Below are 288358 nucleotides of genomic sequence, written 5' to 3'. Positions count from 1 at the left end.
GAGCCCATTCATTGAGTTTTTTTATAGTTATAGTATTTTTTAGTTCTAAAATTTCCATTTGGTTCTTATTTATATCTTCTATATTACTGTTGAGATTTTTCTTTTTTCTGAGACATTCTGATTTTTTCTCTAATATGTTTATAAATTGCTCATGAAAAATTTTTATGATGACTTTTAAAATCTTTGTCAGATATTTCTAACATTGTTGTCATCTCTGTTTTGGCATCTGTTAATTGCCTTTTTTTCATTTTTGAGATCTTTCTGATCCTTGCCATAATGAGTGTTTTTCAATTGAAACCTGGATGTTTTGAGTGTTTTATGGAACTCTTGTTCTTATTTAATCTTTCTGTTTAGCTGTCTTATTTTGACACCATTCTAGCATGGAAAGATGTGAGCACCACCTACTGCCAGGTGAAGATAGAAGCACAGGTTCCACAATTAGCATGCATTGACACCTGAGGGTAGGAAGATTCCTCATTGCTGCAGGAAAAGGATGGAGTTGTAGCTCTCCAGTAGGCCTCCACTGAACATCGCCTTGTCTGGAAGGGATAGGAGTGCCTTTTAACTGCTCCCCACAGAACCTCTGCTTACACCAGAATGGAGGGGTCTTATTACCACTGGCGTTGATGGCAATCCTGATTCTCTATTTAACTTCCTCTGATATCACTCCAGTCAGGAGTGGGTGGAGGTCACCTTATGATGGATAGAAATTCTACATCCACAAGTAGTCACCACTGACATCAAGGGGAGGGAGATGGCTCATTATCTACCCAATAAGGATGAAAGTCCTGGCTTTCTAATTGGCCTTCTCTGACACCACAAGGGAGGAATTAGGTGCCTTATTACAGCCTAGAAAAAGTGGAAGTTTACTTCCCTACTCAGTGGAAGTCTACTTTCCCCACCCTTACTGGTAAGTGTGGAGCCACAGTTCTTTTCTGTGGTAGATGGCTAGAATAAAGCATTTACTGTATAAAAGATTTTTGTCTTGCTAGGTTGTTCCTTTTTACTTTGGCTAGAAAAAATGGCCTTTTATGGGCCTCTTATTTTCTGTATCTGTTGGTGTTTGCCGATTGCCAGCTTCTTCAACTGAGATATATGAGGCAAAGAAAAAACCCAAGTAACTTACCAGAATGTTGTTCCTTGAATCCAGAGTTTGCTAGCTAGTCTGTCTTCTTTTTCTACCTTCAATGTCTTCTTATGTTTGTTTTATATGTAATGTCCAGAGTTTTTAGTTGAACTTAGTAGAAGAAATAGGAAAAAAAAGATGTCTACTCCATCTTTCCAGAAGCAGAAGTCCTTCTCCCTGATTTTAAAATCTCAATTTACCAAGAAGTTTAGCTACAAATTTTACATACAAAAAAGTTAAGTATTAGTCATTTGCTAATCTGGCCACTAAACATTTGAGTGCAGCTCTTTTCCCTTTTTCATCATAACGGCTTAACACCTCCTTACACAAAAGATCTTCCATTGATTTTTGGAGGTGTTTTTTAATATTAACATTATCAAAACTACAGAGGTTTTCATTTTGGCATCATAATTTTAACATTTCAATGAAGAAATAAAAGTTTGCCCTTGTTTATTTAAAAGGCTGAAAAATATTCCACTGTGTGGATATATCACACTTTGTTTATTCATTTATCTGTCAATAAACATTGCTAAAATAATTAAATAGGAGGCAATTCACCTGAGGCAGCTTCAGTGCCCTGAGATCTAATATAAGCAACCTAAATCTAACTTGAATGCCTTCCTTGTAGCTAACTTAGAGAGAGATAAAATTTAAACTTAATCAATCAGAAACCACTAACTAACCTCAAACTGCATAACTAGAAATTTCCACTGGGTAATCCAAATAAGGCAACTACATAACTGTAAACAATTATTTTCTTTGCTTTGCTTTCCCACTCACCTTATAAAACCCTGTCTTTGAAACCTTTCCTCCCCCACCAACTAGCACCACAATTGAGTGCTGTCCAATTCATAAATTGCTGTTTGCTCAAATAAACTTTTAAAATGATTAATGTGACAGTTTAAGTTTTAATATTTCGGTTATTTTCACATCTTGGCTATTATGAATAATGCTGCAATGAACATAAGAGTGCTAATATCTCTTCAAAAACCTGATTTCAATTCTAGTGAATTGAACCAGAAGTAGGATTGCTGGATCATATGGTAGTTCTATTTTTAATTTTTTGAGGAATCTCCATACTGTTTTCCGTAGTGGCTGTACCATTTTGCATTCTCACCAACAGTGTATAAGGGTCCCAATTTCTCCATATCCTTGTGTACACATATTATTTACTCATTTTTTGTCTTGTTTTGCTTTGGTTTTATTTATAATGGCCATTGTAGCATGTATGAGGTGATATCTCATTATAGTTTTGATTTACATTTCCCTAATGATTAGTGATGTTGAGCAACTTTTCACATACTTGTTGGCCATTTTTATGTTTTCTGTGGAGAAATGTCCATTCTCCTTAGCCCATTTTAAAGAGGTGTTTATTTATTTATTTATTTTACTATTGAGTTGTAGAATTTCCTTATGTACTTTGGATTATAACCTCTTATCAGACATATGGTTTGCAAATATTTTTCCCATTCTATTAGTTGCCCTTTCACTCTATTGATTGTTTATCTTGCTGTATAGAAGATTTTTAGTTTGATGTCATTTCACTTGTCTGTTTTTGTTTTTGTTGCCTATGCTTTTGGTGTCATATGCATAAAATCATCCCCAAGAACATTGCCATGAAGCTTTTTTCCCCTATGTTTCTTCTAGAACTTTTACAGTTTGGGACCTTACATGTAAGTCTTAAATCCACTTTGAGTTCTGTGATTTGCAACAATGCAGATGAACCTTGAAAATAGTATGCTAAGTGAAATAAACTAGTCACAGAAAGACAAACATTGTATGATTCCACATATATGATGTGTCCAAAATAGTCAAATTTATGAACTCAGTGAAAGGGCGGTTGTCAGGGCCTGAGGGTAGAGAGAATGGGGTTGCTAATCAACAGGCATAAAGTTTAAGTCAGGCAAAATAATAAGCTCTAGAGATCTACTGTGCAACATTGCGCCAACAATAATGTACTATACACTTAACAATTTCTTAAGAAGGGAGTAGATCTCATGTTGTGTTCTTAGCACAATAAAATACAATGAAATGAAAGTTAGCCTTGAGGAGGCCTCTTGTTTAAATTGGAAGGAACTGCACTGATAAGATGTTTTCTTGGGAAAACTCTTTACTAGAAAAGTAATGAAAAGACTGAGCTTTAGATCAAGATTTTTTAAGTCATGAATCCAGCAAAACAACACGAATACCATGACAACAACTCAAACTGAGTTGTCTGAACAGATTATAATAAGGGTACTTTTAATATTTTGGCCTGGGTTCAGATAAAGGTATTTGGGGCTGTGGACTAAAAGCTGTTAAAAAAGAGGCCTGCCTGCCTGCATGCCTCCCTTCCCTTCCCTTCTCTTTCCTTCCCTTCCCTTCCCTTCCTTCCTTTCTTCTTCTTTCTTTTTTCTACTTTTTAGCAAGGATGAGTAGGACATAGACCACACCAGCAACTTCAGATTGAGAAAAGAGATCTACATAATATCACCCTCTAAGAACAGGTGTTGGGGTAAAATCAGGGAAATATCAGAGTTTATATCAAGTTTTAAGTTTCTCATGTAATGAGCTCTCCTGTTTTGTTGTTGTTGTTGTTGTTTGGTTGTTACCATTGAGTCTTCAATGAGGTTTTCTTAAATACTTGAGCCGTGAGTGATGTTTGAGGAAATTAAAGGTCTGAGTTACTCCCCCGATGGGGTAAAGCTTTGCTGACAAAGGACAACTGCTAGAGTCGCAGCTCTGACATTCAATGCTGATCACCAGGGAAGCCAGAAGAAGGACCCAGATGAAAAGGACTATGGGAAGAAGAAGTTGTGTTCTCTGCATTGCATTCTGTTATATGGGAAGGGTGAAAAGCAGCAGTCCCCTAAAGTCTAAAGAAAGTGACAGTTTTCAAGTTATATCTCCTTTTCTTTATAAAATATTTTAGCATCTTTGCAACTTGGACCGTATCTCATTTCTATTAACCAGCCATAGCAGCTTCCAGAAAACTACCAGCCCCTTTCAAAGGTCATGGCTGTCCTTTTCCCTATTGAATATTTAAGAGTGAAAAGAATTGTAAATGCAAATGGCCAACTATTTTTAAAGATTCAAGCTTTTCCTCTTCCCTCAACACCACCACCAGCCCCAGCACAGAGTGAAGTTTATTCTCAATTAAGTTCTCCTGTGCCTTATCCAGCCTGGCACAGAGACAGGCAGGTTGGGGCAAAGATAGGACTCCAGTGGCTGAGGGGCCTCTCAGGCCATGCTGTGTCTGACTCTCCCAGCCTAGCTGAGTCCACTGCACCTCTCTGCATTGCCCTGGGGAGAGAGAAGGGGGTGCAAGTTTCTGAGTATTTCCAAATGGAGTGTGAAAATCAAGAGATACATGTATTTATATGCAGTGGCATCTTAAAAACAAACAATGACAGTATTTGTCTCAGTTTTAGTTTTCTACTATTCCCTTGATTTTTGAATTTCTGCTAAATATTTCTTACCTGTTAGCTTTCTATTAATCAGAACCTGGATTTGTGATTGCGCTTCTCTCTGAAATATGCTGGCCTGATTATACACTGGAATGATGAGAAAAGCAACTTCTAATCATTAGCAATGTAAGAAATTCCTGAAAAATATTCAGTGATCACCTGTGAAATGTGGATGGTGATACTAGTCCTTGAATACATGTAGAAAGTAACAAGCGTAATATCAATTTCCTTGCAGGATGAAGCTATCTCACATATGATAAACCTTTCATTTCACAGGCATCATTCTCTGTCTTCTGGTGCAAGGAAAATCAAAGGTCCTCTCATTAGTTTATTAAACTTCAATTCAGTTCCTAGAGATTTAATGAAATAGCCAATGTCTAAATGCTAGATAAGCTACTCATTTTATAAAGTGTTTTCCTACAATATATTATTACATCCCTCCCCTGCTTTTTTTTTTGTTGTTGTTCAAAACAAGGCAATAGATTAACCTCTCCTCCTTCCTTCTCTGACATCCAACTTGATCTTATTCTATATGCATTAACTGAAAGCTGTTTTTATTATCGAGAAATCCTATGGCAACGTGATATAGGTGTTGCAGATTACATGTCAATTGTGAATACTATGTAGTAACTGCCTCCATTTGTCTTGGTCAGTTTGGGCTGCTTTAACAAAGTACTATAGATTGGGTGGCTCATAAACAACAGAAATTTATTTTTCAGAGTTCAAGAGGCTAGAAGTAGGAGATCAGAGTGCCAGGTTAGGGCACTCTGATGGTAGGGCTTTGGTGAGGGCTTCTGGGTTGCAGACTGCCAACTTCTCATTGCATCCTCACATGATGGGAAGAGGACAAGCTAGCTCTCTGAGTTCTTTTTATAAGGGCTGTAATCCCTTCAATTCTTATAGCCTAATTACTTCCCAAAGGACCCACTATCGGGGGAACCAGCCCCCAATATTTCAGCATACGTTCTTTCTATTTTCCCTAAGTGTCGGTCAGTCTGAGAAATAAAGAGAAAGAGTACAAAGAGAGAAATTTTATAGCTGGGCCTCTGGGGATGCCATCACATATTGGTAGGACAATGATGGCGACCCCGAGCCACAAAACCAGTAAGTTTTTATTAGGGATTTTAGAAGGGGAAGGGATGTACGAACAGGGAGTATGTCACAAGGATCACATGCTTCAAAGGGCAATAAAAGATCACAAGGCAAGGGCAAAATTAGAATTACTGATGAGGGTCCATGTCCTGCTGTGCATGCATTGTCTTGATAAACATCTTAACAGGAAACAGGGTTCGAGAGCAGACAACCAGTCTGACTAGAATTCACCAGGTTGGAATTTCCCAATCCTAGCAAGCCTGAAGGCACTGCAGGAGACGAGGGTGTATTTCAGTCCTTATCTCAACCACATAAGACAGACACTCCCAGAGTGGCCATTCATAGACCTCCCCCCAGGAATGCATTCCTTCCCCAGGTCTATCAATTATTAATATTCCTTGCTAGGAAAAGAATTCAGCGATATTTCTCCTACTCACACACATCTGTCTATAGGTTTTCTGCGAGAAGAAAAATATGGCTCTATTCTGCCCAATCCCGCAGCAGTCAGACCTTATGGTTATCTCCTTTGTTTCCTGAAAATCGCGTTATTCTGTTCTTTTTCAGGATGCACTGATTTCATGTTGTTAAATACACATGTTTTACAAACAATTTGTACAGTTAATGCAATCATCACAGGGTCCTGAGGTGACATACATACTCAGCTTACGAAGATGATGGGATTAAGAGATTAAAGTAAAGACAGCCATAAGAAATTATAAGAGTATTGATTGGGGAAGTGATAAATGTCCATGAAATCTTCACAATTTATGTTCAGAGATTGCAGTAAAGAAAGGCATAAGAAATTATAAAAGTATTAATTTTGGGAACTGATAAATGTCCATGAAATCTTCACAATTTATGTTCTTCTGTGGTGGCTTCAGCCAGTCTCTCCATTCAGGGTCCCTGACTTCCCGCAACAACCCACCATGGGAATTAGATTTCAGCATATAAATTTTGAGGACACACACACATTCAGTTCTTTACAACATTATTTCACAGAAAGTTAGGTTTTATGCAATTATAATTCTTATCCTATGGAAGAATCCTTTTCCATTATACTTCATTACCTCAAAGTAGCACTTAAATCTTCCATTGACTTTGATAACAAAGAATACAGTGTGATATGTCCCCCTGAAAAATATATTACTCATTATTTTGTTCCAGTGTTAGTATAGTATGTTTTAATAATATGATTTATAGCACAATTTGGTAATATAATTTATTTATGACAATTAACCAAATGATCTTTTGTCATAAGTTATCAAGGTTAGAATTATGGTTGTATAAATAAACTTTCTGATACAAATTTCTTTTTTAATTATTTCCATATATACTGTTCAGTATACTATGAATATGAAATTGTTTATTACTGTATATTTGTTATCACATTGTTAAGAAAAATTATCCAAAACTTCAAAATAGAGCAAAAAGATGACTGTGTGTCTTCTTAATGTTATTCTGGGCCATTGCCTAACAGATCCACCTAAGAATTCTCTATGATATATCTTTGTTTGAGTTTCTAAGTAACACTGATTAAATCTCAGATTCTGTGAAGTTACATGTTAATTTTTTTCAGAAAGAGATACAAATGATTTCTGGCAGTTAAAAAGATAAGTCCGTAAGTTATGGTTTTATTGCCCTATAAGATATGAACCAGTTTTTTTCTCACCTAGAAAACTTATTTCACACTTTATTTCTCTATTGCTTATTCAAATCTCTGTTCTTCAAGTACTCCTTGCAGCAACTTCATCTGTATTTTGGTTTGCTCTTTTTGAATGAATCAAAAGTGGCAATAGAATTTACCTTTGCTAACTTATTTTTCCCCTTACTCTGATTTTTTGTTTTGTTTCTGGTTCATGTTCAACTTTGGTTCTGGTTTTGGTTTGCACAAAGCCAATATATAGTTATCTATTAGGGACATTGAGCATTTATTATCTAAGAATGTGAGACTATAGGAAATCTGGTTTGTAGTTATTTTGTTTGTACATGTTTCCAGTGTCCTCTGGTCATTCATATACATGTTCAGTGATTCATTAGAAGGTCTCACAGGACTCCAGGCACCTTAATTGTACTCATGGCTATAGTTTACTACAGCTAAGACATAAAGCAGAATTAGCAAGGACAAAAAGCCTCATCAGGAGGGATCTGGAGAGATCTAGGCACAACTTCCAAAGTTCTCCCTCAGGAGGGTGTGCAATACACGCCCCTTCCTCCAGCAATGAACTGTGGTAACATGCACAAAGTGTTTCTGTCTGGGAAAGCCTGCTTTAGACAGAGCGGAAAGTTTTTATTGGAGGTTGGTCATGCAGGTACTCTCTACCTGTGCTACCAGCCGCGATTACCAAAAGCCCAGACTCCCAGAAGGAAAGCAGGTGTTCATCATAAATCACATTGTTTGCACAAACACTGTAGACAGGCTGGTACATTAGAGTTCAGTGCCCCCAGGCATGCAAAACAGCTTTATAAATTAGTCATGTGGGAAACATTTCAAAAGCCAAATTTTTAGATGCCAGTCAAGGTCAGCCGCACAAGCAAGCCCTTCTACAGAAATGTGAGAATTAGGAAACATCAAGCTTGCTGCGTTAACATTTTCTCGCATAGCATGTTTACTATTATGTACATTTGGACTCACGCCATAATCCCAGCACTTTGGGAGGCTGAGGTGGGTGGATCACGAGGTCAGGAGTTTAAGACCAGCCTGACCAAGATGGTGAAACCCAGTCTTTACTAAAAATACAAAAATTAGCCGGGCACGGTGGCAGGTGCCTGTAATCCCAGCTATTCAGGAGGCTGAAGCAGAAGAATAGCTTGAACCCAGGGGGTGGAGGTTGCAGTGAGCTGAGATCGTGCCACTGCACTCCAGCCTGGGTGATAGAGTGAGTCTCTATCTCAAAAAAAAAAAAAAAAAAAAAAAAAAAAAGAAAGTATGTGACGGTTACCAGATATGTTTTTTGAGATCTGTACTTTGGGATCTTAACCAGTGAGATTGTTTGTCCTGCATTTACTTTATTATTATTATTATTGCTTTACAGATGTTTTCATCTGCACTTCGGACTTTCCTTCAGGTAAGCTGAGAGGAAAAATTCTGTCTCAGGTGAAGAAAAAAAAAGTATTAAAGTATGTTGAAAAAGACAAACCTGGGCCAAAGGCTCGTAGTAGATTGAGATGAGGATTAAGAATTGACTAGGCTGGGTGTGGTGGCTCACGCCTATAATACCAGCACTTTGGGAGACCGAGGCGGGCAGATCACGAGGTCAGTAGATCGAGACCATCCTGGAGAACACAGTGAAACCCCTTCTCTACTAAAAATACAAAAAAAAAAAAAAAAAAAAAAAATTAGCCGGGCGTGGTGGCAGGCGCCTATAGTCCCAGCTACTCAGGAAGCTGAGGCAGGAGAATGGCATGAACCTGGGAAGTGGAGCTTGCAGTGAGCCGAGACTGCGCCACTACACTCCAGCCTAGGAGACAGAGCAAGACTCCGTCTCAAAAAAAAAAAAAAAAAAAAAAAAAGTATTGACTATTGGATTTAGCAATAAAGCATTTGACTGCATTTACTTTTGGTCCATAGCTGAAGTTGCTTGTCTGAAGCTGCATGCTGTCTGCCATGGACTGAAGTTTGTCCCCCACCAAATTCATATGTTGAATTCCTATCCCTCAATGTAATGGTATTTGGAGATGGGGTCTTTGGGAGGTAATTAGGTTTAGATGAGGTCATGAGGGTAGGACCCTCTTGATGAGATCAGTGCCCTTATGAGAGGACACCCCAGAGAGCTTACTTTCTCTCCACCATGTGAGAAAACAGTGAGGAGGTGGCTGGCCATCTGTAAGCCAGAAAGCAGGCCTTTAATAGAAGCCTACCATTCTGGCACCCTAATATCAGACTTCCAGCCTCCAGGATTGTGAGAAAATGAACTTCTATTGTTTACGTATGTAAGCCACCCCATCTAGAGTATTTTGTGATGGCAGTCCAAACTGACTAAACACAGTCTGTGTGTCTATGTGCCAATAATTAAGCAAAACTTTTGCTTCTTATTGTCTGAGCTTAAAATATTTTCCTATTTTCAAAGTATGTGAATAAGCAGAATTATAAATTCTATTAAATGAAAGATCTCTGTTTCTAAGTAGCTTACAGAGACTAATAAAAGTATAATATATATTTTTAAATGCTGTCATGACTCAGTTTTAAGGCTCTGGCTAGAGGCCAGTCTGTTCTCCATCTTAAGCAGTTGAGTAAGTTGCTTAACCACTTTCCACATTAGGCCATCATATATCCTCCCTAATTTCCCTGAGGCCAGGTACCAGACAACTAGGGACACACCTTAAGCCCCAGAACCCATCAAAATCATTCAAATTATCCTATCCAGGGAGCCTGTGAAACCCAGCTAATCCCACCAGACCTGCAAGACCTGAGCTGCCCCTTACAGCCACAGCTTGTTGCCACCTGTCACAGGGCACCACCTCGTGTGGCCATGCCTGGCAGTGTTGCAGACCTTTCTCCTTAGTTCAGCTAAAACTGGGTTCTTGTCATGTGACCAGGAAATATTAGGCTTGCGGACACATAGAAGGGTGAGGAGCAGAATTTACTTGGAGAAAAGGAAAAAGGAAAAATAACTCTCAGCAAAGTGAGAGAGAGTCCTGCTAGCAGGTTTCCCACCTCACTGATTGAATCCCAGGTTCCCACCCAGGAAATGAAAACACCAGGCTCCTCCCTGCTGCAAATGGCTTGAACTTCCCGAGGCTCCACTCCATCCTCCCAGTGCACAGGTGGGCAATGTTCAGAGAGAATCAGTTGGGAAAGGGCGGGCTTCATCTGAGACCAGCAGTCTGGGTTTTCAGCCTTCAGGCTGTTTCAGGCTTGAAGGCGGGGTTTTGCTGGGTACCCTTGGCTGCCTCTTGTCTCTATCAGCAGGCTTCTCTTGTTGGGAAGTGTAAGTAACAAAGAGTCCTGCCTTTCATCTATCTGAGTGTCAGTGTGCTGGTTCCGGCCATGAAAAGGATATTACCAAACATACAGTGTACATAACACAAGAAAACAAAGAGTTCCCAGGAAAAAATTTCTATTGCTTGGTATATAGTATTATTGGTTTCTCCCCCTCCACCAGAGAATAAAGCCCTAATTTCCTAAGGCATCCTTTGTATATAATTAAATTTTCTCTGATGCATCTACATTACTATTAGGTATGTACTATTGGGAGAATTGAAAAAATAGTCACTCAAATTATTTTCTGTGTTCTGTGGTTCAGTGAGGAATTCCACTCTAGAGAAACTATCTAAGCTTTTAGGGTTAAGAAAGAAAAACTTCTCTCAGCAATAGCTCAGTAATTTATTTATGTAGCAATTCACATTCATATGTTCAAAATGCATCCATGGAAAAAAATGAGATTGGCTCAATGAGTTTTAAAAACAGTTATATATCTTTTTCCTGACTTTTTTCAGTGTAAAGTATAGAATAAACCTTTTTTTTACAAGATTTGGGTTTGTTTTCTCACGAAAAGACTGTTAATGTGAATGTCCTAAAATTCTATATTGGTTTATTGTTCAGATTAATGAATACTCTTCCATATAAACGTTAAGATTATAAAACACATCAAATTATGTATTCAGTTAACCAAATTATAATTACAGCAAACTTTTAGATATCAATAGTGATTGTGTTATTTTTCCATTTGTCAATCTAAACCAACCAGGATTCTGAGTTAAATTTAAAATCTTGATTAATATCATAATTAATACATAATCTTTGGAGGCATGGATAATTTCTAAGCAACACAGAATACTGAAAATTTGGTTACCAAGCATAGTTTTTATTTAAAATGTTACAGAGTGACTATACCTTTGAGATATGTTCAAGAACATTTTAATTTTTGCCACTTTAAGAGTGTCAAAGGAACGTGTGATTTTAGAGGTTGTGTAATGTGTACTCATGAGTTTCTCTGGTCTGCCAAAATACTTGTGTAAGACAGAGAGTTCTCAATCCTGCCTCCCACTTTTTGTTGTGAAGTAGAACTTTGTACTTTGGTTGAAAGTTTTAATTGCCATAGATGAGCATGACTCTAGATGGAAAAATTATGGCAAATAAATATAACCATTGTATGCAAGGTAATGAAATGTGTTCTTGTTTTTTAAAGGAAAAAGATAATAGTTTTATTCTAAAATAATGTGTCAAGATAAGTAGGTATAGAATGTTGTGTAAGGTTTTAGGAAAATAAACTTTTTTTTGGTCTGGGGTTATATCCCCAAAAAGTATGAGTCTGAAAAGAAGCAATGGAATGTGTTGGTACACTTTTGATGAGTTTTCTTATCAAGGAAAAAAAAATTGTGAATTCTTTACTACCAAGGCCTTGTAGTACTCAGTTCCTCTGAACAAGAAATGATAAAAGGTTAATTTTTAACTTTTGTGTAATTTTCCATACAACAGAAATGTTGCACCTCATCAGAATAACTTTTTTTGTGCATTTTCCTTGCTTTGATTATCTACCCTTGATCATTTTTTAAAAAGTTATTTCTGAAAGAGCTAAGGTCTCTTAGAATTAGGTTACCTTTTGCTATATCTATTTTAAAATATTCTTTTGTCATTATGATTAATAGGTAGCCAGGCTACACCCATTTATTTTTCTTAGTCACCCATGTTCCTCTCTTAATCAAGTGTCTAATCTCCTCTGATAACTCTTTTGATTTAGCCCTCCTTAAAAAGAGATTGTACATTCAAAGAAATTAATATCAAGATATCTTTTATATATAAATAATGTTTGGGGTATTCCAAAAGTCTCCAGATAACTATAGAGGTTCTTCTTTCACCTTATTAAGGGAGAAATACTAGTAATAATTAGGTTGTTTGATATACTTGATATTTCTTAATTAGTTCTTATTTGATGTACTTGGTATTTCTTAATTAGTTCTACCCTATTGTAAGAGCTGCATAGGAAGAGCTGTGAAATCAAGAGACACGGAACTTTTTCTAAATTAGTTTTGTATGGGGAAATATACTAATACAAATACATTTCAGAGATTATCCCAAACAATCAAAATGAGTGACTGAGGCATAAGTCTCAGTTGAGGTTTATTTAGCCAGCTTTAGGGTGCATCTGGGAAAAACAGCCACAGACACATAAGTGGCTGATTTTCCAGAGAGGTTTTCAGGAGGTTTAGTATTTATGCATTTCCTTAAAGGGCACAGGGAGAAGGCACCTAGGAAGAGGAGAAGGTAGGCTGTAAGGCAAATGGTTACAAGATTTACTTAATGCCTAGTAAACCTACATTTTACATAAAATAAGGTAAATATTTAAAGAGAAAAAGTGAATAAAAGAAGACTCAATTATGCAGTCTTTGTCTTCATTCTGCACCTGGGATGATAAAATTATAATAGATATTAACAGTGTGGAATTGAAGAGACTCTAGTTTTATAATAGGAGCTAGACTTAGATTGTAGACTTAAAGTTACAATTGGCATATCCTCATTTATGAGAGGCCAGCGAAGAATTTACTTATGAATGATCTGTAGAGGCTGTCCTTCAGCAGATGCCTCAGACCTTTTGCCTTTCCATGGGAATCTGGCTGAGGCATGTTAGGAGCAGATATTCACTTGGAAAAGGATGCTGCAATTATCTTCTCTTTTGCACAAGATGGCTTGGGGTCTGGAGATTTTTTAATTCTTACTTATATCCCCATTATAGAAAGAATTGGAAGGCTCCAGGATTTAGGCAATGCTCTCACAGTTCATAATATGTTTTACCTTTAGAGGAAATATTGATCAAATCTTTATGATATCACTATCTATTATAACCCAACAGAGAATTTTACTCCCATTGAATCTTACAATGTTGCTTAATATAATAAATTAATCACCAACAGATGATTTATACTCTCATGTTTACCTGAGGACTCATTATAAGCTACAGTTTAGGAATTTGGTCCTCAGAAAAGAATCATGTTCTCAGAACATCATAGAAAAGACTACCAGCTAATTCAAGGCATAGACTTTTGGATACCAGGGGACTGACTGAAGATTTCCAAATTTTTTTTTAGTCAAGAAACAGGCAATGTTATGAAGGCTTGGGTCAGATTGGTGAACCAAGATCTAATAGAACAAATTCTTGTTTGACCAAAAGAGTCAAACTCTGTAAAATATTTTAAAAGGTTTATTCTCAGAAAAATATGAGTAACCAAGGCCCACAGCACAGCCACAAGAGGTCCTGAGAACATGTGCCCAAGGTAGTTGGGTTACAGCTTGATTTTATACATTTTAGAGAACAGAAGTTATAGGCAAACATCAATCAATACGTGTAAGGTGTACATTGATTTGCTCTGGAAAAGTGAAACAGCTCAAAGCTGTGGGGTGGCAGAGGATGGGGGGCATCTTCCAGGTCATATGTGGACTCAAAGATTTTCTGATTGGCAATTAGTTGAAAGAGTAGAAAAGTTATTATCTAAAGGCCTGGAATCAATAGAAAGAAGTGTCTGGGTTAAGATAAAGAATTGTAGAGACCAAAGTTCTTATTATGTAGATGAAGCCTCCAAGTAGCAGGCTTCATAGAGAATAGATGGTAAATGTCTCTTATCAGACTTTAAAAGGTGCCAGACTCTTAGCTAAATCTCTCCTGGATCAGGAAAAACATGGAAAGGGAAAGAGATTCTCTACAGAATGTAGATTTTTCTCACAAGTGATAGCTTTGAGGGGCCATTTTAAAATATGTCAAATAAATCTACTTTGAGGTAAAATACTTAAATTTCTTTCAGGGCCCGCTATCTGTCATGTGATGCTAGACTATAGCCAGTTCGAAGTTTGGTATCTTCTTGCTACAAAAAGTCTTAAGATCTCCGTTTTAATGTTAATTCTGTTCAGTTGTGCCTGAATTCTAAAGGGAGGAGATTATATTGAGGCATGTCTGACCCATTTTTTCCATCATGGCCTGAACCAGTTTTTCAGGTTTACTTTGGAATCCCCTTGGCCAAGAAGAGGGGTTCATTCTGTCAGTTGGGTGTCTTAGAATTTTATTTTTGGTTTACACATTGATGAAGTAGGACTGAATGAGCTGGTGAGGAAAGTCTAAATGTGATTTTTCATTTTGAAATATTATTGGTTACATTTTTTAGTGTACTATTTTCTGATGGAAATCTGTTGCTATTTCTTTGTAGAATATACATTTGCAAACTAAAATGATACTTTAAAAAGTGGTATCTTTTTCTCACTGACATCTCCAGGAACAGGAACAAATACTGAGTCTCTACTTTTCATGGCAATGTACTTATTTGCGTAGATGCACTAAGATTCTGACCTCCTTTTTTACCAGTATGTAATTAGACAAATCCATTGTGAATCAAAGACACAGTGAGAATAAAATTCACTTATTCACATAAGAAAAGCCCACAATTAAGGAAAAGGGATTGTATTTCATGTATGGAAGCAATGTCTATAAATCCTTTCCAGAATACTGGTATGATAACAGGGTTCCTGCCTTACAGATATTAAGGAAGTTTGTTTTCTGACAGTTCAGGAACCCAGCAGATTTTGAAGACCTCAATGAGAGAATTTCACTAACATTACATATGCTGCAAGCAAAGTTTGGTGGAGATGAACCCCTTGCTTGGTTCCTATACTTGAGAAAGAAGAGCAAATAGAGGCTTTTAAAAGTTCAATCCTACATTCTTGATGAAATCCCACATATAATTTAATTCTCTGACAACACTTTATAATCACAAGGAAGGTCTGATAAGATAACACCCAAATTTGTAAACAAGTAAGCTGGTTGATGCTTGCCTTTTCAATGTCATACTGAAATGTTGTCTAACATACTCAGCCAAAGATTATTTCTCTATACAATGTGCTTTAGGTTGACTCACTATTTACTCATGATTGGGTTTAAACTGGGTGCAATTATATGATTAACAAAACTTATTTGTTAGAGATGCAAATAATTGCTGTCTAATAGAAAAAGGTTGCTATTCTATTGTAGGACATTAATCGCTTTTGTTTCTGACTTAAACTTGTTTCAGTATGCCTTTCTAAATTGACTATATAAATCTCTTTGATGCTTTTTGAAGTAGTTTAACCATTCTGTTAGTTCCTTCATTAATGAGTTAAATATATTTTTGATGGCTTCTCACCACACTATTTATGTGTTTCATGACTTTAAGTTTCTTAAAATTATAATTCATTAGCATAGTAGTTTGCAAAGCTAACAATTCAGATATAGCTATTAGCTGCTAAATACTATATTTGCTGTTTAAGTAAGGAAGGTGCCATCTAGCATTGGGAAAGGTAGCACTTGATTATTTTATATTTGCATGTTTGTAAATACATAGACATACATCTTTATTAAAGTAGCCAAACATAGCATTCACAAATATAGTTAAGATTTAGTTAAAGACAAATACCTACTAAGAATTATTCTGTGTCCCTGTTACAAGTCTCTCTTCTCTTTGGTTTATTGCGAATAATATCATTGTCAAATAATTAATTCTAGGTTTATTTTATCATATACCTCCAATGAGAAATTATTCTTCACAAATACTTGCTTTTGCATGGACTATATATTCACTGTCATGTGAAAAGGCTTGGTGCCATTATTGCTTCTGTTCTGTTGTTTACCTTTCCAGATTTTATCTGTTCTTCAAAACTCAGTTGACAGCCCTGGATTTATGAAACTTTTCCTTAGCCCTTGTAATAAAGTTATTTGCTTCTATAGTTCCAATCATATGTCTCTATTTTATTGGTTAGCATTTATATTGCAATTATTTATTTGTATGTTTTTCCCATTTGATGTTGAGAATCAGGAGGACAGTAACTTTGTCTAATGACTAAATAAAATTTGACCTGTTCCACAAAGCCTACTAAATTGAATCAATCCTTTCCCTTCTCAAGCATCCTATAATATTGAAAGCCTCACTGATTATACTATTAAACATGTGCTACTTATGATAGCTGTTGGATTTTTCTCCTTAACTGTATTTTAAATTGCATATGGTAAGCATTTAGTCTTTTTTTTTCTTTTTTCTTCAAATGAACTTCAAACACATTGAAGGCAGAATCTGTGACATCCTGCTTGCTATTTGTATTCCACAAGGCTAATTACCATATTGTCTTACATTACAGTAGATACTCCATAAATATTTTGTTGATTTGATTTTGACTCTTACATATTGCTAACTTTAATTTTTGTTCATATTTGAGTAGAGTACAACTTTCTAAAATTCTCACAAATGTCAGGATTTTAAACAAATATTTTGTTTTCTTTGTTTTATGGGACATGCACATAGTCCAGAATATAAGGTCAGTTTTCTCATGTTTTCTAGAAGTATGCCAGTATGCCAGTATTGTTCTTTGCCAGCTGTGACTTCCCTTCTATACTCAATCTGGAAAAATTTGAAACTGTTGCTTCAAGCTAAGCTTAGTAGACAATTTTTTCCCCATGTACATTAGACTCTACTTCATTCCATAGAATATAAGCAGAAATTTGGGGTCAATAGATAGCAATAGTACAAATTTCAGTAATTACTGTATGTTTTGTTTTTCTGGTCAACAATTGTATGTCCACGCCAACTCCTTTCAAATCATATTTCTAGCAGGTAATGGATATTAATTAATATGCATCACTTATAATTATTGTTTATTGATTGTTTATTTTCTCATTTAAAGTACTGTGCAGCCTGCCTTCTGATGTTTTAAATAAGATTTTGACTTAATAAATAGTTACCAGATATGGCATCTAGAATTTCAAATCTCTTTTAAGTTTTTTTCTTATTAGTCTTTCATCTTTACTACTTTACCAAAGTTGATTTTAGCAAAGTCACCAGTTTTCTACACTGTGCTGAATCCAGTGGTTAATTTGTCATCCTTGCTGTACTTGACCAACAAGCAGCACAGGCCACAGGTAATCACTTCCTCCACTTCTACGCTTTCTTCACTTTCAGGGTACTGTACTTGTTTTTTTCTATCTCATGAGCTCTCCCTCTGTCTACTCTGATGATTCTTTCCCATTTTTTTAATCTTTTAATGTTTTGATGTCCTAGGGACTTGGCTATGTTCTCCTACTCATAGTTTAGGTAATTTAATCTAATCTCATTCTGTACCATGGTTTTATATGTCATTATGGGCCAAAAATTCTGTTTCTCTCATGCACACCTTTCATCCACTTGAATATATTTTAAGTATCTTCAATTTAAAATTGCCCACAATGAATTTGAAATTTTCCTTCTAAGTGCATTCTCCTCATAGTCTTCCCCATCCCAGTGTTTGTCAGTGTTATCCTTCCAGTTGCATGATTTATTTTCCTCTCATACTTACATCCAATTCATCAGCAGTTCTATTTCAGAATATTTTCTGACCATATTTCACCACATTTGCTGCTATCATTCTGGTCCAATCAAGGATCTTATTGTAACTATTGAAGTAACTCCTAAGTGTTCTTTCTGCTTCTGACTCCCCATCACCACCTTTTTGTTTATTCTTACACAGCACTTAGGGTATTCCTTTTAAAAAAGTCAGATCATGTCACTCGTTTAAAAACCCCCACCTCAGGACATTTATACTTACTAGTCTCTCTGGCTAAAACACTTTTTTTTTTTTAACATCCGTAACTTACTTCCTCTTTTTCCAGGTTTTAATCACATTCTTCATAAGTCATTCCTTCACCACCTTGCTTATAATTGTAATACCACCCCTACCAACACATACCAACTGCTTTTCTCCTTCCATAAGCCTTTTCATTTTCTAACATAACTATGTATTTCACTAAAAAATAAAAACAAATGCACTGTTAGCCTCATCCTCTCATTATAATGTCAGTTCCATAAAGGCAGGCATATTCGAAGGATTTCTTCACTGCTATATTTCCGGTGTCAAGAGAAGTACCATATAGAGGGGAATCAGTAAATATTTATGGAATTACTTAATTAATTTTTTTAAAAAACATAGGATCAGACTACAATAAGCTCTGAAATTAATACATCTGTATTTTTCATCTGACAGTTGAAAATTAGATGCCATTAAAATTAAAGCATATTATAGTATTTGAATATAGCGTCACGTTTAATCCAGAATATAATTAATTTATATATCCTTCAATTTACAAAGGATTTGTAACAGTTGTTTCTATTTGGATGTTGACAGTTATTTGAAAACTGTGATGGGACACTCAGCCTGTCAACCTTGAATTATGAAATTTGGAACATAAGATTAAGTATAGCGTTTATTCAAGTGCCACACTTGGGGATAGCCACCTGGGAAACATAGACTCCAAAAGAATGGGCCAGCCTTTTAAAGTGGGGAAGTTAAGGTTTTACTTATGTAGGCAGTTAACAGGGTTGCAACATTTTCCTTACAAGGTGGGTAAATACCTTATAGTGATTATCAATTTGCTACATTCCAAGGAAGATTGCTTTAACATTACATTAGGAGAAACAATGGTCTTAAGGGGTCTTATCTCTGGCACTATTTGGTCTTTTCTAATCATTTACAGGACAGGACTGAGGAAGGGATTTAATCTGTAATCAGAGAGGCAGAAGTTCCAGCTACAAGCTACGTGACTCAGGCCACATAGCCATATTCGACTCAAGGCTCAAAATAATTTAAAGTTCAAACAGCTTTAAGTTTGAATTACTTAATTTCACATTTTTCCCTGATCATCAAGTTTTTTCAAAGAAAACGTCATAAACTCATAAATGGTTTTGGCTCCTTTTATGTTCAGGAGCTTCGTCCCATGTCACTAGGAAGGCTCATTGCTAGAGTCATGTACCATGGTGAGGTGAGTCTATCAGGCTTTAAAGCTGATGATGTATAGGCCAAATTTATAACACAAGTCAGGCTACACAGTCACATCTTTGATCAATGTAATTATTTGATTGAGTAATGTTCTCTTGGCCTCAGCCACTGATCTTAAGCAAGCAGAAATACAAATCATGAGTAACTTAATAACCAGCAAAGTGACAAGTATCCTTATGATTATAATAATAACAACTTGAAGACTAGAATGAAATAGATAACTTAGTCCTAAGGGTAATCAAATAAGCAAGTAATTTAGAGGATCAGTGTTTCTTATGTCTTGTAATGATTTAGATTTTGCATTATTCTCTCTAGTTGAGTTTCCATTTCTCCAGAGGTGTTAACATAAGTACAACAAGTGGTATGAATTACCACACAGACATCTTCTTTTTCAGCCAATAAATAATCCAGGGGAATTCTATTATCTGGTACTACCTCGGTTAAGGAATTTAAAGATCTTTGTTGAGCTCTCCTTTTGCTAGAAGAGTTGTAGCAGTTTTCAAACTGCTATAAAGAACTTCCCTGAGAAGGGGTAATTTATAAAGGAAAGAGGTTTAATTGACTCACAGTTCTGCATGGCTGGGGAGGCCTCAGGAAACTTACAATCACGGCAGAAGGGGAAACAGTCACCTTCTTCACAAGGTGGCAGGAGAGAGAAGAGCAGGGAAAACCACCACTTATAAAACCAGCAAATCCCATGAGAACTCACCCACTATCACGATAACAGCATGAGGGAAAACCGCCCAGATGATCTAATCACCTCCTACCAGGTTCTTCCTTTGACAGGTGGGGATTATAATTTGAGATGAGATTTGGGTGGGGATACAGAGCCAAACCATATCACTGACTAACGGTGGTTGACAGGTTTTGAATCATGTATCTATTGATATGGACTCCAAGCACTTGGAATTAGTATTCTCAAAATGCTTTCACGTATATTACCATCATACTTTGCTAATATAGTTGTCTTCACTCTGTAATGGAGAGAAAAGGAGAGTTTCATATTTTCATGCAGGGACAAGACAGGCACAAAATGTCCCAAAAAGCATAAGCCCTCTACCTGCCAGCTACTAAGGAAATAATGTGCCCATCCTTGTATGGGCAAATCAGTTCCGATGCCACATACAAAAACATAGACTGGGGAGGCTGGGTGTGGTTGCTCATGCCTGTAATCCCAGCACTTTGGGAGGCCGAGACGGGCAGATCACCTAAGGTTGGGAATTAGAGACCAGCCTGACCAACATGGAGAAACCCTGTCCCTACTAAAAATACAAAATTAGCCAGGTTTGGTGGTGCATGCCTGTAATCCCAGCTACTCGGGAGGCTGAAGCAAGAAAATCGCTTGAACCCCAGAGGCGGAGGTTGTGGGAGTAGAGATTGTGCCATTACACTCCAGCCTGGGCAACAAGAGTGAAACTCTGTCATAAATAAATAAATAAATAAATTAATTAATTAATTAAAATAAAAACATGGCCTGGGGGAGCACAGGTGATTCTACTAAGAAATTATTGTTAATAGACTCACTCATGGGGAGTGCTGAAAATACCAAATTAAAACATCAGTTTCTTTCTCAGCAAGGATTACAGAATACGTTTACATGGTGGCTTATGGATTTATTGTTGGCACTGTTTAGCCTGTAGTACAGGGATCGAGGAGGTCCATGGATATAATCTAGGTTAAAGTTTGGGCCAACCGCTAACAACAAGAGACAAATTAAAACAGTGTTTCAGGATAGGAAGAAGTCAGACCTAGGAAATTAATCCAGAGGGGAGTTGCTCCAAATGAGTGGTGACATTAAGGAGATCTTAAAAGTCAATGACAAACATTACTAATGACATATATTAGTCGTGACTAGATCTAGGAATTATATGGCAGATCCAACAATCATATAGGTTTCTTCCAGTGGCAACACTGTGGGATAGTTTAACCAAAGTGTTACCATGTCATTCTAGGCATTGAGACAAAGGAACAACCATAAGGAAAAAAAGGGGTTCATTTTTTAAAAAATCAGACTATTAACCCAACAGCTCTGCAAAGTCCTAAATAACAATTATTTCTCAAAAAGTAACAACAGTTCAAAAACTTCAGCAAGGTGTGACATAGACTTCCAGCAAACCAGGCCTGGGGTCTTGAGATTTCGCTGTCTTCGTCAGGTGCCATCTTCTTATCCTTGTGTTGACTCAATTTAAGTTGGAGGTCATTTTCCAGTGAAACATTCCACTCAGGAGATTCAGTCTTCTTTAAATTAGAACTATAAGTCCATGAAACTACACCTTCTAATTTTGCAGCACAGGGGTTAGTAAGAAGTACCTGATAAGAACCTCTCCATCTTGGTTGGAGAGTCCTTTAAAATAAGTCATTTGTTTTTAAATTATACTTTAAGTTTTAGGGTACATGTGCACAACGTGCAGGTTTGTTACATATGTATACATGTGCCATGTTGGTGTGCTGCACCCATTAACTCGTCATTTAACATTAGGTATATCTCCTAATGCTATCCCTCCCCCCTCCCCAGCCCCACAACAGGTCCCGGTGTGTGATGGTCCCCTTCCTGTGTCCATGTGTTCTCATTGTTCAATCCACACCTATGAGTGAGAACATGTGGTGTTTGGTTTTTTGTCCTTGCGATAGTTTGCTGAGAATGATGGTTTCCAGCTTCATCCATGTCCCTACAAAGGACATGAACTCATCATTTTTTATGGCTGTATAGTATTGCATGGTGTAAATGTGCCACATTTTCTTAATCCAGTCTATCATCGTTGGACATTTGGGTTGGTTCCAAGTCTTTGCTATTGTGAATAGTGCCACAATAAACATATGTGTGCATGTGTTTTTATAGCAGCACGACTTATAATCCTTTGGGTATATACCCAGTAATGGGATGGCTGGGTCAAATGGTATTTCCAGTTCTAGATCCCTGAGGAATCACCACACTGACTTCCACAATGGTTGAACTAGTTTACAGTCCCACCAACAGTGTAAAAGTGTTCCTATTTCTCCACATCCTCTCCAGCAGCTGTTGGTTTCCTGACTTTTTAATGATTGCCATTCTAACTGGTGTGAGATGGTATCTCATTGTGGTTTTGATTTGCATTTCTCTGATGGCCAGTGATGATGAGCATTTTTTCATGTGTCTTTTGGCTGCATAAATGTCTTCTTTTGAGAAGGGTCTGTTCATATCCTTCATCCACTTGTGGATGGGGTTGTTTGTTTTTTTCCTGTAAATTTGTTTGAGTTCATTGTAGATTCTGGATATTAGCCCTTTGTCAGATGAGTAGATTGCAAAAATTTTCTTCCATTCTGTAGGTTGCCTGTTCACTCTGATGGTAGTTTCTTTTGCTCTGCAGAAGCTCTTGAGTTTAATTAGATCCCATTTGTCAATTTTGGCTTTTGTTGCCATTGCTTTTGGTGTTTTAGACATGAAGTCCTTGCCCATGCCTATGTCCTAAATGGTATTGCCTAGGTTTTCTTCTAGGGTTTTAATGGTTTTAGGTCTAACATGTAAGACTTTAATCCATCTTGAATTAATTTTTGTATAAAGTGTAAGGAAGGGATCCAGTTTCAGCTATCTACATATGGCTAGCCAGTTTTCCCAGCACCATTTATTAAATAGGGAATCCTTTCCCTATTGCTTGTTTTTCTCAGGTTTGTCAAAGGTCAGATGGTTGTAGATATGCGGCATTATTTCTGAGGGCTCTGTTCTGTTCCATTCGTCTATATCTCTGTTTTGGTACCAGTACCATGCTGTTTTGGTTACTGTAGCCTTGTAGTATAGTTTGATGTCAGGTAGCGTGATGCCTACAGCTTTGTTCTTTTGGCTTAGGATTGACTTGGCAATGTGGGCTCTTTTTTGGTTCCATATGAACTTTACAGTAGTTTTTTCCAATTCTGTGAAGAAAGTTATTGGTAGCTTGATGGGGATGGCATTGAATCTATAAATTACCTTAGGCAGTATGGCCATTTTCACGATATTGATTCTTCCTACCCATGAGCATGGAATGTTCTTCCATTTGTTTGTATCCTCTTTTATTTCATTGAGCAGTGGTTTGTAGTTCTACTTGAAGAGGTCCTTCACATCCCTTGTAAGCTGGATTCCTAGGTATTTTATTCTCTTTGAAGCAATTGTGAATAGGAGTTCACTCATGAGTTGGCTCTATGTTAGTCTGTTATTGGTGTATAAGAATGCTTGTGATTTTTGTACATTGATTTTGTATCCTGAGACTTTTCTGAAGTTGCCTATCAGCTTAAGGAGATTTTGGGCTGAGATGATGTGGTTTTCTAGATATACAATCATGTCATCTGCAAACAGGGACAATTTAACTTCCTCTTTTCCTAATTGAATGCCCTTTATTTCTTTCTCCTGCCTCATTGCCCTGGCCAGAACTTCCAACACTATGTTGAATAGGAGTAGTGAGAGAGGGCATCCCTGTCTTCTATCAGTTGTCAAAGGGAATGCTTCCAGTTTTTGCCCATTCAGTATGATATTGGCTGTGGGTTTGTCATAGATAGCTCTTATTATTTTGAGATATGTCCCATCAATACCTAACTTATTGAGTTTTTAGCATGAAGGGTTGTTGAATTTTGTCAAAGGCCTTTTCTGCATCTAGTGAGATATGTGGTTTTTGTCGTTGGTTCTGTTTATATGCTGGATTATGTTTATTGATTTGCATATATTGAACCAGCCTTGCATCCCAGGGGTGAAGCCCACTTGATCATGGTGGATAAGCTTTTTGATGTGCTGCTGGATTCGCTTTGCCAGTATTTTACTGAGGATTTTTGCATCGATGTTCATCAGGGATATTTGTTTAAAATTCCCTTTTTTTGTTGTGTCTCTGCCAGGCTTTGGTATCAGGATGATGCTGGCCTCATAAAATGAGTTAGGGAGGATTCCCTCTTTTTCTATTGATTGGAATAGTTTCAGAAGGAATGGTACCAGCTCCTCCTTGTACCTCTGATAGAATTCGGCTGTGAATCCATCTGGTCCTGGACTTTTTTTGGTTGGTAAGCTATTAATTATTGCCTCAATTTCAGAGCCTGTTATTGGTCTATTCAGAGATTCAACTTCTTCCTGGTTTAGTCTTGGGAGGGTGTATGTGTCGAGGAATTTATCCCTTTCTTCTAGATTTTCTAGTTTATTTGCATAGAGGTGTTTATAGTATTCTCTGATGGTAATTTGTATTTCTGTGGGATCGGTGGTGATATCCCCTTTGTCATTTTTTATTGCATCTATTTGATTCTTCTTTCTTTTCTTCTTTATTAGTCTTGCTAGCAGTCTATCAATTTTGCTGATCTTTTCAAAAAAACCAGCTCCTGGAATCATTGATTTTTTTGAAGGGTTTTTTATGTCTCTATTTCCTTCAGTTCTGCTCTGATCTTAGTTATTTCTTGCCTTCTGCTAGCTTTTGAATGTGATTGCTCTTGCTTCTCTAGTTCTTTTAATTGTGATGTTAGGGTGTCAATTTTAGATCTTTCCTGCTTTCTCTTGTGGGCATTTAGTGCTATAAATTTCCCTCTACACACTGCTTTGAATGTGTCCCAGAGATTCTGGTATGTTGTGTCTTTGTTCTCATTGGTTTCAAAGAACATCTTTATTTTTGCCTTCATTTCGTTATGTACCCAGTAGTCATTCAGGAGCAGGTTGTTTAGTGTCCATGTAGTTGAGTGGTTTTGAGTGAGTTTCTTAATCCCGAGTTCTAGTTTGATTGCACTGTGGTCTGAGAGACAGTTTGTTATAATTTCTGTTCTTTTACATTTGCTGAGGAGTGCTTTACTTCCCACTCTGTGGTCAATTTTGGAATAGGAAATTGACCACAATAGGATGTTGTGCTGAAAGGAATGTATATTCTGTGTATTTGGGGTGGAGAGTTCTGTAGATGTCTATTAGGTCTGCTTGGTACAGAGCTGAGTTCAATTCCTGGATATCCTTGTTAACTTTCTGTCTCCTTGATCTGTCTAATGTTGACAGTGGGGTGTTAAAGTATCCCATTATTATTGTGTGGGAGTCTAAATCTCTTTGTAATTCTCTAAGGGCTTGCTTTATGAATCTGGGTGCTCCTGTACTGGGTGCATATATATTTAGGATAGTTAGATCTTCTTGTTGAATTGATCCCTTTACCATTATGTAATGGCCTTCTTTGTCTCTTTTGATCTTTGTTGGCTTAAAGTCTGTTTTTTCAGAGACTAGGATTGCAACCCCTGCCTTTTTTTGTTTTCCATTTGCTTGGTAGATCTTCCTCCATCCCTTTATTCTGAGTCTATGTGTGTCTCTGCACATGAGATGGGCTTCCTGAATACAGCACACTGATGGGTCTTGACTTTTTATCCAATTTGCCAGTCTGTGTCTTTTAATTGGAGCATTTAGCCCATTTACATTTAAGGTTAATATTGTTACATGTGAATTTGATCCTGTCATTATGATGTTATCTGATTATTTTGCTTATTAGTTGATGCAGTTTCTCCCTAGCCTCAATGGTCTTTACAATTTGCCATGTTTTTGCAGTGGATGGTACTGGTTGTTCCTTTCCATGTTTAGTGCTTCCTTCAGGAGCTCTTTTAGGGCAGGCCTGGTGGTTACAAAATCTCTCAGCATTTGCTTGTCTATAAAGGATTTTATTTCTCCTTCACTTATGAAGCTTAGTTTGGCTGGATATGAAATTCTGGGTTCAAAATTCTTTTCTTTAAGAATGTTGAATATTGGCCCCCACTCTCTTCTGGCTTGTAGAGTTTCTGCCAAGAGATCTGCTGTTAGTCTGATGGGCTTCCCTTTGTGGGTAACCTGACCTTTCTCTCTGGCTGCCCTTAACATTTTTTCCTTCATTTCATCTTTGGTGAATCTGACAATTATGTGTCTTGGAGTTGTTCTTCTCGAGGAGTATCTTTGTGGCATTCTCTGTGTTTCCTGGATCTGAATGTTGGCCTGCCTTGCTAGATTGGGGAAGTTCTCCTGGATAATATCCTGCAGAGTGTTTTCCAGCTTAGTTCCATTCTCCCCGTCACTTTCAGGTACACCGATCAGATGTAGATTTGGTCTTTTCACATCATCCCATATTTCTTGGAGGCTTTGTTCATTTCTTTTTATTCTTTTTTCTCTAAACTTCTCTTCTCACTTCATTTTATTCATTTGATCTTCCATCACTGATACCCTTTCTTCCAGTTGATCGAATCAGCTACTGAGGCTTGTGCATTCATCACATAGTTCTCGTGCCTTGGTTTTCAGCTCTGTCAGGTCCTTTAAGGCCTTCTTTGCACTGGTTATTCCAGTTAGCCATTCATCTAATTTATTTTCAAAGTTTTTAACTTCTTTGCCATGGGTTCGAACTTCCTCCTTTAGCTTGGAGTAGTTTGATCGTCTGAAGCCTTCTTCTCTCAACTCGTCAAAGTCATTCTCCATCCAGCTTTGTTGCATTGCTGGTGAGGAGCTTTGTTCCTTTGGAGGAGGAGGGGTGCTCTGATTTTTAGTTTCCAGTTTTTCTGCTCCGTTTTTTCCCCATCTTTGTGGTTTTATCTACCTTTGGTCTTTGATGATGGTGACTTACAGATGGGGTTTTGGTGTGGATTTCCTTTCTGTTTGTTAGTTTTCCTTCTAACAGTCAGGACCCTCAGCTGCAGGTCTGTTGGAGTTTACGGGAGGTCCACTCCAGACCCTGTTTGCCTGGGTATCAGCAGCGGAGACTGCAGAACAGCGGATATTGGTGAACAGCAAATGTTGTTGCCTGATCGTTCTTCTGGAAGTTTTGTCTCAGAGGAGTACCCAGCCATGTGACATGTCAGTCTGCCCCTACTGGGGGGTGCTTCCCAGTTAGGCTACTCGGGGGTCAGGGGCCCACTTGAGGAGGCAGTCTGTCCATTCTCAGATCTCCAGCTGCATGCTGGGAGAACCACTACTCTCTTCAAAGCTGTCAGACAGGGACATTTAAGTCTGCAGAGGTTTCTGCTGCCTTTTGTTTGGCTATGCCCTGCCCCCAGAGGTGGAGTCTACAGAGGCAGTCAGGCCTCCTTGAGCTGCGGTGGGTTCCACCCAGTTCAAGCTTCCCGCCGCTTTGTTTACCTACTCAAGCCTCAGCAATGGCAGGCACCCCTCCCTCAGCCTCGCTGCTGCCTTGCAGTTTGATCTCAGACTGCTGTGCTAGCAATGAACGAGGCTCCATGGGCATAGGACCCTCTGAGCCAGGCGTGGGATATAATCTCCTGGTGTACCATTTGCTAAGACCATTGGAAAAGCGCAGTATTAGGGTGGGAGTGACCCGATTTTCCAGGTGCCATCTGTCACCCCTTTCTTTGACTAGGAAAGGGAATTCCCTGACGCCTTTTGCTTCCTGGGTAAGAGGATGCCTTGCCCTGCTTTGGCTCATGCTCAGTTTGCTGCACCCACTGTCCTGCACCCACTGTCTGACAGTTCACAGTGAGATGAACCCAGTACCTCAGTTGGAAATGCAGAAATCACCCGTCTTCTGTGTCGCTCACACTGGGAGCTGTAGACTGCAGCTATTCCTATTCGGCCATCTTGGCTCCTCCCCAAGAAGTCATTTCTAATAGACAAAGTCTCCTAGTTGAAGTCTGTGATCCTTGAGTTCTTCATCTCTCAGGCAATCACTATGGAAGGAAGCTTTTATTAAATTATTGTTTTTACTTAGATGTTTTATAAGGCTGCTGCAGTAATATAACATATTGTCTTTTAACATCATAGATTCACAATTTCTTGGAGACAATTTCATAGGTTATAAACAGCTGGTGTTTACCAAAGGTGGTCAATCTTAGGCTAAGCAAAGCTAACAGAAGACCTTTGGCCAAGGAATTTAAAAGCTTCAGTTAATTTTGCCAAATGAGTTTTGATTATTCTGTTTGTGCATTTCACTATCACAGGTGACAGGTTGACATGCACAATGGAAATGTTGAAGAATCGACCAGATTTTACATATTGACTGAACTATTTGTCTAGTGAAATGAGTTCCTCCATTGCTATGAATTTCTAGAGGAAGTCTCCAAGCAGCAATAATTTTCTCTGAGAGAATTTTACTTACCACGAAGGCTGTTGCTTTTCTACATAGACATGTTGCTACCCAATAAGAACACATACACATCATCACTACAATGTATTGCATCCTTGTCATGGTGTAGCTGAATAAAATCTACTTGCCATACCTAGAAAAGACCTCTGGTAAAGGAAAATGACCTTGATAATTATATAAAGCTTTTCCTGGATTGTACTTTGAGCAGATATGGCAGCAATTGTACACCTTATGAGCAACCGTTGAAGACGGCTTTTAATAATGTTTTTTTTTCCCAAGTAATCATTTCATCAGGGCTCCAATGAGTTAAATCATGCACATAAGTTAAGATGGATGACTGTAATTTTGTTACAAGTATGGGAAGACCATTTGGTTTATATCATAACCTGGTGTCAGAAATGTATGCTTCTCTTTTTGTTTCCAAATTTTCTTGTTCTGTTTTTGGAGCTTTGGATTGAGAAAATTTTATATCAAAATCAAATGTTTCTGTAAATATTAAAAAGGGTTGCTTTTTTTTGTTCAGATACATTTAGGGTAGGCCTTTTTGCTAATTTTTATCTGCTAATTTATTTCTTTTGCTTTCTGTAATGTCTGACTTTGAAGGGCCTGGAATCTTGATAATGGCTAATGATTGTGGCAATAGTATGGCTTCCAATAATTCTGAAGCCAGTTATTCTTTTTTTATGGACTGACTGGAACAGGTTAAAAATCCTCTGTTCACATGGAATTCTAAAGTCATGAATTATCCCAAAAACATATCTACTGTCTATACAAATATTTATTATTTTTGCCAATTGACAAGCTCTAATTAATATGATTAACTCTGCTTGTTGAGCTGAGATTGTTTCTAGTAGCTAAGCACTTTCTATTGCTCAATTAAAGATACCATAGTATAACCTGTCACATACGTTCCAAATTCATCCTTTAAGTAAGATCCATCTGTAAACCAAACAACATCAGTGTTAGTAAGGGGAGTTTCTTGCAGAAAAATGAGAGAGAAGCTAGTTAGTTAAGATCATTGCAATCATGTGGCATTTCCTCTCAAGGCAGGCGCAGAAGAGCGGCAGCATCAAAATTGCTATTACATCTGGAGATTGGAATATGATGAGCAGAAAGAAGAATTTCCTAAGAAGGCAGTCAACTAACTGAATAGTGTTGGGTGTGATGCAAGTTTAGAAGCACTTCTACAGAAGGTGGAACAAAGACATTGAGGGAGATTCCATCACTATTTCTTCAGTTGCTGGTATTAACAGGATGGTAGCAGTTATTGCTCTCATGCAAGGTGGCATTCCATTACCCAAAGGGTCCAGATATTAACGATGTAGTGTATCAAAACAAATTTCTTAGGGAAGTCAAAATTCTAAAAGTCTGTTCTTAATATTTGTGAAAAATAAGTTGGGATCTTAGTATATCCCTGAGTCGTGACTGTTCATGTGTATTTTCTGTCTTCCCAACTGAAAGTGAAGAGAAATTGACTGTCTTTATCAGTAGGAATGCTAAAGAATTCACTACACAGGTCTATTACAGCAAATACTTCACCTTTAGTTAGTTAGGATGACAGTCAACAATGTATATGGGTTTGATACTAGTGGATGTGAAGAGATGATTATGTTATTAATTGCTTTCAGATCCTGTAGAAATCTCCATCCTCTACCATTTGATTTTCTTACAGGGAGGATTGGAGTGTTACATGGGACTGTACAAGGGGCAATCAAGCCTCTTCTTATATAATCTAAGACTATAGGCCTCATTTTCTCCATGGCCTCTGATCTTAGAGGGTATTGGTTAAGGTTCAGAAGAGGTTTTGATGGATCAATTTGAATTTTGATTGGGGCAGCCAAGATAATTTTCCAAATACCAGTAGAAGATTCTGACCACAATTGATTGGGTACTATTATTAATAGCTCTTGTAATTCTTCATTATTTAATAATTTTGCCTCATCCATGGCAATATGAATTGCAATTCCTAAATTGAGATGATTAGATTTCAAAAACTATTTGTATCTAATAACTCTATTTTATCTTCTAATTGTAAATACAGTTCCCCCTTTTGAGAGGATATGTGGGTGGACGCTTAGGAAACCAAGTAGAAAACTTGTGTTCCTAATCTAATTGAAAAACTATAGGTTCTGATTTATGAGTTTATATAGGAGTATTTGTTACACTCACCATCTGTAATTATTTTTTCTACAAGGAATAGGACTTTGAAATAAGATGAGATTATTACTCTAACATAGTTCAAGTGTCAATAAGAGTTGTGTTTATTCCGTATTTAAAATAATTCCAATTTCCCTGAAGCTATTCCTACAGAGAAAAAAGAAGGTCCCTTTGATGATCTTGGAACATCCTTATTCTTCTCTTTCTTTGGCCTATTGCTGCTTTTTTTCCATTTTAATTTTCCACAATCCTTTCTGAAGCATTTTGCAGTAATTGCAAAGTGGGGGAAAAGATTACTTTTGAAATTTAATAGGCCATTGAGGGGCTATGAGTTGGTTGGACAATTATTTTAATTGTAAACTCATAACCCTATTTGCTGTACCTCTTTGTTTAGCTTTCCTTTTTATTTTCTTTGGTTGGAACATGGGACATTGATAGTCAAAATTAAGCATATCATGAGTTTGACAGGTAGCCCAAATGGGGCCATTGTATCTTTATTATAATTGCCAATTTTTAATCTAATTTGTTTATAAAGTTTGAGTTAAGAAGAGTATTATTTTGTTGGCTAGCCTAACTTTCTTTTGATAGGTCTGAACATTGTTTAAAGATTTTTTCAAATCTTTCATAGTATGACATTACAGGGTCATCAATATCTTGTTGGCATGGTTATATTTTGTTCCAGTCAACCACTTTTTAGAAAACTAAGGGGAGAGCATCAAGTAAAGCTTTAGCAGTAGTGTAGGCTTATTGGGGATCTGCTTCAGAAAATGTGTGCAAGTTCTCTAAAGGATTTCTTCAATTCATGTTTGCTATCCAATCTTTGTCTTTACTTTCTGACAGCAATATGTGAATCAGTTGATACAGATCAGAGAATCTGGGATCATAAGCTTGGATGTTTAATTCAAATTCTCTAGAAAATCCAACAGTGTCCTGAAGAGGATCAGGGAATTCTTTAATCATGCCCTTGAATTATACCTTTGACCATGGTTGGACATGGAATATTTCTGAAATTGAGCCAGAACAGCAGAAGGAGGAAGAGGAAGGAGAGGAAAGTCTAAGCAAGGATGTTCTGAAAATGGGGGATAAATAGAAGGATGAGCAGACAAAGGAAAAGAAATTTCAGGAGTCTGTGTTCAATTCAGAAATTATTTTAGACAATTTTTTGTTTCTCTTACAAAGGAATGACTTTATCAGAACCTCTTTTAGAGGTTTCTAAGTACCACTGAAGATAGCTCTACCACTTGTGTTTTGTCTTGTTATTTTAGAGCGAACTTTTTCTAATTGAGCATGCAGATAAACTAGTTTATGTATTTCAAAGGTACACCATTCTGGCCACTGTAATTTGGGGTCATTGCAAGTTATGTGTGACCAATTTTCTAAACATTTGCATGAAGAGGTGCCATAATTATTAAACATGAATTCAGCTGATGTTTCTAGATCTGGTAAAGGAGGAAGACTTAGTTTTAGATGCATGATTACCCATAATTTCTATTTTCCTCTTGAAGATCAAAAGACTTCATGGAAGATTTTTGTACCAAGTCTGCTGACTGTGGGAATAGTTTCTCAAGGTGTCACTCTTGAGTTGGTTCTTCCTTTTTATGAATCTTAGTGGTCCTAAGTAACTTGGGTGCTTAAGGCACTAGGTGATCAGCCTTTATGCATGCCCACCAGATTATGCAAGCTTTCCTGTATGTTCTTCTCAAGGGATTTCCAGTGAGAATATTTCATGTCATGAGTGCTAGTGATAACTTCCAACACTCCCATAAGATGTTTGTCACCTAAGATGCCTCTCAGCTGGAGGAACAGTGGCTCTTATATTTAGGACTTATTTTGACCTCACAGAGAGTCTTTTATAATTTTGGTCACTCTGGAAGAAAGTTTAGACTTGTCAATTGAATTCGGCTCCAGAATTTGGCCAGTTTTAAAGATTTACAAACTATGCTTAACCCACAAAGACTCATTTCCTTTTTTCAAAGAGAAACTGATTTCTCCTTGATTAAAATTTTGAGTGAGAGAAAAAGTTATAGAAACATCAACAAGTAATTCAAAATGAAATTTTAACCTTAGAGAAAGTGAAGTTAAGATGAAAGTCACAAATCTTTGATCAGTAGAATCTCTAGAGAATAACAAATGAAACACTTCAGCTTAGCAATACAGCTTCAATTCCAACACTGTTGAGGAAATGTGTATAGCTGAAATAATGTCTAACTTCAATCACACCAGGAAGTTCAGATCCCAAAAGGGGCCTTCCTTTACACTTTCATCATGATTCCCCAAGAAACATCCTATCAGAACATCTATTCCAATTTCAAATTACCTTTACAGAAAATTTTCTTTGCATTGGTATTCATTTCAAAGTTGTTAGCCTTCCAGAAAATGTTTTCCAGACACCAAATTGAAATCTCTAGTGGTTTGTTAATAGTTATTTCCTCTTGTCCCAGCACATTAAGAAAGAACAACTAATCATCAATCTCATCTTAAGATAGTAAATGACTGACTAGTAATAAATGCACTGTTATTCTGCTTAAATCTTACATATATATATACTTAAATCTTACATATATATATATATGCATATATACTTGTATTTGTTATTCAAACCTTCAATAATATCAACTGCCTTCAAAAATCTTCCCCCTATAACCATCAAACATTGTTCTTACATTTAGAAAAGGAAATGACAAAGAAAAGATAATACTAAATGATACCTGTGTAGGGAGGAATAAACAAACTCAGTTTCTCCCATTATACTCTCAAAACACTCTTCTGACACCAGATTCATGGGAATTTCTCCCCAGTAGCAAACAAGCACTCAATTCTGCAGTGGACATCAGCTGGGTGTCTTCTAATTAAATACAGTTTTGACATGATCTACCTGGAGACAGTATCAGATCCTGCAGTTTGAGAGTTCGGTCCCACAAGACTTCCCCCATCCATTTCCTAGGCCCAATGCAGGCCCCAGGTTGTTTTACCTATACTTCTGACTGGCCAGCAATAGATCGTGATTCCCATGATCCCCTCCTTGGGATTATTAATTTGGTAGAGTGACACATAGAACTCAGGGAAACACTTATGTTTACTGGTTTATTACAAAGAATGTTACAAAGGATACAGATGAAGGAAAATATAGGGCAAGGCATGTGAGAAGAGGCGTGTAGCATCCATGCCTTCTCTGGGCGAACCACCCACAGGAACCTCCACATGTTCAGCTATCTGGAAGCTCTCTGAACTCAGTCCTTTTAGATTTTTATGAAAGTCTCATTATGTGGACATGATTGATTAAATACTTAGCTATTGATAATTAGCTCAATCTTGAGGCCCTCTTCTCTCCCTAGAGATTCAGGGATGGAGCAGAAAGTTCCAACCCTCTAATTATGTCTTGGTCTTTCCTGTGACTAACTCCCATCCTGCAGCTACCTAGGGGCTGCCACCCATCAGTTAACTCACTGGCACACAAAAAGACATCACTTTGGAGATTCCAAAGATTTTAAGAGTTGCATAATGGGGACAGACCAAATACATTATTTTACAATATCACAATACCTTAGAATATTAGACTTCATCATTAATGAACATTAGGATCTATTTTCCTAATTGTGACACTAATTATCATTGACTGAAAAATGACACAGATACTATTATAAGAACATAACATTTAAAAGACTCTTTTCCAACATTACCTTCAATGGCTGAAATCATAGAATCTTGGAACTGGAAGGCACCTTAAAATTACACAACTCAATGTTTTATTGTTTGAATTACATGGACAAAGTGATTCTGTCAGTTTTTTCCAAGCTGACACAAAGAAAAGTGACAACCAGAAAGGAATGTCACGCAAATAGCTTATTTTTGGAGAAGAGCTATCATGCCCTGGATACTCCTTTTAAGGTTTGTCCCTGTCCAAGAGCAGAGAGAAAAAATTCAAACAAAAATTCACATTACCTTGTGTTACTGTCAGAAGGATACCTTTATCCATCGATGCTTTAACCCTACCTGAAACTCAGAGTATTTGTATGGAATTTGCTTTTCTTTTTCCTCTTTGAAATAACAGGTCTCAAAGCAACAGCAGAAGAAAACCAAGGTAGGAACTGCAGAGAACATAGAAGATCATAGCACACACATTTTTGCTCATGCCTCATGGGCTTTTACAAATATTGCCTTGAAAGGTGCCTAAAAAAGCTTGAGAAATGAGAGAAATCATATCAATTTTAAAGACATCAGGGAAGATTCCACATGCATTTCAAGCTTGCATTTTATAACTTACTTGATGATGATGATGATGATGATGATGATGAACTGAGTGCTTACTTTCTGCCAGACACCATCCCAAGTACTTTCCATTATTAACCCATTTGTGCTCCTAACACTTGTATCAGATAAATGATACATTTATTACCATTTTACAGAGAAGGAAACTTAAGCACAGGAAGGTTAGGAGCTTGTTTAAGATTAAGTGATTCAAATGCTAGCTTACATAGACATTTTTTTCTGCAACATTTTTCTAATGTAAGCAGATAGCATATCTCTTCTGAGAAATTCTGTAACAGTGATATCATTGGTTTGATTCACTGGCTATTTATTTCTTTTTTTTTTCCGTTGTTAAGTACCCATTTTGTAATCAAACAGCAGAGTTATTCTATGGACCAGAGACTTCAGCTAGTCTCTTCTCTCTCTAAGCAGACAGATATTTGCCCAAAATTAATTTCTTTTTAAAATAAACTTTATCTAAAACAATTTTAGATTTGTAGAAAAATTGCAAGGATTATACAGTGAGTTTCTACATACACTACACCCAGTTTCCTCTATTATTTACATATTAATACTAGTATAGTACATTTGATACAGTTAATGAACTGATACTGATATGTCATTACTAAAGTCTACACTTTATTCCAGCTTCTTTAGTTGTTACCTAATGTTCCGTTTATGTTCCAGCATTCCATCTATGATATCACATTGCATTTAATTATTATGTCTCCTTAGTCCATACTTGGTTAATAGTTTCAGGAAATTTGTTTTTGTTTTTGTTCATTCTTTGAGGACTTCTACATCAACAGTCATGTTATCTGTAAAGAAAGTTTTATTTATTCTTTCCCAATCTATATGCGTTTTATTTCCTTTCTTTGTCTTAATGACCTAGCTAGGAATTCCAGTATAATGTTGTCTAAAAATGGTTATGGACATTCTTACTTCATTCCTAATCTTAGGAGGAAAATGTCAAGTTTCTCACCATTAAGTATTATATCAGTTACAAATAATTTGTAGGCAATATTTGTCAAGTTAAGGATGCCAATCATATCAAGTTGATTGATGGTGCTTTTCAGGTTAACTGTAACCTCATTTTCGGCCTTCTTGATCTATCATTACTGAAAGAGGGGATGTTTATGTCTTCACTTACAATAGCAAAAATTGTTTTCCTTCGCAGTTGTATTAGTTTTTGCCTCACATATTTTTATTCGCTGTTGTTAGGTGCAAAAACATTTATAATTGTTATGGCTCCTTGGAGAACCCACTCTTTTATTTAGTGCGCCTCTTTATCCATGATCATTTTTTCTTGTTTTGAAGCCACTTTGTCTGAAATTAACATGGTTGTTCCAGCTCTCTTTTGATTAGTTTTAGCATAACATATCTTTCTCCACCCTTCATGTTTTCTTAGAGATAAAATTTACATAGCATAAAATTAGCAATTTTAAAGTTATTTAAAGCAATTTAGTGGCATTTAGTCTATCAACAATGTTGTGCAACCACCACCTTTGTCTCATCCCTAAACATTTTCATAACCTAGAAGGAAACGCCATACCTAATATGCAGTTATTCCTCAATCATGTTTCCCTACAGCCTCTGGTAACCATGAATACAGCTTTCTGTCTCTGTGGATTTTCCTAGTCTGGACATTTCATATAAATGGAATCATAATATGTGGCCTCTTATGTCTGGCTTATTTCATTTAGCATAATGTTTTTGAGGTTCACCCTTGTTCTAATGTATATTTGTACTTTATTATTTGGATAGCTAAATAATATTTCATTATATCTATATACTTACAATTTGTTTATCCGTTCATTCATTGATGGACATTAAAGTTGTTTCTACCTTTTGGCTAAGGTGAATAGTGGTGCTACACACTTTCACTATTAACCCGAATCTTTATATTTAACATAGGTCTCTTTTAGACAGCTGTTTTTAGGTGTTCTTTTTTTAATCCATTCTGACAATTTCCGTCTTTTAATTGGTGAATTTAGACTATTCACATTTAAAGTGATTATTGATATATTTGGATTGTTTTTAACCATTTCTTATTCATTGCATTTGTTCCTTATTTCTTTTTCCCTCTTGTCTGCTTTATGGTTTTAATTAAGCATATGTTTATTATTTTATTTTAAATCCCATCTTATCAACTTCACATTTTTACAACAAATTTTTAGCGGTTGTCTAGAGTACACAATATACATTTTTTAGTAATCTATGTCTACCCCCAAATTATGCTATACCATTTCGCACGTAATGCAACTATCTTGTAACAGCAAATTCCCACTTCCTCAATCCTTTCCCTTAAGTCATTGCTCCCATTTATTTTAGTCATCCATCTCCTATAATCACCCATTACATTGTTATTATTTTTTACTTTCAACCAACGGTCATCTTTTAGATCAATTATGAATAAGAAAAATAGAAGATTTTAGTTTACCTTTCTTTATTCTTTCTATGATGTTCTCTCTTTCTCGATGTACATCCAAATTTCTGATCTATATCTCTTTCCTTCTCCCTAAAGAATTTATTTTAGATATACAATCATGTCGTCTGCAAACAGGGACAATTTGACTTCCTCTTTTCCTAATTGAATACACTTTATTTCCTTCTCCTGCCTAATTGCCCTGGCCAGAACTTCCAACACTATGTTGAATAGGAGTGGTGAGAGAGGGCATCCCTGTCTTGTGCCAGTTTTCAAAGGGAATGCTTCCAGTTTTTGCCCATTCAGTATGATATTGGCTGTGGGTTTGTCATAGATAGCTCTTATTATTTTGAGATATGTCCCATCAATATCTAATTTATTGAGAGTTTTTAGCATGAAGGGTTGTTGAATTTTGTCAAAGGCCTTTTCTGCATCTATTGAGATAATCATGTGGTTTTTTCTTTGGTTCTGTTTATATGCTGGATTACATTTATTGATTTGCATATATTGAACCAGCCTTGCATCCCAGGGATGAAGCCCACTTGATCATGGTGGATAAGCTTTTTGATGTGCTGCTGGATTCAGTTTGCCAGTTTTTTATTGAGGATTTTTGCATCAATGTTCATCAAGGATATTGGTGTAAAATTCTCTTTTTTGGTTGTGTCTCTGCCCGGCTTTGGTATCAGGATGATGCTGGCCTCATAAAATGAGTTAGGGAGGATTCCCTCTTTTTCTATTGATTGGAATAGTTTCAGAAGGAATGGTACCAGTTCCTCCTTGTATCTCTGGTAGAATTTGGCTGTGAATCCATCTGGTCCTGGACTCTTTTTGGTTGGTAAGCTATTGATTATTGCCACAATTTCAGATCCTGTTATTGGTCTATTCAGAGATTCAACTTCTTCCTGGTTTAAAAAAAAAAAAGAACTTATTTTAACATTTCCTGCAGGGCAAGTCTAATGGCAATAAAGTCTCTCAGTATTTGTATATTTCAGAAAGTATTTCTCCTTCAGTTTAAACAAATAATTTGGCTTAATATAAAATTCGAGGTTAGTGACTAATTTTTCAACACTTCAAAATTTCACTCCCCTGTCTTCTTACTTGCATAATTTCAGAAGAGATGTTCACTGCACTTCTAATCCTTATTTCTCTATAGATAAGTTCCTTTTTTCTCTCTCTCTTCTGGCTCCTTCGTTTTTAGCATTCTACTATTTGAATATGATATGCTTAGGTGTAGATTTTTGGGTATTTATTCCATTTGGTGTTTTCTGAGCTTGCTGGATCTGGTGGTTTGTAATCTCTCGTTAGTTTTGGTAAACTCCTGGCTATTATTACTTCAAATATTTCTTTTTCTCTGTTCCCTCTTTTTTTTCATGTTGCAGACCAACTATGCATGTTTGATAATTTTTGAGGTTGTCCCACATTTCTTGGCTATTTTGTTGTGGTATTATTATTATCATTTCTTTTTGCATCTCTTTGCACTTGATTTTGGAAAGTTTCTATTTGCCTATCTTCAAGCTCACTGATTCTTTCCCTGGCTATTTCCAATATAATCATGAACTCATCAAAGTTATTCTTCACTTCTGTTCCAGTGTTTTTGATTTCTAGCATTTCTTTTTTATTTTTCTTAGTTTCCACTTCTCTGCTTATATTACCTATCTGTTCTTTGATGTTGTCTACTTTTTCAAAGTTCCCTTTTTGGGCTTCTCTTTCTTCATTACTCTCTTTCCCTTGGTGAACTTACCAACTCTTATGGTTTTGTCACAAGAAAGCCGATGAACCCAGATTTTTATTTGTAGCCCTATTTTTTAAAAATCCATATCCACATATCTTACAAACTTTTATAGACTCTAACATAAATGGCCCAACATTATCTAAAATGAACATATCCAAAATATAATCTCATGTCACTTCCATCACACTTCCATCCCCAATTTCCCTTGTTCTACTTCTGTTAATGTGACCATCATTAAGCAAGAAAAAAGATCTTAAATTGATCTTTGATTTATTTCTTAACCTCAAAATCTACTAAATAATTTATTAGATTTCTTTATTTTTATGGTTATTTCCTCCTTCCCAATTTTACTTGCAAGCTCAAGTTCAGGCTATCATTAGGTTTTACCTTGGCTTTTACGATTACCTTCTCATTGTCTGGTGATCCCCCGTTTTTCTCTTCAAACAATGAATAGATTTATTTTTCAAATTGCCACTCTGATCATATTATTACATGTTATTAGCTATTTTTAAATCCACCAGTAAGTCCCTGTTGGATACGAGAGTAAATGTGGCTTCCTGTGGAACTTGGCGTCCTTCACAATGTGATTAACCCCATCTTTCTAGTCGTTCCTTCTTTCAGTCTTCACATTCCCACAGTTCATCCAAAGTGAACTGCTGTAGATTCTGCCCTAATTCCCAGCCTGTGTGTTCGTTTTATTCTATTTTTCAAGGTTGATTTTGGTTTTTTGAATCTTTTTTCTTTCTCAACATTCATATCACATTTTATTATTATATTTTTTAAATTTTACTTTAAGTTCCGGGACACATGTGCAGAAAGTGCAGGTTTGTTACATAGGTATATGTGTGCCATGGTGATTTGCTGCACCTATTGACCCATTATATAAGTTTCCAACCCTCCCCCACCACCCGCCAATAGGCCCTGGTGTGTGTTGTTCCCCTCCCTGTGTCCATGTGTTCTCATTGTTCAACTCCCAGCTATGAGTGAGAACATGCAGTGTTTGGTTTTCTGTTCATGTGTTAGTTTGCTGAGGATGATTGCTTCCAGCTTCATCAATGTCCCTGCAAAGGACATGATCTCATTCCTTCATATGCAGTACTTAACCAATATTGCATAGTATTCCATGCTGTATATGTACCACAATTTCTTTATCCAGTCTATCATCGATGGGCATTTAGGTTGGTTCCATGTGTTTACTATTGTAAATAGTGCTGCAATAAGCACACATGTGCATGTGTCTTTATAGTAGAATAATTTATATTCCTTCGGATTTATACCCAGTAATGGAATTGCTGGGTTAAATGGTATTTCTTGTTCTAGATCCTTGATGAATCACCACACTGTCTTCCACAATGGTTGAACTAATTTACATTCCCACAAACAGTGTAAAAGTGTTCCTATACAGCCTTGCCACCATCTATTGTATCCTGACATTTTAATAATTGCCATTCTGACTGGTGTGAGATATCTCATTGTGGTTTGGATTTGCATTTCTCTGATGATCAGTAATGTTGAGCTTTTTTCATATGCTTGTTGGCCATGTAAATGTCTTCTTTTGAGAAGTGTCTGTTCATATCCTTCGCCCACTTTTTGATGGGGTTGTTTTTATTTTCTTGTAAATATGTTTAAGTTCCTCATAAATTCTAGATATTAGACCTTATTAGATGGGCAGATTGCAAAACTTTTCTCCCATTCTGTAGGTTGCCTGTTCACTCTGATGATAGTTACTTTTGCTGTGCAGAAGCTCTTTGGTTTAATTCGATCCCATTTGTCAATTTTGGATTTTGTTTTGATTGTTTTTGCCATTTTTGTCATGAAGTCTTTGTCCATGCCTATGTCCTGAAATTGCCTAGATTATCTTCTAGGGTTTTTATGGTTTTAGGTTTTACATTTAAGTCTTTAACCATCTTGAGTTAATTTTTGTATAAGTGGAAGGAAGGGGTCCAGTTTCAGTTTTCTGTATATGACTAGCCAGTTTTCCCAGGACCATTTATTGAATAGGAAATCCTTTCCCCATTGCTTGTTTTTGTTAGGTTTGTCAAAGATCAGATGGTTGTAGATGTGTGGTGTTATTTCTGAGGTCTCTGTTCTGTTCCATTTTTCTATATGTCTGTTTTGATACAAGTATCATGCTGTTTTGGTTACTGTAGACTTGCAGTATAATTTGAAGTCAGGTACCGTGATTCCTCCAGCTTTGTTGTTTTTGCTTAGCACTGTCTTGCTATATGGGGACTTATTTGATTCCATATGAAAATTAAAGTAGATTTTTCTAATTCTGTGAAGAATGTCAAGGGTAGTTTGATGGGAATAGCACTGAATCTATAAATTACACTGGGCGGTATGGCCATTTTCACAATATTGATTTTTCCTGTCCATGAGGATGGAATGTTTTTCCATTTGTTTGTGTCCTCTCTTATTTCCTTGAGCAGTGGTTTGTAGTTCTCCTTGAAGAGATCCTTCATGTCCCTTGTTAGCTGTATTCCTCGGTGTTTTATTCTCTTCATAGCAATTGTGAATAGGAGTTCATTCAGATTTGGTGCTCTGCCTGTCTATTGCTGGTGTATGGGAATGTTTGTGACTTTTGCACATTGATTCTGTAGCCTGAGACTTTGCTGAAGTTGCTTATCAACTTAAGGAGTTTTGGGGCTGAGATGATGGGGTTTTCTAAATATAGCATCATGTTGTCTGCAAACAGAGACAATTTGACTTCCAGTCTTCCTATTTGAATACCCTTTATTTCTTTCTCTTGCCTGATTGCCCTGGCCAGAACTTCCAATACTATGTTGAATAGGAGTGGTGAGAGAGGGCATCCTTGTCTTGTATTGGTTTTCAAAGGGAATGCTTCCAGCTTTTGCCCATTCAGTATGATATTGGCTGTGGTTTTGTCATAAATAGCTCTTATTATTTTGAGATATGTTCCATCAACCCTACTTTAATGAGAGTTTTTAACATGAAGGGATGTTTAATTTTATCAAAGGCTTTTTCTGCATCTATTGAGATAATCATGTGTTTTTTGTCATTGATTCTTGTATGTGACAGATTACGTTTATTGATGTGAATATTTTGGGCCAGCCTTGCATCCCAGGGATGAAGCTGACTTGATTGAGATGGATAAGTTTTTTGATGTGCTCCTGGATTCAGTTTGTTAGTATTTTATTGAGGATTTTTGCATAGATGTTCATCAGGGATATTGGCCTGAAATTTTCTTTTTTTGTTGTGTCTCTGCAAGGTTTTGTTATCAGGATGATGCTGACTTCATAAAATGAGTTAGGGAGGATTCCCTCCTTTGCAATTGTTTGGAATAGTTTCAAAAGGAATGGTACCAGCTCCTCTTTGTACCTCTGGTGGAATTCAGCTGTGAGTTTATCTGGTCCTGGGCTTTTTTGGTTGGTAGGCTGTTAATTACTGCCTCGATTTTAGAACTGTTTATTGATCTTTTCAGGGATTTGATTTCTTCTTTGTTCAGTCTTGGGAGAGTGCATGTATCCAGGAATTTATCCATTTCTTCTAGATTTTCTTGCTTATTTGTGTGAGGCGTTTATAATATTCTCTGATGGTAGTTTGTATTTCTATGGGGTCAATGGTGATATCCCCTTTATCTTTTTTTATTGTGTCTATTTGATTCTTCTCTCTTTTATTCTTTGTTAGTCTAGGTAGCAGTCTATCTATTTTGTTAATTTTTTCAAAAAACCAGCTCTTGGATTTACTGATTTTTTTGGAGGGTTTTTTTTGTGTCTCCATCTCCTTCAATTCTGCTCTGATCTTAGCTATTTCTTGTCTTCTGATAGCTTTTGGATTAGTTTGCTCTTGCATCTCTAGCTCTTTTAATTGTGATGTTAGGGTGTTGATTTGAGATCTTTCTAGCTTTCTAGTGTGGGAAATTGGTGCTCTAAATTTCCGTCCTAACACTGTTTTAGCTGTGTCCCAGGGATTCTGATACATTGTCTCTTTGTTATTGTTGGTTTCAAAAAAGTCTTGATTTGTGCCTTAATTTCATTATTTATCCAGGAGTCATTCAGGAGTGGGTTGTTCGATTTCCATGTAATTGTGTGGTTTTGAGTGAGCTTCTTAAATAGTTCTAATTTGATTGCACTGTGGTCTGAGAGACTGTGTTATGATTTCACTTCTTTTGCATTTGCTAAGGAGTGTTTTACTTCCAACTATGTGGTTGATTTTAGAAAAAGCGCCATGTGGCACTGAGAAGAATGTGTATTCTGTTGATTTGGAGTGGAGGGTTCTGTAGATGTCTATTAAGTTCACTTGATCCAGAGCTGAGTTCAAGTCCTGAATATCCTTGTTAATTTTCTGTCTTGTTGATCTGTCTATATTGACAATGGGGTGTTAAAGTCTCACACTATTATTGTGTGGGAGTCTAGGTCTTTTCATAGGTATCTTAGAACTTGTCTTATGAATTTGGGTCCTCCTATATTGGGTGCATATATATTTAGGATAGTTAGCTCTTCTTGTTGAATTGATCCCTTTACCATTATGTAATGCCCTTCTTTGTCTTTTTTGATCTTTGTATGTTTAAAGTCTGTTTTATTAGAGCCTAGGAGTGCAAATCCTGCTGTTTTTTGCTTTCCATTTGCTTGGTAAATTTTCTTCCATCCTTTTATTTTGAGCCTCTGTGTGTCTTTGCATGTGGGATGGGTCTCCTGAATACAGCACACCAATGGGTCTTGACTCGTTATCCAAATTGCCAGTCTGTGTCTTTTAATTGGAGCATTTAGCCCATTTACATTTAAGGTTAGTGTTGTTATGTGTCATCATGATGCTATCTGGTCATTTTGCACACTACTTGATACCATTTCTTCATAGTGTCACTGGTCTTTATATTTTGGTGTGCTTTGTAGTGGCTGGTACCAGCTTTTCCTTTTCATATTTAGTGCTTCCTTTAGGAGCTCTTGCAAGGCAGGCCTCACGTTGACAAAATCCCTCAGCATTTGCTTATCTGGAAAGGATTTTATTTCTCCTTCACTTATGAAGCTTAGTTTGGCTAGATATGAAATTCTGGGTTGAAAATTCTTTTCTTTAAGAATGTTGAATATTGGCCTCCAGTCTCTTCTGGCTTACAGGGTTTCTGCTGAGAGGTCTGCTGTTGGTCTGATGGACGTTGCTTTGTAGGTGACCTGGCCCTTCTCTCTGGCTGCCCTTCACATTTTTTCCTTCATTTCAACTTTGGAGAATCTGATGATTATGTCTTGGGGTTGATCTTCTTGTGGAGTATCTTAGTGGTATTCTCTGTATTTCCTGAATTTGCATGTTGGCCTGTCTTTCTAGGTTAAGGAAGTTCTCCCAGATAATATCCTGAAGTGTGTTTTCCAGCTTGTTTCCATTCTCCTCATCTCCTCCAGGTACTCCAATCAATCATAGGTTCTATCTTTTTATGTAGTTTCATATTTTTTGGAGGTTTTGTTCATTTCTTTTCATTTTGTTTTCTCATTTCATTTTCTTTTCATTTTGTTTGTTTCTTTTCATTTTCTTGTCTGCGTGATTTATTTCAGCAAGGTGGTCTTCAAACTTTGATATTTCTTTCTTCCACTTGGTTGATTCAGCTATTGATACTTGTGCATGCTTCATGAGGCTCACCTAATATGTTTTTCAGCACCATCAGGTCATTTATATTTCTATCTAAACTGGTTATTCTAGTTAGCATCTTCTCTAACCTTTTATCATGGTTCTTAGCTTCTTTGCATTTGGTTACAACATACAACATGCTCATTTAGCTCAGCAGAGTTTTTTATTACCCATCTTCTGAAGCCTACTTCTGTCAATTTGTCCATCTCATCCTCTGTCCAGTTCTGCACTCTTGCTGGAGAGGCATTGTGATTATTTGGAGGAGAGGCACTCTGGCCTTTTGGATTTTCAGCGTTTTTTAATTGATACTTTCTCATCTTCATGAGTTTGTCTAGTTTCCATCTTTGAGGCTACTGACCCTTGAATGGGGTTATTGTGGGGACTTTTTTGTTGTTGATGCTGTTGTTGTTGCTTTCTGTTTGTTTTTCTTTCAATGGTCAGGTTCCTCTTCTGTAGGGCTGCTGTGGTTTGTTGGGAGTTCACTTCAGGCCCTATTCACCTGGTTCACCGCCATGCCTGGTCACTCAAGGAGGCTGGAGAATAGCAAAGATGGGTGCCTGCTCCTTCTTTTGGGATCTCTGACCTCAAGGGGCACCAACCTGATGCTAGTATGATCGCTGCTGCATAGGGTGTCTGGCAACCCCTGTTGGAGTGTCTCACTCAGTTGGGTGGCATGGAAAACAGGACCTGTTTAATGAAGAACTTTCACTGTTCCTTCGTGGAGGTGGTGTGCTTCTCTGGGGGAAAACTCACTCATCTGGGCTCCTGGATACCTCAGAACATCTGCTGGTCTGCAGAGACTCTGGCTACCCCTCCCTCTAGAGGCTCAGGCCCAGGGAGATCAGGGTTCTGTCTCTGCGCCCCTGGGTGGAGTTGTTGGAGTTCTTGTAGGGAGGCCCTGCCCAGTGAGAAAGGGAAGAATCAGGATCAGACCTGAAGAGGAACTCCAGTTACAGACTGCCATAGCTGGTGTGTTGGGCTGTGGGGGACACCTCTTGGGACTAAGCTGTCCAGACCCCCTGGCTCCAGCAGGAAAAAAGTACAGCCTGGAGGTATAGAGATGGCTGCTGCCCTTCCCATGCCGAGGGAGCTTAGCGTGTTAGGTAGTTATCAGTCCCAGTGCTGACTGCTCCCTCTCCCCCAAGGAGCTCAAAAGGCTTAGATGCAGGCAGCTGCAGCTGTGGTGCTGGTTGCTCCTCCCCTGGGAACTCAGCAGGCTTAAGCAGATTCTAGCTGAGAGGCTGTTGAGAATCTGTGTGGCTCCAGGGTTGGGACCCTAGGCCCCAGTGGCGTGGGTTCATGAATGGGATCTTCTGATCCGTGGGTTGCACAGTTCCCAGGTTGGGTACCATGTTCACTCACTGCTTCCCTTCGCTAGGGGTAGGGGCTCCCCTGCCCTGTGTGGCTCTCAGGTGGGCCCCCACACCACACTGCTCTTCCTTCCTCTCTGTGGATCACACCAGCCACCTAGTCAGTTCTGATGAGAGAACCTGGATACCTTGGTTGCTGGTGCAGGATTCACACACTATTATGGTTCTTTTCAATGGGAGCCTCTGATCACCACTGCTTCTAGTTGGCCATATTAGCCCCGCCCCTCTGTATCACATTTTAAATGAACTATTTCTTTACTTTTTATCCTTTTACTTTTATCCTCAGATTGAAGAGAATCCTATTTCTCTGAACTTCTATAAAAATAATTGTAAGTCTGAAGTTATCATTTTATTTCTTGTTTTAGTTACATATTTCACTTTATCTTTACCTTCCTCAGCCACTGTTTGCAAGCTCTTAAGAACAGAGACAAAGTAATATTCATCCTTATATTAAGTTCTCAGTACACTTCATAGCACTTAATAGTTATTTAATATGGGTACATTTCAAGTAAACAAATATACATTTTACCCTCTTTTTTGTCTCAGCTATATAGAATGTACATTTAGTATAATAAAGAAAGAAAGAAGCTCTAAAAGTGAAATATTTGTTCTAGTTTCACCTTAGAAAACTGGAGTTTGACAGCTTCACAAAGAATTAAATAACAAGTCCTGATCATGAGGACCATCTAAAAAGAGCAGGTGATGGCTGGGTATCAAAACCTCCAGGGTCGTAGCAGCTAGCAAATTCATGTAGACATTGTATGCCTAATGGTAGGTCTTAATAGCATAGCTTCAATTGATAATTACATATACTAAGGTTGCTCAAAGTTTATTGTTTACTTCAAGACTAGCACTGCCAGTTATGAATCAAATGTATTAAGAAATATTTTCTCTTGGTGTTTCATAATGAGAAAGTGTCTTCATGCCAATAAACTTCTCATGTGATTGATGTTGGAATGCAGAGCTCTGATGGCCTTAGGAACTGCTACTGCCAAGGCCCATACATCTTGGAAAATCACTGATGCCTGAAATGTAGCTTAAAAGTGGAAAAATAAAGAGGTAAATGAAGTAGACCACAGTAAGGTAATACTCCAGGGCCAAATGGTGACTTTGAGGAGATCAAAGTGTCTTCTAGCCTCCTGCCAAACATCAGTGCTTGTGTCCACCTTATTTTTGGACATTTCAACTGAAATGTCTGAGAGCTATCTTAAGTTTGAAATTTTCTACTGTCGAAGAAAAAAATGTGAAGGCCAGGATTTGGGGTTTATTCTTCTTTTGTCTTGTATTTGCATTCATGGTATTACTCAGACCCCAAGATTATAGTTCATCCATTAAAAATGAATAATTTAGTGATAAAAAATTTTTATATTTTATTTTGTTTTTGTTTTTTTTAATCATTTTGTAATCAGTCATATTTGAACACTGATGTGAAAGAAGAAACTTTTGTTCCCCATAAATTCAACATAGGTGAGAAAAACACTGTGCTTTTTCCCATACCATTTTATTAAATTTATGAGATCCTTTTCATTTCTGCTTTTATTCTTTGTTTTGTTGTTGTTGTTGTTGTTGTTGTCTTCACTTATACAATTGTCCACGAATCTAAATAAATTTTTGTGCCACCTACATATAAAGATGAATTAGGTTTTTAGCTCATAAGAAAATTATAATCTAAAGAAAAAAAGTCACATAAAGAAACAAATACAATAATGTTAAGTTATGGGTACTCTGGTCTAAGTAATTACTGAATACAGAGAAGTTCCAAAGAAGGTACTGATCAGTTTTACCTGGGTTGGTGTCAAAAAGTGTTTACAGAGAGAGTAACACATGAGTCTTACATGTTGGGCACATGTTTGTAAGCAGGCTAATAGGTAAAGGTCATTCTGGGTTCAGGATGAAACATGATTGATAGCTTGGCAGTGTCCACGTGGTACATCAAGGTCATCACCCATCACAATGTATGACGAGAGTACAGGGGACTAGGACTGTGGCAGTGGATAAGTCTAGGTTACTCATGTAGAATGAGTTTCTTGGCATTATACTTAAAAGCAAATGTTTCTCTTCTCTTTGTCTTCAACTCTCTCTAGTTTTTTTTTCTTAATTCCCATGCTAGTGCTATGAAATGTGTTCTCTAACTATCCATTAATTCTCTAACTTGCCCAACACATTTTTAAATTTTTGCTTCTTAACCCTTACTTGCTCTGATCCTGTTATCTAAGGCTTGCTTTGTTTTGCAATTGTTTGTTCCCAAGCAATTTTAGATAATATATGAAGCTACAAAGGAGATTTTAAAATCATACACTGGAACCACATTATCAGGAACAAATTAGCATTGTCAATATATTAGTTGAAGTTAGGGAGAGGAGCAAGTGTCAATGTCTGTAATTATCATCTCCAAATATAAAGGAAATAAAGTTTACATCTACTTGCTTATCTATTACTATATTCCCAAAAAATGACTAAATGGGTTTTCATCAAATTTGCCCTGATCTAAAATGTAAAATACTAGATGTCAAGTATCAATCATGGGATAGGGGGAGGAGTCACAAAGAAGTAGACTTTCTTTTTTTTAATCACTGAAATGAGGTTTAATGAGAAGCCCATCTGGTTTAGTAAGGAGAAACATGCCATGTTGTTAAAACAAAGTACACAGAGAAAACAAACAGAGCTTCAAGTCACAAGTCTTGAAAGAAAATGCTTTGAATTCCAAACAGTGATTTTTCAATTAAACTATTTCTCACATGGGAAACTCCAATTAATTGCTCCAAAGTGAGTTGAATACAAATGCATTTTACTTACTTATGTACGCTTCCTTGACCATCTGTCTGTCAAAGGCTATGATTCTCCCAATGGACAAAAGGTTGGCCAGAATTTCTATTATTTATTTAACATCTACCAGGATGTTTCAGGCATAGTCTGTAGGCCCTGTACTTACATAGTGGCTTTTTCCTGTAGCTATTCTTACAGACCTGTGCATTGGGTTATATCATTGCCATTTTATAATTTACACGACAAGACTCAAAAAATAAACATTGTAGCCTAAGTCACATCAGAGGGTTCACAAGCAGATTTGGTATCTTGCTCGAAACCCCACACCTATAGCACATGGATTCTAGTTAATAAACTAGATAGAGCTCTGTTTAGAAGAAAGTTGAAGCATACTATTATTTATACATATTAGAAGCAATCCATTCTGACTCTGGAAGACAAAGTCTTGAGAAAATAGGACTTTGATTCTGGCACTAGGAGTTAGTTAGCCTGTAGCTAGCAGTTGCATTTATAGACACAAGAGCCTCTGAGTCAGCAGAGGTCCACTGATATTCATGTGCCTCTGCATATAAGATGTCCACAATTGGAGAAGAATTGGAGAGTGAACTATTCTTAGGAGAAGTTTTGTTTTCCCACTCTTGTCCCTCACTTGCTGTGTAATCAACTTAATCCAATATTCCCTCAGCCATCCTGTTAAACTACAATTAAAAGCAATATTCGTGGCCATCTAAAGAATTTCTAAAGGATTTTGACATACTCTAATGTAATGTATAATATAATCACCTAAAGCTATAGTTCTTTATATCAGGCATCTCAAAAAAATATCCTGGCAGTGTTATATCTTCTGGTCTCTAATATATTTTTCAAATACAATATATTTATTTCTCAGAACATTCAACTCAATGTTCTTCTCCAGGGAAAATAATTCAATCGGAACCCCAAGCCTTTATAGTGTAGCACTCCATAAACGAGTGGTATTACTGAGAAAATAATTGTTTCACTAGATAACTCTTTAAAAATAAAAGCTGCCACAACACCCAATTTGAGTAGAATATAATACACTATTATCAGAAATAACTAATTTAAGTATAGAATCAACAACAGTACCTTATTTCCAAAATTACAGTTTACATCAAGCTTTCTCAGAATTCATAATTCTATGTTTATTTTAGAGGCTAGCTAAAGTGACATCAAATAATAAATGAAATTATAACTTCAGATTTTAATCTTAGAAGTCACAGTGGAAGTGGAGTGGGCTTCCTTTTTATTATACCTTGTGTGTTGAGGGGTCCCCCAGACCATCCTGGGTCTGATGGTTTATTAGGAGGACTCACGGGACACAGTTTATAGTTGTACTCATAACTGTGATTTATTACAGCAAAAGGATACAAGGTACAATCAGCAAAGGATAAAGCCACATGGGGCCAAGTGTGGGGAAAACCAGGTACAAGCTTCCAAGAGTCCTATCCCAGTAAACTAATGTACTATGCACTTAATTTCTCCAGCAATACACGAAATGTCATCTACCAGGGAAGGTCATTAGAGACTGAGTGCCCAAAGCTTTTATCGGGGGCTAGTCACATAGGCACTCTCTGCCTGGCATGTAGAAAAATTCTAGACTCCCAGAAGGAAGCAGTTGTTCGGCCTGAACCACATTATTTGTACAAGCATTTTGTAGACAGTGAGTAACTCACCAGTTCTGGGGATGGTAGGAGCCTTCTCCAAATCCGAGGTCCCAGACATCTGCTAAGGGCGAGTTTTGCAAACAGGTCTAATGCTCGCTGTCCTAAGAACTGCAGTCTCAGGCCTACTATGTTAACTCCTTTTGCATACTTGGCTAGCTTGAAAGTCAAACCACTTCTAGCCCTTGTGGCTCATTCACTTGCCCAAACAGATCCTAGACAGATAGACTGAAAATCATAAGGAAAAAGATGAGAAGAAAAGCAGGCTCATTAAAGCAACATCTTGTGAGGATTAATGAGCTATTCCCCCAGGGAGAGGCTCAAGCCTCCACTAAGAGACTGCAATTTCACAAGGCATGTGATGCTGTACCTGATGATGAGAGCTTAAAAGTGAGGGGTACTGACCTTTCTCAAGTGCATTTGCTCTCAGAAATAATAATTAATAATGAAAGATTCAAATCACAGTGCTGACATCATTTGGCATGAAATTACCCTTCTCCTTATCAAAACCTGAGCGATAGTCTTTTTTTCTTTTCTTTTTTTTTTGTTTTTTTCCTTTTTTAAATTCCTCAGGAGGAACACTAGGCATCTTCACTGCCTGGTTTTACTGTTCTCCAGCAGCTCAAGCTCTAAGATCAGCAAGGGTAAATTCCAATTGGCCGACCTCACACTATGGCACAGGGATAATAGGAACTAATTTAGTTCTTCATGATGATATGATAATGCTCCTTCTCAGGGGGTATGAAATGGAAGTGAGCTCCTTTGTGGAATACCAAGAAGGAGGAAATCATGGAACTGGAAAATAAGTTTGGCTTTTTGAGGCTAAATTTTGCTCCTTTTCTGTAAACCCTAAAACTGTATTTGCATAAGGCTTGGATTAAGAGTCAGCAGGAAAAAAGTAAAGGAAAAAGAATGCCTGCAATTACCACTGTGACAGTTCTCCGTTTTCCCCTGGGGACCAGGGTATAAGAAGAAAGAAATAGATGACAATTTGCTAATTGTTCTGAAGTGTTTTAGACAGGTCTGATTTTATGCTAAGGAACACAATTAAATTCTCTGAAATACCCTCTCCAACATAAGAACTTCTCCCCAGGGAGCAGAGGAAACCAGAAGAAAGATTTAAGGGTGAGTTTCTGCAAATTGTTCCTACAATCTCCATTCTTACCTCATAGGTTTTGAAAAAAAATAAATGAAGATAATTTGGGGAAAAATTAAAACATGCATCCATAAATGGCCTCTCAAGTGCTTTATAAAGACTTTCCCCTTGCTGTTTTAGATAAGATTCTGATTTATATTTGAGGTATCCTGCTGTCTTTGTCTTTCATCACAAGCAATAAAAAGATAAAAGCCATCTTTTATAGAGCTCTCCCACAATTTCAAATTTTCATATTCCTATGTATTCATCAAAAATCTAAAATATTTTTTAAAATTGTTCATTAAATAACATTGGAGGGATTTTATGTTTATATTATTTTGTGATTTTTAAAGATGGAATTCCTGAAAGAACCATCATCCTGACAAACCCTCATGTGAGTCCCTTTCATTTCAGGCTGCTGCCGTTTTCCTTCAGAGCCTGACACCTCTGTTGATGCCATCCCTTAGACTTATGTCTGTGTTCTTCATGATGTCTTTCCTCCAAAAGGAATATTTCATTTCTGGTGACTGCCCTAAATGCATTTTAAATGTAAAGCATTTCCACTCAAAAAAAAAGATGGACTTGGCTAAATTTTTATGAAGACATTATAAAACAGGATTTTGAATTTGATTAAATATTTGTATTTATTATTATCATAATTCTTGCTGTAAACTCATAAAGTAAAGCTTGAAATGTGGTGGAAAATAGTTGCAGGTCACTTCATATTAATTTGTGCTGTGGTAACATGTGTACAAAACTAAGCAATTTAGACAGCCCTTGCCTTAGAGAAGCTAAACAAAGGATATTGAAAAACCAAGAGAGACAGCTGGGTGACAGCACAAACTAAAGCATTATGTACAGACTTTGACCAGACATGAACTTAAGCCCGGATCAGATTCTATCTATAAAACTTTAGGTTGAAAATATTTACAAGGTGCCAGCTCTCCAGACATTTACCTAACATTATTTTACCTGCCATGCTTCCCACTGGAGATATAAGGATGAGATTGCATTTTATACCTTGTCCAAATGTAAGACCATTGTGGAATTCTCAAACCTACTTCCTTATTCTGTATTGGCAGATTATTACATTTTTCTCCTCTCAGAAATGGAAATCAAGAAGACATACCGATAAGTTGTCACATGGTATAGAAAAATGTTTTAATGTAAAACAAAAAGTGAATTTTGGGGCCGGGCATGGTGGCTCATGCCTGTAATCCCAGCACTTTGGGAAGCTGTGGCAGATGGATCACCTGAGGTTGGGAGTTCAAGACCAGCCTGATCAACATGGAGAAACCCTGTCTCTACTAAAAATACAAAATTAGCTGGGCGTGGTAGGGCATGCCTGTAGTCCCAGCTACTCGGGAGGCTGAGGCAGGATAATTGCTTGAAGCCGGGAGGCAGAGGTTGCAGTGAGCCAAGATTGTGCCATTGTACTCCAGCCTGGGCAACAGAAGAAAAACTCTATCTCAAAAAAAAAAAAAGTGAATTTTTGGGGGACTAGTCAACACACCCTGGCTAGAAAATAGTTATAAGTTTTCATTGTGTCACTTTTCTTAAGAACGATAAAGAAGGTATTCCAGTAGTAATTAGATTACTTCTTCTCCTGACCCTTGAGCAATTATCCTTTCTTTGATTAATTTTTAGGAAGAAATAAACCAGTGAGGGTTGACCCCTGAATCCTACTGCCACCATACAGTATTTCCATAAGAGGATAACCTAGTTAAGTGAAGAACTATTTCAAACTGGAATGAAAGAGGGACCACAGGAAGGGTTGCAGTCACAGCTGACCAAATGACTTGTGGAGTTCAGTGAAAAATGGAAATTCAGTTTCCCTTGTTCAAAAATTGTTAAGAAGTATAAGATAGTGACAGCAGAGAATTAAAAAAAAAAAAAAAGAAAAAAAAAGAAAGCTTGGGACTCTTCTGAGTGTGGGTCCTTGTGTGATTGTAGAGGTTGCAGACCCATGAAGCTGGCCCAGGTTACAGTATCAGACATGCGTAGCTGGAACCAATCTTTCTACCCCAGCCGAGGACCTATGGTAGGATCTGATTCTGCATACCAAATTTCCTTCTCCTCTTACAGAGGTCTCCTTTTCAGGGTCCTCTCTAGGTTCCTCTGTGACCTGTTTGTTATTGGATATGTATGCCACTCAACCAAACACTTACAATATGTCTGTATATTTAAAACCAAATGTAAAACAAAATCCAGATTATTTCCAATTATAGGAGCCTCTCTACCTTCTATGTATCCAAGAATGGAAGTGGACACACAGGGAAATGGGCAATAGTCAGCCATATAACAGGACCACTGAAGACCTAATGCGGGATACATTGGAAAATGAAAGCCACTGTCTGACTCATCAGCCAACCCCCTCACCCCTTTGCACCTCCCTAAATATGCCATACAAGGAGCCTTAATACATATTTAGCATCTTTACAGCAAACTTGCTTCTTAGACCCAGCAGTCCGATAAGTTTGGATGCAATGAATAAAACAAATATTGCATTGCCTGTTTTTCTGTGTCCTTATGCCAAGGAGATGTGCTTCAGCCCCAGTGTTTTCATTCCCTCCTACCAATTTACATTTTCTATGGCTTCTATGCCTAATTGCTTGGTCAGGCCTTAATTTGTTAAGAATTAAGCACACACATTCACATGCAAATTTTCAGTGCCTCTAATTGTGGTGACCAGGGACCACATTAACTTCTGAGGCAACCCAGTTGAAATTGGTGCTCAGCCCACATGCCGGCCTCTGCACCCCAGTGTGTAGTTTCAGAATAACCCCACACTGAGTCATAAATGAGTAATTCAGTATGTTCAACTCCTCTTCCTTTCAAAAATCCAATCACATCAGGAAGAATAAATTCTGCTTGACAGATTGATAAAGATTTTGGGGAAATATATTGAAAAGGGCGATGGGGTTTTACTCAGCAGCTCAAGTTAAACCACCTTCATCTCTTATAAGAATAGTCGCAATGAAATTTGTTCTCGCATTTCTCAAAAAATGTAATTAGAATGCAGGGAGAAGTATATGAAAGGGATAGGATTATTTATAAAAGTTTTAGAATAAATCTTTCTGGGTCAGGAGATTTGCCCAGTGGCAAGAATTTAATACATAAGCATAATTCCTTAGAGAACTTTTGCTCTAGGGATTTCTTTCTCCTTTAACCAGGGGAACTTGAAGAAATGAAAAATTTTAAAGACATGTAAGAAGTGGATGGGCAAAACCCAATTTGATCTCTACTGTAATGGTATTACTCCATTTTTGCATTAAAGAATAATACCTATATTGTAAAGATTATGCCAAGTACTCTATAAAATAATACAAACCTTGAGGCAGTCAACCCGGACTTGCTTCCAATTGCACTTGGAACGACACACACACACAAAGATATGCCAAGAAATGCAGTGTCAGCAAAGCATGTGGGGCTGGCAGTTTAAAGAAGGAGGAAGCTGAGTCTTACCCCCAAAATAAAGAAACCAATTATATAGGATGAAAAACATAGTTCAGAGCTTTGAAGGGTCTATCACATGTTTACAGTGAAAGTATGAAATGATCACAAATGCGGCTTCCTTGACTGAAAAAAATGTTTGTGTGTATATAGGTACAGTCATGCATTACTTAATGAAGGGCATATGTTCTGATAAATGCATCATTAGTCGATTTCATCCTTGTGCGAACATCATAGAATGTACTTACACAAACCTACATGGTATAGCGTGCTACACACCTAGGATGTATAATATAGCCCATTGCTCCTATGCTACAAACCTATATAGCATGTCACACCACTGAATACTGTAGGTCATTGTAGCACAATTGTAAGTATTTATGCACCTAAACATACCTAAACATAGAAAAGGTACAGTAAAAATACAGTATAAAAGATATTTAAATGGTACACCTGTGTGGGGCACTTACAAGTTACTCTGGGTAAATCTGTGAATGAGCGGTGAGTGAATATGAAGGCCTAGAACATTTATTTTACACTACTGTAGATTTTATAAACACTATACACTTAGGCTATACTAAATTTATTAAAACACTTTTTATTTAATAATAAATTAGCCTTAGCTTACTATAACCTTTTTACTTTATAAATTTTTTAAATAGCTTTGTTTTTCACTCTTTTATAATAACTAATTAAAACACAAACACATTGTAAAGCTGTACAAAAATACTTTCTTTCTTTATGTCCTTATTCGATAAGCTTTTTTCTATTTTTTTTAACTTTTTGTCTTTTTGTTGAAAACTAAGACATACCTGGGTGTTGTGGAGGGGGCCTGCAGTCTCAGTTACTTGGGAGGCTGAGGCAGGAGGATCACTTGATCCCAGCAGTTCAAGGTTGTAGTGCACTATCATTGTACCTATGAATAGCTGTTGAACTCCGGCTTGGGCAACATAGCAAGACCCCATCTCTAGAAAAAAAAAAAAAAACCTAAGACACAAACACACACATTTGCCTTGGCCTACACAGGGTCAGGATCATCAATATCACTGTCTACTACCACCTCCACATCTTGTCCCACTAGAAGGTTTTCAGGGACAATAGTATGCATGGAGATGTCATCTTCTATGGTAACAGTACCTTCTTCCAAAATACCTCTTGGAATAATACTTCCTGGAATAACAGCAACAAACAAGTGTAATTTGAAATTAAAAATATAATACCATTAACATTAGCACCACCAAAATGAAATACTTAGCTGTAAGTCTAATAAAATAGGTACAAGACCTATAAAACAGAAACTATAAAACTCTGATGAAAGAAATCAAAGAACTGTAAAACTGAGGCTGTTTTACAGTTAACTTTTTAAAATAAATAGAACACTCTAATATAACCATAAAAAGCATAATATAGTAAATACATAAATCTGTAACAATTTATCAGTATTAAATATTATGTATCATACTAATCAAATGTGCTATATTTTTATATAAGTGGCAGTTCAGTAGTTTATACCAGCCTCACCACAAATATGTGAGTAATGCCTTGTACTATGATGTTTGAATGGTTAGGACCACTGTGGTATATGCAGTCTGTTAAATGCCATTATATGGAACATGACTGTATACATATAAATATGTGTATCTATAATATATATATAAAATATATATAGTCAGCATAGTATGTATATCTTTTGAGAGAATTCTGTATGTAGAGTCACTGAAAATGTGTCGATGTCCAGCCAAACATCCATATGTGAAGCCCAAATTTCACTTTCATAACATTTCATGCCGACCTATATCTCTGTTTCTATCCACAGAGAAAGGTCAGAGACCTAACCAGAAATAGCAGTTAGGTTTTATCTCACATGCCAAATCTATTATAGTGGCTTTCCAGGGAGCTGTGTTGAGAAGAATTATGTATTTATGTCTGAGATCAGCAGAAAAAGATTACAATGATTGATTAGTGATGTCTATCATGGCACACAAGAGAAAAAGTTACTATAATTTTTTATCTTTGTTCTGGACTGAACCAAGTTTTGAAAAATTGATGGAGGGCTTCTGAGTGGTCATGTTGTGCAGAAATTCTGGATGTGGTTTAGCCATCATGGAGGTACATGACCTGCCTTCAAGAGTGACCCATCTTACACACCTGGTAGACAGGGAGAAGCATTCACTTTAAGGCCATAAACTACCTGGCTGCTCCCAGCTAATGACTGAGCATGGTGAAAGTAGTGATCAGGTGATTTTTACTTGATGAAGGACTCTTCTAAGGAACGATCTTTCCCCCAAGGCTCCTCATCCGCCGGGCTTAGACTTTCTTGGAGATGTACTGCCTTACTCTTATTATTCAGTCCTCCGTCCCTTCTTTTCTCTTTTCCTAAGTGTCATTCCTGAGTGTCATCTGAAGGTTCTTGCTGCCTGCTTCTCCTTCCTCTCCTCTCTCTCCATTCTACATTCTTCACAAGTGTTTTCCCAATTAATATCTTGCACTTCTAATTGCCTATAGTGTCTTATTCCCAGAGAACAGGAATTGATACACTTGGGAATCAAGTGATACACTTGGGAATCAAGTTACCCTCAAACTTGGCAGAGTACCTCAACAAAATAAAATTTATTTCCTCTATCCCTTATTTCAATAACGTTTAAGTAATATTTATATTAATTGATGCATAGCTTAACACAGATGCTCCACTATATAAAACTTTCATAGAAACAAAGCTATGTGCCTGAGCAATAATGCATCATCAGTATCCACCACTAATGGTCCAATTGTGGAGAATTACTTTAGGTGTCTGGACCATGGATTTTGTATACATCTTACCCAGCCTGAAAGTAGTGAAGATTCGATGGAGCAGAAGGAAAGAAAAGGAAATCTATACTTTGTGTCTCTTCTGTTCCTGACATTAAGCTTGAATTTGACCTACATTTCTAGGACAGAAATGATTACTGTATCTCTTACTGTTGGTTCAGAAGACCTCAGTTTTGATTATGATAAAGTAGCTTGCATTTTTAAAGTGCAGTTTATACCAGGATGTATATTATATGAACCTAGTTCTTATAATTTTATCACTTAGAGTCAAGGCATTGCACCGACAAGTTTCATCAGCCCCAAATTATCACTTTAACATTAACTCAGTGGATGGCGCAGAAGCTGTCATATCCCCCTTTATTTCCTATGCCCATGTGGCCTCCAGTCCTGGCTTTGTATATGTTGGGTTGGTTAAAGATAAGGGAGACTTCACCAGTTGGATTATTTTTCCCATCGTGGCATGCCTTCTTGGAATTGGCCTGTATTCAGCTCTATTCTCACTATTCCTTCAGGAAACTCCAGGCTTTGTCACTCCCTCCCTCCAGTAATATAAACCTACATGATCTGTTCTCTTTTCACCACCAGCTATATTTCTACATGAATAAACATGGCTGTGAAATGACAAAATCAAACCCATAATCTTTAGTCAGTTCTGATAACTATGAGTTTATGGTGTTGGAAAAGCTCTTTTACAGAACACATTTATTTTATAAACAAACATTTGCTATTTGCTATGTATCTCCTTTAAATAGCAAATGATTTTCATTGTATTTAATATGTGATATATATTTTATATACATATTCATGAGCATTGTGGAATCTCTTTAAACTTTGTTCCTCGATGTTTACATTTATACTCTTAAAAAAATGGAGAGATGGCGTCTAACTATGTTGCCCAAGCTGTTGAACTCTTGGTCTCAAGTGATCCCCCTGCCTCAGCCTCTCAAAGTGCTGGGATTACAGATTTGAGCCACAGCACCTAGCCTAAATTTATACTTATTAAAATCACAAGTAAGGAAACTGAAGGAGAGGAAGCCCAAGAAAGAAACTTGCAAACAGCATTGAGATAGAAAGCTTAGATTCTTCTAGACTTGAACAGAATTACATCAGATCTTCTAAAGAAAAAAAATAAAGTCTAACTTAGGCACATGTGTTATAGGCAAATGAATAAATAGCTTCACCTTATAGTGGGACAGAGCTTAATGATTCATTTCTTAGGCAACAGCAGGATATTTTCCTGTTGGAATTTTAAAAGCCTATTCTTTGTGGTGAATGATGTATTTATTTTTTTCATTCCTCCCATATTATTCCAGTTCACTGCACATGCTTCTAAAATTTTTTTTTCTTACTCTTCACTTTTCTTTTTATTATTCAAAAGTCAAATGTTTTTAAATCATCCATCCTCAATTTTGATTTAATGTACCGTCATTTCCCCAAGAAAAGAAATTTCAGAATCTCTTTGGAATACTAATTTCATGTTTCTAGATTTAACAAAACTGTTGAAGTTTTAAATTCCATTCTATTTCCCTGAATTCTCAAGACAGTTGCTGATGTAAATTTTAATATAAAATATTTAGTCACAAAATAGTATTGCTTTTGTATGCACATAGTTGTAAGATTACTTTGCTTTTGCCAATAAAAACGATACCATCTTTCATAAAACTCTAAACAAATTAAGAACTGTGATGTAGAACAAAAATTACACATGGTAAAACAGGTACCAGCACAACGTTAGGTTATATTACATCAAAAAAAGTTTTAATGGTCCCAAATATATATACTCAACAACTAAGCATACACTCAGGGGAGGAAAAAAAAAAATCAAAAACAAAATAAAACAAAAAAATTATGACACAAATGACCACATCTAGAATTCCACTCAATCTTTAATCAAGTAGGGAGAAGTCCCCACTTAAAAAAATATATATATATCTGCAGTTTGAAGGGCAAAGGGAACAGTTAAAAAAGAGGAAAACTTTATACTCGCCCCTCCCCCACAGAGGTTTTCCAAACCTGTTGTAGCTTGACTAAAATGTTCAGAATGTATGATTTTAAAGGCAGGTCTCTTTATACAAAGAAACTGCTGGCATTCTTGACTAGTGAAGAATTATGGCAGAAAGGCCCATTCTTCTGAGTCTCAAACATGGTCCAAGAAAGCATATTCTGATTGTAGCAACTGACCAGTCAATCCAGAGTTCCACTTACAAAACCCCTGCCCTGTTGGCTTTTTGTTTCCATTTCCTTCCCTGAGAAAAGGGCAATGTGTGGTCCAAGCTGGAGAGCTCAAAGGCTTAAGTCTTTCCCCTAAATGTATGATATCCCCTCCTCCTGCTCCATTGAATTGGCACTTGATGAGCAGAAGTCAAGTGTAAGAGGCTGATCTGTGTCAGTCATTCACAAGAGACCACTGCGCTTTGTTGTGGATTTTGTATGGGGGAGGGGTGGAGAACCAGTTTTTTTCAACAGGTACTGATCCTAGGCCGTTGCCATTATTATGAATCAAATTTTGCTTTCTTTGACAATGGTAACGTATCTTCCTTATCTTCATCCTCATCATCATCTTCATCATCATCAGGATAATCTACCAGACCCACGAGGCCTCCCTTTGTAGTAATAGCTGCCGTCTGAGACGTATTTTTAGGTACGGATCCAGGAGAGCCTGGAGATCCTGGGGATCCAGGTGATCCTGGAGAACCAGGCAGATTTGTTGTAGATGACTGGCTGGTGAGGTTAGTCTTCGTTCCACTGGACAGGGAAAGCTTGAAACTTGGGCTCTGCCGTCCAGAAAGATTTGTTTTCAGAAGCACTTCCTTTTCCTCACTTTCTTTTAATTTCTTCCTTTCCATGAATTTACTTATTGTATCCATAATATCATCATCATTTTTAGTTTTGTCAGATGGAGACACTACAGCTTCTCCATCTTCCATGTCATCTTCATCTGTGTTAAACCACATCTCTTCTTCATCTTCTAGTGTTCTGGCATCTCTTCGATATCTGTGATTCCTCAAAATGGAATGCATACTGTCAAGTTTGGGATTATCTTGCCTTTCTCTTTGTTGTTCAAATCTCAGTTTTAATCCTTTAAATGTCTGTACATAATCTACATCTTCCAGTGCTTTCCAGTAATTTTCAATTACATGAGCAGTTAATGATTTTATATCTTCCACTCTAATAAATTCAAACATCTCTATTATGGCAGAGTTCATCAGATTGTAGCGGGATCCATTGTTGAGAAATGCTTTCACTACTGGTTCAAACAAAAAACTTTTCATTATGTAGCGGTTGTAAAACTCATCTTTTAATCCAATAATCTTTCTTTTAAAACGAAGGGCACATAATGCCAAGAAAGCATGCTTCGAGGCCATAAGAACTAGCACTCTCCGGAGGATATCCTTATTAATAATGTAGTTCTTTATGTGGTAGGTATGGTGCTCCACACAAAATGTTAACAATTCCAATACAAGTGCCAATAGTTGGGCAGTCTGAAAATCATCTTTACTAGGTTTGTCTTCTGTTGTATTTGCTAGTAAAGGAGCAGTGAGAACATGCATACAGTGCTTGTAGAAGAAACCCAGAAATTCAGTCTTTTCTGTTTTATTGGCAGTGGCTAGCATGTTCTCTGGGTCAACTAAAGCTCGAAGCAGGCCCATAAGCTGGACTGCTCCTCCAAGTTCAGGATCTGTATCACAAATCATATGTTCTATAATGAGGTTGATGAGCAAAATATCATCATCATTCTGTTGTGCCTCCTGCATGACAAACTCTCGTACCATGGATGGATTATATTCAACCAAGTATGAGAATATATCAGTAGCAGCACTTCGCACCTGTGTATCATCCATGCCAAGGATGACTTCTAAAGCTGGTAATATGCCCATGTTTGACAAAGTCTTGAAAAAAGCATCTCTGTTTTGAGGCTGTAGCGTTTGGGAAAATGCACAAAATTCTTTTAAAAAGTTAACCAATTCCTGTCTTTTTTCCTCATCTGTTGCTTCATCTGTTAGTTGTGCAAACAAATCTGTCAGAAATTTCTCATCTTCCTGCAACATGCCAACAATCTCTACCTTATTGAAAAAGATAAAAGAGTGAAGTGTTGATAACATGTTTTCTTCAAAGACCGAAGGAGTTGGTAGAACCATATCTTGTATATACTGAACTCTGTATGTCTGATGAATTTTTTGTTTCAGCTCAGGATCTGATATGGGAATCACTTCTTTAAACTTGGCTGTTTTTGTTAGAAATTCCCTGTGTTTTCGTGGTTGTGATAAAGCAGGATCATATTCTAAACATCCAATGACGTCCATTATACATTCTTCAGAGAACATAACTTCAAAAAGAGCAGTTCGATTCAAGAGAAAGATGCCTTTGATAATTTCATACAAGTGGTGCAGTCCTTCAATATTTTCCAAATCTTCACACACATGAAAAAGCTCCAGGAGCTTTTTAATATAACCCTCATTTTCTAGTGCCAGTGCAAGTTTTTCACGACGAAGAGGTGAAGGTAAAGATGATGCCACAAGTTCTGCAATTTCTTCAAGGCGACTTAATTCACAAGATGGCAATTCTAAGCCTGGCGATGACATATCATCAAAACGCTCCTCTTCAGATTCATCCACAAGGTCCTGAGTGATGTCCACGGAAGGGTCCTTTCCTTGAACCTGACATATTTTCTCCCAAATTTCATCACATCCAGCTTTTTCTTGAAAGCTAAGGGCCAAGTCATAATTTTCTGCTTCAGACCACACAATCAGAGTGTCCTGTTGTTTCTGGTATGCGGTGTTAGGATTTATTTTGGACTCTAAAAGTAGAGAACCGTCGCTCTCAGCCCTGACAAGCAGGGACATGCCCTTCAGCCGCTCCACGTAGCCAGACGACACATGCCCGGTGCCCCGGTCGTCCCGCTGCCGGTCCTCGTTGAGCGTGTACACCTTCACCCGCCGCCGGGTGTCGGTCATCGTGCCGCCGGGAACCGGGGCGGGGGCCCCGCCAGTAGACGCCCAGGAAAGGGGCCCTGGAGAGGCGAGGGGCGAGGCGTGAGGGCGCCCGCGAGCGGAGGGCTCCCCGGCCTCACTGCCGCCGCTGGGCGCCGCGGGGCCGCGCCGCCGCCTGCGTGGACCGCTCCAGGGACCGAGCTCTGGGCCGCCGCCTTTCCTCGCCTCCGGCTCCCCGGCGCTATTGTCCAGGCCTGGCGAGCCCGACGCCCGGCAGCCCCGAAGGGGCCGCGCAGCGCTTCGTAGCCTCCCGCCCCGCAGCGCTAGGAACTCGGGGCTCCCGTCACTGCCCTGCTCCCGCCTCCGCCATGATCTCCGCGAAGCAGCTTCCCGCGCCGCCGCCGCCTCCTCAGGCCGCCGCCGCCGCCGCCATATTTTCCTTCCTTATACCTGGCCCTGCCACCGCGGCCAGTGGCTCCCTTCCGCTCCCCCTGTTTTAAACGTCAGAAGCCGACAGGCCCCTGATCCTGCTGCAACTGCTACCACTGCCCGGGAGACTCTGTGGGCCCCCGGCCGCCCAAGCGACCCGGACTAGTGGAAGTCGGTTTCCCTCCGCCGCCGTCTCTTCCGTCTCCCTCACACAGCCAAAACCGCCGCCATCTTGGTTCGCCCCTCAAAAGCGGCGCGCGGGGCCACCCAGGGAGCAGCTGCAGGGGCGGCTCGTAGCCCCACCATTTAAAGAGACAGCAGCGAGACCGGGAGCCTTACTGCGGCGGAGGCTTCCGACGGAGGCGGGAGGCGGGCGCGGAGTTGCCGAGGTGGCGGGAGCGCAGGGAGCGGAGGAGGCGGGACGCTGATTGCGCCGGTGACAGCCCGAGGCTCCCTCCCGCCTCCTTGCACGCACCGTCGTGCGAGCGCTGGGCGGTGTGTGCGTCCGTCGCCCTAAAATTCTTTTCATAGGACTGAATTTCATTCTTTTGGCGAATCCCTCTGAGAATCAGAAAAAGAAATGAATGTCTGTAGATCTGGTTTCAGATCATCTTTTTGACTCATCACTAATGTAAGGAATACTATTTAGAGACTAAAAGATACCAGATTCTTGGGCAGGGGTTGACTTTGCTTTGTAACTAAAGTACAGATGAGAGTTTCTATAGTTAAAATCCTACAAACTTTGTTTGTTATCCACAATGCACTTCTGGAATTTCCACTTCTTTATCCATAGTCCTGTGATGAGGCCCAAATGGAAAGATAAATACATCATTTTAAAGGCCACATCATTGGATATTTGTACTTAATTTTTGACCATGGAAATTTAACTGTTAAGCAAGTTGGGATCTATTGTTCAAATCTATAGTTATTATTTAGTTAAATTTGTTGGCAGAAGTTTAATACTAGAGGGAAAAGTATCTCTAGGATTTCTATTCATAGAAAGAAAATCAGTGACTTAAGTCTGAGATATGGGTCCTTAAAGCTTTTGATTTGATATATATGGTCATCCACTAAACCAATAATTAAAGCTACCTTCATGCCTTAAGTGTCTATGTCAGCTCTCAACATTATGAGCAAACTTTTCCTACTTCAAAGGTATAAAGTAACATTTAATATTTATATTAAAGTAATACAAAGTAATTTAATGTATATTTAATGTATATGTAATTTATTTATTTTTATTTAATTTATATATAATTTAATGTATATAGTAATTTGATATTACTCGGTAGTTTCTAGGGAGATAGTCTGTCAGGCTCACTATACGGAGCAGACAGGCACTGCAGTCAAAAGGACGAAGTTTCCTTTATAAAGCATTGATGCTGCTAATCTCAACTGCAAACTCTTCCTTCCCACATTCTTTTTGGGCTGTGACTTATTCAGGGTATTAACTTCTCATTTCTAGTTCCCTGCTTTGGGCTCATATCCAGCTTCATTTATTTGCTAGCTGTGTCATCTACTTCACCTCTCTAAGCTTAAGATGCCCTGTCCATAAATGAGGTTATAATGCCAAATGCAGATAAAGGGGCAGTGCTATGGTCTGAATGTGTCTGTAAAATTCATGTGATGCAAACTTAATCCCCAATGCAATAGTGGGAAGGGGGGCCTTTTGAGAGGTGTCTAGGTCATGAGGACTCTGTCCTCATGAATTAATTTATGTTGTTATTAGAAAGGGCTTGCTGGAGTAAGTTCACTCTCTCTAGTCCTTCCACCTTCCACCATTTCAGGATGTAGCAAGAAGGCCTACACTAGATGCCTGTGCCTTCATCTTGGACTTCCCGGACAGAACTGTGTGAAATAAATTTCTGTTGTTTATAAATTACCCAGCCAATGGTATTGTTTTAGCAACATAAATGAACTGAGATAAGTAGTAATATTTTTAAAATTACATATAAAGTATTTATCAAAGTGTTTAACAAGAATAAAAAATAACCATTCTTTTTAGGCTTTCTAAGCATAATAACCCAGATTTGAGATACCACTCCAAAGAGATAATTTCACATACAGAAAAGACCATATGCACAAAGATGCTCAGTAGTGATAGTAACAGAAGTGAAAGATTGGAAACAATGTATAACAACACTAGATAATGCTCATAGATTGGTAAATAAAATAAATTTCATGCAATCATGAAAAATTATGACTGTAGGTTAAAATATAAAAAATAATATGCAAAACTAAATTTACTATGTGGTTGAAGATATGTAAGAATATGAATGTGCAGAATAATACACTGAAATTATATAATTGATTCTCTTAAAGTGATGGATTATAGATAATTCCAAGATGTTGTTTCCTTGGTTTTTCAGAGTTTCTACAATGTGGTTATATTCCTTTTATAAACAAAATTGTACGAAGAACCTCATCATTATTTGAGGTCTGGAAGCCTGGGGTGGTGAAAAGAGAAAGTTATCTTTTCTTAGCTGGCTTTACAACTTTGGAGATTACTGGAGTGGAGCAGCTTCAGTATCAAGGTGGCTGAGGGATGGAGGTGACATGAACCGAGAAGGCTGAGGGTGAGGTCCAGTTTCAATCCTGAAAAAGGCAGGCCAGAGCAGAAGAGTTTTTTCGTATTATTTCTACTTCTGATGAAAAAAAAAAAAAGAAACACAATGTTTTTAAAGTTTCTATTAGCCCACGTCATAACCATTACCAAAAGCCCAAGAAATCATAAGTACCAAGGAGCTTGATTCTGCATTATAAGTCTTTAAGTGGTAAATACTTCACATGGGTACCTTGGGATTAGTTCATTTTACACATACATTTAAAATAATCTTAACCTACTCAGCAATTCTACACGTTCCGCCTCCTCCCAACCTCTAACCTCTATTATTTTATGATCCCCAATTACTAGCCCCAAGTAAAATATTCTCCATGTCATTTTTGCTTTTAGTAATCTTATTTTTTAACTATCATTATTTTCTTTTTCTGTGTCAATTTATCCCTTGCTCTCTTAAATACATTTCGTGGTCACCTACCCTGATCTCTCTAGAATCCCTATAATACTGGAACAGGTTTTCCTAAAAAATATTTCAGAAAATCACTTCTCTTTAACCTCAAAAAACTTTTTCAAATGGACATTCTTCATGCCCCTAATACTTATGTTTCAAAACACTTTAGAGAAGGAAGATAGCCCTTGTTCCCATCTGCCATTCCCAGTTATTTATGTGGCTTCCTTTGACCCACAAATTCTCGCTTCAACTCCAAAATATCCTTCTCACTACTATGAAATCTACTTGTGTGAAACCTAGTACTAGAACTGTGAGCCCATTTCAATATTTTTGTATTTATTTATTTAACATTTTTTGTCTGGGTACAATGACTTATTCCTGTAATCCCAGTGTTTTGGGAGGCCAAGGTGGAAGGATTGCTTAAGACCAGGAGTTCAGGACTAGACTGGGCAACATGGTGAGACCCTATCCCTACAAAAAAAATTTTTTTTAATTAGCCAGGCATGATGGTGCACACCTGTAGTCCCAGCTACTCGGGAGGCTGAGGTGGGAGGATCTTTTGAGCCCAGGAGTTTGAGGCTGCAGTGAGGTTGGTTGTACCCCTGCACTTCCGTCTGGGTGACAGAGAGAGACACCATCTCAAAAGAAAAAGATAATAAAGTAATACTATGAATAACTCTATGCCGGCAAATTTGATAACCTAGATGAAATGGAGCAATACCTTGAAAGACACAATTTTCCAAAACCCACACAAAAAGAAATAGACAATTGAAATAAGCTTTTATCTATTAACAAAATTGAATCAATAATTAATAACCTTCAAAAACAGAAAACACCAGTCCCAGGTGGGTTTGCCAAAGAATTCTATCGAACATTTAAGTAGCAGATTATACCAATTCTCTACAACCTCTTTCAGAGGATAGAAGCAGAGGGAATACTTCCTAACTCATACTAGAAGACTAGAATTAGACAAATACATTAATTACAAGAAAAAAACTACAGATCAATGTTTCTCTGAATATGGATGTAAAAATCCTCAAGAAAATATTAGTGCCCAAAAAAGAATTTTTAAAAATTATATATGATGACCAAGTGTAATTTATCCTAAGTATGCAAGATTGTATCAACTTTCAAGAATCAATAAATGTAATTCATTACATCAACTAGTCTTAAAAAGAAAAATCACACAATTATATCAATAGACGCAGAAAAAAACATTTGACAAAATTCTACATGGATTCATGACTTAAAAAGAAACCTCAGTAACCTAGGAATAAAGATAATTTTCTCAGCTTGATAAATAATGTTTACAAAAAACATACGGGTAACATAATACTTAATGATGATAAACTCAATGGTTTTTCACAAAGGTCAGGAACGAGGCAAGGATGTCCCCTCTTAGAGGCACTGCTTTCCAACATTGCTCTGGAAGTCCTAGATAATATAATAAGACAAGAAAAAAAAACTTAAAAGGTGTAGAGATTGAGAAGGAAGAAACAAAATAATCTTTATTTGCAGATGATATGATTATGTAGAAAATCGTGATGCATTGACAAAAATACTGTTGGAACTAATAAGCCATAATAGTAAGATTGCAGGATACAAGATTAATATGCAACCGTCAATTGCTTACCAATACAGTAGTCTCGCTTTATCTATGGTTTTGCATTCCACAGTTTCAGTTACCTGCCATCAACTCTGCTCCAAAAATATTAAATAAAATATTCCATGAAGAATTCATAAGTTTTAAATTGTATGCCATTCTGAGTAGCATGATGAAATTTTGCTGTGTCCTGCTTTTTCCCACCCAGTATGTGAATCATCTTTTTGTTCAGCTTATTTGTGCTGTATATACTACCCACCCATTAGTCACTTAGTAGCTATCTTAGTTATCAGATTTAAAAAAGAAAGCACAATAGTATCTACAGGATTTGGTACTATCCATGGTTATAGTTATCCACTAGGGATCTTGGTATCCCCTGTGGATGAGGGGGGACTAAAGTATACCAGCAATGAAAAAGCGTAATTTGAAAATTTAAAATACAATACCTTTAACATTGATACCTCCAAAGTGAAATACCTAGCTATAAATCTAATAAAATATGTACAAAATCTATAAAAGGGAAACTATAAAACTCTGATGAAAGAAATCAAAGAACTAAATAAACGAAGAAATATTCCATGCTCATGAATGGAAGCACTCAACATTGTTAAGTGTCAGCTCTTCCCGACTTGATATATAGATTCAGTGCAATCCCAGTCATATTTTCTAGATATTAACAAACTAATTCTAAACACTCAGAGTAATCAACACAATACTGAAGATGAAAAACAAAGTTGGAGGACTGACAATACTCAACTTCACGCCTTATTATAAAGCTATAGTAACCAAGACAGTATGGTATTGATTGAAGGACAGACAAATAGATCAATGGAACAGAATAAAGACTTCAAAAATATACTTACATAAATATAGTTAAGTGATCTCTGACAGATAATCAAAGGCAATACAATGGAGAAAAGATAATTTTTGCAACAAATGGTACTGGAGCAACTGGACATCTACATGGGAAAAAAAAAAAAAAGAATCTAGTCACAGACCTTAACAGTCTTTACAAAAAATAATTCAAAATGGATTACAGACCCAAATGGAAAATGCAAAACTGTAAATTCCTAGAAGATAATATAGGAGAAAATATAGATGACCTTGGGTTTGACAACGACTTTTTAAATACGATACCAAAGGCACGATCCATGTAAGAATGAATTGATAAGCTAGACTTTATTGAAACTAAAATTTTATGCTCTCTGAAGTTACTGATAAAAGAATAAAAAGACAAGCCACTGTCTAGGAGAAAATATTTGTAAAAGACATGATAAAGAACTGATATCTGAAATATATAAAAAACTCTTAAAACTCAATAACAAAAAATATATAATTAGATTTTAAAAATAAAGACCTTAACAGACATCTCCCTAAAGAAGATATACAGATGTCAAAAAAGCATATAAAACATGTTTCACATCACAAGTAATCAAAAAATGCAAATTAAAACAATAAGATACTGCTACACTTATTAGAATGGCCAATATCGAGAATACTGACAACACTAAATGCTGATGAGGATGTCCAGAAACAGGAACTGTCATTCGTTGCTTGTGGGAATACAAAATATTAATAGTAAACCCACTTTAGAAGATAACTTGGCTTTTTCTTACAAAATGAAACATGGTCTTATGATATAATCCAGCAGTCATGTTTCTTGGTGTTTACTAAAGCAGTTGAAAATTTATGTCCATGAAAAACTGCACACAGATGTTTATAGAAGCTTTATGCATGATTTCCAGTATTTGAAAGTGACAAGGATATTGTTCAGTAGGTGAACAGGTAAACTGTGATAAATCCAGACAATGAAATATTATTTAGTGCTAAAGAAATGAGCTATCAAGCCATGAAAAAACATGAGAGAAACTTAAATACATATTATTACATGAAAAAAGCCAATGCAAAATGGCTATATACAGTATGAGTCCAAGTATATGACATTCTGGAAAAGGTAAAACTTTGAAGACAATAAAAAAATCATTGGTTTCCAGGGATTAGTGGGGAGAGAGGGATGAATAGGCAGAACACAGAGGATCTTTAGGGAAGTGAAAATACCCTGTATCATCCATATTGATGGATACATTGTCGCTAAATATTTGTCCAAACCCACAGATGTACGACACCAAGAGTGAACCTTCATGTAAACAACTTTGAGTGATAATGATGTGTAATGTGGGTTTATCAATTGTGACAACTGTAACACTCAGGTGGCAGGTGTTGATATTGGGGAAGGCTATGCATGTGTGGGGACATGGGGGAAATATGATACCTCTGTGTCTTCCCCTCAATTTTGCTGTCAACTAAAACTGCTCTAAAAAATGAGTCTTAAATCAATCCCCGGGGGGTACTGCTCTTCAGAGAATGCTTCCACCATTATGACCACCCTAAGGCACGTCACCTCATATCTATTTATCTCCTAGTCATTATAACATCTTTAGTTTCCATTTTGACATCAACCCAAACTTCAAATTCAATATGACCATATCTGAATTCATCATCCCTTCCTGTCCTTCAGACACACTTGGGGCATTGTTCTCCTCCCCTGGCTGATAATGGCCCCCACTACTTTGACTCACTCACCACCCAGCCAATCCAAGTTATGCTCATTTGTTCTGTTGTTGTGCCTCTTGACTCACTCCTTTCCTTTCCAAACATAATTTTGCATATATTTTTTCTATTCTCTCAACAATCAGCCAAGGGATTTTATCCTTATGTTACATATGAGCACTCTGAAGCCCTGAAGATTCAGCATATTGCCTGAAGAACAGAGCTAGCTCAGGGCAGAGTCAGAACTGGCACCCAGAGCCAACTGACTCCAACACCCATGTTCTTTCTATTACAGCAAGGTGTCCCTTTAGCAGAAGTCGAAGGTGGAGGTACCTTCAGTTGTAATAAAAAATTATTTAAAATGATTTAATATACATTAAGTAACATACATTAGTTAAGACTCAGTCCTTTTTCAATTTGTTTTTAATCTTTTAAAATAGATGGAGAAAGTCCTATTTGGTGCTAGAATACAATTAATATCTCCCTAGCACTTGCTATTCTTCATTTTCAATAAGAAGAGAACAGGCCTCAGGCTCAGAACTTTGGTAGGCAATAAAACCTAGGTAGAATTTACTGTTTTGTTTTTATGGCAAATGACACTGCTTTTATTCTATTTTTGGCAAATGACCATGGTTTTCTTAATGCAGTAAGGGTAGTAATATATACTTTTTTCCAAAAATAAATGTATTTGAATTTTAAAAGTGAGTCAATGTCAAAAATATATTTAGTAAATAACAGGACACCTGCTACTCAAAATCACAGAATTCATGATGGTAAAATATGAATTGCTGAAATATGGGAGGTAAAAATAAGCATAACAAAGTTGTTTTCTGGAATATTGACAATTTTTTTGCTTATCATTGCCACAGTAGTTCTTCAGGAACTCATTTTCTCAATGGCCTTCAACAGGCTTTCTTCTCACTATAGGCTTATTTATTTCAGAATAAGAAGGCCCTTAGATGTCACCTAGACCAACCTTCCATTTTATGGAAGAAGATTGAGGCTCAAAGAAATAAAGTGACTTGTTTAAGGTCACCCAGAACATCATAACTGTTTAGTGACTAGAGCCTAGGTGTCTTGATCCCTCATCCACACTGTCTTATCTGTGCCAGAGTGCTTGAATTACATACATCCATCACATACATTCATCATTACACACTCTTCGTTCCCATACCTGAAAGAGACTCCAAGCAATCTCTGTCAGATTCAGCAAGAACATTAAGCACTATGCCCCAAGACATTTGTTGCATTGTATTTAATGACCTAATTTCTCGCTTATGCCCCTCAAAGAGTAATAGCTAGGTACCATCCTGGGAGAGTTGGGAATAATAGTCACTCATATGATTTTCTGTGGCTTTAATTCTTTTGCAAAATCCCAATTGGAAAAAAAAATCACAAAGGTACAGTAATCAAAACAGTATTGTACTGGCATAAGACAGATATATAGGCAATGGAACAGAATAAAAACACCAGATATAAACGCACACATATATGGTTAAATAATCTTAGACAAGAGTGTCAAGATTATACAATGGGGAAAGGATAGTCTCATCAACATACAGTGTTGAGAAAACTGTCTACCCACATGCAGAAGAATGAAATTATATTCTTATCTTTCATCATACACAATAATCAACTCAAAATGGATTAAAGACTAAAATATAAGACCTGAAACTATAACGTTTCTAGAAGAAAACACAGAGAAAAGTTCTATAACATTGGTCTTAGCAATGGCTTCTTAGACAAGACACCAAAAGCACAGATAACAAAAGCAAAAATAAGACAAGTGGAACTATAACAAATAAAAGCTTCTGTGCAGCAAAGGAAACAATCAACAGATTGAAAAGGCAACCTTCAGAATGAAAGAAAATAACTGCAAGTCATGTATCTAAAAAGGTTTAATATCCAAAATATATATTAAAAAACTCCTATGGCTAAATGGCTAAAAATCCTCCAAATAGTCTGATTAAAAAATGGCCAAAGGACTTGAACAGACATTTCCTCAAAGAAAATATGAAAATGGCCAACAGGTATATAAAAAGATGTTTAGCATCACTAATCATCACGGAAATGCAAATCAAAATCATGATGAGATATCACCTCAATACTTGTAAGGATGACCATTACACCAAAAAACAGAAAATAGCAAGTGTTGGTGAGGACATGGAGAAATTGAAATTTTTGAATACTGTTGGTGGAAATATAAAATGATGCAGCTTTTATGAAGCCTCAGCTGCTTCATCTACAAACAGCTGAAATGATGCAGCTGTAATGAAAACAGCATGGAGATTCCTCAAAAAATTAGAAATAGAACTACACATGATTCAGTAATCCCACCTCTGGTATTTATCTAAAAGAATTAATTAAGATCTCAAAGAGATGTTTGCATTTCCATATTCATTGCAGCTTTATTCACAATAGCCAAGAGTTGGAAACAACCTGAATGTCTATCAAAAGATGAATGGATACACAAAAATCTGCTATACACATACAGCAGAATATTATTTAGCCTTTAAAAAGAAAGAAATCCTGTCATATGCTACAACCTGGATAAACATGGACGAATCATGAGGAAATTATGCTAAGTGAAATGAACTAATCACAAAGGACCATTGCTTCATGATTCCACTTACATGAGGCATATAAAATAGTTAAACTCATAGAAGCAGAGAGTAGAATGGTGGTTGCCAGCAGTTGTGGGGAGGGATAAATGTAGAGTTGTTCTTCGATGCTACTATAGACTTAAGTAAATTGTGTCCCCATAAAATGTATAAGTTGAAACCCTAATGACCCCAACTGGTTGTATTGCAGACAGGACCTATAAGGAGTGATTTAAATAAAGACATAAGGGAAGAGCTCTGATCTGATGTGATTAGTACCCTTATCAGAAGAGGCACTAGTGTGCTTGCTCTCTCTCTTTTTCCTCGAGTCCACAAAAAGAGGTCATGTGAGCACATGGCAAGATGGAGGCTTCCTACAAGCCGGGGAAAGAACCCTGAGAAATTGATAATTCTGGCACCCTGATCTTGGACTTCTAGACTCCAGGACTGTGAGAAAATAAATAGTTGTTGTTTAAACCCTCTTTTTAAATGTATTTTGTTGCGACAGCCCAAGCTTACTAATACAAATGGACATAAAGTTTCAGTCATGCAGAACGAAAAAGAAATTAGAGTTATGCTGTACAGAAATGTGCAAACAGTTAGCAATACTGTACTATACCCTTAAAAAATCGTTAAGAGGGTAGATCTCACATAATGTGTTTTTACCCCAATAAAAAAATGTGGTGGTAGACATTTCTATTAAGTCTCATGTACCAATGTAGTCCTCTTCTTTAAACCCCTTTTCCTACTCATATTCATCCAAATCATTTCACCCTCTCTAAGCTCAGATTTTGTCAATTGTTGCCTGTATTTTATTATATTGCATCATTATTTTTGCATATTATTTCATTTATTTTAGTGTTCCATTTATTACATATTATTTATTGTATTTTTTTACTTTAAAAAATTGATTTGAAGAAGTAGTAGAAACACGTGGTATAAAATCCAAAAGATACAAAAGGGTATACAATGGAAAGTCAGTCTTCACTCACCTCTGCCCATGTCTTCTGGTTACCAGCTGTCTTCTCAGAGACAATTCCTTTTTTTTTTTTTTTGACACGGAGTCTCGCTCAGTTGCCCAGGCTGGAGTACAGTGGCGCGATCTCGGCTCACTGCAAGCTCCGCCTCCCGGGTTCATGTCATTCTCCTGCCTCAGCCTCCCGAGTAGCTGGGACTACAGGCGCCCGCCACTGCGCCCGGCTAATTTTTTTTTGTATTTTTAGTAGAGACGGGGTTTCGCCGTGGTAGCCAGGATGGTCTCGATCTCCTGAACTTGTGATCCGCCCGCCTCAGTCTCCCAAAATGCTGGGATTACAGGCGTGAGCCACTGCGCCTGGCCAACAATTCCTACTTCTTGTATAGTCTTCTAGGTGGAGTCTATGCATAGACAAAGATATATATATATATACACACACACACACACACACACACACACGCATACACACACACATATATTTGTTTACAGAAATGATAGTACATTTAACACAGTGTTTTGCACCATCCTCTTTTCACTTAGAACTATGTCTTGGAGATTATTCCATATAAGTACATACAGGTCTACCTCATTCTTTTTAAGACCAACAATAAAAGATGCATTTTTAAAAACAATAGAAGTTATGTCTATACCAAAAATCATAAGATTAAGCCCTGGGTTCCAATATCAGGTCTACCATTTACTAGATATGTTACCCTAGGCAAATTGCTTAACCTCTCTGTGCCTCAACTTCTTCATCTATAAAAGAAGGATAATATTCATTTCCATGTCATAGCTTTATTAAAAGAAAATAAATTAGTCAATACACACAAAATACTTAAAATGAGTCTAATGCATAGTAAGTAAAATAAGTCAATACACACAAAATAGTTAAAATGAGTCTAATGCATAGTAAGTACTCAACATTTTTCTATCATTATTTATCCTATTCTCTGTTAAAATATATTTAGAATTTATAAATATATTTATAATGTTTTGATGTCACAAATAATTTTGCAATTCATATTTTCATATAAAGTCATTCTGCACATATGCAAGAATATCTGTAGGATAATTTCTGAAAGTAGATATTTTCTAGGTCAAATGGAACATGCATTTTATATGCTCATACACATTTCCAAGCTACATTCCATAGAGACTGTAATAGTTTATTCCCTTAAACAGTGATATGAGTGCCTCTCTCCTCTCATCATCACCATATGACAGCTAAAGAATGATACTGCAGCATAAATCTAATTTCAATTACCTTTTTACATTAAGCATATTTTTATATGTTTAAGAGTCTTGTTTATTTTCTTTTCTCTTTTTTAAAGATTAATCTATTCATACACTTCCCTTATTTTTTATTTCTTTTCTTCATTTAACTATCAAATGTTTCTAAAACATAGGTAGTTAGTGAAGAACCTTTAACTCATTTATCTTTTTACTAAAATTGCAACCTCTGTCTCAAAATTACTTAGAAACTGCTCTCCTGATTACTCCCTTTAATCATCTTCTCAGTGAGGATTCTCATTCTTTCTACAGTATTGAGCGTACTTGCCCATCCCACTTCCTGGGGCATTCAGGAACTTCTGGGATACACAGTGGCTTTTCCTGGGAGCTCTCCTTTGCTGTTTTTGACTCTCAATGGTGACCACATGGCCCTTCTGCTAGTTAAACTTAGGTTTACCATATAATTTGTTATCCAACCCAAGGATATCTTTGAGAGAAAAAAGGTGCTTTTAATAATCATTCCATGGCAATAGTTGTCAAGAGGTTCTGTCTCAAGCAAACCAGGACATATGCTCACTCTAGTCAAGTCCCTTAACAATTTCCATTAAATATTTTATTTTTTTCTCAAGTATCCAGAGCTTTCTTTTTTATAGCAACTACCACTTATTTCTTGAAGTTGCACTTGCTAAGATGAGGTGGATACTAGAGTGTGTTCATCCAAATACCCTGCTTCCTTGGTGCAACCCAAATCAAACATGTAATCGCTTGGAATTTTAAGAGTTGTTTAACCAATAAGTTTAGGGGTATAAGAAGGGGCATATTATCAGATAAAGTAAGCACGCTTATGTCTGAAATAGTACCTGAAGGGACAACTTCAGATGAAGCATGCGATCAGGGAAGATTAGCTGACGTCTTGAAGGTGGATATCCAAGGTATTTCTAGAAGCTCAAAATGACCACATCTTTGCAACAGAAGATAATAATAAGTTTAGTTTTGAGCCATCTGAAGATCCTGTCTTAATATTGTGATTGCTCATCTAGGAAAGGCCACAAATGTTTTAAATTTTCTTAACCAAAAGGAATTCATACTTCACCAGACAAGGAGACACTCTGAGAACAAGAGGTCAGAGGTGGTCCGCTGATCCGTGATACTGTAGACATTGAATTTCTCCCTCGGAGAGGCAGCCCATCTACCCCACAGACCTGTAAGCTGTAGAGTTGCTTGCGGTTTTCATTCAGGTCAAATTTGGGCTGCACCAATCAATTTGGTGAATTGATTGATTCACCAATCAATATGTGAATTTTCCACATTCACATATAAGCCTGGTTTATGGAGGCAGCCTTGTGCTTTTTGGGTAGTTGATAAAAGAACTTTCTTGTGGCTAGTTACTAAAATGTGTGGTATAAAGACTGTGCTTATGGAACAGAAATTCAGAAGATTGGAAGGGATTTGCCTCTACAAATAAGTTTGGTGTAGGGCAAGTTAGGACCTCCTGCTATAAACGTTTCCTCACTCTAATAAATTTCTTCATAGAGACCCATCTAAAGGCAGAAGAGGCCCAATGGGGACAGAAGAAATCAACAACTTCAAATACAACATTGTCTCGACATATAAGTCTATGTCCCTCTGTAGTTTGGTATAAATCAGAACTCTTATTCATTTGTATATAATATGAATCTCCCATGCTTTCCACATATGGATTTGTCAGCAGACCAAGGTAGAAGGGCCTGGAAATGAAAGAGCTGAGAGGGAGTTTATTTGAGGGGATTTGCAGTGGATACATACACTGTGGAAAAAAAGGAATAATTGTTGAAAAGAGGCAGGGCAGGAAAAATTTTATATATCAAGTCCAAAGGGGAAGATGAGGATAAAATTAGACAGTAAAAGCAGCAACATTGAAAGGTAGTGGAAGCAAAACAACATCAGATGAAAAGATTGATTTTGGATGAATAGTTTAGGACATGGGGTAAGGGTGGAGGTGGGAAAAGAAGCTCCTCTTCACCAGTGTGTGTTTAATAAAAATGTCTGATAGCTAAAATGTGTGACATAGGAGTAAATATGGTTGGAGCATCTGAATTCTGTGTGGGATTTTCTCAACCAAAGCTATCCAAAGTCTAACCTCATGATTTCACAGTGAAAATAGCCACTCTTACTCAAAATCTTCCTTTCTTCTAGGCACAGAGTCACCTAGGATCACACAGATCTAGTTATTCTACTTATTTTCTTCTCTCACCTCTGGGTACATCTCCATTTAAAAGATGGGCTTTAATTATACCAGTGACTGGCTCAAAAATCTACAATGATTTCTACAGTTTCCAAGAATAATATTTAAAGCATTCATCACATTCCTTCCACCTCGAGCCTGGTACAACACATTGAACTCAGTATACTCTTAGCAGATGTTTATTTTCAAAATTTACAAATGTGTGATTTTCAAAGAAAGCCAATGGTACACATGAAAGCATTATTACCTTCTTATTATATATTATTATATAGTTATATTATATTATATTATCAGTGAGGACCATGAGAAAGACAAAGAAAGTTGCACAATGACAGGGGAGAAAGAAATCAAGAATGCCTAGCTCTGACATAGCCTCAGAATGCCATAGCTATCTCATTAGAACATGCTTCTTTCCTATCTGCTGGGCTACTGAAGCAGGCCCAGCATCCTCCGTATTACTGAGGCCCAGAGTCATTTATCACATCTGGGGTTTTTTCCACTGAATCTCTGGAGTAAGATGGAATTCTCTGCAGAACAATCCATTGCACACCAGAGCCAGCCTGAGGTTCCCTAGGGGCATGAGCATAGCTTACTTCCAAGATATTTTGGTCATAATGGAAAATAAGAGGTGGACCTGATTGCACAGTGAGGATGTTTTATAGATGCAGGAAAAAATGCAAATCTGTAAATATATAGGGTTAACTCTATAGATAAAGAGTTATAAAAAAGGGTTAACTCAGAAGTCTTGGGAAGTTCAAACCCTGTGTATTACAAAGAAGGGATTGGCCTTTGCTGGCTCCTAGGAGATAACCTCAAATTTCATGACGGATGCTGCTGACAAGAGTGTCTTTGTATAACTGGGGACTTGGTGCACACCAGAGAGTTTATGCTAACAATGTGAATTATGGTGGGGTCTTGGGCCACACCATATCAGTTTGACCTCTAGAGGAGCTACAGACAGTAACTAAGTCAAGCATGTGGGTGCTCCATGCTTAAGTGACCAACCCCCAATTAAAACTCTGGACATCAAGTCTCCAGTGAGCTTCCCTAGTTGGCAATATCCTGTATGTTTTATCACACATTATTGCTGAGAGGATTAAGTGGTGTCTGAACAACTTCACTCAAAGAACAACTAGAAGCGTGTGCCTGATCTCTCCTGGACTCTGCCTTATGCACCTTCCACATTTGCTGATTTTAATCTGTGTCCTTTCATTTCAATAAGCCATAACCATGAGTATAACAGTTTTTCTGAATTCTGTGAGTCCTTCTCAAAAATCGTTGAACTTAAGGGTGGCCTGGTGGACCACTGACACAATACCTCTTGGTGATTTATTAAGGGGAAATAAGGGAAATTAAGGGGAAATCTGAGAGCACCCAGGTTACGTGAAGGTGGTAAATGGACTTGCAAAATAAATTTAGTAATTAGCATTTGTACTCATACTTTATAGTTTGCGACTTGTTCTCTTTTGAGCCCTCCAAGACTCTATGAATGAATCATTCTCATTTTTTAGAGATGAGCCTGTATTATTTATCACTGTACAAGAAATTTTATTATTTATTACTGTGTAAGAAATATTTTTTACTGTGTATTTTACAACTTCTGAGTGTCAGGAATCCCAGAGTGGCATAGCTGGATGGTTTTTGCTTAGGGTTGCTCATAAGGTTTTGATCACCTGGGACTGCATCATCATGTAAAGCATTGATTGGAATTTCATTCTTTGCTTCTGAGAAGACTCACTCCAATGGCTATTGGCTGGAGTCTTCATTTCCTTGATTGTTGTCTGAAAGTCTCAGTTTCTTGCCATATAGGCCTCTCCACAGGGTTGCCTGAGTATCTTCAAGACAAAGCAGCTGGCTTCCCCTAAAGTGAATAAGAGAGAAGGAATACATGCCTATAACAGAAGCTTGTCTTTATCACCTCATCTCACAAGTGTCATAACATCATTTCTGCCATGCACTATTGGTCACAAAGGTGAAACCTTGTCCAGTGAGGAAAGAGATGACCCAGGGGCTCATTAAGGGTTATCTTGGAGGCTGTCTACTAGAGGCACTAGAAATTTGGCTAACAAGTATAAGGTCACATGTGAGTGGCAGAGCCACAAATGAATTTCTTTTGATTCCAAATTCCTTGCAAGACCTCTCACAACTGACCCATGAAAATTACTTTTCGCTATAGGGAAAGAGAAGCAGATGACAAGGTCTAATCTAATCCTTACATCAAAACTACAAGTAAATATTATTATCCCATTTTATAGATCATAATAAAGAGATTCAGAAAAGTTACACTGCTATAGTTATTCTGTAATAAAGTTGAGGAATAAAACCTAATTTGTAATGATCTCAGATGTATCCATATTCCATTACACTAAGTTGCCATTGTATTGTGCCTTAGGAGCAATAGATAAACTAAATCACCCATCTTACTTCTCCATTTCCCTCCTTTTTTTAATCAAATTTGAGATGTTAATGATTATATTATTAAGAAAGATATAATGTTGCTTATTAAATTATGAGTTAATGCTTTAATGAATGTCCTACATGATTTATGAATCAGTCACACTAGCCTCTTCTTCCTTTGAAATTTCTTTTACCTACTGTGAGGAACTTGTCAATTTCTCTTGCCTTCAGTTACATTGCTTAGAGTCTAATAAGCAATCCTGTTCACATAGCCCAGTAACAAAACATAATCAAGCTTCACTATTTACTTGACACTATTTTCTTTCTTAAACCTTTGGCCTTCGCTTTGAAAAAAAAAAGGAGGAGGAGGAGAAGGAGGACGAGGACGAGGAGCAAGAAGAGGAGGAGGAGGGGGGAGAGGAGGAGGAGGAGGAGGAAGAATAATAATTTTAATTATCCCTCCAGCAATAAATACTTGCTTTGCTAAGAGCAAATTTATGCCCTGCTTTACTGTTTCTATTCCTTTTTGCTTACACACCAACTTTTCATTCAATAGCTAATTAGATTTTTTTCTTTCTTCTTCTTTTCTTTTCTCTGTTTTTTTGTTTTTATTTTGAGGTAGGGTCTCACTTGTTGCCCAGGCTGGAGTGCAGTGGTGAGACCATGACTCACTGCAGGCTTGATGCAGACTTGACCTTCCAGGCTCAAACCATCCTCCCACCTCAGCCTCCTAAGTAACTGGAACTACAAGCGCTTGCCAGCACGCTGGGCTAATTTCTATATTTTTAGTAAAGATGTGTTTCACCATGTTGCTCAGGCTTCTCTTGAACTCCTGGGCTCAAGCAATCCACCTGTCATAGCCTCCCAAAGGCCAATTTGATTTTACCTGCATAATAGGTACAATGTACATATCAGTAAGTTAATGGAAGCAATGACAAATAAGTACAGTTATGACCAAATGGTGGACACCCAGCTGGCTGGGAATGATTGTAAAATGTCATTGGTGCTATGACAAATGCTGATTCCCAATTTGTTAAAATATCTAACTGTCTTGGAATCAATGAAATTCTATCATTGTCCAAGTTTTACTCCAACAGTGGTTGTCTGGACACACTCTAGTAAAATTTCAAGGTGAGAATCAATCTAGCTAAAATCAAGTCAGGCTTCTTTTACCTTACTTACAGCCTCAAGCAACTTTTATGTCAAATTATGTTTGGGATCACTCAAGAATAAGTGAGAAATCAATCCAAAATACTAAGCCTGATGTCCAAAAATGAGTTAGTCATGCATCCACATAGCTTATATTAATATGCAGTAGATCTCAACTGACAGAGGCTGACAAGTCTTATTAAGGTAAACTGTAAAACAGAAACAGTTGTCTTTGAAAAACAAGGACCTATGAATCTTCTTGGACCAGCAAGTTCAGGGAAAGTGAGTAAACTCCCAGAAAAAGATCAGGAATGGGTTCTGAGATCTAATGAAGTGAGATGGGTGGAGTGGTAAACATCATGTGTGGTTATATCACCCTGGCATAGTCACAAACATTTAGAAGACCTCTTTCATTTATTCTACAAGCAGTTGTTTGCTGTTCAGCTACAAATATTTTAGACACAATATAGTTTCCTATTTGCTGCCATAATTAACTATAAGCTAAGTGGCTTAAAACAACACTAATGTGTTATCTTATAATTTCTAGAAAGCAAGATTCTGACACAAATCTCACTGGCTCAAAATCAAGGTGTTTTGCAGGGTTGTTTCTTTCGGGTGGCTCTAGGGATGAATGATTTCCTTGCCTTTTCCAGCTCCTAGAGGTCCTACTCTTCTTCAATCAGAGCTTCCTCTCTCCATCTTCAAAGCCAGCAACGTTGCATTCATCTATGCCTTTTTTTCTGTAGCTACATTTTCCTCTGGCCTCCTCTTCTGCTTCCCTCTTCCACTTTTAAGGACTCTTGGAATTACACTGGGCTTACCCATACAATCCAGGTCCTATTTCAAGGTAATCTGATTAGCAACCTTAATTCCATCTGCAACCATTAACTCCCTTGTGCTATGTAGCCTAATATATTTACAGGTTCTGGGATTTGAATATTGGCATCTTTAGGGTGAGGGGCATTATTCTGCCTAACATGCTACTTTTGCTCTTGAGATGGCTTGTTATGTGATTTACAAAATAACCATAAAATTTGAAAATTTATCTTGGAGTGCTAGAGACTTTAGGCTCACTTATTTCACAAAGAGTATTTTTTCATTACTTACCACTGATTTGATGAAAGACCACCAGATTGAGTTTTAAAATGGAGATTATACTCTCTTTCCTGCTATTGCCTTTCTGGGGCAAATCACATTACCTTTCTGAATCATACTTTCTCACCCCTAACATGAGGGTAATTTTCTATTACTATATAGGAATGATGACGTAAGCAAATATACACTAAAATATTGTCATTGCTACATAAATATAAGGCAATTTATCTATTAGTAATAATCTTGATAATAACAATTAAAGTGTTCCCAATTTAACTACCAGTTTCTTGTGTCAGAGCTTCAAGGTATTAAATGTTCTAGAAGTTAAAGGCCCATACAAAAATGTTTCCTGGTTTTTGATATGGTTTGGCTGTGTCCCCACCCAAATCTCATCTTGAATTGTAGTTCTTATAATCTTCATATGTCCTGGGCGGGACAGAATAGGAGGTAATTTAATCATGGGGGCAGTTACCCTCATGCTGTTCTCATGAGAGTGAGTGAGTTCTCATGAGATCTGATGGCTTTATAAAAGGCTTCCCCCCCCTTTTGTTGGGCACTTCTCCTTGCTGCTGCCAAGTGAAAAAGGACATATTTGCTTTCTCTTCTGCTATGACTGTAAGTTTCCTGAGGCCTCTCCAGCCATGCAGAACTGTGAGTCAATTAAACCTGTTTCCTTTATAAATTACACAGTCTTGGGTATGTCTTTATTAGCAGCAGGAGAACAGACTAATACAGTAAATTGGTACCAAGAGTGGGATGCTGTTTTAAGGATACCCAAAAATGTGGAAGTGACTTTGGAGCTGGGTAACAGGCAGAGGTTGAAACAGTTTAGAGGGCTCAGCAGAAGACCAGAAAATGTGGGAAATTTTGGAACTTCCTAGAGACTTGGTAGGCTCAGAAAACAGGAAGATGTGGGAAAACTTGGAACTTCCCAGAGATTTGTTGAATGGCTTTGACCAAAATGCTGACAGTGATACGGACAATAAAGTCCAGGCTGAGGTGGTCTCAGATGGAAATGAGGAACTTGTTGGTAACTGGAATAAAGGTGACTCTTGCTATGCTTTAGCAAAGAGACTGGTGCCATTTGCTCCTTCCCTAGAGATCTGTGGAAATTTGAACTTGAGAAAGATGATTTAGGGTATCTGGCAGAAGAAATTTCTAAGTGACAAAGCATTCAAGAGGAAGCAGAGCATAAAAGTTTGAAAAAATTGCAGCCTGATAATGAAATAGAAAAGAAAATCACATTTTCTGGGGAGAAATTCAAGCCAATTGCAGAAATTTGCATAAGTAATGAGGAGCTGAAAGTTAACCACCAAGACAATGGAGAAGATGTCAGGGAGCTTCATGGCAGCCCATCCTATCACAGGCCCAGATGCCTAGGAGGAAAGAATGGTTTCCTGGGTTGGGCCCAGGACCCTACCTGCTATGCACCCTGGGTACATGGTACCCTGAGTTCAAGCTGCTTCAGCTCTGGTTGTGGTTAAAAGGGGCTGCCACTGTGCCAAGCTGATTTTTAAATTTTAAGTTTTTTTGTAGAGACAGGGTCTCTCTATATTGCTCAGGCTGGTCTCTACCTCCTAGCAATCCTCTCACCTTAGCCTGCCAAAGTGCTGGGATTATAGGCATGAGCCACTATGTCAAGCCATGTTTTATTTTTAAGCAATTTATTTTTGTTTAATTTTGAAATACATAGTTTAATACATAATTTTAAATAACATTTTAAAATAAATGTATTTTATTTAAAACCATTTATTTTAAACAATTACTACATTAATAAAATAATAATTAAGTGATCATTTTTCTTTCACACCATCTTCCTAAGCTTTATTCACTTCCTTTCTGAAATGCCTCTCAGTCAGGCTTTCTACTCACCAGGCCTATGGAGATAAACTCAAGCTGATGTCCTGCCATTGTTTGGTATCTTTGTACTCCTTGTGGACAGGGGTAGAAGAGCTTAGAGTCAGTGACAGTTAACTTCCTTCTTCTACAGCAAAACTATGAGCATTATATTTATAGAAATCTCTGGTTGGCAAAATGCTTAGTGTTTTTTCCTCAGAAAATAATAATACAGTTTTTCAATTGTTCAGCCAGTGGAAAGGACACAGTCTGCCTATTCAAAATTTTCATTTTCCCTCCAGTGACTATGTTTTTAGTCTAATCTTTGTTAATTATTACTGGTTACTACTTATATCTGTTTGTTTGTTTGTTTGTTTGAGTCAGAGTCTCACTCTGTTCCCCAGGCTGGAGGCTGGAGTACAGTGGTTTGATCATGGTTCACTACAGCCTTGACCTCCTGGGTTCAAGCAATCCTCTCTCCTCAGCTTCCCAAGTAGCTGGGACCACAGGCATGTGCTACCACATCCAGCTAATTTTTATATTTTTTTGTAAAGAAATGGGGTTAGATAAGGGGTTTCGCCATTGTGCCCAGGCTGGTCTCAAACTCCTGAGCTCAAACAATCTGCCCACCTCAGCCTATCAAAGTGCTGTGATTACAGGCTTGGCCCACCACACCTGGCCTCAGATTTTAAGGACATATCTTTATCTTCTCTTTTAAGATCTTTTCTTTAATCAAGAAAAGCATGCAAATGCTCTTAGACTAAACTAGATATTAATTTTACAATTTATGGAAAATTACTAAGAATACAGTCTCCTTTTAGAACTTTTTTTTTAAATGTGAGTTTTATCTCTAAAATCTCCTTCTGTAAGTCTAGGGTGTATATCTGTTCTGAGTGAAATCATATAGTGACTATAATTTAAATTAATTCCAGTAAACAAGAAAAAAGATTACTATATATTGAAATCAGCAAATCTAGCTCTCTCCTACAGCCCCTCCCTCCAGAATAACTCACTTTTCAGCATTATAATTCTGGGTGTGATGTTCTCATTTCACTGTTACCTCTTATAGCATTGGGCTCCAGGGATGCAGAAAAACATTTTCCCAAATGATTTTCAAACTCAATCCATCCTTCAGTAATTACATTTGTAGATAATGGGAAAGAAACCATTAATGCAGAGTGCTTTTAAATCATAATTAATTGCACATGCAAATTCACTGCTAAATTTGGATGCTCAATTAGACAGTTAATTACATTGAAAATGAAAGTGTGCCCTTAAATTGACGGCCATGGGACCTGGCCCACCTGTGTGCATCCTCTCACTTAAACAAGCAATATTCTCATTTCTTGATGCAATTGTAAGTAAGGAAAGAAAAAGAAGTACCACCTGCAGAGAGTGGAAGATGTGGCCAATCATAACTGTCACACAATTTACATCTCTAATATGGATGGTCTATTTTAAACAAGATCCTCTGAAAATGAGGCACCCTGGGGATTCCAGGAGTTTTAGCTCCTTCTAAAAACACTTAACTTATGGAGGAAATGCTGTGTTTATCCAATTGTTCATTTTTTGAACACCGTATTAGTCTGTTCTCATGCTTCTAATAAAGACATACCCAAGACTTGGTAATTTATAAAGGAAACGGGTTTAATTGACTCACAGTTCCACATGGCTGGGGTGGCCTCAGGAAACTTACAATCATGCCAGAAGGGGAAGCAAACATATCCTTCTTCACATGGCGGCAGCAAGGAGAAGTATCAAAAGGGGAAAACGAGACTTATAAAACCATTAGATCTCGTGAGAACTCACTCACTATCACAAGATCAGCTTGAGGTTAACCACCCCTATAGTTAAATTACTTCTCACCTGGGCTCTCCCACAACATGTGAGGATTATGGGAACTACAGTTCAAGATGAGATTTGGGTGGGGACACAACCAAACCATATCATTCTGCCTCTGGCCCCTCTCAAATCTTATGTCCTCACATTTCAAAACACAATCATACTCTTTCAACAGTCACCCAAAGTCTTAACTCACTCATTCAAGCACTAATTCAAAAATTCAAGTCCAAAGTGTCATCTGAGACAAGGCAAGTTTCTTCCACCTATGAGCCTGTAAAACCAAAAGCAAGTTTTTTACCTCCTAGATAGAATGTGGGTACAGGCATTGGGTAAATACACCCATTCCAAATGGGAGAACTTGGCCAAAACAAAGGGGTTATAAGCCCCATGCAAGTCTGAAATCCAATAGGGCAGTCATTAAACCTTAAAGTTCCAAAATGATCTCCTTTGACTCCATGTCTCACATCCAGGTCACGCTGATGCAAAAGGTAGACTCCCGCAGCCTTGGGCAGCTCCACCGCTGTGGCTTTACAGCCACTTCTGGCTGCTTTCATGGACTGGTATTGAGTGTCTGCAGCTTTTCCAGGTGCATGGTGCAAGCTGTTGGTTCTGAGGTCTGGAGGACAGTGGCCCTCTTCTCATAGCTCCACTAGACAGTGCCCCAGTGGGGACTCTGTGTGGGGACACTGACCCCGCATTCCCTTCTGCACTGCCCTAGCAGAGGTTCTCCATGAGGGCTCTGCCCCTGCAGCAGACTTCTGCTTGAACATACAGGCATTCCCATACATCCTCTGAAATCTATACAGAGATTCCCAAACCTCAACTCTTGACTTCTGCCCACCAGCAGGCCCAACACCACATGGAAGCCACCAAGCCTTGGGGCTTGCCCCTTTTGAAGCAATGGCCTGAGCTGTACCTTGTGGGCCTGCAATCCCAGCTACTTGGGAGGCTGAGGTAGGAGGATAAATAGAGCCCAGGAGTCTGAGGCTGCATGAGCTATGCTTCCAACACTGAACTCCAGCCTGGGTGACACAGCAAGACCTTGTCTCTCTAAAAAAGTATAAAATAAAACATATGTGTGTGTGGTGGGTGTGTGTATGCTCAACATACACATTTTTAAAAGAATGAAAACCAAACAGAGCAATTTAAAACCATAGGTGAAAGTTTTCTCTCCCCCTCAGACTCCTGGTTCTTCTCTCCAAAGGTGATTACAGTTAGCATCTTTCATGTATTTATGCAGACAAAAAATACATGTACTACAGCTTAAAATCATAGACAAATTTTTATATCATATTACAACCAGTCTCTATTTTTAGCCTCAATTTTTTTCCAACATTAAAATAGCTTGGTTTTCCTTGCATATCAAGACATCTAGATATACCTCAGTCTTTCTGAATGGTTGCTCTGAATACTATTGAACAGATATATTTGAGTATTCTCTTAATGATGAACATCTGGATTTTTCTAGTTTTCTATTTTATATGCAATAATGTTAATAACATTTATATAATTAAATTGCATGCTTTGGTGTAAATATATAGAGAATAAAGTTTTAAACACGAAGTTGCTAGGCCAGTCGCAGTGGCTCACGCCAGTAATTCCAGCACTTTTAGAGGCTGAGGCATGTAGATCACTTGAGGCCAGGAGATGGAGACCAGCCTAGCCAACATGGTGAAACCCCGTCTCTACTAAAAATACAAAAATTAGCTGGGCAAGTGCCGGGTGCCTGCAATAAGTTGCTGAGTCAGATGATACGTGCATATGTCCATTTTAAATTGTAATAGGCGTTACCAAATGCACTTAAGAACACACCAGACCAGGCACAGTGGCTCACACCTGTAATCCCAACACTTTGGGAGGCCAAAGCAGGTGAATCACAATGTCAGGAGTTCGAGACCAGCCTGGCCAGCATGGTGAAACCTCGTCTCTACTAAAAATACAAAAAATTATCCGGACATGTGGCACATGCCTGCAGTTCCATCTACTTGGGAGGCTGAGGCAGGATAATTGCTTGAACCCAGCAGGCAGAGGTTGCAATGAGCTGAGGTCGCATGCCACTGTATTCCAGCCTGGGCAACAGAGCCACTCCGTCTCAAAAAAAAAGAAAGAACACACCAATATTCATCATCACCAACAGTGTATGAAAATGATAAATTTTTCCAACACTTTTAATAATCTATTACCAATATTTTAAAACTTTCCCCAAGCTAATGAAAAAATATATTGTTTTAATTTTCATAATTACTCTTGATGTTGCATATTTTTTACCTGCTTATTTTGGCAGTTTGGCATCCTTTGTTGTGAATGGCTCATTTGTACTCTTTTTTAATTTTTCTTCCTTTAAAAATAACTTTGAAAATTGATTCATAATTACTTATATTCTGGAATATAATTTGTTGTCAGTTCTATATGCAACAAATGTTTTCCATTCTCTATTTTCCCCCAGTGCTGCTTGCTGATGTCTTGTGCTCTGGGGTGCTGAGATATCCTCACTTTGTGCTACTCATTGTACTTTAAAAATATTTGGAGAAATTATTTGAAAATATTATTTGAGGTCTAGGAAAAGGAGACTTTATACAAAGAGGATTTACATGTGTGTTACAATGTGACCCAAAGGTGCTACTAGCTCAAGACAATCTCAAACCAAGTTCACGGCTTAAGTTTCCCATACGCCACAGAATGTGACCGTTGGCTACTGTTGCTGTGTGTGTGTGTGTGTGTGTGTGTGTGTGTGTGTGTGTGTGTGTGTGTAACAATTTATGGTGAAGAAAGTCTCCACTATCATGTGCATTACACCCCTTATCTTGTTCAAACCTTCAGCTTTGTCATTTGTTTCACCTTCCTTATCCTGCACAGATCTGAAAACAAAGTTCCTCTTTCTGGAATGTCAAAAGTTCTTAAGGCTAAATGACATCTGAGTTCTACTTCTTTCTCTAGAATCCCTGCTTTGTTTTTCCTTCCACTCTGTCCTGGTAATTGCTTACTTTGTTGTCAAGTACTTGATACTTTTCAAGAAGATTGTTAAAATAATGTATGCAGCATTTTTTAATTGTAAGCAGTGTTAAGATTTGTTTGAATAACTTAATTTTTTATGACCTTACCTGAAAGTCCTCTGCTTTTATCTTTATTATGCCTACTCGTCTATTCAGAAGAATATGGTGAATTTTCTGCTGTTTTTCAAGTTTCCTAAAATTAAAGTAAAATCAAATTATTCTCAGTTTTGTGTTTTTTGTTTTTTTTTCCTAGTGAATGTTTTATGTGTATGATTTTTCTCTGAAAACTGCTTTGGCTGCATCCACTGGTTTTGATACGTAGTTAATTTTAAATAGCAATTTAGTAATAGTAATTTCTTTTTAACCTAAGAATTATTAAATAGATTTCGTTTTTAAGATGTCATTGTTTATATTTTTATGGCCACTTCCATCTTACTAATTTTTTATTTATATTATTTTGTGTTACTAATTATAAACTAAGTAATTTATGGCTTTTGGAAGTATAAATATTCACTTTTTGGCTTAATACTTAATTTTTGTAACTGACACTTAAAAGGATTGTGTATATTTAAAAGGTTTCCTTTTTCTGGGGTTGGAGGTAAGTTTATGTTTCTCTGTATTTGTTTATTCTGTAGATATTTATTTAGTGCTATTATATGCTAAGCTCTGCCCTAGACTGTAAGGAAAGAATAATCAATAAAACTGATAATATCTCTGCCCTCAATATAATTGACATTCTAATGGAGGAGACTACCAATAAATAAATAAATAAAATGCATTTTTAGTAATAATATCTATGAAGAAAAATAAGGCAGTGTGAGGAAATGGAGACTAACAGTGGTGCTAGTCTTACTAGGGTAGCCAGGAAAAGTTTCCTTCACACCAGATATTGACAAGAGCCCTGAAGGCAATTAGAGAAGGTGCCTGTGGAAATCTTGGAGAAGAACATTCTGGAATGAAGGAACAGCAAGTTATTAGATACAGCTCATTAGTTATGTTATTCCAGTCTTCTATTTCTTTACTCACTTTTTTTTACTGTTTTCAATTTCTCAGGAAGAGATTTGAAGATGTTCTTAAGATGGCTACTATAGCCAGATTTTGTTAATATCACAAATGTTTCAAAACAAAAATAAATTGAAAATCTAGCTATAAAATAAATGTGTAAATATTCTGCTGGTCCTCAAAGTGTTTACCTCAAATAAGTAAATGGGCCTGGGTGGATGTTGACTTCCGGTATTAATGCAATTCTCTTCAGCATAAAGCTCTTCTAATTCTAGTCAACAGTTAAATCATTTTCCAAGTACCCCAAAGTGAAGTCAACTGGTCGACAAAACCAGACACACAGTCTCCCAAGGATGCTTCTCATTTAAGGGAAAGAAAATAAAGGAACCATACCACCCACACAACCGGGGGAAAAGCCCCAAATAGCTATCCCAAAAATAGACCTAGCCTACAATTCTTAAGTATAATAGGATAACCAAGGATAACCAGGCATACGAGGAAAACAGAGTCATAAATCAGAAGACCAAGATATACAAAAAGAAGAAACAAGCCTTAGGCAATACAGGAAAGGCAAAAGAACTTAAATCCTCTAATTATTATCCTCAGAGAAATCTGTGGAGATATAACAAAGTACATAAAAGTAAAAAATACAATTACTGGCTGGGCATGGTGGCTTATGCCTGTAATCCCAGCACTTTGGGAGGCTGAGGCAGGCAGATTACTTGAGGTCAGGAGTTTAAGACCAGCCTGATCAACATGGTGAAACTCTGTCTCTACTAAAAATACAAAAATTAGCCGGGCGTGGCGGCTCATGCCTGTAATCCCAGCTACTTGGGGGCTGATACATGAGAATAACTTGAATACAGGAGTCAGAGATTGCAGTGAGCCGAGATCTTGCCACTGCATTCCAGCCTGGGCAACAGAGGAGGGTCTGTCTCAGAAAAATGCAATTGCTAAAATTCAAATGTTAATAGAAGAGCCAGAAAACAATAGATTAGCTAGAAAAAGTCAGACATTCTGGAGAATTAGAGGGAAAAGTTCAATACACAATATTATATGTATGAAAAAGAACATTAGAGACAGTGAACATGTGGCACCAATATCCAACTAATAAATATTCCAGAAGAAAAAACAGAAAAAAATAGAGAAAATAAATATATCAAACTGAAGAAAATTTCCTTAGATAAACACATTTATTTAACGATCTTATACAGCCTCATATACTATGCTAAAGAATTTGGAATTAATTATGTAGAATTATAGACAGTAGAATCTATAGTCTATAGACTATAATATATATAACCAATGAAAAGTTTTAAGCATGTAACATAATCAATATTTCTTAGGAAAAGATTTCCTATTGTCAATGTGGATTATGGACAGGTTTTAAAAAGTAGGTAAATGTTTTGGGAGTTTTTTTTTAATCAGTTTCCTTCATATATATTCTCTTTTTAAACAACTATATAGAGCATAGGTGTTATTATTTCCATTTGACAGTTTAGATCTGGAGAGATGCTGTAGCCCATATATTGCAGATCTGAAACTAAAGCTCAGTTTTTCTGATTCCAGTATTGTGTTCTCTTCCCTCTCAAGTATTCTTTGTCTCTGTTGACATTTCATATCCATATATGGCACCATTTCTGTAATAATACTTCATCTTAAGTCAAGTAGAAAATTTATCTTTGATAAATCTAAGGATATGTCAGAGACTCGCTTGCTGTTCAATTAAACTGTTTTCTCTTATTCCTGGGAACACAGCTAGATGACATTTTCTAGATCCCTTGCAGTTAAATAATGCTGCTATGAAATGATTTCTAGCCAAGAGAATGTGAAAGGAAATTGTGTACATTTCTTCTAAGCTTGGCACCTAAAAACCTCTTGTGCTCCTTCCCCTTCTGCCATCTTGAAGCATCCGGGGGACACCTTGCAAGCCAAATGCTAAAGATAGTAAAGCAGTAAGACAGAAGGAGCCTGACTGAGTCATCCCTAGGGGGCGTCACCTCAAAATTCAACTACCTCTTATAGGTTTCACATCAGAAATAACTCTCACTTGGGGGAAATTACAATTATGCTTATTATAATTATATGCATAAATGTTTGCTAACTAAAACAAAAAGAAATCTGGAATCCATATGTCAAGATATTTAATCCTTCCATTGTCGAACAAGTGCCTAGAATAAAAAAGTCCAACATTTTCCAAAATCTATAGTGAATCACAAATATACCTCTATTAGTTCACTGTAGTTCAGTATCTTATCTTGCCTACATTGATCAAAACTTTAATTTTCTAAAACAAATGAAGTATAAACCTGCAAATTGAAAAAATCCATACCTTAATAAAGTTTCATTTGGATTTTCTTTTGGATGTTCTTTCATTTCCTATTTACTCCTCAGGGCCTCTTAGAATATTGCCAAGTTGGAATCGTTAATTGTAAGTAGCCATTTGGAATTGCTTAATCAATGCTGACTTACAAACGAATGCATAGAAAAGCCTCATTATCACAGCTACTTTCTGAATAAATTCCTAAGTATGTATATCTCAGTGTTGCATGTAATTTTCTTTTTTATTTTTCTAGATAATCTCAATTAAACTGATTAGAAGTAGATCTATGTACGTAAAGTATACAGATACATTTTCTTTTCAGGAGTAGAGGATTTATTTCTAACGAAATATTTACCCTCAGTGTGTCCAACCTCTTCACAATCTCTTTAGAGCTTCATCTAGCCCTGTAAGTGAAGTCTGCAAGAGCACAAATGTGCCAGTATCATGGTGTTATGATTTTAGACAACTACATATTTTTTTAAAACTTAAAATAATTTGGTAATGAAAAGATCTAGAAAATTTTCTATCCAAGCAACAGTGGAGAAAATGTATGTGTGGTTTCATCATGGCCTCTATGTATTGCCAGGGTTATTGCCTCTAAACAGAGTTATGTGTAGATGTTAACAGCACTGTCTTAGTTCAGTTAGGCTCCCCTAGGAATGTCGTGGTGGCTCACGCCTATAATCCCAGCACTTTGGGAGGCTGAGGCAGGTGGATCAACTGAGGTCAGGAGTTCGAGACCAGCCTGACCAACATGGAGAAACCCCATCTCTACTAAAAAATACAAAATTAACCGGGAGTGGTGGAGCATGCCTGTAATCCAAGCTACTTGGGAGGCTGAGGCAAGAGAATCACTTGAACCCGGGAGGCAGAGGTTGCGGTGAGCCGAGATCGCACCATTGCACTCCAGCCTGGGCCACAAGAACGAAACTCTGTCTCAAAAAAAAAGAAAAGAAAATAATACTGCATTTTATTTCAGTCAGTAATGATTTCCTTTACAAAAATAAAAACATATATTTAATACTGTTTAAATAATAATTATATATTTAATATAATTATTTTATATTATAAATTTTATATTATATTAATATAACATAATATAATATAATTAATATTATAAAATAATAATACATTTAATACTGATTAAATATTATGTTAAAACAAACATGATTATTAGGATGTGCTTATTTGATAATTAGAGAGCTCATTTATTTAACTTATGCCCCTGTGCTTTAGAAAAATCACAGCCCCTATATCTTTTAGTGTGTTATCAAAAGTTTTAAAAGCATGTGTATCCTTACACCTTTCTTTGTTACTTCAGAGCAGTCCCAGGATCACATTCCTTTCAGGTAGTGTCTTTATACTTTTTCATTGAATTACATTCATGAGTGACACAAATAAACTAAACTACTCTGTAGATATTAATAGTTGTTTTAAAAAGTAGCGTGCATGACCCAAACAAAGGTTAAAGGCTGTATTCAGCTGATAAGCATCCGGGAGCCCCGGAAGACAGGTACTTCTCTGAAAGGAGGCAGGTTGGAGTTTTAGAAGATGAGGAGAGTTTTGGCTCAAGTGGCAGTTTTCATCTTTGACTGCTGTGAAACTCGCAGTTGGAGGTTTTTTCTGGGATTTTTTTGTGCCTCTCACTCAGGATTGTTAGTGCAATTCCATCCCCATGCCTGTCATAACAGTACTTACCGAGAATGGTTCTTGCAAGCCCTGTGGTTTGTTGGTTAAGCAAAATGTGTGTGTCTGTGTGTGGGGGTGGGGGGAGGGGGACGCGTATGAAGGTAGCAAATAAACAAAACAAAACAAAACATAAAAACAGAAAAAAAGAGAAAATTAAAAACAAAAGGAGACAAGGGGAAAATTGAAAATATTCTATTATATCTATTTCAGTCCTTTTAGATAGTGTGCAAAAGAAATATGCCTCCTATTCCATATGCTTTTTCATTCATATTTTCCCTTCTGTTTTGATCCACATCAAGAAGAAAAACATCCTTACCATGTAACATGTCTACATTTTTACACGTGAAAAACCACAGTGACTTCCTATTTAGAGTAGCACAATTTTCTATTTTATTCTTCCTGTAAACAAACCACCTTTTTGTTTGCTTTTTAAGTTTCTTTTCTGCCTCATACGTGGAGTTACTGCTCCAGTTTGCATTTCATGCTTGTTTACACATTCAATTCTTCCCTTACCAACATTGCTAGTACCTTGAAACTTTTTCGTAATCTCCCTTTTGACCCAGAAGACTTTCTTAAAGATTCTGGAATTAGAAAATCTTGGTAATATTTAGAGCATGACTTTTAAATGCTCATTTAAAAAGCATACATTTTTAAACAGAAAACATTGCATTCCCTATACATAGGAATAACTGAAAAATCTACATTGGTAATAATAGGGCTATTAGTGTTAGAGTGGTAGTCCTTTCAAGTTTTGAGCCATGATTCGGTTCTGTACATTTTGATTTTTTTTTTCACATAACATACTTTGCATAAAAATGAAACAGTCACAGCCTTATAGGAGTTCAAATATACAAATGCTGTCTTGAAACTACTGGTTAGTTTATTATCTCTCCTTATTTCATTGCCCTTCCCAGAAAAATATGACTTACATACATGGAAACAAATGTGAATGAAACTCAGTAAGTCTAAATATTATTCCTCTTCTTAGAATTTACAATTTATTGGAATTTTCTGCGCTTTTTAAAAACAAAAATTTCTGACAAAAGATGATCTGGTAATTTTCAAGTTTCTTATAGCAACTTAATAACCTTAATAACTTGAGATGCACAAGTTATTAAAGGTTGATTCATGATTAGTTTATAGTACAAACTATTAAAGTATCTTATAATATTAATTTAGACATAAGGCATTTTATTCTACACTTCAGAACAGGCATGTCTGACCATCAAGCAGATGGACCTAGCACTTTGCTAAAGTCCAGTAACTATTAGATGAATCTGTTTGCTCTCTTGATGGCTTAACCTGCCCAAGAAAGCTGTTAAATATGTATTAGGTTGGTGCAAAAGTAAGTGTGTTTTTTTTTGCCAAAAACCACACTACTTTTGCACCAAGCTAATGTATTTTATTTCCTTAAAATCATTCACAAGAGACTAACCATTTATATGTCCTACATCAAGAGGGTGCCGTGGCATTTACCTGCCTGAAGTTGAGAGAGAAGCATACTTTTGGTAACTGGATAGGAACCTCACAAGCATAAAATAAAACTACTTGTTAGGTCAGCAATATGCATCAGACTCAGGCCAGGAAAGTCTATTATCTGCAGAGTTTTTTCTTTTTCTCTTTCTTCCATTATTTATGGCGTGAACTTCTTGTGCTGCCATCCATTGAATTTTCATAAACAGAACTGAACCATGCTGTTACTCCATCAAGGACTGGTGTGGATGATCTGAAAAATGCAAGTGGTTGATGCATGTGTAGAATGGAGGGTATATGTTCTCAGGGAAAATAAAACTGTCTGCTGTCAGTTCATTCCTAAGTACTCATGATAATTAAATAGTGTTTTGTGACTATTTCAGTTTTAGCCAACGTTTTCCACTCTTCAACTTAGATTTGCACATTCTTTCTACTTAAATAAGCTCCTGAGCCCCAGTTGTTTGGGGTCCTGTTATTTTGAATTATGATACTGAACAGTGAATAAAGAAAGAAGAATTTTCTATTTCATTAGAGGGCACTGATTATATGACAACTGACATAAAAATAAACTACTTCTCAATACTTCAGAACTAGAACATAGTAAATAATGCCATCAATGTGTTTTATGTATAGTCCTTCAAAGATGGGGATTTCTACTAGAAGCCTTAAAGGGTTGAAGTTTATCTTGGTTTTAGTGAGAAACTGAATTTTTAGATTATCAGCTTGGAAATGTTCTAAAGGCCTCAATGATTTGCTGAGCATCATCAAGTGAAACAAGGACACCTTAATGGTCTCCAACCACTCAGGAAGAAAGCACAGACAAAAGGACTGATAGACAAAAGGAAAGAAGGGAGGGAGGGAGGGAAGGAGGAAGAAAGGAAAGAAGGAAGGAAGGAAAGAAGGAAGGAAGGAAGGAAGGGAGGGAAGGAGGGAGGGAGGGAGGGAGGGAGGGAGGAAGAGAGGGAGGGAGGAAGAGAGGGAGGGAGGGAAGGAGTGAGAGAAAAAGGGAAGAGGACAGGTGGAAAGCAGGGGAAGGAGGGTATATACGGTCAAGACAGCTCCATTCTCTAACCCATGGTTTTAATATTGAGCTTGCATAAATTCTAAGAGAATAAGCTTCTGTAAGTTTACATCTTAAAGGACAAAACTTTTTTCTCTCTCCTCTGCTTTCTCAAGTTGGAATAGGGTAGGTCATCCTGCAACTGCTCAAATCCAGTCCCAGGGAATATGAAGACACTCGTTTCAGTTGTCCCTAAGGTGAAGACAGAACTTCTGGAATCTAAAAACCATCCCAGTTCCAAAGAATTTGCTCTCTGTTCTTGTACTTCTTCCCTTATTCTTCAGGTTAGTTTAGTGATTGAGAGAGCCAAAAAGACCTCATCCACATCAGGTTGACTCCTGTAAGATTCAGATGGGAAGATGAGATCAATTCATTCCATTCATTTGCATGAAATTTAATTCATTTTGAATCTCTTTGGGGGATGGGAGATGGCTAAAATATGGAAGTAAACAAGATTATCATTCGGAGAAAGAAAATGTGTACTGAACATAATTAGTAAGAGTGGTCAAAGGAAACAATATTAACCTGCGGAGCTCATATGGGCTTTTGGGGGTCAATGAGGAGGGAGTTTATTGAAAATTTTTGTGAAATAAAATTGCCCTTCCAAAATTTCATTATATTTGAAAGTTAACAGCCTAAAACTGTTGCACATTTCAAGCTGTTTGGTGAGTCTGGAAGCTTTGTGATTCAGATTAATCCCGTGGTGGCTGCCTCCACCCCCATTGTTTTCTTTATTAGGAAGCAAAGATTCCCATATGTTTCCGTGTAAGACAGAATGACTCAGCCATTTTATATTTAATGCACCCTTGGATAGCTGCTTTAGATTTTATATGCCAGTACAAGAGCACAGAAATTGACTGTGACACCGTCTGTTGATGAAATAAAGAGAATGGCCCTGGAGACAAGAGAGCTTTATGTTCTGGTTGAAAAATGCAGAAAACACGAATTTGATCAATGCTGTTATTTGCCAATATCTCTAAAATGGACTCTTGGTTCCAGAATTAAGTTTAATCAAATAATAAAAGTGTTGAGATTGCCTTTATCAATATGGAGGTCATGTGCAAGGTGCTTATCCCCTAATACTCCTCAGGAACCAGTAGTATATTTACAAGAATTCATGGTGGGCACTGAAAGAAAGAACTATGTGAGAGGACTTCCATTTATCTCAAGATGAGGTCTGCCGACATTACTTACTACCACATTCTTTTCTCTACAAACTACACCTTCAATACATGTAGAAGAACCTTGCTTGAGGTATATAGTTTGTAGGGATCTTCAAACATCAACCCAGAAAGTTGGAATAAGAAAAATATACTTACCTCTGTTTCAGTCAATAATTTTCTTTTTTTTTTTATTTTCTTTTTTTTTTTATTATTTTTGAGACGGAGTCTCACTCTGTCATCCAGGCTGGAATGCAGTGGTGCGATCTCAGCTCACTCTCATGCTCTGCCTCCCGGGTTCACGCCATTCTCTTGCTTCAGCCTCCCGAGTAGCTGGGACTACAGGAGCCCGCCACCACACCCGGCTAATTTTTTTTTTTTTTTTTTTTTTTTGTATTTTTAGTAGAGACGGGGTTTCACTATGTTAGCCAAGATGGTCTCGATCTCCTGACCTCGTGATCTGCCCGCCTCAGCCTCCCAAAGTGCTGGGATTACAAGTGTGAGCCACCACGCCCAGCCCATTCAATAATTGTTTATTCACTTTATCAGGAGTTTTACCACAATTCATCCAGTCAAAAGACTTTATCCTTGCCAAAAACCTAAATAACACTCTACATTCTTATCTTTAAAAATCCATGGTCACCAAGTCCCATAGATTCTACCCCCTTGATATTTCTTAGTTCTGCCTCTTCCTGCGCTAAGTTCTTAATTTATTCCCAATAGCTCTGCCTGCATTATAGCAATAGATTCATAATTAATCATCTGTACCCAGTGCCCCTCCCTCTTACCTATAAAGCCATTGTCCAAAAGGTTGTCAATGTAAAAAATTGCACTGGACAAAGCAAAATACACTTTTTACTTTAATAAATTCTATTTATTGAAGGCTGTGTAAGACTAATCAGACTATCATTTATTCAAGACAATTGCAAGAGGGAAAAGAGACTAAACTCAAATCCACAGAAACAAAAGCCCAGAAAGTTTAAGAGCTGGAGTGGGGGGACTTGTATGTCATCTGTGTCTGCTAATTGGCCTAACCGAAAGAGAATGTAAGCTTTCTCCTGTCTTCAGGACAGGTGGTAGTTTTACAACTTGGAGCAAGGAACCACTGAAGTTAAGTTTCTACCTCACCATGGAGGCTGAGAGAAAGGGGTGCTATCTTTTTGGATGATTACACTTCAAAGAAATGACTCCAAGGTCCTTAATGAAGACATGCCCTGGGTTGTAAACCTGGCAATAGGCTTTTTAAGGAGATTTACATTCATTCCAAAGTGGCAGAGAAAGAATTTGTCATTAATAGTTTTCTAAAGTAAATGCTATAAGAAAAAAAAGCTGGGGGGGGCCTATAGTCAGAAAGAAATCTATGAGAGTGAGCAGGAGTTGCATATTTTTCACATTATCTTCCTGCTCCCATCATAGTGTTAGTTACTTTGAAAGTTCTCCTTTAATATTTTTCAACTAAATTAAAGGTGCAGTTGTTTGAAAAATATAAGGGCTTACAAATGGAATTCTTAAATTTCTCAGTGGTAGTAAATCATCAACTTTTGAGGGTAAATTTTAAAAATAATGTAATTTGGAAGTATTTTTGAATAAAAATTAAACCAATATTTTAAAAACCTGTAATAATTATTCTTTCATTTAAAGTTTAAAATTAGCTCGGAAGGTTTTATGCAAAAAGCATATCACTTAAGTAAAAGCCTAGTTCTAAGAACTTCCAAGGTCAATGCTCATTTATATAAAAGACATTGAATATGTTTGTTAACAAATTAGTCTCAATATTCTAGGGTGTTTGGAAAGCACCTCTGAGTAGAGTTATGTCTCTGTGAGTTCATAATAATTATATATTGACTAAATATTTTGGAATATTCTCATTGTTTAAGGCACCATAACAAAACAGGGTTTAAGTCCCGTGGCTTAACCAGTTTGACACATTTACAGTACTGTAAAATCATGCTCCGCTGTGATAATGAATCTGTTAGTCAGGCTTCTTGTAATGTTCAGACACTTTCCTGCTAAACAGCTGCTTTACTGCTTTATACCTGCTAGTGAATGAATTGCATTCACTGAGTTTGTTTAGTTCAATTTAAATTTAGGGATCATATCTGAAAACATGAATTATTTAAATCTCCCAAGTCTTTGGTGGAAAAAAGAGATTCTTTAAAAATTCTTTCAAAGATAACTGAAATCTGGCTACATTAAGTTAATGCCATGGAGGAGGAAACATGTCAGGTCATGACTATTTGATAAAAAATAAAACTAGAAAACTTTAAAACATATTTTTGTTGAATATAATTTACATACTGTGAAATACAGAAATCTAAAGTGTATATGTCAAAAATTTTAACAAATACATACATTAGTATAATCTTGATCTCTGTCATATTTCAGAATTTTGTTTTTTCTTTTTCTTTTTTTTTTTTCTTTGAGATGGAGTCTCGCTCTGTGGCCCAGGCTGGAGTGCAGTGGTGCAATCTCTGTTCACTACAACCTCCGCCTCTCAGGTTCAAGCAACTCTCCTGCCTCAGCCTCCCTAGTAGCTGGGATTACAGGTGCCTACCACCATGCCCAGCTAATTTTTGTATTTTTAGTAGAGACGATGTTTCACCGTTTTGGCCAGGCTGGTATTGAACTCCTGACCTCAAGTGATCTGCCCGCTTCAGCCTCCCAAAGTGCTTGGATTATAGGCGTGAGCCACCATGCTCGGGCGAGAATATTTTTATCACCACAGAAATTTTCCTCATACCCTTTCTCAGTTAAAAGCCCACCTAAAGCAAACATCCTAGATGTGTCATGCTTATTCTACAAATTCATATAAATGGAATATTACATAAGTAGTTTGTTGGTTCTATTTACTTTCACTTAGCATAGTGGTTTTGGTGAGTCTTCCAATAGGAAATTTCAAAATTCACCCACCTTTATGTTTTCCTTTTTATTACCGATGAGTATTTAATTGTATGACTATATCACATTTTGTTAGTCCGTTCTCTTGTCGGTGAACACCTAGGATGTTTCTAATTTGGGGTTATTGTAAATAAAGTTGCCATAAAAAATCATTGTATGGGTATACCCAGTAATGGGATTGCTGGGTCAAATGGTAGTTCTGCTTTTAACTCTTTGAGGAACCACCACACTACTTTCCACAAAGGTTGAACTAATTTATACTCTCTCCAATAATGTATAAACATTCCCTTTCCTTCTCAACCTTGCCAGCATCTGTTGTTTTTTTGACTTTTTGGTAATAGTCATTCAGACTGGTGTGAGATGGCGTCTTATTGTGGTTTTGATTTGCATTTCTCTAATAATCAGTGATATTGAGCTTTTCTTTAAAATGTTCTTCCATAAAGACACATGCATGTGTATGTTCATTGCAGCACTATTCACAATATGAAAAACATGAAATCAACCTAAATGTTCATTAATCGTAGACTAGATAAAGAAAATGTGGTACATATATACCATGGAATACTATGCAGCCATAAAAAAGAATGAGATCATGTCCTTTGTAAGAACATGGAGGAAGCTGGAGGCCATCATCCTTAGCAAACTAGCACAGGAACAGGAAACCAAATACTGCATGTTCCCACTTATAAGCGGGAACTAAATGATAAGGACATATGGACACAAAGATGAGAACAACAGACATTGGGGCCTATTTGAGGATGAAGGGCAGGAGGAGGGAGAGGATCCGAAAAAAAACAAGGTACTAGCTTAGTACTTGGGTGATGAAATAATCTGTACAAAAAAGCCCTGTGACACAAGTTTACCTGTATCACAAACCTATGCATGTGCCCCGATCCTAAAAGTTAAATAAAAGAATAAAATAAATCTAAAAGTCCTTGTATCTAAAAGGAAAATTGCTGAGTTGTATGGTAAGTATATGGTTAACTTCATAAGAAATTGCCAAAATCTTTCCCAAAGTTGTTCTACTATTTGATGCACCCCAAATCAATAAATAAGAATTCTAGTTGCTCCATGTATCTTCCAACATTTGGTGTTATAAATCTTTGTCATTGTAACTATTCTAGATGGTGTACAGTAGGTTCTTGCAATGGTTTCGATTTGAATTTTTCTGATGGCTAATGATGTTCAGCACCTTTTAATATGTGAATTGGCCATTTGTGTATCTTCTCAAATATCTGTCAAGTCTTTGCCCACTGGGTTGTCTTTTTATTATTGAGTTGTAATTGTCAGATATTTGTGTTAAGACTATTTTATCCAGTTGGAGCCTCATCTATTTCTTTTCTTAATGGTGAAATTTTGTGAGTGGAAATTTTAGTTTTGATGAAGTTCAGTTTATCAATGATTTTCTTTTCTGGTTAATGTCATCTGACTCTGCTCTAAGAAATCTTTGCCTAAACCAACATAGTGAAGATTCTCCTATGTTATCTTCCAGAAAAGTGTCCCCAACTCACTCCGGTACTAGACCAGGGCCTATTAGGAACCAGACCACAGAGCAGGAGGTGAGCAGTGGGAGAGCAAGCAAAGCTTCATGTTTTTGGTTTGTTTTTTTTTTTTTTTTTTTTGAGACAGAGTTTCACTCTTGCTGCCCAGGCTGGAATGCAGCAGTGTGATCCTGGCTCACTGCAGCCTCCGCCATCCCAGCTCAAGCAATTCTCCTGCCTCAGTCTCCTGAGTAGCTGGAATTATAGGCACCCACAAACACACCCGGCTCATTTTTTGTATTTATAGTAGAGACGGGTTTTCACCATGTTGGCCAGGCTGGTCTTGAACTCCTGGCCTCAGGTGATCTGCTCACCTTGGCCTCGGTGGCTCACGCCTGTAATCCCAGCTTCGTGTGTATTTACAGCCACTCCCCATCACTCGGATTAGTGTCCGAGCTCCACCTTCTGTCAGATAAGCCTCAGCATTAGATTCTCAAAGGTCATGAACCCTATTGTGAACTGTGCATGCAAGGGATCTAGGTTGCATGCTCCATCCATCCTCCATCACCTGGCCCCAACATCTGTGGACAAATTGTCTTTCACAAAACCGATCCCTAGTGGCAAAATGGTTGAGGACAGCTGTTCTAGAAGTTGTACAGTTTTAGCTTTAATTCTAAGTCTATAATCCATCTCACATTACTTTTCATTATGATGTAACATTTATTTTCCTATATGAATATCCAATTCTCCAAGCAGTATTTGTTCAGGTGATAGAAAGCCATTTCCTGGTCTGCAATGTCAGCCTGGTTGCCTGTAAGGGATTCCCTCAGTTTTTTTTTCCTTATCTCAGTACCTCTGCACTTATGTGGGTGGTTTCTTTCAGCTCTTCTGGTCCTCCTTTGATGGCTGACTCCTGTCACTTAGGAGCAAGGTAAAGCTTGGAGTTCCCGTGAAGTTTCTTTCTCAGTTCTCCTTCCTGTCCTTATACTTAGGCAGGACCCATACGTGTATGCCTCAGAAGGGTCCTGCCTCATCCCCAGTCATAGATTGCTGCTGTCTAATATTCAGCATAAGGCCTGGGATATGGGAGGGGTTCTCCTTTTTTTTTTTTTTCTTGAGATGGAGTGCTCCATCACCCAGGTTGGAGTGCAGTGGCACGATCTCGGCTCACTGCAATCTCTGCCCCCCGGGTTCAAGTGGTTCTCCTGCTTCAGCCTCCTGAGTAGCTGGGACTACAGGAACCTGCCACCACCCAGCTAATTTTTGTATTTTTAGTAGAGACGGGGTTTCACCATGTTGGCAGGGATGGTCTCGATCTCTTGACCTCATGATCCACCCGCCTCAGCCTCCCAAAGTGCTAGGATTACAGGTGTGAGCCACTGCACCCAGCCAGGGGAGTTTCTCTTAGTTCTTTGCTCTGCCCTCAGACTACAGCAGGTTGGCAGCACTTGCACCGTGAAAGGGTCTCAGTTCTCCTTCCTTGCCAGCTATCTTTCTGGTGAGTGTTCAGTGAAGGCCTGTGTTAAAAAGTTGGCAGGCAGCGTAGGTTCTGCTTGTCTACAGGACCCTCAAGGTCTCTAAACTCTTATACCAGCCTGTACTCAGCCTTTAAAAATCCTTAAAAGTTCACCTGTTTTCTTCCTGCTGTGTCTATGGAAGTTTTCTCTTCTCCCTGCTACTTTACCAAAGATGAAAACATCCATGGTTTCCGTATCTCCTAAGAGGACTGGGCATTTCTCATACTTTAATTCATTATGTTACTTTAATTCATTATGTTACTTTAAGACTTTAGGTATTTGATGGGTTTAAAATATTTCCTTTTAGGTTATCTAACTTGTTTTTATTTTGTGAGTGGCTGATTTCATCAAAATTAAAACTGTGATACAGGGATAGTCTTCTCCATCAACAAATGTTTTAATGTCAGAGGAGATGTCTTCTGCACTTAGTTTCCCAAAATATTTAAGACAGTAGAGGTTGTAGCAGTTCTTGCAGTCACTAAATCAGCAACTTCTTGCTCTAAAGAAAGGCATTTTATAGGATTTTCAGCAGTTTTGTAATGTACATATATATATTGCTAAGGCTTTCTTTTAATTGTAAAATCACTTATCCTTGATGACCTCAAAATACTAACACATCATGCAAAATGTCATATAAAATAATATGACTTCCGAGTTGTACTGGTCATTCCACTGTTACTGATGTTATTTGAGGTAATTCCTATTAAAACAAAAAACAACAGCATGGTCTTTAGCAGAATAAATTGCACAATTGTCTTGGCAGTAAACAGAATTTACTTAGTCACAATAATTAAATGTTGAGTATCAATGTAACCAGAAATTTTGATTTTGATATATTGACATGAGGCAAAGCATATGGTGGGAACCAGGGTAAATGTAAGTGTAAAATTCTCATCTGCAAGAGAAGAGAGTCTGTAGGTAATGCCTAGAGCTGAAATATCAAGAAATAAGATACTTTAGCAAAGTATAAACTTGAGAAAAGTATTTTGAGAGAAGTCAAATACTCATTGAGCCATCACTTTAAACTAGATTGTTTCAAGAAGAAAAGGAACAGATTTGCAATAAATTTCCTTTTTTCTCACTTCCTCCCACTTGTTGGGTGGAGAACTGCTAAGCAATTAAATCCACTTGTTGGTTTTTCAAGATTTGAAAAACAAATTAAACAGAATTTTCCACATATCAACTCCAATTTTTCTTTGTCTGAGTGGTCCACTCATTTTTACTTAAATGTGGGGAGCTCTTGCAGTTGCTGCAATGCATATAGTCATAATCACATAAGTTTTCTTGGAATTTCTTTCTAAGGGAGGTTAATACATTTCTAACAAGTATGCTTTCTTGGAGATAAATAATAAATATATATAAGCTTGTACCTTAAATCTTCTTTAAAATCATTTGACATTATTAAATGCAGGTCCCAGATATCCTGTCCTTTTCACCTTTAAAATATAAAAAAAAGTGAAAATAAACTCTAATCTACAGATGTGTAGAGAAACTGTGATTTTAGGTATCTAGATTGTTTGGCTCACTTGAGACAAAGGCTGATGTCTGATTCTTACATAAATGCTGTTAGCTCTGCTCAGAGAAAAACTATGCTAGTGTCCTTGTGCTTCTTCTGTATGCATAGACACAAATCTCAGTGACACCAGCATAAACAAGCTGACAGGAGGATACGGTTTAAGAATTTACAAGATTTCTAACTGCCAATAGGCCAGGCATCCTCAGGCAAGCACCTTCTCTCCCTGCAGGCAAGGTAAGTAAGAATCCAGCTTTTATTTTGGGACTTAATTGTTGAGCAGCAAATCAGAGCAAAGGGAGCAAGTAAAGTTCAAATGGTTGGTCAAGTTCAGGCTCTGAGAGGCTGGTGTATGTGTCTCTATGAGAGGAATATAGCCATTCTTGGCAATGAACAGGTCAAATCTTCCACCAAGGGACCCTTTTCCAGAGAGCAAATGCATGAGCTTTCCTGAAGTTTGCTTTCTTCTCTAACTCTCCTTTACCTTTTCTCCATTCAGTATTAAAGCTTCTTATCACTGACACACTCTTTCATTAGTTATATTAAACTCTTCCAAAAAACTTTGCAAAACCCTAATTCACCGTTTTATGCAGAATAACACTTTTCCCTTAAATTTTCATCCCAATCTAATATTTAATATTATTTTTCCACATATTTACTTGTTAGTATTGCTAATAATAGCAGAATGCTCTTGATCTGCTCAAATAATTAAGAATGACAGGCAGATCAAAAGACCAAAAGAGGATAGAGAGAGTCCAGGAAGGTATCTAAGTATATATGTAGAAAAATAATCACATAATAAAATACAATTTATTTACCTTTGGCGGAAATAATTAACTGAGATCCCCTGTTTCATACCTCAAACCAAGGTAATGAGTCAAACAATTTCAAAACCCAAAATGAAATCAAAAACCTACCTGGAGGAAAAGTACATGGATTTATATTTAAATTTAGGCTGAGAAAAACCTGTCCAAGTAAGATGTCAGGGGCTGGAACCATAAATAAAACATTTGATAGATTTGACCACCACTATGGCATGGACATTAAAAAACTTCCTGTCAAGACATGACAAATGTACTTGATAATATCTTCTGAGTCATTTTCATGTTCACAGCCCTTTTTGAAGGAAGTACTCTACTCTAGGTTTCATGAACTGATATGAGAGGATGCACAAAAGAAATGATGAAAAAGTAAAGGTAAAGTGCTGGTCTATTTAATATTGGCCAGTGCTTAATATCCTTCCTGCCTCCATCCTCCTACATAAACACTGACACACTGGAACCAGGCTGAGAATAGGCCAGGAATCTTGGGTAAGACTTCTTAGATCCTATTCTCTAATCTTTGAATGTGAGTTGGCTTATCCACCCAACCACAAGAACATGGAGCCAAGAGACAGATTTGTACTTTCAACTTACCCATGTACTCAGTCACAACCAGAACAAAGAAGGCCAGGAGTATGGCTAGTCTGGAGAAAGCTAGATAGAAGGCTATCCTTCTGAGTCAGGTCAGGTCAGACTGAAATACAGAACACCAGATGTATAAGACAAGGCAGGAGGCCAGGATGCACTTAGATCCAACTTTTAAATTAAAGACCCTAACTATTAATGAACAGAAGCCCTGCTAAAGTGCTCTGTGGCCACTTCAATTAGCCACTCTTTCTCCCAGAATAAGATAGAGAATGGGTTGTAGAAAAGTCAGATGTATCTCCCCCAACACTTCCCTAAATGTAGAGGCTTGGGGTGTGTTCAGTCTTTCCTGTGGGTGAAGTGGAAATGTGAGAGGGGATAAAAGACCCACTCAACAATAATGTGTCCTTAAAAATATCCATATCCTTTGATTGAGAGGCAACTATCTTACAGGATTAATTGGACATAAATAAAATGATTTATCTTGAGGATACTCATTGAAAAGAGTTTATAACAATGGAAGTATAAAATGACTAAGGTGCAACAATAGAAAAAAAGACTTAGAAACTGTATTATATTAATATGATAGACTGCTATATGGCCATTAAAATGAGGTTCACGATAAGTAAGGTAAAAATTTACTAAGTAGTATATACAATATAAACTCTTAAAATGCACATACAAAAGAATGGAAGGTTATTAAAAACAGTTCACAGTGATTACCTCTAAGTGGTAGCACTGTATGTGATTTTAATTTTTTTATTATTAAAATCTGAATTATCCAATTTTTCTATAAAAACACATAAAGTTTATATAAGTTAAGCAAAAACATTAATGAAAGAAACAATCGATTTGGTCAATTACAATGAGAGGCACATCTCTGTCAGAAGTCAGGGAACAATATAGGTACCTGGATTGTGCAGGAACCACTTCCCTACAACTCAATAACTGGCTCAGTAGGCTTATTTGGGGCTGCCTCTTATTAGGAATTATTATGGACTCTCAAAAATGGGTTTCTTCTAAAATAAATGCTATCTGGCTTTACCTTTCCCTTTTTGACCCTACATTATTCGCTATTACCTTCAAACGATCTGCTTTTGGAGATCCATAGATTCATTCATCTATTCCTCTAGTCACAAACATTTGCAAGTGGAATGAATATATGATTTACTAGTGCCCTGGGAAGGCAAAAAAGAAAACAGATTTCTCCTGAGACAAATTTGCTGCAAACTTGATGCCTATTTTGGGAAACAAATCATCCCTACTTTAAATAACTTGATTACACTTGCAAGATAATATTCTAACATGGCATCATGCATAGATTTTTGCTGAGGACTGGAAAGAGTGGAACAGACTTGAATGACCTAGAGAGCCATGGTAAAAAGGTTTTTGGAGAAGGTGTGGCTTACCCCTAGCCTTACTGGGGAAAATGGCATTTGGCTTTGCAAAAAACATATGACTGGCATAGCTGATGAGTAGGAGAGGAGAAAGTTTTAGTAAAATAGAGAGACATGAGGCTGGAAAATTAAAGTGTGGTCATTTGATGAAAAGTTTCAGAACCCAGATTGAGGAAGTGATTATTTGATTTCAAAGACAATAAGAAATTTTTTTGAACTTGTTTTCATAATCCAAGTCTTCTTAATTCTTCCATGATTTTTTCTATGGAGCTCATTGCTGGGGGCTAAGGGGGGTCAAGGGTGCCTCTTTTTAAATTTTACCATTTCCAGGTAATATCATCCCCAAACAAGACCCCCTCCAGGACCACTGATTAGAGCTGTGCAAGTTGGACTCTAAAGGCCTGTTCCCAGACTCACAGAAACACCCTGTAACCCCCAAGATGCAGCATGGTTAGGCTCAAAGATGTTCTGTTGGATCCTTATGCTAAAAAAGACTAGTAGGTTTATGTAATGGGGAAGGGATTAGAGGTCTGAGTCAGTATGTGTGTTTGTGCGTGTGTGTGTGTGTGTGTGTGTGTGTGTGTGTGTATGTGTGACGGGTGGGGTTGACTCTCTTTTTCTCTTGGGGCATTCCTCTTCTCCTGGAGTTGGTAATATAAGCAACCCTAAGAATGCTTCGGCAGGGTAGTGAAATAAAATTTCCTCTATCTAAGGATTAAACAAATGTTCCATTCTTTGTTTTTCCCCACTAATGTGTTTTCTTATCCTGTTGGCCTTGGAGCTGAGCATTGAGATTCAAAGAATATGCTTGCAGGATAAAAGACAAGAGGAACCATAGTGCTATCATCCAGCATAGCTCACAAGGATTCCCTACTGAGGCTTAGAGGAGCCAAAACCCAAGCCAGTGATAGCTATTTATGTTTATGCAAGTATCTCTGTCTACTTTCTTCTTTTGTACATATATCTTTCTCAGAAACCGCTCTGGAAGAAGTGGCAATTGCAGCTAGGTTTTGGCCTTTCAGCAGTTGTGCAATAAAATGGTTGCAGGGACCAGGGAGTTACACAAATGTGAAAAACAGGCTGGTGTGGTGAAGCCTGTGACGACAGAAGACCTGTCCCATTGATAAGAAACACTGGGCTAAGATGAGTATTTTATAGAACCACAAAGTGACCTCAGAAAGTCATCAGGATCTCTCAGAAATGTCTAAAAATGTCGCAAACACAAAAGATTCCAAGTCACCTTTAAAGACTACCAGAAAAGCTAGGGGTGATGCATTTTGATCATTCTTCCCAGGGTATAGCAACCTCCAGGTGGAGTGAAGCAGCAGAATTCCATGGCTGATTGTTCAAAACTAGTCTCTTTGTGGACTCTGCCTTCCTTTTCAAATACCAATCATCCTTTCTCTTTGATTAATTTTCCAGTGTGTGATTGCTAAGACATTAAAGCAAAATCATCTGGAGTAACAATTTTGTTCTTAAGTTATTTAGGGAAACAGCTGTACAGAAAAGATCAAATTATTAGTCCTTGAGAAAAGTGATGATGGGAAGAAAATGAAAAATAATTTTGCCCTTGCTTTAAGAGAGAACAATCTGTGCAGCACTTAAGGTAAAATAAATAAATAAATAAATAAAAAACTTTACTCCAATCTGAGTCCAGAATGAGAGATTTATGCACTGAACAGGGTGGTTGACTTCTACCACTGTTCTGTAAGAGGGAGGATGATTGAGACAGTCACAGGGGCAGAGAGACAGCACCCAAGAGGTGAAGGTAATGAGGACAAAGTGGCAACAGCAAAAAATTCAGTGGTCAGAGTAAAGGTATTGGAGTATCCTTTTCCACGTACTTTTTTTGAGTAAACTTCTACTCATCCTTTAAATTTTTGGTTTCACCTTCTCACCTCCTTCAAGAAATATTCTTTAACCTCTACCAGGCTCCTTTCAAGAGTCAGCTCCTATAACACTCCCAAGAATAGATCTAAGGTGCACTTCCATTCAGGGCTCTATTGGGTTAGAGACATTACTTCAAATTCTTAACCTGCTTCTTAATACATATGACCTTGGATAGATTGGGGTTTTGTTCTCTTGAAGTGGAAGCTCTAACTGGGCAAGGAGGAAGAATATTGAGCAGGGCAGATATGACAACAAAGTAAGGAGTGTTCAAAAGGAAAGTATTCCAGAGGAGACATAGAATAGTAACTCTCAGTAGCAGTATCAACATCATTTTGTTAGAAATGCAAATTACTGTTCCTTTCCCCACTTCAGACACTCTAAAGCAGAATTTCTGGGCTTGTGATCCAGCAATCTGTGTTCTAATAATCCCTCCAAGTGAAATGAATGCATGCTAAAGTTTGAGAACCACTGCAATATACAAAGGGAATCATATAAAAGAGGTAGCCAAGATCAGGGTATGATGCCTAAAAGGAGTAGAAAAAAATGGGGCAGGGCCCATTACAAGCCTGCCTACTGTCAGAGTCCTCAGTCCCTTTATCAGGTGGGCCCTTGAAGTGTGACTCTACCTCCTTTCCCCGCAACCCTGTCCTCCCCTGAGCTCTGGCCAATTTAGCCTTGAAAAGTGGAAAATTCCATCATACTGAAACTCTGCTGTAGTTATGCATTTTGCAAAGCGTTCTCAATGGCAGGTTACCTATAGACAGTAAATTTGTTGTGGAAATTTGCTGGCCACGCAGCAAATCCACTTAGTCTTCCCAACAATGGTTTCCATAAACCTCAGTTACTTCCAAAATTAAAGACCATTCCACAGTCCCAATTTATGGCTAATTAGCAATCATCAGACTCATTCTTGTCGTTGAATGGCACAGTCGACATTTATATTCTTGCTTTATCTTTCTTTGTTTTTTTTTGTTTTTTTTTTGACAGAGTCTTGCTCTGTCACCCATGCTGGAGTGCAGTGGTGCGATCTCCGCTCACTGCAAGCTCCTACTCCCGGGTTCACGCCATTCTCCTGCCTCAGCCTCCCCAGTAGCTGGGACTACAGGCGCCCACCACCAAGCCCAGCTATTTTTTTGTATTTTCAGTACAGATGGGGTTTCACCCTGTTAGCCAGGATGGTCTCGATCTCCTGACCTCGTGATCCACCTGCCTCAGCCTCCCAAAGTGCTGGGATTACAGGCGTGAGCCACCGCACCCGGCTATTCTTGCTTTATCAAAGTAATAATTGAGTTACTAAAAATAGTATAATTTTTCTATAAGGAGTTGCATTCCTAGAGATTTGTTCTTCAAAATGTCGTTTTGAAGTCCTATCAATGACTTTAATTCTGTTGTACTTTCTTGTCTGTAGCTGCCAATAGCCAAATACATCAGGTCCGGTGTAATGCAGATTTATTCAATTATCACTGAGTAGTTAAGCATTTGGGGAGCTATTCTCATGGGGATACACTACTCCAGAAGGCAGCCACAGGCCTCGTCAGACATCAGAACACCCTGTAGGCAGAACTAAAACTTAGCAGTTGAGTAGATAAGTCTAATCCTTCCTTTTCAGACAGACAGACTATAGTGTCAGAAACCAGAAACATTTTATTTCCTGGATCAGCACCCAGAACTCCCTTCAGAAAGTGAAAGGAGAACACTCTAATTGATGTCTCCGAAAAAAAAGTCATCTTCCTCTTACATAGTATCCACCAAGTAATGGCTATGGCTTCCAGAGAGAGTTCAGAGGCAACATACATTGTCCCTGATGCACTTGCTAACTCAAGGGTCCCTGTGGAAAGGATATTCATTTTGTAGCTAATGTAAATTACAGCACTTGTCTGTATTTCAGTGATTTCGAGTGACATTCTATTAAAGTTGTCCCTGTCATAAACAAGATGAGGTGATAATGGGAGAATTAAATAAGAATTACGCTTGGCTGGTAACCTTGAGCCTAATATAGTCTTCAAGTATAACACAATAGTCTTTTTTTCTCTCCATTTTTATTCTGTGATCTATTCATACAAGTGGCAACTTCAAGAACTGAAAAATTATCAATTAATACCTTTGTTTTCCACCACATTTGTTTACTACCATCTGCTTCGAGTCTTTCTCAAAGTTGAGACTCTGATAGTCACATTAATATAAGTTCCATGTTAATCAAGACCTTGTTACTTTTCTAATAAAATAAAGTTGTGACCAAATTGTTCTGCCTTTGTAGCTTAATGATGAGAACATAAAATAATTCATTAGCAACAGCAGTGACCTAGACTACAAGAAGGAATAACCGTGACATGCTCCAAAGCATTTAAGCCCCCAGCTCCATGTGACACTTGAGTGTTGTGATGCAATGCAACCTATACATATTTGATTCTTGAAAATCTGAGAAGGACAAAGTGAGAAGATGAGTAACCAAGGTCATACATCAAATCAATAATTAATATAAATAATTTAAGCAGTTACATTCAGCAGTGGTAATTAGATAAACATTGAAGTTTTGTTGTAGTGAGGTAAGTGAAATCTGGCAGACAGAATTGCTTGAAAATTAGTTGGGGATAGAAAATAGAAATATGGGAATATTGCAGTATTCACTATAGAAGATGACAACCAATATAACTGGTGCAAATAAGTGTTGAAGTTGGAATCAAAGTGAGAGAGTGCAGTGCTCATATTGGCTTAAAGGCAGCATTACCCAAAGCAACCAGCAGCTAAATCAAAAAAAGCAGTAAACAGTCAACTTGTATTGGCAGACTGCTGGTGAAATTTGATGGGTAGAAAAGGCTGGAACTCGAATTCTGCTTGGAAGCAGGAGATATTAAGTGGTAACAACTTTCCTAAGGAAACTCTTGGCATACATCTTACTGTACTCATTTTAAACCTGAGGCTATCGCCAGTTATGTTGATTGTAACTCCTAAGTAATCACCTCACTAGAGGCAAAGAAAACCAGAAAGTGCTTCAGAGAATGAAATTGGGAAAAAAGTTTAGTAGCTACTCTATACCAAGAACCGCAGTTGACATCTAACTTATAACAATTCTGCTAGTCAATAATATAATTACTACATTTTTAGACTCAAGAAAATAAGCTTAGAGTGACTTGCCTAGGATCAGATAACTAAGACAACATCTAGTCCCATGTCTCTCTGGATGGTATCCTTCCAGTAATGGTTGTGGCTTACTGGAACAGTTCAGAGGCAAAAGCTCTCTAACGTTAAACTTTAAGAGTTTTACGCCTATGACGCTCACAGTGTGACACCTGGATCAATAGCATCATGTCTCCTGGGAGCTACTGAGTCAGAATCTGCATTTTAACAAGACCCTAAGATGCACCATAAAGTACATATACACAATTTACAAGGTACAACACTGCCTAACCCTTTGACTTAACAGGAAAAGTGAAGAATTCTTAAAGAGGCATTCTTAAACCTTTTTTGATTCATGGAACACTCTTAAAAGTCTGATTAAAACTATGAACCTTCCTTAAATAAAGTAAGCACATTGTTACACAAACTTTTATTTATTTTCTGAGGGTTACAAACTCCCTGAAACCTATGTATGGACAAACTAGTTATCTGTAGACTCCAGGTTAAAAATGCCTTTGAGAGGTGATTAAGGTAGTGGAGAAATACAAAATCTGTATAAAAAGTTTGGAAAGTGAAAAACCATAGTGAAAGAAAAAAGTGAACTCTTTCCATTAGCAGCACCGTAGAGTCCAGTCGTGCATCACATAACATTACAGTCAAAGATGAACCACATACACGGTGGTGGCTCCATTAGATTATAATGGAGCTGCCCTATAAAAGTGTACCATTTTAAAATCTTGTATGCCATATTTTTACTACATCTTTTCTATTTTTAGATATATTTAGATACACAAATCCTTACCATTGTGTTACAGTTGCCTGCAGTGTTCAGTATAGTAACATGCTGTACAAGTTTCTAGCCTAGGAGAGATAAGCTATACCATATAGCCCAGGTGGTTAGTAAGCTATACCATCAAGATTTGTGTAAGCACCCTCTACAATGTAAGCACAAGGACAAAACTGTCTGAAGATGCATTTCTTAGAAAGTATCCCCATTGTTGGAAATGATTCCCTATTTAATAAATGGTGCTAGGAAAACTGGCTAGGCATATGTAGAAAGCTGAAACTGGATCCCTTCCTTACACCTTATACAAAAATTAACTCAAGATGGATTAAAGACTTAAATGTAATACCTAAAACCATAAAAACCGTAGAAGAAAACCTAGGCAATACCATTTAGTACATAGGCATGGGCAAAGACTTCATGACTAAAACACCAAAAGCAATGGCAACAAAAGCCAAAATAGACAAATGGGATCTAATTAAAATAAAGAGTTTCTGCACAGCAAAAGAAACTATCAGCAGAATGAACAGGCAACCTACAGAATGGGAGAAAATTTTCACAATCTACCCATCTGACAAAGGGCTAATATCCAGAATCTACAAAGAATTTAAACAAATTTACAAGAAAAAAAAACCATTAAAAAGTGAGCAAAGGATATGACCAGACACTTCTCAAAAGAAGACATTTATGCAGCCAACAAACATGAAAAAAAGCTCATCACTGGTCATTAGAGAAATGCAAATCAAAACCACAATGAGATACCATCTCACACCAGTTAGAATGGCAATCATTAAAAAGTTAGGAAACAACAGATGCTGGAGAGGCTGTGGAGAAATAGGAATGAGTTTACACTGTTGGTGGGAGTGTAAATTACTTCAACCATTGTGGAAGACAGTGTGGCGATTCCTCAAGGATCTAGAAATGGAAATACCATTTGACTCAGTGATCCCATTACTGGGTATATACCCAAAGGTTTATAAATCATGCTACTATAAAGACACATGCACATGCATGTCTATTGCAGCACTATTCACAATAGCAAAGACTTGGAACCAACCCAAATGTCCATCAATAATTGACTGGATAAAGAAAATGTTGCACATACACACCATGGAATAGTATGCAGCCATAAAAAGGATGAGTTCATGTCGTTTGCAGGGGCGTGGATGAAGCTGGAAACCATCATTCTCAGCAAACTATCACAAGGACAGAAAACCAAACACCACATGTTCTCACTCATAAGTGGGAGTTGAACAATGAGAACACATAGACAGAGGGAGGGAAACATCACACTCTGGGCCTGTCAGGGGGTTGGGAGCTGGGGGAGGGATAACATTAGGAGAAATACCTAAGGTAAATGAAAAGTTTATGGATGAAGCAAACCAACATAGCACATATATACCTATGTAACAAACCTGCACGTTATGCACATGTACCCCAGAACTTAAAGTATAATAATAAAAAAAGAAAATATCCCCATTGTTAACCAAAGATGACTATAATTATACAAGCTCAGCCATATATGCATCCCTAGAAAATAGCAGAACTTTTTTTTCTTCTTTTTTTTGAGGCAGAGTCTCGCTCTGTGGCCCAGGCTGGAGTGCAGTGGCGTGATCTTGGCTCACTTCAAGCTCCGCCTCCTTGGTTCACGCCATTCTCCTGCCTCAGCCTCCCAAGTAGCTGGGACTACAGGTGCCCGCCACCATGCCCAGCTAATTTTTTGTATTTTTTTTTAGTAGAGATGGGGTTTCACCATGTTAGCCAGGATGGTCTCAAACTCCTGACTTCATGATCCGCCCGCCTCGGCCTCCCAAGGTGCTGGGATTACAGGCGTGAGCCACAGCACCCGGCCGAAAATAGCAGAATATTTTTTATGTGGATACACTATATGGACTTACGTGGACATAATATATTTCCCTAGAAATTTTCTCTCTGTTTATTTCTCCACTTATTACTTCTCAATGGATTTTATCAATAGTTATTTGGAGTTTCAGTCCCAATTCCAATATTTTCCTCATTGATAAAAATATTTTTCTAAAATAATGTTTGGATACCTCATTCTTAGGGACGTTGAGATATAATTTCAACTATGTTTTCAAAGACTATTTCAATAACTGTAACTATTCAGCTAGTTGTAAAGCTGTATATTTCAATTTTTACTTTATGAACTGTAAAGTCTGAAGCAAAAGGAAAATTAAAAAAATTTGGATTTTGAATAAAATACCCACATTCTCAACCCTTTTCACCATTTAGTAAAATTTTTAACATTGTAACATCAATACTGACTGCTTCCTTTGCCCCCTTTTCCCTCTCCTTCGACTTTGAAGGGAGGTCTATCTTTATTGGGAAGAGATTCATTTTTTTCCTAACTAGATTAATTCTCAAGTCACCTGGAAGCCGTTGTGGACAATTAGTGATAGAAAAATAGATTAAATTATCACTCATCTTCTCTTCTTTAATAAAGTCTTGGTCTTGCCCAAGTCTATTAGTGCTTTGGTCTAATCTTACTTGGTCTTCAGTAGTGTCTTTCTCTTTTCCATTATTTAAAAATCTTGTTGATATATTTTTTTAATTTATTTTTATTTCTATAATTTTTTTAAATTTTAAATATCTTAACTTTTATTATAGGTTCAGGGGTACATGTGAAGTTTGTTATATAGGTAAACATGTGACTCAGGGGTCTGGTGTACAGATTACTTTGTCACCCGGGTACTAAGATTAGAACCCAAGAGTATTTTTTTTTCCTGAACCTCTCTCATCTCCCATCCTCCACCCTCATACTTGAGGCCTCTGTGTCTGTTGTTCCCGTCTTACTGTCCATGTGTTCTTATTATTTAGCTCACTTATCAGTGAGAACATGCGGTATTTGGCTTTTTGTTCCTGCTTTAGTTTGTTAATGAAGATGGCCTCCAGCTCCATCCAGGTTCCTGCAAAGGGCATGATCTCATTCTTTTTATGGCTGCGTATTCCATGGTGTATATATACCAAATTTTCTTTAACCGGTATACTGTTGATGGGCATTTAGGTTGCCCATCGCATGTCTTTGATATTGTGAATAGTTCTGCAATGAACATACGTGTGCATGTATCTATGGTAGAATGATTTCTATTCTTCTAGGTATATAGAGGGTTAGAAACTCCCTGAGGGTCAGTAGTAGAATTGCTGGGTTGAATGGTAGTTCTGCTTTTAGCTCTTTGAGGATTCATCATACTGCTGCTTTCCACAATGGTTGAACTCCCACCAACAGTGTATAAGTGTTCCCTTTTCTCTACAACTTTGCCAGCATGTGTTACTTTTCGACTTTTTAATAATAGCCATTTTGACTGGTGTGAGATAGTATCTCATTGTGCTTTTGATTTGCATTTCTCTAAGATTACTAATGTTGAGCATTTTTTGATATGCTTGTTGGCAGCATGTATGTCTTCTTTTGAAAAGTGTTTCTTCATGTCCTTTGCTCACTTTTTAATGGGATTATTTGTTTTTTTTTTTCTTATAAACTTGTTTAAGTTCCTTGTAGATTCTGGATATTAGATATTTGTCTGATGTATAGTTTCCAAATATTTTCTCTCATTCTGTAGGTTTCCTCTTTGTTGATAGGGCTTTTTGTTGTTGTTAATTTGTTTGTTTGTTTGTTTGTTTGTTTCTGTGCAGAAGCTGTTTAATTTAATTAGATTCCATTAGTCCAATTTTTTGCCTTTGTTGCAATTGCTTTTGGCATTTTCATCATGAAATTGTTGCCAGTTCCTATGTCCAAAATGGTATTAATATTTCCTAGGTTGCCTTGGAAGGCCGTTATAGTTTTAGGTTTTACATTTAAGTCTTTAATCCATCTTGAGTTAAATTTTGTATATGGTATAAGGAAGGGGTCCAGTTTCAATCTTCTGCATATGGCTAGCCAGTTACCCCAGCACCATTTATTGAATAGAGAATCCTTTCTCCATTCTTGCTTTTGTCAGCTTTGTCAAAGATCATATGGTTGTAGGTGTGTGGCTTTATTTCTGGGCTCTCTATTCTGTTCTATTTGTCTACGTGTCTGCTTTTGAACCAGTACCAGGCTGTTTTGGTTACTGTAGCCTTGTAGTACAGTTTGAAGTCAGGCAATGTGATTACTCCAGCTTTGTTATTTTTGCTTAGGATTGCCTTGGCTATTCAGGCTCTTTTTTGGTTCTGTATGAATTATAGAATTTTTTTTTTCAGCTCTGTGAAGAATGTCATTGGTAGTTTGATAGGAATAGCACTGAGTCTCTAAATTGCTTTGGGCACTTTGGTCATTTTAAGGATATTCATTCTTCCTATTCATGAGCATAGAATGTTCTCTCATTTGTTTATGTCATCTCTGATTTCTTTGAGCAATGTTTTGTAATTCTCATTGTAGAGATCTTTCACCTCCTAGCTAGTATTCCTAAGTATTTTATTCTTTTCATGGCAATTGCGAATGGGACTGCATTCCTGATTCGGCTGTTGGCTTGGGTGCTGTTAGCATGTAAGAATGTGCAGATTTTTGTACATTAATTTTGTATCCTGATGCTTTGTTGAAGTTGCTTACCAGTTCCAGGAGCTTTTGGGCAGAGACTATGGGGTTTTCTAGATATAGAATCACGTCATCTGCAAACAGGGATACTTTTACTTTCTTTCTTCCCATTTGGATTCCTTTTATTTCTTTTCTTTGCATGTTTGCTCTGGCCAGGACTTCCAATACTATGTTGAATAAGAGTGGTGAGAGTGGATATCATCGTCTTGTTGCAGTTTTCAAGGGAAATGCTTTTATCTTTTGCCTATTCAGTGTGATGTTGGCTGTGGGTTTGTCATAGATGGCTCTTATTATTTTGAGGTATGTTCCTTCAATGCCTAGTTTATTGAGGGTTTTTAACATGAAGGGATGTGGAATTTTACCAAAAGCTTCTGCATCTACTGAGATAATCACGTGGGTTTGTCTTTACTTCTTTTTATGTGATGAATCATATTTATTGATTTGCTTATGTTGAACCAACCTTGCATCCCAGGGATAAAGCCTACTTGATCGTGATGGACTAGCTTTTAGATGTGCTGCTAGATTTGGCTTGCTAGTATTTTGTTGAGGAATTTTGCACCCGTGTTCATTAAGGATACTGGCCTGAAGTTTTCTTTTTTTTGCTGTGTCTCTTCCAGGTTTTGGTATCAGGATGATGCTGGCCTCATAGAATGATTTGGGGAAGAATTCATCAGATTTTTAGAATAGCTTCAGTAGGAATGGTATCAGCTCTTTTTTGGTTCTACCAGCACATCTGGCAGAATTCAACTGTGAATTTGTCTGGTCCTGGGCTTTTTTGGTTGGTAAGCTATTAATTACTGATTCAATTTTGGATCTTGTTATTGGTCTGTTCAGGGATTCAATTTCTTCCTAGTTCAGTCTTGGGAGGATGTATGTGTCCAGGAATTTATGATTCTTAATTTTGCTAACACTTCCCTCTTCCCTTATCTTTTCCTCACCATCAATATAGCTGCATGTTGATATGGATTCCCCATGTACATTTCTTTACAAAATTCAGAATAATTATGAAGCAGTTGTACTATTTAGTTTTACGAAACTAGTACAAAAATAGTAAGTTCTTACAAGTTTATGGAGGACAGAAAACACAACTATTTAAATTATAACAACATAACAGTTTAGAATTTTATCCTTTAGTAGCAATCTGATAAAATAATATTTTATGTAAATAACTTATCAGTAACTAGTAAATAAATTTAGTAACACTAAAACATCTGCAAAAGATGCAATTTAGATAACTACTAAATTGTACTACTGATGTAACATTTTATATTCTTTCTTTTTTAATTTTAAAGCAAGCAACAATTTAAAAAGAAGAAATTTCAAAGCCATAGGTACTAATTACATTCAATAAACTATTTTTTGGGTAAAATAAAGTTTGAGTATGCTAAACCATTGCTTCTCAAAGTTTGCCCTCTCTTTCTCACCATTTTTCACCATGTGAAACATAAATCAAAATCCCAAGCGGTAACAGAGAAAAAGCAAATTGAGGTAACATACAGTTTCTTCATCCTTACCATCATTAGGCTATCATTGCTTATTTCAACCTGTTTAAACACAAGACTATGTAGAACCAGAGGAGTCAAAATAGTGCCATCTGCACCCAAAGCTGGTGTGAAGATGTCTGAACTCTAGAAATCACTGTCAACTGAGTCCACTGGAGTTGATGGGCTACCTGCATAACCAAGGTCTGTAAAATAACATCCATGTAGAGTACAATGTTTTTTAAAGGAAACATAATAAATATGCGCTAGTTAGAAGATTATATGTGTGCTATGAAGAACAACCGAAACCTCAGAAATTGTTTAAAATTTAGACCAAAGAAATTTTTTTAGAGAAGAGTGTTTTACCATTGGTATTGTTTACACATAGTAATTGTTGACGTAGTCATCATAAAGGCAGACAGACATTTAGTTTGATTACTGTTTCTAAATTCCATACAAACAATGCATTTCCTTGAAGCCTGAACCTGGGAATTCTGCTGCTGGACCCTGGTGCCAGAACTTGTAAATATGTTTTCCTTTGAACATATTTTATCTTTGCTATTTTAAGTAAAAATAAAGATGACTAAAAAGAAAAATAAATTCTTAGAAACAAGTTGGCACTGCTGAGAAACAGTGGCCTTATGAGAAACCAAGTTCCTTCAAATAGGGAACATCTGAAGCCCAATGACATACTCCAGAGAACTGTAATCTCATCATGATGACAAGGGGTTATACTTCATCTTACCTTTACTGGCTTAGAGTTACCAAGACCTGTCTGTGAGGGAAAAGGGTACCTCTGCGTTGCAAACATACTCTCTCTTACTAAAGAAAAAAAAAATCCCTTTTACAATGGCCAGATCATCTATCAAAAACCCATTCAGTAGAAAACAGGGATTAGCATCATTGTGGCCATTTAGATGAAGTCTGTGGCTGCATGTTAACTGTCTGTTTCCATGTAGAGAAGTGTTGCTGGTCTCCAGATTCTTAACATGTGAAGTATTGAAGAATCAGAAACAAATGACCAGCAAAGACAATAACCATTTAAAAGAGTACTGCCTTATGTTCGCTATTTTGAATTGAGTGTCTCATAGAAAGCATGATATTTTTCTTATTATGCTGTAGCATGGATAACAAGTCTGTGGTTTTCATTCGTCTAATAAAGTCTAGAACACCAAGAGCTTACGTTATATTTATAAGAGTGGATTTCTTTTCAGATGAGATGTTTAAAGCATTGCTATTAATAATGCTGTGTATAACAGCTGTCTTTATTTATTCATAAATACAGCACAAACATCTTACTTGTCAAAAGGAAAGGATTTTCTTCTACTATAAAAAGATAATTAATTCAGCCTGGATAAACTTAATGGTGCATTTGCCATCTGGGCAAAGCAAACAAAACACCAGTATATAATTGTGTGAAGAAAAAATAATCAAAATATGAAAAAAAATACATGATAAACTTTATTTTGATTTCTTGAACAACAAATAATTTTCCACCATAAGTATTATGCTCATGCTCATTTGAAAAGAAATATAAAAGGCAATAAGGTATAGAAAAATACACAACACAGCTCGGATAAAATTTCAGGTAGTGTCTTTTTTTAAATTAGTTTAATATGCCAGTGATATATATAAAAAGGTTTTCCAGGATGCATATCTTCTTGTCTTTACCCATGAGGGACAGAAACCCTTACCAATTAAAATAATGTAGCTAAAAGTACTTTGTGAACTTTAAAGAACCATAAATGTTTAAGATGACTATTGTAATTACCATCAACCTGGTGTGTCCTTAGCAGAATTCATAGACACATTGAGGGCTTTGACTTTGTTAAAAACTGAATGTGGCTGATGATCATAATCTTTAAAACTCTTGAAAAGATGGTGCCTGTCATGCACAACCAACACAGTGACATTCTAGCCTTACCTTTCGGCTCTTAGCTGTCACTTATTCAAAAATTTGCTTTTCTTATCCTCCCCTTAAACATATCAACTTTTATCTCTTCTAAGCTAATGTATAGCCTAACTTTCTGAGTCCCTGATTGTATGTAGTATAATTGTGCCTCAAAAGCTTTCTCTCTCTACCCAGCCACATCTACCTTGCCTCTATTCATTTCCCATGTTGTAACTGTACCCTGTCATCACTCAGCAGAGCACTATCAGCATGCTCCTGTGCCTTCCTCTAACTCATTTTTCTTGCAGAGAATAATTAGCCCCCGTTATACAAAAAGTTTCCACTGAAAATCTCAAACAGTCGAAGAAATCTTGAGCAAGAAGAACAAAGCTGAAGGCATCATATTACCTGACTTCAAAATATGCTACAAAGCTATAGTAATTAAAACAATGTAATACTTGCATAGAAACAAACACACATATAAGTGAAACAAAGTAAAGAGCCCAGAAATAAATCCACACATTTATACTAACTGAATTTTGACAAAGGAGTTAAGAACACACAATGGAGAAAATACAGTTTCTTCAGTAAGTCATGTTGAGAAAACCATATATCTACATGCAGACGATGCTTATCTCACACTGTATACAAAAATCAACTCAAAACCAATTAAAGACTTAAATGTAAAGCTTGAAGCTATAAAAGTACTACAAAAAAAAAAAAAAAACAGTGGATAAAAGCTCTATGCTGTTGGTCTGGGCAATGATTTCTGGCTATGATCCCAGTAGCAACAAAAGCAAAAACAGACAAATGGGATGATATGAGCTAAAAAAAAAAAAAATCACCAGAGTAAAGAAGAAATATTTGCAAGCCACATATACGATAAGGAAGTAATATGAAAAATATGTAAAAACTCAGACAACTCAATAGCAAGTAAACAAATAGCTTGATTATAAAATGGGTAAATACCTGCATAGATATTTGTAAAAGGAAAACATAAATGTACAACAGATATATAAGAAAATGTCCAACATCACTAATACTCAGAGAAATGCAAATTAAACCAAAATGAAAAAGAAAAGATAACAAGAATTGGAGAGGATGCAGAGAAAAAGGAATATGCATTGTTGGTGGGCATGTAAATTAGTATATCCACTATGGAAAACTTTTTGGAGGTTCCTGCCAAAAAAAAAAAATAGAACTACCACATGATCCAGCCATCCCATTTGGAGGTATATAGTCAAAGGAAATGAACTCAGCATGTCAAAGAGATATCTGCACCCCTATGTTTATTGCAGTATTATTCACAACAGCCAAGATATAGAATCAACCTAACAGTCCATCAACAGAGAAATGGATAAGGAAAATATGGTATATCTACACAACGGAACATTATTCAGCCATAAAAAAGGAAGATCTTGTCATTTGCAACAACATGGGTGAACCTGGAAGACATTATGTTATGTGAAATAAGCCAGGCATGTAAAAACAAATACTTTATGATCTCATTCATATATGTAATCTAAAAAAGTTGATCTTAAGAAGTAGAAAGTAAAATGGTGATCATCAAGAGATAAGGTAGTGGTGGGGGAGCAGATTGGGGAGATGTTGGTCAAAGGTTACAAAATTTCAATTAAATAGTAAAAACAAATTCAAGGGCTAGATCGTAAAACATGGAGACCATAATGCTGTATTATATTCTTGAAAAATAATAATAGAGTACATTTTGTGTTCTCACCACAACTATGTCAGGAAATGTACATGTTGGTTGGTTTGGTTTGGTCATTCTGATAGATGTGTTTTGGAATGTCATGTTGTGCATGATAAATGTATATAATTTTATTTGTCAATTAAAAAAACCACACTGGGCCGGGTGGCTTACGCCTGTAATCCCAGCACTTTGGGAGGCCGAGGCGGGCAGATCACAAGGTCAGGAGATCGAGACCATCCTGGCTGACGTGGTGAAACCCCGTCTCTACTAAAAATACAAAAAAATTAGCCGGGCGTGGTGGCGGGCACCTGTAGTCTCAGCTACTCTGGAGCCTGAGGCAGGAGAATGGCGTGAAACCGGGAGGTGGAGGTTGCAGTGAGCCGAGATCGCATCACTGCACTCCAGCCTGGGCGACAGAGCGAGACTCCATCTCAAAAAATAAATTAATTAATTAAAAAACAAAACAAAACAAAAACAAAAAACTTGTTATCACTGAAAAGTAATCTAGAAAGTCCTTTTTTCAAGAAGCCATCCCTATGTTAAGATTTTGATGACAGATAAATTCTATCAGTCTTCAGATTTCAATGCTGGATTTATTTATTTTTAAAAATTTATTTAAATTGATATATTAAATTTTATATATTTATTGTGTACAATATGATGTTTTGAAATATATACACATTGTGGAATGGATACATCTGGGTAATTAACAAATACACCATCTTACTTGGGTATCATTTCTGTGATGGGAACACCTAATATCCATTCTTAGCATTTGTCAAGAGTACAATATATTGCCATTAACCATAGTCACCATACGGTACAATAAATGTCTTGAAATTATCCCTGCCACCTAACTATAAATATATATCGTTTGACCAACATCTCCCTAACCCTCCCTCCCTGCATAAATATCCCAGCCTCTGGTAACCACCACTGTATTCACTACTTCTTGAGATCAACTTATTAATATCCCACATATGAGTGAAATCATGCAGTATTTGCCTTTATGTGCCTGGATTATTTCACTTAACCTAATGTCTTCCATGTTCATCCATGTTGTAGTGAATGACAAGAAATTCTTTATTATGGCTACTGTTGCATTTTGTATGTACACATTTCTTTATCCGTTCATCTGTTGAGGGACTGATTCCATATCTTGGCTATTGTGAATAATGCTGTGATAGACATCAGAGTGCAGACATTTCTTTCACTGATTTTATTTCCTTTGGGTATATATTCAAAGCAGTGGGATTGTTGTATCAAATGGTAGTTCTATTTTTAATTTTCTGAGAAACCGCCATAAAGTTTTACATAATGGTTATAACTAATTTACATTCTCACTTACAGAGTGGCAGGGTTCCCTTTTCTTTACATCTTTGCAACTTTTGTTAACTTTTAAAAAAATAATACTCATTCTAACAGGTGTGAGGGTATAACTCGTTGAGGTTTTGATTAGTGATGTTGAGCATTTTTTTTCATATATCTCTTGGTCACTTGTATGTCTTCCTTTAAGAAATAGATCTCTGGCCGGGCACGGTGGCTCACACCTGTAATCCCAGTACTTTCAGAGGCCAAGGTGGGCGGATCAACTGAGGTCAGGAACTCAAGACCAGCCTGACCAACATGGAGGAACCCTATCTCTACTAAAAATACAAAAATTAGTCAGGCGTGGTGGCGCATGCCTGTAATCATAGCTATTCAGGAGGCTGAGGCAGGAGAATTGCTTGAACCCAGGAGGCAGAGGTTGCCATGAGCTGAGATCACACCATTGCACTCCAGCCTTGGCAACAAGAACAAAACTCTGTCAAAAAAAAAAAACAAAAACTAAAACAAGAAAACAAAGAAAAGAAATAGATATCTGTTCAGGTCTTTTGTTCATTTATTAATTGGGTTACTTAATTTCTTGTGATTGAGTTGAGTTTCCTATATATTTTGGGTATTATTCCCTTATCAGACGTATAGTTTGCAAACAATTTCTCCTATTTTGTAGGTTTCCTCAAACTCTGTTGTTTTGCTGTACAGCTTTTAAATCCCATTTGTCTACTTTTTCTCTTGTTGCCTGTTCTTTTTGAGATCATATCCAGAAAATCATTTCCCAGACCAAATGTCATGGAGTTTTCACTCTATATTTTCTTTTGGCAGTTTCATAGTTTTGGTTCTCACTTTTAAGTCTGTAGTCTGTAATCCATTTTGGGTTGATTTTTTGATGTGGTGTGGGATAAAAGTCTAGTTTATTTTTTGCGTGTGGGTATTCATATATAGAATGTATATAATACATTCTATATATTTTATGCATGTCAGAGTAAGTCTCATTTCTTTTGGTCAGACAGCAAATTCTTACTAGGCCCTAACCAGTTGATACTTTTCTTACCAGCTTCCTCTTTAGTTCTTTCCTTTAGCCTTGCTGTACTGTCATTCCTTCCACTCTATGAAAATGCCATGATCCTTCCTGACTGAAGGGTTTGGTAAGCTGTTTTGCTGGTGGACTCTTCCCACTTCACCCCAGATAAGTCCTAATCATAATTCGTAGTTGGCCTCAGATATCACTTTCTCAAAGAAATTCTGATACCTTGAATGAATCAGATCCTCCAATTATATGTTCTTCTGGTGGTGTTCATTAGAAATGATGGTAAGTGAATTAAGTTCTCAAGTTATTACTTTGATAATATGGCTCTTCTGCTGAAATGCAATCTCTGTGAAGGCTGAGACTATGGCTTTCTATTCACAGCTAGAACTGTAGCATCTAACATAATGTTCACATATAATAGGTTTTCAAGAATGATGCTTTCAATATGACTAAAGGAGAGAATTTGTTAATGAAAAAAAAAGTGAGGATGATGATGAAGACAAATCACCTGTTGGGTGACCCTGGATTCTCTGATGACCATATTCTGAAAGTGTTGACAACTTTGTATAAATTACTTGTAGAATTTTCAATTCTACTTTTCTAACAATTTCCTCTTCAATTCCTCTAATTGTCATTTTGAAGTACAGCATTGAAGAAGTAAAATATAGAATAAAATCATTAGCCCTTATTAATAATTCATTAATTTTTCTTCTGTGTGTCATCTGATAGATTATACAATTATAATTAGGACACTGTTTAATGAAGCTAAAGTTTACCTTGCATAATCAATTTCTTACTAAGGACACAATTCAGTCATCAGACACATTCAGAAACATTGAACCAAACCTCTATGGAAATGAGATTGTCTCTGTGCAAAATATTTATATATGGCATGCATGCATTTAACCATGGCTCACAGGGAATGCAAAGAGCTTAAGCTAAGTCTGACATAACAAAGATGAAGGAACTAAAATGCATTCTCTAGTATTTTTGTGCTAAGTTGGGGGAGAAGGGAAGGAACAGCCACACTACTTGATTTTCATATTGTATACGTTGGTTGACCTTATGAGTTATTGAATTTGATGGTCATAAAACAGTAGCATATCAAAACACGTGATCCTCTCTCACAACAACAGTAGCAAAAGAAAAAAGTAATTCTGTGACTTACTCTTCTAAGATTAAAAAAATGAGAGTATATAATACTAGCTTTGTGATTAGGTTTTAAAATTCTCTGGGCTCAACAATTATTTTATTTTATTTTATTTTGAGACAGAGTCTTGCTCTTTCCCCCAGGCTGGAGTGCAGTGGCGCCATCTCAGCTCACTGCAAGCTCCACTTCCTGGGTTCATGCCATTCTCGTGCCTCAGCCTCCCGAGTAGCTGGGACTACAGGCGCCTGCCACCACACCGGGCTAATTTTTTGTATTTTTAGTAGAGACGGGGTTTCACCGTGTTAGCCAGGATGGTCTCGATCTCCTGACCTCGTGATCCACCCGCCTCGGCCTCCCAAAGTGCTGGGATTACAGGCGTGAGCCACCGTGCCCGGCCTGGGCTCAACAATTATATATTGGTTGTGTTTACATTTCCATGTCCTCTGCCTTCTAGCCCTTTTTGTTCATCGCCAGGGAGAATGTAGAGATAATATTCTTTCATATGTCTTTTACTTTCCTGAAATTAAGAAAAGATAAAAACAAAATTCATCAATATAACTTTGAACTGTATATCATATTGTTACGCTTACCTTTACTATTTGAGTTTCTAAGTATACGTTTCTGTGCTTTCTTTATTATATGTTCTACATGGAAGATATTTTCAGCAATTAAGGCAGTAAGTGAGACATAAACACAGTATCCTCTAGGCAAATGACACTGAGTTGGTTAATTAAGGAAGATAGTTCAAACAGGCAGATTTTGAATCCAAAATCTGAAAGACTGATTTTGTCAAGAGTATAAGCATGAAAAATAAAATTTAGATTGTTTAACACTATTATTTTGTTTCTTCAGTTAACTAATAGTATTTTAAAGTGGTTGCAGATCTATGCCTTGAGTTTTCTAAGATCAACTGAAGTGATCCATATCGAGTAACTAATGTAAGAATTTTAATTTTGAGCCCTGGTAAATTCCAAGTTTTAAGCCCACTTGTATGCCTATGTAACCAAAATGAACCATTGATCACTATAAAATATTATTTGCAAAGTGACTGGCATTATGATTTTCCTTCCCCCATCTCAGGAAGACTAACATTCCCCTAAAGACTGGACTGGAAACTTAGAGAAGAAAATGGTGCACTTTTCCTACTCTCCCTAATAGAAAAGCTACATAAAACAAAACAAAAATACAGGTATATTAAAAAATTCTATCTCAATTGAAATAAAAAAAATAAATCAACTGCCACAATCCACAACCCATAAACTTTAAAAAGTGGCTGCCAAATACTATTTCTCTGGACTAAGAGTAGGTAAGAAGCTGACAGCCAATACATGATTATTGGAAGTCAAATAGGATACAGATTTCTTCTAAACTTTCTGAAAGATATTTATAAGCACCGTTTGACTAGAGCAATAAGAACATATGTACATGGATAGGGCACTGGGGTGATAGAAGAATGTTTCAACAGAGAACGAGTTTGTACTATGGAATAGAAAGAAATCAAATTCTTAAGAGATCATTTCCCACCCCACAGTCACTCAGTGAGTATTACCAGAATTAAGGTGAAATAAATTTATAATAAAACAAAAATATTTCATCTTTCTTACTGTTCCATTAGAAGAGAGCTTGCTAATTTTAGACAGTGTAGTGCAAAAAATATAAACAATTATTTTCTGTCAGATAACAATGGCTCCAACAAATCAACAGGGTTTTTCTTTATTATTATATAAACATGGCAAAAAGAATGTGAAAATAAAATACCTGTATTTGGGAAAGCATGAAATATGAACACTGTCACTATTAGTTTTCTATACCAGGGGCATCCAATCTTTTGATTTCCCTGGGCCACATTGGAATAAGAAGAATTGTCTTGGGCCACACTTTAAATACACTACCACTAATGATAGCTGATGAGCTAAAAATGAGATGTATGAAAGTTTATGAATTTGTGTTAGGCCACATTCAAAGTTGTCCTGGGCCGCATGTGGCCTGCAATCCGTGGTTGGACAAGCTTGCACACCATTCTACCTATCAGTAGAAGTTTATTATTGCCACCACCACCAAGATTTACTGATGGACATTATATGCCAGTTATTGCAATTTCTTTATTTCATAACAGTTGCTTTATACATCAATAACTAAATTACAGTGTAAAGAAGAGGATTCACATATAGTTCTTCTTTTTCTTACTGATAACAAATTCTTCCTCTGTTTGCTATGCTTAGTAAGGAAGTCAATGAGAGCCAGTAGTCAGTGGTTCCACACTGGCAGGAGCCTACCAGCATAGCTGTTGACCTGCGGCATTGGTACCCAGCCCCACCAATACATAATTTGACTATCACCTTTAAACAAATGCTATTTTGCAATAAGAGGTAAAATATCAGTGCAACTTAAAAAACAACACTTGTACATATTTTTATTCAACATTTTACATTATTCCACAAATATGTACAATTTCAATAATAAATTAAAAAAATGAGTAAAGTAAGTCTGAGAGAAGTTCATAGTCACTATATTACTCAATGACATTTTTCTGCCTTCATTTCTAAGAGTTCATCTGATCCAAGGTCTGATCATCTTCTTGACAGAAAAACTTGTTTTGACAGCACATTTGAAATGCCGAGTGTTTTGTTATGTCTAAGCAGCAGAGTGATGTTTGTTAATAACAGAAACACTTTAAAAAGAATCAATTGCAATCAAGAAGTGTTGATGAACATTTGGACAATATGTACAAAACTCTGCAAAAATTCTTTAATATTTTTTTCCTCCAGTTCCTCACATTCTTTGCATCCAGATTCTGTTACATTCTGCAAAATATATAGAGAGATTAAATTGGCAATTTATAATTAAATTAAATATACATTCATGGGAATGGGAATATCATATCGTTTGAACCATATGGGGAGGTCTTGAGATATGAAAGCTTTAGCAAATAAATAGCATATTAGGAGGAACTATGAGAAAAGAGAACAGGGAGATTTGATATATGTTTATTTTTCCAATAATGGGTTAAGGACATTGAGAAAAATAAGCTGTGTCTATCAGACCATGGAGTTCCTGCTTTGAGCCCTTCAATGGTTTCCTATCATCTGCTTCTAGCATAAAGACCATACCTCCCTGCATAGCACACAGGCTCTCCATGAGCTGTTCCTTACCTATTTATTTCACATATCCCCCGTGCCTCAATGTTATGCCCTAGAAACACTGAGTGAGCATCTGGCTTTCCTTGCCATGCACAGCATACTATTAGATGCCTCTCTGCCTTTGCTTTTCTCTCTGTTACATTCATTCCTATTTTAGCTGCTGCTACTCGCACTTAAGATTATTCAGGTACTCTTTTAGGGAGGCTTCTCTGAACCCCTGGGCTCCTAGGGCTGGATTCAATGTCCCATCTTTACATCTCAGAACCCCTTATTTAGACCTCTCTCACAATATGTCATGTATTCTATTCATATTATGAAGTTTTACTCTTTTTATACCGTAATACTATTCTCTAAGCTGTCTGCCAGAAGGTCAAAGCCAGTATGTTTGTTTCCCTAGCATTTAGCACAGGGCCTGACACACTGTAATCACCCATTGGTTGAACTGAGCCATTTAGGTGAATACCACAAATTGTTGTATTTCAAACACAGTCTCATGGATAACTAGAATGTTCCAAATGTAGCAATTAAGAATAAACTTTTTAGAGATCATCTGAACCATGAAGGCTGTGCCAGCAAAAATAAAAATTAGATTTTATATCCATTAACTATTTGGAATTCAGAATCAGCGACATTTATCAAGCACATCCTCTATGCCAAGCACTGTCATATTTCATATAATGCTGTCCTATTTGATCCTGAAAATAATCATGTCAGATAGGAAGACAGAGATATTGACTCATCTCAACTGACATAATCAACTGAAATTCTTCACATCCAGGTCTTCTGACTGTGCAGTCCTGCCCACGCATTCCAGCACGTATGTCACACTCTGTCATGATGAGGATGACTATCAACATTCACATTAAAGAGCTCATCATTTATTTTGCCATGAGTTACCTGTTGCATGGCTCACTCTTTCCACCAATAAGATGGAGATAACATCATAAGAGTATTATAAACCTTAATAAATTCATTTCATACATATGTAAAGTATTTAATATATATGAGACACTGTTCTGGGAATTTGGATATAGTACTAATAAAAAACAAAAACACTTGTCCATTTTAAGCTGACATTCTAGTAGGGAAAAACAGACAATGCCCATTACATAAAATATATCATATTCCAGATATGGGACATGCAGAGAAGGGGACAGGGAGTGCTCAAATAGGGAAGGGATTGCAACTGTAAATAGGTAAATCACTGAGAAGGTGACACTGAAGCAAAGACCTAAAGCAGTCTTGTATTTTTAGAGAAAAGTCAAGGTGTCCACCCACACAAGCTTAGGGCCTTTGCACTTTCAGTTGTCTCTGCCTAAACATATGTCCCTAGATACCCTTAAGGCTCATTCTCTCACATCTTTGTCAAATGGCAGCTTATTAGTTCAGCCTACCCTAACTGGAGCCCCAGTGCCCCTACCCTGTGTCCTTTTTCACCACTGGACTTCATAAATAACTAACTTATTACTCATTTGCTGAGTGCTTGGTTTATTTCTGTTTCCTCCCTCTTTAACAGCAGGGATTATGGGTATTTTTTCATACTGTCTCCTGAGGGCTAAAAAGTATTTATGAAATGAACTAATTTGATTATGCCTCTTTGTTGCAAAACTGCTTTCTCTCTACCTTGCTTTGGCCACTGGTGTTTTGCCATGAAAGCCCTAATTCTTTGCACTTCAGGGCCATTGCACAGCTGATTCCCCAGCCTATCATACGAGTACCTAGAATTTGCTCTCCTGGAACCCTCTACTGCTCAAGTTGCCTGGGATGTCCCAGATTATACTCGAATCATTAATATTTTCATTGTTATCTTTTTAAAGCATTTATCTTCTCATGAGATAACAGACTCTGCAGATAGACTGCTCGGGTAAGAGTTGTGGCTCCCCATTTTACTAGCTGTATGAACTGAAGCGAGTGATCCAGGCTCTCAGTGCTACAATTTCTTCAACATTCAAACAGAAATAAAGATAACTATCTCACAGATTTATCATGAGGATTAAATGAATTATCAATTTAAAGCTCAAAGAATAGTGTCTGGCATACAGTAATAACTCAATAAATGTGAGTTACTATTATTGATGTTAGACATTCGAGTATGTAATTAGATTAATGTCTATCCACTGCACCTGACAATAAACACCTTGAGGTCAGTGACCTGTCTGTCTGGTTTGCAACTATAATTCTAGCACTGAAGCACACTACCTGGCATTATTCTGTAAATGTTTGTCTACTGAATCAATCATTGAACAGTTTAGCATTGTGTGCATGCTGGAGATGGTGCCACTTTTGCATGCCACTCCACTGGAACAGGACTCCTTCTCCTGATTGCCCCTTAGGAGGATCTGCTTGTCCATGAATGACTTCTCCAAATCAGGCCCAAAACATAAGATGCAACTCTGAGCAACTGTTGGAAAACTCACCCCATTAGAAGACAAACTGTTGTTTGCTAGGATGATCAGATTTTCTACTGTATCATGAATACTTGCATCTCCGGACTCAAGTGAAATAACTTGTAACTCCAAGAGAAAGCACTTCATTGCTGTTACTTTGCAACTGGGCTAAAAATAAAAGTTATAAAGAACAATTACTTTTTTCTGATTATTAATTTTCATACTGATGTAATTTTGATTTTCAAAAAGTCAATCCAAATATTTTATAAAGATACACAATATCCTTAAGAAATTTTACATAGGAGGCAGCTTAATTTTTTTTCTTTTGGCTTTAAAATAAAAACCAAAACAAACCAACAAAACACAATCAAGAAGGATGGCAATATTGTACAGAAGAACATGAAACTAGAAAATGCAGAAATAGTGGCCAGTTCTTCTCACCGAGCACATTTTGCCTGTGGAAAGGGTAATAATACTGGCCTTAGAGTCTGAAAACATCAATATAGACAGCTTATTTGTAAGAATTTTTAGAATCAAATTGTGTTGTTAACATTTTAAATAGTGGTAGCTGCTAATTATACTGTTCTTTCAAGTTCCAAAGTTCCAGAGGGAGAGAAGTAATTCCAAGAAATTTATTAGAAAAATCAAAGCAGGACTAGTGTCCACTTACAGGCAGATCAAATCAGAAAAGGCTCTCTTAGGTGCCACAAAAATATGTTTTCCACAACATTTACTTTAACAATAACTTAAAGAAAGGAAACAAGGAATATCTAGGGATTTGACCATTATTTGACTTTGTGTCCTCGATACCTTGCACAGTACCTGGGAGCCTGCAGACACTTCACAAATGCTTACTGAATGGATGAAAAAAAATGAAGGAATACACCCATGTGCCCAGCACTGGTAATATTCCTTAACCCCAACAGTCACTGCTTAGGATTGAAAGACAAATACTGTCACCATATCAGCAGTAATAAAAATGAGCTTCAGAAATGTTTAGCAATCTCCAAGGTAACACAAGTAAAAAGTGGTGGAGTCAGTTTTAAAATCTAAACTTCTAAAATCTAAAATCTAAAATCTAAGGTTGTTTCTCTAACCCATGGGTTGCAAAGTTATCTTCTTGCAAAAAAGCAATTTCAGGATGCTGAATTTGGTGGCTAATTGACTACTTTCCATTTTACAAAAAATGCAAAGAAAAACAGAATCCATGCTGAAGCCAGAGGAGGGAGACAATTTCTTTGTGCAGCAGCATGACCCAATTGGTTAGTGAATATCTCTTTTTTCTAGTTTCTGACTATGGTTTCTTTCCAATGCTTAGAAAGTCATCTATGTAAGAGAAGTTCTAATTGAGGAATAATGGAGAGAGGACATAGAGTTTGTTTTCCCTGACGTGAAGTTGGGGATTCATTTCTTGGTTTTAGTAACAATACTGAAGGGAAGAACCACCACCAACATGACAAATCCTACATTCCTTAGGAAATGTCAGGGTATTAATGAAACAAGTTCAAGACCACTTTTCAGTTCTAATAAGTTTCATGGGTTATGTTTCCTTTCTCACATAGAGAATAATTAGAATCTTTTTCTGACAAATGTAGAGAATCATGTAAAATGCAGAACATGAATGATTTTAAGCAATTTATGGAAAATATGATTGCAGATGGTGATACATTACAGCATTGGAAAAACTGATATATTGGCTACTCTTAAATTGGATCAGTTAATCTGACTTTTGCATCTAATTGCATCATGATGCAACTGCATCACAAAAACGTATAATGTATCTTGTTTGACATTGATGGAAAAGACTCTTTTAATATTTTGATTTGGCACCATTACAAAAATAGCATTTATGTAGCTATCTGTCCCCAAGTCCCATCTCAATAATCACTAATAAAACTCATTGATCATATATTATAGAAACACACCAAAAGTTAGATTTTAAAACTACCATATTTTAGTTGTTACAAAAATATACTTTTAAAAACTTTAATAACAAGACAAATAGCAATTTTGAAAAAAAGTATACTCACGTGAACATCACTTTCCGTATATAAAGTAGCATCAATATGCATAGACTGAAAGGAAACAAAATTAGACAATATTAAAAACTATGCCCTGCTTTAAATATTATGAGAACAACCTACTGAAAACATTAAATTGTTTTAAATTCTTTTTTTATTTTGAGATAAGTTAAAATTCATATGAAACTGTAAGAGTAAATACAGAGAGATCTTGTGTACCCTTCAACAAGCTTCCCCCAGTGGTAATATCTTCCATAACCACAGTACAGTATTACAATCAGAAAATTGACATTAATACAATGCACTCACCTTGTTCAGATTTCACAAGTTTTATGTGCCACAGTGTGTGTGCATGCATATGTGTGAAGTTTTATGCAATTTTATCACTTGCATAAATTCACATCACCACCACCACAGTTAAGACACAAAATAGTTTCATCACCACAAGGATTCTGCTGCTATTCTTTCATAACCAAAGTCACCTTTCTCCCCATACATACCTCATCATCACCCAATCTCTCTGAATTCTGGCAACCACTTCTCTGCTCTCCATGCCTATAATTTTGTCATTTCAAGAATATTATGTAAATGGACTCATATCATATGTAACCTTCTGAAATTAGCTTTTAAAAGAATTGATAGACATTTTTATGAGCCATTTAGGTTTACAGAAAAACTAGCAGAAAGTACAGAGACTTATACACCCCTTTGTTCTCCACCCCAGTTTCCCTATTGTTAATATCTTGCATTAGTGTGGTGTGTTTGTTATAGTTGGTGAATCACTATTATGATCTTAAGTGTACAGAATATTAGGGCTCATTATTTGTGTTGTACGTTTTACAGGTTTTGACAAATGTATAATGCCACCCATCACCATATATTAATATTTTCACTGCTTTAAAAGTAGCCTGTGCTCTGCCTAGCCATTTCTCCTTCCCTCCAAACCCCTAGCAACCACTGATCTTTTTATTGTCTCCATAGCTTTGCCTTTTTCAAAATGTCATAGTTGGGATCATACAGTGTGAAGCCTTTTCAGATTGGCGTCCCCATCTTTCACTCAACAATATGACTTTGAAGGTTTCTCCATTTCTTTTCATGGCTTGATAGCTTATTTCTTTTTATCACTGGATAATATTCTATTTTATAAATGTACCACAGTTTCTTTATGAAGATTGGCTTTTTTCACTCATCATAATACCCTGGAGATCCACCTAACTTGTGGGTATCACTAGTTTGTTCCTTTTTATTGCTCTGTAGTATTCCCTGACATGATATATCACAGATTTTACCAACTGAAGCACATCTGTTTCCAGTTTTTGGCAGTCATGAAAAAATCTCTGTGAACATTCATGTACATATTTTTGTGTGCACGTAGTTTTCATTTATCAAGGATGAATGTCTAAGAGTACAATTGTTGGATTGTAAGGCAAATGCATGTTTTGTTTCATAGGATGCTGCCAAACTATTTTATACAGTGGCTGTATCATTTTACATCATCACCAGCAATGTATGAATGATCCAGTTTCTCCACATCCTTGCCAGCATTATCACCCTTGTTCATTTATATTTACTTAGCATCATCACTATTTTTTATTCTGTATACGCTTATAGCTGCATGTAATAATATGTCATTGTGGTTTTAATTTGCATTACTTTCTAAACAAAATATACCCATTTTTACTACTTTCTCTCCAAAAAACTTGGGGTGATGTATAATTTTCCTTTCCAATCTGTGTGCCTTTTATTTATTTTTTTCTCATACATTTTCTCTGCTGCTTCATAATTTGGCTAAACTTCCAATATTATTGCTATGGTTTGAATGTCCCCTCCAAAATTCAGGTTGAAACTTAATCCCCAATGTGGCAGTATTGAGAGGTGGGGCTTTAAGAGGTAATTGGATCACAACGGCTCTGCCCTCATGAATGGATTAGAGTATCAATGTGTTATTACGGAAAGGGAACCGGTAGTTTTACAAGAAGAGGAAGAGAGACCTGAGCTAGCACATGAGTACATTCAGCCCCTCGCCATGTGATGCTTTTTGTCACCTCTGGACTCCAGAGAGCCCCCACCAGCAGGAAGGCCCTCACCAGATGTGGCTCCTCAACCTTGAACTTTTCAGTCTCATAACCATAAGACATAAATTCCTTTATTTATAAATTATGCATTTCAAGTACTCTGTTATAAGCAACAGAAAACTCAGACAATTATGTTGAGTAAAAGTGGTGAGAGAAGATATCCCTGCTTAGTTTCCAGTCCTAGCAGAAAAACATTCAGTCTTGTACTCACCATTAAGTATGGTAGCTCTAGACTTTTTGAACGTTTTGTACCAAGTTGAGGCAGTTCTCCACACCTACTTTCTAAGAAATTTTATCTTCAATAGGTGTTTATATCAGTCTGCTAGGGCTGCCATAAAAAGTACCACAGACTTGGTGACTTAAATAATAGAACTTTATTTTCTCACAATTCAGGAGGCTAGAGGTCTGAAATCAGGGTACCAGCAGTGTTGGTTTCTTTGGAGTCCTCCCTCCTTGGCTTATAGGTGGCCATTTTCTCCCAGTGTCTTCACATGGTTTTCTATCTCTGTGTATCTATACCCTTATCTGTTTTTCTAAAGATACCAGTCATATTGCAGTAGGACCTGCCCTCATGACCTCATTTTAACTGACCCTATCTCAAAATACAATCACATTTTGAGATACTGGCAATTAGTACTTCAACATATAAATCCAGGAGGCATAGGGAGGGACACAGGCCATGAGAGGTGTTGCATTTTATCAGATACCTTTTCTACATATGATTTTCTTCTTTAGCCTGTTGATAGGGTAGATTACATTGCTTGATTTTCAAATAATTGAGCAAGACTTGTGTACCTGAAATAAATCTCACTCGGTCATGGTGTATAATTCTTTTTATACATTGCTGAATTTGATTTGTTAATATTTTATAGAGCATTTTAATATCTAAGTTAATGGGAGATATTTTTGTAGTTGTCTTTTTTAGTAATGTCTTTATTTGGTTTTAGCATCACAGTAATACTGGCCTCCTAAAATCAACTGGAAAATGTTCCTTCCTATTCTATTTTCTAGAAGAGACTGTACAATTGTTGTTAATGCTTCTGTAAATATTTGATAGAATGATTCAGTGTAACCAGCAGGCTTGAAGGTCCCTTTTTGGGAGCTTGTGTATGACGAATTCAATGTATTTAGTGATTATATGAGTGTTTGGATTGTCTATTTCATCTTCATTATGTTTTGGTAGTTTGTGGTTTCTGCAGAATTGGTCCATTTCCTCTAAGTTATCAGATTTGTGAGCATAAAATTGTTCATAGTTTTTCTTATTATCCTTCTAATGACTGCAGATTCTGTAGTGACAGCCCCAAATTTCATTCCTGAGATTTGTGTCTTCTCTCTTCTTATTTCTGTCAATTAAAGATCAATTGTATTGATTTTCCAAATAACCAGTTTTATGTTTCATTAATTTTTTCTATTGTTTTCTTGATTTCAATTTCATTAATTTTGGCTCTTATATTTAAATATTTTCTTTGTTCTGCTTGTATTGAATTTATTTTGCTCTACTTCTTCTAGTTTCTTGAAGCAGTAACTTAGATTTTTGATTTGATAATTCTCCTTTTTTTCTAATGTATTCATTTGATTTAAAAAAATGTCCTGTCAGTATTGCTTTACCTGCATCACATATATCTTGATATGCTGTATTTCATTTTTTTCATTCTATGTATTATGAATATCCTTTGAGATTTACTCTTTGACCCATGGATTATACAGAGGTATAGTATTTAATTTCCAAGCATTTGGAGATTTGCCCATTGTATTTAATTTCTTGATTTCTGGTTTGATTCCATTGTGGTTTGAGAACAAATTCTGCATGATTTAAGTTCTGAAAAAATTTTTAAAGTTTCTTTTATGGCTCAGTATATATTTAGTCTTGATAAAAGAAAGTATGTTCTGCTGTTGTTGGGTGTAGTGCTCTATGTATTAAATTAGATCCTGTTGGTTGGTTATATTGTATTTTTATGCCCTTTCTGATTTTCTGTCTAGTACTTCCATTAGTTACTGAGGAGGAGGCGGTGAAGTCCTCAAGAATAATTGTGGATTTGTCTATTTCTCTTTTATCCCTATTATTTTTTGTTTCACAGATTTTGAGGCTTCGTTGTTTGATGTGTATACATTTAAGAACATTATGTTTTCCTCACAGATTTATTTTTTATCATTTTGTAATATCCCTCTGGATTATAGCAACTTTATTTTCTGTGAAGTCTACTTTATGTTAATAACATTAACTTTGATGTTAATATAGCCACTTCTGCTTTTTATAATTAATGTATGCATGTGTATCAGTCTAGAGCTGCTGTAATAAACTACCACAAGGTGGGTGATTTAAAACAACAGAAATCTATTCATTTACAGTTCTGGAGACTGGAAGTCCAAAGTCAAGGTGTTGGTAGGGCCATGTTCCTTCTGAGGGGTCTAGAGAAGAATCCTTTCTTGACTTTCCCAAGGTTCTGGTGGATCCTGGCAATCTCTGGCCTTCCTTGGCTTATAGCCGCATCACTCTGATCTCTTCCTCTGTCTTCACATGGCTTTCTTCCCAGTGAGTTACTCTGTGTCCTTTCCTTTTCTAATAAAGACACTCGTCATTGGATTTAGGCCCCCCCCCACTCTAGTATGATCTCATCTTAATTTCATTAATTATATTTGCAAAGATATTATTTCAAAATAAGATCACATTTTAAGGTTCCAAGAGGATGTGAAATTTGGGGGGACACTATTCAACCCATTATAGTATGCTATATCTTTTTCTGTCTTTTTAAATTTCAACCTATGTATGTCATTGTACTAGAAGTGAACTGCTTATAGATAGTATAGATGGGTGGTGTTTTGTTATGAATTCAACCAATCTCTCTCTTTTACTTGGTGTATTCTCATACTCTCCTGTGATACTAACCATAGGAATGCTGAATCTTTTGTTACTGTCGTCAAGATCAGTGATGCTTTTTTTTCTTAAGTCAATTGTCTCTCTAGTATTCTGTTGTCAAATTAACTATCATTCCTCTGTCATTCATTCTACTAATGAGCCTTTACAGTTTGCTTTATATTTCAGTTATATTTTCAGTTCTATAATTTCTATATGGTTCCTTTCATATCTTCTATTTCTTTGTTAAGGCATTTAGTTTTTCATTTGCTTCAAGGGCATTTGTAATTGCTTTTTCAAGCACTTTTTATAATGTCTGCTTTCAAATCTATGTCAGAGAATTCCAACATCTGATCCACTTCAATTTTGTAGTCTGTTGACTATATTTTCTCATTTAAGTTGTAACTTTCCTATTTCTTGGTACAATGGGAGATTTTCAATTGTATCTTGGCTCCATGTCTATTATGTTAGGACACTCTGGTCCTATTCAAATCTTCTATTTTAACATGCAGTCAGCTTGTTTGGACTTAGCATGCAAGTTCTAACCTATTTTTTAATGCTGTGATTCCAATGACAATTTAGTTTTCAGAACTTTGTGGTGCTATTTTGGTATGCTTGGTGCCATCGAGACTTCCACTGAAGCTGGTATTACCTGCTATGGCAGGAAGCACTTCCTTAGGTCAGGCCACCTGTTTTCTCGAGGTGGGAGAAGAGGGCCTTTAGTCCACAAGCAACAACAGCTGTTCCCTGGGTCAAGCCATTCTCCCTGCAGGTGCCACCAAGATATCTGGCTTCTCCAGATAGAGGAAGAGAATACCTCACCTGTGCAGACTAGAACTCATCCGTCTGGGCCGCTTATAAATTACGTTTTAAAGATAATTAGATTCTAAAACAGTAAGGAAAAGACTTCTTTTCGAGCTTTACAAGATCATAAATTTCTACAAAAATATTATTGTTTCAAGTGTGGTTTCCTTAAGACAGACAGAAAAACACAGAGAGAGACAAACTCCATAGCAGTTATACCAGGCATTTTATGGAAAAATGAGTACTCACTTGAATAAGATCTTCAATTTTTTTCAAATCACTTATTACATTCACCCAGTTGGCTTCTGTTTTAGGAAGCCCTGCACTGAAACAGCTGAAAGAAAAACCATAGAGCAAAGCATTTTGAAGGAGCCTATTCATCTTGATGAATACTACAAGCAAAAGAGCAATCAATAATTTTTATTCTGACCAGTGAAAAAATCAGTGTTATCCTTGCTTCTGTGCATTCAACAGCCTTGTAACTGAACATAAACATTGAGCATATAGTACAATTTTGGCATTTTATGATAACTTGAGGCTTCACCAACCCGGATTAGAGAAAAGCCTAATTGTAGGCATACTTTATAAATAAACTGGCTCAATTTATCACAATGAAATAGAAGCAGTGCCAGATGTGTGGCAATGCTCAATAAATGATTTTGAATGAATTACTAGTTTCCTTTAAGTAGAGATTTACAGAGACTTTGAAGTCTAATAAATAGGTAAAATTCTTAAAATGAGTAATAATCATTTTCATGTAATGATTTTGATAGTAAATTTTTTTTTACTATACATTAAACATGCCCCTTTCATGTTGCTCACACTCTTACTATGCTTGCAGCAGTTTTCTCCATAAACAGTACAGACTTCATTCCAGTGTAGGCTGAATGATCATATACTTACTCACTTTCACAAATTTCATAAAAATTAAAATTTAATATCCAGACAAAATACACTTATACTGACCAAGTAACATTGGAATGATGCTTAGAGCTTGAGGAAAAGTAATCACTCACTTCCTGATGGATCTTACACAGAAGCATGATAGTCAACACTAATCTGTCTTATGATGAAGAATTACCTGCACAAATCTATGGTTCCCAATACCATGAAGGCATTAGTAGAGTAAAACTGAACTGAGAGTCAGATTATATAACTATAGGTTAGGTGCATTGGGCCAACTGGGTATATTAGCTGCATCTAAGAGAGAAGAAAAAAGTTAATAGTCATGGAAACATATGAATTTTATTAGAAGGAAACAACAAAAGGCTTAAATAAAGAAAGAAATGTTTTAAACTGAACTAGGATAAAGATCAAGGGATAGGAGGAGTCAGTGTCAGGGACAGATAAAAAAGTAACATAAGCAAATTCTAAATATCTACTTTTAATTGCCATGAAAAATATGTAGTCTATCAATAAGTGGTGTACTTCCAAGTTCAGTTAAATATCAAAAGGCCCAATTTATTTGAGGGCTATAATGCTCATTTGGACTATTACCACGACGTAGAAAAATGCTCAGTTAGGTGTTTACCAAACCTCTCTAAATCTCTATAGTCTGCCTTCTATCCCCCAGATACTGAGTACCTAGAGATATAAGCAAACTGAACGTAAACTAATTTAATGGAAAAGATATCCAAGGACAATCATCATGACCATGAACATAATGTTATTTATGCCTAAAGATAAAATTACCCCAAAATGAAGACATGAATGCCAGCTTCAGTTAGAAAATGACTGTTTAGAAGTAAACACAAGTAGCACTGGATGGAAATACTTCTCAAATGTGGTTTCTGAAAAATATAATCATAGACAAATGGTTAAATTTTTTAGTTAAAAAGTGAGGTTTAAAATAACATGTCAACATATTTTTAGGTCTAAAGATGTAAGTTTGTCATAATTTCATAATTAATGCCCCTTATCAAAAAATAATAAAACTATAATTTATCTTTTTTCGCTTTCTCTCCTACCTCCAACTCTGTCTCTTATGCACAAAGTTCCTTAACAGATATTTCTGCAGATGCATGTCAAAGATAATTTAACAAAGTTGACATATTTGTTAATTTACATACATACCAATGTCACCACTTAATGTTTTTATATTATCTTTGACCTCCTGCTCATCCTTCTCTCTTTTTTAATAGGTCAAAATATTTTATACAGCACAGGTTAATAACATGCATTACTAACAGAGATGCAATAGTTATATTAACTTCATGTAAATTATGAAAATGAATTATATTAATATTATTTGGTGAAAAATTGGATAAAATGGAACCAATTACAGATACTGTATTCCATCTTGAGAGTGACTAATAATTTTTCTTGGTGATTTAGGAAAATCATTTATCCTAGAACTTACCAGAGTTTTGGTACTTTCACCTGCCTCTTTTGTGTTGTCGAAGCTTTTAAAGTTTCAGAAAGCAGTGTTAACTGCCACCTTAACCACTAATTGTTCATGCTTCCTTTCAAAAAGATGAATGATACCCACACCCTGCCCTCTAAGACTACACAATTTAGTGAGTACAAAGACATTTAGAGAACACAAAAGAGTGGGATAAGTGAAATAACACGTTTATAATGACAAGAAGAGCCTATCAAGATGGTCAATAGAGTTTTTGAAAACCTATTTATTTTCAAAATAAGAACAATCTAAATGTGAACAGACATCTGTGATATCTCAAGATCTTTGGAGAATAACCATGTAACTTATTGCAAAGACTCTGAGATTCAGACGACCTTTTAGGGAAATTCCACAGGATATTTTCATCTATTTTTTTTCTTACCGAAATTCTCATTACTCAAAGCCACGGTAAATCCTTAAGTATTGAAGAAGAGCTGGCTATGGCAAGGGGTTTCCAGCAGCCATCCATCCACGATGCCTCCTACAGTACAATCTAGGGTAAAGTATGATCCATTAAAAACACAAGTGGACTAGTAAGAAAAAGGGAGGGAATTAATACGTATTAAACACCTACCTTTTAATAAGCACTCTATTAGTTACTTAACAGATGCATCACCTTTAATCTTTACAATAATGGTATGGAGGAAGGTTAGTAGCATTTAGGTAAGCTACTCTAGGCCCATAGCAAGTACATGACAGCCAGGATTTGAGGCCAGTTCTGTCTGATTACAACGCCTTTGCAAAACTTTTCTATTCTATTATTTCCCTGAATTGAAAAATTCCAGAGTCATACTAGTAAAAAGTAAAAACAAACAAATACTTAGATTTGTAGAAGTACTGATTGTTAATCCAGTTTACAGTAGCAGTAGCCTTTTCTACAGCCACTCAATATGTATCTTCAGTCTTTTAAAGAAACCATTGTTAATCATTTGATAATTTTATAACCAAGAAAATTTTATTTTTTCTCACTCAAATCAAGTGAAGAATATGAAGATTAAACATCCCTAAATTCAACTCCATGCCATTAAAAGCAGTTTATAACCAAAATATACAAAAATACAAACAACTATTTTCTGCCCTTCAAAATAGTATATACATAGTGACCTCTTCCACAAAAAACCAAAATCTGCCACAACTCATGACATAAATATTCACTGAATTAAGTTCCATAAACTCAAAGAATTAAATTATTATACTTTTCAGATGTTTCTGAAATATAAAAATGGCTGCTTTAAAATGTATTATCTATAACTCATAGAAAGAAAAAGCTAACACTTATTTAGGTATTAAGCAAGATATAAAGGTGTATCGAATAGAAATACCTTTTTGTCCACAAGAACATATCAAATCTAATATTCCTATTACATATGATCTAAATCACTCATTGATTGGTTTATTTAAAGCAAACCTTCCTTATCACTCTCATTTTATAATTATTCCCTTTTTCTATATTATCTCAGTGCTTCAAATTTTTTATAAAACTTTACTGTAATCTTCATCATTTCATCCAAAGCCTCTTAAATTCCCTACATCCCTTTTAGTTGTGGTATCCTTGAATCCACATTTTTCAAAAAAAAAAAAATATTGACTTGGGATTGAGCAATGCCATGGGTGATATAATTTTTAATTAGGCCTTACGAAGCTACTTTTGTAAACAATGAAAATTTCATTCCTGGCCTCTTATAGCAGTGAGCCTTTACAATGTCACAATGGATTTTCACTACCCTGCTCAACTACATCCTGCTGGTATAAGTAAAAGAAGACGAAGTGCTTAGCCAGAATACTCCACCATAGAGTGTGGTTGCCAAACATGGAGGAATGCAATAGAAAATGTCCTCAAAAGTATCTAACAAAATCATGATAATGGAAGCCAGTATAGATGAAAAGAAGTATTGGCCAGGTGTGGTGGCTCGTGCCTGTAATCCCAGCAGTTTGGGAGGCCGAGGCAGGCGGATCACCTGATATTGGGAGTTTGAGATCAGCCTGACCAACATGGTGAAACCCCGTCTTTACAAAAAAATACAAAATCAGCCGGGTGTGATAGTGCATGCCTGTAATCCCAGCTACTCGGGAGGCTGAGGCCAGACAATTGCTTGAACCCGGGAGGCAGAGGTTGTGGTGAGCCGAGATCATGCCTTTGCACTACAGCCTGGGCAACAAAAGTGAAACTCCATTTCAAAAAAAAAAGAAGTATTTTAGAGCTCTGCTTGCTGCCTGAATCCATTTTCTGCTGCTATAAGAGAACACCACAAACTTAATTTACAAGGGACACAAGCTCATTTGGCTCACAGTTCTGGAGGCTGGGAAGTACAGGTGCATGGCACTGACATCTGCTAAGGGTCATCCTGTGGCAGAAGGGTAGAAGGTGAAAGCAAGCACATGAGACAGAGAGGAAACTAAGCCAAAATCACCCTTTAATAAGGAGCCCACTCATGCAATAACAAACTCACTCCCTCCGTAATTGCATTAATCCATTCATGAGGGCCCTGTCTAATGAAAGTGCCTAAAGAGATACCTAATTACCGGTTAAAGATCCCACTTCTTAAAACTGTCACAGTCACAATTAAATGTCAACATGAGTTTTGGTGGAGGCATTCAAACCATAGCATTCTGCCCCTACCCTCCCCTCTCTGCCAAATTCACATCCTTCATACAATGCAAAATATATTCATTCCATCCTAGCAGGCTCAAAAGTCACTCCAGTATTAACTCGAAAGTTAACACTGTTAGTTAATACTTATCTAAATCTAGTTAATCTAGTTATCTAGGTAATACTTATCTAAATCAAATATGGGTGAGACTTCATCCTGAAGGCAAATGTTCTGCAACCACGAGCCTGTGAAATCAAAATAAGCTATCTGCTTCCAAAATACAATGTGCGAAGGTATAGAAGAGACATTCCCATTCTAAAATGGGGAAATAGGCAAGAAAAGAGGGATAACTCATCTGAAACAAGTCCAAAACCCAACAGAGAGAACAATATTAAATCTTAAAGTTGGAGAATAATTTCCTTTCACTCCATATTCTGCATCCTGGGCACACTGGGTGGGGGTTGGACCCCTAAAGCCTCAGGCAGCTCAGCTCCCATAGCTTTCCTAGGCTCAGCCTATTCTTCAGCTGTCATGGGTTGGAGTCTCATGCCTGAAGCTTTTCCAGACTGCAGCTCTACACTGTTAACCATAATTCTAGGATTTTGGTGGCAATCCCATTTCCTTGGCCACGAGGTACCGCCCTGTTGGGGGCTCTCTGTGGTGGTTCTGCCCCTGTGCAAAGTCTCTGCCTGTGCCCCAAATAAGTCAGCATCATCTTTTGAAATCAAAGTGGAGGAAGCCATGCCCCCTCAGCTCTTGTATTCTGTGAGACTGCAGGCTTAACACCACATGAATTTCACCAAGTCTTACCACCTGTATCTTGTGAAGCAGCGGGTCAAGCTGCAGCTGGGGCCACTTAAGCCATAGTTGGGGTGGCTGAAGACTGCTGCACCGGAATGTAGGGAGCCAAGTCCCAAGGCAGCCCTGGGCAGTATGCCCATGGAGAGCAACCAGGTGGGGCCTGGCACCCAAAACCATTCTGCCATCCTAGAACTCTGGGCCTGTGAAATAAAAGAGACTAAATCCCAGCCCTGTCCTCAAGGAGCTCACAGGGTAGGAATTATTTGGAATCTTGTGATTGGATCTCACTGCAAGGTGACTGCCGAATCACGGCAGCACTGAAATCCTAGCAGGATGGTACTGCCCAGGGAAAATACACAGTGAGGTGAGCAAGTTAACGCAGGCAGGCATCTCTATAGTTTTCATTCTGGAGTGAAAACTGTCCCTTAGACTTGTAGTCACACAGTTGCCTCTGCTCTAGATTTTCCTTCTGCTTCAAATATTCTTCACCCAGATACTGTCGGGGCTCACACCGTTGCTATTTCCAAAGCAAATCATTACTTGTGAAAATAACTGTAAACATCTTACATTCTATACCAATATTGTAGTTCTTCCCAGTGAGGAAAGATGATCTAACATACTTGATGTTTTGTTCTGCTTATTAACTTGTCTAATCACACATTTAAAATTAATTAAACATACAAGAATAAAAGATTTACAAGTATTGTTTTTTTGGGTTAAATGCATCATCCATTCATTCAAACCACTAGAAAAGACAAGCCGAGACTGAATAGAATATAGAGATTATAAGACAACATCACTTTCCTTGCTTCATTTAGTAAATATTCGCTGAATATTTATTATGGGCTAGGCATTTTTATGACCTTGGAATACATCAATGATGGCAGAACACAATCTTGATTTCAGAAAGAAAGATGAACCATATAGAAAATGCACAAATAAGTTATTATAATTATGTATTTTTTTAGAGAGTGAAAAATTATCTAGGAAAAAGGAAACAAGGTAAGAAGGGTGAGGTTGAAATTTTGGGTAGTCAGGGTAAAGATAGCAAGGGTGTGAGCCCCGGTGGTGTCTCAGTGAAGACTATTTGAAGCAGAGGGAATAGCTAGGGCAGAGGCAACTGTGTGGCTATGAGTCTAAGGGACAGAAAAGAAGCCAGTGGAATGAGCAAGGGCAAGAGTAGTCTGAGATGAGGTCAGAAAGGTGGAGGAGAGGAGGACCTGAATCTACTTGGGGTAGCAGTGGAGATAGATACATGTGGTTAGAGTCTGGAATCATTTTTTATGACAGGACTAATATAATTTCCAGACAGATTGCAGGGTACAGGAGGAAACAAGAGAATGAGAATGACTCTGTCTTTTCCTCTGAACACCTGAGAAGATGGAGCTGACATCAACTGAAAAAAGCAAGCCTTGGACACAGCTGATGCCTTGAGGAGAGGGGACAGGTCAGGAGTTTCAGTTCTGGACATGCTGAGTTTGAAAGGCTCATTAGATATGCACAAGGAAATGTCAAATATGCCATTGGATACATAAATCTCGAGTTCAGGAATGTGTCTGAACTGGAAATAGATATGCAACTCATCAGAGTGCTCATGAGGGAGTGGTGTAGGTAGAGAAAAGGACCAAAACCTGAGCATGGGATACTTCAGTATTAATTAGGTCAGGGATTATAAAAGAAGGACCAGGAAAGAAAAATCAAAAGGAATGACTACTGAATAAGGGGAAAATGAAGAGTATCATATTCTAGAAGTCAGTCAAGGGAAGTATATCCAGCAAAAGGGAATGATGGACACATCAAATGCACTGACAGGCCAAGCAAGACACAGTTTCAGCACTGACCAGTGGGCTTGGCAACCCGGAGGTCATGTCAGATGACTCTGACAATAGCACTTTTAGGGGTTTGATGGAGGCAGAAGCCTGCCTGGGATGGCTGACAAGAAAGTAGCAAGAAAAGGTTTTTAAAATGCTAGTGCAGGCAATGTTTTTAAGAATCCTGCTCCAAAAGGGAGGAAGGAAAGGGGGTTGTTGCAGGTGGTAAGTGGTGGAAATAATAACATGTTTGCATGCTGATGGGACTGACTTATTAGAGAGGGGGAATTAAGGATTTTGGAGGGGGTGGGAAGTGCCAGAGTAATGTTCTCTAATAAGCAAGTGAAGATGAGGATGTTAGCTCACCTCCAAGAGGGGGCGAGGGCTGAGTCATCTACTGTCACGGGAAGGAATGCTGAGTTATAAGGGGGATGGGGCTGGTAGGTAGGTGTAAGTTTTCTACTATTACTTCCATTTTCTCAGTGAATTAAAATAAAAAGTCATGAGCAGAAAGTGAAGATTGGAGGAGGATGGGGACAGGAGGAGGATGGGGACAGGAGGAGGATGAGAGGGAAGAGGACACACAAAATAGCCATTTAGGTAACTGGGAGAATAGTATGAGAGCCTGGCCTTTTGAAGGATCAATGTTGTGAATGGTTGTGGAGTGAGATTAGTCATTAGGGTTGTATGTGTTTTCTCCAGCCACAGTAAGCTGAAAGGGAAAGAAAGCCTGGAATAGGTACAGAACCGGATTTAAACCTGTTATGTGTATACCAAGCAAGTACAAGGAAGAGAGGGGCAAGGGATTTCAAACTACATGTAAGGGAGCGATTGGGAGATTTGCCCAGGAAATTTTACTTCATTTCTTTATGATAGGACTTCATAAAGGTAGTGTTACTTGAATCATACCTTGAAGGTTGGATATATTCTAGGCATGAGTGAAAGGAGAAAAACAGCATTGAGGCAGAAGGCAGAACCCAAGCAAGGCCATATGCAAACAAGTATAGTGTGTTTTCAGATGACTGTGAGACATTTTCCTAACAGTGTGAAAGTAGTGGTCAGTAAGACTCCACAAAACTGTCACCATTGTTTAAAGCAGCAACTGGTTAACACTTTGTGTAGAGGGCCAGATAATGTTTTATGCTTTGCAAGTCTTGCAGACTTTGTTGCCAGTGATTAACTCATCCACTGTAGTGTAAGAGCAGCTATAGACAACACATAAACAAATCGGTATGGCTGTGTTCCAATACAACTTTATTTATAAAAACAGGTGGTTGATGGATTTGAATCACCAACCACCTGCTTTGATAAATAACTAGTCGGTTTTGATAAATAAACAGTTGGTTTGCCAGCTCTTGACCACTACAGATCTCTTTTCAGTCCTAATTTAAGTACAGCTGAGAAAGTGATATCTTTAAACATCTCCAATCTTCCTATCATTAATCGCACTAAGACATTTTCAGTAATTGCTTTCAAGCTATTTTAAATTGACACCAATATGAGATTTTCAAATAAGAAATGTCCTCAAACTTAATCTGTATTCAATATCAAGGCTAAATAAGCCCCAATACAAACTATAATAACTTGGGTTACTATAATGATTTTTTAAAAAATTCATTCATACAAATATAAGACCTGAGGTTGGTATTAATTCTCATAAGGCTACCCAATATGTTTATAAGGCCTATAAATTTCAGTTTATCAAAACAAAAAAAATGATTAGGTAACTACTTCATACAAAGGTATATAAATATATGTATCTTTTTTAATGAAACACCTTTAAGTTCTTTGGAATGCTTAAAATAAGACAAATTGGTTAATTATATTGAAATGTTTCCAAAGCAAACAATAATCTATATAAATATTCTTTGAGCTGCCAGGGACAGAGGTAGCAGTAAGATTTGGACATCTTAGTTTCAATCACTATCAAAAAGCATTAATTAAACAGATAGTGGGTAAATATAGAAACACTATATTTAAACAATATATTTATATATAGAAATATATATTTAAACAATATTTAATATATATTTAAACAATATATTTATTTATAGAAATATATAAAATAAATATAGAAACACCTCAGGTAGCTTATCGTTTAAGGTAAACAAGGGATATTCATTTATGTAGCTGGAGGGGATATATGGTAGATCTCTTACCACTCTCTGATCATAGTTTTCTGTAGCACTATGTTCATGGGCTATTGTCACTTGGTGCAAATGTTTTTGAAAATGTTTGGTATAAATGTTTTTGAAAAATTCCAGCTAGTATAATTCTCCAGGGCAGGAACAATGGACAGCTTCCTCAGGGCAGCAAAGATATATTTAACCTACTGTCTGGAAACAATCAATGATATCTGTTCCTCTAGTCAGTTTTCAAAAGCACTTCATTCAAACACTCACTAAGGTGAAGAAATTATCCCAAACCATAGCACAGAAGAAGAAAAAGTTGGAAATTATCAGATAGATAGGTCTAGAAATTCCAACATAGTATCCAAAAGGAGTTCCATAAACAGACAGCAAAGAGACAACAGACAGAATGAAACAATCAAAACAGTCATAAAAGAAAAGTTTACAGAGCTGAAGTAGAACACAAGCTTTCACACTGACAGGGCATAAAAGGGATAATTGAAAAACACAGCAATTTTAAATTGAATTTCCTAATTCCAGGATAATGAAACACATGCTAATAGAAAGCTATTTAAGGACAAAAATCAGAATGAATCTGATCATGGTACTTACAAGACAAGAGAATTCATCTTCAAGGTTCTAAGTGAGAATGAGTTTGAACCTAGAAAGCTATTAGTATTTGAAAAGGAGGGCAAAAACATTCTTTCATAGCACATCTTAGAAAATATAAGACCCACAGAATGTCTATGAAATAATTAAGTAAAAAATGCATTCTAGATAAATTAAAAAGTTATTCAAAAAAGATGTGGGATATAAGAATGCAGAATTAGTAACATTTATATTTGAGTCTAAATAACTAATGGCAGTTCATTAAAGTACATTTTTGACATCATTCATTTTGCAAAAATGTGAAATTCTTGTGGTCAGAAACCTTGTGTATCTTACTAGTTACTGTACCTACAACACCTATAAGCATGCTAAGCATATAATAAGCACATATGACACAATTACTGGATTTGATTTTTAATTTGTTTATATTATTAATAGATTTTCCCTATTCTCACAACTATCAGCATCTTAGCTGCACTAGCTTCCCTAACCAGAAGGTGGCCCAGCCAGTCACTGTAATAAATACTATCCTAAATAGCACACTAACTTTACCCCACATTTCATCTTTCTGCTACATTCATCTCGCCAATTTCAAGTTCCAAACTGCTAAGTATTTCTGGAAAAACCATGCCAATATAATTTCATAAGATGTAACTTGCAATGGGCTTTCTCTACATCCTGCTAATTATTTCTTGCTCTCTCTGACATTCTGTACCATACTTTTAAATAAACTTTATTGAGATACAATTTTAAGATAATAAAATATACACTTGTTTTAAGCATACAGTATACAGTTCTGATGACACTATACACTCATGAAATTACTACCACAACCATGATATAGAAAATATTTGTAATTATAAAAAATTATCTCATCCTCCTTTTCAGTCACTGTATCATCGGTTGCAATGCTAGGAAACTAGTGATTTAGCCATGTACTTTTACAAGTAGCAATGTGCAAGGAAAATCATGGATACTCTCCCTGGGGGAAATGGTGTAGGAAAAGGAAGAGGAGGAAGTAAACTCATACTCTGATGATTATTTTATTTGTGATAATTTGAAATACACTTATGCTAATTAATTGCAAAAAGTCAAGAGAAAATTTAACTATGAAAAAAAACCCAAGCCAGACATGTATAATTTCCAAACCAAAATAAAATAAAATGAACAAACAAAACTCAAAGAATCTAACAGAAGGCTGTAATAGTAGTAGAGGTAGTGGGGACAGGCAGAAAGAGAGAAGAAAAAAAAGAAAGTGCAGTAAAAATACACAGAAAAAACAATGTGGCAGTAGTAAGTCTAAACATACCAGTAATCATTCACTCATGCAAGCAAAGATGTAAATAAACTATATTTGCTTACTAAGAGATGGATACTAACATTAGTTAAAAAGTAGACACAGAGATAAATTTTAAAATATGACTTTATAAGAAATGAAACAAAAATAAAATGATATGAAATGCTTAAAAATTACAAAAAAAAGATATGCCAAGTAAATATGACTGTAGTAACAAGAATAGATGACTGTAGTAACAAGAATAGAGAAAAAGTAGAACTCAAGTGAGAAGTACTAAACAATATAATGGATAATGCACATGGATAAAAGTTAAAACTCTCTGAGAATGTCCATTAACACTGGCTCTTGAACACCTCCCACCCCTAAGACCTAAGATTATACAGCTCAATGGTTTCTTGATACCAGACCCACTAATAGAGGGTATCCTGCCCCAGGGGCCAATAACTGTCTCCATTGCTGAGGCCCTGCTGTAATTCCACATTAACAGTGGACTGAATTTTTTAAAATGTGGTATATATACACCTTGGAATACTATGCAGTCATAAAAAGAAGGAAATCATATCCTTTGCAGCAGCATGGATGCAGCTGGAAGCCATTATCATAGGCAAAATAATGATTTTTAATGATTTTCTGTTGAAAATCAAATACTGCATCTTCTCACTTATAAGTTGGGGTAAATAGAAACTGGACACTGAGTTAGTGTGGGGGGAGGGTGGGAGGAGAACAAGGGTTGAAAAACTACTCATTGATTACTGTGCTCACTACCTGGGTGATGGCATCATTCATACACCAAACCTCAGCAACACACAATTCACCCACGTAACCAACCTGCACACATACACCCTGAACCTAAAATAAAAGTTGAGAAAATAAATAAAACCCTCTGAGAAGATATAATAGTTATGAATGTTTATGTACCTAACAGTATAGCTTCAAATTATATAGAGAAAAACAAATATGAAAAATAAGTTATAAAATATTTTAACATAGTTTTTAGAAATTTAAACATATACAGAAATCAGTAAGGCTAGCATTGATATGACAGTAAACTAGCTCTCAAAAAAAAAATTGTTGCTTTGTAGCATTTCCCAATTTTTGTTGTATAAAAACCTCACTATACTGACTTCAAAATACCAATGGCTTAAAAGCTGGTTCATAAAATTCCTAACTATTTAACCATTGGCCCTAATGAGCCAATTAGAGCTGGCTCCAGCAAACCAATGCCTAGGGCAAATTTTAAAAATACAATGAACAACCTTTTTATGTAGTATATATGTACATTTGATTAAACAGATTAGATACATGACATCCTACACCACAGTGATAGCACATTAAAAATAAACATACAGAATGTTTGTAAAAGGTCATCTATGACCTAGACCTAAAGTGTTTATGTCCTAGATCTAAAATAAAGTCTCAAACATTACACAAATCTGAATTCATACTTGTTACATTATATGATCACAAATCCAAAAAATTAATAGTATTGAACTATTAAATTGAATATTGAATTCTGAAAATTTCAATAATATTGAAATTTTTCAATATTGAAAAATTTCAATATTGAATAATATTGAATTACAAATTAATAATAAAAGAATAGCAAATAAAAAATCCCATCCACTTATAAACATAAAATTATCATTTAAAGTAATCCTGAATAAAAGAGGAAGTCAATCTGGAAATTGCACTTAATTAAAATACCTGTCCAAATGAAGTTAGAAAGATGACTGACTATAGTTACCTGGTGCTTGTTCCCCCAACTAAAAGGGATCAAAACAGTGAATAAACATCTATAATTTGACTGGAGTGACTGAGGAAGTATGCTGGAGAGCACCAGGGCAGTGGCAACATCCCTGTGAAGCACAGAAGGCGAGAATAGCACCATAGAGAGGAGAGCAAGTAATCCACTTCTGCCACAACGTCATCTTCACCAGAATTAGCTCAGAGTCAGGGAGACTTCTTCTTATGGGGTAAAGGTAAGCTCTAAATCCCCAGCAGTCCCAATTGTTACCACACATGCCAGAAATCCTTGCTGCAGGAGAGTCTCCTGGTCCTTATAGGTTTTGAATCCAGTTTGGAGATTAGCCAGAAGTTTGTACAGCTGCACTGCCTCACAGTAGGAGCCCACCTTGAACGCCTCCCACCCTTAAGACCTAAGATGATACAGCTCAATGGCTTCTTAAAACCAGACCCACTACTAGGAGCCAATAGCAACTGACTGTCTCCAACCCTGAGGCCCTGCTCTCATTCCACTATGTTCACATGAATGCTTGCACCACCACAAACTCAGCTACCTAGAGCATAGGCATGTCATAATGACCAAGACCCCAGTGTCCAAACTCACATGGCACACCACTATCTCAGGGAACAGGCAGATATGCACAGCAGGGAAGCTTCCAAACAGCCACTAGCCATGTTACCAACACATACCTGTGCTTCACAGCCAGCAAGCACTCTGAGCATGTATGTGCCTGCACCCAGCCTGGCAAGTGGTCATGTGGCAACCCACTCCCATGAAAGGCCACTGCAGAGCTGCCTGGCCTTGCTGCACCCACAAACATTCACATGCAGCCTGACATCCAGTCCTGCAGCCGCTCTGCCTCTCCAAAAGACTGCCACAGGGATGCTTGGCATTGCTGTGCTCATCTAGTTTGGTGGCTGCCCTGCCTCACTGAAAAGAAAGCCACACAGCCACCTTGCTGGCAGCATCTCTGTAAGCTCAAGCCTGGCCCAACAGCCAGCACAGCAGTAGCCACTGACTCTCTGGAGAGGTAGCCAGACAGCTTGTCAGCTCTCTGTGCCCCCACATGCCCAACCTGAAAACCAACCCAGTGCTCCCACCCCAAGAAAACTATGCCACTACCTCAAAAGCTCTCACAGCATAGACCACTGAGGCAATCACAGACATCACTGATGAGTATTACAGCCAAAGAAACTGCACAGATACCATGCTACTGAGTCCACCCAGAATCAAAGCCATTCACCATACTGAACTTATAACCTAGGACTTATCTACAGGAAATGTCTCTCCCTGAAAAAGCTACTCCATAAAATTGGAAACAAAAACTATTCTACTATATGAACAAGTATCAATGCAGAGACAAAGGAAATATAATAAAAGCAAGAAAACATGATACCCCCAAAGGAACACAATAAATCCTAGTAGAAGACCCCAAGTAAAATACTTATGAAATGCCTAAAAAATAATTAAAAATTATGATCTTTAAAAAGCTCAGTGAGATACAATAGAACACAGACAAACAATCAATAATTGGAATGAGAAATTCATAATATATAAATATAATTTTAAAAGAACCAAACAGAAATCTGGGAGCTGAAAAATTTGATAAATGAAAATTTAAAAAATACAAGTGAAATTTTTAACAATAGACTAGATCTTTCATAAAGGAATTTCTGAACTAGAAAACAGGTCTTTGAAATAACCCAGTCAGAGGAAAAACACAGAAATAAGAACAAAAGAGAATGAAGAAAGCCTACAGAATACATGGGATACAATTAGGAAAACAAATATTCACATTACAGGAATGCCAGAGGAAGAAGAAATTTTTTTAAAGGCATAGGAAATGTATTTAAGAAATAATAGCTTTAGGCTTCCCAAGTATTCAGAGAGATACAAACATCTAGATTCAGGAAGCTGAAAAGTCCCTAATTAAATTGAACCCCAAAAGATCCTTTCTGAGGCACATGATTATCAAACTGTCGGAAGTCAAAGACAAAGAATTCTAAAAGCTGCAAGACAAATGTATTAACTCACATACAAAAGGATCTCTATTAGACTATCAGATTTTTCAGCAGACTAGGAGAGAATGGCATGACATATTCAAAGTGCTGAAAATTAAAAAAAAAAAAATCAGCCAAGAACACTATATTCAGCAAAGCTATCCTTCAAAAATGAAGGAGAAATGAAGACATTCCCAGACAAACAAACACTGACAGGATTCATCACCACTTAACTGATCTTACAAGAAATGCTTAAAGGAGTGGTACAATTGGAAATGAAAGGCTGATTATTACTATAATAAAAACATGTGAAAATATAAAGCTCACCAGTATAGGTAAATCCATAAATCAAACTCAGAATATCCTAGCGCTGTAAAGTTATGCAAATCTTTTAATCCTCTAGTATGAAGGTTTAAAGTCAAAATGGTCAAAAATTACAACAGCTACATAATGGGTAAAGAAGTAAATTAAGGAAACAAATATATAAATAGTAAAGAAAAGAGAAAACATCTGGAGTATTTTTATGTGACCAAAATTAAGTTGCTATCAGATTTAAATAAACCATCAGACCCTTTATCCTTATAATAACCACAAAGAAAGATATAACACATATACAAACAAGAAGGAGAAAAGAAACCAAGCTTAGTAACACATAAAACCACCAAACCACAGAGATAAACAATAAAAGAGGAAGAAAGGAACAAAACATTTACGAAATAACCATAACCAGAAAGTAATTTTTTTAATGTTAGGAGTAAGGTATTATCTATCAATAATAACCTTGAATATAAGTGGACTAAATTCTCCAGTTAAAAGGTAGAGAGTGGCTGAATGAATTTTTAAAAGGAACCAACTATATGCTGCCAACAAGCATAACACAGACTGAAAGTGGAGGGATAGAAGAAGATATTCCATACAAACAGAAACAAAAAGCAAGCAGAAATAGCCATACTTATATCAGATAAAATAGGCATCAAGTCAAAAGAGGTAAAGAAGGTCATTATATAAAAATAAAGAAATCAATAAGAGGATGTAACAATTATAAATGTTTATGCAGCCAACACCAGAGCACCCAGATATCTAAAGCAAATATTATTAGACCTAACAGGAGAAACAGAGGGCAATACAATAATAGTAGAGGGCTTCAATATACCACTTTCAACAATGAACAGATCATCTAGACAAAAAATCAACAAAGAAACATTGGACTTAAATTATACCATAGACCAAATGGCCCTAACAGACATTTATAGAACACTGCATCCGACAGAGTACACATTCTTCTCATCTGCATATGGAACATTTTTTAGGATAGATCACATGTTAGGCCACAAAACAAGTCTTAAAATTTTTAAGAAGATAGAGATCATAACAAGTATCTTTCCTAACCATAATGCAATAAAACTAGAAATCAATACTAAAATAAAAACTTCAGAAAATTTAAAAATACATAGAAATTAAACAACTTGTTCTTAAATAACCAATGGGTCAATGAGGGAAGTAAAAGTGAAAAAAAAATTCCTTCAGACAAACAAGAATGGAAACACATCGTATCAAAACCTATGTGACATAGTGAAAGAAGCTCTGAGAGGGAAGTTTAAAATAGTAAATGCCTACACCAAAAAAGAAGAAAGATTTCTAGTAAACAATCCAATGATTCACCTCAAGGAACTAAAAATAATAAGAACAAACTAAACCCAAAATTGGTAGAAGGAAGGACAGAAATAATACAATTCAAAACATAAACAAATAAAATACAGACAAAAAAATGAATTCATATAAAAACCAAAACAGAGATTTGGCTTTTTAAAAAGATAAAAATCAACAAACCTTTACCTACGGTAAAAAACAAGTGAGAGATTCAAATAAATAAAATAAGAGATGAAAAATGAGACATAACAACTGATACTACAAAAATACAAAGGATCATGAGAGACTATTATGAATAAGTATACACCAAAATAATTGATGACATGGAAGAAATGAATAAATTTCTGGACACATATGACCTATCAAAATTAAAATAGAAAATCCACCAAGAAATAGAAAATCTGAACAGACTGATAATGAGTGAAGAAATTAATAACAATATAAATTATTATTTATTATTATCACTAATAAGTCTTCCATCATCAAAGAAAAGACCGGGACCTGAAAGCTTCACTGCTGGATTCCACCAAATATATAAAGTACTAACACCAATTCTCCTCAAACTACTGAAGAAAACTGAAGATGGGAGAATACTTTTAAACTTATTTTATAATGCCTGCATTAATCCGATTCCAAAACCAGACAAGGATACAACAAAAACATAAAACTATAGGTCAATATTGATGAGGAATATAGACACAAGATTCTTAACAAGAGAGTAGCAAACTGAATCCAACAGCATATTAAAAAAATAATTTAGTATGATTAAGTGGGATTCATCCCAGAGAAGCAAGCATGGTAAGCATGGTATAACAAGCTAATCAATAAATATGGTACAACACATTAACAGGAAGAAAAACAAAATCCAGATGATAATATGCAGAAAAGCATTTGAAAAACTTCAACATTCCTTCATGTGATGAACTCTCAAAAAATTAGACATAGAAGGAATGTATCTCAGTAGGTCATATATGACAAAACAACAGCTAACATCATACTGAAGGGGGAAGAGCTGAAAGCTTTTCTTCTAAGATTAAAGACAAGACAAGGATGCCTATCCATCACTTCTATTCAACATAGTACTGGAAATCTTACCCAGAACAATTAGGCCAGATAAATAAAAGGCATCCAAATTGGAAAGGAGGAAGTCAAATTGTCCCAGTTTGCAGATGACAAAACTTTATATATTAAAAACCCTAAAGAATTCATCAAAAAACTCTTAAAATTAACAAATTCAGTAAAGTTGCAGGACAGAAAAACAACATTTAAAAATCACCAGCATTTCTATACACCAATAATGAATTAGCTAAAATGGAAATCAAAAAGGGATCCTATTTACAATGGCTACAAAAAATTAAAAAAATCAAATACCTAGAAATAAACTTAACCAAGGAAGTGAATGATCTATATACCTTTTTTTTTTTTTTTTTTTTTCAAGATAGCAGATAGGAGGCAGTGTTAGCATGCCTTTCCCACTGGGAAAGCTGGAAAAATCCACAGACCTTTTGAAAGAAGTGATAGGCTGCAGCCTACTCCATGAGATAGGAAAAAAAATAAAAGTTCCCAGAGTATGAGACGGGGAGATTCTACCTTTGAGCACATATCCCCACTAAGGAATCTGAAAATCCAGGCCACAGAAGAAGGCCTTAATGCTACCAAGAGCTGGAACAAATTTAGGGAGCCTCGTGAAAATAAAAGTAGAAGCAGTCGCAGGAAGTGCCTTGCAGGTATTCTGAGTCTCTAGTATGAACCAAGGAAAGCCATTCCTGACTATATCTCACAGGAGCCCTCAAGAAAGTTAGCCAATGAGCTCAGGGAGGGGTCACAGGGTAAAAGAAGCTCCCAGCTGAATTTGTGATATAATTTTGAGTAGGGATGTACACCCATCAACAGAACTTGGTGGCGAGTGGGAAGAGCACTGCTGACCAGCCTTGAGGGCAGACCAGACGAGGAGGGACGTGACCCAAAAGTCATGCTTGCTATTTCTGCAGGGAAGCTTATGGCCTCAGGCAGGTCTGAGTTCTGTGCATAGGCTATGTGGACCTAAACCTGGTGCTGATAGCAGGACACTTCAGGAGCGAGATTGGCCTTGCCAACTGCAAGGAGCTGGATGAGGCTTACTGCTGCCCGCTACTCCCCAATCCCTTTGTGAAATCTTCTGCATAGCAGAGGCAGATATACTCACCTCTGGATCGTTACCCTAGTGGCCTGCAAACCACCCCATGCCTCTTACAGTGGCTGCGGCAGGCCCCACCCAAGGGGAGTCTGAGCTCAGACCCACCTAACCCTGCCCTCACCTGGTGATATTTCTCCACTCATCCTAGTAGATGAACACAAATAACATAAACTTTTGGGAGCTCTACAGCCCTGTCCATCACCTAAGAAACCAGAATAATTCCCCTGGGCAACTTAAAGCAAGCTCAAATCCCACTGCTGCTACTGCAGCTGATGCTGTCTTGCAAGCGCCACCTCCTGGCTGGAGGCCAGCCAACTCAGGCCATCACAATACCTCTCAGCAGAATATCACTGCTCTCAGGAAGGAGAAAACAGCTGTGGGATCTCAGCTTACACCACTGCCTGCAATACCCTGGCTATCCAGGGGTCCTGAGTCTGTCCACATGACAAGTTCACTATTAGTATAACCAGCATTCAAGAAAGCCGGCACACTAAGCCTATTGACAACCAAGGAATCTCAGTCTACGTCACTCCCCTGCCACCTCCATTCAAAGCAGGTGCTGGTATCCATTGCGGGGAGACTTGAAGAAAGGTCACATCACTGGATCCTTTGCAGACATTCTCCATCACCAGCCCAGAGTCTGGTAGCCCTACTGGGTGGCTAGACCCAGAAGATCAATAGTAATCACTGCAGTCCAGCTCTCAAGAAGTCCCATTTTTAGGGGAAGGGAGAGAACACCGTATCATGAGAACACCCCATGGAACAAAAGAGTCTGAACAGCAGGCTTGAGTCCCAGATCTTTCCACTGGTGGAAGGTTTCTTTCAGCAGTGACCCAAGTGCAGAGCTGGGCACAATAGAGAAAGTCAGCACCTCTACCCCAACAGGCAGGCAGCCTCTGTGATCATGAAGGGTCTTGGAGAAGAGATCCTTGTTCAACCCTGTTACATCACTGCGGACACAACTGGAGTTTCTACCACAAGAATGCAGAGTATATGTGTCTATAGACAGCCTTCCTGGAACAATTCATGGTGATTGCAGCCCAACAGGGGGAGTACTCTCCATATTCAGGCCTGCATAAGAGGCAAGGTCACAATTCCCCGCTACTTGGAGCATCAACATTCCTACACATGAAAAGAGGTGCCCGTATGATCTGAATAGCCAGAACACTGGTACAGGAGTGAGGCTATGAGGTGGATAGCTTTTCTGTTGGCCTGGCAGGGGAACTGAGGTAGCTCACACCCTTCATCCTGGTACAACCTCAGGACATCTAATTGAGAACTCCCTTAGCCACCTTCATCAAGGCTGGGATCCCTGCCCACCACTGAGTATTACATGTACCCACCTGCCTTAGCTACAACCAGTGACTACCAAGGGCTACCTCTCCTATTGGACTGAAGCCTGAATCATCAACTCAGTAAATAAAATACTGGAGTAAAATTAAATAAATAAAGTATACATCACAAGAGAATGAGATAAACTTCAAGAGATCCCTGCCATTCCAACTCCATAGGAGACAGTGAACTTGCCCACACAACAAGTACATAACTACTACAAACAACATTTGGAAAAACCAGCACACAAAGTCTCTCTATAACTAAGGAACTCATACAAAGTCTTCACCCTAAAAGCACCAAGAATTAAATTAGGCTAAAATAAAATATAAACATTAAAGTCAGATCCTTAAGAGGGAAAAAATAAAAATAAAAAACACCTCGGTCCCATCAAAAATAAATTCAAGAACAATTTAAAGAAATAGTCTACCCAAATGAGAAGGAACTAGGAAAGTAATTCTGGTAATATGACAAAACAAGGTTCTATAACACCCCCAAAAGATCACATTAGCTCCCCAGCAATGGATCCAAACAAAGAAATCTCTGAAATGCCAGATAAAGAAATCAGAAGGTTGACTATTCAGCTAGTCAAGGAGATACCAGAGAAGGTGAAAAGCAACTTAAAGAAATTTAAAAAATAATCCAGAATATGGATGAAAATTTTTCTAGAGAAATAGATATCATTAAAAAAATCAGAACTTCTCGAAATGAAAGACATGCCATGGAAATACAAAATGCAGTGGAAAGTTTCAACAATAGACTAGAACAAATAGAATAATGAATTTCAGAGCTCAAAGACAAGGCTTTCAAATTAACCCAATCAGACAAAGACAAAGACAATTTTTCTTTAATGAACAAAGTCTCCAAGAATATGGGATTATGTAAAATGGTCAAACCTAAGAATAATTTGTGCTCTGGATGGAGAACAGAAGTATAAAAGTTTGAAAAACTTATGTGAGGGAATAATTGAGGAAAACTTTCTTGGCCTTTTTAGAGATCTAGACCTGCAAATACAAGAAGCTTTAAAAACTCCTGGGAAATTAATTGCACAAAGACCATCACTAAGGCACATCATCATCAAGCTATCTAAAGTCAAGACAAAGGAAAGAATCTTAAGAACTGTGAGAAAAAAGCATCAGGCAACCTATAAAGTCAAACCTATCAGGGTAACAGCAGATCTCTCATCAGAAACCTTGCAAGCCAGAAGGGATTGGGGCCCTATATTTAAACCTTCTTAAACAAAAAAGTTGTCAGCTAAGACTTTTTTTATCCAGCAAAACTAAGCTTCATAAATGAAGGAGAGGGAAAATATTTTTCAGACAAACAAACACTGAGGGAATTTGCCCCTACCAACCCAGCACTACAAGAAATCCTAAAAGAAGTCCTAAATCTTAAAACAAAAGTTCAATATACACCAAAATAGAACCTCCTTAAAGAATAAATCTCAGCCAGGCACAGTGGCTCACTCCTATAATCCCAGCACTTTGGAGGGCTGAGGCAGATGGATCACCTGAGGTCAGGAGCTCGAGACCGGCCTGGCCAACATGGTGACACCCTATCTGTACTAAAAATACAAAAATTAGCCAGGCATGGTGGTGGGTGCTTGTAATCCCAGCTACTCAGGAGACTGAGGCAGGAGAATCGCCTGAACCCTGGAGATGGGGATTGCAGTGAGCCGAGACCACACCATTGCACCTCAGCCTGTGCGACAAGAGGGTAACTCCATCTCAAAATAAATAAATAAATCTCATAGGGTATATAAAACAATAACACAATAAAAAAGAAAGTATCTAGGAAACAACTAACATGATGAATAGAACAGTACTTCACATCTCAATATTAATGTTGAATGTAAATGGCTCCACTTAAAACATACAGAATAGCAGAATGGATAAAACAGCCACTAACCAAATATCTGTTGTCTTCAAGAGATGCACCTAACACATAGGGACTCAAATAAACTTAAGGGAAAGAGGTGGAAAAAGATATTCCATGCAAGTGGGAACAAAAAACAAGAGTAGCTATTTTTACATCAGACAAAACAGACTTTAAAGCAACAACAGTAAAACAAGACAAAGAAGGACATTATACACTGATAAAAGATTAGTCCAACAGAAAGATGCTACAATCCTAAATTTATATGCACCTAACAATGGAGCTCCCAAATTTATAAAACAATAGCTACTAGACATAAGAAATGAGATATACAGCAATATAATAATAGTGGGGGACTTCAATACTCCTCTGACAGCGCTAGGTCGATCATGAAGTTAGAAAGTCAACAAAGAAATAATGGACTTAAGCTATACCATAGAACAAATGGACTTAACAGATATTTACAGAAAGTTCTTCCCAACAACCACAGAATATACATTCTTCTCATCAGCACATGGAGCATTCTACAACATAGACCATATGATAAACCACAAAATCATTCTCATTAAATTTAAGAAAATCAAAATCATATCAAGTATCTTCTCAGACCACAGTAGAATAAAACTGGAAATCAACCCCAAAAGGAACCCTCAGGACTTTATAAATACATGGAAATTTAATAATCTGCTCTTGAATGATTTTTGGCTTAACAATAAAATCAAGATGGAAATTTTAAAATCCTTTGAAAGGAATGATAATAGTGGCACAACTTATCAAAACCTCTGGGATACAGCAAAAGCAGTGCTAAGAAGAAAGTTAATAGCATTAAATGCCTACATGAAAAAGTGAAAAAGCACAAATAAACAACCTAATATCACACCTCAAGGAACTTAAGAGACAGGAACAAACTAAACCCAAACATAGCAGAAGAAAAAAAATAACAAAGATCCGAGCAGAACTAAATGAAAATGAAAGAAAAAAATACAAAAGATAAATGAAACAAAAAGCTGGTTCTTTGAAAAAATAAACAAAATGGATAGACCATTAGTACGATTAACCAAGAAGAGAGTCGATTCAATTAAGCTCAATTAGAAATGAAACAAGAGATATTACAACCAATACCACAGAAATACAAAAGATTATTCAGGGCTACTATGGACAACTTTATGCATACAAACAAGAAAACCTACAGGAAATTGATAAATTCCTGAAAATATACAACCCTCCTAGATTAAATCAGGGAGAAATAGAAACCCTGAGCAGACCAATAACAAACAGCCAGGTTGAATCAGTAATAAAAAAAGCTGCCAACAAAAAAAAAGTCCAGGACCAGATGGATTCACAGCTGAATTCTATCAGACATTCAAAGAAGAATTGGTACCAATCCCACTAAAACTATTCCAAAAGATAAAGAGAGAATCCTCCCTAAATCATTCTATAATGCCAGTATCACCCTAATACCAAAACCCAGAAAGAACAAAACAAAAAAAGAAAACCACAAAACAATATCCCTGTTAAACATAGATGCAAAAATCCTTCATAAAATACTAGCTAACCAAATTGAACAGCATATCAAAAAGATAATACATCATGATCAAGTGAGTTTCATACCAGGGTTGCAGGGATGGTTTAACACATGCAAGTCAATAAATATGATACATCACATAAACATAGTTGAAAACAAAAACCATATGATCATCTCAATAGACACAGAAAAAGCATTTGATATAATCCAGCATCCCTTTATAATGAAAACCCTCAACAAAATAGGCATAAAAAGGACTTACTTCAAAGTAATAAAAGCTATATATGACAAACCCACAGGCAACATAATACTGAATGGAAAAGCATTGAGAGCATTCCCCCTGAGAACTGGAACAAGACAAGGATGCTCACTTTCACCATTTCTATTCAACATAGTACTGGAAGTCCTGACCAGAGCAATCAGACAAGAGAAAGAAATAAAGGGCATCCAGATCGGTAAAGAAGACATCGATTGAATTGTCATTTGTCCCCTTTTATAATAGCTGAAAAAAAATAAAGGAATATACCTAACTAAGGAGGTGAAAGACCTCTACAAGGAAAACTACAAAACACTGCTGAAAGAAATATAGATGACACAAACAAATGGAAACAGGTCCCATGCTCATTGATGGGTAGAATCAATATTGTGAAAATGACCATATTGCCAAAAGCAATCTGGTCATTCAATGCAATTCCCATCAAAATACCATCATTATTCTTCACAGAACTAGAAAAAACAATCCTAAAATTCATATGGAACCAAAAAGGAACCCACATAGCGAAAGCAAGACTAAGCAAAAAGAACAAATCTGGAGGCATCACATTATCTGACTTCAAATTACACTTCGAGGATATAGTTACCAAAACAGCATAGCACTGGAATGAAAATAGGCATGTAGACCAATGGAACAGACTAGAGAACCCAGAAATAAAGCCGAATAGTTACAGCAATCTGATCTTTGTCAAAGTATACAAAAACATAAATTGGGGAAAGAACATCCTACTCAATAAATAGTGCTGGGGAAACTGACAAACCACATATAGAAGGATGAAACTGGATCCTCATCTCTCGCCTTATACAAAAATCAACTCAAGATGGATCAAAGACTTAAATCTAAAAGCTGAAACCATACAAATTCTAGAAGACAACATTGGGAAAACTTCTAGACATTGGCTTAGGCAAAGAATTTATGACTAAGACCCCAAAAGCAAATGCAACAAAAACAAAAATAAATAAATGGAACCTCATTAAACTGAAAAGCTTCTGCACAGCAAGAGAAATAATCAGCAGAGTAAATGGACAACCCACAAATTGGGAGAAAATATTTGTAAACTATGTACTGACAAAAGACTAATATTCATAATGTACAAGGACCTCAAATAAATCAGCAAGAAAAAAACAAATAATCACACCAAAAAGTGGGCAAAGGACAAAAATAAATAATTCCCAAAAGAAGATATACAAATGGCCAACAAACATATGAAAAAATGCTCAACATCACTAATCATCAGGGAAATGCAAATTAAAACCACAATGAGATACCACCTTACACTTTACTAATGAACTTATCATTGTAACCAAAAACCACAGTTACCCAAAATCTATTGAAATAAAAATAGAAAGTAATAAAATTCCATACACTAAGAACTATAAACCTTTTCTGAATGAATGTGAAGACACTGAAAAAATGGAAAGCTATCCAGTGTTCATGAAGTAGAAGAATTCATATTGTTAAAATGACCATACTACCCAAAGCAACCTACAGATTTAATGGAATACCTATCAAAATACCAATGATATTTTTCACATAAATATAAAAGAAATTCTAAAATTCATGTGGAACTACTAAACACCCCAAATAGCCAAAGGAATTCAGAGCAAAAAGAATATTGTAGGAGGTTCTTCATGCTACCTGAAATATGCTACAAAGCTCTAGTAACCAAAACAGCATGATACTGGCATAAAAAACAGATGCATAGACCAATTGAACAGCGTAGAAAACCCAGAAAGAAGTTCACATGCCTACAGCAGATATTCAACAAGGGTGCCAAGAATATATATTGGGTAAAAGACAGTCTTTCAATAAATGGTGCTGGAAAATTGCATCATCACATGCAGAAAAATAAGACTAGACTATATGCAAAAGTCAAATCAAAATGAATTAAATACTTAAATGTAAAGCCTAAACCTGTGAAACTACCAGAAGAAAATATAGGGGAAATGTTTCATGACATTTGGCTTGGCAAAGATAATTTTTAAATAACTTCAAAATCATAGGCAGCAAAAGCAAACATAGGAAAATGAGATTATATCAAATGAAAAAGCTTTTGAACAGCAAAGGAAACTATTAACAGAGTGAAGAGATAACATACAGAAAAGGAGAAAATATTAATATTTGCAAACTACCCATCTGAATATATAGTGTATATATCCTGAATATATAGTGAATTTAAACAACTCAAATTTGAAGAAACAATACAACTTGAAAAATGGGCAAAAGTCTCTAATTATCAAAAAGACAAAACAAGCGTTAGTAAGGGTGTGAAGAGAGGCCACAACTTATGCACTGTTGGTTAGATTGTTAACTAGCACAGCCATTAGAGAAAACAGTATAGAGGTTCCTCAAACAATTAAAAACAGAACTACCATAGGATCCAGCAATCCAACTAATGGGTATACATCCAAAGAAAATGAAATAAATATATCAAAGAGATATCTGAAATCCCATGTTTATTGCAGCACTATTTCCAAGACCCAAAATGTGGAAACAACCTTAAGTCTCCAACTAAATGAATGGATAAATACAATGTGATATATATTCACAATGGAATGCTATTTAGTCATAAAAAGAATGAAGTGTTGTCATTTATGAGAACATGTGAACTTGTAGGACATCATGTTAAGTGAAATAAGCTGGACACAGAAAGACAAGTACTACATAATCTCACTCATATGTGGAATCTTAAAAAAAAAAAAAAAAGGTATCATAGAAGCAGAGCAGAAGAGAAACTAGGGAGGAGAAGAGGCTTAGAAGGATTGGGAGAAGTTGGCCAAAGAGTATAAAGTTAAAATTAGATAGGGGTGGCTGCCATCAGGTAAGAACCTGGGACTTAATTGGGAAACCCATTTAAAGCATGTTGAGAGTGGGGAGAACATAAATTGGGTTAAATTTTAAAAAGCACACCAGGGCTACCATATTGAGGAACTATTCATGTGGACAAGCATGGGCACAGGGAGACAAATTGGAAGGTGCTACAGTAATCCAAAGTAAATAGTAATGGACATGGAGAGAGGGGTATATTCTGATGGTGTAGGGATTTTGCTGATTAATTAGACATTACATTTGAAATGGAAGCCTAAGGGATGGCTCTGAAGGTTTTGGCTTGAGATACCAAAAGAGCAGGGCTGCCATCTATTAAGATGGGTGAAACCATGGAAGTACCAGGTCTTTGGGAAAAGTCCAGAGTTTTTTGAAAGTCTCATGCCTCTTAGATATCCAATTTTATCAAGATGTTGAGAAGGGGGCTGTATTTCAGGATAGACGTCCACGCTGGAGATATAAATTTGAAATACACCTGCCTATTGATGATTTGCAGGGCCTCAAGGCTGGATGAGATTACCTAGCAAAGGAAGGAGGATAAAGAGGGTCTAAGAATTGAGCCCTGGGCTTCTCCAGTTATTTCTATTGCAGGCCTTCCATGATCTTAAATATAAGCATGTACCACCTCCCTTGCAACCAGATTCAACAGCACTGCCTCTTTTTTCCTTCATTGAAATTACTTGATAAAGTATCTGACCTGGTTAAGCTCACCTCTCTGCCTGCTGTGACCTTACCCCTGCATCAGACTGTACCTGGAGAAATACCATATATTGAACGGTGAAGCTCACTTTCAATTCATGATCTCTAACCTCAAGAGAACCAACCCTTAATAATGCCCAGCTATTTTATTACATTTAATAGTCCAGTAATTTTCTCAGGTGACTATCGCTCTGCTTCTCTTTTTTCCTTAAACCAATACTCTCCACGTTCACATGTGGATGATCACTTGCTTATTTCACCTAGAAAACAGGACTCACCAGAGGACTTCCACATCTTCCATCTCCTTGTATCTGTGTCCATCTGCTCTGTTTTCCCTTTACAACCATAGATAAACTGTGCCACTACCTAAGGTAAAACCATCCATTGGTGCAGTAAATACTTGCCTTTTTAAACTTTCTCAACACCATTGTTCCATTAATTGAACCCACTGTCTCCCACATCACCAGTTTTTCTGACACTGCTGGATCATTCATATCAGTAATACCTATATACAATTATTTCTCTCATATAGAAAAACTCTTGACCTCACCAATTCTTCCAACTACTGCCTAAGCTTTCTGTCTTCAGTACAATCAAAAAACTCTTAAAAATAGTCTATATGTGCTACCTCCTTCCTCTCCTCCCAGAATTTTCTTCCTTCCAGAATAGTGCCTGGAACAGAGTATGGGCTCACTAATTTTTTTTGTTTCAAATGACTAATGAAATTGTCTTATTTATCCAATAAATGTGTATCTAAATCATTTAATACTAATTTGTTATTCTTGTTTTCCCACTCTCTAGAAGTATCTTTCATACAATTACCACTCAATAAATATTTACTGTATAAATAAATCATAAATTCATTAATTTTTAAAGAAACAATCATGGAAAAATTGATAATATACCAAATAAGAAATAAGTCAGTAAGTGCAAAGAGATTTAGGGACCTATTAGTGTTAACTATTCAGTTCTGTTCAGCAGATATTTACTGAATATCCCCTATGTGTCAGGCACTATGGTTACAAAAGTGAATGAGCACGGTTCCTGACCTTTAGGAATTTATAGAAAAACAACACATAGTATTTGATATGATTTGGCTCTGTGTTCCCACCCAAATCTCATCTCGAACTGTAATCCCCATGTGTCGAGGGAGGGACCCAGTGGGGGGTGATTGGACCATGAAGGCAGTATCCCCCATGCTGTTCTCGGGATAGTGAGGGAGCTCTCACAAGATCTGATAGTTTAAAAGTGGCAGTTTCTCCTGCATTGTCTCTATTGCCGCCTTGCGAAGAGGGTGCCTGCTTCCCCTTTGCCTTCTGCCATGATTGTAAGTTTCCTGAGGCCTCCCCAGCCATGTAGAACTGTGAGTCAGTTAAACCTCTTTGGTTTATAAACTACCCAGCCACAGGTAGTATCTTTTTTTTTTTTTTTGAGACAGAGTCTTGCTCTGTTCCCCTGGCTGAGGCTGGAGTGCAGTGGCGCTCAGGTAGTATCTTTGTAGAAGTGTGAAAATGGGCTAATACAGATAATTGGCAGAGGGGGGTACTGCTACAAAGATAATTTGAAAATGTGGAAGTGACTTTTGAACTGGGTAACAGGCAGACGTTGGAACAGTTTGGAGGCTCAGAAGAAGACAGGCAGATGTGAAAAAGTTTGGAACTTCCTAGAGACTTGTTGTATAATTTTGACCAAAATGCTGATAGTGATATGGACAATGAAGTCCAAGCTGAGATGATCTTCGATGGAGATGAAGAACTTGTTGGGAACTGGAGTAAAGGTCACTTTAGAAACTGGTGGCATTTTTCCCCGGACCTAAAGATCTGTGCAACTTTGAACTTGAGAGAGTTGATTTAGGGTATCCGGCAGAAGAAATTTCTAAACAGCAAAGCATTCAAGAGGTGACCTGGCTTTTCCTGAAAGTGTATTTATGTGCTCTCACAGAGATAGTTTGAAATTGAACTTATGTTTAAAGGGGAAACAAAGCATAAAAGTTTGGAAAATCTGCAGCCTGACTATTTGGTAGAAAAGAAAAACCCACTTTCTGTGGAGAAATTCAAGCCTGCAGAAATTTGCCTAAGTAACAAACAGCCAAAAGTTAATTGCCAAGACAATGCAGGAAATGTCTCCAGGCATTTCAGAGATCTTCAAGGCAGCCACACCCATTACAGGCCTGGAGGCCTAGGAAAATAAAAACAGTTTTGTGGGCCAGGCCCAGGGCCCAACTCCTTTGTGCAGCCTTGGGACATGGCACCCTGTGTTCCAGCCATTCCAGCTCCAGCTGTGGCTAAAAGGGACCAAGGCACAGCTTGGGCTGTGCTTTAGAGGGTGCAAGCCCCAAGCCTTGGTGGTTTCCACATGGTGTTTGGCCTGCAGGTGCACAGAAGACAAGAATTGAGCTTTGGGAGCATCTGCCTAGATTTTAGAGGATGTATGGAAATGCCTAGATATCAACACAGAAGTCTGCTGCAGGGGTGAAGCCCCTGGAGAACCTCTGCTGGAGCAGTGTGGATGGGAATTGTGGGGTTGGAGCCCCCACACAGAGTCTCCACTGAGGCACTGCCTAATGGAGCTGTCTGTCAGAAGACAGCCACTGACCTCCAGACCCTAGAAAGATAGATCCACTGACAGCTTGCAATATGATCCTGGAAAACCCACGGGCACTGAATGCCAGCCCATGAAAGCAGCTAAAGGGACTGTATGCTGCAGACCCAGTAGGGATGCCCAAGGCCTTGGGAGCCCACCCTTTGCATTAGCCTGCCCAGGATATGAGACATGGAGTCAAAGGAGATCATTTTGGAGCTTTAAGAGTTAATGATTGCCCTGTTGGATTTTGGACTTGCATGGAACCTGTGGCCCCTTCGTTTTGTCCAAATTCTCCCATTTGGAATGGGAACATTTACCCAATGTCTGAACCCCCATTTTATCTTGGAAATAACTAACTTGTTTTTGATTTTACAGGCTCATAGGCAGAAGGGACTTATCTTGTCTCAGATGAGACTTTGGACTTGGACTTTTGGGTTAATTCCAGAATGAGTTCACACATTGGGGGAGTGTTGGGAAGGTGTGATTGGTTTCAAAATGGAAAAGGACGTGAGATTTGGGCAATGCCATGGGCAGAATGATAATGTTTGGCTTTGTGTCCCCACCCAAATCTCATCTTGAATTGTAATCCCCACATGTTGAGGGAGGAATCTGGTGTGAGGTGATTAGATCATAGGGGCAATTTCCCCCATGCTGTTCTCATGATAGTGATGGAGTTCTCATGAGATATGATGGTTTAAAATTGGCAGTTTCTCCTACATGTTCTGTCTCTCCTGCCACTTTGTGAAGAAGGTGCCTGCTTCCCCTTCACCTTCCACAGTAACTGTAAGTTTCCTGAGGCCTCTCCAGTCATACAGAACTGCAAGTCAACTAAACCTCTTATGTTTATAAATTACCCAGTCTCAGGTAGTATCTTTATATCAGTATGAAAATTGATTAATACAGTATTATAGGATTTTTAGATGCAAGAAACATCCTAGAGATGATAAAAATAAATCATCTTAAAGGAATGATTAAAGTTAATCTAATACAGAAGAAAAGCGCTTTCCTGGCAGAGTGGAAATAATGGGCAATGGCACAGAGGCATGAAACATGAAGCACACCAGTAAACTCCAAGCAGTTCAATTTTACTAGCACATAAAGTTGGATAAAGGGAGTGTCGGTAATATGGAAAATGAAAAAAATAGGAGTATGTCATGGAGAGCCTTTCTTGACAGGAGAAGTTGCTGTTCTTTGTGTTCATGCATGTAATGGCATGATCGAATTTGTATTTGATGTAGAGTATCTGGACCACTATGCAGAGGGCTTAAAGGAAGCAAGGCTTAGGGTAGGAAAACAAGTCAATTATTATTGTAGTAGTCCGCATAAGAACCTAAATCGAGAAAGTAGCAATAGGAATTGCAAAGAGGAAACTGATTGGAATAATACTTCATAGGAAAATTATCAGGTCTTGTTGGCTGTCTGGATATGCAGGACAAGGGAGAAGAAAGAATCTAGGATGACTAATAGGTTTTATTATTTGAAATGTCAGGGTAGTGGTGAGAGGTGACAGCATGCTGTCAGTCCTCACAGCCCTTGTTCGCTCTCGGCGACTCCTCCGCCTGGGCTCCCGCTTTGGTGGCACTTGAGGAGCCCTTCAGCCCACCGATGCACTGTGGGAGCCCCTTTCTGGGCTGGCCAAGGCCAGAACCAGCTCCCTCAGCTTGCAGGGAGGTGTGGAGGGAGAGGCGTGAGCGGGAACCGGGGCTGTGTGCGGTGCTTGCAGGCCAGTTGGAGTTCTGGGTGGGCGTGGGCTTGGCAGGCCCCGCACTCGGAGCAGCCGGCCGGCCCTGCCGGACCTGGGCAATGAGGGGCTTAGCACCTGGGCCAGTGGCTGCAGAGGGTGTACTGGGTCCCCCAGCAGTGCCAGCCCACCGGCGCTGCGCTCGATTTCTCGCCGGGTCTTAGCTGCCTTCCCGCAGGGCAGGGCTCGGGACCTGCAGCCCGCCATGCCTGAGCCTCCCACCCCCTCCATGGGCTCCTGTGTGGCCTGAGCCTCCCTGATGGGCGCTGCCCCCTTCTCCATGGCGCCCAGTCCCATCAACCAACCAGAGGTTGAGGTGTGTGGGCGCATGGCGCAGGACTGGCAGGCAGCTCCACCTGCAGCCCCAGTGCGGGATCCACTGGGTGAAGCCAGCTGGGCTCCTGAGTCTGGTGGGGACGTGGAGAACCTTTAATGTCTAGCTCAGGGATTGTAAATACACCAATCAGCACTCTGTATCTAGCTCAAGGTTTGTAAATACACCAATCAGCACCCTGTGTCTAGCTATTCTGGTGGGGCCTTGGAGAACCTTCGTGTGGACACTCTGTATCTAGCTAATCTGGTGGGGATATGGAGAACTTTTGTCTCTAGCTCAGGGATTGTAAACGCACCAATCAGTGCCCTGTCAAAACAGACCACTCAGCTCTACCAATCAGCAGGATGTGGGTGGGGCCAGATAAGAGAATAAAAGCAGGCTGCCCGAGCCAGCAGGGGCAACCCGCTCGGGTCCTCTTCCACACTGTGGAAGCTTTGTTCTTTTGCTCTTTGCAATAAATCTTGCTACTGCTCACTCTTTGGGTCCACACTGCTTTTATGAGCTGTAACACTCACCGTGAAGGCCTGCAGCTTCAGTCCTGAAGCCAGCGAGCCCACGAGACCACTGGGAGGAACGAACAACTCCAGATGCGCCACCTTAAGAGCTGTAACACTCACCGCGAAGGTCTGTAGCTTCACTCCTGAGCCAGCGAGAACATGAACCCACCAGAAGGAAGAAACTCCGAACACATCCGAATATCAGATGGAACAAACTCCAGATGCGCCACCTTAGGAGCTGTAACACTCACCGCAAGGGTCCACGGCTTCATTTTTGAAGTCAGTGAGACCAAGAACCCACCAATTCCAGACACATTTTGGTGGCCACAAAGGGATTTTCGCCTATCGCCAAGTGGCGAGACAATCGCCGAGCAGTAAGACCATCGCCTATTGCTGAACGATGAGACCATTACCTATTGCCAAGCAGTGAGTACCATCAGACCCCTTTTGCTTGCTCTTCTGTCCTGTCTTTCCTTAGAATTCAGGGGCTAAATACTGGGCACCTGTCGGCCAGTTAAAAGCGACTAGCGCAGCCGCCGGACTAAAGACTTGGGTTTCAGGCTTTCTGGGAAAGGGCTCTCTAACAATCCCTGACTCTTCGGAGTTGGGACCGTTGGTTTACCTAGAACCAGCTTCCGCTTTTCCTGTACTTCTGGGCTGAGCTGAGGGTCAACAGAGAGGAAAGCCATGCAACTCTGGGGCCCCAACAGCAAGTTGGTTGACCCTGTGGCCATGAGCAGAACTCTCAAAGGCATGTTGCCCAAGCGAGACTCACGCATCTATCCTATCTATCCTGACCCTTGCCCCCGGGTCCTAATGCCTGCCAGAAAAACTTCCTCTCGCCTCTCTTCTCTGAGGTTAGACCCACTTCTAAAAATTGCTACCTGTCTCTGGTGCTTTTTTAGTTTCTCCTATAAGAATGATTTCTAGTATAAACTCCAGGACTCTGTTACCTTCTTTAGGCACCCGGGCTCACCAATCAGAAAGACATAATTTTTGCCCAAAGCCCCATCATAGTGGGGACTACTGGAATTTTAGGATCCCTCCTCAGACTAACAGGCCTAACAAAAGCTATTCCTGAAGCTAGGATATGGGAAGCCTCAGAAATTGTATCCTTCCTATTCATATAAGTGAGGACAAAAGGTGTCACTCCTCCAACTCTGGAGATCCCTTCCCTCCCTCAGGGTATGGCCCTCCACTTCATTTTTGGGGCATAACATCTTTATAGGACAGGGGTAAAGTCCCAGTACTAACAGGAGAATGCTTAGGACTCTAACAGGTTTTTGAGAATGTGTTGGTAAGGGCCACTAAATCCGATTTTTCTCTAGGAGGACAGGCAAGGGTGCAGGTTTTCGAGAATGCATTGGTAAGAACCCGACCTTCCTCGGTCCTCCACGTGGCCTGGGAGGAAAACTAGTGTTTCTGCTGCTGCGTCGGTGAGCGCAACTATTCCAATCAGCAGGGTCAAGGGACGATTGCGGGTTCTTGGGCAGGGGTTGTTTCTGCTGCTGCGTCGGTGAGTGCAACTATTCTGATCAGCAGGGTCCAGGGACCATTGCGGGTTCTTGGGCAGGGGAGAAACAAAATAAACCAAAACTGCGGGCAGTTTTGTCTTTCAGATGGGAAACACTCAGGCATCAACAGGCTCACCCTTGAGATGCATCCTAAGCCATTGGGACCAATTTGACCCATAAACCCTGAAAAAGAGGTGGATCATTTTTTTTCTGCACTATGACTTGGCCCCAATATTCTCTCTCTGATGGGGAAAAATGGCCACCTGAGGGAAGTACAAATTACAATACTATCCTGCAGCTTGACCTTTTCTGTAAAACGGAAGGCAAATGGAGTGAAATACCTTATATCCAAGCTTTCTTTTCATTGAGGGAGAATACACAACTATGCAAAGCTTACAATTTACATCCTACAGGAGGACCTCTCAGCTTACCCCCATATCCTAGCCTCCCTATAGCTCCCCTTCCTATTAATGATAATCCTCTTCTAATCTCCCCTGCCCAGAAGGAAATAAGCAAAGAAATCTCCAAAGGTCCACAAAAACCCCCGGGCTATTGGCTATGTCCCCTTCAAGCTGTAGGGGGAGGGGAATTTGGCCCAACCTGGGTACCTGTCCCCTTCTCCCTCTCTGATTTAAAACAGATCAAGGCAGGCCTGGGGAAGTTTTCAGATGATCCTGATAGGTACATAGATGTCCTATAGGGTCTAGGGCAAACCTTTGACCTCACTTGGAGAGATGTCATGCTACTGTTAGATCGAACCCTGGCCTTTAATGAAAAGAATGCGGCTTTAGCTGCAGCCCAAGAGTTTGGAGGTACCTGATATCTTAGTCAAGTAAATGATAGAATGACAGCTGAAGAAAGGGACAAATTCCCTACTGGTCAGCAAGCCATCCCCAGTATGGATCCCCACTGGGACCTTGACTCAGATCATGGGGACTGGAGTCATAAACATCTGTTGACGTGTGTTCTAGAAGGACTGAGGAGAATTAGAAAAAGCCCATGAATTATTCAATGATATCCACCATGACTCAGGGAAAGGAAGGAAATCCTTCTGCCTTCCTTGAGTAGCTATGAGAGGCCTTAAGAAAATATACTCCCCTGTCACCTGAATCACTCGAGGGTCAATGGAGTCTAAAAGATAAGTTTATTACCCAATCAGCCACAGATATCAGGAGAAAGCTCCAAAAGCAAGCCCTGAGCCCTGAACAAAATCTAGAGGCATTACTAAACCTGGCAACCTTGGTGTTCTATAATAGGGACCAAGAGGAACAGGCCCAAAAGGAAAAGCGAGATCAGAGAAAGGCTGCAGCCTTAGTCATGGCCCTCAGACAAACAAACCTTGGTGGATCAGAGAGGACAGAAAATGGAGGAGGCCAATCGCCTGGTAGGGCTTGTTATCAGTGTGGTTTACTAGAACACTTTAAAAAAGATTGTCCAATGAGAAACAAGCTGCCCCCTCGTCCATGTCCACTATGCCGAGGCAATCACTGGACGGTGCACTGCCCCAGAGGACGAAGGTTCCCTGGGTCAGAAGCCCCAACCAGATGACCCAACAACAGGACTGAGGGTGCCCGGGGCAAGCACCAGCTCATGTCATCACCCTCACTGAGCCCTGGGTATGTTTAACTATTGAGGGCCAGGAAATTGACTTACTCATGGACAATGGCGCGGCATTCTCAGTGTTAATCTTCTGTCCTGAATGACTGTCCTCAAGGTCCATTACCATCCGAGGAATCCTGGGACAGCCTGTAACCAGGTATTTCTCCCACCTTCTCAGTTGTAATTGGGAGACTTTGCTCTTTTCACATGCCTTTCTTGTTATGCCTGAGTCCCACACCCTTATTAGAGAGGGATATATTAGCCAAGGCTGGAGCTATTATCTACATGAATATGGGGAACAAGTTACCCATTTGTTGTCCCCTATTTGAGGAGGGAATCAACCCTGAAGTCTGGGCATTGGAAGGACAATTTAGAAGGGCAAAAAATGCCTGCCCAGTCCAAATCAGGTTAAAAGATCCCACCACTTTTCCTTATCAAAGGCAATATCCCTTAAGGCCTGAAGCTCATAAAGGATTAAATATTGTTAAACATTTGAAAGCTCAAGGCTTAGTAAGGAAATGCAGCAGTCCCTGCAACACCCCAATTCTGGGAGTACAAAAACCAAACAGTCAGTGGAGACTAGTGCAAGATCTTAGACTCATTAATGAGGCAGTAATTCCACTATATCCAGTTGTACCCAACCCCTATACCCTGCTCTCTCAAATACCAGAGGAAGCAGAATGGTTCATGGTTCTGGACCTCAAGGATGCCTTCTTCTGTACTCCCCTGCACTCTGACTCCCAGGATCCCACAGACCACATGTCCCAACTTACGTGGACAGTCTTGCCCCAAGGGTTTAGGGAGAGCCCTCATCTGTTTGGTCAGGCACTGGCCCAAGATCTAAGCCACTTCTCAAGTCCAGGCACTCTGGTCCTTCAATATGTGGATGATTTACTTTTGGCTACCAGTTCGGAAGCCTCGTGCTGGCAGGCTATTTTAGATCTCTTGAACTTTCTAGCTAATCAAGGGTACAAGGTGTCTAGGTTGAAGGCCCAGCTTTGCCTACAGCAGGTTAAATATCTAGACCTAATCTTAGCCAGAGGGACCAGGGCCCTCAGCAAGGAATGAATACAGCCTATACTGGCTTATCCTCCCCCTAAGACATTAAAACAGTTGAGGGGGTTCCTTGGAATTACCGGCTTTTGCCGACTATGGATCCCCGGATACAGCGAGATAGCCAGGCCCCTCTATACTCCAATCAAGGAAATCCAGAGGGCAAATACTCATCTAGTAGAATGGGAACCAGAGGCAGAAGCAGCCTTCAAAACCTTAAAGCAGGCCCTAGTACAAGCTCCAGCTTTAAACCTTCCCACAGGACAGAACTTCTCTTTATACATCACAGAGAGAGCTGGGATAGCTCTTGGTGTCCTTACTTAGACTCGTGGGGCCACCCCACAACCAGTGGCATACCTAAGTAAGGAAATTGATGTAGAAGCAAAAGGCTGGCCTCACTGTTTAAGGGTAGTTGCAGCAGTGGCCTTCTTAGTGTCAGAGGTTATCAAAATAATACAAGGAAAGGATCTCACTGTCTGGACTACTCATGATGTAAATGTCATACTAGGTGCCAAAGGAAGTTTATGGCTATCAGACAACCGCCTACTTAGATACCAGGCACTATCCTTGAGGGACCGGTGCTTAAAATACGCATGTGCGTGGCCCTCAACCCTGCCACTTTTCTCCCAGAGGATGGGGAGCCAATCGAGCATGACTGCCAACAAATTATAGTCCAGACTTATGCCGCCCGAGATGATCTCTTAGAATTCCCCTTAACTAATCCTGACCTTAACCTATATACCAATGGAAGTTCATTTGTGGAGAATGGGATACAAAGGGCAGGTTATGCCATAGTTAGTGATGTAACCATACTTGAAAGCAAGCCTCTTCCCCCAGGGACCAGTGCCCAGTTAGCAGAACTAGTGGCACTTACCCGAGCCTTAGAACTGGGAAAGGGAAAAAGAATAAATGTGTATACAAATAGCAAATATGCTTATCTAATCCTACATGCCCATGCTGCAATATGGAAAGAATGGGAGTTCCTAACCTCTGGGAACCCCCACTGGATGCCACAGGGAAGTTATGGAGTTATTGCACACGGTGCAGGAACCCAAAGAGGTGGGAGTCTTACACTACCAAAGCCATCAAAATGGGAAGGAGAGGGGAGAACAGCAGCATGAGAGGCTGGTAGAGGTAGGGAAAGACCAGCAAGAAGGAAAGAGAGAAAGAGGAAGTCAGAGGAAGAGACAGAGAGACAGAAAGTCAAGAGGGAGTCAGAAACAGAGACAAAGAAAAGGAGTCAGAGAGAAAGAGGGACAGACATAGAAAGTCAAAGAGAGAGTTAAAAAGAGAGGAAGAGACAAAGGAGAAGTTGAAGAGAAAGGAAGAGAGATGGAAGTAGTAAATAAAAAACAGTGTACCCTATTCCTTTAAAAGCCATGGTAAATGTCTATCTACCTAGCCAAGACATATTCTACTTATGTGGATCTTTAACCCATATCTGCCTCTCAGACAGTTTGCAAGAAATAACGAAATCTATCCTTACTTTACAATCCCAAATAGACTCTTTGGCAGCAGTGACTCTCCAAAACCACTGAGGCCTAGACCTCCTCATTGCTGAGAAAGGAGGACTCTGCATCTTCTTAGGGGAAGAGTGTTGTTTTTACACTAACCAGTCAGGGATAGTACGAGATGCCGCCCGGCGTTTACAGGAAAAAGCTTCTGAAATCAGACAACGCCTTTCAAATTCTTATACCAACCTCTGGAGTTGGGCAACATGGCTTCTCCCCTTTCTAGGTCCTGTGGCAGCCATCTTGCTGTTACTCGCCTTTGGGGCCTGTATTTTTAACCTTCTCTTCAAATTTGTTTCCTCTAGAATCGAGGCCATCAAGCTACAGATTGTCTTACAAATGGAACCCCAAATGAGTTTAACTAACAACTTCTACCGAGGACCCCTGGACTGGCCCGCTGGCACTTCCCCTGGCCTAGAGAGTTCCCCTCTGAAGGACACTACAACTTCAGGGCCCCTTCTTCGCCCCTATCCAGCAGGAAGTAGCTAGAGCGGTCATTGGCCGAATTCCCAACAGCAGTTGGGGTGTCCTGTTTAGAGGGGGGATTGAGAGGTGACAACGTGCTGGCAGTCCTCACAGCCCTCGCTTGCTCTCAGCGACTCCTCTGCCTGGGCTCCCACTTTGGCGGCACTTGAGGAGCCCTTCAGCCCACCACTGCACTGTGGGAGCCCCTTTCTGTGCTGGCCAAGGCCAGAGCCAGCTCCCTCAGCTTGCAGGGAGGTGTGGAGGGAGAGGCATGAGCGGGAACTGGGGCTGCTTGCGGCGCTTGCAGGCCAGCTGGAGTTCCAGGTGGGCATGGGCTTGGTGGGCCCCGCACTCGGAGCAGCCAGCTGGCCGTGCCGGCCCCGGGCAATGAGGGACTTAGCACCGGGGCCAGCGGCTGCAGAGGGTGTACTGGGTCCCCCAGCAGTGCCAGCCCACCAGCGCTGCACTCGATTTCTCGCCGAGCCTTAGCTGCCTTCCTGCAGGGCAGGGCTCGGGACCTGCAGCCCGCCATGCCTGAGCCTCCCACCCCCTCCATGGGCTCCTGTGCAGCCCGAGCCTCCCCGATGAGCACCACCCCCTGCTCCATGGTGCCCAGTCCCATCGACCACCCAAGGGCTGAGGAATGCGGGTGCACAGAGCAGGACTGGCAGGCAGCTCCACCTGCAGCCCCAGTGTGGGATCCATTGGGTGAAGCCAGCTGGGCTCCTGAGTCTGGTGGGGACCTGGAGAAGCTTTATGTCTAGCACAGGGATTGTAAATACACCAATCGGCACTCTGTATCTAGCTCAAGGTTTGTAAATACACCAATCAGCACCCTGTGTCTAGCTCAGTGTTTGTGAATGCACCAATCGACACTATCTAGCTACTCTGGTGGGGCCTTGGAGAACCTTTATGTCTAGCTCAGGGATTGTAAATACACCAATTGGCACTCTGTATCTAGCTCAAGGTTTGTAAATACACCAATCAGCACCCTGTGTCTAGCTCAGGGTTTGTGAATGCACCAATCGACACTGTATCTAGCTATTCTGGTGGGGCCTTGGAGAACCTTTGTGTGGACACTGTATCTAGCTAATCTGGTGGGGACGTGGAGAACCTTTGTCTCTAGCTCAGGGATTGTAAACGCACCAATCAGCGCCCTGTCAAAACAGACCACTCAGCTCTACCAATCAGCAGGATGTGGGTGGGGCCAGATAAGAGAATAAAAGCAGGCTGCCCGAGCCAGCAGTGGCAACCCGCTCGGGTCCCCTTCCACACTGTGGAAGCTTTGTTCTTTTGCTCTTTGCAATAAATCTTGCTACTGCTCACTCTTTGGGTCCACACTGCTTTTATGAGCTGTAACACTCACCGCGAAGGTCTGCAGCTTCACTCCTGAAGCCAGCGAGCCCACGAGACCACTGGGAGGAACGAACAACCCCAGATGCGCCACCTTAAGAGCTGTAACACTCACCGCGAAGGTCTGTAGCTTCACTCCTGAGCCAGCGAGACCACGAACCCACCAGAAGGAAGAAACTCCAAACACATCCGAACATCAGAAGGAACAAACTCCAGATGCGCCACCTTAAGAGCTGTAACACTCACCGCGAGGGTCCGCGGCTTCATTCTTGAAGTCAGTGAGACCAAGAACCCACCAATTCCGGACACTGTGGGGCCACTAGTTGAAACTGTAAACAAGACAGGACTGATCTGAGGGAAAGTTAACTCAGTGTTGTACATGTTAAGTTTGGGAGGCTGGTGGGATATCAACAAAAGGACTCTGGCAGACAGATGAATATGTAAATCAGAAGCTCAAGAGATGGCAGAACTAGAGATATATAATGCAATGGTCTAAAACCATGAGTTCCAAAGAGATCAAGCCAAAAGAGCATATAAAGAGAAAATTGCACTGAGAAAAAAGAACAACAATCTTTAACCTTTCTACAGATAATGGCTTCAGTGAAAAGCTTCTAATTGCTTCAGGTTATTGATCACAGCTAACATACAGCAATTATAGCACTCTTGTATACTCTGATAGCACACTTTCTTGAATGTAAGATTTTTTTCAACTTGAATATTTCTGGAATTGGATCACATATTTAAAGTGATCTCCTCCCTCATCCCCAGAGAAGCTATTATTTAACACATTATTGCCTCTTGAAAATTTTGAAAATGCTTCAGGTAGTGGTCTCTAAGAATGAGACTCTGAGACTGGTTTACGTACACAAGGTATACTGGAAAAAGTTTTCAGGGTCACTACATGTCAGGGAAGGGAGGATAGGTAAATTGGTCAGAGGCAGGAGAAGTAAGGTCACTATTCTGTCACTAGGCAGACTTTGTGGAACTCTGAAGCTAGGATGATCCTTCAGGGGGTGCACTAGACCAGGGCCTTTGTAAACAACCCTACTCCACTCCTATTAAAGAAACACTGGGTGTAAGCTGCCCTTAGGGAGTGGCTGTGATCTTGCACAAAAAGAACTTGTCCCAGAGAGAACTGTCGTCTTGACAAGTAGCAAGCAGCACTCCCAACAACTGGAATAACAAATTCTTCATCTCTGAAAGGATCTATGGACACAGAACGGTATCCACTAGAAATGATATTTAAGAATGAAATGAATATGGCATTTTTTTCTCAATATGATTAGATCTTAACATGATCATGAGGTATTAAACAAACTTGCTCTATCACAACTCATTTCAAATTCACTGTAGCAAAAGGCTGAGTTATTTAGAATTCTGTCCTGTTTGGAATAAAGAGGAGAAACACAATTATTGCAAAAATTTTTTTAAAATAAAATAAAATTTAAAAAGACATTCACTGCAAAATTCCTAGGGTTTTAATGAAAAATAATTTGCCAATGAAAGAGTAAAATAATTCGGGTAAGTGCTAATTTACCGAGCACTTACAAGTCAGAAGCAGGTTTACCATGGAATTAATGGAGTTGAGGCTTCAGAGCTCCTCACCTGCACTGCCTATATTGAGGAAGTAATAGCCTCAGGCCTTTAGTGGAGGTGTGGAGAGTGGTCCTAGCCTGTCCTCACCTTCTACCTCCTAAAAATCATCCTGAGTTTGCAGCAGATGCTGTCAGCAGGCAGGCTGCCAGCATTTCCTTAAATCTATCTACACTTCAATGACAACCTAACCCCAATGGACTTCAGGGAGATTTTGGACCTTACCTGTGACCCTAATAATGTAAAAGCAAAGCTTTGTCACCACTATCTCCCAGGCTCTTGGCTACTTTCTACTTCCTCCCCTCATCTCTCACAGAAAGACCTGCCCTGCTTACAAGGATGAAGATGGGGAATCAAGAGGAGGCTGCCAGGATGGAGCCGCCGCCAAGGCACTGGCCTGTCTGAGACCATGCCAAGTAAGACCCAAAACCTGAACTTCTCTAAGGCTTCCTTCCAAACGATAAACTTCCCGGGCAAAAAGCCATGGAGGAAGTCAGAATGTGGCATTTCCAGTAATATGTTATGAATTAAGTAAATGAATACTTCCTAAACCAGCAACAATAAAAAATAAATAAATTTCAATCCACTTCGCTAAAGAATGAATTTTCTTTCTATTCTCTTTATAGAAAATATTTAAAATTATTATTTGAAAAAGGAAATCTGAGTGTATGCATCTAAAAATGTGTAGAAAATAAAGTATTATAATGAACCAGGAAATTACTAGTAACAATAATATTTGATGATAACTGGGGTATTTTTCAGACCTTTGTTGCCTATAATTTCCCACTCTACAGACATACCTTTAAAATGTTCTAATTAACTAATTTTGAATTCATAGTTTGAAATTCATTTTCTTAAAGAGAGCTCAGACACTGTAAAAGCTTGAGGCCCTACGAACCTGGATTCTCTCTTGCCTATGATGTGTTAGGCACTTTGCCAAGCACTAAATTTGATGCTCACAATAACCATATGAGGTAGGCACTGTCATTACCACACTTCACAGACAAGAAAGCTGAGAATGATGAATTTAAGGAACTCGTCAAAGGTGACTCACAGAGGAGTAGGCAGTGTCAGGATTTGAACATGTGGTCTCACTTCTGGGATCATGCTCTTTAAATTCTGGACGATAATGAAATAGGAAATTTATTATTTTGATGCACCTTGACATGCAGCCTTTCATTTATGATTCAATATTTACTGTGTCCCTCCCACCTTTTATTTATTTATTTATTTATTTATTTATTTATTTTTGAGATGAACTCTTGCTCTTGTTGCCCAGGCTGGAGTGCAATGGCATGATCTCGGCTTACTGCAACCACTGCCTATGGGGCTCAAGCGATTCTCCTCCCTCAGCCTCCTGAGTAGCTGGGATTATAGGTGCCCACCACCATGCCTGGCTAATTTTTGTATTTTTAGCAGAGACGGGGTTTCGCCATGTTGGCCAGGCTGGTCTCGAACACCTGACCTTGTAATCTGCCCGTCTCAACCTCTCAAAATGCTGGGATTATAGACGTGAGCCACTGCGCCCAGCCTACTGTGCCCCTTTTTGATTAGGGGGATGTGCTAGGTTCTAAATAATATCAAACAGGTTTAAGAGAGTTCCTGCCCCTACAAATCATAAAGACTAATGAGGCGACCCCAATGGCTGTAACAGTAAGAATAACAAAATACAAAGATATTTTTAAATGTTATGAAGAAATGAAGGAGAAATAATGAATTAAACATTCTGATCTGCCAAGTGGAAGATTGTGATTAATGGTATATAAACATCTGATAAATCTTTTCATTCATGGAACATTAGGAAGCTAATGCAATAATATTCTAAAATTTCAACTCAATTGATATATTTGGGGCTATAAATTTCTGAAGTTTAATTTCAGATTTACCAATTAACAGATGTTTTCTGAGTACCTATGATGTCACTGGCATTCTGACGAGCACTTGGTGATTGAATCAAGAAATAAATTTGTATCTCGGAAAAAATAGCAGAGATTTTATAATCTACCTTTTTTTTCCATGAGGGAGCTGAGGCCAAAAAATGCATGGCATATATTCCAAAAGTCATCTCTTTCAGGAAGTTTTTCCTTAAATGACCACAGTCAGATATCATTTTACCTCTTTCTAAACACAGCTTAGGGTTTGTTGCTCTTTTATGACTCTTGTTCTTTAGTTGTGTTCTTGTTTCATACATACTGAGATCATGAGCTTTTCAACCTTTTCAAAAAATTATCAATTACATCTTTAACATCTAAAAACTATGCGCCCTCTCCTCAGAAAAATGCATATAAGCACATATCCAAACTTTAGATAAAATCCTCTGAAGTTAAAACATTGAATTCTCTAGGGGGGTCCTAGGACCTCAAATAGAGACTCTCTCTTTTGGAATACTGACTCTATTAAGTGATTGTCTATGTATCTCCTATAGTGTATAACATCGCAACATACATGACAGAAGTTTAATAAATGTCCATTGGTTTGAATTATCGAATGACTAAGTAGTAGCCAAGAGGAAATACAAATCAGCCTTGTAATTCCCTACTTGGTTTTGACTTACACTATTTCATGACCTCTTTGTTAAAGAAAAAAAAAGACATAATCACTGCCACTGTAAGCTCAGTTTTATAGAGGAGATACAATAAATATTAAACTACAAACTCAGTATACTACTTGGTTATGACTCTACATGCAATAAAAATTCATGTTTAGGTGAGGACAGCATCTGTAACATAGAAGACACTCAATATTTGTTGAGTTATTGTGAATAAATGAAAAAATAAATAATAAATAATACTGAATCAACACTGCTGCAAATGGAGAAGGCCTTGGAATGGGTGGTAATTGAGGTTAGTTTTGAAGAGTGGATAAAGTTTGAATAGAAAGAAGGAGGATATTCCAAGCTAATATAGACCTAGCATAAATAATAATAGCAAGTATAAGAAAACCTAAGAGGGGCCACTGAATGAAAAGTATTGAAGGAAGTCAAAGGAAATACATGTGGATAGGCAGGTTGAAGCCAGATTGCATGTGTCCTTCAAAGCCAAACGGAGGAATCTGATATGATTTGCTCGGCAATGGGATATCACTTTAGATTCTTAGACAGTGATGCTGCCTAACAATTATACTTGACAGGGATTAGTCAGTAATTAAATGCATAACTGAAGAGAAAAAAACATCTACACATCACTTTTTAACATCAGCTAGTATAAAAACTCAGACCAGTCGTTTACCTGTTAGATAAACTAAAAGCCTAATCTGATAAATAGCCCTTCTACTTGAATAAATTCATTTACAATTCCTGGTCATCAGTGGTCAATCTTTTAACAGAAAAAAAAGACTACTGAGTACTGAAGAGTGAGAATTTATAGTTGATTACATGCTAAACTTCTGTGTTAATTTTTAGCTGTCTGGGTACAGGCTGGGTCGTAATTAGTTGAGGTCATAGCATGAAATCTCCCAGCTTCTCCAACACATATCCCCAACAGGGGCTTTCACCTGCATTGTAGCACTCTCTGTTACTGTTGCTTCCATAAGTGTATTTTTGGCGAAGAAAACCCTGCTATGTATCAAGTATTCATATTGTGTCTACATTTCAGCCTGTCTACTAAAGCTAGTTATTAATCTCTCTACAAATCCATTCGCAGTATGTTTGGGTTATAAATCCCTTTAGAATCCTTGCTGTAGATAAAAGTAGACGTGAGCAATGCCATTTTTCCCCAGAACATCTGTACTGCTCTCTCCCCGACCTAAAGCTCTTTTCTGTATCTTTAACATCATCTCCATCTTCAAATAACTGTTATTCTAATAATAATGTGAAATTACACTTGAGAATGTTTTCCTAATATATGGACAAGATAAAAGTGAGCCAAAAGTTATTACATGACTTGTTCCAGGTTCCCACAGTGCAGTTACTATAACAAACAAGAGGAGACACAGTCCACTATTGTTTTTTTTTTCTTTTTTCTTTTTTCTTTTTTTTTAGAAACGGAATCTCACTCTGTCACCCAGGCTGGAGTGCAGTGGCGCGATCTCGGCTCACTGCAACCCCCGCCTCCCAGGGTCAAGCAATTCTCCTGCCTCAGCCTTCCGAGTATCTGGGACTACAGGTGCACACCGCCATGCCAGGCTAATTTTTTGTATTTTAGTAGAGACAGGGTTTCACCGTGTTGCGCAGGCTGGTCTCAAACTCCTGAGCTCAGGCAATCCATCCACCTTGCCCTTCCAAAGTGCTAGGATTACAGGCATGAGCCACCGCGCCCAGCCTATTGTTTTTTGTTTGTTTTTGAAATGGAGTCTCACTCTGTCGCCAGGCTGGAGTGCAGTGGCATGATCTTGGCTCACTGTAACTTCCATCTACCCGGTTCAAGTGATTCTCCTGCCTCAGCCTCCCGAGTAGCTGGGACTACAGGCACCTGCCACCACGGCGGGCTAATTTTTGTATTTTTAGTAGAAACGGGGTTTCACCATGTTGGCTAGGATGGTCTTGATCACTTGACCTCGTGATCCGCCTGCCTCAGCCCCTCAAAGTGTTGAGATTACAGGCATGAGCCACCGCACCCAGCCCCTATTGTTTTTTGTTTGTTTGTTCGTTTTTTCTTTTGAGATGGAATCTCGCTTTGTCGCCCAGGTTGGAGTGCAGTGGCGTGATCTCGGCTCACTGCAAACTCTGCCTCCCGGGTTCATGCCATTCCCCCGCCTTCCAAGTAGCTGGGACTACAGGCGCCCACCACCACACCCGGCTAATTTTTTCTGTATTTTTAGTAGAGACCGGGTTTCACTGTGTTAGCCAGGACGGTCTCCATCTCCTGACCTCGTGAACCACCCGCCTCGGCCTCCCCCTATTGTTTTTATTATACCACATTGTCTCTCATCGTTCCCCAACTCCCCAGAGAAGGTTTCAATGTTGGCTTTCCATTGTGTGTGTATGTGTGCACATGTATGTACATGTGTTCATGTGCCACTGAGAGAACTAAAGAGAAAAAAGTCTCCGTTCTTATAGAGTTGGCACATTTTTTAATGTGACTGTATATATTACTTATGTGTGTTATGGACATGCAGAAGTAAGTAGTAGTGACTTTCTGACAGATATATTCTAGCTAGTACTTTATTCTTTAAATAATTTTGGTCAAAAGGTTTATGTAACTCTAGGTAAAGTTATTTATGAGATTCAATTATCACTATTTCCCACTCAGCAAAGCAAATTCACAGTTAGACATCATTAAGTAAAATTTTCCTACTATTCAAATTTTCTTTCAAAAATTACAAATTTTAATTTAAGGAGAGGTAGATATTTATGCAGAGAACAAAGCTGAATATTTGTGTATTAATCATTTATATGTGAACTTAATGGTTATACTTACCTTGTTAACTTTAAACAAATCTTTAGAAAAAAGATCACAGTTTAGAATAAACAATTTTTGAAGGGAGACAGGCACGCTACAAAAACAAAAGCTTACATTAATGATCTCTACAGTAGAGTATACTAGCTCAAAAGTTGCATCTAATGTTTACTCCAAATCAAAAACATTAAACAATTGTTTAGAAAAATCACTTCTCAGCAGAAATTACTTCAACCTGAGCTATAAGTTTGTGAATTAAAAGTCCACAGTATACTGCCGAAAGAAAATAATGATTCTTTGCCTTAGGAACAACAAAGTGGGTCATTTAATGTCTGTGAGTTATATACAACCAACGGAGAGAATAAGCTTTCTGCACCAACAACCACTTAGTCAAGCCAATTAACGACTTGACTTGAGCATCTGAAGAGACACTTTGGGTTATTAACTGAAAAGAAAGTCTTATAATAGGGTAAAAAGGCCTTGCAAAATAATTGCCTTTGGGAAAAAATGTTTTCTTAGTTTTCCAGTAGAAATATATGAACATAAATTATATGGGAATGAAAATTTGTTAACAATCCTGTTATTTCACTTTAAATTCCCTCAGGTACCCATTGTCATGCTAGAACTGAATATTTACATCATGCAAACAACATTATCAGAAAAGATGAAAGAAATTGTTTTCCCACTCATGGCATTCTAGAACCTTTGCTATCATGAGGCATCAAGACACAGTGAAGCAGCCTGTCTGGACTGCCTCTTACCCTTTTATTTATTTATTTTTAAATAAATAATGCATGTGAAGAAATACATGTATAGTTTAGAATCCCTTTGGACACTGAGAAAGCTGTTTTCAGGCAAAGCAAAATATTACTATGACTTCTATTACCCTTTAAAAAAGTCTTCTCTTTTTTTTTTTTACACAGGTTAATTAAACATGCCAACTTATTAGAAAAAAAAGAGGAAGGAAGGAAATTATGTTTCACAACGCATCTTATATAAGAGATCAGAGCAAGAATCAAAAGGTGTTCTGTGAGAAGAAAAATGTACAATAATGGAAGACAGGCACTCTCTCAGACTGTACTCAATTAAGGTAAAAGAGGACCATTAATGAGTCTCAGAACTACAGAGAGAATATAAATGCATATTGGCTGGGCTGAATATATAGACGTCAGCAGGTAAGGATACAAAGCCAGGATGACATGGCCACAAAATGTAAGTGGAGAACAAAAAGTTTTAATAAGGAAGAACTGGCACTGAAGCATGTTCATTGCAATACAAATCTCTCCAAAATGTATAATTAATATTTATTGAGGACTCCTTGGTGTGAAGTACTACTGAGGAGTTGTACCTAGGGTAATGAAAGAGGTGAATTGTTGAATATAAAGAACATTTTGACCTTGATGTTGCAAATATCCTAGGAAAACACCCAAAGAACTTGGCTCTAGTGTACAGTAAAGATGGGTTGAACAAGACTATTGAGCCCCAAAAGGGAGGCTGGTGGGAGAGATGTTCTGTAGGAAGAAAGTGGTAAAATAAAGGAAAGTGTTTGTTTTAACTCAGAGCTGCACTTGCCAAATACAAAAGGCAAGCGCAGCTCTGAGTGAAAACTAACACCCAGGTTCTGAGCTTTTAATAGCACACAGGGTGGCAACCCATAAAGACAATTTCTGATCAAATTTTATGGAACTTTACTTTATAGCCAAGACATAAAGCCATCTCCATGAAGGAAGCTTTACAACAGGGCTTTCCATCAAGTGTTCAACAGAAACAGAACCATTGGAAAAGTCTCTGATATTCAAACAAAAAAATGAAATCAGTGATACAATATTCATTCAGTAGAACGAAGTGCATAAAACACAGGGGATAGCTCACTTCTGGACACGGTATTGGTGGCATTTGCCTTCCGGCCTCTCACAAACTTAGCCACACTTTCCCTCCAGCTATAATAAAATACTGCTATCAAGCTAGATAATCAGCACATTGGCTTCCAAAGCACATGGAATTGGTAGTTTCCCTATCAGAATCCTACAGCTTTATGAAGCCACGTACTGACAGGATGGCAATGTAAAAAGAAACCAAAAGAAAAACAGATAAACAGCTGTTTTCCCCTGCATTAAAGCATCATTGCAAATATATAGTAGTATAGGTTCTTGTATAGTGGAAACTCTTTTTGTTCTCTACGTACTGAATGACAACATGAATAGTTTTGTTCTGTTTTGGTTGCTATTTTCCAAACTTTATTGCCAGAAAAATCACTCCCTATGTGCATGTTGCTCATAATGTCCTCCCTTCTAGGAAGAGAAGTTATAGCTCATCCTCCATTTCTAATTTAACTGTTCATTTAATTTTCTTTAACACTTTAAAATATGTAGATGCTTTGACTTGTAAAAACCAGGCCATCAATTTTGGGGAGAATCCATCAAAATGATAACATCAGTGTTTCATGCAATATATTTCACAAAGAAAGGCAAAACTAACTTTTCTAAGACATTGTGTAGCCATGTTGGCCATAATCTGCAATCATCTGTTTTTTAATATTTTGGTCATGTATCCTAGACAGCAGAAATAATCATGTCTCATTTAAAGTAAGCACAATCATGCATGAATTATGACAAAATAGCATTCAAAATAAAAGATATTTCTGGTTAAATAAAAGAAAGAGAATAAAAGGAACACCTTTGAGATCACAAGAGTATACAAACAATTGAAACCAAAGAAAGAATTTTATTGTGTAAAGAAGGAAAATAATCTTATATCTTTATTAAGTATGACAAGCCCCATGAGTATTCAAATTAATTTTACTATAATATTTACACATATTCACCTGTAAAATGTTTCCATGTCTTTATGAGATCCAGAGAACATATTTCTTAGTGGTCAAACTAAAATAAATTAAATATTTCCAGCCTCTTGGATACTAAGCAAAGTATATCATAGCAGATGTCATTTAAAATAATAGAATTGTGGAACAGCTTGCTTATTTTTATAATTGAGAATAAGGAGGTCCAGCTGTATCTAGTGACTTGTCCCAAATTACTTAGTCATTGAGTAAATAAAAGTTGGACTTTGTTTCATACACAATCCATACTGCTCCTAATACCACTGAGCTAGTTGTAATCTGGGAGGTTGTCTCTGGCCTGGTGAGTCATGAGGTAAAAGAAGACTGTGTCATTTTCTTAATGGAGGCAAGCAAACAAGATTCAAAAGCTGTTAACAAAGAAATTAATAGTTATCTCAAAATATGTTACACTTAACAACCTAAGAAATATACGGCATATATTTGTTTATGTTATTTAAAATCAATGAGGCCGGGCGTGGTGGCTCACACCTGTAATCCCAACACTTTGGGAGACCTGGGCAGGCGGATCACAAGGTCAAGAGATCAAGGCCATCTTGGCCAGCATGGAGAAACCCTGTCTCTACTAAAAATACAAAAATTAGCCGGGTGTGGTGGCACGTGCCTGTAGTCCCAGCTACTCGGGAGGCTGAGGCAGGAGAATCACTTGAACCCAGGAGGCAGAGGTTGAAGTGAGCTGAGATCATGCCACTGCACTCTAGCCTAGTGACACAGTGAGACTCTGTCAAAAAAAAAAAAAAAAAAAAAATCAACGAAATCACACATTTGCTTTTTTTTTTTTTCATTGTGTGCCCCAGATCAAATATTCTGCTTCAGAAAAATCCATGGGGTCCCTAGTTAAGTGATAGCTTTGTATGATCAAGTAAGGGATTTCTCTTGATTGACTTTGTTATCTTTTGCAGTTCCCTTAGCACATTATGGTCACTCAACTCAATTACCTCTGAAAAGGATTTAATTAAGCAGAAAAAAAAATATGACTACGAATTTCCAAAAGAAACTGCAATAAGCCTGACTCTTAGTTAACCAAGTTTTTAAAGTATGTTCATAAGGTAAGCAGAAGGGAGAAAGGGTAGAAAGTAGAAATCAAAGCTTGTAATAAAATAGGGCAGAATAAACTAATAAACACAAGTGCAAATCACAGAAATATATGGGGCATAACAAAATCGAATATATGCATTTCTGACCATCTGGATCTCCTATTTTACAGGACCAGTGTGCATGTAAAACTGTGCTGGAGACCTCTGAGGCAATATATTTATAGCAGTATATGGGACCAACATAGCCTGGCTATATAGGACTAAGACTGGTTTCCATATCACCACAGATAAAATTAGGCCCTCTGATGAATGTGGTATAGAGACAAAGCTCTGGAGTTCAACCAAACCCAGGCTTGACCTCTAACTCTGCCAATTACTGTTTTGAGCAATATGATATGGTAAGCAGAATTATGCCCCTTCTCCCACAGAATATCTCACACTAACTGTGCATGTGACAACGTATCACTCCTGTGATTGTTTCATGTTACATGGCATAGTTAACCTTAACATAGAGAGATTTTACATAGAAGGGGTGACTAATCTAATCAAACAAGCCCTTAAAAGCAGAGAACTTTATCTGGCTGGTAGGAGAAGGGAAAGCCAGAAAGACTCAAATCATAAGAAGGTTTCAACATGCCATTGCTGGTTTGAAGTGAGTGAGCCACATGAGAAGGAACACAGGTAGCTTCCAGGAGTGGTGAGCAGCCCCTGTTGACAGCCAGCAAGAAAACTGGTACCTCACTCCTACAACTGCAAGTACAGCTGATCCTTGAACAACTCGGGTTGGGGCACTGATCCCCGGCAAAGTCAAAAATCTACCTGTAAGTTTTGACTCCCCCAAAACTAATAGCCTATTGTTGACCAGAAGCCTTATTGACAACACAGCCAATTAACACATATTTTGAATGTATTTCATATGTAGTAGGTACTGTATTCTTACAATAAAGCAAGCTGGAGAAAAAAATGTTAAGAAAATCCTAAGAGAAAACATAATTATTATTCATTAAGTGGAAGTGGATCATCATAAAGGTCTTCATCCTCATTGTCTTCAAATTGAGTAAGCTGAGGAGGAAAAGGAGAGGTTGGTCTTGCTGTCTCAGGTGGCAGAGGCAGAAGAAGTGGAGGAGGTGGAAGGGGAGAAAGGAGAGGCAGGCACACTTGGTGTAACTTTGAGGAAATACATTGTAACTTCTGACTCTTTTGCTTCTTTATTTCTTTAAAATATTTCTATGTGGTAGCATCTTTCTTCCATTGTTCACTTTAGTTTCAGTGCCTGTATCATAGAAGGGTCCATGACATGAAAGAAGTTGAAAGTAGCCTTGAATAACAATAACCCTTCTGCCAGATTGTCTAATGTCAATTTGTTTTCTGGCACTGCTTCTTTTATAATATGTCTTCTTCCTCATAGTGTGGCACTGGCACAAAAGCATTCATCTCCATTAAGTTGTCTTCTGTTAATTCCTCTGGTGTGGTTTCTATTAGCTCTTGAATTTCCCCAAGATCCATATCCTGAAATCCTTTACCCCATCTTTTTTTTTTTTCTGCCATACCTACAATCTCATCCATAACTTCCTTGATTGGCTCTGTCATAAATCCTGTGAAGTCACGCACAACATCTGGTCAGTTTTCTCCAGTAGGAATTTATTGCTTTGGGCTAATGGCCTTCATGGCTTGTTCAATAACAACGACATTTTCAATTGTGTGATCCTTCCAGACTTTCATGATGTCCTTTCTATCAGGGCTCTCTTTCATGTCACTGACAATCCCTTCCATAAAGTACCATGTGTAATGAGTTTAAAGTCCTTATGACCCCTTGATCTAGAGGCTGAATTAGAGAAGTTGTGTTTGGGATCAAGTAGACAACTTAGGCACCTTCGATCTTGAATTCATGGAGTTCTGGGTGGCCAAGGGCATTGTCCAAAATCAAAAGAATTTTACTTGCAAGGTACCTCCTGACAAAGCACTGATAAAACAAATGCAGAATAGGGCTTCTCATTGTCCAGGTCATCTTGTAAAAGCAAAAGACTGGCAGCTGGTGTTTATCTTTTCCCTTCAAGGCTCTTAGATTAGCAGCTTTATAGATGAGGGTGGTGTTGATCATAAACCTGACTGCATTTGTACAAAACAGTAGAGTTAGCCTATCCCTTCCTGCCTTAATTCCTTAAAACTTTCTAAATATGCCTTAAAAACTTTCTAAATATCAAGACCCAGACAAAAAAGACCAGCTTAATTCCTGGTGCTGGCTTCTATTTTTTACTAATAAATGTCTTCTGTGGCTTTTTTTCCCCAGAGTAGACACTTTTGTCTGTATTAAAAACCTGTTCAGGCAGATATCCTTTCTATTTAATGATTTTTAATGGTGTCTAGGAAACTAGTATGCTGTCTCTTGGTCTATAGGTATGACTTTCTCATAGCAATCCTGTACCCACATAAAAGCTACATTTTCGATATGAGATACAAATGTATTTCACAAAATGTGCAAGGTTTTTGCACCTGCTGTTGTAGCTGCAGCTACAGCTTCAGGAATTTCCTTTTCCTAGTCTGGATTCATGTATCTTGAAATGATGGGCAATCAAAGTGGCAGTCCTCATTTTATGGTACATATCAAGCAATCCAACTTTTTCTTGTAATGTCATGACTTTTCTGTTTCTTGGAAGCACTTCCAGCATCACTAGTGACACTTCCTGTGGGCTGTAGGGTGTTATTCAAGGTTTATGGTAGTACACTAAACACTATGACAAATACTCGAGAACTGCAAGAGATCACTTTTTACTTCAGTATGCAATTTACTGGAGATGAGCTGCTCACACAGGTTGATTAGCATCACAGCGCATTTTATGCAGAGACTTATAGCACTGGAGTTCACCTCATTACCAACAGGAGGGGGTTACAACATTATTACAGTAGTTTAGTATGTACCACAATTAATTTTATGCCTCCATATATTTGTTTACATTTCTGTCAACTCTAAGTGCTTATATGTGTAAATTCTGATACATTTTAACTTTTAATGATAGATTTGTGTATATTTTATGGTAGTTAATGATAAAAGAGACTAGAATTTCCAGAATAGTGTCACACTTAACTTTTTCCTAATTTTTTCAGTATTTCTAGGCTACACTGTTCATCTGGTTTTTTTTTCAAATTGTCTCAAATATCCAAAAGAATCCCAATATAATTATTTTTAAAAAATGGGTATAAGTGGACCTGCAGCTGAAACCCATGTTGTTCGAGGTTCAAGTGGAATTTAATTCTGCCAACAACCTGAATGAGCATGATAATGAATTCTTTCCAGCTGCCAGCTAAGAGCCCAGCCTGGCTGACACCTTGATTTCTACCTTCAGAGACCCCAAGTAGAACACCCTGTCCAGCCTGCTTGGCCTTCTGATCTACAGAACCGTGATATAAGTAATGGTGTTATTTTAATTCTCTAAGTTTGTGGTGATTTGTTACATAGCAATAGAAAACTAATACATAGGGTAATTTATTTAACTTCCAGAGCTGCTTAAAAACAGAAATAATAATACAAATCATCAACAATTTTTAGGAGGCACATTGCATACATATTGCATACATAATCTTGTATGCAATATGCCTAGCACACTACTTAGCATACAGCAATAAATTAATATGCTGTTACTGTACCTTTAAATATTTTATTTTATGAAACTTCAGAGATTTTTTATTTCTTTTTTTTTTATTTTTTTGAGGTGAAGTCTTCTCTGTCACTTAGGCTGGAGTGCAGTGGCATGATCTTGGCTCACTGCAATCTCCGCCTCCCTGGTTCAAGCGATTCTCCTGCCTCAGCCTCCTGAGTAGCTGGGATTACAGGCAGGTGCCACCACATCCGGCTAATTTTTGTATTGACACATTTTATATTTCTGAAATTCTCTGCAAAATTGTTAGGGTATTACTTCTACCTCAGTTTCCCTGTACTTTGAACAGACTTACAGGTTTGTTTAAATTAAAATTAAGTCTCATGTGAGATACTACACAAATAATCAAATGACTCCACAAAGCACACAGAAGGTTCTGTCTGATGATCTGTATTTGCATCCTACACTGTGATCTGTATACATGCTACACTTCAGCTGAGAATAAAAAAACCAAAAACCAAATCCCCACTTCCCAAAATTTCCAACTATATATCCTTAAAAATTATGGAATCCTAGTAAGCATACAAAAGCACAAGGGCTCTAGGCTGTGGTTCATTATTTCAATAAAGATCAACTGAAGAGTTACCTGAAACTTCTGCAAATTTAACACTTTAATATCAACTTTAGCTGAACTTTCTAAATATCAAGACCCAGACAAAAAAGATCAAATGCTGTGAATGTTCAATTTGCTTACATTGTTTAGCTGGTCCAAATAATTCATAGATATCAAAGTACAAATATGGGTTGAATGAAAAGAGCAGATCATTAATTATGCTGGAATATTAGAAATGGTATAAAAAACTAGAATGTTTGTTTTTGGAGGAAACAAACCATATAATGAAATTAAAAAGAGAATGAAATCTATGCTACTGCTGTCAGAATGAATAAAGTAGTTTATATGTATGATATAAATGGACAAAAATTAAGGAAAGGTGGCAAACTACAGAAGGTGAGTTGAAATATATTTTCAGATAGTAATAAATACATTATTTCACGTGTGTTCTGGAGGCAGATACAGTCAAATAACTTGTATCTAATAGCCAAGCGCTCTGAGAACAGTGAGGCAATATGTTCATTATTGTTTCAGAGGGTAAAAGGAAGCGGTAGAAAATTTTAAGCAGCAGAAAGATATAGTCAAAGTAGGTAGGAGAGTGATGAGTAAGATACCAAAGGCATAATTGAGATATTTGATTTGTGTGACCTTAATTCCCATAGTAATTTGCTAGGGAACTACAAAATAAAAGTAAATCAAGAAAAATCATATCCTTGATCATATAAAGAACCATTTAATGAGAGACTATTTAGATACTTACAAAGCAGAATATTTGATGTGTTGTACAGAATGAAAAGATAGATCATTGTATGTTTTTTCTATTTCAGTGCCAAACAATTATGAGTCCTGATTCAAAAAAGAGATTTTCTATTGTACTTTTATCTGAATGAGAATGCTAAAGTGGGAAATTTTATTACAGTCTACCCCAAATTAATTCATTTAACAAATATCAGTTGCCCACTACAATGTTCTAACTGCTGTGCTAAGAAGTGAAGGTATAAACATGGTCAAAGTCAGCATCACGCCTCCCCTTATTGAGCTCATAGTCTAGTGAGGAAGAAAGAAAAGCTCACAGCAGCTACATGATACTGGGAGGCATTAGCAGAGGGTGCTATGCAAACATGCAAGAGAGGTGCCTGGCCAGAAGACTTTGTGGAGGAAGTGACATGGAAACTGGGACTTACAGGTAGGGAGACACTCATCAAAAGAATAGTAGGGTGCGCTTCAACCTGAGAGGGCAACATATCTATAAGTCAAAAGATAAGAAACTGTCTTGTATTTTCAAGAAAATGAAAGGCATTCCTATAGCTAGAGTCTACGATCAACATACGTCATTGGCTATAAACTGGTATGTTTTTCTTTGTTATAATGCTTTTACGTATTTAAAGTCTACAGTTCATCTGGAGACTGAATATTTTTCAAAGTAGGATTCTTGCAACTCTCAAAAGTTTAGAATACCCTTATTTTACCAAAATGGACAAGTTTGTGTTTTCTGCTTTAGCACACATACCCTCAAGATAGTGTGGGATATAAATTATAAATTCACTGAGACTTCAAAACAACAGAAATAAATCAATGCAACAACATAATACTTTGCGGTGCGGTGTTTGAAAAGTAAGGCTGTCTAGTTAGAAAGGATATTGAAACCACTTGATTAAAATAAAAAGAAAACAAAGTCACACTTCACCCCAACTCCATGCTCTATAACCATTGGTTATATACTTAGATAAGAGGAAAACTGACTTAAAATATTTATCTTCTTGTTATAAAGGAATAAAAGTGACAGATATTAAGCAGTAAAGTAAAAATTTACCTCTTATTGCTAAAAAAATGAAGACGGTGTAATAATAAAGTAACAAGAATTAAGATCCTTTCACAGACAGACAAATCCTTCACTCATAACTTATTGGTTAGAAGTTGCTGCAATATTTCTTTAATTACAAACAACAATGACTATGAACTATATAGAAGGACTCAAACTGTGCCTTTTCATACTATAATTCCTTGCTAGTAATGATGATTGAAACACACACAAAAAAATAAGTACAACTGTTAGCCACTGTACACAGAAAAATAGACTACTTATACTTTACCAAATGGGAAATAAAAACCTGCCATGTGTATATGTGGTAGATAGTTTGCAAAAATGGCCACAACAGTCTCTTCCATCCCATGCTCCCTTCTCCAGTGTGAATTTGCCACTTCTCCCATTGAAAGGTGGAGTCTCTCTTCCCTCCCCTTAAATCTGGGCTAGCTATGATTTATGTCCTAGCTACGATTTATGTCCTATGTCTTTATAACTAGTTATGACCAACAGGATATGGCAAAAATAATGTGTGACTTCCAACTCTAGGTCCCAAGAGGCCTTGCCATTCTGTTGTTACATCTTTGACTGTTTCTGCTGTCATGTAAGAAAATCCAGCTGGACTACCTAATGAAGAAACTGCATGATGAAAGCAGCTCACACAACAGCCATCACCGAGGCACCAGACAGGTGAGTGAGGAGATATCGAATGAGCCCAAACAAGACCCGGGAGAAAATCACTCAGTCAACCAGTAAAACAATGAGAAACAATAAAGTGTTGTGATTTTAAGACACTAAATTTTATATGGTTTATCACACAACACATAACTAATTTACTACAAAATTTTAAATCACGAGATTCAGAAAACATGAGTTAGTAATCTCTTATCCAGAAATCCCTCAGTCAATAATATGTCATCTAACATTCTATAGCATTTTTGTAGTACTTTCCACAATTTCATTTTCCCCCATAGATAACCCTCTGAGTTATGTATTATTATTATTATCTGGACTTAGAGAGGAGGAAATGAAAGCTAATGGTTTACCTAAGTAATAAGTGTTCCCCCAAAATATGAGATTCCTCATTAGTCTATGAGCTTCTTTACATAGGGGTTATATTACTCATCTTTCTGTCTCTAGTATATACGTTAAGACTAGCATATAGAAGGCTATTTCTACATGAAATGATGGGTGAATGGTTAGACGGATGGATGAATGGATAGATAAATGAGTCTGCTCCTTCTTCTGCCATTTTAAATATTTAAGACAACTGTGATATATACACAACTCACCCCATTGTGCAATGCATACATGAGTCCAGACCCTCCTACGTCTTTCTTCTCCATACTAGTTGTTTTAGCTATTTTTCACTTGAATTAGTACTTAGATATGTTATATTCCTGAATGTGTCTTTCTATGTAAGCTCCAATTTGCCAATGTTTCTCTCAAACACTTCAAGTATAAAGGTACTGGAACTTGGACATAATGTTGAATCTAAAACTAATTTCTGTAATCTGCACTCTGCATTTACATATATGAAAGTAATACTCTATAGATTTCAAAAGTTTATCTGAAACGTACCATCTTAAATAAAGAAGTAAAATAATTTCTAGGTTGTACTAGTAAAAATATTGAATATTTCTATAAATCTGTTGTAAAAAGCAAAACATGTTGGTTAAACTTAAAATCAATAACATTCCATTAGGAAAATAGACTTAAACTCTAGTGATCTACTTGAATTAAGGGAATAAATAAACTCATTAATTATGGCTAGTTTAAGAGACTTCTTCAATTTGTGCCATTCATTTGGTTAATTTGGACAGAAGTAAGGAACTCATATTGTTTTTATTTAATTCTATCTATAGTGCCTTTATTTAAGTCAATTTTGAAAGGCTATAACCCCCTTTAATCCCATAGTTAAAGCATAAATATTCTAATTCCTTGATGCCAGCACAGCTGGCTACAATTCTTATAGCCTGTCTTATTCTATTATGTATCATGATACTCTCATAAACTAAAGATTACTTTTAGCCTCTGTGACATCCAGTAAGCCAAACATTATTTCGCATTAATTTCCACAGAATTATGAAATTAGAAATTTTCTGAAACTATTTTTCTTAAATCCTAATCAACATTTGAAAAATTTTATTAATTTTATTGAATCTATTTTTATATCTAGTTGACGGAAGTCCTTAGTAACTTTACAGGGCTCAGAAAAAATAAGGTAAAATCTATTTCTGGGCAAAACACTTTCAATGTAAATATTTATATAATTTACAATAATAATCTATCTTAATTAGAATACTGTACATCTATGCTTACTCATGAGTTTTCAAATTATCCACACGGTGAACATTAATCTAGATTTCTAGACCCAATATCTCAGTCAAGGCTCTGTCACGAGCCAAGTTAGATTGCAGCTTTTTTTGGTGTCCTACATTTTTGCATTTTAAATATATATTAAAAGAATGGTAAAAAAAAAAAAAAAATACAAAGAATAAGATGTGACAGAGACCACATCTGGTCCACAAAGATCGAAATATTTTCCATCTGGCATTTTACAGAAAAAGTTTGCCAATCCCTGTCCCCTGGGATACTTCCACTTGAATAGCCTATTATTGCCTCAAACTTAATAAATCTAAAATCAAAATTTTTCTACCCAGACAACATTCTCTTCTTTTAACTCTCTATTTCTGCTAAATTCTACATGATGCAGCCATTATCCTTGGCTCAGAAACACCCTGGGCCCACATCTCTCTCTGATCCCTGATAATCTCCTCTGTTTTCTTTTATCACCACTGCTATTTGCAACAATTTAGTCTAGGCCGTCATCACCTTGAGGCTGAAGTCCTGTAAATACAATCGCTGTCTCACTCTTAATATACTCCTAATGAACTAATTTAAGTCAACACTACTTTCACCACACAACCACTCAAATTATTTCAAGGCTTCTTGTTGCTTGCTACATTGTGTGTCTAAATTCCAGGCACTTTCAAAGTCTCACTTAATTAGGCACCTGCATTTCCAACTTTACATTTTTCATTTAGCCTCCTACTATTTGGTATTAGCTAACAGATACCAAATATTTATTACTTTTCAGTTACTATTTTAGGTTCTTAACTAATTTTTTGTTACAGCAACTTTTTAAGAAAGGGACTATTTTGTCATCATTTTAAATGACATTTAAATTATCATCATAAAATGATGATAAAATAATCCCTTTCTTATAAAGTTGTTGTAACAGATTGCCATTAAGATGACAAATCTGAGGAAAAAAGAAATTACATTATTTACCTAAAGTGACACATCTAGTAAGTGACAGCCCAGAACAAGAAACTAGGCAGCCTGTCTTGCATTCACGTTTTTAGCACGAAGTTAGGCTTCTCTTAGAATAAACCAGTGTAATCTCCTGTTTGTAAATCCCTATTGTCTAGCTTTCCTAAGGCTTCAATCATGAAAATGAAAGTTGGTCTAAATTGAGTTTCTACCATGGTAGAGAATGGAAATATGATTTGTCAATGGAGGCTAAACAGGAGGTTGCCCTTAGGAGAAAAAGGATGTGATGCAAGTTGGCATTTCAGCTAGTGGGTGGGAAGGCAAAGAGAAAAAAGGAAGAGGAAGACCTATGTGAGCTAAATTCTCATCCAGTACTGACACACCAGTAGGGGATTGAGAGTGGATTTGGTGGCATGCTTAGTCCCCGACAACCCAGCCAAACTCCCGACAGATACCAACATGAAGGGTAGTCTCACTCAAGAAACGACCAAATGTGACAACAAAGGTGAAAACTAGGTAGGCAGAGAGAAAGATTGAGTTCACTCATCTAAGCTTCTTCTCTGGAAGGAATCCAGAAGTTTCTGCCAAAACCCACAGGGAGCATGGAAGATAGCTGAGGAGAGAGTCAGAGGCTTGCACTGAAGAGGCAGTGGCCAAGTGGCATAAAGGAAGCTGAACCCACCACATCAGAGACACCTGGCCCAGGGAGGTAGGCTGAGGCACAGGAGAGCTGCAGTGTCTCTCTCAAAGGGCCTTCCATCCTAAAGAAAATACCTCTGAACAAGGATGTGCGTGTATTTCCCGCCATATGTGGCACTATGTATTATCTCTATCTCAAAATCAATCATTTCATATGTTTTAATAAAATTATACAGTGATTTTAATCACAACTGTAAAATGTGTTAATAAAAGATAATTGTATACATACATTTTAATGCACAAATTAAATTTCTGTAAAGTGAACTTTACTAACTGTGACAGTAGTCAAAGTTTAATGTCCCATGAAAAGGTTAAGAATGTCAGGTTGGTTTTCACAGAATATTAACCTATTGTACCAGAAAATTAAAATAAGAGAAAGAATTAAATAAATAAGCTCACTAATGGTAGATGACGACAGTGATGTTCATGCTTATTTATCTATGCATGTATGTCTAATCCATAGAGGGTTCCGACAACTTTCAAAGTATTATATACATTAGGATACCAAGAAAAAAATAAATACACCCTGCATTACCTCACATTACAAAAGAAATAAAAAACCAAAAGATGTTTTAAGAATTAATATTTGATTCAACTCTACCCTTCCTTCCTATAACTGAATAAACAGAGCCCCGGAAAGCAGAAGACAAACTTATTTCTTAATCTTGCTGGCCAGACAAGACACTCACATTTTTATTTTTTTAAAGTAAGTGGCATACAGAGTGAAAAAAAAAGGTATGAATTAAACCATAGGTGCTGGGTGGAAAAACAGTTTTTTCTCTACTCTCACACCACAACAATCAATACAGAAAACTTCTGTGACCAAGTTTGTGGGGATTTCTCCTAACCAACAAGCAAGCAATCAGTTCTGCAGTGGACACCCAACTCTCTACCTGGAAATAGCATCCTGACACTATCTACTTGGAGACAGCATCAGATCACACAGGTTGGAGGCTCAGTTCCCACAAGCCCCAGGTTATTTTGCCTGGGCTTCTAACCGATCAGTTATAAATCAGAGTTCCCACAGCCCGGTCCTTGGGTTTGATTAATTTGTTAGACTGGCTCACATAATTCAGAGAAATACATTTACAACTTTATTATAAAGGATATTTTTTAAAATACAAATAAACAGTCAGATGAAGAGATGCATAGGGTGAGGTCTAAAGGGTCCTGAGCACAAGCACTTCCATTCCTGTGTAAATGGGATGTGCCACCCACCCGCACGTGGATGAGTTCTTCTTCACCCTTCTGCAAGCTTCCACAAGTTCAGCTGTTCAGGAGCTCCCATATTCTATCTTTCTGGGCCTCTTATGGAAAATTCATTGGATAGGAATGATTGAAGCATGGACAATCATGTAAAAATATGACTGGACAAAGAGAGTATGACCTAATATGAATAGGCTGAGTGGGGCAACCCAGCAAGGACTGTTTAGATTTTTCTTGGCCTCTCTGTGCAGCATTCCTTCTTCCTGGGTATGGTGCAGGACCCCTTCAGAAATGGGGATCTTATGACTTACAATCAGACAATTGCTTCACGGCCAGCTCCAAGACACAAAGGGGGGAAGATGAGAGTATATTTTTAGTTTCTATGGCCTTCCTTGGGGAGAAAAAGGAGAAAGTTAAAAAAAAAAAAGTGGGGGGAAGCAGAAGGGCCAGGTGGGGTGGGTCACGCCTGTAATCCCAGCACTTTGGGAGGCTGAGATGGATAGATAGCTTGAGACCAGCATAGGTAACATGGTGAAACCAAATCTTTACAAAAGAACACAAAAAATTAGCCAGGCAGGGTGGTGTGCACCTGTAGCTCCAGCTACTCAGGAGGTTGAGATGGGAGGATCACCTGAGTCCCGGAGGTCAAGGCTGCACTGGGCCAAGATTGTGCCACTGCCCTCCAGGCTGGCTGAGAGAGTGAGACCCTGTCTTATAAAATTGAAAATTTTAAATTAAAAGGTGGGGAGCGATCTCCTGACCTCGTGATCCGACCGCCTCGGCTTTCCAAAGTGCTGGGATTACAGGCGTGAGCCACCACGCCCGGGGACGTAGTGGTGGGCGCCTGTAGTCCCAGCTACTCGGGAGGCTGAGGCAGGAGAATGGCGTGAACCCGGGAGGCGGAGCTTGCAGTGAGCCGAGATCGTGCCACTGCACTCCAGCCTGGGCGACAGAGCTAGACTCCGTCTCAAAAAAAAATAATAATAAATAAATAAATAAATAAAAAGGATGAGTCTGAGAGAGATTCTGTTTTCTGAGTCCTGCTTCTGAGCCCTAAAGAGCCCCAACATTATGACAAAAGGCTGTCTTTCACCTTTATTACTTAAAAGCTGTTTGGAAGCTGCTTCAGAAACCAAGAACAAAAGACTAAATACTTTAACAAAAGACATATACTTATTGTTTTAGTCACCTAGGAAATAACAAGGTCTATGGGAGTTATGAGACAGAAGCCATGGACAGAAACCAAAATATATACATCATAATATCAACAACTCTTATATTCATCATTCCATGTCTCATCAATATGTAGGGGAAATTACCTAATCCACATTAGCAACAAAATTATACCATAGTTAGGAATGAATATGGTAATGTATGGAAATATATAAAGAAATCAATAAAACTAGATTGAAAGGCAAAAAGAGCAATTATACAATCTGAGAAGCATACTTTATTCCTAGATGGAAACTATATATTACAGAAATATCACTTTTCCAAATTATTTCATAAGAAATTTGGAAGTGAAATTGACATATAAGAATTGACATAAGAAGCGAACTTGACACTATGATCCGTAAGTTCATCCAAAAATATCTACTGGTGAAAATAATTTTTAAATAGAAAAGGAATAAAGAGGAACTAGACCTAGTATATATTAAAATAAATACTAGGCCATAAAATAAAATACACTGTCATGATCCCTTTGAAATGTTTTATGCTTTTATTAAAAAGAGGGCAGTTTGAAGTGAAAGGTCAGCCAGTGATAATCAATTTCCTTAAAATTGATATGATTCTTATTAAACGTTTAGCATTTGGGTGTCATTTCAAAAATAAAATATAGTAATGTTTCTTAAAAAGCCAACACAGGAAGATTGATAGATCTGACAAAATAAGAATTATTAATTTCTCTAAGTTAATGTATAATAAACAAAATGATAGGATAACCAGACTTTTAAAAGGTGAAATAAAAATGATAAAATGTACTGGTTCCTTAACATATTAAGGAATTATAAAGTTTGGTTAAAAAAACAACAAAACAAAAATATCTCTAAATATAAAGAACTTGAACAGATAATTTTAAGAAATGAAAATACAAATAGTACATGACCACTTTAAAGAACTCAACTTACACAGTAATCAAAAGAGGTGAAATTTTTCACCTTAAATAAAGGAATTGCAAATTTGTATTTTTATATATTTTTCTATAAAAGTAATATATTCACATGGCTAAAAAATGAAACAATATGAGAAAGTATGTATGTAAGAATTAGGCTTCAATTCCTGTCCCATTCACCCTATTTGTTGTCCCTCCACTCTGGTCTCTGTAGGCAACCATTTCTATTCATTCTTATGCTTCCTTGAAAGTTTCTTTATAAAACGCAAGCAAATTTAGAAATATATACTTATATTCTCTCATTTCTTAAATAAAATCAAATAACAACTGGTGTCTTATGTGGGGCTGAATATCTTTTTTATGAGTTGAAATGCTATTTGCAATTCTTTTTATATAAACTGTTCATTTATGTTCTTTGCCAACAGCTCTATAGCTTGTACTTCCCCACACGCCCCAGTTTCTAAAAGTTCTTAATATATTAGGGGGAAAATGCTTGGTGATTGGAGAAGTAAATATTTTTCCCAGTTTATCATTCTTTTGAATTTCCCCAGAGGGTTTTTTTGTTGTTGGTTTTGTGTGTATGTGTGTGTGTGTGTGTGTGTGTGTGTGTGTGTGTGGGTTTTTTTTGCCCACCAAAGAATGTTTTTAATGAGTCAGATTTATCTCTGTTTTTCCTATTTTAGATGCTGGAATTGAGTAATGGTTAGAAACTCTCACAGGTTATTTGGGGGTTTTCGAAATATTAAGTCACAGAAACATAAAGGTTTTACTTCCACCTGCTTAGGTCTTAGAGCTTAAGACTTAATTTGTCTCTTGTATCTGCTTTGTTGGCTAAAATCTCTGGTACAGCATCAGTAGCAGGGTTGAGAATTGTGCATCCTTATCTGATTTATACTTTTAACAGAATAAGCAGAAATGCCTCTAGTGTTTTGCTATTCATTACAAAATGGCTTTGAGACAAGATTGTGTGTTTGTGTGCTGTGTGTTTCTGTTTGTTTGTGTGCATTCTTAGGGCTCAAAAAATAATATTTCAAAATGAAGGCCTCAGAAGCAGTCTCAGAAGCAAGTTTCTCTCTGACCTCCTACTCTCTCCTCTCAGCCTCATTCTTCCCCTAGCCTCATTCTTCCCCAAGGAGAGCTGCAGAAACTAGAAGCCCTCTTCCTCAAGGCAGGTCATAGGAGCCAGAACCCCTTTTCACCAAAGCCAGGCATAAAACCTAAAAATATTACTCTCAACTTCCCCGACCTTTCCATGTAACAGTTGGCCAAAAAGAAATTAAGACTTCATTCCAGATGGGCCATATCCCATACCTGGGAGGAAGGAATGCTGCATAGATAGGGCAAGAAGAATCTGAACAGGCCTTGTTGAGATTTCCCTACCAGGTCTATTAACATTAGATCATGCCGTTTTTGCCAAGCAGAGTTCTACATTGGCCATTTATGCTTCAATCATGCCTAGCTAATGAAGTCTCCATAAACATTCCAAAAAGACCAGTATGAAAATGGATAGTTTACCCTGAGTCTTTGAGTCTTCATTTTTGAAGGCTTCTGTGTCACATAAAACTATGATCAAATAAATGTGCTATGCATTTCTCTTGTTAATCTGTCTTTCGTTATAAGGGTGTGTAGGCTGTGACCTTTATAATGGGGAAGAAAGGGATCACCCCATTTCTGCCCCTATAGCATAAATAGTTTGTCAGTTCACCTTGTTTATAAAATGTTTTAACTCTTATTTTATTGAGTTGTCTTTTTAAAAAATATCCACAATGGCTGTTGAATTTTGTCAAATAAATATTCGGCATCCATAGAAATTAACATATGATTTTTAGACCAATTAATATGATAAATTATTTTAATAGAGTTCACAATCTTTCATTCCTAGAATGAACCCTACTTGATCATGATATTATTTTTTTAATGAGTTACTTTTTTAACGATTACTTTTTTAATGAGTTGCTGGATTTTTTTCTGCCAATAATATGAAGAGTTTTGCACTGATATTCATAAATAAAATTGGGAAGTAGTTTTTTTGTGAAATTTTTATCAAACTTAGATATCAGTGGCATTCTCACTTCATGGAAACAATTTGAAGTTTTTATTCTTCTTTAAGGGTTTAAATCAAACTGCAATTATCTCTTCTTAAAACAAGTCATTAGATAGAATGTAATATGCAAAGGATGCATGTTGAAATAGCTAAGTAATAACAACAAAGGAAGAAAAAGCTACATAAAAACTGAGTCAAACAGAAAAAAAATAGGTTGATGAATACAAACACAAATACATCGGTAATTACATTAAATAAAAATGAACTAAATACTCCGTAAAAGACTAAGATTGTCAGGCTGAATTCAAAACAGTAACAAAGAACACAGCTACATGCTGTTTACAAGAGATGCACATACATAACACAGAGACAAAAACAGGCTGAAAGTAAATGGATGAGAAAATATATATCATGCAATATTAAATGAAATAAGCTGAGGTAGCTATATTAATAACAAAGCAGACTTTAACGCAGGTAGCCTTATTACAAAGATGATGGTGTGCATTTCTTAACTATGAAAAGGTCAAACTACCAGGAAGGTCTCACATTCCAAAATCTACAGTCTTCTAAAATCACAGCTTTAAGGCTTATAGGCAAATTCACCGTCATTGCGGGTAATTTAAAAACATCTCTTTCAAAAGCTGATAGAATACACAGTAAAAGAAAAAGTCAACAAGGACAGAGTAGATGTGGAAAAAACAATAAACTTGACCTACCTGTTCTCTAAGGTGCATTGTACTCAATGGCAAAACTTACTTTTGTTAGGTCCTCTTGGAACATTTGCCAAAATTAACCATATGTTGGGCCTAAGGCAAGTCATGACAAAACTAAAAGGACTAAAAGTACTCAATGTTTTATTCTCTGAAAGAAATCTGGCTGTGAAATCTAAAAACGAAAAAGACAACTAGGGAATCTTCAATTGCTTGAAAATTAAGCAATACATTTTTAAATAATCCATGGAACAGTAAAGAAATCCCAATAGAAATCAGAAAAACAATAAAGGTATGATGGGTAAGACATCATCATGAGACACAGAAAAAAATATTTTATTGAGGGGTATGATTCCAGGAAAGCAGAAAGAAGTGAAAATAGGAGGGGGAGCCAAGATGGCCGAATAGGAACAGCTCCAGTCTACAGCTCCCAGCGTGAGCCACGCAGAAGACGGGTGATTTCTGCATTTCCATCTGAGGTACCGGGTTCATCTCACTAGGGAGTGCCAGACAGTGGGCGCAGGCCAGTGGGTGTGCGCACCGTGCGCGAGCCGAAGCAGGGCGAGGCATTGCCTCACCTGGGAAGCGCAACGGGTCAGGGAGTTCCCTTTCCAAGTCAAAGAAAGGGGTGACGGACGCACCTGGAAAACTCGGGTCACTCCCACCCGAATATTGCGCGTTTCAGACCGGCTTAAAAAACGGCGCACCACGAGACTATATCCCACACCTGGCTCGGAGGGTCCTACGCCCTCGGAATCTCGCTGATTGCTAGCACAGCAGTCTGAGATCAAACTGCAAGGCGGCAGCGAGGCTGGGGGAGGGGCGCCCGCCATTGCCCAGGCTTGCTTAGGTAAACAAAGCAGCCGGGAAGCTCGAACTGGGTGGAGCCCACCACAGCTCAAGGAGGCCTGCCTGCCTCTGTAGGCTCCACCTCTGGGGGCAGGGCACAGACAAACAAAAAGACAGCAGTAACCTCTGCAGACTTAAATGTCCCTGTCTGACAGCTTTGAAGAGAGCAGTGGTTCTCCCAGCACGCAGCTGGAGATCTGAGAACGGGCAGACTGCCTCCTCAAGTGGGTCCCTAACCCCTGATCCCTGAGCAGCCTAACTGGGAGGCACCCCCCAGCAGGGGCACACTGACACCTCACACGGCAGGGTATTCCAACAGACCTGCAGCTGAGGGTCCTGTCTGTTAGAAGGAAAACTAACAAACAGAAAGGACATCCACACCGAAAACCCATCTGTACATCACCATCATCAAAGACCAAAAGTAGATAAAACCACAAAGATGGGGAGAAAACAGAACAGAAAAACAGGAAACTCTTAAATGCAGAGCGCCTCTCCTCCTCCAAAGGAACGCAGTTCCTCACCAGCAACGGAACAAAGCTGGATGGAGAATGATTTTGACAAGCTGAGAGAAGAAGGCTTCAGACGATCAAATTACTCTGAGCTACGGGAGGACATTCAAACCAAAGGCAAAGAAGTTGAAAACTTTGAAAAAAATTTAGAAGAATGTATAACTAGAATAACCAATACAGAGAAGTGCTTAAAGGAGCTGATGGAGCTGAAAACCAAGGCTCGAGAACTACGTGAAGAATGCAGAAGCCTCAGGAGCCGATGCGATCAACTGGAAGAAAGGGTATCAGCAATGGAAGATGAAATGAATGAAACGAAGCGAGAAGGGAAGTCTAGAGAAAAAAGAATAAAAAGAAATGAGCAAAGCCTCCAAGAAATATGGGACTATGTGAAAAGACCGAATCTACGTCTGATTGGTGTACCTGAAAGTGATGCGGAGAATGAAACCAAGTTGGAAAACACTCTGCAGGATATTATCCAGGAGAACTTCCCCAATCTAGCAAGGCAGGCCAACGTTCAGATTCAGGAAACACAGAGAACGCCACAAAGATACTCCTCGAGAAGAGCAACTCCAAGACACATAATTGTCAGATTCACCAAAGTTGAAATGAAGGAAAAAATGTTAAGGGCAGCCAGACAGAAAGGTCGGGTTACCCTCAAAGGGAAGCCCATCAGACTAACAGCGGATCTCTCGGCAGAAACCCTACAAGCCAGAAGAGAGTGGGGGCCAATATTCAACATTCTTAAAGAAAAGAATTTTCAACCCAGAATTTCATATCCTGCCAAACTAAGCTTCATAAGTGAAGGAGAAATAAAATACTTTACAGACAAGCAAATGCTGAGAGATTTTGTCACCACCAGGCCTGCCCTAAAAGAGCTCCTGAAGGAAGCGCTAAATATGGAAAGGAACAACCGGTACCAGCCGATGCAAAATCATGCCAAAATGTAAAGACCATCGAGACTAGGAAGAAACTGCATCAACTAACGAGCAAAATCACCAGCTAACATCATAATGACAGGATCAAATTCACACATAACAATATTAACTTTAAATGTAAATGGACTAAATTCTCCAATTAAAAGACACAGACTGGCAAGTTGGATAAAGAGTCAAGACCCATCAGTGTGCTCTTTCAGGAAACCCATCTCACGTGCAGAGACACACATAGGCTCAAAATAAAAGGATGGAGGAAGATCTACCAAGCAAATGGAAAACAAAAAAAGGCAGGGGTTGCAATCCTAGTCTCTGATAAAACAGACTTTAAACCAACAAAGATCAAAAGAGACAAAGAAGGCCATTACATAATGGTAAAGGGATCAATTCAACAAGAGGAGCTAACTATCCTAAATATTTATGCACCCAATACAGGAGCACCCAGATTCATAAAGCAAGTCCTGAGTGACCTACAAAGAGACTTAGACTCCCACACATTAATAATGGGAGACTTTAACACCCCACTGTCAACAATAGACAGATCAACGAGACAGAAAGTCAACAAGGAGACCCAGGAATTGAACTCAGCTCTGCACCAAGCGGACCTAATAGACATCTACAGAACTCTCCACCCCAAATCAACAGAATATACATTTTTTTCAGCACCACACCACACCTATTCCAAAATTGACCACATAGTTGGAAGTAAAGCTCTCCTCAGCAAATGTAAAAGAACAGAAATTATAACAAACTATCTCTCAGACCACAGTGCAATCAAACTAGAACTCAGGATTAAGAATCTCACTCAAAGCCGCTCAACTACATGGAAACTGAACAACCTGCTCCTGAATGACTACTGGGTACATAACGAAATGAAGGCAGAAATAAAGAAGTTCTTTGAAACCAACGAGAACAAAGACACAACATACCAGAATCTCTGGGACGCATTCAAAGCAGTGTGCAGAGGGAAATTTATAGCACTAAATGCCCACAAGAGAAAGCAGGAAAGATCCAAAATTGACACCCTAACATCACAATTAAAAGAACTAGAAAAGCAAGAGCAAACACATTCAAAAGCTAGCAGAAGGCAAGAAATAACTAAAATCAGAGCAGAACTGAAGGAAATAGAGACACAAAAAACCCTTCAAAAAATTAATGAATCCAGGAGCTGGTTTTTTGAAAGGATCAACAAAATTGATAGACCGCTAGCAAGACTAATAAAGAAAAAAAGAGAGAAGAATCAAATAGACGCAATAAAAAATGATAAAGGGGATATCACCACCGATCCCACAGAAATACAAACTACCATCAGAGAATACTACAAACACCTCTACGCAAATAAACTAGAAAATCTACAAGAAATGGATACATTCCTCGACACATACACTCTCCCAAGACTAAACCAGGAAGAAGTTGAATCTCTGAATAGACCAATAACAGGAGCTGAAATTGTGGCAATAATCAATAGTTTACCAACCAAAAAGAGTCCAGGACCAGATGGATTCACAGCCGAATTCTACCAGAGGTACAAGGAGGAACTGGTACCATTCCTTCTGAAACTATTCCAATCAATAGAAAAAGAGGGAATCCTCCCTAACTCATTTTATGAGGCCAGCATCATTCTGATACCAAAGCCTGGCAGAGACACAACCAAAAAAGAGAATTTTAGACCAATATCCTTGATGAACATTGATGCAAAAATCCTCAATAAAATACTGGCAAACCGAATCCAGCAGCACATCAAAAAGCTTATCCACCATGATCAAGTGGGCTTCATCCCTGGGATGCAAGGCTGGTTCAACATACGCAAATCAATAAATGTAATCCAGCATATAAACAGAGCCAAAGACAAAAACCACATGATTATCTCAATAGATGCAGAAAAAGCCTTTGACAAAATTCAACAACCCTTCATGCTAAAAACTCTCAATAAATTAGGTATTGATGGGACATATTTTAAAATAATAAGAGCTATCTATGACAAACCCACAGCCAATATCATACTGAATGGGCAAAAACTGGAAGCATTCCCTTTGAAAACTGGCACAAGACAGGGATGCCCTCTCTCACCGCTCCTATTCAACATAGTGTTGGAAGTTCTGGCCAGGGCAATCAGGCAGGAGAAGGAAATAAAGGGTATTCAATTAGGAAAAGAGGAAGTCAAATTGTCCCTGTTTGCAGACGACATGATTGTTTATCTAGAAAACCCCATCGTCTCAGCCCAAAATCTCCTTAAGCTGATAAGCAACTTCAGCAAAGTCTCAGGATACAAAATCAATGTACAAAAATCACAAGCATTCTTATACACCAACAACAGACAAACAGAGAGCCAAATCATGAGTGAACTCCCATTCACAATTGCTTCAAAGAGAATAAAATACCTAGGAATCCAACTTACAAGGGATGTGAAGCACCTCTTCAAGGAGAACTACAAACCACTGCTCAAGGAAATAAAAGAGGATACAAACAAATGGAAGAACATTCCTTGCTCATGGGTAGGAAGAATCAATATCGTGAAGATGGCCATACTGCCCAAGGTAATTTACAGATTCAATGCCATCCCCATCAAGCTACCAATGACTTTCTTCACAGAATTGGAAAAAACTACTTCAAAGTTCATATGGAACCAAAAGAGAGCCCGCATCGCCAAGTCAATCCTAAGCCAAAAGAACAAAGCTGGAGGCATCACACTACCTGACTTCAAACTATACTACAAGGCTACAGTAACCAAAACAGCATGGTACTGGTACCAAAACAGAAATATAGATCAATGGAACAGAACAGAGCCCTCAGAAATAACGCCGCTTACCTACAACTATCTGATCTTTGACAAACCTGAGAAAAACAAGCAATGGGGAAAGGATTCCCTATTTAATAAATGGTGCTGGGAAAACTGGCTAGCCATATGTAGAAAGCTGAAACTGGATCCCTTCCTTACACCTTATACAAAAATCAATTCAAGATGGATTAAAGATTTAAACGTTAGACCTAAAACCATAAAAACCCTAGAAGAAAACCTAGGCATTACCATTCAGGACATAGGCGTGGGCAAGGACTTCATGTCGAAAACACCAAAAGCAATGGCAACAAAAGCCAAAATTGACAAATGGGATCTAATTAAACTAAAGAGCTTCTGCACAGCAAAAGAAACTACCGTCAGAGTGAATAGGCAACCTACAACATGGGAGAAAATTTTCGCAACCTACTCATCTGACAAAGGGCTAATATCCAGAATCTACAGTGAACTCAAACAAATTTACAAGAAAAAAACAAACAACCCCATCAAAAAGTGGGCGAAGGACATGAACAGGCACTTCTCAAAAGAAGACATTTATGCAGCCAAAAAACACATGAAAAAATGCTCATCATCACTGGCCATCAGAGAAATGCAAATCAAAACCACTATGAGATATCATCTCACACCAGTTAGAATGGCAATCATTAAAAAGTCAGGAAACAACAGGTGCTGGAGAGGATGTGGAGAAATAGGAACACTTTTACACTGTTGGTGGGACTGTAAACTAGTTCAACCATTGTGGAAGTCAGTGTGGCGATTCCTCAGGGATCTAGAACTAGAAATACCATTTGACCCAGCCATCCCATTACTGGGTATATACCCAAATGACTATAAATCATGCTGCTATAAAGACACATGCACACGTATGTTTATTGCGGCATTATTCACAATAGCAAAGACTTGGAACCAACCCAAATGTCCAACAATGATAGACTGGATTAAGAAAATGTGGCACATATACACCATGGAATACTATGCAGCCATCAAAAATGATGAGTTCATATCCTTTGTAGGGACATGGATGAAATTGGAAACCATCATTCTCAGTAAACTATCGCAAGAACAAAAAACCAAACACCGCATATTCTCACTCATAGGTGGGAATTGAACAATGAGATCACATGGACACAGGAAGGGGAATATCATACTCTGGGGACTGTGGTGGGGAGGGGGGAGGGGGGAGGGATAGCATTGGGAGATATACCTAATGCTAGATGACGAGTTAGTGGGTGCAGCGCACCAGCATGGCACATGTATACATATGTAACTAACCTGCACAATGTGCACATGTACCCTAAAACTTAAAGTATAAAAAAAAAAAAAAAAGAAGTGAAAATAAGGAGAAGAAATAATAGCAACAACAACAACAACAAAAAACAGAAATGGAGGGTGGAGGGAGCCAATATAAGGGAGTGCAACAGAGCTCACCATTTCTAAGTGCACAGCGGTACACAAACTGTACTTCAAGAGGTCACACCCAGGCAGAGAAAAGGGGAAGAATGTGTTGCCAACTTCTGTATCCCATTGGTCAAAGATGAGCCACACAGGCTGTTAACTTGTCCGCATCTCCATACAAGGAGAAAAATCCCAGGCACTAAGTGCACAATGCAGGCAGGAATCCGACTCTGCCTGTCAGGATGCACCTTGTGAAGTCCTTTGGATCTTACGAGGAATGGCACGTGCACCATCTCTGAGCTCCTCCAGCTTCCTCACTAGAAACTGCCACCAAGGGATACAACCCCTTCCTTCCAATGCATTTCTCTCCTTTTTAAAAGATGTGCTTTCTGAGATCTGCCTCTTATGGGAACAAAAACATCTTTCTCCAATTCTCCCAGGAATGACTCCCTATTTGAGTTTAGCTCCCACTCAAAACAGGGCTCTTTCCTTCTTAGAATACTTACCTGATGACAGTCATCAACACCTGCTATCACTCTGTGGCTCCTCCACACTCTCATTCTTCCTGGCAGTATTTCCTGCACAAATTCTGCTAATTTCAGTTGCTTTTGCCTATCTACAGTAACACATTCTGGATTTTATGGTTACTCACTGTCTCTGGGTTTTGCTAGACCTAGTTTGTGGGATTCCCTTCAATGCCATTCTCATAATTTTCTCTGTAGTTTCCAAGAGAATTACATTTGGCATAAACTGCTGCCCTATTCTTCATGGAACTAGAAAGGATTGTGAAACATCAGCACTGGTGAGGATGCAGTATCACCAAGACTCACATAGAGATGAAGTTGTAGGGATGACAAAAGTGTAAATTTGTACATCATTTTTGGGATAAGAGCACCATTAAAATATTTATACTTTAGACATCTTAGTTCCCTTCCTAGGAAATGTACCTAATGAATTATCATAAATTTGGACAAAATTTATTCAAAAATATAATCACTGAAGTGCTATTTATAATAATCAACAATTAGAGAAAGGAATGATGGGTTGGAACCTATTTTAGAGTATTATATACACATTAAAATAATGTTTACTTATGTAATGTCACAGAGAAATGTCACAATTTCCTGGTAAACAAGCAAAACCAGAACGCAACTTTTCAATCTTTTTTATAACAACCACGTAAACAAAATAACCGTGTTAACAGTCATGTGTTTAGTTGCCTTCTAGTAATTAAGGCAACTGGTGATATTTTCCCCAACTTTAAACTTTTCTGTAGTTTTCACTCTTCTATAATGAGCGCATAATACCCTGATAATCAAAGAGATAATAAGAAACAAAATTAAAAGCTTTAACTAAATTGAGTTAAAAGTGGTGACTCAAGGCCACCCAAGCTTGTAAGCTGCATCCCTAGCTAAAATAAAAGAGGAGGGGCCTTGAGTGAAAGCATGCAGTGGTAAGGTTCCTAGTAACTTAGTTTATACCCAAATTCTGCTTTGTAAATGCATTTATTTTCAGAATGTAAAAATTATAGCAAAGAAATCATGATAAAGACTACAAGTGAGATTCGGTTGGCAGAAATGTTTCACAGTGAAAGTTTCTTTAGCATGGAGCCCATTACATTTCCCAGTTGACTATCCAAAATAAAAGCTACCTTCAAGAGATTAACTGATACAAATAGTGCCTTTCTGGGTTCTTGTTACAGTAAGAGCAGAGCTCACCAAGGAACAAATTACACTTACTTGCCTGTTTTACTGTGCAAATTGAAAGAGATACTTGAGGTCTTTAATTCCACCTAAATCCTGACATGAATAACTATCACTGGCCACCAAGAAATAAGCAATCAAAATGTACCTGTTTTTAAGTATCCCAACAAAGGAAGCTGAACCTAAAAAATGTAGGAATCAAACAGAATTCATAAAAAGAAAAACAGAAGGCACACGACACTCTTCTTATGACTTCAAAACACTTATTTACTACTCATATACTAGGGGAGATCCCTGTTTAAATCTCTTGCATATTTCATGCATGATTTCATTTAAGCAAAATTCCCCTGCCATAGCTTATTTGCCACAGAATTGATCAGAATAAATTTTTTTAAAAAGAATGTTTATTCATTTCCATCAATATCTCAGTGACAAGACACTTCACAACCACATTGCTATTACTAAAAATGTCTCAAATATTATCACTCAATACTCAAAATTTCCCCCTGCTTCTTTTTTAACCCCTCAATGGTAGCAATACCTAATCTGTGTGTATCAATAAGACACTGGCCAGGTGCAGTGGCTCATGCCTGTAATCTCAGCACTGCAGGAGGCCGAGGTGGGCAAATCACAAGGTCAGGAGTTCGAGACCAGCCTGACCAACATGGTGAAACTCCGTCTCTACTAAAAATACAAAAATTAGTTGGGCATGGTGGCATGTGCCTGTAATCACAGCTACTCAGGAGGCTGAGGCAGCAGAATTGCTTGAACCCAAGGGGCAAAGGTTGCAGTGAGCCAAGATCACACCATTGCATTCCAGCCTGGGCAAACAAGCAAGACTCCGTCTTCAAAAAAAAAAAGACACCAGGAAACTTGTTCTTGAGTTTGGGGAATTCTTAATAAAAATTCCAAAAAAACAGGCCGGGCACAGTGGCTCATGCCTGTAATCCCAGCACTTTGGGAGGCCAAGGCAGGTGGATCACAAGGTCAGGAGATCGAGACCATGGTGAAACCCCGTCTCTACTAAAAATACAAAAAAAATTAGCCAGGCGCGGTGGCAGGTGCCTGTAGTCCCAGCTACTCAGGAGGCTGAGGCAGGAGAATGGCTTGAACCCGGGAGGCGGAGCTTGCAGTGAGCCGAGATCGCACCACTGCACTCCAGCCTGGGCAACACAGCAAGACTCTGTCTCAAAAAAAAAAAAAAAAAATTCCAAGAAACAATAATTTCTAGGAAGTTTATGAAGTTAAGGGGTAAGTTTCAGTTTATAAATAATTACTGTCAAAGAACATGATTTCCGTGTTTTTTCTTTGAATTTATATTTATTTTATTTTCTCGTACTAAAAATGATGGAAAAATAAACTGCCTTTTTCCTCTTGGAGTTCTTATAAAATGTTTCAATTTCCTTAAAGTCCTTTACTTATTCTACTGTTTATATTGATCTAGTATACATGCTACAGAATTCTATCTGAGGGTGTTAATTAGAAATTATAACTGAAAGTGAAAATGAAATGTATATATTCACTTTACCAGTAAGAAGCCAGATGCTTGGATTTATTTCTGTGGCTTTAAAGTCACACACCCCATAATGAAGTTTCAGTCAATGACATACTGCATATACAATGAGGTGGTCCCATAAGATTATAGTGGAGCTGAAAATTCCTAGCAGCTGGTGACAAAGACGTCTGTATTAGTCCATTCTCGCACTGCTATAAAAAACTACCTGAGACTGGTAATTTATAAAGAAAAAAATGTTTAATTGACTCACAGTTCTGCAGGTTATACAGGAAGCATGACTGGGGAGGCCTCAGGAAACAAAATCATGGCAGAAGATGAAGTGGAAGCAGGCATGTGTTACATGGCCAGAGCAGGAGGAAAAGAGAGCAGGGGGAGGTGCTACACACTTTTAAACAACCAAATCTCGTGAGAACTCACTATCATGAGAACAGCAAGGGGGAAGTTTGCCCCATGATCTGATTACCTCCCACCAGGCCCCCTCCTCCAACAATGGAGACACAAATCCAAACCACATCGACGTCATAATGTCGTAACACAGTGCATTGTTCAATTGATGGTGATGCTGGTGGAAACACACTTACTGTGCTGCCAGTCATATAAAAGTATAACATAAAATTATATGCAGTACATAATATTTGATTATAACTATGTTGCTGGTTTATGTATTTATTATACTATACTTTTTATCATTATTGTATGGTGTACTCCTTTTACTTATATTTTCTTAAAAGTTAACTGTAAAACAGCCTCAGGTAGTACCTTCCAGAGATATTCCAGAAGAGGGCATTGACATCATAGGAGATAACAGCTCCAAGTGTGTTACTGCCCCTGGAGACCTTCCAGTGAGATAGGACGCGGAGGAGAAAGACAGTGATGTTGATGATCCTGACTCTGTGTAGACCTAGGCTAATGTGTGAGTTTATGTCTTAGTTTTTAATAAAAAAATTTAAAAAGTAAAAATTAAAAATTTTTAAAAACAGAAAAAAAGCTTACCAAATAAGGATGTAAAGAGAAACATTTTTGTACAGCTGTATAATATGTTTGTGCTTTAAGTTGTGTTATTACAAAAGTCAAAAAGTTAAAGAAAATGTTTGTTTCTTAACTTTAAAAAATTATAATAATCTAAAGTTAATTTATTATTAAAAGAAGAAAAATATTTTAATAAATTTTGTAGGACCTAAGTGTACAGTGTTTATAAAGTTTACAGTAGTGTGAAGTAATGTCCTAGGCTTTCACATTCCCCCACCACTCACTCATTGAATCAACCACAGCAGCTTCCAGTATTGTAAAATTTATCCATCTTAAGGGGCCTATGCAGGATATAATTTTTTATCTTTTATATTATATTTTTACTGTATCTTTTCTGTGTTTAGATACACAAATACTTATCATTGTGTTACAATTGCCTACAGTATTCAGTACAATAACATGCTGTACAGGTTTGTAGCTTAGAACCAACTGGCTATACCATATAGACTAGGCATGTATAGGCTATACCATCTCAGTTTGTGTCAGTGCAGCCTAGGATGTTCCCACAACAGAATTGTGTAACAATGCATTTCTTAGAACATAGAACATATCAAGTTATACCTTACTATATTTTGTTTAGTTATCGAGACTGAACTTGACCTTACATTTTTCTAAAATACTCCTCAAAAGACTCAATTAGTCATTTAAAAAATCTAATCTACATTATCTTCTAATATCCTTACATAAACTCATTCAAAAATTAGATAGTTTGATTACACTTATTATTTAATTTTAAGCATGCAAGTTCTTTCAAAATTAACCCAGTAATATACAGAAAGTGATATGCACAATTCTGTCATTTTATATGCCTAGAATTGACAAACTATCAAACTATGACCCAGAGGCCAACCCTCATCAGCCGCCTGTTTTTGTAAATACTTCTGGTGGGACATAGCCATACACCTACACGATTATTGCTTCTTTCAGGTAATAGGGCAGAGTTGACTCATTGTGACAGTGAGCATTTGACTCTCAAAGCCTATAATATTTACTAAGTGGCTCTTTTCAGAAAAAAAATTATGTGCAATATTCTGTGCCCTCAAATATATGCTTTAAGCATGCAATGACAAAGGGTATATTTTTTAAACCAAGATGCTCATTTTAAAAGCTGTGAGTATATATAACTTCACCTGTTTTGCCACATCTTCCTTATTATTAGTTATGCTATTATATAAAAGTATCTGTATTGCATGATAAAACTTTTAAAACTTTACTTACACGATCTTGTATGGGCTGGCTATCTGCTAACATTGATTTCTGTGCTCCATGTGACGTCAGCAGCATGGAACATGATGGAACATTGCTCCAAAGAGCCACATGGCCATATATTGGAATGGATTCTGTAAGAGTCAAAGGTACGGATAAGAGGATTAATAATTATGTATTGAGTAATCCTCCCTTCCTCAGATTTATGGTTACCTACATACCTGATCATGCTATAAAAAAACAGGAAGACTCATATGGAGAAAACTGCATAAGTCAAGACTGAACTTCTTGGGGAAATCTTTTCTACAATCCTCAGAGTTCCCCATAATTTAACTCATGTCCTTGCTGACTAAAGCTACATCATTTTGGAGAAAAAAATCATATATCATTTTTTAAAACCTATAATGCTTCATATAGCTCTCTAGTAAATTGTCTTTCTCTTTATCACAAAATATCACAAAGCACCCATGATGTCAAGTGTATTTGTGTGTTTGATATTAAGTTATTGACCAAGTCTGAAGAAGGTGTTGAAAATAAGTTGTAAACGTTTATTCTAAAAGTGAAGTGGCAAAGTCTCCACTCAAATACGAAGTAGTAAAACACAACATCATAATATAGTATAATATTTTAAGGTATATGTGATTCGGGGGGTATAAATATGGCAACAGATTATTTAATTAGAAAACCTAAAAACAGTGTAACTTCTATGTTTTTTATAAGGGTAATCCAACTTATTATGCCATTTAAAAAAGTAAAGTAGTATAACTTTTATTTTAGAAAATAAATTAAGAAACATCTTAATCAAATTTCAGTATGATCCAAGAATCCGTATGAAGCTTTGTGTTGAAGAAAAAGATTAAGGTTTTTTAGAAAAACTTACATTCAGTTTAAAAGTTGATCTTACACCCATACAGCCACCAATCTTAGAATTGTTTTTTTTTTCTTTTTACTTTTTTCTCTGCATCATGTTTGTATAATACCGCCTTAAATTTGATTTCACTTCCCATTTCCTTATCTTAAAGAACATTTTCTTTTTCTTGGATATGTTTTCCATCCTCTTTATGAAACTTCATCAACTCTACCAGGCACACTTAAGAGAGGCCCATTCCCTGAGCCCTTTCCCCCCTCCTACCAGGAAACAAGCTTCCATCAATAACAACCACAATTGATGAATCCTGCAGGAGCATGAGAATGAAATTCACAAGTACCATAAATGACATAGGATGGGCATTTAGACCCATCTGATTCCCAAATGGAAGGTCCCTGAGAAATTGCTATAGCTGTTTGTCTATACCTGTTTGCTTCCTGAGCTTCTAAAAGGAGAATAAATAAGAGCTCCTAAGAATGTGCTTTAAAGCCAGTTATGCTCCTCTCTCTTTTACACCCTATGCCAGTATATTTCTTCAATTTTATCAATATGGGCCAATGTTCCTAGGAAGATAGCAAGCTAGCTTCTCCAGCAAACACCCAACAAGAGGTAACCAAAATATTTTAAAAATATATTTTTATATTTTAATAAAAAGCTCTAATTCAGCTCTTATGCACCTTTGCCCCAAGAGTCTGCCCCAAGTTAAGTAACATATACTTGAAAGCATTATAACAATGCACTTTTTTTCCATAACTGCACAGCAGAAATATTAAAAAGTTAGAGCTTATCTATCCACATCGTAGGCCTCTATATGGCCAAGTATGTCTTGGGGAAAACTTATGTCTGACCTTGGAATTCAATTAGCACATACTGAAATGGAAATAGATGCAAAGAATGTTATAAACTCTAAAGAACTTTCAGCTCAGCATCCATATTTCATACAGCAAGAAACTGAGTCCCTGGAGACCAAGTGACTTGCTCTGACCAGCAAGACACTCTAGGAACTGATAAGCATTTCCTTTAAAAATTTGAAGATTCTATACAGAGTTGTAGTGAACAATGAAATTCATTGTTCCAGCTGACAGCTCATAGCTGAGCCCCTCCTGATAAATGCTTTCAATGGAAGAAAGCTCTCCCTTCCAGGAATCTGGCCTGCTTCCCTTCCAGGAATCTGGCCTGCTTCCCTTCCAGAGTTGTAACATCCCCAAAGGGCCATCCTGCCTCTAGAGGGCTCCCTGTTGGATCCAGTGAGGCCACTGTTCCAACTGCATCACAGTCCAACTTCTCCCTCTGCCCACCCTGTTTTGATCTGCCCTTACTTCCATCAGGTGTTGTTCTTTAGAACATGCCCCAGTAAGCCTCTCGCATGTATATTTCCATCTCAGTCTGCTTCCCAAGAATCTGACCTAAAACAATAGTGTATTCCATTCCTTGAGAAAATGTGAGGTCGGGAAACACTTGGATTACATCAAAGCAGATTATTGCAAGATTTCTTTTAATTTGACAGTATGCACTATAAACATCAACAAATACCCAGAGTTAATCAAAGTTATTTAACTATAGAACCCTTTTGGATATTGAACATCTCATGAGACTTGTGTTCTATGGAATATGGGCTGGGAAACAGGAATGCAGTCACTCTAGCTCACTTTAGAATATCAGTGTTGAAATTACTCTTGTGAATATTTCCTGTAATAGCAAAAGAATGGAGAAAACCTAAATGTCCATCAGTAGGGTACTGCTTAAGTAAATTATAATACATGCATGCAATGTAATATTATACATCCATAGAAAAGAATGGGAAGTTTTTTTAATATTAGCATGAAAATATATCCAAGGTGTATTTTTAAAGTAAAAAGAAAAAGGTAACTCGACAGTGTGTATTTGTTTTCAGAAAGGGGGATGGTTAAATATATATGTGCATTTTTGTGTGTCTGCACAAAACATTTGCAAGGACATACACTAGAAAATGATAGCATTGGTTGCATCTATAGAAGGGAATTGGAAAGCGCTTTGAACCTTTTGAAGTTTAAACCATGGTAATGTATTATCCACTCATAAAATTAAAATCAAAATACCACAAAATATTATATAGCACAGATTTAAATATTTTGTCTAATCATATATGAAGAAAATTTGGGAAAAAAACTATGACATTCTCCATAAAGCTGCTTAGAAGATGAACTCCTGGAAGACAAAATTCATTTAGAATGCCCAAAGCATGGCACAGTTTCTGAACCAAAGGAGGCTGTAAATAATTTTTTTAATTGAATTATCCTTCATCATAAAAATCAGCCAATTATTACTAAACAATTTTCCAGTGGTGCCTCTTTAGATAATTGTTTAACTATTAAAATGTATCCTGTAATTTATAAGAGCCATTTTTTGACACCAGTCTCTATGTGATCACTCAGTGCTGCCACAGAAGACATACCTTGTCTGTTTGAGCACAAAATACCAGATGAGAATTTGTAATGATGCACATTTCTTATTACCTGCTGATAATAACGTATTTGGTGAAAATGACACCTAATGATATAGTACATCTCCCACTCACAAATAACTGGATTCAAATATTGCTACTGCTTCTCACCAATCCCTTATAGAAGCAAAGAGATGCGATTACCATAATCCTCAGGAATAACACTTAAAATTAAATTTAAAAATCTAGGAACAGCTAATCTTTTACTAAGCACAAATGCACATTAGACCACAAATCCTCCAGTACTCTTTCTCCAGACAGTTTCTCTAGGCTTGGCTGCCATTCTTCTAATTGTTTATTATTCTTGCTGATTAGACCTCTGGCATCTCTTGTTCCAAATACTTAGCTTCACATGAAATGTATCACGTGATTTAGCCTGAGCATTGGATCTCTGTAGCAGTCCCAAACGTCTTGTTTCTAAAACATTGCTTTCTGGCCTACTTTCTGACAAGTAAACTAACCTTCTCAAGTCTATATAAAAAAGCAATAGTGCTTATAAAACTGCTAAGGGGGAGGTTGTCTCTATTAATAAAGTTTATTTGGCAACTAGCAGTGTTTGGACTCCTGAGCTCTAATGTGGTCAATGTGGTTGCTTTTTTCTCCCTAGATTGGACAGCAGAACTTATCTTTTATAGCACTGCTGGTTCTTCCTTCTCCACTTGGGCTGTACAAATTATCTGAGACAGAGCTAACAGAGATCCTGTCCTCACAATAGGAGAATAGTCCGTTTTAGTACTTTATCTCCTCTTTCACTGGCCTCATTAACAATTCTTATCTAAATGGTTGTTATCAAAACTATTATTATAAATAGATTGCCATTCTTGTCTTCTTTATAATTTTTGCTTTTCATTTTTTCTGCTTTATATTACTTCTCCTATGCCTTTCAGCTTTTGTCTAAGAAAAATGGTTTTTGTAGACATCAAACACTTGGCATGCCTCATCCTTTCTGTGGGATGACAGATTTGTCACAATCTTTAAGATTTTGACCCTTTCTGCTGGGTGTACTTGCTACAGGTTTCCCAAGATGGCTGCATTTTTTGTAGTCTAAGATGTCGGATTTCTTTGGAGGGTTTTATTGGCAGTGGCAGAGTGAAAGATGAAGGGGTACAGAAGGTAGAAGTGAGTAACTTTTTTCTTGCTCCAGAGCAATCCCTGAGTAACTAAGCCTGCATTATTAACTTACATGACCAAATTATTCATAAAATTAATTTTTGACAAATACTGAGTGAGAACAAAGAAAATTGAAAAATCTTACCGAATATATATATATATCATCCGGGTTGGAATACAATATAGAAAATTATCTCTATTCAGTTATAAAACATACTTCTAGGAAACTAACATTAAATGTGGTCCATGTGGTGGGACCACAACATTCATTTAAAAAAATAAAATGTAAGGCGTACAAAGGCAGTTTTGTTACATGGCTATACTGCATAGAGGTAAAGTCTGGGCTACTAGTGTAACCATCACCAGAATAATGTACATTGTACAATTAAGTAATCTCTCATCCCTCAACCTCTTTCCATCTCCAAACCTTTTGGATTCTCCAATGACTATTATTCCACATTCTATGTCCATGTGTACACATCACTTAGCCCCCACTTCTAAGTGACAATATACCACATTTGACTTTCTGTTTTGATTTGTTTCACTTGAGATAATGGCCTCCAATTCCGTCATGTTGCTGCAAAAGACGTGATTTTAATATTTTTATGGCTGAATAGTATTTCATTGTGTATGTGTATATATATGTGTTTATATATGTATATATATAGATGGTGTGTGTGTGTATATATATATGGTGTGCATATATACACACACGCACACCGTGGAATCTCTCTCTTTGGATGTGTTGTGTAAATAATGGTGGAAGTGTTCATCTATTCTTTTATTATACTCCATACAGACTACCATCATTCCCATCTATTCATCATTAACATATTACAATTTCCAAAACTATAGCTCATGTAAAATTGAGATTGAGAACTTCTTGATGAAATGTGGAGCTTTCCTAATCTTACCAGAACCATGGAATGGACTGGGGTCTAGAGACTTGGACCCTAGGCTTGATTCTGCCTTTAAACAGCTATGTGACACTAGCAAGGTACTTTATGTCTTTAAGTGTCACTTACCTTGTCTTTAAAATACGGAGATTAGACTGGAGGTGTCTAAAGTCCCTTCCAGTGCCTAAGTAACATCTATAAAGATGACAGGTTGAAAATCTCAGCATATGATAGAATCCATCCATGTTATGTTGGTTCCCTGAACCACCAGATTCAACACCAAAGGGATTTTCTCTGGTCTAATTATCTTAATTTTCAAGAAGAGAATAATAAGTGCAGAGAAATTAAATGTATTGTTCAATTTTACATAAAGAGGTTAAATTGAAATTTAGCAATGTGTTTTGGATCCCTACTTTAATTCTTCACCAGAAGTTCATTCAGTTACCATAGCACAAAGCATATGCTATGCATTGTGCTGCTTCTCCATATTAACTTCAATTTCAAAAGGGCTCTGCTTCATCCCTAAAATCCATGATAACAGTATGTTTGGGGTTTGCACCTCCATATGTATTGACTATATCTAAAGTGCAGTTACTAGTAGACATTGAGGGATTTTTTCATCTCACAGCTTAGATCTAACTATCCTACACCATCACTGCTACCACCCAAATTCTACTATATTGTAATTTGCTCCATTCCATTATGTCCAAATAGCTACATTCTGGGTCAGAGCAATAAATTAAGCATCCTAGTTACAATTGCTCTGTGACAACTCCATTTCATCCTGGCTCACTGTAGTTCAATTATCACCTCTACCTTGGAGGAGTAGGAAGATGGGAGTTTCACCATCTCCTTGCACCAATGGCTAATCCACCACTTTTGCTTTTATACTGCTTGGCACATAGGTAAACACTCAATACAAATGAATGGTGATTATTATTTTTGTCTTCATCACTTTACTGAATAGTTGTGCCAACACTGGCATCCTCATCGTCTCCCAAAATGTAAAACAAAAAATGTTTTTCTGAGCCCTGTATTAAATTTGATGTTTACTATAGATTTTTCATAGATATACTTTAGTCAGTTTTGGAAAATCCAATCTATTTTTATTCTTCTGAGAACTTGACACTAACTTTTCCTATATCCTTAAGATTATTTTGATAGATTTTCTGATGTTGAGCCATCCAGACAATCCTCAAATAAACCATATTTAATTGCAGCAAGCGTGCTCCTACTGGGGAAGGTTGTGTTGCTGGTTTGTTTTACTGTTGTGTTATGTTAGCTAATGCTTTATTTACTATTGAAAAATGTTATTGATTTTTAAAAATCTTTGGTCTGGCAACTTTTCTGAGCTCTCCCATTTGTTTTAGTAGCTTGTTAATTTGTATGGCTTTCATCTATAAATAATGAAAATTTCACCTCCTCTCTTTTAATCTTTATAATTCTTATTAATTGCACCAGCAAGGTAGCACCCTCTATAGGAAGTGTGCATGCTTGAGAGAGAAACCTGAGTTCAAGCTCCAGTTCCACCACTTCCTACTGGTAGTCCCTGCACCAGTCACCACACTTCCTGGTGCTTCAGTTTACTTATCTGAAAAGTGGGAAGGAAAGTATCTCATGAGTTTGAGAATGTTACATATGTTAACGTACTTGGGACTATGGATGAAAATAAATGTTAACTATTGAAATATTTATGGAATGAAGTTAAGAATGAAAGACACCTAACCCAACTTTGGACATTTAGGACAATATTCCCAGAGAAGCCATTATCAGACTGAGATTTCTGGACCAGGTGAGTCAGGAGAAGGGGGCACGGAAGAGATACTGGATGAAGTAGTGCATTCCAATGAGAGAAACATGTCCAAATATTTGGCTATGAAAGGAAGTGTGTTGTATTTAGGGGCAGAGAGTAGTTCAGTATCCTGGACACTCAGCTGTTTACATGTAAACAATAATTGTTCCACGAGACAATAAGTTCCTAAAGAGAATCAAATGTGCTGCGTCTTTTTATCCTTCACAGCACTTGGCAGGGAGCCATGTACAGAGAAAGTGATCAATAAATATCCACTATTGTTTAGAACTTTTGGTGTGCTGTTAGCCTCTTTGGTTTAAACGCCTTAGCCTGGAAGCCATGCTTTATAAGTTGCAGCGGCTCAGAGTAATATGGTTTGACTTAAGAGAGGCCAAGGTTTAGAAGATGAATGCCTCAATATCAAGTCAAATAAGCCATCAGCATAACCACATCTTTCCAGTTTTAGAGGTTCTTTACAAGGATCTTGCTTTTCAGGAGTAGAATCTAAAGATACCAAATACAGATTTTAATCTGATATTTGAGGTAACTGCAAATTTTTTTAACAGCATAACAAGAGAAGAAACCATATTTCTTCTCTTAAACCCTCAGGAGAAGAGACACTAAATAAATTAAACTTCCGCAATACTATTATTTTCACACAATTTCTCTCATCTTTTTTGTCCTACTGAAATAACTTCTCAAAATACTCAGCAAATAAAATAAAGAAAATGAAAGGATTTCTGTTTGAAGGAATTTAGAGAATAAGGTGTGCCTTGTTTTAATTTCCTTTCATTTACTGAAGCATTTACTTTGCAAATTTATAAAATTATCCCCTCTATAATAAAACTGGCACAAAATATTAAACAAACGTATTTGTTTTCAGTTCTCTAAAACTCATACTCCTAATAAGGAAGTTAAAGATTCTATTTGTAACCTGGCCCCAGAAAATTCTATTTCCCTTCCTGACCCTGATAATAGGAAATATGCTGGGAATAGTTTCCCAAAAGCCATGTGATCACCAGTAATATACTATGAGTCAAATATGGTCAAACTCCTTTTCTCAGAACCTGATCTAACTTGACCCCTCAGGAATATATGTTGGATCATTGACAACAAGAATAACATTATTATAGCTCTACTATGTGCCAGGCAAGGTGTTAGACACATAAGGATGCAGTGTTTCTCAAACTTCAGCCCTTCCAACTCCACCATCACAATTCTTCTCATCTATGACCTTTATCATTTACCTGCAGGAGAGGCAATATGAACACAGATAAATACAGTGAAACACTGCAGATACTATGAGAGAAGTATCTATCAGGTGGAGAACACACAAAGGAAAGGTGTCAGGCAAGACAGGAGGTAAAGATAGTGTCTCGCCAGGAAAATGTCACAGAGAAAGTGAGTCTTTAAGGATGATCCCTATGTAAGAATAAGCATATGAGGGATTAAAATCCCTCTAGAGAGCAGCAGACAGAGCAAGTATGACAGGAAGGCAAGGTCTAGGAGGTGTAAAAAGCCTAGCCTTCTCTTTTGAAGACCTGGGAGCTGGTCAATTCCTCCTCGAAGGCCTTCCTGAATATCTCCTCTTTCAGGGTGCTTAGCTCAGTGACAGTCCCTCTAGTTGTCTTATGTGACCCTAAGCCATCTATATATACATTTGCCTCCTGGGGAAATATCCCGACCATTTGTTTTAACCAACAATTCTTTACTTAATTCACAAACCCAAATCTTGTACAAATAGCTTATCCAATCTTCAATCCAGTACTTCTAATCACTTACAGGACATTTTAAGTAGTTTATTCTACTTTTAACTCAATTGTGATATTTCCAAAATCAAGTTCATCCATTCCCCTACCTTGCCCCATGTGTTAGCTGTAATATATATCTCTTCCTAACATGTTTATCTTTCCTGACTCTCGTGGTTAAAATCTTGGGCATTCTCTGACTCTTCGCTGTGCTCTGCTCCTCCCACTCAATCAAGACCAGTCAAGTATTTAGGAAAGTCCCCAGCCCATATTAGGCACTCAAAATTATTAACTGCTGAAGTGCCAAAATCAATTCAATGAATAAACAGAACACTGGTAAATCAAATCTTCCTTGAAATTAGCTTGTCTTTCTATTCTCCATTCTATTTGCAGTACCCTACTACTTAGCATCCATTAATCCATTCATTTCCTCATTCATTTTTGTTTTAAATATTGCTTTAAATACTCAAGCTAATATTTGTTGAGAGACTACCATATGCCTAGCACTAATAGGTGATGGGAATATAGCAATGAATAAAATAACAAAACTGCATGTTCTCCTGTGGTTCATATTCTAATGAAGGGAGATGTTAATAATCAAATAATTCAATAAAACATACAAGTCCATAGTCCCTTATATGAAAATATTAAATCAAAAAAGCTCCAAAAACTGAAAGTTTCTCCTTAATTCACTGATTAACAAAACACAAGCTGAACTAACATTAGACTATGTGTAAGCTGTATTTATTCCCTTTTGAGGAAGTACCTGAATAAGCTTGGTCGTTACATGATATATAGTAAACACACTATATTACTTTCCAAAATCTGAAAAATAATCTGAATTCCCAAACAGGGTTGGGACAGGGAGTGCTGGTGAGGCTGCAATTTGAAGTACATCAGTCAAGGATTACTTCATTGCAACAGGGATATTTGAGACAAACCCCAAAGCAGGTATGGGGAAGGGGGTGATATCTGAGAGAAAAGCATTCTAGGAAGAAGGAACAGCAAGGTAAAAGACTCTTAGACAAGAACATAGTAGTATGGTTGGTGAATAGAAAAGGTGCCAGTGTAACTGACTCAGTGAGCTAAGGGAAGAGTAGCAGATGGCAGACATCAGGGGTACAAATCACTTAAGAGACTTAATATCCACTGTAACAGAATTTGGCTTGAGTGAGATGGGAGAACCATGTGGGGTTTGGAATAGAGGAGTAGCATAACCTGATTAATATTTTAACCAGATTACCCTTTGTGGTGGATAATCTCCAAAGACAGCTGCCATCAATCAGTGCCTTCCCCCCATGAACATGCATGACACTCTACTAATCAAAAGGTGGAATCTATGTCGTCTCCCCTTCAATCTGGGTGGCCTTCTGACTTGCTTTTCCCAAAAGAAGAAAACAAATGTTAAAGTCTGGAAATTCCATATCCAAGCCTTAAGTGGTTACAGCTCCAACTTCCTCTCTTATAGAAGTTGGCCAAGTTGTGAAGAGTTTGACAACCCTGAAACTACCGTGCTGTGAGAAAGTCCAGTTTAGCCATGTGGAAAGACTAAGTGGAGGAGAACCAAGGAGCCCAGACAACAGCCAGAACTGAGGCTCTATATGTGTGACTTAATGTCTGAGCCATGTCAGACATCCCTTGACCATTGAGTCATACCATCTGAGGCCACATACATTGCAGTGTAGAGACAAGTCATTCTCTTTGTGTTTTGTCCTAATTCTTAGGCTTGAGAAAATAAAATGGTTCTTATTTTACACCACTAAGTTTTGGGGTAGTCTATTATATGGAAATTAGTAATTGACATTGAAACTACTATGAGACTGAGTGGTGGGAAGACACCTGGAGAGAGGCAAGGACCCTGTTAGTGAAGGCTAGAAATGCAGTGACAAAATAGTTCAACCTAAGACTTGCTAGATTGGAAAATAACACCTATTCTCATTCTTGCCTTTCCAGGCAGCAAAAGATTCTCCAAGAAATAAGTAGTTTCAGGGCAAAGATCAAATCCAGGCTCTACTATTACATGTGCTCTCAGGTTGGAGATCAAATCAGGTGTGTGGCATGGAGGCCCTTCATTAAGAACTCTGAAAGATTTAAAATGATGTCTCACAGACCTTGCCAACTAGTCAAAAGGCTTCTAAAAATGGTAAGGGTTTCTATGGCACCTTGACTTCCCAAAAAATTAAAGTGGAACTTGTCTCAAGGATTTTCTGGTTATGTCTTTTATCTAACGGAGTGAATGAATCTCAATAAAATTCATAGGAAGCCCCCCAAATTTTAAATATCATTGAACTTAAAAACAAAAAGCAGTTAAACAAAAGTGAGTATACAAAAGGTCTCTAAATTATTAACCCTCTAACATCAGAAAGCAGGCTACGCCACTGCAAAGAATAGCAAAAATTATTTCTCATAGAAAAGAAAGAATGAATGAGAAAAGGAGCCCAAAGTGCAAAAGATGAAGTTAAGAGCCACAGAGGATCACTCCTAGGGAACAAATTTAAACCTTAATCAGGAACATGTATTGCTTCCAGAGCAAGAACTTGGGATATATGCCAGCTCTATTTAGACTTGCTATGGACTAGCAACTGTTATATGTTATATGTCTTGTTTTGAAATGGTATTTTTTTAAAGCAATTGTCCTATTTTTGTTTTACCATTGTATGTTGGGACAAGGGGAAGGTCACAGATAACCTGTCTTTTTAGCTACAGGTTGCTGCACTCAAGAAACTACATCAGAGAAATATCATCCTCATCTGGAGATCCAGTTTAGAGACTTAAAGTCTGAGTTTGATGCCATAACGAGATAAGCTATGGGGGATCCTGAAAGTCAATAATTAGTTAAATGATACAACTACTTGAGGCCAACATTATGTAAAGTCCAAGTTAGTCATGTATAGGGGTCACATACGGAGATATGGATGCCTGGCCAGCCATGAGCTTTCCAGCTATCCAAGCTGATGTTCTAGACATGTGAAGGAAGATGCTTTCTTGAATGTCTCATCTCCAGCAGCCTAGGAGGAGTCAAGCAGCCGAAAGTAGCCCAGATTACAAGATCACGATAAATAACAAATTATTGTTATTCAAGTCACTAAGTTCTGGGGGTGTTGTTTTGTTTTGTTCTTGTTTTATGGCTGTAGATCCTTTAGATGCAGGGACAGGTAACCAAAACACTGTGGCTGCTATGTTGAGAACAGGCTGGAGTGGAGATAAGGGGACAAGCAGCAGGCACTTTTGCAATAATACTGTGAGACATGATAGCAACTTGAACCCAGGTGACAGCACTGAAAAAAAGGGTGAGAAGAGATAGGATGTGGGGTATATTTTGAAGGCCTAGCTAAATAATTTGGTGGCAGATTCAACGTGGAATATGACATAAAGAGACGTTAAGGACAAATCCAAGATAGACTGATTGATTATCTATGGAACTAAGAGAATGAAATTGACATCAAGTAAGATGAGGAAGAAGGTGGGGCAAGCAGATATGGCAGTAAAGGCAGGAATCCAGTGAGTATTAGACATCCAATCAGAGATGGGTGAATAACAGCTAAATAGACTGCTAAATGAGTCTGGAGTTCAGGGGAGAGGTCATGGCTAGATTCACCTGTATATTTGTGAATCATCAATGTAAGAAGGGATAAAAAACCATGACACTAGATGAGATCACCAAGACAGAGAGTACAGATAGAGAACAGGCCTAAGGACTGAGCCCTCAGACAGCTATATTTACATGTTAGGGAAATTAGGAACTAGACAGAGACTGAAATTGTTGCTGGTAAGGTAAAAGGAGACTGAAATTGTTGCTGGTATGGTAAATGGAAAATAAGGAGAAGGGGAGTGGCTTGGAAGCCACATGAAGAACTCTCAGGTCCTGCTGAAAGGGTACATAGGAAAGGACCCAATAACTAACTACTGGATTTAATAAAAGGGATGTTCATGGTACCTTTGACAAGTGTATTTCTAGTGGAGCAGTGGAGATGACAGCCTGGCTGGTTCAGGAGAGAAAGGAGAGAGGAAAACTGGAAACAGAGAATATAGTTAAGGTTCTAAGTTTTCATGTAAAATGTGGGCAGAAAAAAACAGATATAGAAGTGAGCAGAAACATGAGGAGAAAAACATGAGTCTTTTTTAAAAACGGCAGAAGTTATAGCATGGCTACATGGTATTGGGAAAGACCCATAAGAGACAGAGAAAAAAATGGTGATGGAGAGAAAGAATGAATTACTAGAGTTATGTCCTTGAGCAGATAATGAGAATGAAACTACACTCCTGAATTAACTGTGATGAATTTCTAGCTGGTTTCCTTATCTCTAATTGTCTTTTCTTCAATAAATTCTACCTCAAACTAATTTCCCTAAAATACTATTTTTATTACAGTATTCCAACATTGTTTTGCTATATTACTTATGTTTCCTACCTCTTTTACAGTTGTCCGCTTAGCTGTCAAACACTTGAATGATGACTGACTCATGCTGAAGTCAATACAAATAGACTCTGACCAACCCTCTGCTAAGCACATGGAGCACATTGTCCTTACTCAAAATGTAAGTGTAGAGTCAGACACATAAAAATGAGTTTACAGACGTTAAAGCTGTTATAAGGGAATGTAGACAGCACCAAATGAATTCATGTAAGGGAGAAAATAATTCTGCCTGGGCAGTAGGTGGGGACAGAAAAAGTTATAGAGGGTTAACATTTTGAGCAGGACCCATGAAGGCTGACAAAGAATGGCAAGTGTGTCTGGACACTGAGGCAAGGTGACTGCAGCTGAGGCTAGAAGAGCAGACTTCACTGCAGAGGCTATCCAAGCCCTACTAGAGCTTATTTCGCACTAGTCCCCAGTGGGAAACCTCTGCAGAAGCTAGCCCAGGCTCTTTACTGCTCCCCATCCTACTCCCTGTACTTTGCTTTAAGCACAGTAACCCATGGTAATCCAGAAGCCAAAGGGAGGGTGTGGGAAAGAAGGCTGAACTATATATCCCAACTGAACAACACGCACCTCTGGCATACCCTACAACTTTCCCAGGGGTTTGTGGACATAGACGGTTCTAAAGGAACCAATTTCAAGATCCGTTACTTCCATAGGAGCCCCTTTTACCAGAGATATGCCTGATGTGTGCCCAAAGCAGGCAGATTTCTGGCAAGTTCTCCTTCCTCACTTCCTCTTTCATAATTACCCTTCTCCCACTTTAGGAAAAAAATGCCTATCTCTCCCTATCCAGAATCTTAACATGTGCCTTGCCTCACCAGGGTGCCAAATAAAGGGGCAATTTGAAAAGTTGATATAAGAGACATCTTTAATCAAAGCATTGACATATCTAGTTGTATGATATATATTTCCAATATTGTTTTAGTTTTTTTTTTCAAGAGCACGTTATTATTTATTATTATTATTATTATTCTCCAATACAGGTTTTGTTTTCAAAACTCCACAAAACGTAGCGATATTCACACTTTTCAACAAAAATAATTTACATTCAAAGCACTGATGCAAGAAATTTCCTTAGCACCTTTCTAAGTTTCTAGAAGCTCGAAAACCACATTGCGGCTTTTTTTTTTTTTTAATTATACTTTCAGTTCTAGGGTACATGTGCACAATGTGCAGGTTTGTTACATATGTATACATGCGCCATGTTGGTGTGCTGCACCCATTAACTCGTCATTTACATTAGGTGTATCTCCTAATGCTATCCTTCCCCCCTACCCCCACCCCATGACAGGCCCCGGTGTGTGATGTTCCCCTTCCTGTGTCCAAGTGTTCTCATTGTTCAATTCCCACCTATGAGTGAGAACATGCAGTGTTTGGTTTTTTGTCCTTGCAATAGTTTGCTGAGAATGATGGTTTCCAGCTTCATCCACGTCCCTACAAAGGACATGAACTCATCCTTTTTTATGGCTGCATAGTATTCTATGGTGTATATGTGCCACATTTTCTTAATTCAGTCTAACATTGATGGACATTTGGGTTGGTTCCAAGTCTTTGCTATTGTGAATAGTGCTGCAATAAACATGTGTCTTTATAGCAGCATGATTTATAATCCTTTGGGTATATATGTTTCAGTTTTATGCTTAATGATCACTTATCAAAACTTAATGGTTCCTTTGATTAATTTTATAATGATAGTGTTTTAAATAACATAAGCTAGAATAATTTTCACAACGAAAATCCTTCAAATAAAAAATCAAGTTTTATGTACTTATTTTTGTTGCAGATGAGTCAGGAAAATAGAAAATCTTTAACAGTAAAATGTTCAATTAAGAAAAAATCATTTGATAATTTTAGAGGTCAGTGCTAACAGTGTGCAAGGACTGCTTTGTCAGATTTCTTTAGAAGGCACATAAGCAAAATACCCAGGAAGGAGAAGTAGCATTCAGTGATATAAGGGACCAAAGACCCTCTCTGGGCTCCTTTAGTGTGTCACAATGACAAGCAGAGCTTACCCCCACCACCACCGCCATCAACCTTACAACCATCATATTTTCCTGTTCTACAACCATTTTCAGTTTCAATTCCCTCATTTCACAAAATAATTTGTCACTTTCCTGATTTTGTCTGCATCCTGTCAGCACTTGGAGGAACTATTAGCATTTAGAGAAGAAACAACTGTGTATTACATGCAGACTTTTTAAAAATCCATTTTTATATGGTCTACATAGAGTCTTCTGCCCCTGCAGTGGGATGAAACACTATAAAATAAATGCATACAAATACCCTGGCTCTGGATGTGAAATGTGGACAAATAATATTATTGAACTAAACTGAGATTAAAGAGCCTCTTTTTCTCCTCTTTCTGACTCCAGCACTAAACAACTTTTTTTTTTTTTGTTTAAAAAAGGGCAATATTCTTTGACATAGGCAAATTAATAAATAGCATTAAATCACCCCAAATGGTGACCAGGGTCTATTTCAAGGTAAGGATAGCAGCATTTTAGTTGTCAGTACACTGAACACCTGAGTTTTCTTAGAAGAGAATGCATATGATATCCGAAAAGGAGCATTAACATTAGAATCAAGATAAATCTCAGTGGAGTGTCTGTCTTACCTAGTTGTGTCCTAATGCAAGTGAAACTCTGCATGCCTTTTTTTTTTTCTTTGTAAATTCAGGATAAAAATGCAATGGTTATTCAAATTCAATGAGGACATACAGATGAAGTGCCAGTATGGTGGCTGAAACATAGCAGAGGCTTCCTCTTTGAAACTTTCAAATTCACATTAGGTTCCTACTGGAATGGCACTGTTAATAACAATAATTTGTCCTTCAGGCTTTCTGTCAAGATTTCTTAGCTTCTTATGTTTATATATTCAATACAGTCTGGAAGCTGAGTAAAAAGTAAACCTTGTCTGCCCACAGCTGTTAACAAATAGTACAGTACAATATATACATACACACACATATATGCACATACACAGTATATATACACATATAGGCATATATGCACACATATAGACATACAGTTGATAGTATTTAATTAGTGAAATTTACCATCAAATAGGTGTTAGTTAGTGCATTCCAGTACTCACTAAAATAACAATTTTTCCTTCAACTCCTCTATGGAATTTTTCCATCCAACCCATTCCTATAGGACAGCAGCAAGTATTTAAGCAATGTTCAGTGTCAGTAGTCTCATGCAGTTACTGTAATCAATGGGTGAGTAAATCAAAGAGCTAATATCGAGCAAAAGAAGTGGCTTCTTGCCAAACCTTCTACCATAACGCCTTCTGAAGAGAGGATGTCCCAAATAGTTAACTATATCATCTCCAGTTGGGATATTATGGGAAACTCTTCTTCTCTGACCTCTCCATGAATCCCAGACTTCTAGTTGTATGGAAGAAGGGATACATAGATAGGCAGAGACAGATATCTAGATCAATCCACATTTGCCTACTATTTGTCAGGCTCTTTCAGCATAAAGTGATGCAAATTAGACAAATGTTTTCATTCAGGGACCATAAAAGAAATTTCTCCAATATACCAAACACATATTTGATACTCAAATGAATATTATTTGATTATAAAGATAATCTTTAAATATATAATAATGTCAATTGCACAAGTAACATACAAACATTACTTTAAAACCGGCATTCTACCATTACAACACTGCCTGAAAATAAATAGGGATTATCACTGTCAAATTGTACGAAATATTTGTATGCAAATAATACCATCCTCCATAAATACCACCAGTCTTAAACTTGTCTCAGTTGGAATTCCAACTCTACCACTTTCTAGCTCTGTGACCTTGATAATTTCCTCAGCTGTAAAATATATTGCCTACCACATAAGTTTATTACGATGTTTTTAAAAAATACATCCTTAGAACAATGTCTGATACATAATAAGAACTCAACAATGTTAGTTATTATTCATACTGTTTCTCATAACTTAAGTTATAGGTCTGAAGACAGAACTCTGTATTATGATCAGCTAACCTTCAGAAAAATAGTTAACACAATGAGCAGAACTCAACATTAAACTCCAGGAGAGATGGGGGGAAAAGGACAGTAGTCTATATTTTCAAAAGATTTAAAACTGTTTTGGGTCAGAGACCCATTTAAAAAGCTGATCAAAGTTACGGATATTTTCCTGAGAAAAATCCACATGTACCCAGCATTTCAGGGCTGCTCTTCTAGCTGTCCTGAAATCCATCAGAGGCAGCAAATCTGAGATGGAGTATCCCGTAGGCTTTAAAACCTTCCACTTCCAAAATCTATTTCGATAAACTTTAAACCACTGTTTTCTCCATCCCCCAAGGAAATTTACAAACATATATTTCATTGACAAACATTGTGCCTTGCAATATAGCTGTTGACATTGGCTACATTAATTTCATGGATTAAAACAAAAGAGCATCATTTTAATCACCAGTAGTCTGCAGGAAAATTCCAACCAGAACTATAGCTTCCAATCAGGTTCTGGAGTTGCCACTCCAAATCAGCAAGGAACAGTGAAACCAAAAGTATGGGAACACCCTGCCTATCAGAAGTTCCAGACCAATGGTCAACTGACCCTTCTCTGTCACTGTTGCAAAGCAGATGATACTGCAGGAGAGACTCTTCTGATTGACTAAAATTCTGTGAGAATTTTACACGAATAAGGACCCGAAACTAAGACAATCATAACAAACCTTAAGATCTCTATGATACTTGTTAACTTTAAGCAAAACTAGCTTTTTCTTCACTTTTTAAATCTAAATGGCTTTTACTGTATTTTCAGTTCTTCTCTTTATATGTCTTTATATTCCTTCCCATGTATTTCCTTGCTCTGTTGGCCACATTACTTCACACGAAAACAACAGAAGTTTAAAAATTTAACCTGTATTATATCTTTTTTATTCATTTATTTATTTTTTGACAGGCTGGAGTGCAGTGGCAGATCATATAGCTCACTATAAACTGGAACTCCTGGTCTCAAGCTATCCTCTCGCCTCGGCCTTCCAAAAGTGTATTGTATCTTGATGCTTTCAGTAGAATGGTTCACCTTATAACCTCTACATGGCAGGATGCATAATCACCAGTTTATTCTGTAATACCTGAGCAAAAATTCAGCCTAGCTAATATGGCCTCTTTCACCACACTGACAAGATAAGGATGACGACCACTTAGTTGGCCACCACCAGTATCATAATATTAGATAGTAGTTTAAAAATATATAATGGAAACTAGCTGGTGACCACCACTTTACTTCCAGTTTTGAAATTGCTGACTCATCCTATTTAAGAATCTGTTGTAAGCATCATTTAAGAATTAGTTTGGTTTAGACATACTTTGAAGTCAACATAGTTTTTAATGCATGGAATTACATAAAGTCAAATGAACTGTATACCCTTGCTACATGCGGTCTTAATAACACTTGAAAAAATTGGCTGGATTTTCATTTAAAAGCCACCTTGAATAATGATTTTATTTCAGTGAAATTCGCTCGTATTTTTTCCAAGTTCCTTCGACATTCTAGATACACTATCGCTTCTCTAAGAGATAACTGGCTGGCGCAGAATTGGAACCAATACAGACCCAGGCCTGACTGCCAAGCACTGACCATTCCTGCAAATTTCTCTCCCAGAAGACGTGTGCAAGCAAAGAAGAGGGCGATAATTTGATTTTGCAAAGGTAGGGATAGACGCGCACGCACAGACATCTGCACCGGCCCACAGTGAGTTTGGGACGGGAGCAGTTAGGAAGTGGGGAGCTGCGGTACCTTTTCTTGGCCTTCCTGAGCTTGACTGGGTGCAGAACTCAGCCCTCAGGGCTGCGGGACAGCGTCTTCTCAGAAACCCGCAGCTTGGCTGGGGCCGCCAGACGCGCGTCCCTCACCCTCCCAGCGGAGCGCAGGGTGCCCGGCCCGCCTTGCGCTAGCCAGCAGCCTGGAACGCCGTAAGAGCGCAGCGCAGCAGGGAGTCGCACGCCAGGGGCAAAGGGACCTGCGATCTGCGCTCCTCCGGAAGCGGGAGGATGGCGAGGAGAGCCTCGGAAGTGTCATTAAAGGAAAAACCAAAAATTGAAGTTGCGGCTAAGTTTTCCCCATGAGAGGGCGGGGCAGCCCGGCCAGTAGGATAGACCGGAGGGTAACGCTGGAGCTGGGAGGGGCCCCGGGCGTAAGCTTTCGGGGAAAATTCCATCGCCCTTTCAACCACCACCACTCCCCTCCCAAGGCAAAGAAGCCGAGCTCTGTACCTCCATCGAGTCCTGGCTGCAGGGTGGGGGGCGACAGCCACCGCAGCCGGGAGGGTGCGGCCACCCAGTTCCCTCCCGGGGGGCGCCGGACTTCGAAGGCAGTGAGCGAGTCAGCTGGGATTCCCCCGGGCGCCTGCCACCCGGAGTCCCAACCCCCGGCGAAAAGAAAAGTGAAAGAGAAAGAGCCGGGAGCATAGGCGAAGACAAACACCTCCCGCGGAGACTGGGGGTGGGGCGGGTGGCGGCGGCTCCTGGATGACTGACTGCCCCAGGTGTCACTGCTTCCCGGCCTGTTTCCGTCCCTGCCGGGGCCTGGGGCGCAGAACTTGCAGGGCGAGCGCAAGGACACCGAGGAGCCCCAGCCCCGCCCTGCAGGAACACCAGCCACCGGTCTCCTCCTCTACCTGCCGGGACACCTGCAGAGAAGGCACAAGGACAGCCGCATCCCAAGCGACGGGCACCATGTGGGAAGCTTCCGCAGCTGAACCTGGAGACCCGGGCTGGGCTGGCGCGCATCCAAGTCTTCCTGAGGAAAGGGAAAAGGATGTCGGATCTGGATGCTGGGCGGCTACTCTAGACCGGCCTCTTGGTCCCCGCACAGGCTGCAAGAAGGAAACTTTGAAGTCCAACTAGCGGAAATGTTGGAAGAAGACACCCGGGTGGCAGCTTTGTGCAAGACAGTTGGTACAGGGAGTGAACTTACAGCAATGAGCCTCTCTGCGGATCACTTTTCCAGCCTATTGTGTAGTCCAGTGTAAAATATCACACATGGTCCCATTTGATGGAAGCGTGAGATGTTGTTCTTGTAGTATTTTTACATTGGAGGAAGGAACTGAGTTGAGGCTGAGTGATTTGCATGCCATAAAGGCAGTAGCAAAGACCTCACGCTTAGTTTTGAAAGTACTTTGCAGAATCTTGCACTCTTGTGAATCACTGAAAATCCCTCTTGTACGGTGCTTTCCAAATTTTCAGAGTCATGGTTCAGAGAAAATGATGTCTTCCTGGAGCTCAGTTTAATTTAGTTTAAAATTTAATTATGTTTTTAATTACATAAATATGATAAATATCAAATAGAAAAATAATAGAAATTATTCACTTTCCATGTACATAAAGTTCCGTATAATATAATTTCATATTTTTATGAAAAATTTGAGTTTATTTTCATTAACTCAATTTTTTGATATCAGTTTTATATTTGAAATAATTACTGATGGACTTTTTGATGAGAATTACATCAAACTCTAGATAGTCTCCATTAACAAAATAAGTGAGGTATAAAAATGCAAAAACAGTTTTTACAACCATTCAAAATTTCACCATAGTTGGAAATTATATTTAAGAATATGAAGCCATCATCCATTTCTGTTCATGACGATGTCATGTTGAATTTTCTTGTGATGGTGTCAATGGATTTCAAGACCAGTCAGAATTTTTCATAGCAATACACTGAAGCTCTGATTTGCAGAATGAGCATGCATTGGGAGAGCAAGACTACAGCTGGATTGGATCTCACCACAAGAATATAGCAGCCACGGAAGGACTGATATGCATATGTGTGAAGATAGAGAATAGGGATGAACAAGTGTATCATGTGTCCCAACCTCATTTTGGACTGTTGCAGAGCTTCCTGGACTCCTGCCATGTAAACTCCTCTAGCACCTCTTTCAGCTCCTTTAATGGATACTGTGTTCTCTGCAGCCGGTGAAGGAAGCAGGTGTCCACACTCAGCACCACCTAGCAGAGCTCAATATCAGATATTGCTGCTGCCAGAGGACATATCATCACATCTCAGATCCTGTCTCTCTTGGACTGCCCACAAACTCTATAGAAAGTGCTCTCGGCCGGGCGCGGTGGCTCACGCCTGTAATCCCAGCACTTTGGGAGGCCGAGGCGGGCGGATCACGAGGTCAGGAGATCGAGACCATCCTGGCTAACACGGTGAAACCCCGTCTCTACTAAAAAAATACAAAAAATTAGCCGGGCGTGGTAGCGGGCGCCTGTAGTCCCAGCTACTCGGGAGGCTGAGGCAGGAGAATGGCGTGAACCCGGGAGGCGGAGCTTGCAGTGAGCCGAGATCGCGCCACTGCACTCCAGCCTGGGCGACAGAGCGAGACTCCGTCTCAAAAAAAAAAAAAAAAAAAGAAAGTGCTCTCAGCTGGTGCTCACTAGCCTGTGGGCTTCAGCTTTGTTAGCTGTCTGCAGGACTCAGGGCCATCAGTATCTGACTGCATACTTTTAATACATTGAGACTACCAAGAATGTTCTGAGCTACTAGAGAGTTTTCACAACACTATGAAATTGACGGAAAGTTTACTTGTAGGGTGAACTTTAAGGCATAATCTGAGTATATAACAGTAAGAAAATTGGTCTACAACTGTTTATTGGGTTTCAACTATAGTAGGTTCTAGAACAAGATGGACTAAATGATATATAAAGCATTTTGTCAGAGTAGGGAGATAAAAAACATAAATAACAGTAAAGTACAACTAAAAATTATTATAGTCATAAGATATGCTTTGCTCTACTATTTGCCTCCCAAATATGTTGGTCAAATTTGTTTTCATAAATACAGATGTTTTAAAAGTATTTTTAATTAGTTATGAGTGCCTGCAGTTCAATGAAGTTGGGTTTGCAACATAATTTGTTTTTGTTGCATTGCACTCAAAAAGAAAATTCTAATGTATGCAACTTGTGTTTTCAGTTGCCACAGGCTGTTTGGCAAAATATTGAAAATTACTCATACCAATGAACAAGTAAATTCTGCTGCATAAATTAAAAGCAAAGATGAAGATTGATGAAATAATTTGAAACTGTCTTAAGATAACTAATAAAATTACAGGGTAGAAAGAAGTGGAGATTAACTAAATCTCATAGAAGTGACCATAATAATCTTCCTGAATTCAAATAATTAACAATAAAATTATAGTTTAATAAATTTTTAATATCTTTTTTCAAAAACAATGTCAATTGGGCAATCGTCTTCAAAATAAATTACTAATAATTTATTTTCTAGCTTTTGTGATTACGTGGAAGAAGTTACAAGTTATTTCATCTCATTTAGTGTTCAAAGTCCATGACTGTGGCCTTATTTATGGTTTTACTAAGATTTAAACCTCCCATCAAGAACAAGTTGATCCCCTGCTCTTTGGAAAACATGGCCTGCCTGGGTTCTCTACGTTTCCATTCGGGGTAAAGCATGCTGAAATGTAGCATTACCTCGAAGTTGCTTCTCACATTTTTTTCTGGTGATCCTGACAATAGACAGATACTCTTGGCCTTAAATACTATTTAGGTTTTCAAGAGCTCCTCAAGTTGCTGCTTTTTCAGAACCACAGCAGTATTAGTTAGGACTTCTGTAGTTCCTCCAATCTGCTATTTCTCCAGTGCTGTGCTAAACACAAATGTTAACTTATTAAATCCTCACAGCAAAGCTATGAGATATAAACTACTATTATCTCCATTTTACAAATGGGAAAACCAAGGCCCAAAGAATTATACAGCTTGCCTAAGATCACATGGAAATTGACTGACCCAGCAAGGATTTGAACTCAGACAGTCTGGCTTGAATACACATTCCTACTCTCTGGTGCCTTTAAATTGGCAGCCATTCTCCACTGTTTCTAAAACTGAATTCATAAGGAAAGAAGCGTGGACCCCCAGACAGTATGTCTTGGTCCAATTTTGTTTGCTTCAGGGTAACTTTAGTCACCACCAGGCAGGAAACTTTTCAGTTTTCCTTGAATTTCTGCTTTCTCATCTTAAGTTTCTGTAATGAAACTGCAATAGATATTGCAGCCCTGCTACTAACATAAGTTATTTGAATAAAGTGACTGACAAAATGCTGGCAGAACATTGCTGCAGGTTTGAAACAGAGGAACTAGGAGCTGGCAGATTCTGATAGAGATGGGTGACTTTGAACTGAAATGTCAGAGTGTACCCATGACAAACAAGGAGAAAAGATGCCTAGTTTCAAGCTGGAGATTAAGAACAATAATAACTGTATTAGTCAGGGTTCTCCAGGGGGACAGAACTGATAAAATATATGTATATATGAAAGGGAGTTTATTAAGGAGAATTGACTCATGATCGCAAGGTAATATTCCACGACAGGCCATCTGCAAACTAAGGAGCAAGGAAGCCAGTGGTGGATCAGTCTAAGTCCCAAAACCTCAGAAGTAGGGAAGACAACAGTGTAGCCTTCAGCCTGTGGCCTAAGGCCTGAGAGTCACTGGCAAACCACTGGTGTAAGTCCAAGAGTCCAAAAGCTGAAGAACTTCGAGTCTGATGTTTGAGGGCAAGAAGCATCCAGCACGGGAGAAAGATGAAGGCTGGAAAACTGAGCAAGAATAATCCTTGCTTGTTTTTCTGCCTACTTTATTCTAGCTGTGCTGGCAGCTATTTAGATGGTGCCTACACATTAAGGGTGGGTCTGCCTCTCTCTGTTCACTAACTCAAATGTTAATCTCCTTTGTCAACACCCTCACAGACACACCGAAGGATAATACTTTGCTTCTTTCAATTCAATCAAGTTGACACTCAATGTTAACCATCACAATAACATACTTAATTTTTAATATATTTAAAAGTACATGTTATCTTAAATGCATTGGTACTTAATGTAGGGGGGAAGGGGCTTAAGTAGAAAAAAGTGACAAGTTCATATGCTACCAGTACTATTCTGAACAGTCATTTAATGTTGACCTTAACAATTAAAATCTAGTTACAAAACATTAATAAACCTATTTAGATTTATAATCTGAGAGTATATTATAAATGTATATAATGGATCTTGTCAGCATTTATTTTAATGACAAATTGTAAAAAGGAATTTTACTTCTCTTCACATATATTGGCTAAAACATGGCAAATACATATTCCTTGAATTTGTTCTATGATTAAAATTCATGCATTTTTTACAACACATAATAACCTTTACAAAAAGTGTAAATCAAGTCAATACCAATAATAGGTTTATGTTAACAAAGTTAAACTGGCATTGGTTTTGACTCTATGGCTGGCAAATAGTTGGCCTTCAATAAATATTTGTTATATTAATCTTGGTTAAAAAAAACACCTCTTGTTTCATAGTTTAAATACTTGCTAGAATCGAAATCTAGAAACTTATAGATTTGTGTGTATGTATGTGTATATATATGTATGTATGTAAAAAAGCTCTTTCCATTATCATGAAATTTGATAATTTGTATATTTGTGTAACTTCATTCTGTGGTTTATGTGTGTTTAATCCTACAATCACTTTTCATTAAATTTTCAACTAAAATTTCTTCATAATATATATTAAAATTAGTTCTAATCACTGGTTAAAGTATCAATATAGGGTTCTGATCACTGGCTAAAATATCATTGATTTTGTTATTATGGTTGTGTGGGAAATTACCTTGATGAAATGGTAGCCTCCTGTTACTACCCTAAAAGTCTCAGAATAGAAAAACTTGCAGACCAAATAAAGATGCCCAAATAACATGGTATATTAAATGAATTTAAAACACACAATGAGATGTAAAAAAATGAGGTACCAGGTTAACACAAAGTGTAGGGTACAATTGTGTGAAAGGATCTCACTACCCAAATCCTGAATTATATAATCTTCACATAAACACAGCTATCTCCCTCCCTATGTTTCTCAGTCTCTGCCATGTCAACCTTGTCTGCTGATGCTGTGGTGACAGGGACCAAGGCTGAGGTTTGAATAAGAATGGAATGCACAGACGGAAGTTACCTAGGGCCAAAACACACTCTCCCAGAGAGTGTGTTAGTCTTTTTTCATTTCCATAAAGGAATACCTAAGACTGGATAATTTATAAAGAAAAGAAGTTTAATTGGCTCATAGTTCTGCAGGCTGTACAGGAAGCATGGCAAAGGCCTCTACTCAGCTCTTGGGGAGGCCTCAGGGAGCTTTTACTCATGGCAGAAGGTGAAGTGGGAGCAGGAATGTCACATGGTGAGAGCAGGAGCAAGAGAGAGGAAAGAGGAAGTGCCAGGCTGTTTAGACAACCAGATCTCATGTGAACTCTGGAGAACTCACTTATTACCATGGGGAGGGCACCAAGCCATTCATAAGGGAACCACCCTCACGACCCCAAGGTTTCCCTTTGACTTTCATGACTTCCCACCAGGACCCATCTCCAACACTGGGGATTACATTTCAACATGAGATTCAAAGGGGACAAAACTCCAAACCATATCAGACAGACATAGGAGCAAAATTCTTTTTCAATTAGCCTCCTAAACAACTATGGGTTTTATCTACACCTCATGAACACGAAACATGTGAATAGGTTAGAATGGGACCATGTTGGATGTCACCAATAATAGCCAACTTAAAGATTATATCTAAAAATGCCTGCATGAAAAGGGCATGATCATAACTACAACTTTCTATCCTTTTCTATTATAAGTAATATTCTTGTTCATTCTAGTATATATTTCATTTATTCTACCTTTAACATGTCTTTCAGGTTACAAACTTACCATCTATTTAACACATCAATAAATTTTGCCATACCAATAAGCTACTCTTTTTTGCATTGTTTATATTTAACATACATCCTATAATTTTTTGCTAAATATTCTCTAATTATATAGCAGAGTCATATTATGGCAGTTCTTTGTGATTACTTATTTTATTTATTTGAGACTTGTGTGCTTTTTGGCTTTGTCACATTTATAAGTTTTTATTATGCGTCAAGCTTGATGTCCTCAACTAAAGGCTCTCCTGACCTGTAGCATCATGTCTGTTCTGATACTGAAATTTTCTCCTTCACATTTATGCCACTCCCTCCGACGTGACACCATCTTGGATCTCAATAACTCTCTGAAATGAAATCAAATCTGCTATAACCTGTGGGGGAATACAGATTGTGTATATACATAGATTCAATCCTGAGTCTATTCTCTACTCATACTTTATATTCTAAGCATGCCTTATACCCTAAATGTAAGCAAGAACAGTGCTTAACAATTTCCTAAGGTATGTTCTGACAAGTTTCCAAGATAAACAATAAGTCTTTATCTAAATAAACAACGGATCAAAGAAGAAATCACAGAAGAAACTATAAAATACTTTGAACTGAATGATAACGAAAACAAAACATACCAATACTTGAGGGACGCAGCTAACGGCTTTTAGAAATTTATAGTTATAAATACTCGTATGACAAACAAAAAGATCAAAATCAATAGAATAAGCTCCTACCTTTAGAAAAAGAAAAATATACACAAAGTAAATTAAAGGAAACAAGAGCTGTAATGGAAGAAGAAAAGGAAAGAAAACAAGTTACTTATTTGAAAAGATCAATACAATTAGTAAATCTTTAGCTAAATTGTTTTTAGCTAATTGATTAAGAAAAAAGAGAGAAAATATAAATTACCAGCATGAGCATTGAAGCAGCAGACATTACTAATATACTGTACACATCAAAGGATAATAAGGAATATTAAAAACAGCCTTATGGCAATAAATTTGACAACTTGACAAAAAACGACAAACTTGAAAGCCACAATTTATGAAAGCTCACATAAAAAAAGTTTAAATTGATCTATGTCTATTTTAGAAATTAAATTTATAATTAAAATCCTTCCCACAAAGGAAACTCCAGGACCAGATGGTTTCAATGGCAAATTCCATTAAACAATTAAAGAAAAAATATTAATAATACCAATCATACACAAATTCTTTAAGGAAACATAGGAGAAAAACACTTTCTAACTTACTGTAGAAGTCCAGAGTTATTCTGCCAAAACCAAAGATATTACAAGAAAATAAATCTGCAGATATAGTTACATCTTTTCTAAACATTGCACAAAACTTCTTAACAAAATATTAGCAAATCTAATCCAAAAATGTATAATAAGGAACAAGAGCAGCTAGAGATCTTCCATGCAATGTGTAGCTGATTTAACATTTGAAAGTCAGTCAATGTTATTTTCCATATTATTTGAATAAAGAAGAAAACCATCTGAAAAAATTTAGTGTTCAGCCATGATAGAACACTTCAGCAAAATAGAAATAGAAGGAAACTCCCTCAACCTGATAAAAGGCATCCACCTAAAGTCTACAGCTAACACCTTATTTTTAGAGAAAGATTAATGCTTTCTCCAAAGTTAGCTATACGCAAAGATGTCTCCTCTCATCACTCCTATTCAACTGGAACTGGGTATCCTAGACAATGAAGAGTAACAAAAATAAATAAATATTTAAATAAATAACTAATATTGGGAAGAAATAGGTAAACTGTCTATATTTGCAGACAACAAATTTATGAGGAACCTACCAAAAATTTCTGGAATGATAAGTGAATTTAGTAGTGTCCCAGGATACAAGATAAATATGTAAACATCAATGATAATTTCTTATTTAAGCCATTAATAATAAGAAATTAAAATTTAAAAACTACAATTTACAAAAGCATCCAATACAGAATACTTAAGCATAAAGTTGACATCATGTACACTGAAACTACAAAATACAGTAGTCCTCTGCCTTATTGGTGGTTTTGCTTTCCAAGGTTTCTGTTACTCGAGCTGAACCACAGTTTAAAATATGTGAGTACAGTACAATAAGATATTTTGAGAGAGAACACATTCACATAACTTTTATTACAGCATATGTTGTAATTTTGCTATTTTATTATTAGTTATTATTGTTAAGCTCTTACTATGCCTAATTTGTAATTAAGCTTTAATCTTAGATAGGTATATATAAGAAGAAACATAATATATGCAGGGTTTGGTACTATCTGCAGTTATGGCATCCACCAGAGGTCTTGGAATGTATGCTCCACAGATACGGAGGGACTACTACGGTATTGGTGAGAGAAACTGAAGATGACATAAATTAGAGGTTGGTAAACTATGGCCTGCTGTTCATGCTCTGCTTTTGTTTTTAGAATACATCTATACTCATTTGTTTACATATGGCTATGGCTGCTTTTGCAATTGAGAAGTTGCAAGAGAGACCAAATAATTTAGCAAAACTTAAAATAATTACTGCTTTGCTCTTTACGGAAAATGTTTGCCAACCCCTCATAAATTCTTGGAGAGATATACCATGTCTATGAATTAGAAAATTTAATGCTGTAAAGATGTCAGTTCTTCCCAAAGATATCTATAGATTCAATGCAATCGCAGCAGGCTTTCTTGTACAACTTGATGAAGGGATTCTAAAAGTGAAATGCAAATGAGGAACCTAGCAGAGGCAAATACATTTGAAAAAGAACAAAGTTGTAAGACCTGTACTACCAGATATCAAGACTTAATATGAAGCTTTAATAATCAAGTATATTCATGGCATAAAGATAGACAAATCAATAGAACGGACTAGAGAGGCCAGAAATAAACCCACACATATATGGCCAATTGATTTTGACAATTGTGCCTAAGTAAGAGAATGAAAGAATAATCTTATCAACAAATGATGTAAAAACAACTGGATATGTTGGTGGAAAAAATACTCTAAATTTCCCAGCTTACATCATACTTAAAGTTAACTAAAAATGGTTGAGAGATCTAAATACAAAAGCTAAAAATGATAAAACTTCTTAAAAAAAAGCATAGGAGAAAATATTCACAATCTTAGAGTAGGCAAATATTTCTTGGACAGAACACAAAATGTACTAATGATGAAAGAAAGAAAAAGATGACATAACTGGGTTTCATCACAGTATAAACTGTTTTACCCTCTTTAAGGTCCAAAATGACTACCAATACATTAAAAGTTTTGGGGTCTCGTGTAATTTTAAAATCCTGTTTGATCTTATTTGATTTATTTCTCAAACTTATTGGCGTTAGAACCCTTTAACAGAACACCAATTAATCTTTTATAGAACTTGTATTGCAGAAAACACACTTACAAAGTGCTAGTGAAGACACATTTTTTTTTCTTTTGGAATAAACTTTATTATCAAGGCTAATTTAGGGGCAAAGAGCCAGAACAGCCAAATAGTTATTTTTGCCATGGAATGTGCTGTATTTGATGCACTTACATTTTACTATAATGCTTCTAATGTTGGGGAGTTATAAACATTTCTCAATAGCAGTAAATATTTTTTAAAACAGCATTCTATAATAGCTGTACAATATAATTAACTTGCTGTATGAATAGGTGTTTACAATTTTATTTACTTTTTATTCCAATCAAGATATCCTCATATAAAATTCAGCTGGAGAATCTGAAAATTTAAACTTAGGTCACACTCATTAAAGTGGTCTAAAATACATTGCCAGGAAGAGTTCTTAGTCCTAAAAGTCCTACAAAGAAACTTATTATATTTCAATTTATTTTGAGAGAAACTGGAGCATAGGGAAATAAGGTGATTCATACCTAATGAAAAATCCAAGTAATGGCAGAATGCAGAACAGATACCTTGACAAGTGACGGGGATAACACTAAAGTTTTTCAGCTGTACATATTAAATTAAAAGAGACAATAAAGATTAAGTTTCAATATATCCCCAATATGAACTAATCAAAAACCAGCATTGGTCCAGTGTAAGAAAGAGTTGTCAATAAATAGTATATTAATAAAATACACCACAGAAGTAACCATTCTCATGCAGCTGAAAGAGCAAAGAAATTTTAGGTGAATGAAATATAATATTTGGGTTCTTATCCAAAACAACAAGAAAATGTGTTATATATTCCAAGAAAGCATTTAAAGGTTTATTATTGATTGCATAAACTCAGAAGCTCACACAATATTGAAAGGCAATTTCTCTGAAAAATGGCTTTCAAAGGTAAGGTTTGGCAGTTTTGTTCTATTTGAAACATGAATAAGAAATGAGATTATTGAGCAGGCAAGGAAAATCTTATGTTTGCAAAGTTTACTTTAATGCTCAAACATAGTGAAAATTGCAAAGGTGTTGGAAATAGTCATGCATGGTATTTGAACATCCTTTCATTCATACAAAAATAATGAACTATGAGGTATATACCTTGTGTTGAAAGCCTTGGTATTTTATTTGCACATCTCACCACACATAGAAAGGTCTTGTTTTTAAAATATATGCTTGTTTACATTTATATTGTAAACCACAATGTATCTGAGGTCTGTCTTAATCGATTTAGAAGTTTATTTTGCCAGGGTTAAGGATGATGACCTGTGATAAAACCTCAGGAAGTCCTGAACATGTGGGCAAAGCAGTATGGTTACAGCTTGATTTTATACATTTTAGGGAGACAGAAGTTACAGACGAAGACATAAATCAGTAAATCTGAGGTATACATAGGTTTGGCCTGGAAAGATGAGACATTTTGAAGCAGGGAGCTTCCAGGTCATAGGTGGATTTAAAGATTTCTTGGTTGGCAATTCATTGGAAAACTCAAGCTTTCCATAAAGAAATGAAGTCGGCCGGGCGCAGTGGCTCACGCCTGTAATCCCAGCACTTTGGGAGGCCGAGGCGGGTGGATCACGAGGTCAGGAGATCGAGACCATCCTGGCTAACACAGTGAAACCCCGTCTCAACTAAAAATACAAAAAATTAGCCGGGCGAGGTAGCGGGCGCCTGTAGTCCCAGCTACTCGGGAGGCTGAGGCAAGAGAATGGCGTGAACCCCGGGGGGCGGAGCCTGCAGTGAGCCGAGATCGCGCCACTGCACTCCAGCCTGGGTGAACAGCGAGACTCCGTCTCAAAAAAAAAAAAAAGAAAAAGAAAAAGAAAAGAAATGAAGGCAGCTTGAATTAAGATAAGTAGGGGATTATGGAGGCCAAGATTCTTGTCAGGTAGATGAAGACTCCAAGTAGCAGGTGTCAGAGAGATAGATGTGCATGCCTTTTATTGGACATTAAAAGGTATCAGACTCTTTGGAAAGAACTCCTTAATTAAGAAGATTCTCTAAAAAATGTAAATTCCCCCACCAAAGATAGCTTTTCAGGGCTATTAAAAAATATGTCGAGTAAGTATATTTTGGGATAAAATACTTTTTTTCCTTCAGGGCCCATTATCTGTCATTTGACATTATACCAGAGTCAGGTTGGAGTAGCCAAACTCCCAACTCAGCAACTTGTCTAGGAATGGGGCACAGGCTGAAGACTGCTCTCTACAATCTTAGATGCAAGAAAAAAACTCAAACTTGCCTTCTTCGATGGAAGTAAGTGACAACTCCAGAAAGGAGTTAAACTGCTCTCCATTGTCATGGAAACAATCTTAGGATCTCTATTGTAATGTTAATGATTGGTCACTTTTATCTAGACTCCAAAAGGAAGCGGGTATAATGAGGCATGTCCAATCCCCTTTCCCATCATGGTCTAAACTAGTTTTTCATATTTCTTTGAAATCCCCTAGGTTGAGAGAGTCATCTATTCAAGTTGTAAGACTCCCTAAAATGAATGAAATCAAGCTGTAACTGATCCACCTTGCGCACATGTTCTCAGCACCTTCTGAGACTGCGTCACAGGTCACGATCCTTAACTTTGGCAAAATAAATCTCTAACTTGAGACCTGTCTCAGATACCTTTTGGTTTACAAATTGGTGATCAATGGAAGGGACCCAGGGTGGAGGTGCCCTGACTTTTCACAAATCTTCTCTCAGCGCTTGTTACCAGCTTGGGCTCTTTATTGCTCAAACCATGAGGACAATCTGCTGAGGTGAAAGAGCTTCCCCACTCCAGAGAATCTCTCAAATTTGGAGTGAAATCTAAGGTTCATTTTGCTGTACAGAAAAACTAACAAACAAACAACCCTCCTTTTCTGGAGTTTTGCTCTCTTCCAATAAGGAAGGCAAATTTCCTTGCTTCCGTGACAAAGACGAGCAGTTTAACTTTTTTTTCTGGAGTTTCCACTTGCTTCCACCAAGGAAGGCAAGTTTGAGTTTTTTTCCTGCTTCTAAGATTGTAGAGAGCAGTCTTCAGCCTGTGTCCCATTCCTAGATAAGTTGCTGAGTTGGGACTTGGGCTTGAAATTTCTGCTTAATGACTAAAGGTTTAGGTTGACAATCAGTGAGTCTTCATTTTTCCTCACTTTTAGAGTGTTCAGTAATTGTATACATTGTGTGATCATTTGCTTATTTTCTTTAAATTTGTTATTTGCCTGTACCTGTTTTTATTGTTGCCTTTTGTTGTTTCGGCCCTTCTTTCATTGGGTTTGACCAACTCTATCAGGTTTGGTCAAATCTGAAGGAAAGTCTCAAGTTATGGGGAACAAGGCCTCTAAATTGGTTGAAATTCCCACAGTTGCAAAACAAAGGCAGGGGGAAGGGGAAAAAAAAGTACATCAAAAAGAAAAATTAAAAAATTTGACTACATGGGGGGCTTCATGTACCCAACAAGGCCACTTTTTGCTAGCCAAGCCTAAACTGAAAGAGCAATGGCAGCCACCTCATGTTGTAGTTCAACAGCTAAGATTTTCCCTTTTCACCCTGACAACCTAGGTTTGGTTCTTACATCAAGTCCTTGCTGGTTTGATATTTGTGCTACTTTTGAAGTATCAGCTGTTTGTCCCAGCTAACATATGATAGTAACAGATTTAAAAGAATTTTTTTAAAGAGCTCTAGGGTTAAAGGTCAGCTTAATTAATAGCAAATATCCAGTGTGTGTGTGTGTGTGTGTGTGTGTGTATGCTTTTTTTCTTTATGCTTTTTTTCTCTCCTTGGATCTTTTTTTTTTCTCAGTCAACTAAGTTCCATTTCTTCCTTTTACTTCTCCCTGTCTCTCCTTCCTCTTGCCACCTCTACCCCATGAGGGACGTAGAAAGAAGAAAGGAATTTCTGACAGCTTGGGATCCCTTGGGGGTGGGGGGTAGGTGGGGAGGAAAGGAGGCAGCGGGAGCAGTGGGCAGCTACACTCCTCTACTTACCAGAAATCTGTTTTTCCTCATGGGATACCAAGAGTTATAAGCAAGCAGATTTCCACTGAGGTCATAGAAAAAGCAAAAAAACAAAAAACAAAACAAAAAAAACCTCTTCTCTCTTTTTGTACTGCATTACATATTTTTTACTTTTGAGGGTACTGGGAATTATGAAAAAATGTTTAACCTTGGTGTGTGTAATAGCTAGGTAAGAAATATACTTTTAGAGGCAGCTAATGGCAATTGCTTAAATAGTTCTTATTACAGGGGGTACCCTTTGCATGTTTAAAATTTAAAAAGGGTGCAGTTTAAACACTTAGAGAAATGTCTTCATAACAAATTGCACTGTAAGAACATAACATGGCCAGGTCTTACGGCATTTTCTCTTTTTTGGGTGACCCGGAATTCTCTGTGGCTCTGCCCTGAGCTCAGGGGTCCAGTTAAAAAATAGAGACTAAAGTACAAACCTACCTACTTTTCAGCAGGTTTGACTTTCAGGTTATCCAAATGGGCTTCCCATAAGGAAAAACAATCACTGCAGCAGGTTTTTGTTCGTTTGTTTTTTGTTTGTTTGTAACTAGCCTAAGAAATAAATATTTCACATTTTATCAAATTAATTTCTGTATTGCTTTCATTAGGTTAAAAATTACTTAAAAAGCTAAATTTTAAAAGGATTAAAGTTTTATATCCACGTAAACTTCCTTTATCTCTTTTGAAGTATTTCAACTATCCATTTAGTTAAATGAATAGCTATTATTCTACAATGACCTGTTTTAATAAATTTGTTTTGGATCTTTAAACATCTTTAACAAACATGCTCAAAATAAAATCCTAAATTAAGTCTCTGATTTAGATTTATTGTTGGAGACTTATCAAAACTATAAAAATTAATCACCTCAAAGTTATAAAATCTTCCTACTGCTTCCAATTAAGTCATTAACTCCAGTATTACCACCTCCAGCCTGATGATTAGCTATCAGTTGAGACTCCCTCCAGCTCCATTAAAAATGATCTTTTATCAAATATTGTTAACTAACCTTTGTACTACTAAGTTCAGGGATTTAATTCCTGGGTACCCCTATCTTCTCTAAAAGGGGGCACTGACTCTTACTGAATCCTAAACATCAACGCTGGTATCTGGCACCAAATTCAAGTTTACAAAAGCCTCATCTTCAAACCTGGGAAAAGATGGCAGTCAAAATAGTTTGCTTCCACATGACATTGGACCAGAACTGTGTGCAAAGACATAAATACTCATTTAAAAGTTTTTCCTCTATCTAAATTAATATAATTTGTTTATGCCTTAATACTAGATCATTTAAATGTTTAGCTACCTGTGTATTTCCTTTTCCTGTCATTGTCAGATTTAGGCAGGTCTTATGTCCTTTTTGTTTAAAATTTTGCTAATTCTATATATAGCCTACAAAATTGGGTAATACAACAAAGATTACCTTTTTTTTTCTCTTTACCTGATGTCCCCAAAATGTTAAAACCATTTAAAATCCCATTCGGCCTTATCGGTTTTCATTATTGGCACCCTGCTGCTAAAACTATATGAGTACCCTCCCTCTAAATCCAGGGACAGTCATGGAAAATGTGGGTGTGTGAGATCATAAGGGCCAATTTTGAGAGAGAGAATTATTTCAGGCCCCCCAAATCAAGGACAGGCAAACAGATACCAAAACAGCTGGCAAAATGAGGGACTTTACTTCCTGGGACATTTCCTGGCCCTTTCTGTTCATCTCAACTATAAAGAATTTCCTGCTTCCCATTGAATTAAAAGAAAAATTACTGAGAGGATATCCAGATACCTGGTAATACAGTTTCCTGGGTGTAGTGCTCTCAGTTATGAGATTTATGCAAATATATGTAAAAAATGTTTTCAGCAACCTCAGGACAAATTACTAAAAAGACCACAAAAGCACGGTGGCACAACCAAAATTTCTAATTTCCTTAGCTAAAATGGTTTTAACAAAATGCTTATGTTTTGTATAGCTGATTGCTACAAGTCTGTAGTTAAATCAAGTTTAAGGTAGCTCAATGAATAAAAGTTACAGATAAGCCACATTTGTAACCTTGCCTTTTGCATTTGGGTTTTACATGGTTTAAAGAATTCTAAGTGTTGATGAATTCCTGCCCACTTCCATTCCCATCTGGCCTAGAACATTTAAATTAGGTATCAGTCTTTTGTCTCTAAGTCTGTTGACCACGTGGGTCCCACTGAGGGTCAGGATGGACTGGGGCAGGCAGCCACACCACCTCAGCAATGCTATGGGACAAAATAAAAGTTTGGCCATTGATGTTACCTCTGGCAAATCTTGGCCAGAAGAGGAAGAAGTTAAACCAAAAATGAAATTCTAAGCCCCCAGCTGACTGAATGGAGCCCCCTCTCAGTGTAGGGGATTCCAAAGAAATCTGAAAAACTAGTTCAGATCATGATGGGAAGGGGGGTTGGACATGCTTCATTATTCCATTTCCCTTTTGGATTTTAGATACAACTGACCAGCATTAACATTACAGTAGAGACCTTAAGACTGACAGAACAGAGTCTGTAGTAATGATACTTATTCCAGCCTGACTCTGGTAAAATGTCACATGACAGATAGCAGGCCCTGAAAGAAATCAGAGTATTTTATCTCAAAATATGTTTATTTGACAAATTTTTAATGGCCCTGAAAAACTATCTGCTGTGGGTGAAATTTACATTCTTTAGAGCATCTCCTTCCCTAGCTAGCTATTTCCAGAGAATCTGAAATCTTTTAAGGTCCAGTAAGTGACATTGACTTCTATTCTCTCTGAAGCCTGCTACCTGAAGGTTTCATATACATGGCAAGAACCTTGGCTTCCGCAACCACCCCCACTAACTCCTGCTTACTTTAACTAAAGCTGACTTCAATTTTTCAGACAGAGCTTGACCCTTTCACTCAGTTGCCAGTCAGGAATCTTTGAATCCACCTATAATCTGGAAGCCCCCTTTTATAAGATGTCCTGTCTTTCTATTCCAAACCAATGTATATCTTAAATTGATTGATTTATGTCTTTGCCTGTGACTTCTGTCTCCCCGAAATGTATAAAATCAAGCTGTAACCCAACCACCTTGGGCACATGCTCTCAGGATCTCCTGAGGTTGTGTCACGGGTCATGATCCTTAACCTTGGCAAAATAAACCTCTAAATTGATTGAGACCTATCTCAGATATCTTTTGGTTTACAATACCTACGCTTAGTTTAGGAAGGCAAAGATTTGTGGATTCGAAGTAGGCTTTGACAGACCCAAAACTAATATTATCAAATCATCCTTTTACTATCACTTATTAACTCTGCATTCAGAATCTACTACATACCACAGACTATATAGAAGTAGCATAAGATATAATTCCTCTTTTCCAAAGGGACAATATCTGACATAATTGCTACTACTACTAAGTTTATAATGTGTTGTTATTTCTGTACATGGAACAAAACTGGAAACAGTGGTTTGCACATAGTCCTATCTGAAAGGCTTTCCTACACAAAAGGAATTCTCTATCACAATTGCTTTGAAGTGATATCAGAATATCATTTTAATTGGCTAGCTGTTTCTCTGTGATTGTGAAAATTTTCACACCAGATGTGTGCTAATTCTTCTGTAGTCCAAAACTAGAGAAAAAAAGGAATCTTTATTAATTAAAGGCCCTAATACTTTACTCCACTTAAGCAAGTACCATGAGTCATACAAACTTGTCTCACTAACATAGATCTACTAAGATAAGATATTGTTTTTTGATGTCAGCATGATATAATGTAAAAAATATAAAATTGTGCAACACTTTAATGTGAGCCCATTCTGAAATCTATTTGGCCTAAATGGCTACTTTATTAATTTAGTAACTGAAAATTGAAATGAACTTGCCCAGGATCATAGAAAAATTAATGGGGAATTCAATGTTTGAACCCATCACTAATTAACTGCAAAGCCTCATCTTCCCTGATTGGTTCATACATTATTAACAATTGATATATGCTAATTCCCACTCCATGGCCCTGGGGCTTCATATGCATCATTATTAAGCCTATATCTAAACTTTACATGGTAGAAATTATCATCTTCAATATACATGTTACAAAACTGGGATTCAAACAGGTTATGTAACGTGCCAGAGAACATATAGCTAGAGAACTCCATAGTGCTTTTTCTTTTCTTTTAGCAATTTTTGATGCCATAGTGCCATATACATACATTGAATAAACTGTTATCAAGTTATTGGATGAATTAATATGGATGTGAAAAAAAGCATAATGTACCATTTCTTTAATTCCTCTTATGTTTCAACAAAACACACACACGCATTGATTTTCATATCTTTTTTTTTTTTGGAGACAGAGTTTTATTTTGTTGCCCAGGCTGGAGTGCAGTGGTGCAATCTCGGCTCACTGCAACCTCTGTCTCCCGGGTTCAAGCAATTCTCGTGCCTCAGCCTCTTGAATAGCTGGCATTACAGGTGCCTGCCACCACACCTGGATGATTTTTTCTATTTTAGTAGAGATAGGGTTTCACCATCTTGCCTAGGCTGGTCTCAAACTCCTGAGCTCAGGCAATCCACCTGTCTTGGCCTCCCAAAGTGCTGGGATTGCAGGAATGAGACACAGCGTCCGGCCAATTTTCACAGATTTTCTTAAGGACCGAACCAATAAGTATAGAAAAACTATAGAAAAAAAGTCAATTAAAATGATTTTGTGACATTACTTCAAAGTAATGTAAAATGTACATTTGTTTTTTTTTTTTTCCAGAAACCTACAGAGCATTCAGCCTTATAGCTGAACTATCTGATTGTGTAGCCTGAATTCAACAGTCTTTAATATTCGAGGAAAAATCTATGTTTACATCTGAAGTTCCAACAAAATATCCCCAAATAAGCAGTAAAACATAGATTTTGTTTGATAGCTTTTTAAATTAACGTAGAAAGCAATAGGTAATAAAATGCTATTTTGATTTGCAAAGGAAAAAAATCCATGGTCAAATGTTTTTCAGTTGATAAACTGGAAAAACTTCTGAAATTGAAGACAATTTGAGAAACCTTGTAGATAAACTGTGTAGCCTAGATATATTGAAAAACTTAAGAAAGGGTTAGGTATGTCATGAATGCAAAAAATGTATGCAAAGACCAGTCTATTTTATCATTTGCCACTAAAATATACACAAATCTATTATAAAATGTGAAAATTTATCACAACTTATGCAAAAAACACAGACCATTAGTGCCACTCTCAGCTGAGAAAAAATGTTAACAAATATAAAAATGCACTATTAAATCATAACTGCACAAAATAACTGCATTACATATTGTTAATACTATAATAATTTGAGTCACCTCCTGCTGCTGTTGCAGCGTGCTCAAGTACTGTGAGTATCCCCTTAAAAAGCCCTGTGATGCTAATTATCTCCACGACAGCAGTTCTGTCTATCCAGTAAATTGCAAATCAAAGTAAAAAATGATCTCTTAACAGTTCTTGAGGATTTTTCATAGTGTTTAGCGCCCTACCTTAAACTCGAATAACACGATGGGACCCACAGGAAGTGCCAGTAGTGACGCTCTAAGCGTTTCCCCACAAAAAGAAAGAAGTCATGCTATTACAAGAAAATGTTGAATTGCTTGATTTGTACCACAGATTGAGGTATGCAGCTGCCGTCGCCCGTCATTTTAAGATAAATGAATCCAACATAAGGACCACTGTACTACACCAGGAGACACAAAAATCTTGTACTTTTTGTGAAATACTTTTTTATCTCATACTGAAAATGCAACTTTTATTTAGGTGCTGTATTACTATAAGAAAGTCACGCCTATAGACATGAGTAAAGTGAAGCCATTTTATCACAACTTAAAGCAAAAGGAAGGTGAAGATTCTAAGCTGGCGAATTTAAGGCCAGCAAAGGATGGATTGATCATTTTAGAAAGAGGCTGAGCTTAAAAAATGTCAAGACGAGAAGAGAAGCAGCTTTTGCCAACCAAGAGGCACCATACTACCTCCCAGAAGCCAGTAATAAAATCATTAAGGAGAAAGGATATCTGCTTGAACAGGTTTTTAATGCAGTCAAAAGTGTCCTATCCTGGAAAAAAAAAATGCCACAAAGGACATTTATTAGTCAAGAAGAGAAACAAGCACCAGGAATTAAGGCGGGAAGGATTAAGCTAACTCTATTGTTTTGTGTAAATGTAGTTGAGATTATAATCAGGATTGCCCTTATCTATAAAGCTGCTAATTCCTGAACCTTGAAGGGAAAAGATAACCACCAGTTGGCAATCTTTTGCTCATATAAGACTTGGACAAGTAGAAAACCTTTTCTGGTTTGGATCCACTGATATTTTGTCCCTGAAGTCAAGAAGTACCTTTGCAGTAAGGAACTGCCTTTTAAGGTTCTTTTGATATCAGACAATGGCTCTGGCTACCCAGAACCCCATGAGTTCAACACTGAAGGTATCAATGTGTTCTATTTGACCCCAAACACAATGTATGTAATTTGGCCTCTGCATCAGGGGTCATAAGGACCTTTAAGGCTCATCACACACACTGCTCTAAGAAAAGGATTGTCAATGCTTCGGGAGAGAACCCTGACAGAACATCACGAAAGCTGGGGAAGATTACACCATTGAAGATTGCATCGTTGCCATAGAAAAAGCTAACAAAGCCATTGGGCCTGAAACAGTAACTTCCTGCTGGAGAAAACGGCGTTCAGATCACGTTGCATGACTTCGTGGGATTTATAACAAAGCCAATCCAACAAATCACAAAAGAGATATGTAGATATGCCAAAATAAAAAAAAAAAACAAAAACCACCGAAAAAGAAAGATGGAGTGAAGGGTTTCAAGATATGGATCTCGGAGAACTTCAAGAGCTAATACACACCATACAAGAAAAATTAACAGAAGAGACTTGATGGAGGTGAGTCCTTCTGTGTCCGGAATTGGTTGGTTCTTGGTGTTGCTGACTTCAAGAATGAAGCCGCGGACACCCACGGTGCGTTACAGTTCTTAAAGATGGTGTGTCCGGCGTTTTATCCTTCTGATGTTTGGAGGTATCTGGAGTTTCTTCCTTCTGGTGGGTTCATGGTCTCACTGACTTCAGGAGCGGAGCTGCAGACCTTCGCCGTGAGTGTTACAGTTCATAAAGGCAGCGTGTCTGGAGTTGTTCATTCCTCCCGGTGGGTTCATGGTCTCTCTGGCCTGGGGAGTTAAGCTGCAGACCTTCATGGTTAGTGTTACAATTCATAAAGGTGGTGCACCCGGAGTTGTTCCTTCCTCCCGGTGGGTGGGTTCGTGGTCTTGCTGGCTTCAGGAGTGAAGCTGCAGACCTTTGCAATCAGTGTTACAGTTCACAAACACCACGCACATCCAAAGAGCGAACACCAACAAGATTATTATAAAGACCAAAAAATAAAAGCTTCTACAGCCTCATAGGGTACCCAAGCCATTGCCCCAGCTAAGTGGCTTGCAGTGGCCTGCTTTTATTCCCTTATCTGGCCCCACCCACATCCTGCTGATTGGTCCATTTTACAGAGTGCTGATTGGTCCGTTTTACAGATTGCTGATTGGTCCATTTTACAGAGTGCTCATTGGTCTGTTTTGACAGAGTGCTGATTGGTACACTTACAAACCTTTAGCTAGACACAGAGTGCTGATTGGCGCATTTACAATCCTTTAGCTAGACAGAAAAGTTCACCAAGTCCCCACCCAACCCAGAAGCCCAGCCGGCTTCACCTCTCACAGGCACTCGCCAAGGCACTTTGCTGGCACCTAGCCCGGGCACTCCTGCAGCCCAGAGGGAGCTCATCCCAGACAACCAAGAGGAAAAGAGGGGAAGCAAGAAAGAGATGGAGACCTGCCATCATGGCCAACGACCCCGCAAAGAGGGAATGGCGGCCCACGCATGGGACCCAGCCTCCGATCAAGCCCCAGCTGCACCAAGTGCAGGGCCTGTGGAGCCTGTGCCCACCTGGAACCCGCCTCAGCCTGCAAGCTCCATGCCCAGCCCTGCCTCCCGCCCCCACCTCTCCCTCCACACCTCCCAGCAAGCAGAGGGAGCCGGCTCCGGCCTCAGCCAGACCCAGAGAGGGGCCCCCACAGCGCAGCAGCGGGCTGAAGGGCTCCTAGAGTGTGGCCAGAGCAGACGCTGAGGCCAAGGAGGCTCCGAGAGCCAGCGAGGGCTGCTAGCACGTTGTCACCTCTCACTTCTAAACCACTGCCAGATGATGAGGAAGATGACATAGAAGAAGCAGTGTCAGAATCAAATTGACATTAGACAATCTGGCAGAAGGGTTCCAATGATTCAAGACTGTTTTTGATGACTTACAAAATGGATCATTCTATACTTAGTAGTTAAGTATTTGAGGAGTCAAAAGTTATATGCAGAGTTTTGACTACACAGGGAATCTGTGGGCCTAATGCCCACATTGTTCAAGGGTCAGCTGCATTTACTCTCGCAGTTTCAGGTGTTTCCTGTTTCCTCATTTAGATAGTGTACAAGCTAAGAGATGGTTAGCTTCTGAGAAGTCAAACACATAAATGTCTCAGAGTTGGAATAGGTTGAAAAGAACTGTGTGTGTGTGTGTATGTGTTCATTTTAAAATAATCTCTACCTTGTGGTGCCAGCTTTAGGATTAGAGATGAATGCATGGCTCATGATAGGCAGTAAGAATATGGGTCTATCCTTAAGGAATGCACAATACAGTAGGAAATATAGGACTTTGGGGAAAAGAAAGATCTATGTTCAAACACTGGGTTTACCATTTAATTTCTCTGTGATCATGAAGTCCCTTTTATATCTTCAGTTTCCAATTTATAAAATGAGGACAAACATACCATATATTCTAAGTTTTGTGAGAATTAATTTACGATCATCTGCTTGATCACATTTTCATTGATGTGAACATGTTGAAGTCAGGCTTTCACCAGGAGAAGCCAGCCATCTGGCTGTCATGCACATTAAATTCAGCAAATTTAATATGGTTTAGTTGCTTCATCCAAGATTGTGTTATATAATTTGAATGTTTAATAGCATTATGATTTTATAATATCAAATGTCCTGATACTCAATAACCCAAATAACTATCTTATCAAGATACCCTTTTCCCTACAGAGTGCATGAATGGGCAGCTCACCACCAGGGTATGCTGCTTCTGTTACCTAGCAACCTTCCCTGATTTATACATTGTTTCTTGGTAATGGCAATGATTGTCGTCAAATATAGTTTTGGTCCGAGAAACCTCTCTTTTTCTCTCTCTCTTCCCCAATCCCCTTACTATTTGAATTGAATACAGAAATACGTAAAGACAGACATAGGAATGACTGTAATCATATCACTAAAAGATAATAAATGTTAAGTATAGCATCAGCCTTTTCCTTTGTGGTGATCATACTGGATATAGAGTCTTTTTAAAATTTATTTTAAAATTATATTTTTCATAGTGTAAAAATAATATATACCCTTTCCACTTAAGATATTAGCATTCCACATTATTTGACATCTTTCCAAATCCAAATTTAATGAACGTGTAGTATATTTTAATTAAGCATTCTTCGTTACTTGGACATGTATATTCCAATTTGTAATATTACATAATTAGCAACATAGTAATCATCTTTGTATGCACATATTTTTGCATAGATTTGGCAATTTTTAGGATAGAGTTCAAGTAGTTAACAAACACAAAGCTCTTAATTTATGTCAATAAATTTTTAAAATAAATTTACTACTCCATATAACACTATATGAGAGTGCCCATTTCCCTGCACCATGCCAATATTTAGAAATATAAAACATTCTAATTAGTTGAATTAGAAGTCATTTTTTAAATAATGAGTAGTTATAGCATCTGCATATTATAATTCAGTATACTTTATAAAGCTATATTTAACACTTTCTTTTTTAAGATTTTTTTTTTTTTAGAGATGGTCTCCCTGTGTTGCACAGGCTGGAGTGCAGTGGTGCAATCATAGCTTACTGCAGCCTCAAATTCCCAGGCTCAAGCGACCCTCCTGCCTTAGCCACCCAAGTAACGGGGATTACAGGCATGTGCCACCACACCCAACTAATTGTTCTGATTTTTTGTAGAGATGGGGTCTCATTATGCTGCCCAGGGTGGTCTCCAGCTCCTGGGCTCAAGAGATCCTCCTGCCTCAGCCTCCCAAAGAGCTGAGATTATAGGTGTGAGCCACTATGCCCCAGCCACTTTCTTAATACTTACTGAATTGGCTACAATTTTAGAATATTTTTTAAAAATGATATTGGTGACTTGCTTCTTGATTTAGAATGATTCTGGTATTTTAACCTTAAATGTAGTTTTGCCCGTTGGTTAGAAAAATATTCTTTTCATGAAAGGAGTCAGCATATTCTCATTTAATAAGACATTTTATTATTAAGGTGGTTTAGCTATTAAGTGCCTTTATAGTACAACTGAGATTACCCTGTAATTGAACTCCTTTGGTTTACATAAATGATACATTTTTCCTTTAACCTTTTAAAATAGTATATTACATATTCTAATATCAAACTATACATATAGTTTTGTTTAAATCTTCTTGACTTGTGGCTTATTCTTTTGCAATTTTGATGAATACAATAATTGTTGATTTGATTTTAGACATTTTTATTCACACATGAATTATATTATCCATTTTCCTTTGATATATATGTTATGTGATATATATGTATAATATTTATATGCTGTATTATTTGGAGTAAAAAAGTTTTCATATTTTTATATACACTAATATTTTGTCTGTTATGAACACAAAATGACTTCTTCTCTAATCCAAAGCAAGTCAACTAGAAGTTTACCTTCCTTGATATTATTTAAAACGATAAACAGTTCAAACATTTGAACCAGAAAAACCTAGGCTCAGATTCCAACTGTGTGATCTTTGACAAGTAACTTCTTTGTGGCTTAATATCCTTTTCCATAATTGGAGAAATAATGCTAACTTTACATGTTAGTATAGTAGTAAGTGATATGACATATGCTTGTATTACTCCAGAGCCTACAAATAGGAGGCACTCAATAAATACATTGTGGATGTTATATCTGCTTTCGTTTACACCACTCTGTAATCTTCTTACTTGTAGCTCTGCTCTGTTTTCCATGTTTATTGTCCTTTCATTATTTTCTTTACCTCATTATTTTATACTTCATTCTTAAAGAACTTTGAAATTTGTCTTCAGCTCACAGATGCAATTTTCTGTATCAATTTTCTAGCAAGGCCCATTCTATTATTGCTATTTCATTGGTCAATTTTTCCTCTACGCAATTCCCATGACTTCCTAGTTGATTATGTTGTCTCCTTGACCTGTTCTTTACATGTGTCAGATATGCATATTTCTTGAAAACACCTCTTTAAATACTTTAGGGGAAACAGTTGTCTAACACAGTTTGTTCAAAACAGTTGTCAATAATATTTGTTTGCTTTGCTTCCTTTTCTGAGTTATTCCCAGAGATTTGATTTTCACTGTGGATTTTTTGGGTAATATGCTCCTCTTTCTCGTATACAAATGTATTTTTTCCACAGGGATCAGATGATAATTTTCATCTATTTTTAAAATTATGAGCATTTGGTGCATACAAAAACATATATAACATAATAAATAATAATACAATGAAATAGAACATTTCCTAGGCTATTGAAGCTCCCTGTAAGCCCTCTCCAATTACCTCCCTTTGTTCTTCATGTATTTATATATCTCAGACCTTCTTTCTAGGATGTTTCTAAATTATATCCTTCATAAAGTACATTCTTTCCTAAAATATATCCTCTAGATTCTATTTCAGGGAGAATCTGTTGGAGATAGACTTTTTATTTATAAAAGAGTCTTTAATTTGGCTTTCTTGAAAGTTGTTTTTGCAGGGTATATTATTTTAGGTTGAAATAAACTTTCAGCATTTAGAAAGTAAAATTCTAGTGACTTCTGGCTTCCATTGAGAAGTCTGTTGAGAAGTCAAATGTTAATCTAGTTATCATTACTTTGTAAATCATCCTTTATCTTTGCTTTTTCTAAGCAACTACTTTTTTATTTGGTCCTCTGCAGCTTTTCTAATTTCATATCTAGGTATGAAAATTTATTCTGTTTGAGACTTGTTAGTATCCCTCAGCCTGACTTAATTAGTTTTGGGAAATTATTGACCATTATCCAGTAAAATACTGTCTGTCTTCAGTATATTATTTTCTCCAGAACTTTCACAGATATATGCTGAACTATCTCAGCCTCATGTTTCTTAGCCTCATATTTATACTTTTCTATGACTTTATCTTTCTGGGCATCAATTATATGTTTTTTGCATTTATATCTTCTGTGGCATTAGTTCTCTTTTAAGCTGCTATACCACAAACTTAGTTTTAATTCACTAACTATATTTTTATTTCTAAATATTCAATTTTGCCTTTTCTCAACTATGCCTATTCATCTTTGATAGATGCTTGGTCTTTACTCATGTTTTTATTCCATATTTTATTCATATAAACTTAGTCATACTCAGATTATATTTGTAATAATTCTAATATCGCTGACGTCTGCTATCAGTCCTGCTGTTGCTCACTCACATTGCCTAATTTATTTTTGGGTTGGTTTATGATCTCTGATTCTGAACATATGTTTATTAAAACTCTCTGGGAATTTGTTGAAGCTTGATGTGAGGGTGTGTTTATCAAGAAGGAATTTACCTACTTTCTCTATGTCCTAGAAAGCTACAGACTGAGATCTTCTTTCAATTAAAATTATTTAATTGCAAATAGTGTGAATTAAGGATGCAAGCCCACTGAAGAACAGACATGTGGCCAAAAATATTTTAGGAAGACTACTGCTTCTCCCTTCACCCAAAGCAAATCCTAATCAGAGAATCTCTCATTTAATACTTTCTTTGACTTAGGTCTTTGTAAGTCTGGGCTTTTCACTAAGGTCTTCAGTTGAATTCCTCACTATACAATGGCCCTATCTTTGTCTTTGACTCTCTCTTAAGCAGTCATTAAAACTAAAGCTCTAAGCTACCAGTGATGATATATCCTGGGTCAGTGAGGACCTTCAGCATTCAATTATTTCTTAGACTTGTGCTCTTGCTTCATTCCTGGCTTCAGAGAAATTTCATCAATCTCTAGATCACATTAATTTATATAATTGCTATTTTAAAATTCTTACACAGAACTTAAATGATTTTTTGAACATTTCTTGCAGAATTTTTCAGTTTCCTAGAACTCATAATGGTGCTTCAAACTAGTGACTTCATATGAAGATTTTTAAATCACCAATGTGTTTACCATTGCATAGACACAAAGAGAAATGTCCAGCAGATCCTGTTTAATTCCACCTTGCTCATGAATTTTCCTTTGTCCTCACCTAAGATATTTCTCCACTCCGAAGATTATACAAAAGTCTAGGATTGTTGGAAAGAAAGTTGGACACAGACAGTGGATTACAGAGAAGGTCTCCACTGATAAACTGCTCAATTTTGAGTCTCTTTCTGACAATATATTCTCTCCTACTTCTTGGCCAAGTCTTTTCTTTCAGTTCTGTCTGCCTTCTTACCTTACTCCAATCATATTTAGTTTTTATAAGTAAGAAAATGAGACTCTGTAAGAGTATATTATAATCTTTCTGTACATGAATGGCTTCTCTGAGTAATTAGTTTTGCTTCTATGTTGGCCCACAGTGGAGGCAGAGAAATAGGTAGGGAAAATCCCCCTTTACAGGACAATTGAGAGAGCAAAGGTGGAGGAAAATGCACAATAAACATGTAGATAAATTCTTCAAGATTTTAGAGAGAAATTCATCAATTCCTTGCGGGATACCATTGCTTTCCTTTGGAGTAAGTAGGCAGGTTTCTTTTTCTTGGATCTCATACCAATAATTTCATGTCAAGAATATTAGTTTACTCTGGTCATTACTATTATTTTTCAATTTCCTGTGCTTAAGTGTATAGATCCATTTCACTCAGTCCTACACAGTGTCTTCTGCCTGCTGAATTTGAAGCGATCCTGTCCCTACAATTTCTTGGGTAGTCTACAATCCCTGCCACAGCCGACCCACAGGAGTGCTATTGCCCAACAGTGTTATTGTGCCAGTGACTGGCTATGTTCCAGCGCTTTGTTGTTACCCTTACTATTCAGTGAAGCCAGAGCTTAGAGGAATAATACTACTCAAGAAATATCACGTACTTAAGCCTGTGGTAAATGTATGTTTCTCAATGGCAAAAGTAGTCAAATGTGACATTAATTGTACTTCTTCAGTCAGATCTGAAGCTTATCTAGTAGTTATTATTTGACTCAAGCACTTTCTAATGTTAATAAGTGAATCAACTCTTCGAACAGGGCACAAGTATCACAAATGATTTGCAAACTGATAAGTATGGAAATAACAAGCATAACAAGTTTTCTCTTTTACCTTTGAATAGATATCTGTAATATTGGTGTAAGTTGATTTTTTTTTCTCTCTCTCCCTCCCTCTCTCCCTTCTTCCCTCCATCCTTTTCCCAGTTCTGTTATGCTTTCAGAAGGGAAGGTAGAGACGCCATCAAGATCTATTTTGCTCAAATTGAGAAATAATTGTTTGACAGATACAGGGTGGAAAGCTTCAGAAACTGGCCAGAAGTTCAAACAGGAAAAATACAAAAAACTTAGCAGAGGATTGTATCCTTTGCCCTTTATTTTGATGACCACGCCATCTTCTAATCCCCAGAAAAAAACTGGAAAACAGAATAAACATAATTTTCTGATTATTCTTATGTACAATAAATGGAATTAATACATACTTGGTTTTTAAAATTTGATATGTTTTGTTAAGCAAGATAGAAAGTAGTCAGAAAAATGATTAAGAGTTATTTAAGCTGGTTCATAATATTTTTACTTTTAGTCTGCATCTCCTAATTTAATATAGTGATATATTTGACATTATGAGCTCCTTGATTTGTTTAGAAAAAATTCGTCATCTTAAAAAAATCCTTTAAACTCAATGAATGATAAAAGTGCTCATTTTAATATATGACATTTATTGAGCACTAACAATGTGCTACGAACTTGCTTGAGAGGTTTACATGTATTGCTTTCATTTCACCGCATTGCAGTGAGGTATGTATGACATTATCTTAATTTCACACTTGACAAAACTGAGGCTCAGAGAATTTAACGGACTTTCTGGTCCTCAGATAGTAAGTAGTGGATGCAAAATCCATATATGTCTGACTTCAAATCATTACTCCTAACAATGCTGCATATCAATATCTTTCATTAGGAAGAATACAGAATTCAAAATGTGATGGTGCCCTTAAATATGCTTGCTGCAAAGACAGAATATCTTCTTATTACAAAAATCTCCTCTCAACATAGAATTGTAACATTTCAGAGTTGAAAAAGCCCTGCAAACCATCCGATCCTGTGTTTTCCATGTTGTGGAGCCAATGTGCTTGGTTTACTGCTACAAACACACAAGGGTGAAGGGAGGGAAATGTTCAAATTGTTCAAAGGAAATACACTGACTTCTGATATCTCTCAGACACTGTTTGAACTATTGGCTCAAGGCATTTCAGTTTCAACTCTAAATAATGTTAAATTCCTTTTGGTGACATTATATCTTTGTGAAACTTACTGAATTTTCTAGGTTGAAATGATAAAAAGAAAGTACCACAGGATAATCAATGTGAAACAGGAGAAGATAGCAGTGTTCAATCCGATTTCAAAGTTTAAGAAGTTGTGCATTGCTCAATTAGTGCACACATACCATTAACAACTAGTTGTGTTTCTTTAAGAGTGAAACTTTAATAAATTTGTTTCAAATTATTTGCATTCTTTTTTCAAATGGATACTGAGTTTAGAACTTGCATGTACAGTATGATCTGTTTTGAAAATGCACCTATATCAGCTGCATCCCTATCAAGATCTCCATCATCTCTGGCACTGTGCAGTCAATATCTACTACATAGAAACAAACACTGTTCTGATTTCTATAACCATGCATTAATCATGGTAATTCAAGGATTTCATATAAAGGGGGGGCATAAAGCATGTACTCTTTTATGTCTACCTTATTTTTGTCAGCATAATTTTGGGATTTTCATCCATGTTATTTTATATATACAAATAATTCATTCACTTATATTGCTAAGTAGTATTCCATTGTATGAAATACCAACATTTATTTATTCACCTGCTTTTGAATAGTTCATTTCCCAATGTATGCTATTATGCACAAAACTACAATAATTTTATGTAAGTCTTTTTTGGTGGATAGACATATCAAGAACTGTGATAAGTCTGGGATTTGACCCTACTTAGAAGCAAAGAAGTTAGCTTGGCATAGTTTCCAGGATTCTGACAGAAAATTATAGCAGCACAATTCACAATTGCAAAAATATAGAATCAGCCCAAATGCCCATCAATCAACTGTGCATAAAGAAACTGTGATATATATATATCATAGAAGTTCAAGCAGAAAAAATACAAAAAACTTAGCAGAGGATTGTATCCTTTGCCCTTTATTTTGATGACCATGCCATCTTCTAATCCCCAGAAAAAAACTGGAAAACAGAATAAATATAATTTTCTGATTATTCTTACATACAATAAATGGAATATATATATATAAAGGAATACTACTCAGCCATAAAAAGGAATGAATTAATGGCATTTGCAGCAACCTGGATGGAATTGGAGACTATTATGCTAAGTGAAGTAACTCAGGAATGGAAAACCGAACATCACAAGTTCTCACTCAAAAGTGAGATCTAAGCTATGAGGATGTAAAGGCGTAAGAATTATACAATAGACTTTGGGACCTCGGGGGAAGGGGTGGGGGTGGTGAGGGATAAAAGACTACACATTGGGTTCAGTGTATACTGTTCGGGTGATGGGTGCATCAACATCTCACAAATCACCACTAAAGAACTTACTCATGTAACCAGATATCACCTGTTCCCCAAAAACCTATGGAAATAATTTTTTTTTTTTAAAAAGAGAATGAAACCAAATATTTACATATTTCATTGGAATCTTCTCCTCCCCAGGAAATGAAAAATTACAGCTTAAAAAAAAAAAAAAGACTCGTTTTTGAGTCAGAAACAAAAGACTATTCTTTAAAGCACAGTAAGCATCATGACATGAGTATCCACAGATGTGTGTTCCCCTGACCTCCAAGTTTCATGGGGTAATACAGTGGGGCCCAGATGGATGCTTTGCATGCAGATCTGTGTTATAGCTATGAAACCCCAACCTTAGACAATCTGCATCTTTTAGAATAGGCTAGAAGAAATTGGACCTGAACTTTTCCCAAGAAAGAGGCATTATCTTTATTATATTGGAAAGTAAATAAAGTTACCCTTCATGCTTGATGGATATATTATTTCTATATTTCAAGGTTTTGTGTTTTTATTTTATAATATAAAAATGACCTTAAAGAAGTAATTTTCATTTCCAGTTCAACATGCAAAAAGCTTGTAAGTTGTCATTCTCATCTTCACAACAAGGGAAACCGCTGAGCAAACTGAAAATTAGTAACTCTTCTTAGATCCACCAAAGAATTGAGGTCCCCCAAATGGGACAGAGGGATAGATACAGAGAATCACAGCTTACCAAGAGCAGAAGCTTGTAGTAGTGAGAGGTGACAGCGTGCTGGCAGCCCTTGCAGCCCTCGCTCGCTCTCGGTGCCTCCTCAGCCTCGGCGCCCACTCTGGCTGCACTTGAAGAGCCCTTCAGCCGGCAGCTGCACCGTGGGAGCCCTTCTCTGGGCTGGCCGAACCCAACCGGGGCTGCCCGCGGAACTTGTGGGCCAGTTAGAGTTCCCGGTGAGCATGGGCTTGGCGGGCCCCACACTCAGATTGGCTGGCCCCGCCGGCCCCGGGGCAGTGAGGGGCTTAGCACCAGGGCCAACAGCTGCAAAGGGTGCGCTGGGTCCCCCAGCAGTGGTGGCCCACTGGCGCTGTGCTCGATTTCTCCCTGGGCCTTAGCTGCCTCCCCATGGGGCAGGGCTCGGGACCTGCAGCCCGCCATGCCTGAGCTTCCCCGAGGAGCGCCACCCCCTGCTCCACAGCGCCCAGTCCCATTGACCACCCAAGGGCTGGGAAGTGCAGGCACACCGCGGGGGACTGGCAGGCAGCTCCACCTGTGGCCCAGGTGCGGGATCCACTGGGTGAAGCCAGCTGGGCTCCTGAGTCTGGTGGGGACTTGGAGAACCTTTATGTCTAGCTAGGGGATTGTAAATACACCAATCGGCACTCTGTATCTAGCTCAAGGTTTGTAAATGCACCAGTCAGCACTCTGTATCTAGCAAATCTAGTGGGGACATGGAGAACTTTTGTGTCTAGTTCAGGGATTGTAAAGGCACCAATCAGCACTCTGTCAAAACGGACCAATCAGCTCTCTGTAAAACAGACCAATCGGCTCTCTGTAAAATGGACCAATCAGCAGGATGTGGGTGGGGCCAGATAAGTGAATAAAAGCAGGCTGCCCAAACCAGCAGTGGCAACCCACTCGGGTCCCCTTCCATGTTGTGGAAGCTTTGTTCTTTCGCTCTTTGCAATAAATCTTGCTGTTGCTCCCTCTTTGGGTATGTACTACCTTTATGAGCTGTAACACTCACCACGAAGGTCTGCAGCCTCACTCCTGAGGCCAGCAAGACCACGAACCCACCACGAAGAATGAACAACTCCAGATGCACTGCCTTAAGAGCTGTAACACTCACCGTGAAGGTCTGTAGCTTCACTCGTGAGCCAGCGAGACCACGAACCCACCAGAAGGAAGAAACTCTGAACACATCTGAACATCAGAAGGCACAAACTCAGGACACGCCGCCTTTAAGAACTATAACACTCACCGCAAGGGTCCATGGATTCATTCTTGAAGTCAGTGAGACCGAGAACCCACACATTAGAGCCAGCAACTATGGCAACACTTAAAGAATAATTGATAAATTACTGAAGACAGACTAGATTGAGAGAGAAAATGAACTGAGGTTCCAGCCTTACAGGGGTGGGGGGTCCCTCATGCTTTCATGAGTTTTAGCTCCAGCAGTCCCACCAGGCTCTCAGGGTCAAGAATAGAGAAAAATCCCCTCATCTCCTGGTTAGGGGAGGAACAAGTAGCCGTTCTGAAATATTCCCAGAGCATTCCGTTTTTCTGAACAAAAGCCTGCTCTTATGAGAAAATATTTTAACAGAGCTTAACAAACATGGGCTTTACCAGAGCTTAACCGACCCGTGGAAAGTGAAATGCCCAACTCTAGCCCTCTCAAACCGTCCTATCTGAAAGGGGATAGGGGAGGAAACTAAGAAGCGTTGTGAAGGCTATAGATGAGAGGAACATGCCCATAAAAGATTGAGACTTAATCCTAAGATTATGGAATGCTTCCACTTTCCCCACACCTTACTACCACATCAATAAAACTCATGTGTAATAACAAAGGATTACAGTTTAAAGAACTGCAAGGCTCACACTAGGCAAACCCAAAGACAACAGGGGATACAAATATAAGGACACTAGAGGAAATTTAAAATGGCACCAATCGCTATAGCAAACAGCAAGCACAACCTACTAGCCAGATAAACATGAAACCTCATACTAAAAGCCTATCTTATTCAATTTCTATTTTTTTTTTTTTTTGAGACAGAGTCTAGCTATGTTGCCCAGGCTGGAGTGCAGTGTCACGATGTTGGCTCACTGCAACCTCCGCCTCCTGGGTTCAACCAATTCTCCTGCCTCAGCCTCTCGAGTAGCTGGGACTACAGACGTGCGTCACCACGCCCAGCTAATTTTTCTATTTTTGGTAGGGATGGGATTTCACCATGTTGGCCAGAATGATCTCGATCTCCTGACCTCATGATCTACCTGCCTCGGCCTCCCAAAGTGCAGGGATTACAGGCGTGAGCCACCACTTCGGGGCATTCATTGGTTTCTTTTACGTCGTATATTATGTATGCCTTTCAACTAAAAATTACAAGGCATGCTAAAAGGCAAAACCTAAAGACAAAGCAAGTATGGTAGAGATTTTGGAGTTATCAGGCTGAAAATTTAAAATAACTACGATTAATATGCTAAAGGATCTAATGGGAAAAGTGAATAACATGTAATAAAAGATGGGTAATATAAACAGAAAGATGCAACTCTAAGAAAGATTCAAAACAAGATGCTAGGAATCAGAAACCCTATAACAAAATGAAGAATGCCTTTGATGGGCTTAACATGTGAGAGGAAGGAATCAGTGAGCAGGAAGATAGGTCAATAGACATGTCTCAAACTGAAAAGCAAGAGGAAAAATAATTAGAAAGAACAGAATATCCAAGAACTATGAGACAATAACAAAAATATGATTCATGAAAGAAAATAATGATTAGTTAGACTTCATTGAAATGGAAAACAACTTCTTTGTGAAACACACTGTTAAGAAAATGAAAAGACAAGTAGCTAATGGAAAGAAAATATTTGCAAAACACATACCTGATACAAGACTTGTATCCACAATGAAAAAGAACTCTTAAAACTCATACAACAAGAAAATAAACAACTCAATTTAAAAATGGCCAAAAGATCTGAACAGACATGTTACCAAAAAAAAATACATATGGGTGGCCAATAAAGATATAAAAGGATGCCCAATATAGTATATCATTAGGGAATGGAAAATTAAGACAAGACAGCATTACATATCTATTAGAATGACTAAAATCTAAAACACTGACAACACCAAATGCAAGCAAGGTTGTGAACTGACAGGAACTCTCATTCATTGCTAAGGGAATGCAAAATGGTACACCAACATTAGAAATTGGTTTTGCAGTATTTTATAAAACTAAACATACTCTTACTATATGATACAATAATCTCACTCCTAGGTAATTATCTAAATGAGTTGGAGACTTATGAACATACATGCACACAAATTCTGCATACAAATGCATAAGCAGCTGTATTCATAATTGCCAAAATAAAAGCAACCAAGGTAAATGAATAAACATTCATTCAATTGAATATCACTCAGCAGCAGAAAGAAATGAGCTATGTTTATGATCTTTTCATATACCTATTGATCACTTGTATGTCTTTTCTTTAAAAAAAAAATGACTATTCAGCTCAATTGCCCATTTTTCAATTTTTTTTTTTTTTTTTGACAAAATCTTGCTCTGTTGCCAGGCTGGAATGCAGTGGCACAATCTTGGCTCACTGCAACCTCCACCTCCTGGGTTCAAGTGATTCTCCTGACTCAGCATCCCGAGTAGCTGGGATTACAGGCATGCGCCACCATGATCATCTAATTTTTGTATTTTTAGTAGAGATGAAGTTTCACCATGTTGGCCAGGATGGTCTCAATCTATTGACCTCGTGATCCACCCACCTTGGCCTCCCAAAGTGCTGGGATTACAGGCGTGAGTTTTGTTTTTGTTTTTGTTTTTTCTCTTGAGTTGTGTGAGTTTTTGCCATTTGTTGTCACAAATGGTGTAAACTGAAGGAAATTTTGAAATTTTTAACACAAAGGAAATTTTGCTAAATGAAATAACCAGACACAATAAGAAAAACATTGCGTGACCACACTTATATGTGGAATCTAAAAAAGTCAAATGCACAGAATCAGAAAATAGAATAGTGTTTACCAAAGACAAAAGTTTGGGGCAAATGGAGAGATGTTGGTCAAAGGGTACAAAGTTGCCCTTATGTAAGATGAATAAATCTAGAGAGCTAATGTACAGCATGATGACTGTATTGCTTATTGGAAATTTGCTAAAAGAGTAGATTTTAGATGCTCTCACCACACATACAAAGAAGGCAGCTATGTGAGAAGATAGATGTATTTGTTTGCTTTATTGTAGTAATAATTAACTGTGTTTGTGTGTATGTATACAAACATGTTGTATATCTTATATATTTTTATGAAAATAAACACTCAAAAACTAGGAATAGAAGAGAACTTCCTCCATCTGATAAAGGACATCTGTAAAAAAATCCACTCTAACATCATATCTGATGGTGAAAAACTAGATGCCTTCTCTGAAAGATCAGGAAAAAGACAAGGATATCCACTATTGACACTTCTACTCATCATTGTATCAGATGTTCTAGTCAGGGAAGTTAGGAAAGGTAAGGAAATAAACTGTTTCCAGTAAAACTATTTCTATTCACGGGTAACATGATCTCATATATAATAGAAAATCCTAAGAAATGCACTAAAAAATATTAGAAACAATAAATGAGTTCAACAAGACTGCAGGATAGAAGTCAATATAAAAAAGCAAATTGTATTTCTATACATTTGCATGCTCAATCCAAAAATAAAATTAAGAACGCAATTTCATTTAAAATAGGATCAAAAAGCATAAAATACTTAGGAAAACTATTTTTAATAAAAGAAGTACAAAATTTATATCTGAAAACTACAAAACATTGTTAAAAAATTAAAGAAAATCTAAATAAATGGAAAAATTTTTCATTGTTCCTGGCTTGGATGAGTTTTTAATACTGTTAAAGTGGCAATGTTCCCCAAAATGATTCACAAATTCAATTCAATACTTACAATTATTTCAGCTGACTTTTTTTATAGAACCTGACAAGTTGATGCTAAAATTGATATGGAATGCAGGTGACCTAAAGTTGCTAAATCAATCTTGAAAAATGATAATAAAGTTGAAGGACTCACATTTCCCTTTTTCAAAATTTACTACAAAGCAACAATGGATACAGTGTGGTACTGGAATAAGGGTAAACACATAGATCAATGGTATAGAACTGAGACCAAAAGTTATTGACCATGCTTCTGTGGTCAACTGATTTTTGACAAGAGTTCCCAGACTATTTAATGGTGAAAGTAGAGTTTTTTCAACAAATTGTTGTGGGACAGCTGGATAGACATATGTAAAAGAATGACACTGGGTCCTTAATTCACATCATATATACAAATGGACTCAAAGTGAATTAAAACCCTAAATGTAAGGCTTAAAAGTATAAAATTCTAAGAAGAAAACTTAGGAGTAAATCTTCATGACCTCAGACTTGGCAATTAATTATAAAATAATAACAAAATCTTGAGGAATAAAGCAAAAAAATTGAAATTTATTTCAATTAAAAAATAAATTTGAAATATTTTGTGCTTAGAAGGACACTATCAAGAAAGTAAAATGACAACTCATAGAATGGGAAAAATATTTTCAAATTATATGACTGATAAAGGACATGTATCTATAATATGTAAATAACTCTTACAACTCAGCAATAAGAAGACAAATGATCAAATTTTAAAATGGGCAAAGGATATGAATAAACATTTTTCTGTAGAAAATATGCAAGTGGCCAATAAGCACATGAAAAGCCGCTCAATATTGTTAGTCATCAGGGAAATGCAACTAAAATTCCGTAATATGATGCCACTTCCCTGTCACTAGGATGGTTATAATAAGAAACGCAGATAATATTAAAATAGATAACATATGTTAAACGGATGTGGAGAAACAGAACATTCGTATACTGCTGATGGGAATGCAAAATGATATAGCCAATCTGAAGAACAGTCTGACAATTCCTCACATGGTTGCACATAGAGTTTCTGTGTGTATAAGTTTCCTGGGGCTATCATACAAAGTACCATAAACTAGGTGATTTAAACAACAGAAATTTATTTTCTTACATTTCCGGGGGCTAGAAGTCCAAAATCAAATGTTGGCAGGGTTGTTTCTTTCTAAGGGCTACCAGGGAGAATCTGTCCCTTACCTCTTTCCTAGCTTCTGTAGCCACACGTCTTTCCAGGCTTGCAGTGTTCTGCTTATTTCTTGTCCTCTTTCCCCCATGCATTTCTGTGTCCAAATTTCTCTTCTTTTGAAGTTCACCAGTCATAATGGATTAAGGCTCACTCTAATGATCCCATTCTAACTTGATTACTTTTGTAAAGAACCTCTATCTAGATAAGTCACATTCTGAGGTACCAGGGGCTAGGACTCCCACCTATCTTTTCTGGGGCATACAAGTCAACCCATAGCACCGTATGACTGAGTATTTACACTCATAGAAATGAAAACATATTTCCACACAAAATCTTCTGCATGAATGTTTGTAGCAGCATTACTGTAATAGCCTAAAGGTGGAAACAACTGAAATGTCCATTGACTGATGAATGGACAATATGAAATATGCTAATTATATTAACTTATTTTTTTCAATAGGTTTTTGGGAAACTGGTGGTGTTTGGTTAGATAAATAAGTTCTTTAGTGGTGATTTCTGAGATTTTGGTGCACTCATCACCTAAGCAGTATACACTTTACCCAATGTGTAATCCTTTATCCCTCGACCCCCTCCCACTCTTTTCCTGAGTCCCCAAAGTCCATTGTATCATTCTTATGTCTTTGCATCCTCACAGATTAGCTCCCACTTATAAGTGAGAACACATGATGTTTGGTTTTCCATTCCTGAGTTACTTCACTTAGAATAACAGTCTCCAATTCCATTCAGGTTGCTAGAAATGCCATTTTTTATTCTTTTTTACAGTTGAGTAGTATTTCATGGTGTGTGTGTGTGTATATATATAATATATACATATATTATATATACCATATATGAAATATATATATATATTATATATACATACCATATGTATTATATATATACCATATATGATCACATTTTCTTTATCCACTCATTTATTGATGGGCATTTGGGGTGGTTCATTTTTTGCAATTGCAAATTGTGCTGCTATAAACATGCATGTGTAAATATCGTTTCCATATAATGACTTTTTTTGCTTTTGGTAGACACCCAGAAATGGGATTGCTGGATCGAACGGTAGCTCTACTTTTAGTTTTTTAAGGAATCTCTACACTGTTCTCCATGGTGGTTGTATTAGCTTACATTCCCACCAACAGGGTAATCCTTTTCACCACATCCCCACCAACATCTTTTGTCTTTTGATTTATGATTATGGCCATTCTTGCAGAAGTGAGGTGGTATCACATTGTGGTTTTGATTGGCATTTCTTTGATAATTAGTGATGTTGGGCATTTTTTCACATATTCATTGGCCATTAGTATTATATCTTCTTTTGAGAATTGTCTATTCATGTCCTTAGCCCACTTTTTGTTTGTTTTTACTTGCTGATTCATTTGAGTTCCTTGTAGATTATGGATATTAGTCCTTTGTAGGATTTATAATTTGCAATGATTTTCTCCCACTCTGTGGGGTGCCTGTTAACTCTGCTGATTATTTCTTTTGCTGTGCATGAGCTTTTTAATTTAATTAAGTCTCATCTATTTATCTTTGTTTTCATTGCATATGCTTTTGGGTCCTTGGTCTTGAAGTCTTTGCCTAAGCTAATGTCTAGAAGGGTGTTTCCAAAGTTATCTTCTAGAATCTTTATGGTTTCAGGTCTTAGGTTTAAGTCTTTATCCACTTTTAATTGATTTTTGTATAAGGTGAGAGATGAGGATCCGTTTTCATTCTTCTACATGTAGCTTGCAAATTATCACAACACCATTTGTTGAATAGGGTGTCCTTTCCCCACTTTATGTTTTTGTTTGCTTGTCAAAGATCCATTGACTGTAAGTACTTGGGTTCAATTCTGGGTTCTCTATTCTATTCCACTGGCCTATATGCCTGTTTTCGTAACAGTACCATGCTGTTTTGGTGACTGTAACTCATCCCTTTTACAATAATTAATCCCCTTTACAATAATAACTAATAACTAATCCCTTTTACAATAGCTGCAAAAAACTAAAATACTTAAGATTATGCGAAACAAAGGAGGTGAAAGTTCTCTACAATGAAAACTGCGAAACACTGCTGAAAGAAATCATAGATGACACAAACAAATGGAAACACATCCCATGCTCAGGGATGGATAGAATGAATATTGTGAAAATGACCATACTGCCCAAAGCAATCTACAAATTCAATGCAATTCCCATCAAAATACCACCATCTTTCTTCACAGAACTAGAAAAAACAATCCTAAAATTCATATGGAACCAAAAAGAGCCCTCATAGCCAAAGTAAGACTAAGTGAAAAGAACAAATCTGGAGACATTACATTACCAGACTACAAACTATACTATTAATTCATTTTGAATGGTTATCTAAACTTTATTCTTGATATATACCCCACTTTGTCTAGTTGTCCTTTGTGTGATGTGTGTGTGTATAAATTATTTGCTAATAATTCTTATAATTATTATAAATAATAATGTTATTTGTAGACTTAGAAGAGATACTGGTTTGTAACTTTGTTTTCTTGTAATAGCCTTCATTGGTTTGGGTGTTAATGTTATGCTGTCCTTACAGAGTGAGTTGATAAGTGTTCTCTTCTCCTTTATTTTCTGAAATAATTTGCGTACTCTTCCTTTAATGTTTGAGAAAATTTACTAGTGAAAAAATTTGATCCTAGGGTTTCCTTTGTGGTAAGTTTTTAAAGTAAAAATTCACTTTCTTTAACAGATACAAAACAACTGCAATTATCAATTTCCTTTTTTTGTTTTTGAGATGGAGTCTCACTCTATCACCCAGGCTGGAGTACAGTGGTGCAATCTTGGCTCACTGCAAACTCCACCTCCCAGGTTCAAGCAATTCTTCTGTTTAGCCTCCTGAGTAGCTGGTATTACAGGCATGCACCACTATGCCCGGCTAATTTTCGTATTTTTAGTAGAGACGGAGTTTCATCATGTTGGCCAGGCTGGTCTCGAACTCCTGACCTCAGGTGATCCCCTGCCTTGTTCTCCCAAAGTACTGGGATTACAGGCATGAGTCACCATGCCCAGCCCCTTGTGCTAATTTTAGAAAGTTGTTTCTTTCCAAAGAACTTTCTTTTATTTAAATTGTTAACTTCTGACATAATATCCTTAATAGCCCTTTATTACCTTATAATATTTCATAACTACTAGTATGTTTCTTTATAAAATTATTGATTAATGGTTTCATGTCCTTTTTCTTCACTGGGCTTGCTACAGATTTAACAATATTATTACTATCTTCAATAAACCAACCTTTGATTTCGTTGATGCTCTATTCATTTTTTAATCTTATGTTTTATATTTCATTTATGTCTGATTTAATTCTTATTTCTTTTGTTCTCCTCACTTTCTGTGTAATTTGTCCTCTCTCTCCACCTTAAGCTGGTAACAATAGATCATGGATTTTATATGTTTTCTTTTTTTGTGTCATAGCCGCATAGTGATATAATGTTCCTCTAAGGACTCTTTCTTTGTTGCATCCCACACAGTTTGATATGCATTACTTTCATTATCTTTTCATTGAATCTGTGTTCTAATTTTCTCTGTGATTTTTTCTTTGACCTAGGGGCTGCATAATTTTCAAATATCTTGAGATTTCTTAGACATGTCATTGTTCTTAATCCCTAACATTATTGTTATATCAGTGAACATACTATGTATCTTTTTAATACTTTTAAATTTATTGATATATGCTTTGTGGTTCAGTATGTGATCTGCTCTATTTGTCTACCAAGATGCTCATCAAAAAATTCTTTATCTTTTTATTATTTTTTTATTTTTAGCATTTACACTTGACTTTTATAATCCATATCTCCAGTGAAATTTCCTGTCTGTGGCATGGTAGGATAATGGCTCTCTAAAGATGTCTATGTCTCTTGGAGCTGCTTCTTCCTCTCTCTGCCCTGTCAAGGATGAAATTAGCCTTAGGTCTCTTGTTTCCTAGGGAGGATTGGTATCTTTTTACATGTGGTTCATTACACTGCTCTGTGATCTCAGCTAGGCTGAAATAATAAAGCTGTGATTTTTGTCAGTTATCCAACTTCTTCTCATTCTTCTGATGAAGATGATGCTCTCATGGAAATTTTTACATCCTAATAAGATGAAGAAAGATTACATTTAAGATTTAATTCATGCATTTGATTGTATTTTCTATTGACATCCAGAACTAATTAGAACCTTAGCCAACCATAATACTCACAAGACTCTTAGAATGATTTTACTTTTTTCTCTTCTCCATCATTGCTAACTCCCATGATCTGTTGAAAATATTGGGAAATTTCTATGCCTGTATAGTTTTTAAGAATCAAGGCTTGACAATTTCCTGAAGCATTGTAGTCATACTGTCAACTATTCTTTGGGCTTTAATATAAATTTTACTAGTTTCTTTGTTCTACACTCTTGTATATTTTATTTCCTTTCAGTTAGATACACTTTTATTAAGCTATACTTTCAAAAATGTTTTCAGGTAGTAACATTTTTAAAAATGTATCTATTCCTCCCTTTTCAATATAATTTTGACTTTGTATATGTTAGATTCGTAATTATTTTCCCTAGTGGATTTTAAAATATAATCAAAGGCATATAAGTGTACAATGTGAATCACATTCAAAGAACATGCTTATGCTAGAGTACTTTTCTAAGAAAGTGCTAACAAATATTGAACTCTCATAAAATTTTTATCATCTCTAAACAACTTGACAAAATAATAGTTTTTCAATAAACACTTATTGAAGTTTTTCTATGAGCCTGAGATACTGCACAACACTAAGATTCCAAGATGCAGAGATGGTATCTGCTCTCAATTTGGAAGGAAATAAATGGTTACAATATAGACTTTAAAATGTCTTAATAAATTCAGAATGTAGTGCTTACAAGTAGAAGACATGGCAAAACCAGTCTGGCCCAACATCCTTGGAGGGGCCCTCGTATCTGAGTCTTCAAATAAATTATACTTAGTTTAACAAAAAAGAAATTGTGGAGGAACTTATTCCATGCAGTGGGAACAGCAGTTCAAATACCCAGAAGCTAAACAGAACACAACAGGTTTTGGGAACTGCCACTGCTGTATTTCATGCAGTGTGTTGCATATACTGTAGGGCATAGATTCAGAAGGAATTTTAGACCCAGATGCCTTTGGAGGCTCAACCATTGTAAGATGGCCAAATCACACATATATGTGTGTCTGTGTGTGTGTACACATGTATAATATGTATATTTTATATATATATTTAAGAAGGCATGCCCTGCTAGAAACTATTTTGAAATACTTAAATAGCTAAAAATGATCACAATATTAAGACATATCTGTGAGCCAAATTTAACCACAGCCCATGAATTTTGCAGTACCTGGTCTAGCTAATAAACATTGTGAAACACTGTGTCAGAATCTTGCTGTTGAACCATATGACAATGGACTTCTCTGACCTTAGTGTTCTCACCTGGAGCCACTTTTTAAGTTATAACTCTTAAAAAGGATGAAATTATAAAAATATTAAAAATATAAACTGAAGATGCATTATGTCATTGAGGATACAGGGAGCAACCAAAAACAATAATCATGACGATCAAAACTCGTGAAACATTTACTTTGTTTTCCATAACATTTTGATGGCATTTATTTTATTTTATCTGATATCATACTATTTTCATGCTGCCATCTCTCCTACCAGAATTTAAGACTTGTAGGGCAAAATCTTTGATATTTTTCATCCAGAAATGTCCCACAGCATTTCACTAATGTTGCACAAATCGTAGGTAATTACAAATAATGGTCAAGGTTAATGTTAGATTTTAAAAAGAGAAAAATTTAATTTTTGAAGACAAAACTGCATGCCTCAATAAATAATCTTAGGAAAACTGAATTTCAGAAAATCATCTTTAAACAAACAAAGCTAAACTATAATAAATAAAGGTAATAAACAAGAAAAGAAATGATAAACAAGAAAGAGCAAAAACTGATTTGTTTTCCTCATGGTCAAATACACTGAAATTGCAAGAAACAATTTTCCTTTAATATAAAAGATGTTGACATTTTCTGCTCCCTGGTTAGGATATACAACATGTTCTCTAAATTATATTATCTTTTGCCATTGATATAGTCCAATTTCAATGTATAAATACAATGGAAATATAGTACTAAGGCACGCCTGTTTTCTGGGTACTTTTAGTTGAGCTTTCTCTGTGCTCCCACATTGCTTTGTTTTTACCATTATTATAGGATTAGTTGTGTGTAATTGTGGTTAGCTCTTTATATTTTTTTTCTCTGCTATGAGATTAGGAACTCCACTTGGGCAGAAATATTATCTTATTGATTTTTATAACTAAGACTGTGCACAGCACTTGGCATATAGTAGTGTAACTCATAGTAATACAAATATGTGAGAAATTTCCATATCAGATTCGATTTTTGATTGTGTTGCTCTGGGGTTTCCAACCTATTACAGGAGCAATAACAGTCATTGTTTCTGGGAGAAAGGCAGACAGTAGCTAGAACAATAAAATCATGTCTCAGCTTTGACTGGTAGATAAGATTCTTGTGTCCCAAATAAGACAATAATCTTTAAAGACATTTTGGTCAGACCACAGGAGACATTTTAAATTCTGCCAATTCTTAATACATGCCACACTCAAATTCAGCATTTAACTATCAGGCAAAGGTAGAAGATTACAGTCTCAGCCAACATCTAACTGCAACCAAATGAGACTGAGTGAGAACTCTGCTCAGTTCTTCCCATAATCCCTATCCATAAAGCCTGAGAAAAGCAAAACACTTGGGTTTTTTTCACACCAATAATTTGGGTAACTTGTTATGCCTCAAAAGGAACTATAATTAATTATAATTATATACATATAATTAGGATTATAATCTTAGGAAAATTGGGAATATATAATGGGAATTAACTAGTTAATCTTTTATTTAGGAGCTCTTCAAACATGTTTGTTAGTGAAATAATAGTATCATTTTCTGTTCTTGATTTGTTCTCATCCTAAAGTATTGCCTAGTATTTTCTTTCTATTTGAAAACTCCAGTTGATTTGTTCTAATCTTAAAGTATTGCCTAGTATTTTCTTTCTATTTGAAAACTCCAGTTGGTTTTAATATAGTACTTATGCATGAATACTTCTGCATTAGTTTTTATTGCTATGCAGAAGTTTGCCATAAATTTAGCAGCTTAAAACAACATGAATTTATTATCTCACCATTTCAGTAGGTTAGGAGTTCTGCTTAGATGCCTGAGTCCTCCATTTAGTGGCTCAGGTGGCTAGAGATAAGATGTTGGCTTGGCTTAGTTCTTGTCTGGAAGTTCCAGGGAAAATCCAGTTCCAAACTCATTTTGGTTGTTGGAAGAATGTAGTTCCTGGTGATTACAGGACTGAGATCTCCTTTTTCTTGCTGGCTGTTGACCAGGGGGCCATTCCTAGCTCCTAGAGGCTGTTTGCCACTCCCTGCACCATGTGACCCTCTCTACAACTTGCTGGTGGCTTCTTCCATGCCAGCAGGAGTATGTCTCTATTTCAAAGTTCTGACTCCCCTTTTCTCTGTCCTCTGTACTCAGATTTAAGGGGCTCTTGTGATTAGACTAAGCCCAGTTGGATAACATTCCTTTCTTAAAGTCAAGTATACCACCTGACGTAACTCATCATAGCAGTAAAATATTTATACTCTGGGAAATTATGGCAGGTGTGTATGTAAGGGGCCCGAGATCTTGGGGCCATCTTAAAATTACCTACTTTAAGACTATTATGTTCTCAAATTTAAATGACAGCTTGGCTAGGTATAAAATTCTAAATATACAATTATTTTTATTTAATATCTTTAACATATTATTCCATTATCTTTCTACTACTAGTATTGCCGGAACAATTTGATGCAAATCTGATTATGCAGTATGGTTAGTCTGTTCTTGAAGCCTTTAGAATTTATCTTTAATTTTCTGCAATGTCACTCTGATGTGCACAAGTTTGGAGTTTTACTTGCCTCTCTTGTCTGATATTTCTCCTATTTAGGAACCCTTTCAATTAGTCTCTTAACTTTAACTTTACGGAAATTATTTCAATTATTTCTTCAATTACTTCCTCTTTTCATTTTTGTTTTTTCCTCTGGAATTTCTATCTCCTGGATATTCCAATTTCTATTTCTATTCTCCATACCCTTATACTTAAAAAAACTTTTAAATATATTATTAGCTGGTGCTTTCTCGGAGAATTCCTTGGTTTGATGTTTAACACAGTAATTTCTTTGTCTTTTTTTTTAATCTATCTGACTATTTATTCAAATTATTGTGGTCTTTATTTAAAAAAATTTTTTATTGCTTATCTTTCTCATTTTTTTCTATTTTTAAAAGTAATTTTAATTCTTGTTCCATATTGTTAATTTTTTCCTTTATACCCTTAGTGAAAATTACCAATATTATTATAAAATTTTAGTCAATCTATTCCAAGATTTCTTTTTTACACAGCATATGTTGCCCAGTTTGTTTTCTTCCTTTTGATGTAGTTGTACTTGTTAGGTTTCTAGATTTAGCCTGTGAGCTTAGTGTGTGTGTGTGTGTGTGTGTGTGTGTGCGTGCGTGCGCACATTTGTGATCTTCTACTTTGGTAAAGTAATTGGGTAGTTGCCAGAATTGAACCCTGGTCTATGTCAGTCCTGTGGTTTTAAGGAAAAGGTAAGAGGGAAAGCATACCACCTGCACAAAAGAACTGGAAGCCTTCTAGACCTCTCCCACTTGCTGCTACCCCAAAAGGAAACTGCCCTTATCAAGGTTTTATTTTTATACCTTTAGAAAGAAACAGAATGGACAAGCAGAATTCTCTTTGTTTATAATTTGCCATCTCTGCATGCTCATAATGGAAGGGTGTAGAGAGGTTCATTCTCCATCTCAATTATTTCTGCACTGGTCTAAACCCATATTTTAAAAAGTTATTATACTTCTTTCATTATGAATAGGCAACCTAAAAATAGAAAACCTATTTCTTTGGTTTGCATTACTACTCCTAAATGAAACTGACTTAGATGGAAGCAATAGTAATTAAACTCATACTCATATTCAAAGGAGTCATGTTAGTCTTCAAAATGCTATAAATGATCATATTAATCATTTTTATTTATATCATAACAAATTTTATGAAGATATTAGTAATACTCTTAATATCTTTAGATGAAACCATTATATTGATAGGATGCTGTTACCTATAAGTGACAGAATAACCATCTAGAAATGTCTTAAGCAAAATGATCTTTATTATGTGACACATATCTGGACATTTAGCACAGGGGAGTTCCAGGTCTGCAGTGTAATAATGTTACTGTCTTGATCACTTTGGACCATAACAAAGCACCATAGACTAGGTGCCTTATATATGTGACATAAATTTATTTCTTACAGTTCTGGAGGCTGGAAATCCAAGATCAGGGAACTATTGAAATAGCATCATTGAGTTCTAGTGAGGATCCTCTTCCAGGTTGTAGACTTCATTGTATTTTCACATGATAGAATGAGAGCTAGCTAGTTCTATGGCTTCTTCTTATAAGAGCACCAATCCCATTCATAGGAGTCTAGTTACCTCCCAAAAGCCCCACCTAAAATACTATCACATTGAAATTAAGCTTTCAACAAGTAAACTTCATGGGGAGAAAAACATTCATTATGTAACAGTAATCAAGGACTCAAGTTTTTCATTTTTGTACTTTGCCCTGCTCAGTGATTTGAATTTTAGCCTCAGCTTGCTTGCCCATACCTACAGGGTGACTGTTGCAGCTCAAGGCATCATGTCTCTACATGGCAGCATCCAAAGACAGAAAGAAGTAGTTTTTGAACTGCTCGTGTGTGTTTCTTTTTGTCAGGAAGAAAAACTTTCCAGAATTTCCCTGATTCTTCTGGCAAGGACCAAGTAATATCCCCAAATTCAACAAAAACAACTAAAGCAATTTTCTATAATTTTCTAGAATATTTACTTTCTGTTGTAGAAAGCAGGCTTTTCCAGCCAAGAAGATGAAGATATGGGACCAGAGTAGGATACAGATGACTTTTGGTTTGGAAACCAGCAGTGTTTGCCAAGCAAAGTATTAGAAAGACAATATAGGCATATAAAGATTATTATCCTCATTTTAGAGGTGAGAAATTAAGACATAGCACTTACTGTACTGAAATGCCATGACTATTAAAAATAAAGTACCTTTCAGGCACTGAGCAAAATATTAGGTTAGATAGCTCCCAGTGGGCCTCTCATGGCCATTTATTACTTTAGTGAGACTATGTAGTGATTTGGATCCATCTCTCAGTGTCAGGCTCCTATTAATTGAACACTCAAAACTGATATATTGATTCTGTTACCCTGTTTATCAATGTATAAAGTGTAATATAATTTTCATATGAAATGAAGTCACTGTACTTATAAGACAAGTGCATTTTTTTTCTCAATTAGTAGACTTAAAAGGGGGAAACAAAACTGGATTGGAAAATTGTTTTTCAAGCACAGAATCAACAAAGGAGACTAGCTGACAAATCAAATGAATAGGATCAACGCAATATTGGGATCAGAATAACTTAAAGCCTGTTAACTAATGCTTCTCCAACTCTGGAGACTGCTTGGATAGGCACTAACAATGTTTAACTCTCATGCTTCTTTAAAAATTTGGCTCCCAACTCTCATTCACAGGTCTTCAGAGCTACAGACACTTGAACAGTTATTTACAGATGTTTTTCAGTGAGATTAAATTATTATTTGCAATAAATATTTACTTTAAAATAGTAACTATAATACTTTAGACAAGGTAGTATGGCAAATGCATTCTCAAACTGTTCATTTAAAGAAAATGAGATGATGTCACCAAGATGGTGGAATGAGAAGATAACCTGTTCACAGCCCCCCATAACAAGAATTCTGCACCCATTCATAGTCAAACTTCTCTCTGCTGGAGCCTCAGGATTTAGAAGGGAGTTTATAAAAACCCCAGTTGAGCCCAAGACCTTGGAAGGCCCTTTAGAGAGCAGATCCTGAGAGGGCCCAGTCTCATCTCTGGCCCTTCTCACTAGAATCAGAGAACTTTTTCAGCTATGCTGAGATCTGTTGGGAGATGTGTCCCTGTCTAAGTCAATGAAATAAGCACTGCAACCTCTTTTTTACAACAGATCCTTTGGGGGCCTGGTCTCAACTCCAAACCTTCTCATTATAGCAGGGAGGGACACATCCCACCTGTCCATAGACCTGCTGGGAGGCACACCTGTCTGAGCCACTGGGATAGTCTTCTGGACTTAAGTTTCTGGCCAGTACTCTCACATAGCACCAGTATCCTTTTTGGGTCTTCCCTAGGTATGTCTGGGCTGAAAAGCCGCGTCTACCTCAGAGTCCCCATGTGATTTGTGGCAAGCCCGGGCTTAGAGCATTTTCTAGTGCTGTGATAACTGCAATGGTCACAGGATCACAGGACTCAACAGTCAATCTGGAGGGCCTCCAGGGATTGTTATGAGGGGCTATAAGCATGTTACCTTCTTTGGCTTTCAGCAAAAAGCCAGGCTGAAAAAAACTAAAATAAATACCTAATCCCTCAGTGCACATACATCATTGCGCATCCATAAGCATCAGGAATATTCAGTGAAATATGACTCACCAAATATGACTCACCAAAAAATAAGATTGAGAGACCAGTCCTAAAGTGATGGAGACATGTGATCTCTTACACAAAGAATTCAAAATAGTGGTTTTTAAGGAAGTTCAATGAACTTCAAGAAAACAGATAATTAATTCAGAAATTTATCAGATAAATTTAACAGAAAAATAGAAATAATTTATTAGAAATCAAACAAATCCTGGAGCAGAAAAATAGAATTAATGAAATTAAAAATGCAATAAAGAGCATCAACAGCAGAACTGATGAAACAGAAGAATGAATTAGTGAGATCAAACACACAATATTTTAAAATGGACACTCAGAGGAGAAAAAAGAAAAAGCAACAAAGAAAGCTTACAGGATATTTGTGGCAACATCAAAAGGGCAAATATTTAGGTTATTACAGTAAAAGAAGAAACTGAAAGACAAAGGGATAAAAAGTTTATTCAAATAAATAATAACAGAAAACATTTCAAACCTGAAGAAAAATATAAATATTCAGGTAGAGGAAAGTTAGAGGTCACCAATCAGATTCAACCCAAATAAGAATACCTCAAGACATATTATAATAAAACTCTCAAAGTTCAAAGACAAAAGAGCATCCTGAGAGCAGTGAGAGAAAAGTAACAATTACTATCTAAGGGAGATCCCATATGCCTGGCAACAGAATTCTCAGCAAAAACCTTACAGGACAGGAGAGAGTAGGGCAATA

The 288358-nt window shown here is 37.5% G+C and overlaps 2 protein-coding genes across 7 annotated transcripts; both read right to left on the bottom strand.

The window, feature by feature from the left end:
• Positions 1 to 59119: 59119 nt before the first annotated feature.
• LOC100994754 (serine/threonine-protein phosphatase 4 regulatory subunit 3A-like) lies at positions 59120 to 63622 on the bottom strand. Its single transcript, XM_034959176.3, has one exon. The coding sequence runs from the start codon at positions 62737 to 62739 to the stop codon at positions 60277 to 60279; it is 2463 nt and encodes an 820-aa protein (XP_034815067.3). The 5' UTR covers positions 62740 to 63622; the 3' UTR covers positions 59120 to 60276.
• Positions 63623 to 128556: 64934 nt separating this feature from the next.
• On the bottom strand, positions 128557 to 239239 carry IL15 (interleukin 15). Of its 6 annotated transcripts, none has more exons than XM_003820694.5 (8): positions 238531 to 239239; positions 218978 to 219099; positions 142539 to 142649; positions 141448 to 141545; positions 140005 to 140089; positions 134032 to 134076; positions 132032 to 132169; positions 128557 to 129278 (listed from the first exon to the last, which is right to left on the bottom strand). In XM_003820694.5, the coding sequence occupies exons 3-8, from the start codon at positions 142548 to 142550 to the stop codon at positions 129168 to 129170; spliced, it is 489 nt and encodes a 162-aa protein (XP_003820742.1). In that variant the 5' UTR covers positions 142551 to 142649; positions 218978 to 219099; positions 238531 to 239239; the 3' UTR covers positions 128557 to 129167. The 6 variants fall into 6 exon arrangements, 4 of the variants coding, with proteins under 4 accessions (XP_003820742.1, XP_003820741.1, XP_063459984.1 ...); XM_003820693.6 differs by having other exon boundaries at positions 238055 to 239112; XM_063603914.1 differs by lacking the exon at positions 218978 to 219099 and adding an exon at positions 140837 to 140955 and having other exon boundaries at positions 238531 to 239112.
• Between the last annotated feature and the right edge of the window lie 49119 nt (positions 239240 to 288358).

The sequence above is a fragment of the Pan paniscus genome, chromosome 3, assembly GCF_029289425.2.
Source record: "Pan paniscus chromosome 3, NHGRI_mPanPan1-v2.0_pri, whole genome shotgun sequence".
NCBI classification, from domain to species: Eukaryota; Metazoa; Chordata; class Mammalia; order Primates; family Hominidae; genus Pan; species Pan paniscus.
Note: the sequence above shows the minus strand (reverse complement) of the source record. Positions and strands in the feature narration are given on the sequence as shown.

Coding starts and splice junctions, on each gene's coding strand:
- LOC100994754 (XM_034959176.3), bottom strand. CDS start 62,739: ATGACCGACACCCGGCGGCGGGTGAAGGTGTACACGCTCAACGAGGAC.
- IL15 (XM_003820694.5), bottom strand. Junction 140,090..141,447: donor ATTCATGTCTTCATTTTGGG/GTAATTTTATCT, acceptor TTTTTCTTTCAG/CTGTTTCAGTGCAGGGCTTC. Junction 132,170..134,031: donor ATACGGAAAGTGATGTTCAC/GTGAGTATACTT, acceptor TTTTATTTTTAG/CCCAGTTGCAAAGTAACAGC.